This window comes from Cornus florida, unplaced genomic scaffold (assembly GCF_030987335.1).
Source record: "Cornus florida cultivar Cherokee Brave unplaced genomic scaffold, ASM3098733v1 CherokeeBrave_3.0.0_Hap2_Chr03, whole genome shotgun sequence".
NCBI lineage: Eukaryota > Viridiplantae > Streptophyta > Magnoliopsida > Cornales > Cornaceae > Cornus > Cornus florida.
This window is the reverse complement of record NW_026775573.1, coordinates 88,762,391-89,050,748: the sequence shown is the minus strand read 5'-3', so window position 1 is coordinate 89,050,748 and position 288,358 is coordinate 88,762,391. Positions and strand designations below refer to the sequence as shown.

Genomic DNA, 288,358 nt, shown 5'->3' with positions numbered 1-288,358 from the left:
GTAGCATAAATCAATGCTTGTGGCATGAGAATGAATAACTTAGGGTCGTTATTCAACAAGTCAACATGCCTCGACCTCCGCCAGTTGGTGAGTGATAAATTCCCCAGTGCTATCGGCTTGAGTAGTAGAATGAACAGCTAAACCCGCCACCGGTCCCAATGGCTCAATGGGTCAGCAATGTTCCCTAGCAACTAGGGATTCCACAATAAAATCTTGACGCATTCCGTGTTGCACCTGAGCATGATGCCAACAACACGGCATATCAAGCCCACATAGCAGCAGAATCTACATTGGGAATGCCATGAAAAACACGAGCACAAGGCCTATAAGATCATGCTGAATCGGGAAAGCGGAACACTCTTATCCCGGATGGACACCTCTAACATCTAACTGACAATGACATATTGGAAATTTTTCGGATAAAGGTGGACGAGCGGATCAAAGGGTTAAAGGCCCAAACCCTCGAGGACATAGAGCTGGTTGAAAGGCCAAAAAAGTTTGTCATGCCGAAGTTTACCAAGTTTGATGGAACTGGAGATCTGTTGAAGCACTTGGACCATTACAGTAAAGAAATGTCTCTAGATGCACAAAATGATATGTTCTTGTGCAAGATATTCTCATCCAACTTAACGGGAGTGGTATTGTAGTGGTTCAAAAACCTGCCCCATAAGTCCACTCCAAATTTTAACTTTGTGCACTCATTCCTAGCTTAGTATTGCGGGAATAAAAAACTGAAGAAAACCATATCCAGCCTGTTCACCATATGACAAATGAATGAAGAAAAGCTTCAGACTTCCTGACTAGATTCAACAAGGAATCCTTAGGTATCTCTATGGCGACCTTGTGGTCGGGTGTGTGTGAGCGTGTGTAGGTGGCACCAGTAGGCTACCATACTAGGTGAGCTATAGGTGCACATCCCACATTGCCTAGGAGTAGAAGGGGCAAGTGATATATATAGATTCAACACCCTTTTATGACACAATGCATTTTAAAGTTACGATGACCGTGAACCCACCAGAACTTCAGAGTTAAGTATGTTTAACCTGAAGTAGTAAGGGGTGACCCCCCAAGAAGTCTCTGGTCTGGGAGAGCCAAAAGTGGACAATATTGTGTTTAAATTGTAGGGGTTGTTATAAATGGTATCAAAGCCGAAAGTGTAGCCAACGGGGATGTTGGGTCCTAAAGGGGGGTGATTGTGACAACCTTGTCAGTGGGTGTGTGTGAGCATATGCAGGTGGCACCAGTAGGTTATTACACTACGTGAGCTAAATGTGCACAATCTCACATCGCCTGGGTAAGGAAGGGGCAAGTACTATATATAGATTCAACACCCTTCTATGACACAACGCATTTTAAAGCCGTGATGGCCGTGAACCTACCAGAACTTCAGTGTTAAACATTTTTAACCTGAAGTAGTACTAGGATGGGTGACCCCCTCGGAAGTCTCTGGTATGGGGAGCCAAAAGCGGACAAAATTGTGTTTGGCTAGGGTAGGGGTTACTATAATCTTTGATTACAACCAAGCAACGACCGTGGAAGCATTTAAGATAGTAATGATCCAAGGAACCAGGTTCAATGAATCATTGATAAAAAAGACTCCCTTTGTATGTCAGAAATGAACGCAAGGTCCCAAAACTACATAAGGCTCGAGGAGAGCGAGGCGGTGAGGCAACAAAGGGCAATGCTTGTGACGATGGAGAATAAATCTAGAGAATGGGTGAGCATCCCCAAAGCACAACGGGAGCCACCAAGCTTTGAGAGCAAAGCCTTAGAGAAAAGATCTCGAGTAACAAAGAGGGTGACCCCACTCCGAACCACTTTAGCAAGGTTATATATGGAAAACAAGGGTAGAAAGATCTTCCATATCCCTCCCTCCATCAAGCAACCAATGGACTGAAGGGATCAGAGTAAGCACTGTGCCTTTACAACGATTTCGGTCATTTAACTAATGATTGTAGGAGTTTGAGGAGGCAAGTAGAAGCCTTGCTGGCAAAAGGTGAGCTAACCGAATACTTGCTCGAACCAGCTAATCAGAAGAAATCTGAACGGCCTAGGTCTGCACTGAAAGCACCATCAGACAATCAATCCATTCATGTCATCAATATGATCTATGGTCGTCCAAAAGAGGATGAGGAGCCAGAGAATTTCTAGAGAATACAGCTCAAGCAAGCTTATAAATTACTGAGAGTTCGAGAAGTCAACTCAGTCAAGAACAAAGCAAGTTATACTAAGATTACCTTTCATGATGGAGATCTTAAGAGGGTCCAACATCCACATGAAGACCCTCTACTGATCATCCTATTAGTAGTAAACTGCTTGGTAAGAAAAGTATTAATAGATCCAGGCAGCAATGCCAACATAATAACTAGATATACCTTTGAGAAACTGAAAATAAATCCAGAACAAGTTAGACCTACGAGGAATCCCCTGGTAGGTTTCGATGGAAGTCGGGTATATCTGATGGGCATAGTCACAATAGCAGTCACCACCGCCAAAAGAACTCTAAAGGAAAACTTCATAATTATGGACATTCACCCCACCTACAACCTCCTAATAGGTCGAGGTGGATTCATCTAATGAATGGCATTCCTTCCACATTGTACCAAGTCATGAGATGCGTAAACCCCAATGGCCGAGAAGTAATATACATATTGGGGGATCAGGTGGCAACCAAGGAATGTTATCACACAACTATAAAGACTAAGGATAAACCCACAATGCCACTTAAAACAAATGAGGAAACTGAGAGAAGTTCCCGAACCCAAAAATTATCCCGACTTCTAAAAAATTCTAAAATCAATCTCGTTGCCTCTGACTAGCTTCAAATAATTAAAAATGAACTTTTAAAACCCTCGGCTCAGGAAAATGACAGCCCTCGGGACTCATATGGCATGTAAAATTAGGTACAAAAAATAATTAAAATAAAATTTTGAAAAAAACCAGAAAAATTTGAGACATTATAATCTACCCTCCTTAAAGGGATTTCGTCCCCAAAATCTGTCCTCCTTTAGAAGGAGGTCCACAACCGTTCCCCTTCCCGAAGAACATCACACGACACCCATTAGACTATGAGCTCACAACCTCATTATCTTTGGCACCTGATGCCAATAGGAAAATACACACCACTGCCACTAACTACTTAATGCTGACAACCCTATGTGGGTACTCATTACGCAACGTCCTACCACGTTAACCATTAGATTCTATACCTGGTATAAAGTCGACACCGGTCTCTCTCTACTCCTTCATATGAAGCTAGGACGTTCACAAGAAGACTGTCACTAGACCACCGACCACGACGACACCAAATCTTCAATGCATCCTTTAAAGGATAACTGAAACTCGAGACTAAAGATCTCGACTATCATAAAATATGTCTCAAACCCAAGTATATACATCCCTGATTGACCACACATTCACTACCTAACACGTAGCTACTCCATCATATAACCATACAAGCGATTACCAGTTGCTCTACTCAATAATCATCACACTTAACACCTTCTAAGATGGCTAAACAGTAATTCTCCCAAAGCGTACTATCAAGTACTCAGGAAACAAATCCCCAAAACCAAATCTTTAATAATCAATTGATCGAACTATAAACCCTTATTGGACACTTAGTCCTACCTAACATACCTCGTCACCTAGACAAACCACATGAATCCATAAAACACAATTATCCCAAACGAAGGTCTTTCCCAGACCAGATCCACACTATCACATTGTCACAACACATAACACACAACACCATGCTCTCACTATCACTGACAAGTCAAAATAATCATTGACCTTTGAATTGACATCGTGCTAAAGAGGGACTGATTCAGGAGAAATGGTTGGCCTGGCCATTCTCGTCACCAATTAGACCTCAACACTAATGTCATTCCCATCCTCAGGTTCAAACCTCAATCATAGTCCTAAATCACCACAAGACAATCATGCGATCCACTCACTATCCATCCATCGCTCTAAGCAACCTTAATAACTATATTAACACACACTTCAATCATACAACTCGTGCCAGAGAGAAACTCCACGATATCATCCGATCCAACACTTACCTCATGAGACTATTTCTTGCCTATAACCTTAAAATCAAAGTAAATCATTACCGTTATTCCTCAAAGGAATCTCACATTAATTTCTCTAATTACATAGTACTCATACGATATCAACACTAATCCTCAAAACACTACTCAACGAAAACATCTATGAAAACATATAAGTATATAACTCACATCACATCACCTAGTCCTCCTAGAACTTGCAGTTCACGATACATCCCCTAGCCATCACCCCTAGCACCAAACACTAGGAATACAACATCCTTAGTCAATAACTCACGCCTGACATTCTATTGGTTACAACTATTCGCAGGACAAGCATCACAAAAACCCAAGACTTCACCTCCTTTCAGGGGAGTGAATCGACCAACCTAACCAACCTTTACAGGGGACCTCTAATCAAGGAAAAAAACTATCACCGACCCGCCTATCAGTGGCATGCACCATTTCTAAGTGAAGAAACAAAACTTATGACCAACGACGTCTTTGCTGTAACAACTCAAACTCATGAGTCCGAACTGTTAGCCAGGTCCTTACCCAAACCCGAGATCACCTAAGGACTTTACCATCCTCCATTGAGTCAAAGCATAACCTGCACCTCAACCCAAGGCTCACAACTCCTCATAGGATTAGTCTCACAGTGACACACACTTACCGGTGAAAAAGAAGGCATCAGCAGGCTGACAGCCTTATGTCGGCTGGCTGAGACCACAGGGGTCAGTCGGCTGACCTAAAGGGTCGGCCAGCAGAAATGATACTCAAACTTGCACCCTCTCGGGATTCCTAGAAACTAAATTGTCGGCCGACCGGAGATGAGGGTTCGGTCGGCTAAAAGTGAAGGTTCGGTCGACTGACAGAGGTTGTCAGTCAACCGAAACAACATTTCCAAGGATCCAACTCACTAGAATGGTTTGAAACACACTATCGGTCGACTTATACTCCTTATTAGCCAGTCGATAAACCCAAAAATGCTGCTATCTGCAGCTGAAAACTCAAGGAAAATGGGCTCCTGGTGAGCCTAACCTGATATACATCCACATCCAAATTCATGGCAACAAGATAAAAATATAATCCATAAACAGACCCACTAACCAACTCCTCATAATAATCCATCATTATCCCATTCTATACAAGTTATCTTTATAGTCATGAATTACATCAAATACTGTCGGGATAATTGTTACAAAACATAGCTATGCTTAACATGAAACAAATACATTTCCAATGTATCACTTTACATATGAATGGGATCAAAATACAAAAAAAAATGGTAAAAATGAACTCCTAGTCCCCATCAAGTGTGATACCCCTCGAATCCGAGACATGGGTTGATCAGACCCAAACCCAAACCCAAACTCGAGGAAATATCAGACAATTAATATATAAACGAACACAGAATACAAAAGATTTAAGAAATAAAGTAATAAGTTGGAAAGAAATTCTAATTATAAAAATCCTCAAATAATAAAGATTAAATAATCCAACTCCAAAACCCCCAAGAGTACAACTCGGGAATCCATCTGGTGGACTCCTAAATAAAATCTCAGATGACAAGTAAACAATTGAAGATGAAAATCCAACTCTAAAACAAGGAATGAAATCTTACGTTGTCGGTAGAATGAATGACCTTCTCTGCTCAGCCCGATCAAGCCCTAAAACTCGAACCATCCGGTACCAAAAAAATATAAGAGTGGGTCAGGCCCATGAACAAGTTCTAATCTAACTGCGATCCATATAGTGACCCGATATGTAGATATATCCTAGATATCTCACTATATCTATCTAGTCCATAAATACATATATATCCACACTAAGGGACATTCACTGGACTACAAAAGGGGTCTCAACCTGAATAGAAGGCAATAAGCAAAAAGCACCAAAAGGTGGGCATGAGTACCTAGACCTAACAGGGTACACCTCAACCTATCATAGCCAGCTACGCATCCACTGCATATACGTGCCCTAACCAACGAGCCTGAGACTCAAGCTCATCTCGTGGTACCATAACCATATATTAAAAGTCCCTCCAAAACCAGAGTATATCATTCAATTGTTCATTGATCTGACATACCATTTATAACCCAATTAGTCACTCAACTTATTCAGTTGATCTAACATAACTCCAAACACTAGTTAATCCATGTAGTCACTCAACTTACTCAATTGATCTGACCTAAATATAAGTAGGATTCAATTTTTACAATCCATTCCCTTATTCCAATAGGGTACGTCTTAGCGTTTTGAGCTAAACCATCCCTAGTATGCCACCATCCCATACCGGTGCATACAAACCACAACATCCAAGTAAATTATAGAACCTTAATAATAGTTCAGTAATTAAAGTCCAAAATCATAATCCAGTTTAAACCAAAATCCAGGTAATTGCAGAATAGTGTACAATATTTTAGCAATTAAAGTTCGAAACCATAGTCCAGTTAATTGCAGAATAGTGTATAATATTTCAACCATTAAAATCCAAAACTATAATCTAGCTCAAAACCATTATCCAGTTAATTGCAGAATAGTGTAAAACATCTCAGCAATTAAATCCAATCCTTTATTCGTGTAATTGTAAAAAAGAACTAACATTTCAGCAATTTAAAATCCAGAGCATGCATAAGTCAAATCTATTAATTAATAACCCTACTATGCATCTAAAATAAGATTTAAATTCATGCCATAGACTGTTAAATCGCCGAATGAAAACTAGGCAATTAAATCTTTTCCATTCGTAAACAGTGTCCAAAGTTATTTAATTTTACACTGTTCACTCCATTAATATAACGGGGTAACTTATACAATTAGAGGTCTTAAAAACACTGAAGTTAAATATTAAAGCCCCCAGTAAAGTCCCAAAACCACTCGGATAGACCCCAAACGCTCAAACAAAACCGTAAAAAAAATTACATAAGTCCATGAAAACTGTTGGTGCATTAGTCAACCCAAACGGCATTACGCAAAACTCATAAGATCTATATCTAGTGAGAAACGCTGTCCTTGGAACATCCTGCTCCCTAACCCGAAATTGATGATATCCAGAACGCAGATCAATCTTCGAGAAATATGTAGCTCTCTTCAACTGATAAAAAAGATCATCAATTCTGGGCAAATGGTACTTGTTACGAATAGTAACCTTGTTTAACTCCTTATAATCTATACACAGGTGAAGTGAATCATCATTCTTCTTTACAAACAAAACTGGTGCTCCCTAGGGTGACGTGCTCCTACGAATAAAACCCTGGCTGAGTAATTGCTGAATCTGATCCCTTAGCTCTTGCATCTCCACTGGTGCCATCCTGTATAGTGCCTTAGCAATAGGCGTAGTGCCTGGAGCTAAGTCAATCACAAAATTAATCTTTCGACTAGGTGGCAACCCTGGAATCTCCTGAAACACATCCAGAAAATCCTGTACGATTGGTATGCTATCCAATGCCAAGTAATCTCCTCCTCTGTTTCCTCTTCCATATGGAACAAATATGTGCTAGTGACCCCGTTATGACGATGTACATATCTTGACCTGGTATGGTGAAAACAACAGACCTATTATAACAATTAACTTGGGCATGGTAGTGAGATAACCAATCCATCCAAGTATCACGTCATAAGTGTGCATGTCCAGGACCAAAAGATTGGCTAGAAATCTGAGTCTACCAATATCTAGTGTCACAGGCCTATCACTTTCATGTAAAATGGCTGTATTGCCTAAAGGTGTAGAAATACCCTGTGGTCTACTACATACCCGTGTCATCATCCTAGATAAAACGACAAAATATCTAGCTACGAATGAGTGTGTAGCACCTGTATCAAATTAAAACACGACCTTTTAAACCATGAATAAGAAACATACCCTCAACAGCCTGAAGTGCCTGAACGTCCTATGGCATGGGGTTGTACACCCTGCCATAATGCAACTGCTGTGGTGCCTGTCCTTGAGGCTGTGGCGGTGCTGGTAATGTTGGATATGTCTGTCCCTGAATCCGTGGAACCTGTGGAGCGAGTAAAGGCACTGGTGCCCTCTGCCCTTGCTACACATGCTATCCCTGTCCCTGTCCTACCTTAGAACACTGCCTGGAAGTATGACCATACTCTCCACAAGTATAGCAACTACCCTGAAAATTATCAAATGGCCTCCTCTGTCAGTTAGCCGGTGGCTCACCTTGTCCTGCCTGTGGTCCCCCATTCTGCTGTCACTAAATAAGTGCCCCATCCCTGTGAGCATCCGAACCACCCTTGTGCTTCTTCCAAGACTGTTGTCCTTGGAATTTGCCTTTGTCATTTTATCGGTGTCCATTGCCATTTCCTTTCTCAGCTGACTGATTAGCAAAGTCTCTGTCACCCCGCTTCTTACCCTTAGCCTGTCTGAAGTCTACGGTCAACTGATACTGCTGTAAAGCGGCGTCCACCACCTGAGCATAAGTAATGTAGGCTGGACTACCTGTAATAGCTCGCTTAATAGACCATATCAGTCCTTTCACGAAACTATTGTGCTTCTTCTTTTCTATATCCACCTCCTTTGGAGCAAAAAGAGATAAGCGCGTGAACTGCTGCTTATACTCTGCCACTGTCATGTTTCCCTGCTGCAGATTAAGAAACTTAATCTTCATAGCTGCCTTGACTATATAAGGAAAGTACTTCTCATCAAAATGTGCACTGAACTGATCATAAGTCAATGACATTCTCTCCTCTGCGGTGGTAACTGACTCCCACCACTGTAGTGCATCCCCAACTAGCTTAAAAGTAGCAAGCATCTGCTTCTGAACCTCCGTGTAGTGAACCAAGCAAAGATGTTGCTCAATGTCTTGTTTCCATTGGTGAGCTGCTTTCACATTGGTGGAGCCTGAGAACTTAGGTGGGCTCCCCTTTGTGAAAGAACTCCTAGCCTTTTCCCAAGTATCAACCTGAATAACCTGTGCTGGTATCGATGCCTGCTGAACCAGTGGCTGATTTCGAAGTGTAGTTGTTACTCCTGTTTCTATAGCCTAAGCAATGAGGCCCTTGATATGAGGAGGATACTCTGGATCTCCTTCCTGATCCCGAGTTTACTGAACTTCCTCTTGCTCTTCCTGAAACTGACCATCATCATCCTGAAACCCAGGCATTAGCTGCTCTTCCTTGATTTGCTGAAGTTGCAGGCGTTCTTGCTACCTACGTGCCGCTTTCCTCTGTCGATTGTTTCCTTGCATGTTCTGTCCTCTTCTAGCATTAACCATGTTGTTAACACAGAAAGATAGACATCAGTATGATTTAAATGAACTGTAAAGGAATACAATGATTCCTAAACTTAAGCTCTAATCAAGAGAAAATGCTACGCGGAAGTCTTAATACGAAACATCTTAGAAACACTTGAACCTGGAGTGCTCTGATACCAACTGTGATACCCCTCGAATCCGAGACATGGCTTGATTAGGCCCAAGCCCAAACCCAAGGGAATATCAGACAATTAATATATAAACAAACACCGAATACAAAAGATTTAAGAAATAAAGTAATAAGTTGGAAATAAATTCTAATTATAAAAATCCTCAAATAATAAAGCTTAAATAATCCAACTCCAAAACCCGCAAGAGTATAACTTGGAAATCCATCTCGTGGACCCCTAAATAAAATCTCAGATGATAAGTAAACAACTGAAGATAAAAATCCAACTCTAAAATAAGGAATGAAATCCTACGTCGTCGATAGAATGAATGACCTTCTCTACTCAGCCAGATCAAGCCCTAAGACTGGAACCATCCGGTACCTAAAAAATATAAGAATGGGTCAGGCCCATGAACAAATTCTAATCTAAATACAATCTATATAGTGATCCGATACGCAAATACATCCTAAATATCTCACAATATCTATCTAGTCCATAAATACATATATATCCACACTAAGGGACATTCACTGGACTACAAAAGGGGTCTTAACCTGAATAGAAGGCAACATGTAAAAACGTACCCAAAGGTGGGCATGAGTACCTAGACCTAATAGGGTACACCTCAACTTATTATAGCTAGCTACGCATTCACTACATATTCGCGCTCTAACCAACGAGCCTGAGACTCAAGCTCATCTCGTGGTACCATAACCATATATTTAAAGTCCCTCCAAAACCAGAGTATGTCATTCAATTGTTCATTGATCTGACATACCATTTATAACCTAGTTAGTCACTCAACTTATTCAGTTGATCTGACATAACTCCAAACACTAGTTAATCCATGTAGTCACTCAACTTACTCAGTTGATCTAACCTAAATATAAGTAGGATTCAAATTTTACAATCCATTCCCTTATTCCAATAGGGTAAGTCTTAACGTTTTGAGCTAAACCATCCCTAGTATGCCACCGTCCCATACCGGTGCATACAAACCACAACATCCATGTAAATTACATAACCTAAATAACAGTTCAGTAATTAAAGTCCAAAACCATAATCCTGTTTAAACCAAAATCCAGGTAATTGCAGAATAGTGTATAATATTGTAGCAATTAAAGTTCGAAACCATAGTCCAGTTAATTGTAAAATAGTGTATAATATTTCAACAATTAAAATCCAAAACCATAATCCAGCTCAAAACCATTATCCAGTTAATTACAGAATAGTGTAAAACATTTCAGCAATTAAATCCAATCCTTTATTCATGTAATTGCAGAAAAGAACAAACATTTTAGCAATTTAAATTCCAGAGCATGCATAGGTCAAATCTGTTAATTAAATAACCTTACTATGCATCTAAAACAAGAGTTAAATTCATGCCATAGACCTTTAAATCACCGAATGAAAACTGGGCAATTAAATCTTTTCCATCCGTAAACAACATGCAAAGTTGTTTAATTTAACACTGTTCATTCCATTAATATAATGGGGTAACTTATGCAATTAGAGGTCTTAACAACACTAAATTTAAATATTAAAGCCCCCAGTAAAGTCCCAAAACAACTCGGACAGACCCTAAACACTCAGACAGAACCGTAAAAAAAAATTACAGAATGCGTACACATGAGAGAGCCTGCTCTCAAGACTTGGGCGCAGGCTCCTTAAGGCATGGAGCCGGCACCATGCCTTTTGGAGCCAGCTCTAAAGGGGTGGGAGCCAGCTCCCACTTCCATGGAGCTGGCTCTCTCCCTCTCTGAGAGCCTCTGGTCCAATTCTACTCCGTTTCTAACCATCTGCTTCGTCTCCGGCCATTCCAACTCTTCTGTTTCTCTTTAATATTGAACCCAAGAGTCTTATTTATACCCAGTAGCATCCCAATGATTTTTTTACAACAGTTGGAATTAATTACAGTGATTAAAACCGCTACCGATTTAACATGCTTAAAGACCAAATTGAAACGCAGACTTGCAAGAACCATATCAAATTAAATTCAAAATATGCAGACAAGAAATTTAACACAAACTAAGCATGCAAGATTAAATTAATGTCCAATTAAACTCCTAGAGATTATCTAGGTATGCGCAGAACACAGGCTAATGGAGAGAAAAGAAAAGAACTTGCCTGTGATTTCAGTTATGAAATCTTGGCGTCGTCTCTAAGTTTCCGGCAATTACTGAATACCGTCAAGCCTCCTTCTACTCTGGCTCTAATCCACAATCAACCTGCTTGGTCCTCTCTATTTTCCTCTCAAGCCTCTCTCTGTTTCTCTCTGCCTCTAGTACGTGAAATAGGGTTCTAACAAAACCCTTGGCAGACCTCTACTGTTATATTTATAGGCTTAAACAAAATCAACCCCTTTCTAATATAATTGTAGAGACGGAAACAATCTAATATAATTTTATATCTAAGTCAGCTATATTAAAAACGTGACTATCTAAAAGAAAACAAAATCCTAATTAAACAATTGAAACAATTAAAACTAATTTACTTAAACAAACCAATTAATTAAATAAAATAAATAATACAATTAATTCATTTACCACATAAGCATACATTAAACCAATTAATAAAATAAAATAAATAATACAATTAATTCATTTACCACGTAAGCATACATTAAACCAATACTCAATTAAATAATAACAATTAATACAATTAACTAAATCAATTAACAACAAATAAAACAATTAGACAAACAAGCAAATAAAGAATTAAAATGCAAGAAAATAACTATTAAAAATACTGAGACTATCCTTTTAAAATTAGGTGTATTACATCAAGCCTATGGAGGATATTCTTTCGCCATTTCTTTTCCATGCCCTGAAAATGTTAAAGTAATGGGGTGAGCCAACCGCTCAGTAGGAAGTGTCTAAGACACACCTCTTGTGATCCCGTGAACCCACATAAGGAATATAATACAAGTAAACGGGGTCATGCCATAGGGGATATCACAGCAACAACAACTACAGCACGTATGTATATAAGTCATCCAACCACAACTTACACAATGCATGCTAATGAAGTGCAATGTCATGTCAATGTTGCTCATCATTTTTTGAAACAATTCCGTTTCACCGTTAATGCAACCTGACCCATAGCACCTCTATGATGCCACGAGGGAAGGATTGGCTAGCTATCCCCGACCACATGGCACCTCCATGGCATCGTTCTGGGCCTAGGTAGCTTAACCCCGTTAGGGTCTCTTCCTAGTTCCCTCTAGATCACATTAACACCATAGACCACTAGGCGCCTCCTAGGCATCCGGTTTTCACAACCACTTTTCAAAAAAAAAAAAAATACATTTTTCCAAAAATCAATTTCCTTTGCTTTTAAAACACTTTTCCCTTTTCATTCCCAATGAATGCATGAATGCTTCATAGTTCCAAATGCCAATTCAATAATGAAATTTCATATAAGCCACTAATTCCCAACAACAAACAAATACATCATGTTTTAAATGGATAATTTAACATATAAATATTATGGCATAAATTGAATATATATTTCATCACATTAACTCAAGAAACATGTATTTGAAACAAATATTCATAAAAACCACATTACAACATAAAACCCTAAAATACCATAAACTAAATAATTAAATTAAGCATGCTTAGAAGCAATTTAAGGAAAGAAAATTCACTAGAACCAAAGAATTTGTGGATTAGAACACCCTTACCTCAATTAAAAGAAAAAGCCTTAAATTGAACCTAAAATTCAAAATCCCAAATGATGGCCAAATGGCACTTTGCTCCAATCAAAATGTCGGCCTCGACTCGCTCGTCAACTTTGTCACAAGTGGCAAAATCAAATTCACAAAGAATAAAGCTAGATCAAGCTTTGAATTGATGAGAAAAGAAAAAGAAAAAAAGAAAATGAGATAAGGAGAGAGAACTAATGAGGGAGGGTGAGAAATAATGGGTTTGTAATGACCCAAGGCCATTATAATGGCATAAAACATCCTACAGGCCCCACCCCAAAAAAAGAATTTCTTTTTAATTTTATCATTTATGTAAAATATGTAATAACCAATTTACCATCAAATAAAATAACATATAAACAAGAAATCTATACACAATTAACATTGCATGAAATGTAATGGACCCACGACATATCCCCCGTGCACAACAACCTTGGTAACGGGTCCCACTTGGGGCCTTCTGGTCCAAGAAACTAGAAAAATGATAAATTGGCAACCAATGCATTTCCAAGAGTTTTGAACTCAAAGAAATATCCCAATCAACACTCTGACATACCTGGCATACCCTACGGTATCTGACATGTAAAACGAGGTAAGACGAAAATACCTTCAAAATTCAGAAAAATTCCAGAAAATAGAAAATGATAAAAATCAAAAACATTACATTGCTAGGACCAGAATAAATAGAAAGGGTAACTAACCTCGTTCTCACAAGAGACTGACGACTCGTACTTGAAAGTACCTAACACCCCATCACACGCTACTCACCAATCATCCAATCGAGGACACCCAATCTTACTCGAGATGAAACTAAACTCCTTATTCACAAGGAGAAGAACCACATAAGATACTCGTATGGAACTACAGACTCAAATCTAGGCGATCTTGCCACTAACCAACCATCTCGCACCACCAGTGCCTATCAGAATCTAATCGAGACCTGACATTAGAACCTCGCAAACCAAATGCCTATAACATAGTCCACAACATGACCAACATATAAGAGCATCAATGTTCGCAACCTTTTAACACTAGAAATGATCGCTGCCTGCCGGTCACTGCATCCTGTTCAACCCAAAAAACAATCTCCCACAACCGTGGTCTCTAAGTCATAAAATGATGCTTCCATCTCTACTTCCCCGAGTGTTACACCTTGAACATCGTGCACATAAGACTCGTGACCTCAGTTACAGCAACCTATTGTCTCGTCAGAATAAAAAATGTGCCTATATGGCAACACCGCCCTTACTGGCTATAAAAGGCTAAATAGTCCACAATTGCCTCGACCGACGTATAACCCCGTCACCTACCTAACAGTGTTCAACAAACAACTTGTTCATGTCACACCTTAAACTATCATACTCATCAACATTAAAACAATCACGCCTTAATACCTTTATCACCATTCTTCCCGAGCGATAACCCGAACTCTCATTATATTGAAACAACAGACTTTTACTAGTCAAATTTCCTTTTAGCATCCCTAAAATGATACAAACACAGTGCAAGAGTATGTGTTACTCTTGACACTCCCTTCAATGACCACTGACTTGCCACGAGAAAAGAAATCTCAAAACGGCAATACTATGCCACCAAATCCCGAAAAGGGAGAATAAGTACCATAACCCGAGTGCTCAACATATAACGGTCTATCAAGGTCAACTACGAAATCAAAATCAATCCCTGACACCTTACCGGTTACTCAAACCACTCTTCCCTAGGCAATCTGCGCGCCTAGACAAGGAAACTTCACGCTCTAGGTTCAACATCATTACTTCTTCTTTTCATCGTCCCTTTGAACACCTTTGGCCCCATTGAAAAATTATATGGGGCTACCAACTAGACCTGAGAGATCACCCTTGTCCCCATAATTCACATCTAACAGTCGATCACTTGGCACTGACATAACTCCAGTCAATGCCTATTTCAACCTATACTTACTAAGATTCGGACAAGCCCTCCTACCAACTATAACCAATAGGTCTCATCAAACCACACTAAGGTACATGAAACACACATCCATAATCACTGGACCATACATGTGACTCCACCAATTTCTATCAAACCTGCTATAAATTGGCTCGAAGAGAATTGCCGCACCAAACTGTGACCTAAGTCACGAACACTAACCTTATAAAGTCACACATTTCCCACGAAATCCTCCCAATGTACTCCTAACCCTCACGGTTATAAGAACCCATACATTAACCTATGATTCTCATACACCCCACCTTGGACACCGCACTATGCGATATGTAATCATTCTAAAGTCGTGCCCTAAGTGCCATACTATGAAAATGATGAGAAAACTAAAATAACCACGCACCGAATAGCTTAATCCATGAGCTAGGAAGCCATGCCATTTGTTCGATAAGAACTAGAACCCAACAACCCTGGAGCAACTATGTTCCTCGCCTACTTAGGTCATAACTCACACGATCATCTATGTCGCAATAAGTATTCTATCATAGTAGCAACCATCCTATACTCAACCGTATATACACATATAAACATATATATAATAATCGTACCCTATACCTTGATACAACAGTGTCCCTTCATTTAAAATCTAAGCAACCAGTCTTTCTATGATCATCATTCTTTCATGTATAAGAATATACTGGCATAAACCATGCGTGACTACCCATCACATTATCATTAAAAATATAATTGTACAAACCGTGCCTACCACTTGCCACTACCATGTACCTTATTCTTATTATCTCATCACAATCAACATGTTTTCAATCACTTTCACATTTCATTTACATGATTAGATCACATAATTATTCTGCATACATGGCCATGTAACACAAATTTTAGCATTTAAACACGTAAACATGTGAACATTTAGCAAGAAAGCATGTCTTTCAAAACTATAAACACATAAGCAAATAACAAGTAAGAATGCTCCTTACAACAGTAAACACTTAAACATAAAACTAGTAGTCAATGCAAGTCAACCTTCTATCCCAATCTAGGTAAGCCACCACCCATCATCCAAAAGGTGTTCAAACCTAAAGCTCTAATACAAAATCTGTAAGGACCCAAACTCGGGGGTCCGGATCGCTAACTAGGTCTCGACCTGTGAACACCCAAGGTTAAAATGGTCATTTTATATTAAGTATGATAATTTGATCCTAATCTGGTAAAATAAGGTTTATACAATCCATCTTAGTTATTTTATAACATTATAAAAGGTTCTACGGGCATTAGTCATGGTTTGTCCAAAAGTGCCCCTGTTCAGTTCAAGGGAAATCCTGATATTGTCTCACTAAAATAGACATATCTCTTAGCATGATTGGAATATGAAGACGAGGCTGGTAGCACTAGAAAATGGACTAAAAAAACTTGAAAATGGACTCAAGAGTGACCCCATTTGGGTTTGAAACAAATAAGTTATGATTGCTCAAAATTAGGGGTTCAACGCTAAAAGTCTCTAAGGCAAAATGATTCTGGGAGACCTGAACCAGTTCAGGATACTTGAACCAGTTCAACATGGATAGTATTCCCACGTTGGGAACCAAATTTCACCCCTAAACCAGTTTAAGGGGCGCTAAATCGGTTCAAGGGGGGCTGAACCGGTTCCACATGGACAGAATATTGAAAATAGCCCATAAAAGCCTAAATTGAGTGCTTATGGACATGGGCACCTCTTTAATCCCATGGAAGGTCATTAGGGTGCTTTCTAACCTACTCAAACATGATATATATACAACATCCAAAGTTTTCATTACACCTATAGATATAAATATACAAAATCATTCAATCACCTACCTAATTCAATTCCCGTTCACTTGAGTTACATAGTCAAAATAGTCCATTTATATTCATAATTCGTTTTGTCATCCGTGGTTAAAATAACTCATTACATCATTGTCCAAAATATACATAATTTAGTCCCAAAAGAATAAGATTACAAATTTAAAACCCTTAAGATCGAAATTATAACATTTTACAAGAAAACTACATAAATTATGCATTAATTTCAAACACATAGGAGAATGCTGCCGTTAACCCTAACTATGCTTGTGAGATTCCATCACCAACCACAACTCCGTCATAACCTGAAAAATGTTAAAGGAAGGGGGTGAGCATGGAGGCTCAGTAGGAGATGCCTAAGGCACCAACTTTAGACTCCCTTGAGCCACACATCACACTAACGGGATAAATAGGAAACTAGGATCATACTTGGGGTTTTTATAGCATTTAATCCACAAATCAATAACACAATAGCATTTTGGCAAGTCAATACAAATATGTAAAAAATGCAATGTATTGCCCCACATTCTCCCAACCTTAGTCTCTACCAACCCAAACTTGGCCTACACCGGCCCTAAATTTGGTCTCTACCGACCCCAAACTCACATTTGAAAACCCGCTAACTGACTTTACCAAGGCGAGATTCATAATTATCCCTGGTTCCAAATTCGGCAACCATTTGGGGCTTAGTATCAACTTTTTCACGTCCGAAACCGGCACACGCTCCCTCTAGGTCAAAATAGCACCGGACTCACAAAATTCGGTATAAAAATCATTTCAAAATCTTTTTCTCATTCCCACTTCCCGCAATGTCATACATGTGCCTCATTTTATCAAATTGATTTCAATCTCATCATAATGTCAATAATGGCATAAATATAGTATTTTTTAGCAAATCAATTCAACATGGCATTTAATGGTAATTTAATACAATTATGACATTTATTCCAAAACAAACATGAACATGATACTTATCCATTATTTAATCATAGTCATAGCATTTTCATTTCACTCAAAATATAAGCATGTTCTTCATGGAATACACACATACACAAATTATACAAGATTCTTCATTTAAACAACTTTGCACCAAGCCACATCTTATACATCTTTAACATGAATTAAACATATAATTACCATACATCAAGGAATGAAATCTCAAGGAATCAAAGAAAGAATGTTCACATGAAGGCAAAGTTTGAGGCATTAGAAATCCCTACCTCAAAGAAGCTAGTCAAACATGCTCTTATGCCAAACCTACTTTCGAAATCTCCAAACACCCTTGCAATATTGGCCTCAATTTAAATCTTTTGCCAAGCTCTCCAACTTCTCCTTCTTGCTCATGCTCAACATCTCACCTTAACCTCTCCAAATCAAGGATTTAAACATAATAGACATATTTGTGTATATAGATATGTAAGAATATAGAGAGAGAAGGAGAAAACTAGAGAGAGAGAAAGGAACTTATGAAAACGAAGAGGAAAAATGGGGTTTTAGTCTTCATTTTGATGGGTGGACACACTTATGCCAAGTTACCTTTTAGCCCTCCTTCTTCTAGTTTAATACCAATAAGCTCCCCAAAATATCTCCCTCTAATGTATGCTTACATATATATGTATATGTGTGCTAAATGACCACAACGACCCTCAAAGCAAATGAGAAAATCGGGAGAAGTCAAAAATTGTCCTGACTTTCGAAAAATTCTAAAATCAATCCTATTGCCTCTAACTGCCTTCAAATAATAAAAAATGAACTTTTAAAACCCTACGCTCAGGCAAATGACTAAAATAGCCCTCAGGACCCACGTGGCACTCAAAACGCGGTACAAAAAATAATTAAAATAAAATTTTGAAAAAATCCAAAAAAATTCGGGACATTACATGGACATAACGATCTTTGTTTCCAATTTTGGTATTGATACAAGTATAGGAGGGTAACCATTTCGTGAATATCATTATTTTGTATCTAGACGTATAAGCATTTTATATGTAACCATGATGGCTTCATCCTTGTAATCCTATTTTGTTTTGTATGACTAAGTGTAATTTGGGCATGTATGTTGACTTTAGTTCCATGGTGTGCCCTCGTCAATGCACCCAATTGCATGCAGATGAAGTGTGTAGTGTGGCCAAGTTTAAATTTATAGAATGACATTACTACTTCCAACTAAAAATATAGCTAGAGTGAGTAGGGATCGTCCCAAGGGAAAGGAGGTGTATTTGTGTTGGAAATTAATGTCGGATTAGTAGGTCGAATGATCAAAGATGGTTGGAGATTGGTTAATTACACTACAATGCAATTAAAATTAATGCAAGTAAATAGCAATCTAGAAAATGGGGAAAAGATATAGGAGATAGCTTTTGGGGTTTAGAGCCACCACTAAGCTTTACTTCATCAAACACTAGCAATTGTACCTTAATGGGGAAATTTAAATTGTACCTTGTGTGTGTGTAACATTTAATTGAAACTAAACATGGATGGCAAATAAGTATAGATTTTCTAGCCAATTTTAATGAAAAGCACAACCTATCAAATAAGAGCAATATCCATTCAATTAAACCACAATTAATGCACACACAAATATCTAGAGACATGCACTCTTTGCATTCACAAGTATGGAACATCAAGAAATAAGAATAGATTGTTCACCTACATAAGAAATTAAAGCAATTACACTACAACTAGGCTAGAGACATGAAATTAAACTAATTAAACTAGAGATGTGATATAATCCATCAAGAAACAAGTGTGAACCATTAAATAAATTACAAGAGTGTTCCATTAAGCACCATGCCTTGACCATTACTAGATTAACATCATCAACACACATAAACATGCATCAATTTCATTAAATCTAGAGACAAAAACATGAACATTAATTCTAGCATACATAGACATATGACTAGAGCCAAATGATCAATTGAAAGCATTAATCCATACAAATCAAGTAGAAATTACAAGATCTATATTTATTCATGGTCAAAACATTTATTACAACTAAAATCCCCAAAAATACATAAAAGCTAGGTTTGAGAATCAAGCCCGGGGCTATCTCTAGCCCCAAGAGAAGGATTTAGCCACTCATTGTAGTGGTCATGGAACCCTCAAAGGCTAGCTTGGAGGTTGGCATCATCATCTTCATCCTTGTTTTATTCCCAAAAACCCTAATTCTAGAGAGAGGAAAAATATTTTTTATATTTGGTAATTCTCTCTATTACAATGATGTTCAATGATGAGCACTGAAAAGTGCGCAATTAAACCCCTTAAGCTTAGGTATTCTAGGACCTTTATCTATCTCATTTTTCTGTCTTAGACTAATTTCATGTTATTGCCCTTTTTAGGTATTTATCCCAAAAATAAGTTAATTCAGCCAAATAAGAGCTTAAAAGAAGCAATCCCAAGTTGAATGGAAGAAAGGAAGCAAAATGAAGCAAAGTGTGGAAAATCAACAAGTTCGATCGATCTCAACATTCCTTCAATCGATCCGAGAAATATCGATCTAGACACTTCAAGATGGATCCAAGCCTTTGTCCTTATCCAAAAGATTCCGCCATGTTCGATCGATCCAACTTATCTTCGATCGATAAAAAATATTCGATCTTATCCACACCTACCACCCCACCTACAACTCTTATCTCTTTCCAAAAATATCCCAAAATATCTCAGAGATTTGTCTTTATTTAAAAAGGCACCGCCAAGGATGATCGATCTCTGCAGCATTCGATGGATCTCACCAATGTTCGATCGATCTCAACATAGTTCGATCGATCAAACCTCCTCAAGTCCAAAAAAAATAAATTCCAGCTCATTAAAAGTTGGCTCATGGTATAATCATTGCAAGGACCCTAGTGTACGAATCCAGACCATTGGGTGTGACACTTGAGCCTCCTATATAAGGATTTTAAGCCATTTTTACACATAGTTTTGGAGGATTGAAAAAATCTTCAATACACATTTCATATCTCATATCTTAGATAGGAGGCTAGAGACTAGAGAGCTTTTACACATCTTTGGGAGTTCTTCCATTCTTCTAGGATTTTCATCAAGAAGGAGGTCATGCCTACCATTGAGATAGCCGTTGAGGGTTGGATGACTACTTCAATGAGTGGCTAGACATCTACTTGGGGCTAGAGTAACCCCTAAGTTTGCTTCCTAGACCTAGTGTTTTGTATATTTTTGGGGATTTGCTTGTAATAAATGTTTTGATCTTGGATTTATATATATATCTTGTGGTTTCTACTTGATGTGTATGGATTAATGTTTTCAATTGATTATCTACTTCTAACCATATGTCTATGTATGCTAGAATGGATGATTCATATACTTTTCTCTAGATTTAGTGGAGTTTATGCATGTCTATGTATATGGATGAAGTTAATCTAGAGATGGTCAAAACATAGTGCTTAATTGAACACTCTTGTAATTTATTTAATGGTTCACACTTGTTTCTTAATGGATTGTGCCACACCTTCAGCTTACTTAGTTTAATTTCCATGTCTTTAGTGTAGTTGTAGTGTTGTTGCTTTAGATTCATAGATAGGTGGACAATCTATCCTTATTCCTTGGTGTTCCATACTTATGAATGCAAATGGTGTATGCTTCTAGATAGTTGCATAAATTGTGGTTTCATTGAATGGACTTTGGTCTCATTTGATAGGTTGTGCTTTCCATTTAAATTGGCTAAACAATCTATACTTATTTGTCATCCATGCCTAGTTTCAATTAATGTCACACACACACACACACAAGTTACAATTCAATTTCCCCCATTAATATACAATTGCTAGTGTCTAGTGAAGTCAAACTTAGTGGTGAGCTTTAGTACCCCAAGTCCTCTCCTCTATATCTTTTTACGTACATTTTAAATTGTTAACTTTTACTTGCTTTAATTTCAATTGCATTGTAGCTTAATTAACCAAAATAACCATCTTTTGATCATTTGACCTACTAACCCTATACTTTGTTTCCATTGCAAGCACGCCTATAATCCCTTGGGATGATCCCTACTCACCCTACCTATATTTTTAGTTAGAGGTAGTAGTGGCTTTTATAAATTTAAAACTTGGCCACATTGCACACTCACACTCTTAGTGCATCTTTAAACGTTGGTGCCCGTGGCAACCACCATTCAATAAATTAATTACACACTCCTTTGAGTAAAGATTAAGTCAGAATTACAGCTTATGATTGGAGGAAATTCACAGCTACACAAATTAGGTAGAAATCGGCGCGCTTGGGAATTAGACAGCTCACTGCCAGTAGGTATTTCAATCGATCGAAGATTCTCGATCGATCGGACACTTAGCTTTGATCAATCGAAGCTGACGTGGCTCGAAAATATCTTCCAGGCTTTATCCAATTGGCTAAGCTAGCACTGCCTCATTTTGATCGATCGGGACTTCCCTTTGATCGATCGAAGTTCCCTTGGGGCATTTTTCTTAGCTTCTTTCTAACTTTGCTCCTTAGCTCCAAAATTAAGCTAAATGGCTCTTGTTAGCTTGTTTGAACTTTGTTAACTTGAAATAGGCAAAAACACAAATAAGTATCTAAGACATGAAAGTAAGATAGATGAATGGACTAAAATACCCTAGCTTAGGTGCTAAAATGCGTCACATTTGAGCACTTATCACACCCCCAAACTTAGATATTGCTAGTTCCTAGCAATGAACTACAAGGAAAATAAAGAAATAAACAACTAAGCAACTATGAACTAGAAAGCAATAAAATGATAACACCATTTTCGTAGGGAACACAATTGCATTTAGCGTATGCAATAAGCATTTTAAACCCCTAGGTTATCCCTAGTGGACGAGTGAAGTCTCGTGAGGGTTTCCAGAAATGATACCCACAAACATTGAGCTCTTTCTCACAAGAGAGACACCAATATACAAAACAAGCATTGGGAGAAAACTACCTCAAGTATGTAATTTTCCAACCCTTTCCGACCAATCTCCCAAAATCTCAACATCAAGCAAGTAAGTATGGTCCTCCATACATCAAGAAAATGATCATGTAAATCAAAACAACTCTAGAATCCTTTTTAAGTGAATCGACATCAAATATGTTGCTATCTAAGCTAACTAAAGAAATGATCACATCCTTACCCTCAAACTAGCACACAAATTTAGTACCGATCATTAAAACAAAGAGTTGACCTTTTATTAAAGCTTTATTAAACTAGGTGCGCTTATTCTTTTCACTTGATTTTTTTTTTTTTTTAAGTAATCTAAGGATCAAAGATGGAAGCATGGTGCAATGTGTTAATCTATTAAGCTTTCTAGTGATCCATGAGGTCGAGTGTTAGGTCAATGACTCCCAAACTGGACGACTTTAGGGCATTAGGCATCCACAAGGCATACAAGGAGTATTGGACTCTCAAGTCAAGCAATTTTTAAATTCTAAGTATCATGGTCCTCAAAAGATCAAAATCATAGCCTAGGACTCTCAAATCATATCACATGCATAGAAAGTAAGTGCGACATGTAAAGTATGCAAATACACCCCCAAACTTAATCTGTGCATTGTCCTCAATGTGCAAAGAAACAACAGATAATGGAAAGAGTATACCAAATGGGTGAAGCAAGAGGGACCCGGTAATGGAAGCTTAGCTTTGGAAGGCGCACCCCCAAACTTAGATTCTGAAAACCTGTCTGAAAATGGTCACACTAACAATTGTCAAAGCATATGCATCAATGATATAAATGAGAAGTAAAAGACATGTATCATAAGTGACACAAAGCATAGGATAAAATAAAGAGAGGGAAAAAGAATTTATTAATTTTTTTCTAGATCGATCAAAACATGCCTCAATCGATCGAAAATCCCATGATTGATCGAAAATCTTTGAAATACGGAGTCCTGGGAGTAAAAATTTCTGACACAAAAACGATCGATCGAAATTCATTTTGATCGATTGAAACCTCTACTTGATCGATCGAAAAGAAGCTCGATCAATCGAAATCTCCCAGGCTGAAAAACTTTAAGAATGTAGATTTTTGGAAAACTCACAACATGCCTAGAAAACTTGAATGAGATAATGAAATATCATTATTAAGATGATGCAAAAATGAAATATGAGATAGAAAATGGAGAAATAGAGTTTAGAAACTGTATTAGAACTAGGGTTAAAGTCTCTAGTCGATGTTCAAACAATCTCAAATATCAACATAGACTGGATCCACCAAGAAGGCGGATTCCACATGTCTTTGGAACACTTGCCCTTCAATGTAGGGCTTTGACCTTTGTCCATTTACTTTGAATGTAGTTCCATGTTTTAAGCTTTGTATTTCAACCGCCCCATGAGGTGCAACAGAAATGATTGATGAGCGCTGAAAAGTGCGCATTGAAACCCCTTAAGCTTAGGTATTTTAAGACCTTTATCTATCTTATTTTCCCGCTTTGTATTGATTTCATGTTATTTCCATTTTTAGGTACTTATCCCTAAAATAAGCTAACTCAGCCAAATAAGAACAGAAATGAAGCAATTCTGAGATGAATCAAGAAAGGAGCAAAGTAGAGCAAAAAGAAGCAAAAGGTGGAATTTCAGCAACTCCGATTGATCTCAAGAAAAGTTCGATCGATCCAAATTTCATCGATCTCAGCACTTCTAGATGGATCTGAGCCATGTTTGTCCCTATTCAAAGATCTCAAAGTTCGATCGATCCAACTTCATTCTCTGATCGATCGAACCATCTTGTCCTTATCCAAATGATTGATCTTATCCAGCTGTACCAACCTACCAACCACTTTTGTCCTTTTCCCAAAAATATCATCAAAATATCTCAGATTTTTTTTTTATCTAAAAAGGCGCCGCCATAGAGGATTGATCCAGCTTCAATTTGATAGATCTCAGCCATGTTTGATCGATCTTACCACAAGTTCGATCGATCGAACTTCCCAAATCCAGAGAAAATCCAAATTCCAGCTCATTAAAATTTGTCTCATATCCAATCATTAGAGGAATATTTGGTGTACGAGCCCAGCTCATTTGGGGTGATATTTGACCTACCTATATAAGGAATATGAGCCACTTTTTGAGATATACTTTTGATACTTAGAGAGATATACTTAGAGGGGAGATTTGGAGAGAATTCTTAGTGAGGAAGCAAAGGAGAAGAGGAGGCTAGAGACACCATTGGAGGCTTTTCATCAACCAAAGAGTAGATTTCTTCTATGGAGCTTGCCCTTGAGGGTTGGAAGACATCATCCATGAGTGGCTAGACATCCTTTTAGGGCTAGAGTTAGCCCTAAGCATGCTTTCTACATCTTGATTTATGTATTTTTGAGGGGATTTGTATTGTGATACATGTTTTGACACTTTTATATATATAGATCTTGTTTATTCAATGATTTATATGGCTTAATGCTTTCAATTGATCATTTCATTCTATCCATATATCTATGTATGCTAGAATAGATGTTATTGTGTTTGTCTCTATTTCTTATGTTGTTGATGTATGTCTATGTGTATTAATGCTATAGATCTAGAGATTGTCAAGACATAGTGCTTAATGGAATGTTCTTGTAGTTTATTTGATGGTTCATACTCATTTATTGATGGATTGTACCTCTCCCTTGATTTAATTAGTTTAATTTCATGTCATTAGCTCAATTGTAGTGTAGTTGTAGTTTATATGTTAAATGGGAGGACAATCCATGCTTGTTATTTGATGTTCCATACTTATAAAAGTAAGTAACATATATCTCTAACCTTGTGATGTGTTTGGTTGTGAGCTTAAAGAAAGGATTAATGGCTTAATTTGATATGTTGTGCTATCCACCATGTCGCTTAGACAATATATGCTTAATTTGTTATCCATGCTTGTTGAAACAACCATACACACACTCTTTGTTGCAATACATGTTTTTCCCCTCATTAATCATTCATTAAGGGTGTAGAATAGTTATGCTTAGTGGTGATCTCTAAACCCCAAGATCTCTCTCTTATTTTCTCTCATTTACATTTAATTGCCTACTTTAGCTTAAATTGCATCTTAGTGTAATTCAACCACCAACCAATCTTTTGATCACTCGACCTACTAATCCTAATCTTGATTCCTCAATCTAGTACGACTCATTAATCCCTTGGGACGATCCTTACTTGCCCTAGCTATATTTTTAGTGAAAGGTAGTAGTGGCAATTTCTAAATGTAAAACTTGGCCACATTCATCATAGCTCTACACCACTACCTTTTGGTAATGCACAAACTGTTGGGTTTCGGGAGTGATGACCCCAAACCTACCAAGTTTTTAGCACCGTTGCCGGGGATTGATTGATTGGCAACGTCGTATTTATGGAATCAATTAGGAATTAGTACCCTTTTGATCGTGTCTTTACTTTGCTTTTTATTTTTCTTTTAATTACTTATTATGTTTGTTCATGTTTGACTAGTTGAGTATTGAGCTAAGAAGGTGAGTAAAGGATCATCTAAGCAAAGGATCTAAGCAAGCAAGGAAAATGGCTAAAATCATAAAAAAAATTGCTAAGCTAAAAGCTAAAAAAATTTGGAGTTGAAGTGCTAAAGGACCTTTGTGAGATTTTTCTTACTTAATCCCTTAGTTAAATCGTCGGCCCACGTGGAGGCTTGTAATTCAATTCTTAGATAAATTGTGAGCCCGCGTGGAGGCATTTTATTGTTCTTTGCATATTTTTGAAAGCATGGGAGTATAGGAACATTGTATGTGAAGGAAGTTTGTTGATTGTTGATTTGTTGTGAAGGTGAAGTGTTTGTCATTATTGCTTGTTGTGTTGCATTGTGCATGCATGGTCGTAGTTCATTGAGACCCACTCTTGTCCCTTTAAATTTTTATCTTGAATCCATTGTTCAAAACCCTAGGGGAAGAGGTAGTTCTAGTCAATCCATTTCATCAATGGAAGGACACAATGAGGACCATGTGGAGGACCTTGGTCACATAGACCAACAAGGTATCCTCCACCCCAATATGCATCATGATAACATGCAAGTTCTATTAGGCATGCCGAGGCCATTTGTTCATCCACCACAACAACAAGGCCAAGTCCCATTGGGAATGCCAAGGCCAATCTATGCTCCACCACCTCTAATCATTCAAGGCAATCAAGGTGCCCATGTTGCACCTTCAATTGCTAATCCTCCCCTTGCTTTAAGAGATCACTATATGCCTAATGAATACAATGCACGCACATGTATTCAATTGTCACCATTTAGAGCACACCACTATGAGATCAAACCACAAACCATTCAAATACTTCCTAACTATCATGGACTTCCAAGTGAAGAACCTTACAAGCATTTGGATGAGTTTCTTGAAGTATGTTCCACCGTGAGATACACGGACATGCCGGAAGAGGTCTTAAGGCTTAAACTTTTTCCATTGAACCTCAAAGACAAGGCAAAATATTGGTTTAACAATCTTAGACCTTTTTCAATAACTTCTTGGGCAGATATGCAACAAGAGTTCTTGAAGAAGGACTATCCAGTTTCTAAGACCAATGCTATGAGAACTTCAATTAGGGAATTTTCACATGGGGATGGGGAAACATTTCATGAGGCATGAAAACGCTTTAATGAATTGCTTAGGAAGTGTCCACATCATGACATGCCCAAATGGCAATTAGTTCAATATTTTTTTGAGAGCTTATCGGACAATTACAAGGGCATGGTTGATGCTTCCATGGGTGGCTCTTACATTGATAGGCATGAGGATGACATGTGGCGTCTTTATGAGAGCATGAGTGAAAATTCTTTGAATCGAAACTTTATCTTCTAAGAATGGTAGGAATTCTAGTGGTTGGAAGAGTGTCGGCTTACATCAAGTCGACCACTCCAATGAAATTGCCGCCGAGATAAAATCATAATCTCAAAGGTTTGATCAATTCTTGATCAACCAAAACTCAGCAAATCAAGTATCTTCCTTCCCTAACCATTCTCATCATGCATCTAATGAGACATGTATGACTTGTTCAAGTGTTTTACATTTTACTTCCAATTATTCCCATGGACATGTGCAAAGTGAGCATAATGAACAAGCAAATGCTGTTTTTGTTAACCACAAGTGTAATGACCCGGATTTTCACGGATATTTTTTTTTTAGTTGTCTTTCCTTTCTGAGTTCAGTTCTTCTTCGCTTAGTGTCGTCTCGAGTGCTCTGGAGTGATTTTCAAGACTCTTTTTTATGGATTGACAACTTCCTTTGACAACCGAGTCGTTTCTACATGTTTCGTTTTTCGACACTTTTCTCTATTTCGTCCTTTTCCCTATTTTGTCTTTTCCCCGTTTAACACTTTGTTGGCATAACCACACTTCTTGTGTTCGAAGTTGGTTTTTGACTTCATGTATCTCCATCTTGAGTGGTTTCCATGAAATACGTATCTTTACTTTTGGAAGAAAGTACTCTGGTTGCTCCCGGTGCCCATAGGGGCATGGATGCAAAGTTCTTTCAAATTATTTTCTTTTCTTGGGGTATTTTTCGTAAATATCTTTTGACGATATTTTATTTCAGGGGTTTTTAAGAAAATATTTTTGGAAGATATTTTCATTCTGGGCCATTAGTGCAGTTTTCACTTTTTGGAGGGGCCATTGTGCAATTAACGAAAGTTATTGCTAAATACCTTGTTTTGAGCCTGGATCCTCGTATGGGATTCATTTTTACTTTTCGTCGAGTTGTGTACTCTTAGAAATTCCTTCTGCTCATTGTTTTCCAGTTTTAGAGTTTCTGGCCCCGATTAGTGCCAAACTTGTTTGGGGCATAACTTTCTGCTCGGGACTCAGTTTTTGACACCGTTTCTTCTTTTGTTCATATTTTCTCATTTTGAATCTTTTTTGTTCATAGAGTTTTATCATTTGAGTGTGTCTGCTCAAATTTCACTTTTTCAGACTCAACGGGCCCGTTCGGGTCACTTTTTGAGATTTCTATAAAAGGGGGGTGAGATATTTTATTTTTTCATCTTCCCCACTCTCTTGCATGACCTGAAGCTTCCATGGCAGCCCAAGGGAGGCTGCCACCTTCTCTCTTCTCTTTTGAACTTCATTCCTTCGTCAGAACATAGAAGGGCCTTTGCGTTTAGTGTTCGTGTTGACTACGCGCTTCTTTCACCCTTATTAGAATCCATTTATGACCATTCTTTGAGTTTGGGTTTGAAGTCAAGTTGTGATTTTGATGGGGCTTCCTTGGGGGTTATGTGCACGGTGTAGTCCCTGACAAAACCTAGAAGTTTCGTCGGATTCGGAGCGGTTTCCATTTGGTGGCTTTTGAGATTTTCATCTCAAATTGAGGTAGGGGATGTTCTAGGCTTTTGTGTGTGTTGTATTGAGTGTTTAGCATGATTATACAACTTAATTGCATGCCTTGTATCAATTCTAGAAAATAATTATTTCTTTGTATGAAATTTAATTCACAAGGATGTGTATAACTTAGAATGGAATTGTGACATGCTAGAAAATCAAGTTTTAATATGTTTGTTAACATATATTAAATTGGGATTAATTGAATAAGAATTGCACTTTTTATTTAATATTTATCTTTGGTGAAAGATTAAATCCCATGGCCATACTTTTCATGAAATGAACTTGTAGTATGCTTTTAAATTAAGTCTTAGCATGTTTGTTAACGTACTTTAATTTGAGCGTATTTGGACAAGTATGAAAATTTAGAGATTTTAAATTAAATGATTAATTAAAATCTATTTAATGGTTCCCTTGGCCCAATTAAGTTTTTTACTTGATAATCATGATGACTAGGACTTGTGTACTAGTATATATTAAATTGGGATCATTTGAAGTTGCTTTGAAATTTAGAAGTTTAATTATCATGATACAATTAAATTCTACCTTGTTGTGCCATTGGCCTAATTGAGATTTTAGTGAATGTATGTATATACTATGCTATAGTGTATAATATGCATTGATTAGGGGCCATTTGATTGAGATTTGAAAGTTAGGGAATTTAATTAGTTTATTTGATTAAATTCCGTTTCTATTGCTTTAATGATTAAATCTTGAAATTGGCATTGATAGTATGTTTGGAGCATGATTTTAGACTTGTAATAGATTTATAAATTATGTTTTCAATATTGGATTATATTGTTATAGCGTGTAGCGAATCGCATACTGAAGATTCGGCATGTGATGTTATTATAGCGCGTAACGAATCGCGCTCTGAAGATTCGACATTGTCATCCTATAGTTGTTATGGATTTAGAGCATGTGTTGTGTGGTTACAACCTACTTGTGCATGAAGGTAGTTTCGTGTACTATACGTATATAAGTTGTTAACTTATTTATTTTGGAGTTGCTTGGGACATTGTTAAGTTGTGATGGCTAGGGTTTGGCTCTAGTACGGGGACAAGAATCCTCTAAGTCAAAAGTTCGCGCGTTGGGTAGGCTGCCTGGGGGTTAGTAGCTCCAAATTAGTCCTATAAAGTTCGCGCGTTGGGTAGGCTGCCTGGGGGTTAGTAGCTCCAAATTTGCCTTGTCTCGGCAGAAATCCGAGCTATGATGTCCAAGTCTTCCACTATTTGATTTTGCATTCAATTCCAAGTTGACAACCAATGTTTAATTGTGACTTGTGGTTTTGGTAATTGGCGATTTGATGTTGTTAAGTACATACATACTAAATTGATATATTTAGTTGATTTCACAGTTTTAGATTGCTAGTTGATGTTGTCTTGATGTGTGGTATTAGATATTCTAATTATGCTAAATTGTTATATTTAGTTGATGTTGCATTTTAGACTTCAAGTTGATAACCTTGAGAATCACTATTTTGTTACTTTGTGTAAGCATGCTCCTATGTTGTTGCTTTGTGTAAGCATGACCCTATGTTGTTAAAATTGCATGAATGAGGTGATTGATGCTAGAAATGATCTTAGGTAGCTAGGATGCTCCCTGAGTCTCACCTTGACATAAACGTTAGGTGGAATGAACCACAATAATTAAATCATGCAACTTGTAAAACTTTAGGTTGATGCATGCTCATTTCCTACGAGTAACTTTATGTTACTCACCCCTACGATACTGGGGCATATTTCAGGTACAGGATACAAGATTAGAGATTGCAATTGCTTGGGTGATTTGCTGAGTTGAGCTTCTTTAGAAGCATTCTTGTTCATATGCAAGTGTTAGCATGTTCATGATTTGTCTATGAAATGTAATTTTTCTAACTTGGAGGTTTGACATGTCAAATGTTGTAAATGCATTATAATGAGGCCATAGGCCATTGTAGCACATCTATTTTATCATATTACAAACACTTGCATGCTCACTTTGGCAAATAATACCTTCCTTGATGAAACAGAAACTCCAAGTAGCATTTTTAGGGAGTTTTACCCTATTCTGTTCCAGGGGCATTTCGGGTATTTCACAATGTGTTTTTTTCATTTTTTCCACACGCGTCACGTAGAAAGCTCATTTTGAGGGGGTTTATTCTCTATGTTTTTCCAGAAAACATCAGCTTGGCCCTCAAAAATCAATATTTTTCCGAAAAATCCTTACTGCCAGGTTTTGCAAATTTTTAGTACAAATGTAGTTGGTACTATTCATCGACTTTTTTTTGAAAATCGTCACGACCGATCTGAAACTTCTGGAGGTCTTGTGGGTGCATTTTAAGATTGTATTTTCAATTTAGGCAATTTAAAAACCTCCTGAAGCCCTATTTCCAAAACTTAGGCAGTAGCTCGGATTAGTTTTTTTCCTCTCGACCTGATTTTCTTGGGGGCATTCTGGGTATTATACAATGCATTTTTTTTGTTTCCGTTTGTGATCAGGATAGGAAACTTCATTTTAGGGGGGATTTCTTCTTTGAGTTTTTCCAAAAAAGTCCGGTTAGATGCCCGTTTTTACTCTCAGTTGCAGCAGTGGTGGGTTGTCCTCGTCGGGCTGCCACGACATCATTTTTGTTTTTGACCTTTCTCCCCTATCCGGACTCCAAATTGAGAAAAAAATTTTTTGAGCTTGACTAATTTGTCATTGTCTTTCTAGCAGTGTGCTCGATAGCACCTGGATCCACTTTTTGTAAAATGACCATTTTGCCCCTAAGTTCTTTTTATCCGTTTTTGAAACGACACTTCTGCATTTGTTTCCTTTGGGTTCCGTGACCTCATTGAGGGTCATATTGGTGTCTTAGAGACGCATTGTATCTCTAAAGACTATTGTTTCACCTTTCACTTCCGCATTTCGGATCCATTATCGGGTCATTTTTTGGTCATCACTGACGCACCGAGTTTACAAAACTTGGGCCGTCACAACAGGAACAATCCTTATGGCAATCACTATAATCCTAGTTAGAGAAATCACCCGAACTTCTCTTGGAAAAGCTAAGGGGAGGGCTCAAACCCTTCCTAAGGTGATTTTCAAGGAAAGTACATTCCACCTCCAATGTAAGGCCAAGGTTCCCAAGGTTTTAGATCATCATACCAATCACAAGGAAACCAATTTTCAAATTCTCATTTTCCCAATCAATCATATTCCTAAGGAAATGTTAGAAGTCCCGCTTTTGAAGAGAAAGTTTTGACCGCTTTGGGCACTTTAGAGGCAAATACACAATTACTTCATTCTCACTCTTAATCCATTGCTAAGCTAGAAACCCAAGTAGGGCAAATAGCTAATACTTTGAATGCTAGAAAGAAAGGGAAAATGCCTTTGAATGTCCCACAAAAGCAACAATGTGTTGTGGAGACTCATTCCTCATCGGAAGGTCACACAATAGAGCATGTCAATGCGGTGACTACCTTGAGAAACAGAAAGATTGTGGACAACCAAGTGGGTATGTCCAATGAAGAGAGTGAACTGGTGCAACCAAAAGTTGACACCCGTCCCGTTTCACAACCTATTCCTCCTTCATTCCATATGCATGATTTTTCAAATAAGAATGTGTTGAAAAGTGATTTTGAAAAGAAAAATGTGTAAAATGATTTCAAAACTTCTTCTGTTGAAAAAACTTCAAAGAAAAATTCTGAAAAGGTTTTCGAGCCAAAAGCTCCATTTCCAGATGCCTTAAAATGATCCATTTCAATTGACAAGCAAAAGGCCAAAGTAAATAAAATCATGGACGTGTTTAGGCAAGTGAAAGTCAATCTTCCACTTTTAGATGCAATCAAGCAAATTTCGGCTTATGCCAAGTTCTTGAAAAACTTATGCACCCAACAGAGGAAGAATAAAAGCCAAGCACCTAAGAAAGTGGTCTTAACCGAGAAAGTAAGCTCAATTTTGCAGCATAACACTCTTCCAAAGTTTAAGGACCTCAGTTCACCTACCACTTCATACATCATTGGTGATCATATCATTAATCGGGCTCTTCTTAACCTAGGAGCAAGTGTTAATCTTCTTCCATACTCGGTATATGTTAAATTAGGCATAGGAGACTTGAAACTGACGTTGGTGGTTTTGCAACTTGCCAACCGATCCATCAAAAAGCCTAGGGGTATCATTGAGGATGTATTAATTAAGATTGATAAATTATTCTTTCCCGTTGATTTCGTTGTCATTGACACGGAACCGGTCCCAAATCCTAAGAGCCAAATTCCTGTTGTCCTTGGCCGTCCTTTCTTGGCAACCGCGAATGCCAACATTAATTGTAGGATGGGGATAATGAAGATCTCATTTGGCCACATGAAGGTAAAGTTGAATATTTTTAACCCAACCCCCAATTCATTTGACAAGCATGAAGAAGTTAATGTTGTGGAGAAATGTCATGACCTTAAATGTGAAGGAATTGAGTTTTTGTGTGAGACCGAAGTTTCAAAAAGTCCATCTTTAACCCTGCATTCTAAGAAAATTGTTTTAAAGTCTTGTTTTGAAAGGGCGTGGAAGCCTAAATATTATTTTGACCAAGGATCGAAAACGTCTTTTGAGCTTAATCCAACAAGTTCTCTAGGGAACCATTTGTTTGGTGGAGTTCAAAACACTTATCACCCCATCAAGGAGGGGATGCACTATAAGATGTTTGATTCGGGCTAAAAGAGCCCAACATCTTGCTAGAGACGTTAAAGACTAGCAAGACATTTCATAGGGTGTCAAAACCCTATTCCTCCCTCATTTCTATCTTTAATTTCATTTCTTGCGAAGTCTAGATATTGGCTTTGGGTTCATATGCATTGCTAGGAACTGTGATTAGGATTGCATGTACTTTTATGTTGAAATTGAGCATTTTGCATAAGTTCGATCGATCTCAAAATGAGTTCGATCGATCGAACTTCCCGCCTGCATCAAACCTGCATCCAAATCACTCTCTGTCTAATCGTTTGAACAAAACCTGCATATTTCAACTCTCTATCCCATCTTTCAAACTTGTTCCTAGATAAATCTTTAGTTCTTCGATTGATCCAACTTTATCTTAGATCGATCTGCAGTTCCAACACTTAGAAAATTTTTGAACCTGCATCCACCTGCATCCAAAAGCCTCTCTGTCTCATCGATCAAACATTTCTTCAAATCTATGCATTCTTGATTGATCGAAAGTATTCTGAGATCGATCTTGGAGAGATCGATCTTTGTTCTTTGATTTTCAACATTGACTTTGCTTTGACTTTGTTTTGAATTCTTAATTTCAAAAATTCCAAAAAAATATTTTATTATTTTTATTGTCATTTTTATTTTTATTATAAAAAAATAAAATAAAAATTAAATATATATATATATATATATATATATATATATATATATATATATTTTTCAAAAAAATCCTAAAAATATTTTTACTTTTTATTTTATTTATTTTTACTTTTTATTTTTCAAAAATCCCAAAAATACTTTGTCACTTAAGAGGAGAGATCGATGTCAGTTCGATCGATCTGAGGATTTAGTTCGATCGATCGAACTGGCAAGAGAATTTTTTTAAAAATCGATTTAGGGTTATTCGATCGATTTCAAACCTTCGTTCCCCCTTTGCTGCTGCATCCCAACTCTTCTCCATCTCAGGCAAGACTCCAGCAATCATTCCAAGCGTCAAATCTCTCTCTCTCTTCTCGGATCTAGGACCTCACCTTCATCTCACCTTCTCTCTCGATTCTGGTAAGATCTGAGACTTCACCTCTTTGATTTAAGCTTCGATTTCATGAACACATGCTTTAACTGTTAGATCTAGGTTGTTTTCATGATGCCTATTGCCATGAATGAAGCTTCAACCTCTGTGTATATATATGTATATATGTTTTTATATTTTCTTGATTTTGATTTGATTTTGGAGTTATGGGCTGCACCAAATGACCCAATAGATTGATTTGTTATGTAGATGGGCCCACGACCATGTTCATGAAGGCCCCATGCCATCCACGTCACAGATCTGTGACTATTCGAGTTTCACTTCATAGTTCGATCGATCGAACTTTTTTATTTGATCGATCTGTAACAGATCGATCTCACTTATTCTTGATCGATCGAACTTGCATCGATCTCACATTTTTGTGATCGATCGAACTTCACAGATTTGCTTCACATATTTCACACACCATCTCTTGTGTTTCATGCTATCTCATACATGTCCAATGCCTGTGTTTTCCACATTGGATGCATTCCATACTTATACTGTCCAGCATGCTTCACATCAGGTCACTCATTCCTTGTCATTTGCATAGATTCATGTTCCTTATCTATTTTGTCTATCCTATTTGACATACATGATTCTATCATCTGTGCTTTACTTCTCTATGCTGGCACTGACTCCCATTTTGTAAGTTTTCTTTTTATTTTGCAGGCCATGGCTAGGGTCAAGACTGTAGCTCGTGGACACTATCACCACAGGGGCAGGTAGAGTTTGGATGACGAGGTAGGTCCATCTCATGCCCAGGACCCCATTCAGGAGGAGCCAGCAGAGCCCACTCTACCTCAGTCTCCCTTATCTGATAGCAGACTACAGTCTTCAGCCAAGGCATCTTCTTCACAGGCTGACGCTGAGGCTGAGCACATACCATCTCCATCACCATCGCCAGCTTAGCCAACCCAGTAGTTAGACCGGCCATTACATAGATACTCACGCCTTCGAGTGGCGCACGAGTCGGTCTTCAATACAGACTTCTTTTCCTGATCGGTGCTTACCCGATCAGCATGTGATGATATATTTCGGCGGGGCATCTCAGCCATACTAGCCCCTGTCTCATACCCAGTGTACCCGAGGTTGGTCCGGATGTTCTTCCAGAACCTCCGACCTGCCCCGAGTAACCTGGCGGAGCTGCGGACCACCATTGATGGCTACCCGATCCGTATCACTGTGGACACATTGTCCAGATCGTGGCACTGTCCACATGTTTGCCCTCTAGAGCTACAGGACACATATTCCACTCTCTACAAGCCATCATATGCAGACTTGGCCATTTTACTCACATGTCACTATGCCGGTGGCGAGACCTTCGCCACCCAGACTTATCTGCCAGACGACCTATGGTTTTTCGATTCGGTGCTATACCGAAATATTTTCATGGCCGGCCATAAAACACAGAGGCGCGGCGACTATCTTATAGTTCTGTATGCATTCTATACAGGGCATTGGCTATCTATCCCAGCATTCATCTGGAATGTCATGATGAAGCTGTATATCGACCATATCAGCAAGGCTAAGCCCCAAAGGGCTAAGTATCTCCCATTCGGCCATCTCATTACACAGATTCTTAGAGACCAACGCTATCCGTTCCAGCCCCGGGAGCAGACTGAGTCTGGGGCCTGTTCTTTCAAGAAGAAGGACTAAGAGAAGAGCTACAATGCTCTTATCAAGAGTGTCTGGGACGACGCCACCGAGGCAGCTGAGGAGTTAGAGAGAGGAGATGGAGTAGGTGGCAACAGTAACAGACCCGGCAGCGGATGACGTCGCAGTCGATCCGGCTGCCGTACACATGGACATTGATTTGGAGCAGCCTACAGAGGACCCAGAGTAGCACTCTCCAGTTGGGTCACCCGTTCACGATAAGGAGCAGAGTCAAGATCATCATTCTCCCGCTCTAGCGGCACCTAAGGCTTCTGCTCACATACTTGACTTTGGAGAGTGACTTCAGACTCTGGAGGACGCCGTGGTATCTATCCGTGCAGAGACTGTCTCCATTAGAGCTGACATTGCTTCCCTCTGCACGGATGTCATGACAGCATTTAGAGATCTATCCAAAGACATCCGCGGAGCACGACCTGCCCGTCCTACCTCTTCTTCATGATTTCCATATCTTCTTACTCCTCTTATATATCTGTGATATCTACATATCTTTGATACTGTTATATTATTTTTGTGGCCAGTCTGTTGGCCTTGATATCTTACTGGATGTACTGTACTTTATTTTTGGTTTATATATGCTTTCTTTTTGGATGTCCTATTTTCATATTCTTATATCTATCTGTTTGACTCCATCAGGTGCATCCCAGTGACTTCAGTGAGAGAGCGTACTGCCCAAAATTTTCAGGACCACCCTTATCCCTCTTTCACTACTTTATTTAACTATCCCATTTACACTTGCATGTCCACTGTGCACTGTTATTATCCCTTTTTGTTATTTGATGAGTTTTATACAAGTGCCAAAATTTCAGGACCACAGTTAATCCCAAGTTTGGGGGGGGGGGGTGTTATGCCACCCACTTTGGATACTTCTGTCCCAGCCATTCTTTGCCTTAGTTGCACTGGTATATATTTTCCCTTTTGTTCTCTTTGCACATTGAGGACACTGTGCCATTTAAGTTTGGGGGTAATGGTGCTTTGCAGTGTTTGTTTTTAAATTCAAAATTTTGAGCATGACTTGTGTATTTGAGGGATTTTCTATGATTGGTCCATGATTAGCTATGATTTCGATCTTTTGAGAACTATATTGCTTAAAATTTAAAAATTGCTTGACTTGAGAGTCCAATAATGGTGCTTTGCAGTGTTTGTTTTTAAATTCAAAATTTTGAGCATGACTTGTGTATTTGACGGATTTTCTATGATTGGTCCATGATTAGCTATGATTTCGATCTTTTGAGGACTATATTGCTTAAAATTTAAAAATTGCTTGACTTAAGAGTCCAATACTCCTTGTATGCCTTGTGGATGCCATTTAGGAGTAATTTTTTTAAAAGATTGATATCATGCTTGCACTTGTGGTCCACATCATCCTGATTTTGTGATTGTTTTGAGATTCACTCTAGTATTCTACACTAGCACAGGCACATACTAGCATTCATTTGTGGGGTACATGCTTTGTTGATTATTGAATTGGTTATATCCTAATTGGGCTAGTAGTGCATTTGTAATGACCCGGACTTTTTCGACTTTTACCTCCTTTTTCATTTTTGGTGATTTTCTTTTTTTTTTCGTCTTTTACTCGTTTATCGTTTTTCCTCGCTTAACCTCACTTCGGGTGTTCGGATTTGATTCCGGTTTTGCATGCATTCATGATACTTGATTTTCATGACATTGGTATTTTCACTTTTGTTGAACAGCATGCTAGTTGCTTTTATTTTTCATAAAGGGCATGAATGCTTACTTTAGTGTAATTATACATAACTTTTGGGATTTTAGTGTAATTATGCAAAATTATTTTTTTTCATTTGAGGGACCTTTTTGCAATTTATTTTAGAAGATATTTTGAAAAATGACCATTTTGCAATTTTTGGAAGGTGTGACAAGTGTCACACTCTCATGGAGCCATTTGTTGGCATTTAGGTGAAGGGACTTGGCACCATAATCTTTTGACATTTGGTGGGTGGAGATTCATCCATGTATTGGCCTTAGATTGGTGCACATGTAACCATTGGATTGTTGACAAGTGTAAGCTTAGGATTAAGTCTTGGAAGAGGCATTGGATTGTTGACAAGTGTAAGCTTAGGATTAAGTCTTGGAAGAGGCATTGGATTAGTGACAAGTGTAAGGCCATGATCTAGTCTTGCATTGTGTGTGTGTGAGAGGTAGTGTAAGAGCACATAGTGAGTGGAGGATCTCTAGCCCTCCCACTCACCATTTTTCACTTATCCTCTTCATTTTCCTTAGTTCTTCAAAGTTCTAACCTAGCCACCATTGGAGAAAAGCTTGGTTGATAGCTTTCTTCTTCAATTTTAGTGCCTTTCCATTCATCTTAGACTAAGAACCTTAACTAGTAAAAGTTTCCTCTCATTCTCCTCTTCATTAACCCTAAGCTTGTTTTCCATTTAGTGCTTGGTTGCTTGGATTATAGAGATACAATTCTCTATTGAGGTAGGGGTGGTAGTATGTTTATTTTCTAAGTGTTTTGAAATCCTTTGGGGTTTAATATATATTGTATACATGCTTTTAGAATTGTAGTATTGCGTACTATAGGAAATCCTTATGATTGACTTAGGATTTCATTGATCAAGCATGTATGTTGTGTATATATCTTGAGTAGGATTGTTGAAGTTGTATAGAATTCTTAATGATTTGAATTACTATGCTATTGTGATGGAAATCCTACATTCTAGTGTATTACTATTGATAATCATGGTTGTTTTAGAAGCTATTTGCTAAAATGCAAACATTTAGTATATATGGCTTATTGTTGGGGCATGCTTAAATTGATAAGTTAATGATATTGTTTTGTGCATAATATCATGTTAAGAACTTGTCATCTATCATGTCATTCTAGACTTGGAACCCTAAGACATGGTTTGTATGGTTTCAAAGTACTTGTGCATGGAAGGTGGTTTATATGCCTTGTTATCTATATATAAGTTTTGAACTTGATATATACTTTGGATTCTCTTGGGACATGGTTACTAGTAACATGGCTAGAGTTTGGCTCTAGTGCGGGAGGTATGAGTTCTCCCCAATTGAGATAGTGCGCACTTAGAGTAGTCTTCCCTGCGGGTTAATGCCCGGAATAACCTTTAAGGTCTTGGCAGAATTCCGAGCTTAGGTGTCCAAGGATTCTACTTTTTTTGATTTTGCATTCATTTCCAAGTTGACAATCAATGCTATTTGTAACTTGTAAATTTTGTTATATGCGGTTTGATGTTGCTAAGTACATCCATTTTGATATTGTGTTGCTAAGAAACATTTAAGTTAGCTTAAGATGATCCCTTAGAACACCTTGAACATAGACGTTAAGTGGAATGCTCCCTTGTATTCGTCTATATTAATCTTGCAATGATATTGAAACTTTAGGGTATACGCATATGCTTCTCCAACGAGTAATTTGATTACTCACCCTAGTGGTTTGGGTTATTTTTCAGGTAAAGAGACCATGTTCTTGGATGCTCATCATCCTTAGAAGATTTTGAGTTATTTGAAGCATTTTTGTATATTGACATGCACTTGTTTAGCATGCCTTCCTTTTTGGATGTTAATTTTGTATACCATGGATGTATGGTATTATAGAAGCTAAAATGGCTTCCTTGATGTGTCATGTGATCGGTTGGTCAATCATACATCAACCTTCGCAATAGCACGAATCATTGTAAAATAGGGCTATTGGTTGGGTAAGTCGAACCACTGGGACTGCGCTAGTCTAAGGCAACCTAAATGTCTAGAATCATTCTTAGAATGATAAGGGATAATAAGGGTTTGTTTGTTTGTCACTAAACTAGAAATGTAAAGATGCATAAACTAGTAGATTGCAAGAAATGTAAAGGAAGGAGATCGAGGTAGAGAGGGCTAGGGAAGTGAATCCACCTCCTATCCATAAGCATGTTAATACATGATTTACTTGGGGAATAATATATACACATAACCATGAAATGCAACAACATAAAATTGCTACATTACCTTCAATAATTTTTTTATGAAATCAATAGGCAAGAATAAATTATCAAAGTATTACATGTTTTGGTTACCTAAACTAGGTTGCAACCTTAGACATACTCACTAAGCATGGAGTTATCAAGCCCTTAATCACATAGTAGAAGCACATGACATTAGGAATCAAGAATAATCTATCAAAAGAGAACCCTAAGCTATAGACTATCAAATTTCCCAAGCATCATGCCAATAAAAACATTTCCATAAACTCATCTTCATTGTCACTATGAAAATGGAAGCAAAATAATCATAAGAGGAAACAATCTTAAGACAAGATCTTAAACTCAAAATGATCATTAATAGACATTGAAGCTCTTCACATCAAATAAAGCTCTAGTTCATGGAGAGGTCATATATATACATTACATCCCCAAATGTAAATAAAAAACAAGACATGCTTACAAGAAGGAGTTTCATCACCTCCCTAGAAGAGGGTTTAGTTACCCATGGTGGCCCTAGATGGAGGAAGAAGCAAGGCCTCCAACTCCATTTTTGTGCTCACCTCTTTTTGCTTGAAGAACACTTCCTTCTTTCTCTCTTCCCTCTCCTCTATCTTCTCAAAATGAAGCTTAAGAGATAATGAGTGGCTTTGCTTCCCTTATCTAGATCACTTATCCACCCCAAAAGCTACCAACCAACATCTCCAACCACTTCATAAAGGAGGCAATCCAAAAGGGCTAAAATCTGAGCACAAGTGGGCTGAGTATAGGGCCTCGAGCACTCGAAAATTGGGCAGAATGCCCTATGCTTGGTTTGCTCCGCCCGGACCTACTTTGGTAAAATGGCCATAACTTTGTGCTACAAACTCTGACTGACAAACCGTTTGAATATTTGGGAAGCTAATTCAGAGCTCTAAAAACTTAATGTTTTGGTAGAGATCCAATTCTCAGGTCTGGTTGGTCGAAATTGAAGAACAAGGCAGACTTTCATTGCTGCCAGGCAGTTCTGAGCACCTCTAATAAGAAGATCATAACTCTCTGCTCCGAACTCTGAATGATGAACTGCTTGAAGATTTGGAAAGCTGATTCAGAGTTCTAAATCTTTCATGTTATGATGGAAGTCCAGTTCTCGAGTTTGGTAGGTCAAAAATGGTGAGAAAATCCGGATTTCACTGCTGCCAGAATTCAGCATTGCACCTTCCTATGTTCAAAACTCCACAAAGCATCATTTTTGCTTCCTTTTTGCAATTTAACCTGAAAATGTGCAAAAACATACAATTGGAGATAATCTATATAAAATACACAAATAAAGAACTTAACTAATGCAATTTAGGGCGCTTGAATATACAATATTCGGCGCTTATCACACCCCCAAACTTACATTTTGCTAGTCCCTTAGCAAAACCAAAATGCAAAACTCAATGGAATGACAAACATGGGACTGCTACTACAAAAATATCTACCTTGGTAAAATAAAATAGATACATAGCTCAAATACAACTTGAAACAGACAAAAACTGGAGATGGTGTCATTGGGAAAACTACCTTGCATATATGAAGCAAATTGGCTAAATACATTTCCACATACATGCATCAACATCAAAGTCTATATAAATAACTCAATTATCATCTCTTGAATGGAAATCAACTCTAGCTTCAGTGAAAGTGAATTGGATTCTCAACATGCGGCTTTTACTTTCTTTTCCAATTCTAAAGCACAAGTTTTCAAATCATTGAATTCCCCTTTAAATGAGGTCCCTAAGGCATGATTTTATTTACAAGACAACTTTTGTTGCTTGTTGACAATTTATTGTAACTCATAAGCAAAACATAGAATGGTTGTGCAATGCTGAAGTCCCTTAAGCTTTCTAACCAACCTATGTAGCAAGCGTTAGGCCAACAACTCCCAAACCAGATGGCTTTAGGGTGTTAAGTGTAGAGACACTCCATAGGGCTTAATAGCTCAAGTTGGAAAGGCTACGAACTCCAACGAACCATGTTTATTACCAATTTATTTTTTGAATGACCGTGCAATGTTTAAGTCCCTTAAGCTTTCTAACCAACCCCTGTAGCAAGCGTTAGGCCAACAACTCCTAAACCAGACGGCTTTAGGGTGCTAAGTGTAGAGACACTCCTAAGGCTTAATAGCTCGAGTTGGAAAGGTTACGAACGTCAACTGGTCATTATTTTCTTTCTTTCTCAGTTTTTTTTTTTTTTTTTTTTTTTTTATTTTTTTTAGACAACTTAAATCATGCCAAAGATATTCATTTATCAGGTTCATCAAATCAAATTAACTAGGCCAAGGTCAAGGTCGATCAAGTTGCATGCCTCACAGTTTAGTTTCCAATGTGCATATGTGCATTGTGAAGCTTAAAAGAGTGTCAAATCCAGCAAGAATCTAATTGAGACATTTATACAGACTAATTTGAATCCACATGATCATTTCAACTCAAATTTTTCTTTATTTTCAAAAATGTCAATAGCTTCTATACACAAGGTATTAAACATATGCTTCATCCCCGACAAGTTCAAATCATACTATCATTGCTTAGCAAAAATGTGAAACCAAAAATGTCCTATTGCACCCCCAAACTTGAATGTCACATTGTCCTCAATGTGTGAAGACAAGTGAAACAAAATAAGAGCAAAGAAGGTAAAAGAACAATATTACCAAGTGGAGTGACGAATGCAAAAATATCTATCGATGTGAATGCGCAAATGCGTCCCCCAAACTTGGACCTGAAGACCTGTCAAAACACGACTAATAGACACATGTAAAAGCATAGGTCTCGGAAGAAAAACCAAAACAGAAATAATAAGACGAAGATGAATTTTATTGAAATAAAAAAAAAAAAGCATACGAAACACAAATTTGCACACATTAGCCACAAGTTTGAAATGGATAACAAATTAATGCCAAAACGGTGCCATTTTACTCTTTTTTTTTTTTTTGTATAGTTATTATTGTTATTATTATTTTATTTATTTATTTATTTTGTTATAATAATAATAATAATATTATTATTAGATATATATATATATATATATATATATATATATATATATATATATATATAGTATTATGCTTTTTTTTTTCAATTATCTTTATTCTTTTTTTTTTTTCTTTTTTTTTTTTTTTTTTTCTTTTCGGTTTTCAATTGGCAAGCATGAGGGTGGTTGGTTGGATTGGGTTAATGCATGGAGATGGGAGAGATGAGGGTTGAATGGTTGGTGGAGTGCATGCATGCATGGTGTTGTGGATGAGTTGAGTGTGAAGGGTGGTGGGGTGTTGCCGAGAGGGAGGGCAGAGTGGTGAGAAGGTTGCTTGGTGGGTGGGTGATGGTGGAAGAGAGAGAAGGTTACCGGGAGGGAGGAGGTTTGTGTGCATGCATGGTTCATGGAGTAGGTGTTGGTGTGGCTTGGTGGCCGAGAGGGTGGAAAGATGGGTGGGTTGATGGTGGTTGGTTTAAGTGGGTTGATGAGAGAGAGAGGAAGGTTTAAGGTTGAGGGAATGATGGTTTGGGAAGGTGATGGGTTATATGGTGGGTTGATGAGAGAGAGACCGAGAGGGTGTGAGGAGTTGGTGAAGCTTGAGGAAGGGTTTTGGTGTTGGCTGCGAGGTGATGAGGTTGAGGTGTGGTTGGCGAGAGGTGGCCGAGAGTGAGAGAGTCTTCGAGGGCTCGGGATGGGTGAGGTTGGTTTAGTTTGTTTGAGGTTGGGATGGTGAGAAGTGGGTTTGTGAGATGATGTGGTCGAGTATGGTGGTTGAGGAGTTGTGTGTGGGGAGTGACCGAGAGGAGAGGTTTGATGATTTGCATGGGTGTCGTGTAGTTGGTTGCTGTGAGATTGTGGGGGCTTGGGGTGTTGCAGCAGGTTGGGTTGAGAGAGAGAGAAGAGCATGGTTAGTTGAGAGGGATGCAGGTTATGCATGAAGGTGGCCGAGAGTGTGTGATAGGTTTAGGATGGATGCCGAGATGGAGTGATGCATGAGGTGAGAGAAGGTGATTGCTGGGATGTTGGTTGTTGGAGTTGGGTTTCTTGGTTGAGAGAAGGGGGTGGAGTGGTGAATGGTGTGGTCGAGCACTCTAAGCATGGAAGTAGAGTGCTCGAATTGGGACCAGTAGGCTCGGGGATTTGGTGGAAGGGATTTCGAGTGTGCGAGTTAAAGACAGAGAGTTCGGTATTTTGGGCTGAAAATGGATAGCAGCTGCGAGCACTCCAAAGGAACTTGAGAGGGCTCGAAAATAAGGCAGTGGCTGCTTATGAAGGGCTGAAATTGAAGGGCATCAGCAAACACTTGAATCTTGGTAGTAGAGTGCTCTAAATTAGGACAGTGGGCATGCAAACCGGATGAAATCACTGGGACGGATTTTTGAAAAATTGCAACATTATGCCAATGGAAAATTTTCCAATCTTGATACTTTGCAACATGATGCAAAATGGATGGAAATCTCAAAAATGAAATTTTCAAGCTTAAAACAATGCAACATGATGCAAAATGGATGGAATTCACAAAAATGAAATTTCAAGCTTAAAACATTGCAACATGATGCAAAATGGATGGAATTCTCAAAAATGAAAATTTCAAGCTTAAAACATTGCAACATGATGCAAAATGGATGGAATTCTCAAAAATGAAAATTTCAAGCTTAAAACATTGCAACATGATGTAAAATGGGTGGAATTCTCAAAAATGAAAATTTTAAGCATAGAGAATTTTTTAAAAATTTGCATGTCAATCCTAAATTCAAGCCATGCATGGAAAATTTGAAACTTGGCACATTATTCCAATCCAATGCATGGATGGATTTTTAGAAAAATTTGGAAAACTTTTCAACTTCTTTCTAATGCATGGATCAAATTGGAAAAATTTTCAAAATGTAACACCTTTCCAATGCATGGATGATTTTGAGAAAATTTTCAAGCCTTGGAACATCTCTTCAATGCATGGATGGGATTTGGTCTCTTCAAATGCATGGATGAATGTAGGAAAAATTTTTTAAACCTTGCGCTTCATCTCCAATGCATGGAAAATTTTGGGGAACCATGATCCAACAATGCATTGAAAATGAGAGGTTGTGCACATGAGTTGCATGCCAAAGATCCTATGAAATTGCTAGAAAGCGATGGAAATTTTCGGGAATGAAAATTAGAGCTGAGAAGGTCTAAGAGGCCGGTCTAAAATTGCAGAACACAACTGAAGACCATTTCAGAAAAATCAAATTTTTGGCTTTTCGAAACCATTTCCCAGAAAATTTCAAGGCACGAACAATTTGAGAAGGTAGGGAATCTTGGAACATCGAAAGAATTTCTTCCCTTGCTTTGCTAAATTTAATGTCGATAGCTAGACGAAGTTAGAGCAGGAACTAATCCTCAAAAATCTCGATAGCTAGACACACCGAGATCAGGTTCGTCCTCCTTACCCTATACCATGTCTCTCTAGAGATTCAAGCTTCCCTAAGTAAGAAAGTTCTTTTGGAAGCGGAAGAAAAAGAGCTTGAAGACAAAAGTTGGAAAGAGGTAATGGAAAGACCTCAATCCACTCTTCATCCTCAATGAAGAACTTTGGACTATGGGGCTGATTTGGATTATAGGAAGATGGAGTAGGTGAGAGTGCACCTAGCAAAGGCTTTTGAAGGGTCATATTGAGCACGGGTATGCTCGACAACTTATCCTTCAAAATTTCAACATCCCCCTCACACTTATCCGGCGGTTCGGGCTCAACAACTTGAGACAACTCAAGTGAGGGAATGGGATGAGATGCAAGCTCCCAAGAAAGAGATACATTTGATGTTGACCAAGGAGGAGAATGAATAGGTGGATGAATATTAATCAAAGAATTCACCTCTGAAATGGAATTGTCAACATTAAAATCCTCACAATTGAAATAAGCCAAACAAGCTTTTAGAGGATCCTCCATTGAAGGAGGTGCATCAAGCAAAGGATTATTTAGGGGTTGTTCTGGAGTTTTAAAGGATGCAATCTCATCATATTTTTCCTCATTTTTAACCACAAATTCTTCCATTTTATGAGTGGCAACAATTTGATTTTCAACCACCATTTCATCATTTTCATATGTGATGACCACTTGATCATTCTCATGATGAAAGTTACTAGGAGTAATCTCATCATTCATAGAATTTTCTTTTGGATTGGCTACAAGTTCAATGGAAAATTCTTCTTCATTTTCATGATTTAGAGCATCAACCATTTGTTGAATTTGAGCTATTTGGTCATCTAACTCTACTCTAGATTGGGAATGAGAATGAGTAGTGGATTGCATGCCAACAATGTCATCCAACATTTGCTTATTAGACTCCATCATTTGCATGTGGAAAGACTCCATCATTTGTTCATTGACAACAATAAATTCATCCAATGAAGACGGTGGACAAGGAGAAGAGGGCGGGAAAGAATGATTATTGGGTTGAAAAGGTTGCATATGAGATTGTGGGGTTGAATTTCCTATGTCATGCCACAAGAAGTTTTGTTGGTCTCCCCAACCCGAGTTATAACCATTGAAGTATGGATCACTACCCGGTTCAAAGAAATTTTCATTTGGTTGCTCTAGATAGAAGTCCGAGAATTGTCTCGTTGGAAGACATTCTCTTATATGGTGTGTAGAATTGAGTTGGAAGATAACTACCCTCCATCTAGGACTTAAACATCAACAACACACAACATAATCAACACAATAATTCTTTATCATCAACTCCACATACAATGATCCCTTTCTCCTCAATTATCAACAAGATAGGAAATAAATGGCCACGACAAGGACCGATGCTTTACAATATAGTAAAACAAAAATAGCCTCGATAAGGGCTTCACAAGCTAAATTAAACACATACACAATATTCACAATGCGAAACTAGAAGTCACGAAACTTACCTGGGGGCCTCTAGACTTACAATTTGCTAGCGTTCCCACGGCGAGTTTCGAGTCCCTAGAATCTCACAAACACGAAGATGATCAAAAATACACAAGGAGTATTCACAACACACAATATTCACAATCAAACTAAAATTAACCCTAGAACTTTGGTCGCTAAACCGTTTGCAGTCCCCGGCAATGGCGCCAAAAATTGATCGGTTGGTCAATCATACATCAACCTTCGCAATAGCATGAATCATTGTAAAATAGAGCTATTGGTCGGGTAAGTCGAACCACTGGGACTGCGCTAGTCTAAGGCAACCTAAATGTCTAGAATCATTCTTAGAATGATAAGGGGTAATAAGGGTTTGTTTGTTTGTCACTAAACTAGAAATGTAAAGATGCATAAACTAGTAGATTGCAAGAAATGTAAAGGAAGGAGATCTAGGTAGAGAGGGCTAGGGAAGTGAATCCACCTCCTATCCATAAGCATGTTAATACAAGATTTACTTGGGAATAATATATACACATAACCATGAAATGCAACAACATAAAATTGCTACATTACCTTCAAGAATTTTTTTATGAAATCAATAGGCAAGAATAACTTATCAAAGTATTGCATGTTTTGGTTACCTAAACTAGGTTGCAACCTTAGACATACTCACTAAGCATAGAGTTATCAAGCCCTTAATCACATAGTAGAAGCACATGACATTAGGAATCAAGAATAATCTATCAAAAGAGAACCCTAAGCTATAGACTATCAAATTTCCCAAGCATCATGCCAATAAAAACATTTCCATAAACTCATCTTCATTGTCACTATGAAAATGGAAGCAAAATAATCATAAGAGGAAACAATCTTAAGACAAGATCTTAAACTCAAAATGATCATTAATAGACATTGAAGCTCTTCACATCAAATAAAGCTCTAGTTCATGGAGAGGTCATATATATACATTACATCATCAAATGTAAATCAAAAACAAGACATGCTTACAAGAAGGAGTTTCATCACCTCCCTAGAAGAGGGTTTAGTTACCCATGGTGGCCCTAGATGGAGGAAGAAGCAAGGCCTCCAACTCCATTCTCGTGCTCCCCTCTTTTTGGTTGAAGAACACTTCCTTCTTTCTCTCTTCCCTCTCCTCTATCTTCTCAAAATGAAGCTTAAGAGATAATGAGTGGCTTTGCCTCCCTTATCTAGATCACTTATCCACCCCAAAAGCTACCAACCAACATCTCCAACCACTTCATAAAGGAGGCAATCCAAAATGGCTAAAATCTGAGCACAAGTGGGTTGAGTCGTGTAGAATTCTGCCCTAATTTCGAGTGCTCGAAATAGGGCCTCGAGCACTCAAAAATTGGTATAATGCCCCTATGCTTGGTTTGCTCTGCCCGGACCTACTTTGGTAAAACGGCCATAACTTTGTGCTCCAAACTCCGAATGACAAACCGTTTGAAGATTTGGAAAGCTAATTCAGATCTCTAAAAACTTCATGTTTTGGTAGAGATACAATTCTTAGGTCTGTTTTGTCGAAATTGAAGAACAAGGCAGACTTTCATTGCTGCCAGGCAGTTCTGAGCACCTCTAATAAGAAGACCATAACTCTCTGCTCCGAACTCTGAATGATGAACCGCTTAAAGATTTAGAAAGCTGATTCAGAGCTCTAAATCTTTTATGTTATGATGGAAGTACAGTTCTCGAGTTTGGTAGGTCAAAAATGGTGAGCAAATCCGGATCTCACTGCTGTCAGAATTCAGCATTGCACCTTCCTATGTTCAAAACTCCTTAAAGCATCATTTTTGCTTCCTTTTTGCAATTTAACCTGAAAATGTGCAAAAACATACAATTGGAGATAATCTATATAAAATACACAAATAAAGAACTTAACTAATGCAATTTAGGGCGCTTGAATATATAATATTCGGCGCTTATCATCATGTATATCTAAGAACACTTGAAGATGTCTATTTTGTATGCATACATGAGGCCAAGTGCCATGTACATTTATATCACAAGTATGCTAGTTTAATCCCATAGTTGTCTTATGAAATGATGAAAATTCGAGGTTTGACAGGTTGTATTTTGTATATGACATGTTTTGTGACCATGAGCTATTGGAACATGTGTATTTACTCATTTTACATATGTGTGCATGTTCACTTTGGCACACAACACCATTCTTGAAGAAATGAACACTTAGAGTAGCATTCATTTACATATTTTTGCTAAATGAGACCTCAAGGGCATTTTTGGTATTTCACTTGAAAAAAAAATGTTGATCTTGACATGGTTGACCAGAAAACATGATTTTAAGGGGGGTTACTTCACAACTTTTTTCCAAAAAAGTCCCAGAAAGTCCTCAAAATGGCATTTCAAGGTTGCATTTCAGTTGCAGCTATAGGAGTTCGAGACCTCTAAATGGGAGTTCGAGCACTCGAAGTTTGGGCAAAAAGTTTTGGCCTCGGGCAGGTACTATTCGAGCACTCAAAGTCCTAAGTTCGAGCGCTCGAAGTACTGTTCACAGAGTGTTTTTGTGTCTTGGTTCAGCACTGCACCTCCAACTTCAAATTGTCATATCTTCCTCGTTTTAACTCCAAATTGGTCCATTCTTGAGTCTAAATTGACCACATCGAAATAAGCTTTCCAATGGTACCAATTAGAGTTTTAGAATTATTTGGTAGCTCAAGTTATTCAAGTTTTAATGGAGGGGTGTCAGTTTTTGGCTCGAACCAGGATAGGGTTTTTCTTCCGTTGACTTCAAGACTTGATATCTTTGCCGTCCAGACTCCAAATCAAGTGATTCTTGAGTCTAAATTCATTTATTTTTCGTTGTCTTTCCAACGGTGTGCTTGGTAGTACTCACTTTTTGGATAGAAATAACCATTTTACCCTTGGGTTCCTTTTATCCATTTTTGAGATCTTGTTTCCGCATTTGTTTTCTTTGGGTTCCATGATCTCATTGAGGGTCTCTTTGGTGTCCTAGTACCATGTTGTGTCCCTAGGGATGTCATTTCATCTTTTGCTTCTGCAATTCAGATCCGTTATCGCGTCATCTTTCGGTTCATCACTGACGCACCGGGTTGAAAAACCTTGGGCCGTCACAGCATTGAAAGCTTTCGTTCTTGATAAAGGTGGATAACAACCCATTTTCACTAAGTAGCCGGGATTCTAGCCTCATCAAGCACTGAACTTCTCCCGCCGAAAGGTGAAAGGCCCAAACTATAGGTTAATAATTGAACTTGCTTAAAAAAAAAAAAAAAAAAAAAAAAAAAAAAAAAAAAAATTTCTCCCAAAGGGTGAGAACTGGGAAATGATTAGATGGAGGTTGTTTTGATTTGTAGCCTAGTTGATTTGAGCTTGTAAGTCCTTAAGGGTGTTTGAATACCTGATGCCCTAAAGCCGTCTAGTTTGGGAGTCATTGACCTAACGCTCGACCTCATGGAGCACTAGAAAGCTTAATAGAACAACACATTGCACCATGCTTCCATCTTTGATCCTTTAAAAAAAAAAAAAAAAAAAAAATTTCGAGTGAAAAGAATAAGCGCACCTAGAACAATAAAGTTTTAATAAAAGGTCCATTTTTTGTCTTGATGATCGATACTAGATTTGTATGCTAGTTTGAGGGTAAGAGTGTGATTAAGATATCAATATATTTGATGCCGGTCCACTTAAAAAGGATTCTAGTATTGTTTTGATTTGCATGATCATTTTCTTGATGTGTGGAGGACCATACTTGCTTGCTTGATGCTGAAATTTTGGGAGATTGCTTGGAAAGGGTTGAAACATTGCATACTTGAGGTAGTTTTCTCCCAATGCTTGTTTGCAATATTGGTGCCTCTTTTGAAAGAATGAGCTTGATGTTTGTGGGTAACATTTCTGGAAACCTTCACGAGACTTCACTCGTCCACTAGGGGTAACCTAGGGGTTTAAAAGGCTTGTTGCATATGCTAAATGTAATCGTGTTCCCTAAGAAAGTGACGTTATCCATTTATTGCTTTCTAGTTCATAGTTGTATAGTTGTTCATTTCATTCCTTTACTTTCTAGTTCATTGCTAGGGACTAGCAATATTGAAGTTTGGGGGTGTGATGAGCACTGAAAAGTGTGCATTTAAACCCCTTAAATTTAGGTATTCTAGGACCTTTATCTATCTTATTTTCCCGCTTTGTATTGATTTCATGTTATTTCCATTTTCAGGTACTTATCCCTAAAATAAGCTAACTCAGCCAAATAAGAGCAGAAATGAAGCAATTCTGGGATGAATCAAAGAAAGGAGCAAAGTAAAGCAAAAAGAAGCAAAAAGTGGAATTTTCGCAACTTCGATCGATCTCAAGAAAAGTTCGATCGATCCAACTTTCATCAATCTCAGCACTTCCAGATGGATCTGAGCCATGTTTGTCCCTATTCAAAGATCTCAAAGTTCGATCGATCTAACTTTATTCCCTGATCGATTGAACCATCTTGTCCTTATCCAAATGATTGATCTTATCCAGCTATACCACCCTACTAACCACTTTTGTCCTTTTCCCAAAAATATCTTCAAAATATCTCAGATTTGTTTTTATCCAAAAAGGCGCTGCTATAAAGGATCGATCCAGCTTCAATTTGATAGATCTCAGCCATGTTCGATCGATCGAACTTCCCAAATCCCGAGAAAATCCAAATTCCAGCTCATTAAAAGTTATCTGATATCCAATCATTGGAGGAATATTTGGTATATGAGCCCAGCTCATTTGGGGTGATATTTGACCTACTTATATAAGGAATATGAGCCACTTTTTGAGATATACTTTTGATACTTAGAGAGATATACTTAGAGGGGAGATTTGGAGAGAATTCTTAGTGAGGAAATAAAGGAGAAAATGAGACTAGAGACACCATTGGAGGCTCTTCATCAACTAAGGAGCAGATTTCTTCCATGGAGCTTGCCCTTAAGGGTTGGAAAACATCATCCATGAGTGGCTAGACATCCATACTTTTTACATCTTGATTTATGTATTTTTGAGGGGATTTGTATTGTGATACATGTTTTGACACTTTTATATATATAGATCTTGTTTATTCAATGATTTGTATGATTTAATGCTTCTAATTGATCATTTCATTCTATCCATATATCTATGTATGCTAGAATAGATGTTCATGTGTTTGTCTCTATTTTTTATGTTGTTGATGCATGTCTATGTGTATTAATGCTATACATATAGAGATTGTTAAGATATAGTGCTTAATGGAATGTTCTTGTGGCTTATTTGATGGTTTATACTCATTTCTTGATGGATTGTACCTCTCCCTTAGTTTAATTAGTTTAATTTCATGTCATTAGCTCAATTGTAGTGTAGTTGTAGTTTAGATGTTAAATGGGACGATAATCCATGCTTGTTGTTTGATGTTCCATACTTATGAAAGCAAGTAACATATATCTCTAACCTTGTGATGTGTTTGGTTGTGAGCTTAAAGAAAGGATTAATGGCTTAATTTGATATGTTGTGCTATCCACCATGTTGCTTAGACAATATATGCTTAATTTGTCATTCATGCTTGTTGAAACAACCACACACACATTCTTTGTTGCAATACATGTTTTTCCCCTCATTAATCATTCATTAAGGGTGTAGAAAAGCTATGCTTAGTGGTAATCTCTAAACCCCAAGATCTCTTTCTTATTTTCTCTCATTTACATTTAATTGCCTACTTTAGCTTAAATTGCATCTTAGTGTAATTCAACCACCAACCAATCTTTTGATCACTCGACCTACTAACCCTAATCTTGATTCCTCAATCTTGTATGACTCATTAATCCCTTGGGACGATCCCTACTTGCCCTAGCTATATTTTTAGTGAAAGGTAGTAGCGGCAATTTCTAAATGTAAAACTTGGCCACATTCATCATAGCTCTACACCACTACCTTTTGGTGGTGCATAAACTGTTGGGTTTCGGGAGTGACGACCCTAAACCCACGAATGATCTCATATAGGCCTTCCCATTTGGTTCACAACTTCCCAGGAAAGAGTTTTAGCCTAGAGTTGAAAAGCTATGCTTTTTGACCAGGTTCTAAAGATTTCTTCACAATATGTTTGTCATGAAAAGCTTTGGTTCTTTCTTTGTAAAGTTTGCCATTATCATATGCATTATGTCCTAATGTTAAGGTTAAGATTGAGCTTTTTAACAACCCACATAGCTTTGTGTTCTAGCTCAACCGGGAGATGGCAAGGCTTTCCATATACAAGTCTATATGGAAACATGCTAATGGGAGTCATATATTGTGTTCGGTAAGCCCACAAAGCATCATTCAATTTGCGCGACCAATCTTTTTGGGTTGTGTTTACTGTTTTCTTAAGAATTTGCTTTATTTCCCGATTTGACACTTCTACTTGCCCACTTGTTTGAGGATGGTATGGGGTGGCAACTTTATAAGTAATGGAGTACTTGAGAAATAATTGTCTTAAGAATTGATTACAAAAATGCTTTCCTCCATCACTTATCATTGCTCTTGGCATACCAAAACGAGCGAAGATGTTGGATTTAATCAATTGAACAACCACGGAATGGTCATTTGTTTTGGTAGCACAAGCTTCAACCCACTTGGAAGTATAATCAATGATAAGCAGAATATATTGAAAGCCATAAGACATAGGAAATGGACCCATAAAATCATTGCCCCAAATATCAAAAACTTCAACCACAAGAAAATTTGTCAAGGGCATCATATCTCTTCTTGACATTGATCCCATCTTTTGACATCTCTCACACTCCTTGCAAAAATTATAAGTATCTCTATGAAGAGTAGGCCAAAATAGCCCACTTTGAAGAACCTTTAAGGCGGTCTTCTTTGCACTAAAATGCCCGCCACATGCAAGGGTATGACAAAACACAAGGACACTAGGAACCTCACTCTACAGAATACATCTCCTCATAATTTGATCCGGGCAATATCAAAACAAAATGGGATCTTCCCAATAATATTTCCAAATGTTGGCAAAGAATCAGTTCTTTTCTTGCCTTGACCAATTAGTGGGAAGTTTTCCAATTACGAGATAATTCACAATGTCGGTAAACCAAGGCATTTTTCCATTAGAAATTTGGAAGAGTTGTTCATCAGGAAAAGAATCATTAATTGGTGGGCTTGGGGAAGATTCTACCAGTAACCTTGAAAGATGGTCGGCAACCACATTTTCGCTGCATTTCTTATCTATGATTTCAAAATCAAATTCCTGAAGAAACAAAATCCATCTTATCAACCGAGGCTTTGTTTCCTTCTTAGTCAAAAGATGCCTCAAAGCAGCATGATCAGAATAGACAATGACTTTTAATCCTAAGAGATAGGACCGGAATTTATCAAGAGCATACATTACAGCAAGCGATTCTTTCTCAGTAGTGGAGTAATTCAATTGAGCTCCTGAGAAAGTCTTGCTTGCATAGTATGTAACGACCCAAACCCGGGGGTCTGAATCGCTAAACAGGTCCTCACCCGAACCTGAGGTCAACTAAGGACAACACCATCCTTTCCTACGTCAATACTTGACACACGAGTCAATCTAGGGTCTAAAATACTCCAAAGGTACAGCTTTACAAAGGTGGTCGACTGATGAGGTTGGATCGGTCGGCTGACCTACATGGTCAGTCGGCTGAAACGGTTGTGAAAATAGCATGCTCTCCAAAATTGGCCTGTCGGTCGGCTGATGAAGGAGGTTCGGTCGGCCGAACCTGGGGTTTCAGTCGGCTAATGGTGAGGATCAGCCAGCCGAAACAAGGCCTCATCTCATACATGTCAAATACATTGAAAGGAGTGTACTCAAGTACACATTACATACATGGAATCAAATATACATATTTTGACATATAAGTCTACAAAATGACATTTCATACTAACATTTGCATGAAATGGAAACTTGAAAGCTACACGACATCCAAGGAATGCTAGGCATCACGAACCAAGTCTTCATACCTGAAATATGCCCTAGCATCGTAGGAGTGAGTAACATAAAGCTACTCGTAGGAGATGAGCATGCATCGACCTAGCATTTTACAAATTTATCACCTTAAGGTGAAACGTGTTAAAGGGGCTCATGCCACCTAACGTCTATATCCAAGTGAGACTCGAGGAGCATCCTAAGCTACCTTAGAGTCTAAACAACAAGAATCATGATATACATACGTGTATGAAACGAATCATGGTTGGGATAATCCAAAGAACACGACAAGAAGAATGCTTGAGCATAGATTAACATGAATTGCATTTTTAATACAATTGCACTAGGTTTAGAGTAATCCATACAACATGACAAAAGCATATTTGAATACAAGTTAACAAGAATCACATTATCCATGCAATTCAACAACAAAAGAGCATCTTATACAATGCAACAAGGTTTAAGTTCTCAAAGCCATCAACTGAGAATCTAAAGCACAAAATAACAGTAGTGGTTCATGCCACCTAACGTTTATGTTATAAATGAATCAATAGGATCAATCCTAAGCTTTATTAGAACGTCAAAACATGATTTTCAATATCGATGCAATTAACCAACATTGGAACTTCCAATACAACGCATAAAGCATAATTTCGCAGAGTTAACATCCTATAACTTAAAATGGAACGACAATTAAGAAACAAGAAGTTACAACATCATCTAGTTATTAACTTGAAAATGAAATGCGAAATCAAACAAAGTGGATACTCGGACGTCACGCTGGATCAGACCGACAACATAGTTACTTTAGGGTTACTAGCCTATGGGTAACCTCCCTATGTGCGCACTAGACCATATAGAGGGACTATCCCCCGTACTAGAACCACGTCCTAGCCATAATCAAACAACGACATCCCCAAGTTTCCAAAATCAACAAGTTGTGCAACAACACATATATCAACAGGAATATGCAAGATAATCAACTATCTACTAAGCACAACCAAATTTGGAAACCTATACAATACATACTCTAAATCCACAACTAATATGATATGATGAATGTCGAATCTTCAGTGTGCGATTCGTTACACGCTATGTATGAATGATGTTAAATACGAAATGTGCAAATCATTACACAAGGCAACAATATATTTAATAAGGAAAACATATTCTCATGAGTATAAACGTAGCAACTATGTTATCCAATGCTCAAACCATAACCAAATGAATATACAACAAGTCCATGTCCAGGATTTTGATATAGAAACGACTTTCAAACACAATTAAATCCATGGCTCAATTCGATAGAATTTAATTAAATAAAAATAATTAAATTCCCTAGATTTTAATTCAATTCCAAATAACCTCAAATTAATACATATTAAAGAACATAGCATGGTCATCACCTATATCCATTCTAAAACTCAATTAGGTTATTGGAACAACAAAGTAGAACTCTAATTAAATCATGCTAATTTAATTACCAAGGTTCTAAAACAACTTTAAATAGTCCCAAATTAATATATACTAGTAAACAAGTCATAGCCAATACAAAGATCAAGTTAAAACCTTAATTAAGCTAATGGGACCCCAAAATAGATTTTAATTAATTCTTTTAATTAAAATCTATTGATTTTCAAACTTAACCAAATGCTCTCAAATTAACCTATGTTGGAAAGCATGCCAAGAACTAATGTAATATCACATTACAAGCTTATTTCATGCAAGTTACACCAATGTAAATTAAACTTTCACTAAAGTTAAATATAAAATAAAGGTTGTAATTCTCATTCAATTAATCCCAATTTAATATATGTGAACAACCACACCAAAGCTTAATTTTCTAGCATGCCACAATTCAAATCCAAGTTGTATATTACCATGAGGATTAAATCTTAAACAAGGAAATTAATTAAATGAAAGGTTTCAAAACCTCACCAAATATTCTAAATCAAATATATGTGAAGCTATATGGCATGTAGCTCAAGAATATCAAGTCGGAATTCAAATGGAGTGAATAGTGCACTCGGGGCAAATTAATTAATAATTAATAATTTTCAAAACACCTCCAATTACTTTCAAATTCAACTATGTTGGAGAGCATGCTAAGGCCTAATTTAATATGTTAACATATATTAATTTTAAGCTAGTTAAGGCCATATGATTTAATATTTTATTCAAGATAAATATTAAATAAAATCTTTAATAGTTGTTCAAATTCCCTCAATTTAATATATGTCAATGACCATATTATGGAGCATTATATTACCATGCTACATGTTTAAAACAAGTCATAAGCAACCGGGAAAATCAAATCCAATACAAGAAAATTAAATAATAAAATCTCTAGATTTCATATTTAAGCATGCAATCAAGTTGTATAAGCATCAATAGCATGTTATATGACAAGAATTAAACCTATAACACCTCCTACCTCAATTTGGGATGAAAATCCCAAATCCCCACCGAATTGAAACGGCTCCGAACCCGACGAAACTCTTAGGTTTTGTCGGGGACAACACGATCTATATGAATCTCCAAGAAGCCCCATGAAAATCCAAACTTGGCCTCAAAGCCAAACTCAAAACTTGGCCAAAAATGGTTTCTAATAAGGGGTAATGGTAGAGCATGACGAGGCGAACAACAAATGCTAAGGCTGAAGGATTTCTACCAAGGAAATCAAGTGGAGGAGAAGAAAGAGTGAAGGCAGCCCCTTGGGCTCCCATGGCTGCCAGCCAAGAGGAGGAAGAAGGTCTGAAAATCTGATTTTAAAAATTAGGGCAACCTACTTATAGAAATCTCAAAAGGTGCCCCGAAAGGGCCCCGCCGGGTCCGGAAAAGTGGATATTGAGCAAAAGCGCTCAAACGGCAAAAATCCGTGAACAAAAAAGATTTAAAATAAGAAAATATGAACAACGGAAGAAACGGCATCAAAAATTGAGTCTCGACCAGAAAGTTATGCCCCGAACAAGTTCGGCAGCAATCAGGTCCAGAAACTCTGAAACTGGGGAAATATAACCAGAAGGAAATTCCAAGAGTCCATGAATCAACGAAATATGAAAATGAATCCCGTATGAGGATCCAGGCTCCAAACAAGGCATTTTGCAATAACATTCGTGAATTGCACAATGGCCCCTACAAAAAGGGTTAACTGCGAAACTGCCCCAAAATGAAAATATGTTCCAAAAGATATTTTCTTAGATATCCCTGAAATAAAATATCTTCAAAAGATATTTACGAAAAACACCCCAAGAAATAAAAAAGATTCTAAAGAATTGTGCATCCATGCCCCTGTGGACACCGGGAGCAACCAGAGTACTTTCTTACAAAAGTAAAGATACGTATTTCAAGAAAACCACTCAAGATGAAGGCACGTGAAGTCAAAAACCAACTCCGAGCATGAGAAGTGAGGTTGTGCCAAAAACTGACAAACGGAGATAAGACAGAATAGGGAAAAGGACGAAATAGCGCATAGTGTCGAAAAACGAAAAATGTGAAAATGACTCGGTCCTCAAAGGAAGTTGTCAATCCACAGAAAAGAGTCTCAGAAACCAATTCCGAGCACTCGAGATGACACTAAGCGACAAGAAACAGAGCTCAGAAAAGAAAATTAAACGAAAAAAATACATTCGTAAAATTTCAGGAAAAAAGAAAGGAAGGCAAATGACCGGGTCATTACACAATCACTTCTATTATTCCTCAATACAATCACACATCCATTCTCTAGCTACTTAGCACTTAACAATACCAACACTTGTCCTCAAGACACTACTCAAATGAAACATCAATAAAAACATCCGAACACACGACTCACACCACATCACCTAATCATGAGATCTGTCATTCATGACACCTCCCTAGCCATCACTGATAGTACCAAATATCAGAAATACAACCCTTATTCGGTAACCCATGCCTCACATTCCACCGACCAAAACCACTCTCAAAACAAGTACTACAAAAACCAAAAATTCCACCTCCCACCGTGGGAGTGAGTCGACCTATACCACCAAACCTTACTGGTGAACTCTATCAACATAACAAACCACACACAGGTTCGTTAACCCACAGACTCACGCAACTCCCAAATGGAGGGAAGACCCAAGATAAATGACGTCCTTACTAGGATTAGAACAAACGGGAAGGGTAACGAACCTCGCTCTCATAAGAGACCGACAACTCGTACCTAAATGCATCCGACAACCTGTCACACACCACCCATCAATCGTCCAACCATGGACATCGAATCTCACCTAAGATGAAATGAACTCTTTACACACAAGGAGAAAAACCAACTGGGAACACATACAGGACTACGACCGCAACTCTATGTGACCTCGCCACAAATAGACTGTCACACTTAGTCAACACCGGAACCTCGCATACGTTACCCCCACAACACTTATACTAGCTAAAACTAATCAGATAAGAGCACCAATGCTCACGTCACATTACCACTAGGAACAATCACTGTATGTCAGACACCATGCACAAGACTCGTGACGCTAGTCACATCAACCTATGACTCGCTAAAGGAAAAGGTACTTATCTAGCAACACCGTTCTCACTGGCTCAAGAGACCAAGATGTCCCTAATCGCTTCAACTGACACACAACCCCATCACTTACCTGATAACATATAACAAATAACTCACAATCCCTAATCCATCCTCGGATTATACCCAAAACCATTATACTCACCAGTACTAAACATCATGCCATTACACCTTCATTGCCACTCATTCGAAGCAACAATTCTTACCTATCATCCCACCGAACCATCAAACCACTACCAAGCAATCCTTCTTCCAACATCCTTAAGACAACATCACCATAACAAGAAAATAAGTGCCATTACTTTCGATACTTCCCACAACAACCACTACCTAACACTAGAATAGAACCTCGATACAGCAATGTTATGCCGACAAACCCTCAAAACAAAATGAGCACAAGTCTCAAAATGCTTAACACCCAATTGTCACCTCAATACCATCAACGATGCCATCAATCATCACGCTCAATCGATAACATCAAACTACTCCTCCTAAGGCGATCTACGTGCCGAAATGAGAAAACTTCATACTCCAGGTTCAACGTCACTACCTCCCTTCTTCACTATTCCTTAGAACATTCTTGGCCCTAACAAAATCAAATGGCCTACCAACTAAGCCTACAAGATCAACCTCATTCCACTCATTCTTATCATTAGCCTACCTTTCTGGATTCTTAAATACCGAGCACTATCTCGTGATACATCAGATACAATTGAAATACAACCCAAATCCACATCTTTCAAATTCTAAAACATAATTCATTTGATAACACTATACTCACCAGCTATCACTTCATCCATAAACAACCAAGCACTCCAAGGACCCCATACTACCTGCTTTATTGTGCAACCCTGCACTACACAGCTAAAACTAACCACTCTACCTCACCTCGAGACCCTCTAGACAGCCGTGCCAACCCAAAACCCCGCTCATCGACTGAGCCATGCAACCAACTCACCGAGAGTCGATCACCCGTAACACATTCCTATAACTATCCTAAATGAGAATTATACCTCGACAAACCAGTCTCCAAAACAAATTCCTTTAAGACCATGAAATGATCTACATCCGACAACCGGTCCTAAATCACCATAGACCTACAGGATCCAACAAGTTCCCACAACAATCAAAACTAACACACTTCCCTAAGCCATTCTAATATGCTCGAGATACACCTTTACAATCCATAGACTACATTTGTGACTCAATTCACACCTACCACGACTAGTTCAAAAAGAACCTCCACATGAACTTGTGACCTGAGTAGCAAACACCGACCTCCTAAAGTCATACTGAAACCATCACTTGTACACTTGACCTCCATGGTCACCAAAACCATACACCAATACATGAAACTCACACACAACAAGGGCACCTTGCCAAGAAATATGAATCCATTCTAAAGTCATGCTCTAAGCACCGCACAAAATGCAACTAAGAAAATCAGGATGACTATATGCCAAATAGCTCAAACCACGAGCTAGAAGCCCACGCCATTAGTTCGACAAGAACTGGCACCCAAGTAACCCTGGAGTAACCGAGCTCATCGCCTACTCAAGCCAAAACTTACACAACCCTTAATGCCGTGACAAATACCCTACCGTACTAGCAACCACCCCAATGCTTAACCGTATAACCACATAAGAACAAAGCCATATACATATACAAAATGAATGAAACCCATAATACTACATGAAACACATTGGCATATACCATGCTCATTACTTGTCACATTAGCATTTAAATTAGAACTGCACACACCGTTCCTATCACTTCCATCACCATACTCCTTATACACAATCAACATGCTTTTCTTTTCTTTCACATTTCATTTACACCTTTAGATCATCTAACTATTCCACGTACATGGCCATGTAATATAAACCTTAGCATATAAACAAATAAACATGCAAACACATAGCAAGGAAGCATGTCTTTCAAAACTGTGAGCATATAATCATATAGACAAGTAGACAGTCAAGCTTGTTTTTGAAATAACAAAACACTTTAGCAAGTAGTCACACAAATAATGCAAATAACTTCCCACATAGCCCTAGTTAGGCCTTTAGTCGTCGTCCTAATGGTTTTTGAACCATTGCTTTGATACCATTTCTGTAACGACCCGAACCTAGGGGTCCGAATCGCTAAACTGGTCCTCACCCGAACCCGGGGTCAACTAAGGACAACACCATCCTTTCCGACATCAATACTTGACACACAAGTCAATCCAGGGTCTAAAATACTCCAAAGGCACAGCTTTACAAAGGTGGTCAAATGTGCAAGTCAAAGGGGAGGAATCAGCCAGCTGAAAAGCCTTGGTTAGCCGGCTGAAGAGGATGGATCGATCAGCTGACCTACATGGTTGGCCAGCTAAAATGATTGTGAAAATAGAATGCACTCGGGACTTTCCAAAATTGGCCTGTCGGTCAACTGATGAAGGAGGTTAGGTCGGCCGAACCTAGGGTTTCGGTCAGCTGATGGTGAGGATCAACCAGCCGAAACAAGGCCTCATACCCCTGAACTCACTAGAATGGACCCCAACTGTGCTAGTTGTGAGCCAAATCACAACTGAACCTGTTTTGCATTCTAATTCTGAATTTACGGCAATAGTATATAACCTTATATAATTGATAGGCGTCGTTGATTGAACAAAATAAAATTTCATTTCCCATTCATCATTAAATAATTACATAGTCTCAATTTGCATCAAATTTCCATAAAGTTTATAGTTACAATGTATGGTCTTGGTTTACTAAATGAATACACCTCACTAAGAGTTGAGATATTACAAAAGAATGGTGAATATACAAAAGGTAACAAAATTGGAATTCTAGACCTCCTTGGCCTTGTAATGAGTCTGCGTCTACTACTTCCTTTCCGAGCCCTGAAAAATATTAAATATAAGGGGTGAGTAAAGTTTGCTCAGTAGGTGGTGCCTGAGACTATTATGACCCTGTGAATCCAAACAATGAATAAAACAATAGGGAACGGGATCATACTAAGCTGGGCAAAACACAACATCAATTTTCAAGTTCAAAACGAGCAAATGTCGTGCCATAGATGCAATGCCATATATGTCATTCCCCATTTTCAAAACCATCCATCATTTTTTAAACTGTTAATATAACCCGTCCTTTGGTGACTCCGCAGCGACACCAAAGAAGGGTTGGCTACTGTCCCTGACCCTTGGTACCCCCGCAGCGTTATTTGGGGCCAGCTAGCTCAACCACGCTAGGGTGTTTCCCCTATTTCTCTCTAGGTTACATTAACACACCAGCCCTTTGGTGACTCCGCGGCAACCGGGTTTTCTCAAAACTATTTAATCAAAATTCTTCCCAAAATTTCCCTTTTTCATTTCAAACAAATCATTCCCATTTTTCTCCCAATATTCATGCATGAATATGTCACGCCATACATATGTATTCATCATTCTTCAACAATTTCAACTTAACTACACAAGAAAATTTCACATACTCTCTCATAACATTTCTAGCAAGTTCATAACAAAATAAACATAAAAAACTAACACTTAAGCATGTTTTCCATGCAAATAAAGTAGTAAACATAATTATATGCTTCATTTACACATTAAAGCCATTTTAAAACAAAAATCAACACTTAGGCATACTTTTCATACAAAGTAACTAATACATATAATCATGAACATTGTACACCATAATAAATTCATTTTAGGGGTAATTAACATTAATTAAACAAGTTCGCAACAATTAATAAGAAATTGACTCACAAAGCAATAAGAAAATATGAATTAGAGACCCCTACCTCAAATTAAGCAAAAACCCCCCAAATTGAGTGCCCTAGATCTCAGTTTTCATAGAGTGCACCAAACGCGAAATTGCTCTGATCAACTTGTAGATCTCGTCATGATCTTTAATTTGCCACAAACAGCATCAAGAAACTCCAAATGATGAAGGAGTAATCAAAGCTTGAAGTTTTATGTGAAAAAGAAAGGAAAAAGCAAGAAGTAAAGAAGGAGAGAGAAGGTGCCGGGAGGGAGAGAGGAAAATGAGGCCAAAAATGTGGTCTCATAGCCTTAAATGGTCTAATGGTGGGTCCCACCACTTTCCTTTTATTTTTTCCTTTTTCTTTTATTTCTATTTTACACCACATATATATGTACACATTAAATGATTTCACAACCTTATATAACACATTAAAAAAATAAATATGATGCAAATGGACCCAATTAAAATACCCGTAAGTAACAATTCCGTAACGGGTCCCACATGGAACCGTCTGGCCTAAAAAATGGAAAAATGTGAAAATGACGACCCTTGCATTTCAAAGAGTCCTGAACTCAATGAAATGCCCTAAACAACTCTCAGACACAACCGACACACTTTACAGTGTCCAGTACGAAAAATGGCAAAAGACAAAAATGCCCTTGCAAGGACAAAAATTCCAGAAAAATGGAAAATGGTGAAATTCAAAAGTATTACATAGTATACGGAACATGGAAGTTTTCCTCCCCTTTGCCCCAAAACTGCTCCCATGGCATAATCAGAGGCATCACACATGATTTCAAATGGTAATAACCAGTTAAAAGTTGCATAATAGGAGCAGATGACAAAAACCACAAACTATATGGAAAGCATCAAGGCATGCTTGATTAAGGACAAAATGAGTCTCCTTGGCGAGAAGATTGCACAAGGGTCTAGCAATTTTGCTAAAGTCTCTGATGAAATGGCGATAAAAGCCTGCATGACCTAGAAATAATCGAACTTCTCTCACTGTAGAAGGTGGAGGCAATTCAGAAATGAGCTTAACTTTTGCTTTATCCACCTTGATACCCCTTTTTGAGATGACATGACCCAAAAGAATACCTTCTTGAACCATGAAATGGCTCTTTTCCCAATTAAGAACAAGTTTGTTTCACGACATCTTTTAAGGATCAAAGATAGATTTTTAAGGCATGCATCAAATGAAGACCCAAAGACAAAAAAATCATCCATAAAGACCTTTAGATACTCTTCCACCATGTCCGAGAAAATTGACATCATACACCTTTGGAATGTGGTGGGAGCATTGCATAAACCAAAATGCATCTGTCTATAAGCAGATGTGCCAAAAGGATAAGTAAAGGTGGTTTTCTCTTGGTCTAAAGGGTCCTGGGCTACTTGATTGTACCTCGAATAGCCATCAAGTAAACAATAATATTGTTGCCCGGCCAATCTCTCTAGAATTTGATCAATAAATGGCAAAGGAAAGTATTTTTTTTCTAGTGGCGGCATTTAATTTTTGATAATCAATGCATACGGGCCATGAATTGGCGGTACGCTTAGAAATTACTTCACCTTTTGAATTTTCGACCACCGTAATCCCTGATTTCTTGGGAACTACTTGAGTTGGACTCACCTATTTGCTATCAGATATTGGATAAATTATACCGGTATCTAAAAGCTTAACAACTTCCTTCTTAACCACCTCTTTCATGTTTAGATTCAATCTCCTTTGGACATTCCTAAAAGGTTTTGCATCTTCTTCCATAAGAATGCGATGCATGCAAATAAAATAATCAATTCCCTTTAGATCTGCCACACTCCATCCAATAGCTTCCTTATTTTCTTTAAGCACATTTAAAAGATTATTCTCTTGGTCCTCTTTAAGACTTGAAGAAATGATTACCGGAAGAGTCTCTTTTGGGCCCAAGAAGGCATACTTAAGATTGGAAGGAAGAGTTTTAAGCTCAAGAGTGGGTGGAGAGACTAAAGATGGGACCGGTGGAGTGCTAGAGAGTGGAGGAAGAGGTTTTTTTGGAGCTTTCCAAGGTAAAATATCCAAGCTTGCAACGGATTCCATTAAATCATTTACCTCAGTCATTGACCCCTCATTATCAAACCTACAATTCTCATACATTTCAATGAGACAAGATACAAGAGGATCCTCGAAGAGAAGAGATGAAAGATTGTCCTCGGTTGACTTTTTCATAATCATAAAAGGAATGGACTCCTCAACAACCTCATCTAAGACATATATGAGACAACATTCATCTTTATCTATGGAATGTTGACTTGCATTGAAAACATTAAGCTTAACCATCATGTTACCAAAAGAAAGGTCCATAACCTTGGATCTACAATTAATGGTAGCATTTGCGATGGCAAGAAATGGCCTTGATGAGTATGTCCTCAACCATGCCCCTAGGTGTTTTGATGGATCTATCGGCTAATTGAAGTACCACCGAGGTTGGCTTCAATTCATTCAACCCTAGCTGGACATACATGGAGTAAGGAATTAAATTAACACTCGCTCCTAAGTCAAGAAGAGCTCTACGAACTTCATGGTTTCCAATCACACATGAGATGGTCAGAGCACCAGGATCTTTGAACTTAGAGGGAGTGTTATGTTGAATGATGGAACTCACTTGCTCCGTGAGGAACACTTTTTTAGGGTCTTGTCCATTGTTCTTTCTCTTTTATGTGCAAAGATCTTTCAAATATTTTGCATAAGGCGGAATTTGCCAAATTGCATCCAAGAGAGCAAGATTTATGTTGACTTGTTTAAACACCTCTATCATGTCATGAATTTTTCCTTCTTGTCTCCCAAAAGTTGAAGTCTCTCTCAAGGCATAAGGAAATAGAGCTTTTGGCTCATAGGATTTTGCAACTTGCGGAGATAATGAAAGAGATTGGACATTCCTATTTGGAACATTTTCCTCCAAAGAAGTAGGAATAGGATTGGAAACGGGACAGGTGCTAACTTTGGGTTGCACCAGTTCACTATCTTCACTTGGTTTTTCAACCTTATTGTCAATTTGCTTACCACTTCTCAAAGTAGTAATGGCTTGCACTTGTTCTTGGGAAGGACACCCCGATGTAGGGTTTGCTTCCATAAAATATTGGGCTTTTGGGTTCCTTTCGGGTTGACTAGGTAATTTACCAATCTTTCTTGCATTCAATACATTAATTATCATCCCAATTTGAGATTCAAGCTTTGATATCGATTGAGAATGAGAATGCAACAAATTGGTGTTCATTTCCAAACTACCCAAAGCCACTAAAACCTTATCTTCAAATGTAGAATTACTAGGAAGTGCATGAGAATGATGAAAACCATTTTAAGATTCATAGACTTGAGGATGTGAAAAGTGGTTCATTCTTTGATGATAAGAAGAAGATGAAACAAATCTTTGAGAACCTTCATTTATTTTATTAGGAGGAACATATCGATTTTGAAAAATTTTAGCTTGAAAAAAACTTGAATTTTTATCCCACATCGGGACATAAACATTTGAATGAGGGTGAGCAAATGTAGCATTGGCTTATTCAAAATGTTCAGTAAACACATGTCTATGGGGACAATTGGAGGTAGAATGTAAAACACTAGAACATGTCATGTAATGCTCATAAAAATGATGAGAGTGATGAAAAAGAGATGATTTGATAACCGGTTTTTGACTCAATAAGAATTGATCAAGTTTTTAAGAAAGAGTTTTAACCTCGGCTACAATCTCCATTGGACTTTCAATTTGACACACTTTCAAATTTTCCTTCTTTTCATTAGAATCATGACCCAACCAAGAAGTATGATATTTATGCAATGAATTTTCACTCATTTTTTCAAAAAGGTGCCAAACATTATCTTCATGTTTTCCAAAATATGAACCTCCACATGATGTATCAACTATGTCCTTATGAGTGCCGAATAAGCTTTCATATAACTATTGAACCACTTGCCATTTTGGAATGCCATGGTGTGGACATTTCCTTAGCAAGTCATTCAATCTTTCCCAAGCTTCATGCAAAAGTTCTCCTTCCCCATGAGAAAATTCTCTAAAGGTGGTTCACATTGAATTAGCCAAACTTACAGGGTAAAAATTTTTCAAAAATTCATTTTGCATTTGTGTCCAAGAAGTTATTGAATTTGCCCCTAAGTTGTTGAACCAATGTTTCGCCTAATTTTTAAAAGTGAAGGGGAAAAGAAGTAACTTAAGGACTTCCTCCGGAACATTCATGTATTTTACGGTGGAGCATATCTCAAGAAATTCATCAAGATGTTTATAAGGTTCCTCATCATTTAAGCCATAGAAAAGTGGACACATTTGAATAGTTTTGGGCTTAATTTCATATTGATCGGCCCCAAAATTAAGGAGCATGATGCAAGTTGGTGCATAGTATTCATGAAAATTGTAATGATCACGAAGAATCATTGGAGGAATTGGAGCTCGAACTCCGAGAGAAAATTGGTTGTAAGGAGGATGTTCCATGAAATGCGGGTCTAAGTAACCGAGATTACCCTCTAGATTTTCCATTAGAATGCCTAAAATGAAGGGTAGGGAAAGAACCGCACAACACTTCAAGCAATACACCAACAAAAACAATAAAATCAAACACTTCTCCTTCGCAACAAATCAATTATCAATAATCCTCCACATACAATGATCCCATACTCCTATGCTTTGAACAATATGCAAGAAAAATTAAATTGCCTCCACGCGGGCTCACGATCTATCTAAGAAAATAAAAACTTGTCTTCACGCGGGCTCACGATTTAATTAGAGAAAGAGTTTAGAGAAGCTCACAAAGATCCTTAAGCAACTTCAATTTGTTTTTCAATTTTTTTCTTTCTTTGCTTTGCAAATTTTTAATTTTTGAGCTTTTTATGCTCTTGCTTAGCTTTGCTTGGCTTATTTGCTTCTTTTGCTTTTCAATTTTCCATTGCTTCACCCTCTTGGCTCAATTCACCTAGCCAATCAAGAACAAACACAATAAGTAACCAAAATAAAAATAAAAATAAAGACAAGATCAAAAGAGTACTAATTCCAAATTAATTCCCAAATACGATAGTGCCAATCCCCGACAACGGCGCCAAAACTTAGCATGCCCTCGTCAGTGCGCCCAATTGCATGCAAATGAAGTGTGTAGTATGGTCAAGTTTAAATTTATAGAATGTCACTACCACTTCCAACTAAAAATATAGCTAGAGTGAGTAGGGATCGTCCCAAGGGAAAGGTGGTGTGTTTATGTTGGAAATTAATATCGGATTAGTAGGTCGAATAATCAAAGATGGTTGGCGATTGGTTAATTAAACTATAGTGCAATTAAAATTAATGCAAATAAATAGCAATCTAGAAAAAAAGGAAAAGATAAAGGAGAGAGGTCTTGGGGCTCAAAAGAAATAGAGCCACCATTAAACTTCACTTCATCAAACACTAGCAATTGTACATTAATGGAGAAATTTAAATTGCAACTTGTGTGTGTATGACATTTAATTGAAACTAAGCATGGATGGCAAATAAGTATAGATTGTCTAGCCAATTTTAATGAAAAGCACAACCTATCAAACGAGACCAATATCCATTTAATTAAACCACAATTAATGCGCATACAAATATCTAGAGACATGCACTCGTTGCATTTATGAGTATGGAACATCAAGAAATAAGAATGGATTGTTCACCTACCTAAGACATTAAAGCAATTACACTACAACTAGGCTAGGGACATGAAATTAAACTAATTAAACTAGAGATGTGATATAATCCATCAAGAAACAAGTGTGAACCATCAAATAAATCACAAGAATGTTCCTTTAAGCACCATGCCTTGACCATCACTAGATTAACATCATCAATACACATAGACATGCAGCAATTTCATTAAATCTAGAGAGAAAAAATTGAACATCAATTCTAGCATGCATAGACATATGACAGAGCCAAATGATCAATTGAAAGCATTAATCCATATAAATCAAGTAGAAATCACAAGATCTATATTTATTCATGGTCAAAACATTTATTACAACTAAAATCCCCAAAAATACACAAAAGCTAGGTTTGAGAAGCAAGCTTAGGGGCTATTTCTAGGCCCAAGAGAAGGATTTAGCCACTCATTGTAAGCTTGGAGGTTGGCATCATTATTTTCATCCTTGCTTTTTACCCAAAAACCCTAGTTCTAAAGAGAGGAAAAATATTTTCTATATTTGGTAATTCTTTCTATTACAATGATGTTCAATAAATCAATTACATGCTCCTTTGAGTAAGGACCAAGTCAGAATTACAGCCTATGATTGGAGGAAATTCCCAACTACACATGTTAGGTAGAAATCAGTGCGCTCGGGAATTAGACAGCTCACTACCAGCAGGCATTTCGATCGATCGAAGCTAACGTGGCTTGAAAATATCTTCCAGGATTTATCCAATTGGCTGAGCTGGCACCGCCTCATTTCGTGTAATACCCTTAATTTTAAAAAGGACAGTCCTGGAATTTAATTATTTTAAATGCATTTTAGTTATTTAATTGATTATTTATTTTAATTGTTTATTTAGTTAAATTGTGTTTAATTGTTTAATTTCTTGTACTATTTGTTTATTACTTATGTATTTTATTTATTTTATTAACTGACATGTATTTAATTGAAATTATGTGGCTGTTTTCAAAATTGTGTTTATACTAAATATTTCGTGTTTCAGTGTTATGTGTTTTTATTAAGGTTTCTTTTTGTTTTAATTAAAACATGTCTAGGATTGGAGCCGACATATAGTTGGTTTATGATTTAATTTAGGGTTTCATGTAAAGCCTATAAATATATAAACATGCATCTGCCAAGGGTTTGTTAACCCTATTCACGTAACAGAGTTATACAGAGAGTTGTGAGGGCAGAAAAACAAAGAGAGAGCTTGAGTAATTTATAGAGAGGTTTAAGGTGGAAAGAGTGGAGTGCTTCTGGGTTGAACCAAGAGTACCGAAGGTGGTGAACAGTAGCCTAGGACATTGACGGTAATTTCAGAGACGACAATTAGAGATTTTCAATCAGAGTCTCGAAGGCAAGTCTCTATTCTTCTCTTTCCCGTTAATTCGTGTTCTGTGCATGCCTAGTTAAGACTCCAGGGATTAATCAAAGATTAAAATAGATGAAATAAATGTTATGATTCATCCTGTATGCATGCTTAATCAGTTTTTAGTTCCATCGAATTAATCTATCTTGGTGTTGCTTGAAAGTCTTAACTGAAATCATGTTGCCGATTTGTTTTCAAATCTTGTGTTAAATTCTTGTTGTGATCATATATCTATGCTAGAGGATTAGTCTAAGACATTAAACGAACCCTAGAATAAGTACTTAAAATAGTGTTTAATTTTACCAAATTAATCTGTTGTGGGTTGCTTAAAATTTCAGATTAAGGTTCTGTGATTGTTACTTCTAAACCTATGTTCCATGCATGCTATCATTAAATATCTGTGGTTTAAGATGAACCTAGGACTAAATTAGAATTTAGAACAAGGATTAAAAACATCATAGAGGGTCTAGGAAAACACCAGAGTTGGAAGAAAATGAAGCAGGAACGGACAACGGCATGCAAGGGAGCAAGAGCAAGCTCCAAAAAGGGAAAGAGCCAGCTCTAAAATCCTTAGAGCCAGATCTTGACTGTTTAGAGCTAGCTCTTAGATCCATAGAGCCAACTCAATCCATAAAAGAGCAGGCTCTAATTTGTTTTGAGCCTGCTCTAGTCCAGAACTTCCTACAATGGGTTATTGTGCGTCGTTTTGACTATTCTGAGTGTTTTTATGGTATTTAAACTGTTTTAAATATTGGATGGAATTGTTTTAGACCTAAAATTAGTATGGAAGAACATTAGTCTATAATAAGATTAATGGAAGGAGCAATATAAAGTTTAAGAAAAACTTAGATAATGTTCACCGTTTTGCTAGTTTTGTGCACTGGAATTTAACAGATTTTTATTATATGATTCAATAATATATATAATCATGTTTTTATAGTGTTTTAAGTATGGTGACTTAATTAAACTCAACTATACTTAGGTTGGATTTAATTGATGCTTAAATTGTTATTAAATTGTACCAATCATGGATTTTGTTGGAGGACGAAAATGATTGTATATGTTATAGCAGTTTACACCATTGAATATGATTTTTAGGCCTTGTACTTAATGCCTAATATTTATGTATATGCATTAAATTTATCTTGTGCATATTCTGGAGTTTGGTTGGTGACCATTTAATACTGTATTGTCAACTGTGTTAACTGGAGGGTTGTATGTACCAGTATGGGACGGTGACATACTAGGTATGGACTAGTTCAAACACTAAGTTCTACCTAAATTTGGATCAAGGTGTGGATTAATTATAAAGGTTAAGTCCATCACCTACATGTGTTATATCAATTGTGAATTGAGTGACCTACTTTTGGTTTCAGGATGGATTCGTTACATGTATCAATTATAATATATCTGATTGATATTTTATACTAGGAGGACGAACTTTATACATTTTATTATATGTGCCATGGTATGAGCTTGAGTCTCAGGACCATGGTTAGGGTGCGTATATCGCCTAGGATGGATAACTGGACATAGGTGTTGTTCCCTGGTAGGTCTAGGTATTTCATACCCACCTTTGTGTGCGATTTGCTTGGTACCTCTACTCAGGCTGAGATAGACCTACTGGACTAGCGAGCGTCCTATAGTGTGTACTATATATACATATATGGACTACTCTAGATATTATTGAGTCTTTCTAGGATGTATCTACGTATCAGATTACTATTTAGATCATAGTAGAATAGGACTTGCATGTGGGCCTAACCTACTCCTTTATTTTTTAGGTGTTCGTCAGTTCCAGGGTTAGAGCTTGGACGTGCAGAGCAGATATAGATATTCATTCCTCTGACTATGTAGGAATCTTCTCTATGTTAGCTTTAGATTCTATTACAGTTATTTCAGTTTCGGTTTGAGAATTTTAATAAAGGGGTCCACTCGATGGATTCCTGAGTTGTAAACTTATGTGGAGGTTTTGGAATATCGGATTTAATTAATTATGATTCAAGGATTTTATTTTTTTCAGTTTCTTTCCACTTATTATATTATTTCTTATTTCACCTTGTATCCTGTGTTCGTTATAAAATACTTTAATTGTTTGATATCCCTCGGGTTTGGGTGGGGCCTGATCGACCCGTGTCCCTGATCCGAGGGGTATCACAGTTGGTATCAGAGCACTCCAGGTTCAAGTGTCTCTAGGATGTTTTGTATTAAAACTTCTGCGTAGCGTTTTCTCTTGATTAGAGCTTCAGTTTAGGATTCTTTGAATTCCTCTACGGTTCGTTTAGAACGTATTGATGTCAAGTTTATTGTGTAATTTCAGAATGTTTGGCACTAGGAGAAGGATGTGGTCCGCGATGAAAGCAAAGAGGGACCAAAGGAAGAGGAAGGTTACTCCGATGATTCCCCTGCGACGGTCGACCAGGAAGGCAGAATTAGAGACCAAGGAATTGGTTCCAATAGGTGCGGCTTCGGAATATAAGTCAAGGAAGGTTTCTTGTGTGGGGGATTGGCCACTATACTGTGGACCTAACACGACTTCGATGGTGCTCGAAGCTGAGTCAGGTGGAGAGGAAGACCCCGAAGAAGATCAGGATGGAGGAATTACCGGAGCGTCCAAGATGGAGGTTACCGGAGTTCAGGAATGAATGCTCCTCTAGGAGTGATATGATTTTCATTTCTAGTAGGAGTGGAAGTGTTGTTTACAGAATAGTACTGTTTAACTGTCATACACTATTATGTTAAAAAATATATTACGATTATTCGTTTGACAGTTTATGGTTTGGACAAGTTCTTAATAAAGTAAACTAGTGGTTTTGGCTATCTTTATTGTGTTTTATGAAAGTATTGTTGTGTTGTATACATGAATAATTTTATTAAACTATATTGGATTGTATATGATGCGATGATAAAGGAATATCACAGTGAACTGATTTGGTTTTGGATAGGCAAACAGATATTTGCTTATAGGTATGTTGGATTAAGACGGGATGATTACTAACGAGTTATAAAATAACTTATGTAAATCAATATGATAAATTGAATATTAAAGGAAGAATTCTCAAAATAGAGTGCCGTTCTAACTATAAGTTGATTTTGGAGTATTTTGTATATTTTTCGTGTTATACTCTACGGGTATTTAACATTTTGATTTGGATAGTTTAGTTGATGACACTAGATATTGGCAGATTCAGATATCTAGCCAGTTTTTTGGTTCTGGACATGCACACTTATGATGTGATTCATGTGATGGATTGGTTATTGCATTACCATGCCCAAGTTAATTCTTATGATAGGTCTGGGGTTTTTACCATACCTGGTCAGGACATATACATCGTTGCTATGCCACATTTTAACGGGGTCACTAGCACTTACTTGCACCTTATGGAGGAAGAAATTGAGGAAGGGATTACTGTATCTTTGGATAGCATACCAATTGTACAGGACTTTCCAGATGTATTTCAGGAGATTCCAGGGTTGTTACCTAGTCGCGAGATCGACTTTGTGACTGACTTAGCTCCAGGAACTACGCCTATTGCTAGGGCACTATACAGGATGGCACCAATAGAGATGAGAGAGCTGAGGGATCAAATTCAGCAATTACTTAGCCAAGGTTTCATTTATAGGAATACTTCACCTTGGGGAGCATCAGACCTCTTTGTGAAGAAGAAAGATGGTTCGCTTCACCTGTATATAGATTACAGGGAGTTGAATAAGGTTACTATTCATAACAAGTATCCCTTACCCAGGATTGATGATCTTTTAGATCAGTTAAGGGGAGCCATGTACTTCTCCAAGATTGATCTGCGTTCTGGGTATCATTAGCTAAGGGTTAGAGAGTAGAATGTTCCTAAGACCGCGTTTCTCACGAGACATGGTTCTTATGAGTTTCGTGTTATGCCATTTGGGACGACTAATGTACCAGCTGTTTCCATGGACCTAATGAACAGAATCTTCCGGGCTTATTAGGATCAGTTTGTCATTGTTTCCAGTGATGATATCTTGATCTATTCTCGATCGGAGGATGATTATTGCGTGACATCGTCGCATATTCTTCCAGACGCTTCGTGAACACCAGTTATATGCCAAGTTTGAGAAATGTGAATTTTGGCAGTAGAAGGTGAAATTTCTGGGTCACGTGGTGTCAGAAAGGGGAATAGCAGTAGATCCAACTAAGGTTTCAGTTGTGGTTGAGTGGGGACAGCCTACTTCACCTACGGAGATTCAGAGTTTTCTCGGTTTGGCAGGATATTATTGTAGGTTCATCCAGGGGTTTTCTGAGATAGCAGGACCTCTCCCTCATCTGACCAAAAAGGGTGTACAGTTCGTGTGGGATAAGTACTATCAGCGAGCTTTGGATGAGCTCAAAAGGAAATTGATGGTTCTGTCTACCCCACAGAATGGGATTGAGTATCCTGTTTACATAGATGTTTCGTTGTAGGGCCTTGGGTGTGTTTTGATGCAGGAGGAGTGACCAATTTCTTATGGATCTCAGAAGTTTAAGCGTCATGAGCTTAACTATCCAACGCATGATTTGGAGTTAGCAGTTGTGGTCTTTGCCTTATGCATTTGGAGGCATTATCTGTTGGGGAAGTCCTTTAGATTTTTTAGTGATCACAAGAGTCTGCAGTATTTGTTCACTCAGCGGGAGCTGAATATGAGATAGCACAGATGGTTGGGGTTTGTAAAGGACTATCATTTTTCTATACAGTACCGTCCAGGGAAAGCGAATGTGGTGGTAGATGCATTCAGTCGCCGACCTATTGGTAGTCTTTCTACCTTATTCACCATTGAGTGGAATACTTTGAGGAATGTGGATGAGTTGTCGGATGCTTTTATGGCTTGTATAGTGGTTACACCTACCATCATTCGCAAGGTTTTGCAAACACAACTCACAGATCAGCAGTGCATTGACAAAATTGCCAAGATAGCTTCTGGGGAAGTTCCATTTTACTATATTGGGACTGACGGAGGCTTGAGGTACAAGAGACACTTAGTAGTACCTTCTGCGGATGATTTGAGGAAAGATGTGATGACTGAGACTCATCATTCTGAGTTTTCTGTTCATCCAGGAGGAGATAAGATATACCAAGATATGAAGCGGCAGTTTTGGTGGGCAGATATGAAGAGGGACATTGCTCTTTTTGTGTCTCAGTATAGTACTTGTCAGATGGTCAAGATTGATCATCAAAGGCCGTCAAGAGCTCTACAGCCACTACTTATACCGGAGTGGAAATGAGAGAGCATTTCTATGGATTTTATGGAGGGATTGCCCACTTCTTTCAAGGGTCATAATTCCATTTGGGTCATTATGGATAGATTGACCAAATCAGCTCACTTCCTACCTATTCGCACTGATTTCATTACGAAGCAGTTGGCGAGGCTTTACATTACAGAGATTGTAAAGCTACATGGCATTCCATTGTCTATCATATCGGGCAAGGATTCGAGCTTTGTGTCTGGATTTTGGAAGAGTTTTCAGCAGGCTTTGGGTACAGAGTTGCATCTTAGCACTGCTTAACATCCTCAGACTGATGGATAGACTGAGAGGGTGAATCAAATCATGGACGATATGCTTCGGGCGTATGTTCTTGATTTTAAGGGCCACTAAAAGGAATACTTATCACTTATGGAATTTGCATACAACAATAGTTTCTAGAAGACTATTGGTATCGCACCATTTGAGGCATTGTACGACCAACTATGTCGATCGCCTGTTTATTGGATGGAGGTTGGGAGAGCAGATTCTTAGGTCCTAGTTCATTAAGGATGCTTCTGAGAAGATCGCTCTTATTTGGGATCATATGCACACTGCACAGAGTAGGCAGGAAAGTTATGCTAATTGGCGTACTCGTGCTTTGGAGTTTAGGGTTAGAGATTAGGTTCTACTCAAAGTATCACCTATGAAAGGTGTCATGCACTTTAGGAAGAAAAGGAAGTTGTCACCGTAGTTTGTCGGTCCATTCATGATCACGGATCGCGTTGGAGCTATTGCTTATCAGTAGGCATTTTCGGATATTTTGGATCACGTACACAATGTGTTCCATGTTTCCATGTTGCGGACATTTCTGCGAGATGAAGATCGGTATCAGTATATCGATGTTGGAGAGATTGAGTTGCAGCCGGATGCAACTTATCTGGAGCCACCGTGTTGTATTGTTGACCGTAGGGATCAAATCCTTCGTAACAAGGTTATCACTTTAGTTCGTGTGCAGTGGAGTCATCACAATAAGGCTGAGTCCACTTAGGAGTGGGAGAATGTCATTCGCTTGCAGTTTCCAGAATTATAGGAAGAAGGTAAAAGCGAATTCCGAGGACGGAATTCCTTTTGTTAGGGGGGAAGAATGTAATACCCTTAATTTTAAAAAGGACAATCCTAGAATTTTTTAATTTAATTATTTTAAATGCATTTTAGTTATTTAATTGATTATTTATTTTAATTGTTTATTTAGTTAAATTGTGTTTAATTGTTTAATTTCTTGTATTATTCATTTGTTACTTATATATTTTATTTATTTTATTAATTGACATGTATTTAACTGAAATTATGTGGCTGTTTTCCAAATTGTGTTTATACTAAATATTTCGTGTTTCGGTGTTATGTGTTTTCATTAGGGTTTCTGAAATACCCCTAATTTTAAAAGGATAATCCTGGAATTTATTTAATTGTTTAAGTGCGTGTTAATTTATTTTATTAAATTTTGTTCATTTTAATTGTGAATTAATTAGGTGAATTATTTAATGATTTGTTTGTGTTTGTTTTGTTTCGTTAATTAGGTGAATTATTTAATGATATGTTTGTGTTTGTTTTATTTCGTTAAATTGATTTTTTTTTTTTGCATGGTTATATTAATTAAATTACGTTAGATGTGTTTTAGTAAATTAAGTTTTTAGAGGTCATGTAGGTAGCCGACATAACTAAACATTAACTAGGTTTTCCATGGGCCGAGTTTTCAGTTTAGGGTTTAGTTAAACTAGGGTTTTGGTGTAAACCTATAAATATATGTCTTACATTCGATTTAAGGTTTTAGAACCCTATTCATGACATTAAGAGAACAGAGAGAAGCATAGAGGAGTCTGGGAGAGAAGCATAGAGGAGTCTGGGAGAGAACAGAGAAGGAAAACCAAAGGATTACCGGAAAAGCTTAGGAGAAGACGTTGAGATTTTTGAACCAAATCTTACAGGCAAGTTTTATACTAACTCTATCTCTTTGGCCTACATTCTTTGCATCTCTAACATAATCCGAGGATGAGTAAAAGCTAAATTAAATTGCTTGGTTGCATGGAATTTGTTCTAAACAGTTTGTGTTTCCGATTAAGTATTTTGCTTATTTTTATTCTGTTTTGTGTAATTCTTGTTCCAATTGAATTTAATTAATGAATAATGAATTTAAATTACTCAGGAGCACCTCAGGATTTAGGTTTAACTAGAAAGAAAGTTGGTTTGAAGGATTAAACAAATTCTGTACAACATGTATTCATGGTTTTGGTTTTGGCATGCGGAAACTGTTTTTGCTAGATTCTTGCTCCAGTTGAATTTGGTTAATGATCAATGAATTTAATTAAATTTGGAACACCCTAAGACTTAGCTTAATCAATCAAAACATAATTTAAAAGCATCAGAGGCTGTAACAGAGAGGAACGGAAACAACAGAGATCACCAGAGACGAAACAAGCAACCAGGAAGAGAGAGGGAAAGAAGAGGTGGCTCCATGGAATCATGGAGCCGGCTCAAAGAAGGTTGGAGGCGGCTCCAACATATTTGGAGCCGGCTCCATCATGTTTAGAGGCGGCTCCAACTTGGTTGGAGGCGGCTCCTTCGACGGTTTCCAGTTTTTCAACTTTTCTGCGAACCTAGGCTACTGCGGTTAAATTTTTAAGGTTCCAGGCTGAATCAAGAGTTATTCTAGGGATATTCAGTAGGGTATACACTCTTGTTAAATTGGAAGAAGGCATGGTAATTCATAAGATACCATAAGAAGCTGAAATAGGGTCACAGTCTAGCCTTTAAAGAGGTTCTCAGTTTTAACTCTGTTTTGGATGATTCAAGTTGTTTAATTCTAAATTAGCAATTGAATTAGGAGTTTTATGTTTAAATCATGTAACAGTGGTATGAGTTTAAACATGTCAGTTTATATAAATTTTGTTATCATATAATCAGAAATTAGTTGATGTTTACAAAGAATTCTTTATATCAACTTATTGGATGTTATGGAGTAGGTATCAATAAGCATGTTAATTCTGTTATTATTATTATGCTTATTGTGAGTTACAGGATGGTTATATTTATTCTCTACATTTAAAATTTATTAGAGAACCAGGTACTAGATGTATTGAACAAGCATGCTAGTTAAACATTCTTGTTATGCTTATGATTCGATATGTTGATATTGATATGTTATGCTGTCATATATATATTATCAATACTGGATGGATGGTTTGTATGCACCGGTATGGGACGGTGACATACTAGGGGGATTAGCTCAAAAAGAACGTTAAGTCCTACCTACTCTGGATTAAGGGATGGATTAACTACAAAAGTTATGTCCTACCTGTATTTTGTGTCAGATCACTAAATAGTTGAGTGACACTTTGGTTTGGAACGGAATTTAAATATATTTTTATGGTGCCACGATATGAGCCTGAGTCTCAGAGTCGTTGGCTAGGGAACGTATATGCATTGGGATGCATAGCTGGCTATGATGGTTAGATGTGTACCCTGCTAGGTCTAGGTAGTCATGCCTACCTCAGGTGCGTTTTGCATGGTGCCTACTAGTCAGGTTGAGACGGGCCTGTAGTTCAGTGAGAGTCCTGTAGTGTGAATATATATATATAAATTTACGGACTATTTAATTATTGTTGGATTGGTTAGGATGTACATACGTATCGAGTCTCTGCTTGGATTGTAGTAGTATAGAACTTGCTAGTGGGCCTGACCCACTTATCATTTTTCAAGTATCGGACGTTTCCAATCTAGGGCTTGTTCGGGTTGAGCAGAGACGATCTTCCATTCTACCGACGATGTAGGACTTTATTCCTTATGCTAGATTTGGACTTTTTATCTTCAGTTATTTAATTACATTCAGTTGGGATTGTTATTAGGGGTCCACTAGAGATGGATTCCCAATTTGTAAAATTATGGAGGGATTCTTCTTAAGAAGGTTTTGGATAATTGGATCCCAAGTAGTTTAATTTCAAGGATTATGTTTAATATTCTTTTCAGCTTTTAAACTTTTATTTATTAGATTCATTTTGTATTCTATGTTCGGTTAAATATTAATTGTTTGGTATCCCTCGGATCTGTGCTCGAACTTGATCAACCGTGGCTCTAGAATCGAGGGGTATCACAGTTGGTATCAGAGCATTCCAGGTTCAAGTGTCTCTAGATTTCGATCGTATAAGACTTTCGCGTAGCGTTCTCTCTTGTTTAGAGCTTTAAGATTAGGATTCATTGAATTCCTTTACGGTCCATTTACAATCGTACTGATGTCAGTCTTTCTATGTTAACAGTATGGTTAACACTAGAAGAGGACAGAACATGAACAGTTGACTGAGGAGACTAGCACGTAGGTAGCAAGAACGCCTGCGGCGTCAGCAAATGGGGGAAGAGCAGCAAGTGCCTAGGTTTCAGGAGGAAGCTGGCCAGTTGCAGATAGAGCATGAGGAAGTTTAGTATACTCAGGAGACTCAGCATCAGGCCTACAATCAGGGCAGGGATCCAAAGGATTCTCCTCAATTAGTTTACATTATTGCTCAGGCTATAGCTGCAAGCGTAGCAGCAGCACTTCAGAGTCAGCTACATGTGCAACAAACTCTTGAAGCAGTACCAGTGGTGTAGAATGTGGTTAAAGTTCATTGTTTTGGCTGCAGAGAAGATGGGCATACATCCAACCAATGTCCTGAGTTAGCCCAGAGACAGCAGAATGGGGTACCACAGGCAGAACGGGATCAATTACGGTCTAACCAGCAGAGGAGGCCGTTTGGTACTTTTAGGGGTACTTGCTATACTTGTGGAGAGTACGGTCACACTGCTAGGCAGTGTCCAAGACGAGGAGGTATCGGGCCATCCCAGCAGGGGGGTACCAAACCAAAAAGAGGATGGCTCTTTTAAGAATGATTTTTGGTTATTAGTAGTAGAGGAGATTTTAATAAGAATGTAGTACGAATTTAATTGCGTACACTAGGATTGTGTTAAAGAATATTTACGATTATTCATTTGACAGTTTATGGTTTGGAAAAGTTCTTAATAAAGTGAACTAGTGGTTTTAGCTATTTTTTAATTGTGTTGTGTGATAGTATTTTTGTGGTATATATGGTTTTTATTAAACTATATTGGGATGATTATGTTGTATTAATAGATGATTATCCCAGTGGAGTGATTGGGGTTTATGGAACAGGCAAGCAAATAGTTGCTTGTAAATACATGGTGTGGAGACAGGTTGATTACCAAGACGTTTATAAGAGAACTTGTGTAAATCAATATGGTAGGTTTGGTTTAGAAGGAGGCATTTCCAAGATAGAACAATAATCTAAAAATGGGACGATTACGGAGCATTTCATTTTACCTTATGTGTTTTGCTCTATGAAGTATTTAGAAACATGGGATTTTCATGGATGGGTTGGTGACACGCATATGCAGTAGACCTCAGGATATTTCTACATTGTTGGGCAATACTGCCATTTTTTATGAGAGTGATATGCCTATGACACTAGATATTGGTAGACTCGGATTTCTAGCCAATATTTTGTCCTGGACATGCACACTTATGACGGGATACTTGGGATGGATCGGTTATCACTGCCATGCTCAAGTTATTTGTTTTGGATGGTTCTATTATGGTTACCATACCTAGTCAGGATGTTTACGTCGTTGCTATGCCACGTTTTAACGGGGACACTAGCACCTATTTATTTCGGATAGAGTAGGATATGGAGGAGGGGAATACTGTATCATTGGATAGCATACCTGTTGTACAGGACTTTCCGGATGTATTTGAGGAGATTCCAGGGTTGCCGCCGAGTCGCGAGATCGACATTATGATAAACTTAGTTCCAGGTACTACGTCTATTGCTAGGGCACCATATAGGATGACACTAGTGGAGATGCGATGGCTAGGGATCAAATTCAGCAGTTACTCAGCCAGAGTCTTATACGCCGAAGTATTTCACCCTGGGGAGCACCGGTCTTGTTTATAAAGAAGAATGATGGTTCGCTTCGACTGTGTATAAATTACCTGGAGTTAAATAAGGTTACTAATCGTAACACGTATCCTTTACCCAGGATTTATGACTTGTTTGATCAATTGAAGGGATCTACCTATTTCTCTAAGATTGATCTGCGGTCTGGATATCATTAACTTCGAGTTCGGGAGCAGGATGTTCCGAGGACAGCGTTTCTCACGAGATATGGTTCTTATGAGTTTCGCGTCATGCCGTTTGGGTTGACTAATGCACTAGCGGTTTTCATAGATTTGATGAACAAGGTCTTCAAAGCTTATTTGGATCAGTTTGTCATTATTTCATTGATGATATCTTGATCTATTCTAGGTCTGAGGACGATCATGCTAGACATCTACGGATAGTTTTGCAGACGCTTCGTGAACACCAGTTATATGTCAAGTTTGAGAAGTGTGAATTTTGGCAACGGGAGGTGAAGTTTCTAGGTCACGTGGTGTCAGAAAGGGGAATGGCGATGGATCCCGCCAAGGTTTTTGCGGTGGTTGAGTGGGGACAGCCTACATCACCTATAGAGATTCAGAGTTTTCTCGGTTTGGCAGGATATTACAGGAGATTCATCCAGGGGTTCTCAAAGATAGCGGTACCACTCACTCATCTGACTAAGAAGGGTGTACGGTTTGTGTGGGATGAACATTGTCAGAAAACTGTTGATGAGCTGAAGACTAAGTTGACTTCTGCACCGGTTCTGGCTACTCCACAGAGCAGGATAGAGTATCTAGTCTATACAGATGCTTCTTTGTAGGGTCTTGGATGTGTTTTGATGCAGGAGGAGCGACAGATTTTATATGGATCTCGGAAGCTTAAGCCTCATGAGCTTAATTATCTAACACATGATTTGGAATTGGCAGCTGTGGTCTTTACCTTGTGCATATAGAGGCATTATCTGTTGGGTGAGTTCTTCAGACTATTCAGTGATCACAAGAGTCTGCAGTATTTATTCACTCAGCGAGAGTTGAATATGAGACAGCGCAGATGGTTGGGGTTTGTGAAAGACTATCACTTTTCTATACAGTATCATCCAGGGAAAGTGATGCGACCCAAGCGTGTGCACAAAATAATGCACAACACTTTAGGTTTAGAATTAATGTCAAGTGGGCATCATATTTTATAATTTATAAACCGCTAGACACTTATATTATGTAGTATGAAGCAAGAAGGGATCGAACCCAAGAGATTGAACACGTGTTGGGATTAAACTTCATTTTAGTGCTAATGAGATTGCACAAGAGAGAGAGAGAGAGATATAGAGAGAGAGAAAAAGATTTTTGGTGAAATGATTAAACTAGAGTTAAATTGAAAGCATGGAAATAGAAATGACAATACAAGTAAATTAAATTAAAAGTATGGATTAACATAATCAAGCACAAATTGCCTACTTTACTACAATTACTTAATGACAATAAGCTAATTTGTAGAACAACCCATCAAAATTAAGCCTTTATCCATCAAATTAATTGACAATTGTATCAACTAAGTCTCATGCTATGGCCATCACTAAACACAACTAAAAGAAGTATCTAGTGTAGAGTATAATTCTAAATCAATCACACATAGACATGTAATTTTCATATAGAATCAATTGAAGAATTAATTTTCAATCATCTAATGAAGAATAAAATCCCTAATTAATCACATATAGGCATACAATCAACTTGGAGATTTCAATGGAAGAATTAATCAATACAAGCCCTAATTTGTCAAATCAAGCATGTATATATAAATAAATCACAAAGCCAAATATTTAATTACAACTTAATAATTCCCCAAGAAAAGAAAAACAAAGGTTTAGGTTACATGAACTTAGGGCTCATCCAAGCCCTAAGTGAAGAACTAGCTCATGGAGAAGATGATCATGGTGTCAACAAGCTCCATCTCCATCTTTTGGCTCCTTCTTCTTCTTCCTTCAATTGTAGACAAAGCCTCTGTAAAAAGTTCTTCAAACCCTAGTTTTACCTTTTTCCCTAGAGAGAACGTGATATCACGGTACAGAAAAAAATAAAACTTAAAAAAACTTTTATAATAATATTCACCTAAATAAAATAAATACTAACCTTAATCTAATGGCTCACTGGGCCTTAAGTAACAACCCTATTAAAGCCCAATAGTTCACAAAATAAGCCCAAACAATAAAAAAAATCTGAAATGTTGCCAAGTCCTGGGGGATCGATCCCCCACCCTAGGGGATCAATCCCCCCAGAGTTGGAAATTTCCTTTAAGCCTTATTTAGCTCCAATTTGGCTCCGGGCTAATTGGTTTGCTTCTTCATCTTTGGGAACATCATCAAAGGCCCGAGATTGACCGCTTTCGAAGAATAAACACATTATACGAGCAATGGGCTACGACCTCTTTTTGTCATTTTCTGAATATCTTTGCTTGACTCCAAAAAGGCTTTAATGGACCATTCTTAGCTCATTTAACTTTATTTCCCTGAAATACACATAAACATAAATTAGGACTAAAACATGAAATTAAGATAGATGCAAAGACTGAAATACCCTAGCTTAGGTGCTGAAATGTGCAACATTTAAGCACTTATCACGCCCCCAAACTTAGATATTGCTACTCCCTAGCAATAAACTAAAGCATGGAAATGAAACAAACATATATACAACTATGAACTAATAAAGCAAATAAAGATAACACCACTTTTGTAGGGATCACGGTTGCATTTAGCATATGCAACAAGCCTTTTAAACCCCTAGGTTACCCATAGTGGACGAATGAAGTCTCGTGAGGGTTTCCAGAAATGGTACCCACAAACATCAAAAGCTCTTTCTTACTTGAGAAGCAACGACACATATTAAATAAGTGTTGAAAGTAGACTACCTCAAGTATGCAAATTTCTGTCATTTCTAAGCTATTATCAACATTTCAACATCATGTAAGCAAAAATGGTCCTCCACACATCAAGCAATTAATCATGCGAATTGAATCAATTCTATCATTGTTTTTAAGTGAACCAGCATCAAAATGTATTGTTATCCTAGCAAATCAAAGTAATGGCGTAGCCTTACCCTCAAACTAGCATACAGATATAGTACCGGACATCAAGATATTGAATGAACCTTGTTATTCAATCAAACATTCTTTTCTTTTCTTTTTTATTGATTTCATTTTTTTTTATTTTTTTATTTTATGTATGACCATGTGCAATGTCCAAGATCCTTAAGCTCTCTAATCACCTCATGTAACAAGCGTTGAGCCAACGACTCCCAAACCAGATGGTCTTAGGGCGTTAAGTGTAAAGACACTCCTAAGGGCGTAATGACTCGGAATGGCTAGGCTACGAACTCAAACTAATCATACATCTTACATTCTTTCCTTGTCTTCCTTTTTAATCAGTTGACATGTTGAAAGAATGCAATTTGTTTTTTTTTTTTTTTTTTTTTTATACCTTTGGTGAGTGCTTTTATTTCTTTTCTTTACAAGGTCATTTTATCAAGAATGAAAGCTTTCAAAGCATACTAGCTCAATTGGGATAAACCAAGACAATAATCAACTAAGCATGTACCCCACAAATTGAATCCTAGTGTGCACAAGTGCAAGTGTAGAATTCTAGAATCAACTTTTAAAGCATTTTCAACCAACAAAATGATGTGTACCACAAAAGCAAACATGATGTCAAAAATTAAAATTTACCCCTAAATGGCATCCTAGAGCATACAAGAAGTATTAGACTCTAACAACTTGCTTTTCAATGGCACTATGTTTCAAAAGTTTGAAATCATTGCCAAACACATCTCAAATCTCAATTATGTATTTAAAGCTCAACTTAAAGTAGAATGTAACACGACTACCTTACCCCCAAACTTAAACTACACATTGTCCTCAATGTGCAATGAGAACAATGGAAGAAATGGAAAGAGTATACCGTGATGGCAAAAGTTAATGACGCCCGGCAAAGATCCATGACGAAAGAGGTCTCCCCCAAACTTGGATGCAAAAACCTACTGGAAAAGCCACACTAGCAACTCACATCAAATATCAAATTGGATAAGTAAAGCATACATTCCAAAACAATATAGAACAAGATGTAAAGAGATATGATATCAAGCCCTTTGTAAAAGATGAAAACATGCATAACTAAGCAGAAGGGCATAACGGGGACACATATTTTTGAAAATTATTTATTTACTTATTTATTTGTTTGTTTTTTTTTTAATTGTATTTTAAAAGAAACAAAGAAAAAGAACATGTATATACAACATAAAAAATAAATAAATAAATGAATAATGGGCTAAGTTTAACGTCTCTATCAAGACGGAATGCCAGTGAATTTTTTTTTTTATTTAAAATAAATCAATTCAAAATTTTTTTTTTTTTTTAATTATCAATGCAATTTTTTTTTTTTAAACAACAATTCAAAATTTTTTTTTTATTATTATTTAAATTATTTTTATGTATTTTTTAATTTAATTTATTATTAATTTAATTTTTTATTTATTATTATTATTATTTTGTTATTTAATTTTTTTTATATTTATTTAATTTTTTTCTTTTCCTTTTTCTTTTTTTCTATTATTTATTTAATTTTTTCCTTTTCTTTTTCCTTCCTTTTTTTGCTTTCTTTTTTTTTTTTTTAAAGCAAAACTAAAAATACTATATACACTAAAATAAAATACAGATAAAATAAAATAAAATTAATAAAAATAAATAAAATTGAAATAAAATCACAAAGAAACCTATATGAACTATTACTATTTTTTTTTACTTTTTTTATTTATTTTTGATGAAAGCAAAACTAACATGAAATATATATAAAAATAATAAAAATAATAATAATAATAATAATAACAATAATAATGGAAATAATAATAAAACACCAACCTACATTACCCATCACAACAATTTTTTATTTTTTATTTTGTTATTTATTTTTTTTCTTTTTGAATTTAAAAATGCATAAATGTACAAAAGGAAAAGAAAAGAAAATAATAATAAAATACAATTTTTTTTTTTTTTTTTTTTTTTTTTTTGAAAACTCTACGAAAAATTAGTGTTTAATGTCTCTAGCAAGACGGTGGGGTGACTCACTAGTTGAAAGAATCAAAAACCAAATATGAGACATCCTCATTGATCCATTTATCTATTTTCCCCAATAGATCTTCTCTCACAACAATGAATACATCTCCTAAAAGAATGATTTGGAAAGAAATGATGGAAGATGTAATTTGTTTCCTTTCATCCACGGTCTTAAAAATAAAGTCCATAATGAGCGGCCTTGCACTTGGCAAGGTAATGTCTTTCAAATACTCGGTTGGATCATTAGGAAACTCAATCTCTTCATCCTTTTTGTCAACTTCCACATTGATCATTTTCTCCTCATTCACTAAGATCGCCCCAATGACTTCATGCTCAATATTACAAGGAATGTCCTTATAAATTAGATTGGCCATTGGCGAACTTGCCACTTCTTTCTCTTCTTGATATGAAAGAGTACTTGCAATTGGAGGAATAGTTTCTTTTGAGTTTTTCCATGGCGGGAAGTCTAAGATGGCCACAGAGTCCATTAGAGAATTCACTTCATATATGGAACTTTCAATGTCAAATGCATCCATATTGAAGTGAGAGAGGCATGCCTCAAGAGGATCTTCAGAAGGAATGGAAGAAATAGCTTCTTCAATAATTTCATCCAAGACATTCACCATAAAACACTCACCTTCATTGATAGGATGTTGGCTCGTGTTGAACACATTAAGCTTAACCATCATATTGCCAAAAGATATGTCCATAATTCTGGACCTACAATTGATTGTCGCATTAGCGGTGGCAAGGAATGGTCTTCCTAAGATGATGGGAATGTAAGTGATAGGATTAGGAACCTGCTCAGTGTCAAGCACAACAAAATCAACCGGGAAATAGAATTTGTCAACTTTGATGAGGATGTCCTCAACAATTCCCCTTGGTTGTTTTGTAGACCTATCGGTGAGTTAAATAACTACCGAAGTTGGCTTAAGGTTTCCCAAACCTAATTGAAGATAAACGGAGTAAGGAATAACGTTAACACTAGCCCCTAAGTCAAGAAGAGCCCTTTTGACCTCATGGTTCCCTATGGTACAAGAGATGGTTGGCGCGCCGGGGTCTTTGAACTTAGGTGGGGTGTTAAGCTTAATGATAGAGCTCACTTGCTCCGTGAGAAGCACTTTCTTTGGGCTTGGTCCCTTGTTCTTCCTCTTTTGAGTACACAAATCCTTCAAGAACTTGGCATATGGTGTAATTTGTTGAATAGCATCAAGAAGAGGAAGGTTGATTTTAACTTGTTTAAAAACTTCCATCATGTCATGGATTTTTCCTTCTTTCCTCGAAAATGGAGTAGAGTTTAAAGCTTGAGGAAATGGAGCTTTTGGCTCATACGGCTTTTCTACATGGGAGGAAGATGATGATAATGGAATTGGCTCCTTAATGTGACCACTTATCCCTAGTGAAGTAGGAATGGAATTGGGAATGGTAAATGGGCTAACACTTGGTTGCACCGGAACACTAACTTCACTAGGTCTCTCAACTTTGTTATCAATTTTTCTCCCACTCCTCAAGATGGAAATGGAGTATGCCTTTTGGTTAAGTTTGGGTTGAATAGGCCCTTTCCCTTTCATTGTTTGAACCATTTGCCCAATTTGGGCTTTAAGTTTTGCAATTGATTGAGAATGCGAATGAAACACTTGATTTTCCTTTCGAAGATCACCCAAAGCTTCTAAAACCTTGTCCTCAAAAGTGGGATTCCAAGGAGGCTCTTGAGGTGGATAAGAATAAGCTTGATGATTTGAAGATTGAGAATTGGAGAGTTGATTCACATTTGGAGGAGGATAAGATGGAGAGTGGTATGCTTGAGACTTTGCAATTCAGAGGTGGGGAGGTACATACTTTTCTTGAGAATTTTTATGAAGAGGATGAATGATACCTCCTCCTTGATTTCTCCAAGAGAAGTGAGGATCACTCCATCCAGAATTGTAGGAGTTAGAATTTGGATTACTTTCCGGATGAATGAAAACAGCATTGACTTGTTCTTGATACTCGCTCGGAAAAACTTGTCTAAGAGGACAATTGGAAGTATTGTGAGTATAACTAAAGCAAGTCATGCACATCACACTTTGAGAATGGAAAGAGTTGGATGATTGAATTGCCGGGTTTTGGCTCGAAAGAAATTTATCGAACCTTTGAGTAAGATTTTTGACTTCGACGGCAATTTCCATGGAACTCTCCACTTGAGAAAGACTGGAGGTTTTCTTCCCTCCTTCATTCAAATTTTGGCCAAATCGGGACGAAGAAGAACGATGCATTGAATTTTCGCTCATGCGATCAAAAAGATGCCACACATCGTCTCCATTCTTGTCCAAATAGACTCCTCCACATGAAGCATCAACCATACCTTTTTGGGTATCGGATAAGCTTTCGTAGAAGTAGCGAACTAACTGCCACTTTGGAATGTCGTGATGTGGACACTTCCATAGCAAATCGTTCAAATGCTCCCATGCTTCATGCAAAGGTTCTCCCTCATTTTGGGAGAATTCACAGATAGAAGCTCTCATAGCATCGGTTCTACTTGGGGGGAAATTTTTTTTTAGGAATTCATATTGTAGTTGAGCCCAAGATGTGATTGAATTTGCCCTCAAGTTATTGAACCAATATTTAGCCTTTTCCCGAAGAGTGAAAGGGAAAAGCTTCATTTTTAAGACTTCTTCCGAAAGGTCCGTGATTTTCACGGTTGAACAAACTTCTAAAAACTCATCCAAATATTTATGTGGTTCTTCATTGCTCACCCTATAGAAAATGGGGCATATTTGGATGGTTGCAGGCTTGATTTCATAATGGGTTACCCGAAAGTTTGGCAACCGGATGCATGTTTGTGCATTATATTCATTTGGAGTGTAGTGATCCTGAAGAGATAATTGAGGATTTGGGGGATACACTACATGATCTTGAGGATGGATTGGTATTATTGGAGGTTGTTGCATTTGATTAGGTTGTGGAAACACATTAGGATGTGGAATTCTCAAGGGTGGATGCACACCTTGAGGTGGATGGCCATTAAGAGGGTGATACTCACCTAGATTATCCATATGCCTTAGATCTTAGAATTGGTTTTCCATTAAGTGTGGGATAATCAAGAAAAAAAATTGATGATTCAAGATTAGACCACAACAACTTCACAACAAACCACAACAACAATCAACAATAATTCACCACCTCCACATACGATGTTCCCATACTCCCATGTTATATCAATGCACAAAATTAAATTGCCTCCACACGGGCCGATGCTTTCTATCAAGAAAGTAATAGCCTCCTTTTGGGCTTATGCTTGGACAAGAATTTAAACAATGTGATAGCCTCGACAAGGGCTATCTCACAAGCATGTAGAGAATTGAACAATTATAGTAAAAGAAATTCAAGAAAGCTCACGAAAGTCTATAGCAACAACGTCACAATGGTGCCAAGATCTAATGCTTGCTCCTCTTCTTTTCAAGTACCTAATTGAACAAGAGGGATTTGTAAAAAAATAGTAATTTAAAGAAAACAATCAAATTAGCCCTAATGCCTAATTTAATTCCAACTAAACCGTCAATCCCTGGCAACGACGCCAAAATTATGATGCGACCCGAGCGTGTGTATAAAATAATACACAACACTTTAGGTTTAGAATTAATGTCAAGTGGGAATCATATTTTATAATTTATAAACCGCTAGACACTTCTACTATGTAGTATGAAGCGAGAAGGGATCGAACCCAAGAGATTGAACACGTGTTGGGATTAAACTTGATTTTAGTGCTAATGAGATTACACAAGAGAGAGAGAGAGAGAGAGAAAAAGATTTTTGGTGAAATGATTAAACTAGAGTTAAATTGAAAGCATGGAAATAGAAATGACAATACAAGTAAATTAAATTAAATTAAACTAAGAATTAAAGAGATATGAAGAGAGTCTTAGGGTTAGGATTCACCACTATGCCCATGCAATTAACCATATGCTTTCAATTAATGGGGAATTCATTAGTGTAATTATAGATGTGGTCACATTATTATCACAAATCACAATTGTAAGTATAGATTATCAACATCAAGAATGAATTGTCTACCTAATAACAATTAAACTAAAGTGTAGAACCCATTCAAGACTACGTCATAACCCACCATACACATTCACAAATGTATCCGATAAGAGCACACATCAATCAAGAGGATAATACTAATTGTAATTAGAAGTATGGATTAACATAATCAAGCACAAATTGCCTACTTTACTACAATTACCTAATGACAATAAGCAAATTTGTAGAACAACCCATCAAGATTAAGCCTTTATCCATCAAATTAATTGATAGTTGTATCAAATAAGTCTCATGCTATGGCCATCATTAAACATAACTAAAAGAAGTATCTAGTGTAGAGTATAATTCTAAATCAATCACACATAGACATGCAATTTTCATATAGAATCAATTGAAGAATTAATTTTCAATCATCTAATGAAGAATAAAATCCCTAATTAATCAAATATAGACATACAATCAACTTGGAGATTTCAATGGAAGAATTAATCAATACAAGCCCTAATTTGTCAAATCAAGCATGTATATATAAATAAATCACAAGGTCAAATATTTAATTACAACTTAATAATTCCCCAAGAAAAGAAAAACAAAGGTTTAGGTTACATGAACTTAGGGCTCATCCAAGCCTTAAGTGAAGAACTAGCTCATGGAGAAGATAATCATGGTGTCAACAAGCTCCATCTCCATCTTTTAGCTCCTTCTTCTTCTTCCTTCAATTGTAGACAAAGCCTCTGTAAAAAGTTCTTCAAACCCTAGTTTTACCTTTTTCCCCAGAGAGAACGTGATATCATGGTACAGAAAAAAATAAAACTTAAAAAACTTTTATAATAATATTCACCTAAATAAAATAAATACTAACCCTAATCTAATGGCTCACTGGGCCTTAAGTAACAACCCTATTAAAGCCTAATAGTTCACAAAATAAGCCCAAATAATAAAAAAAATCTGTAATGTTGCCAAGTCCTGGGGGATCGATCCCCCACCCTGGGGGATCAATCCCCCCAGAGTTGGAAATTTCCTTTAAGCCTTATTTAGCTCCAATTTGGCTCCGGGCTAATTGGTTTACTTCTTCATCTTTGGGAACATTACTAAAGGCCCGAGATTGACCGCTTTCGAAGAATAAACACACTATACGAGCAATGGGCTACGACCTCCTTTTGTCATTTTCTGAACTTTTTTCTAAATATCTTTGCTTGACTCCAAAAAGGCTTTAATGGACCGTTCTTAGCTCATTTTAACTTTATTGCCCTGAAATACACATAAACATAAATTAGGACTAAAACATGAAATTAAGATAGATGCAAAGACTGAAATACCCTAGCTTAGGTGCTGAAATGTGCAACATTTAAGCAGTTATCAAAAAGCGAATGTGGTGGCGGATGCACTCAGTCGACCTGTTGGTAGTCTTTCCGCTCTATTCACTACTGGGTGGAATGCGTTGAAGAAGGTGGATGAATTGTCAGATACTTTCATGGCTTGCATGGTAGTTACATCTTTTATTATGCACAAGGTTTTGAAGGCACAACTAACGGATCAGTAGTGCATTGACAACATTGCAGAGATAGCTTCTGGGGAGGTTCCATTCTACTATGTTAGGGCTGATGGAGTTTTGCGGTACAAGGGACGTTTAGTGGTACCATCTGCTGACGATTTGAGGAAGGATGTGATGACTCAGACTCATCACTCTGAGTTTTCTGTTCATCCAGGAGGGGATAAAATGTATCAGGATATAAAGCGGAAGTTTTGGTGGGGAGGTATGAAGAGGGACAATTGCTCTTTTGTTTCTCTGTGTAGTACTTGTCAGATGGTTAAGATTTGATCATCAGAGGCCGCCAGGAGCTCTACAGCCACTACCGATACCGGAGTGGAAATGGGAGAGTATTTCTATGAATTTTGGGGAGGGATTTCCCAATTCTTTCAAGGGTCATAATTCCATTTGGGGTCATCGTGGATAGGTTGACCAAATCAACTCATTTCTTACCTATTCGCACTGACTTCACTTCGGAGCAGTTGGCAAGGCTTTACCTTTCAGAGATTGTAAAGCTACATGGTATTCCATTGTCTATTATATCAGATAGGGATTCGAACTTTGTGTCTGGATTTTGGAAGAGCTTTCAGCAGGCTTTGGGTACAGAATTGCATCTTAGCACTGCTTATCATCCTCAGACTGATGGACAAACTAAGAGGGTGAAATAAATTAGGGAAGATATACTTCGATCGTGTGTTCTTAATTTCAAGGGCCACTAGGAGGATTATTTGCCACTTGTGGAGTTTGCTTACAACACTAGGTTCCAAAAGACTATTGGTATGGTACCATTTGAAGCATTATACGGTCGATCGCCTGTTGTTGGATAGAGGTTGGAGAGAGTAGATTCTTGGGTCCTGAGTTTATTAAGGATACTTCTGGGAAGGTTGCTCTTATTTGAGATCGCATGCGTACTGCTCAGAGTAGGCAAAAGGGTTATGCCGATCATCGTACTCATGCTTTAGAGTTTAGAGTTACAGCCGGATGCAACTTATTTGGAGTCACCGTGTCGTATTGTTGACCATAGGGATCAAATCCTTCGTAACAAAATTATTCTTTTGGTTCGTGTTCAGTGAAGTCTTCACAATGAGGCTGACTCTACTTGGGAACGGGAGGATGTCATTCGCTCGCAGTTTCCTGAATTATGGGAAGAAGGTTAGAGCGAATTCAGATGACGGAATTCCTTTTGTTAGGGGGGAAGAATGTAATACCCCTAATTTTAAAAGGATAATCCTGGAATTTATTTAATTGTTTAAGTGCGTGTTAATTTATTTTATTAAATTTTGTTCATTTTAATTGTCAATTAATTAGGTGAATTAGTTAATGATTTGTTGTGTTTGTTTTATTTCGTTAATTAGGTGAATTAGTTAATGATTTGTTTGTGTTTGTTTTATTTCGTTAATTAGGTGAATTATTTAATGATTTGTTTGTGTTTGTTTTATTTCGTTAAATTAATTTTTTTTGTTGCATGGTTATATTAATTAAATTATGTTAGATGTGTTTTATTAAATTAGGTTTTTAGAGGTCATGTAGGTTGCCGATAATGAGCTCTGAAAATTGCGTATTTAAACCCCTTAAGCTTAGGCATTCTAGTACCTTTATCTATCTTACTTTACCGTTTTAGATTGATTTCGTATTATTTCCATTTTCAGGCACTTATCCCCTAAAATAAGCTAACTCAGCCAAATAAGAGCTTAATTGAAGCAATTTTGGGATTAAACAAAGAAAGGAGCAAAGTGGAGAAAGAAGGAAGCAAATGAAGCCAAAGGTGGAAAGCAGCAAAGTTCGATCGATCCAAGTTCAAGGTTCGGTCGATCGAACAATGATCGATCTCAGCACTTCAAGATAGATCCAAGACTTGGCCCAAAAGCATAAAGTCCAAAAGTTCGATCGATCCAACACCATCCTTCGATTGATCGAACACTTTTGTCCTTATTCAAATGTTTGATCCTATCCACAGCTGTACCTCCAACTAACCACTTTTGTCCTTTTCCCATACATATCTCTCCAAAATATCTCAGATTTGTCATTTCCCAAAAAGCTCAACCAGTTGGATCGATCCAGCTTAAGTTCGATCGATCTAAGTCCAAGGTTCGATCGATCGAACTTCCTCCAGTGCGAAAAAGTTAAAATTCCATCTCATTGAAAGTTGTCCTTTATCCAATCATTAGGGAATATTATGTGCATGACCCCAGCTCATTTTGGGTGTCATTTTGACCTACCTATATAAGGATAAGGATTGTTTTTTAGAAGAGGAGCCAACATTATTTTCATATCATCTCTTGGAGAGGAAGTTTAGAGGAGGAGGATGCTAGAGACACCATTGGAGACTCTTCATCAACAAGGAGCAGATTTCAACCATGGAATTAGCCCTTGAGGGTTGGAGCATCATCACCATGAGTGGCTAAACATCCTCTTGGGGCTAGAGTTAGCCCCAAGCATGCTTTCTATATCTTAATCTTGTGTATTATTGAGGGATTAGTGTTATAATTAATGTTTTGACACTTTTATACATATAGATCTTGTTTATTCAATGATTTATGTGGTTTAATGCTTCCAATCAATTATTTCATTCTATCTATATGTCTATGTATGCTAGAATAGATGTTCATGTGTTTGCCTCTATTTCTTGTGTAATTGATGCATGTCTATGTGTATTAATGCTATAGATTTGGAGATTGTCAAAATATTATGCTTAAAAGAATGCTCTTGTTATTTTCTAGATGGTCCATGCTCATTTCTTGATGGATTATACCTCTCCCTTAGCTTAGTTAGTTTAATTTCATGTCATTAGTTTAATTGTAGTGTAGTGATAGCATAATTGTTAGATGAAAGGACAATCCATGCTAGTTGTTTAATGTTCCATACTTTTGAATGCAAGTAGCATATGTCTCTAACCTTGTGATATGTTTGGCTTGTGAGCTTAATGAAAAGATTAATGACTTACTAGATATGTTGTGCTTTTCACATGCTATTTAGACAATATATACTTCATTGCTAGATATATTGTGCTTTTCACATGTTGATTAGACAATGTATGCTTAATTGGTCACCCTTACTAATTGAATCAACCGAACACACACACACAAATATTACAACATACTTTACCCTCATTAGTCACTAGTTAGAAATGTAGAAAGGCATTGCTTGGTGGTGACCTCTAAACCCCAAGATTTCTCTCTCTCTTGCTTACTCTTTGTTACACTCAATTACTTAGTTTAATTTAGTTGCTCTCTAGTTTATTAACCAACTAACCATTTGGTTGATCACTCGACCTACTAACCCTAGTTGCAATTCCACATTCAAGTACGACTCCAATCCCTTGGGACGATCCCTACTCACTCTTGCTACTTTAGTAGTAGTATTGGTAGTGGTTTTTATAAATTTAAACTTGACCCAAAAGGTTTTTCTTGAACCGCACATTCACTACATCAATTTGGCGTGTAGGAACGGCCATAATCGTCAAATTTTGGCTCCGTTGCTAGGAATTAGACAACGTCGTATTTGTGGAATCAATTAGGAATTAATACTCTTTTGATCGTGTCTTTACTTTGTTTTTATTTTTCTTTAGATTACTTATTGTGTTTGTTCATCTTTGACAAAGAGCATTGAGCTAGGTGGCAAGCAAAGGAGCCATCAAGTAAAGGAGCTATACAAGCAAGGAAAAGTGCTAAAAAATAAAATAAAATAAAATTGCTAAGCTAAGCTTTAAATTTGGAGTTGAAGTGCTAAAGGACCTTTGTGAGACTATCTTACTCAATCCTTTAGTTAAATCGTTGGCCCGCGTGGAGGCTTGTTTTTAAATTCTTAGATAAATCGTGAGCCCACGTGGAGGCAATTTACTTTTCTTTGCATTGTTATCAAAGCATGGGAGTATAGGAACATTGTATGTGGAGGAAGTTTGTTGATTGTTGATTTTTTGTGAAAGAGGAGTGCTTGCTTGTTTTGTGGTGATTTGTGTGTCATTTGTAGTGTTGTATAGACCTTGTCATACCATTCATTCTAGACATTCACATAGAAAATCTAGAGGGTAATATTGGCTAGTTAGACCCACGTTTCATGCATACCCTACCTCTTAATCAACATGACCCTGGAGTTCAAGCTCTGATTCCTCCAATGGTCCTTCGTGATCATTATAATCTTCATGCATACCATGCACCCACTTGCATTGTGTTGCCTAATTTTGAGGCTAATCAATATGAAATCAAGCCCGAGACCATTCAAATGTGTCCACTCTTTTATGGCTTGGATGAAGAGGAACCATATAAGCATCTTAATGAATTTCTTGAACTATGTTCCACCGTGAGGTACATAGATGTCCCGGAGGAAGTTCTTAAATTACTCCTCTTCCCTTTCACACTTAAAAATAAAGCAAAACATTGGTTCAATACTCTAGGGGTGAATTCAATAACATCTTAGGCACAAATGCAAAATGATTTTTTAAAAAAATTTTACCTCATAAGTTTGACCAATGTAATGTGTGCTTCAATTAGAGAATTTTCTCAAAGGGAAGGAGAATTGTTACATGAGGCTTGGGAGAGATTGAAGACTTGCTAAGAAAGTGTCCACACCATGGTATTCCAAAATGGCAAGTTGTCCAATACTTCTATGAAAGCCTATCTGATATGCAAAAGGACATAGTTGATACCTCATGTGGAGGTTCATATTTTGGAAAACATGAAGATGACATTTGGCACCTCTTTAAAAAAATGAGTGAAAATTCTTTGCACAAGTATTACACTTCTCGGCTTGATCATGGTTTTACTAAAAAGGAGAAAAGTGTAACAGTGTGTCAAATTGAAAATTGAAGGGAAATTGTAGCCGAGGTTAAAACTTTTTCTCAAAAACTTGATCAATTTTTGTTGAATCAAAAACCGGCTACCAATGCATCTCCTTTTCATCATACAACTCATCTTTATAAGCCTTGCATGACATGTTCAAGTGTTTTGCATTCTACTTTCAACTGTCCCCATGAATATGTTATTAATGAACACTTTGAACAAGTTAATGCCACATTTACTCACCCTTATTAAAAAGCATATGTTCCATTGTGGAATGAAAGCCCTTATCAAGTTAAAAATCTTCAAAGAAAATACATTCCAACTCATAAAAGAAATGGAGGTTCTCAAGGGTTTATTTCTTCTTCTTTCCATTATTAAAGAATGAATGACTTTTCACATCCTCAAATGTACGATTCCCAAGTTGTCTTTCATTATCCTCAAGCACTTTCTAGTAATTCCACATTTGAAGACAAGGTTTTGATGGCTTTGGGTAGCTTAAAAAAGGATATCAACTTGTTGCTTTCCCATTCTCAATCTATATCAAAGCTTGAATCCCAAATTGGGACCATAGCCAATGCATTGAATGCAAGAGAGATTGGGAAATTACCTAGTCAACCCGAGAGGAATCCAAAGGCCCAATTTTGCGGGAAGCAAACCCTACATCAGGGTATTCTTCCCAAGCTCAAGCGCAAGCCATCACCACCTTGAGAAGTGGTAAGCAAGTGGACAATAGGGTTGAGCTACCAAAGGAAGATAGTGAATCGGTGCAACCTAAAGTTGTCACCCATCCAATTTCCAATTCCACTCCTACTCCTTTGAATGAAAATGTTCCTAACCTGAATTCTCAATCTTCTCCATCATCCTCTCAAATTACAAAGTCTTGTGAGCCAAAAGCTCCATTCCTTTATGCTCTAAAAGAAACTTCGCCTCATGGGAGACAAGAAGGGAAAACACATGATATGATGGAAATTTTTAAGCAAGTCAATATCAATCTTCCTCTTTTGGATGCCATTAAGAAAATTCCACCTTATACAAAATTCTTGAAAGATCTTTGAACACAAAAGAGGAAGAGCAAGGGACCAAGCCCTAAAAAATTGTTCCTCACGGAGTAAGTGAGCTCCATTCTTCAACAAAACACTCCACTTAAGTTCAAAGATCCCGATGCTCCGACTATTTCTTGTGTGATTGGAACTCATGAAATTCGTAGAGCTCTTCTTGACTTAGGTGTGAGTGTCAATTTTATTCCTTACTCCGTATATGTCCAATTAGGGTTGAATGAATTGAAGCCAACCTCGGTGGTGCTTCAAATGGCCGATAGATCCGTCAAAACACCTAAGGGCATGGTTGAGGACATTCTTGTCAAGGTGGATAAATTCTACTTTCCGGTTGATTTTGTAGTTCTTGATACCGAACCGGTTGCTAATCCCTCCAACCACATCCCAATCATCTTGGGGAGACCATTCCTTGCCACCGCAAATGCAACAATTAATTGTAGATCCAGGATTATAGACCTCTCTTTTGGCAATATGATGATCAAACTTAATGTTTTCCATGTAAGTCGACACCCTATGGATGAAGATAAGTGTTGTCTTATAGATGTGTTAGATGAGGTTGTTGAGGAATCTATTCCAATGATGCTAATGAAACAACCAATTGAGGATAGTCTTTCATCTCTTTTATCCGATGATCCTCTAGCCTCTTGCCTTCTTGAAATGTATGGAAGTTGTGGGTTTGATGATGAAAATTCAATGAATGAAGTAAGCAATCTCATGGAATCTGTTGCAAGCTTCGATTTTCCATCTTGGAAAACTCTAATAGAACCTCTTCCTCTACTCTCTAGCACTCCACCGGTCTCATCTTTAGTCTCTCCACCAATTCTTAAGCTTAAAACTCTACCTTCTAATCTCAAGTATGCATTCTTAGGACTAAAAGAGACTCTTCCGGTTATCATTTCTTCAAGTCTTGAAAAAGACCAAGAAGATGATCTCTTAAGTGTGCTTAAAGAAAATAAGGAAGCCATAGGATGGAGTGTGGCGGATCTTAAGGGAATTAACCCCTTTATTTGTATGCATCGCATACTTATGGAAGATGATGTAAAACCCTTTAGGGATGCCCAAAGGAGACTTAATCCAAACATGAAGGAAGTAGTTAAGAAAGAAGTTGTCAAACTTTTGGATGCCGGAATCATTTACCCAATCTCCGATAGCAAATGGGTGAGTCCAACTCAAGTAGTTCCAAAAAAATTGGGGATTACGGTGGTTGAGAATGCAAAGGGTGAGGAAATCTCTAAGCGTACCACCAATTCATGGCATGTATGCATTGATTACCGCAAATTGAATGCCGCCACTAAAAATGATCACTTCCCTTTGCCATTTATTGATCAAATTCTAGAGAGATTGGCCGGGCAACAATATTATTGCTTCCTTAATGGCTATTCGGGGTACAATCAAGTAGCCCTCGACCCACTAGACCAAGAGAAAACCACCTTTACATGTCCATTTGGCACATTTGCTTATAGACGGATGCCTTTTGGTTTGTGCAATGCACCCGCCACATTCCAAAGGTGTATGATGTCAATTTTCTCGGATATGGTGGAAGAGTATCTAGAGGTCTTTATGGATGATTTTTCTGTTTTTGGGTCCTCATTTGATGCATGCCTCAAAAACTTAGATATAGTGCTTAAGAGATGTCGTGAAACCAACCATGTACTTAGCTGGGAAAAGAGCCATTTCATGGTTCAATAAGGTATTGTTTTGGGTCACGTTATCTCAAGGAGAGGAATAGAGGTAGATAAAGCGAAGGTCGAGCTTATTTCTGAATTGCCTCCACCTTCAACGGTGAGAGAAGTTCGTTCCTTTCTAGGTCATGCTAGCTTTTACCGCCGTTTTATCAAAGACTTTAGCAAAATTGCTCAACCCTTGTGCAATCTTCTTGCCAAGGAAACTCCTTTCATCTTTGACCAAGCATGCCGAGATGTTTTTCATAAATTGCGTGAATTATTATCATCTGCTCCTATCATGCAACCTCCCAATTGGTCATTGCCGTTTGAAATCATGTGCGATGCTTCTGATTATGCCATGAGGGCATTTTTGGGACAAAGAGTGGGTAAGCTTCCCTGTGCCATATACTATTGGTCGATTGATCAACTATACATCAACCTTCGCAATAGCACGAATTATTGTAAAATAGGCTATTGGTCAGGTAAGTCGAACCACTGGGACTGCGCTAGTCTATGGCAACCTAAGTGTCTAGAATTGTTCTTAGAATGATAAGGGGTAATAAGGGTTTGTTTGATGGTCACTAAACTAGGAATTCAAAGTGCATAAAACAATGTGTGCTAGGAAGTAAAGAGATAGAACAATAGAGAAGAGACTAGGGAATTGACTTCACCACAAGCCATATAAACATGCCTAATTGCAATTAACTTGGGGAACAAAGTATACATGCAACCATGATATGTAGAAATGCAAGACAACTACAATATCTTCAAGAAGTTCACACATTCAAGAATTAAGTATAATCCATCAAAGGTTGGCATAAGTCATCTATCTAAACTAGGGTATAGAATGAAGTATCCTTCCTAAGTTATGAACTATCAAAGTCCTCAATTTGTGTGGTAAGTGCACATGAAGTCAAGAACTAAGCCATAATCCATCAAAGGTTTCCCTAAGCCATGGACTATTAAATTTCTTAGACAAAATGCCATTAAAACCATTGTATAATCTCATCTTCATTCTCACTATAAAGATGTAAGTAGCATAATCATGAAGAAACAATTTCTAAGACAAGAAAAGAGTCTCTACAAGATTAAATATGGAATGAAACACAAATACATTAAAGTGTATCTCTAGATTAAACAACTTGTTACATAAATGCAAAGTTCCCCAAATATAAACACAATTAATACATATTTACTTGACAAGGGTTACATCAACTCCCTAAGAAGAGGTTTAGTTACCCATGGTAGCTCTAGATGAAGGAGGAAGCAAGGCATCCAACTCCATTTTCGTGCTCCCTTGTGTTGGCTTGAAGAACTCCTCTTTCTTGCTCTCTGCTCTCTCCTCTAATCTTGTAGAATGAAACTTCATAATATGTGTGGCTCTTATCCCTCTTATCTACCACCAAACTAGGCTCTCTCTCTCCTCCAAAAACATCCCCAACCACCTCATAAAATAGGGCCATCCAAAATTGGAAATTTCAGAGCACAAGTGGGCTGTCTCGTGGAGCAAACTGCCCAAATTTCGAGTGCTCAAAATTGGGCCTCGAGCACTCGAATTTAGTGTAAAAAGCTCCATGCTTCACTTGCTCCGCCCAGACCTACTTTGATGAAATGGTCATAACTTTGCGCTCCGAACTCCGAATGACAAACCATTTGAATATTTGGAGAGCTGATTCATAGGTTTAAAAACTTCATGTTTTGATGAAGACCCAAACTCAAGTCTATTTGGTCAAAAATGGGGAGAAAGGCAGTACTTCAGTGCTGCCAGGCAGTTCTGCGCACCTCTGGTAACAAGGCCATAACTCTCTGCTCCGAGCTCCGAATGACAAACCATTTGAAGATTTAGAAAGCTAATTCAGAGCTCTAAATCTTTGATGTTATGATGGAAGTCCAGTTCTTGAGTTTGGTAGGTCAAAATGGCGAACAAAGTTTGGGCTTCACTGCTGCCAGAAATTCAGCTTTTGAGCACATTGTTGATCAAAAATCCACAAGGGCTTATTTTCGCTCCCTTTTTGCAATTAAACCTGAAAATGCATAAAAAAACACAAATGAAGATAATCTACAGAATTAAACAAACAACGGACTTAACTAATGCAATTTAGGGCGCTTGAATATACAGTATTCGGCGTTTATCAACTATGCAAGTAAAACTTTCTCGGGAGCTCAATTGAATTACTCCACTACCGAGAAAGAATTACTTGCCGTAGTATATGCTCTTAATAAATTTCGTTCCTATCTCTTAGGGTCCAAGGTTATCGTTTATTCTGATCATGCCACCTTGAGACATCTATTGACAAAAAAGGAAATAAAACCTAGGCTAATTAGATAGATTTTGCTTCTTCAGGAATTTAATTTTGAAATTAAGGACAAGAAAGGCACCGAAATGTGGTTGCCGATCATCTTTCTAGGTTATCGATAGAGCCTTTCCCCAGTCGACCAATCTGTGACTCTTTTTCGGATGAACAACTCTTTCAAATTTCTAATGGAAAAATGCCTTGGTTTGCCGACATTGTGAATTATTTGGCAGTAGGCAAGCTACCAACTTCTTGGTCGAAGAACGAAAAGAATCGTTTCTTTGCTAACATCCGGAATTACTATTGGGAGGACCCTGTCTTGTACTGATATTGTCCGGATCAAATTGTGAGAAGATGCATTCCAGAGAGTGAAATTCCAAGTGTCCTAGTGTTTTGTCACACTCTTGCATGTGGTGGGCATTTTAGCGCAAAGAAGACCACCTCAAAGGTTCTTCAAAGTGGGCTCTTTTGGCCCACTATTCATAGAAATGCCTATAATTTTTGCAAATCATGTGAGAGATGTCAAAAGATGGGGACAATGTCTAGAAGAGATATGATACCTTTCACTAATATACTTGTTGTTGAGATCTTTGATATATGGGGCATTGATTTTATGGGTCCATATCCTATGTCCTATAGTTTTCAATACATTCTTCTTGTCGTTGATTATGTTTCTAAGTGGGTGGAAGCATGTGCTACCAAAACAAATGACCACTCTGTAGTCAGTTAATTCATCAAATCCAATATCTTTGCTCGTTTTGGTATGCCAAGGGCTATAATAAGTGATGGAGGAAAACATTTTTACAATCAATTCTTGAGGCACTTATTTCTTAAGTACTCCGTCACTCATAAGGTAGCTACTCCCTACCATCCTCAAATAAGCGGGCAAGTTGAAGTGTCTAATCGGGAAATTAAGCATATTCTTAAGAAAACGGTTAACACCACCCAGAAGGATTGGTCAAGAAAGCTAAATAATGCTTTGTGGGCTTATCGGACGGCATACAAGACTCCCATTGGCATGTCTCCTTATAGACTTGTATATGGAAAACCTTGCCATCTTCCGGTTGAACTAGAGCATAAAGCCTTATGGGCAGTTAAAAAGCTCAATTTTGACCTTGATAAAGCCGGAGAGAATAGGCTCCTTCAATTGAGTGAGTTAAAAGAATTGAGATACAATGTTTATGATAATGCCAAAATCTACAAAGAACGAACCAAAGCCTTTCATGATAAGCATATTGTGAAAAAGTCTTTGGAACCCGGTCAAAAAGCTTGGCTTTTCAACTCTAGACTGAAACTCTTTCCTGGAAAATTGAGAACCAAATGGGAAGGTCCTTATGAAATCATCTCTGTTGCACCTCATGGGGCGGTTGAAATCAAAAACTTGAAGAAGGGCAATATTTTCAAGGTTAATGGTCAAAGATTGAAACATTATATAGAGGGTCAAGCCTTTCAAAGACATTTTGAAGCTGCACATCTAGTTGACCCGGTGTATGAGCACATAGAAGATTGCATTGATAAGGAACCAAGAGCTCCTTTTGAGCTTAAACCGACAAGTTCTTCAAAGAACCATTTGTTGGGAAAAGTTCAAAGTTTTATTTATCAACCCAATAAGGAGGGGATACATAACAAGATCTTTGATTCAGGCTAAAAGAGGCCAACGTCTTGCTAAAGACGTTAAAGACTAACAAAGGCATTCGTAGGGTGTCAAAACCCTATTCCTCCCTCATTTCTATCTTTCATTTCATGCAAAGTCTAGATACTTGTTTTTGGTTCTCATATACATTGAAAGGAACTTTGGTGAGGATTGCAAGAGCTTTCATGTCATTATTGAGCATTCTGCATAGTTCGATCGATCTCAAACCTGAGTTCGATCGATCGAACTCCTCTCTGCATCCAACACTTAGAAAAATTTTCGACCTACAGAAACTTGCATTCAAATCACCTCTCTGTCCTATTGTTCGAACCAACTCTCAGATCGATCAAGAGACCTTCGATCGATCCAACTTCAAAGTTCGATCGATCTCATGATTCAACACTCATCAACCTGCATATTTCAACTCTCTATCAGATCAATCGAAACATTCCAAGATCGATCAAGAAATCCTTCGATCGATCCAACTTTCAAGTTCGATCGATCTTCAAGTCCCAACACCTAGCCAATTTTCTGGGCCAAAAACCTGCATATTTTTGCTCTCTATTCGATCGATCAAACTTATGTTCTAATCGATCTTAATTCTCCATTTTATTGTTTGACTTTGTTTTGACTTTTCAAATTTCAAAAATCCAAAATTATTTTCATTTTTATTTTATTTTATTTTCTTGTTTATTCAAAAAAAAAAAAAAAAAGTTTCGATCGATCTGAGATTCTAGTTCGATTGATCGAACTCATGTGCGACAGTTTTTAAATAGAGGATAAGATCTCATTCTCCCCCATTTCCAAACCCTAGTTCCTACGCCGCCGTAACCTCGCCCATCTCCTCCATCTCCGGTGAGATCTCCATAGCGAACCAGGTGTCGATCCTCCCTCTTCTCGGATCTTCTTCCTCTTCACATTTCATCTCTCCATCTCTCCTCTCTTTGCTTCAAGGTAAGATCCGAGACCCCATTATTGATTTCACACCTCGATTTGTTAACAGTATGCTTTAAGTGTTTGATCCACTACCATATTCATGATGATTGTTGGCCATGGATGAATTTTTTAAGCTTTTCATGTCTATATGTCCATATTCGTCTTTATCCCATATCCATTATAATGAGTTACTTTGCTTTTTGGGAGTGTGAGCCATTCTAGGTGATTGGGATTGATGATTATTGTGTTGATGGGCCCTCGAACATGTTCGTGTGGGTCCTGTGCTCCCATAGTCACAGATCTGTGACTTTTCATTTTTCACAGAACACAGTTCGATCGATCGAACTTGTGTCTTGGATCGATCGAATCTGTGAGATCGATCTCACTTATTTTCGATCGATCCAACTTTTGTAATCGGCCTCACTTCTTTTTCTAATCGATCGAATTTCACAGATCTCACTCACACACTTCATTCATCATGTATTCACTTCATGCTATCATATCTATGCCCAATGCCTGTGACATTCCACATTGGATGCATTTCATACTTATATTGCTTAGCATACTCCACATCGTATCACTTGCATAGATTCATGTCACATATGTTTTGTCCGTCCTATTTGACAAACATGTTTCTATTGTGCCTTCAATTCATTAATCTAGCACTAACTCCCATTGCAAGATTTCCTTTTTGCAGACCATGACTAAGAATGACAGTTCTTCTACTTCAGCCACACCTAAGGTTCATGATCAGATATGTCACCTAGAGGAGCACCTTCAAAGCTTAGAGAATATGTTGGTTGCCCTTAGAGCTGACATTAGTACCCTTCGTCTAAATATGATGGCTGCCATTCGAGCTGACATTTCTCGCCTCCATACGGAGATCTTGACTGCCATTGATGACTTAGCCAGGGAGATCCGCGGAGCTCCCTCTGCCTGAGACTCCCAGTCTCTTTATCTTTTTATGCTCTCTAGCTATGTTATGTGTCTATTACACTTGTGATATTATTATTGCAGCCAGATCTGTCGGCTTTGACACTTGGTGTATTACACTTTATTATTATTTTTATCTATGATGGATGTTGTATGCTTTTATTGATACATCTATCCTTTTAATTCCATTAGGTGTATCTCAGTGACTTCAGTGAGAGAGTGCTACCCAATTTTCAGGACCACCCTTACACCTCTCTCATTTCTTTATCTGTTTATCCCATTTACACTTACATATCCACTGTGCACTGATTATCCTATTTTGTTATCTGATGAGTTTATCCAAGTGCCAATTTTCAAGACCACAGTTCATCCCAAGTTTTGGGGGGGGGAGGGGGGGGGCATGCCACCCACTTCGGATACTTCAGTCCCGATCATTCTTGCTTAGTTACACTGGTATACTCTTTCCTTTATTCTCTTTGCACATTGAGGACATTGTGCCATTTAAGTTTGGGCGGAATGGTGCTTTACAGTGTTAGTTTTAAATTCAAATTTTGAGCATGACGTGTGTATTTGAGGGATATTTCTATGATTGGTCCATATCTAGCTATGATTTTGATCTTTTGAGGACTATATTGCTTAAAATTTAAAAATTGCTTGACTTGAGAGTCCAATACTCCTTGTATGCCTTAGGGACGCCATTTAGGAGTAAATTTTTCGAAAGATTGATATCATGCTTGCACTTGTGGTCCATATCATCTTGATTTTGTGATTGTTTTGAGATTCACTCTAGTCTTCTACACTAGCACAGACGCATACTAGCATTCATTTGTGAGGTACATGCTTTGTTGATTATTGAATTGGTTATATTGTAATTGAGCTAGTAGTGCATTGAAAGCTTTCATTCTTGATAAAGGTGGATAACAACCCCTTTTCACTAAGTAGCCGGGATTCTAGCTTTATCAAGCACTGAACTTCTCACGCTGAAAGGTGGAGGGCCCAAACTTTAGGTTAATAATTGAACTTTCTAAAATAAAAAATAAAAAAATAAAAAATAAATAAATAAATAAAAAGAAAAGTTGCAAAAGCAATAAAAAAGTGAGGACTTCTCCCAAAAAGTGAGAAGTAGGAAATGATTAGATGATTGTTGTCTTGATTTGTAGCCTAGTTGATTTGAGCTTGTAAGTCCGTAGGGGTATTTAAATGCCTAATGCCCTAAAGTCGTCTGGTTTAGGAGTCATTGACCTAACGCTCGACCTCATGAATTGATAGAAAGCTTAATAGATCAACACATTGCACTATACTTCCATCTTTGATCCTAAAAAAAAAAAAAAAAAAAAAATCGAGTGAAAAAATAAGCGCACCTAGAACAATAAGCTTTAATAAAAGGTCCACTTTTTATCTTGATGATCGGTACTAGATTTGTGTGCTAGTTTGAGGGTAAGGATGTGATTAATTCTTTAGTTGGCTAAGATAGCCAACACATTTGATGCCATCCACTCAAAAGGATTCTAGAGTTGTTTTGATTTGCATGATTATTTTCTTGATGTGTGGAGGACCATACTTGTTTGCTTGATGTTGAGATTTTGGGAGATTGCTTGGAAAGGGTTGAAAAATTGTATACTTGAGGTAGTTTTCTCCCAATGTTTGTTTGCAATATTGGTACCTCTTTTAAAAGAATGAGCTTAATGTTTGTGGGTACCATTTCTGGAAACCCTCACGAGACTTCACTCGTCCACTAGGGGTAACCTAGGGGTTTAAAAGGCTTGTTGCATATGCTAAGTGCAATCGTATTCCCTACGAAAGTGGCGTTATCCATTTATTGTTTTCTAGTTCATAGTTGTATAGTTGTTCATTTCATTCCTTTACTTTCTAGTTCATTATTAGGGACTAGCAATATTTAAGTTTGGGGGTGTGATGAGCGCTAAAAAGTGCGTATTTAAACCCCTTAAGCTTAGGCATTCTAGTACCTTTATCTATCTTACTTTACCGTTTTAGATTGATTTCGTATTATTTCCATTTTCAGGCACTTAACCCGAAAATAAGCTAACTCAGCTAAATAAGAGCTTAATTGAAGCAATTCTGGGATTAAACAAAGAAAAGAGTAAAGTACAGAAAGAAGGAAGCAAATAAAGCCAAAGGTGGAAAGTAACAAAGTTCGATCGATCCAAGTTCAAGGTTCGATCGATCGAACAATGATCGATCTCAGCACTTCAAGATAGATTTAAGCCTTGGCCCAAAAGTATAAAGTCCAAAAGTTCAATTGATCCAACACCATCCTTCGATCGATCAAACACTTTTGTCCTTATTCAAATGATTGATCATATCCACAGCTGTACCACCCACTAACCACTTTTGTCCTTTTCCCATAAATATCTCTCCAAAATATCTCGGATTTGTCTTTTCCCAAAAAGCTCAACCAGTTGGATCTATCTAGCCTAAGTTCGATAGATCTCAACCAGTTCGATCAATCCAAGTCCAAGGTTCGATCGATCGAACTTCCTTTAGTGCGAAAAAGTTAAAATTCCATTTCATTGAAAATTGTCCTTTATCCAATCAGTAGGGAATATTGTGTGCACGACCCCAGCTCATTTTAGGTGTCATTTTGACCTACCTATATAAGGATAATGATTCCTTTTTAGAAGAGGAGCCAACATTATTTTCATATCATCTCTTGGAGAGGAAGTTTAGAGGAGGAGGAGGCTAGAGACACCATTGGAGACTCTTCATCAACAAAGAGCAGATTTCAACCATGGACTTAGCCCTTGAGGGTTGGAGCATCATCACCATGAGTGGCTAGACATCCTCTTGGGACTAGAGTTAGCCCCAAGCATGCTTTTTATATCTTAATCTTGTGTATTATTGAGGGATTAGTGTTGTAATTAATGTTTTGACACTTTTATACATATAGATCTTGTTTATTCAATGATTTATGTGGTTTAATGCTTCTAATCAATCATTTCATTCTATCCATATGTCTATGTATGCTAGAATAGATGTTCATGTGTTTGCCTCTATTCATTGTGTAATTGATGCATGTCTATGTGTATTAATGCTATAGATTTGGAGATTGTCAAAGCATTGTGCTTAAAAGAATGCTCTTGTGATTTTCTAGATGGTCCATGCTCATTTCTTGATAGATTATACCTCTCCCTTAGCTTAGTTAGTTTAATTTCATGTCATTAGTTTAATTGTAGTGTAGTGATAGCATAACTGTTAGATAAGAGGACAACCCATGCTAGTTGTTTGATGTTCCATACTTTTGAATGTAAGTAGCATATGTCTCTAACCTTGTGGTCTGTTTGGCTTGTGAGCTTAATGAAAGGATTAATGACTTGCTAGATATGTTGTGCTTTTCATATGCTATTTAGACAATATATACTTAATTGCTAAATATATTGTGCTTTTCACATGTTGATTAGACAATGTATGCTTAATTGGTCACCCTTACAAATTGAATCAACCGAACACACACACACAAATATTGCAACATACTTTACCCTCATTACTCACTAGTTAGAAGTGCAGAAAAGCATTGCTCGGTGGTGACCTCTAAACCCCAAGATTTCTCTCTCTCTTACTTACTCTTTGTTACTCTCAATTACTTAGTTTAATTTAGTTGCTCTCTAGTTTAATTAACCAACCAACCATTTGCTTGATCACTCGACCTACTAACCCTAGTTGCAATTCCACATTCAACTACGACTCCAATCCCTTGGGACGATCCCTACTCACTCTTGTTACTTTAGTAATAGTGTTGGTAGTGGTTTTTATAAATTTAAATTTGACCCAAAAGGCTTTTCTTGAACCGCACATGCACTACATCAATTTGGCGTGTAAGAACGGCCATAATCGTCAGCCGACATAACTAAACATTAGCTAGGTTTTCCATGGGCCGAGTTTTCAGTTTAGGGTATAGTTAAACAAAGATTTTGGTGTACACCTTTAAATATTTGTCTTACGTTCGGTTTTGGGTTTTAGAACCCTATTCAGGACATTAAGAGAACAAAGAGAAGCATAGAGGAGTTTAGGAGAGAACAAAGAAGGAAAACCAAAGGATCACCGGAAAAGCTTAGGAGAAATTGTTGAGATTTTTTAACCGAATCTCACAGGCAAGTTTTATACTAACTCTATCTCTTTGGCCTGTGTTCTTTGCATCTCTAACACAATCCTAGGATGAGTAAAAGCTAAATTAAATTGCTTGGTTGCATGGAATTTGTTCAAAACAGTTTGTGTTTCAAATTAAGTATTTTACTTGTTTTTATTCTGTTTTGTGCAATTCTTGTTCCAGTTGAATTTAATTAATGAATAATGAATTTAAATTACTCTGGAGCACCTCGGGATTTAGGTTTAACTAGAAAGAAAGTTGGTTTGAAGGATTAAACAAATGTTGTACAGTATGTATATATGGTTTTGGTTTTAGCTTACGGAAACTGTTTTTGCTAGATTCTTGCTCTAGTTGAATTTGGTTAATGATCAATGAATTTAATTAACTTTGGAACACCCTAAGACTTATCTTAATCAGTCAAAACATAATTTAAAAGCGTTAGAGGCTGTAACAGAGAGGAATGGAAACAATGGAGATCACCGGAGACGAAACAAGTAACCAGGAAGAAAGGGGGAAAGAAGAGGCGGCTCCATGGACATGGATCCAGCTCAAAGAAGGTTGGAGGTGGCTCCAACATGTTTGGAGCCGGCTCCATCATGTTTGGAGGCGGCTCCAACTTGGTTGGAGGCGGCTCCTTCGACAGTTTCCAGTTTTCCAACTTTTCTGTGAACCTAGGCTACTGCGGTTAAATTTTTAAGGTTCCAGGCTGAATCAAGAGTTATTCTAGGGATATTCAGTAGGGTATACACTCTTCTTAAATTGGAAGAAGGCATGGTAATTCATAAGATACCATAGGAAGCTAAAATAGGGTCACAGTCTAGCCCTTAAAGAGGTTCTCAGTTTTAACTTTGCTTTGGATTATTCAAGTTGCTTAATTCTAAATTAACAATTGAATTAGGAGTTTTATGTTTAAATCATGTAACAGTGGTATGAGTTTAAACATGTCAGGGTATATAAATTCTGTTATCATATAATCAGAAATTAGTTGATGTTTACAAAGAATTCTTCATATCAACTTATTGGATATTGTGGAGTAGGTATCAATAAGCATGTTAATTCTGTTATTATTATTATGCTTATTGTGAGTTACAGGATGGTTATATTTATTCTCTGCATTTAAAATTTGTTAGAGAACCAAGTACTGGATGTATTGAACAAGCATGCTAGTTAAACATTCTTGTTATGCTTATGATTGGATATGTTGATATTGATATGTTATGCTGTCATATATATATTATCAATACTGGATGGATGGTTTGTATGCACAGGTATGGGATGGTGACATACTAGGGGGATTAGCTCAAAAAGAATGCTAAGTCCTACCTACTCTGGATTAAGGGATGGATTAACTACAAAAGTTAAGTCCTACCTGCATTTTGTGTCAGATCACTAAATAGTTGAGTGACACTTTTGGTTTGGAACAAAATTTAAATATATTTTTATGGTGCCACGATATGAGCCTGAGTCTCAAAGTCGTTGGCTAGGGAGCGTATATGCATTGGGATGCATAGCTGGCTATGATGGTTAGATGTGTACCCTGCTAGGTCTAGGTAGTCGTGCCTACCTCAGTTATGTTTTGTATAGTGCCTACTAGTCAGGTTGAGACGGGCCTGTAGTCCAGTGAGAGTTATTGTTAAGAGTTATTGTAGTCTAGTGTGAATATATATATATAACTCTACGGACTATTTAGTTATTGTTAAATTGGTTAGGATGTACATACGTATCGGGTCTCTGCTTGGATTGTAGTAGTATAGAACTTGCTAGTGGGCCTGACCTACTTATCATTTTTTAGGTATCGGACGTTTCCTGTCTAGGGCTTGTTCGGGCTGAGCAGAGACGATCTTCCATTCTAACGACGATGTAGGACTTTATTCCTTATGTTAGATTTGGATTTTTATTTTCAGTTATTTAATTACATTCAGTTGGGATTGTTATTAGGGGTCCACTAGAGATAAATTCCCGAGTTGTAAAATTATGGAGGGATTCTTCTTAAGAAGGTTTTGGATAATTGGATCCCAAGTATTTTAATTTCAAGGACTATGTTTAATATTCTTTTTAGCTTTTAAACTTTTATTTATTAGATTCATTTTGTATTCTGTGTTCGGTTAAATATTAATTGTTTGGTATCCCTCGGATCTGTGCTCGGACTTCCCGTGGCTCTAGAATTGAGGGGTATCATAGTTTCTTTTTGTTTTAATTAAAACATGTCTAAGATTGGAGCCGACATATAGTTGGTTTAGGATTTAATTTAGGATTTCACGTAAAGCCTATAAATATATAAACATACGTCTGCCAAGGGTTTATTAACCCTATTCACGTAACAGAGTTATACAGAGAGTTGTGAGGGCAGAGAAACAGAGAGAAAGCTTGAGTAATTTATAGATAGGTTTAAGATGGAAGGAGTGGAGTGCTTCTGGGTTGAACCAAGAGCACCGGAGTTGGTGAACAGCAGCCTAGGACGTTGACCAAAATTTCAGAGACGACAGTTAGAGATTTTCAATCAGAGTCTCGAAGGCAAGTCTCTGTTCTTCTCTTTCCCGTTAATTCGTGTTCTGTGCATGCCTAGTTAAGACTCCAGGGATTAATCAAAGACTAAAATAGATGAAACGAATGTTATGATTCATCCTGTATGCATGCTTAATCAGTTTTTAGTTCCATCGAATTAATCTGTCTTGGTGTTGCTTGAAAGTCTTAACTGAAATCTTGTTGCCGATTTGTTTTCAAATCTTGTGTTAAATTCTTCTTGTGATCGTATATCTATGCTGGAGGATTAGTCTAAGACATTAAACAAACCCTAGAATAAGTACTTAAAACAGTGTTTAATTTCACCAAATTAATCTGTTGTGGGTTGCTTAAAATTTCAGGCTAAGGTTCTGTGATTGTTGCTTCTAAACCTATGTTCCATGCATACTATCATTGAATATTTGGGGTTTAAGATGAACCTAGGACTGAGTTGAAACTTAGAACAAGGATTAAAAACATCACAGAGGGTCTACGAAAACACCGGAGTTGAAGAAGATGAAGCAGGAATGGACAACGGCATGCAAGGGAGCAAGAGCAGGCTCCAAAAAGGGAAAGAGCCAGCTCTAAAATCCTTAGAGCCGATTCTTGGCTGTTTAGAGCTGGCTCTTAGAGCCATAGAGCCAGCTCAATCCATAAAAGAGAAGGCTTTAATTTGTTTTGAGCCTGCTCTAGTCCAGAACTTCCTATAATGGGTTTTTGTGCATCGTTTTGACTATTCTGAGTGTTTTTATGGTATTTAAACTGTTTTAAATATTGGATGGAATTATTTTAGACCTAAAATTAGTATGGAAGAACATTAGTCTATAATGGAATTAATGGAAGGAGCAATATAAAGTTTAAGAAAAACTTAGATGATGCTCACCGTTTTGCTAGTTTTGTGCACTGGAATTTAGCAGATTTTTATTATATGATTCAATAATATATATAATCATGTTTTTACAGTGTCTTAAGTATGGTGACTTAATTAAACTCAACTATACTTAGGTTGGATTTAATTGGCACTTAAATTGTTATTAAATTGTACCAATTCATGGATTTCGTTGGAGGATGAAAATGGTTGTATATGTTATAGCAGTTTACACCATTGAATATGATTTTTAGGCCTTGTACTTAATGCCTAATATTTATGTATATACATTAAATTTATCTTGTGCATATTCTGGAGTTTGGTTGATGACCATTTAATACTGTATTGTCAACTGTGTTAACTAGAGGGTTGTATGTGCCGGTATGGGACGGTGACGTACTAGGTATGGACTAGTTCAAACACTAAGTTCTACCTAAATTTGGATCAAGGTGTGGATTAATCATAAAGGTTAAGTCCATCACCTACATGTGTCATATCAATTGTGAATTGAGTGACCTACTTTTGGTTTCAGGATGGATTCGTTACATGCATCAATTATAATATATCTGATTGATATTTTGTACTAAGAGGACGGACTTTATATATTTTATTATATGTGCCATGGTATGAGCCTGAGTCTCAGGACCATGGTTAGGGTGCATATATCGCCTAGGATGGATAACTGGACATAGGTGTTGTTCCCTGGTAGGCCTAGGTATTTCATGCCCACCTTTGTGTGTGATTTGCATGGCACCTCTACTTAGGCTGAGATAGACCTACTGGACTAGCGAGTGTCCTATAGTGTGTACTATATATACATATATAGACTACTCTAGATATTGTTGAGTCTTTCTAGGATGTATCTGCGTATCGGATTACTATTTAGATTGTAGTAGAATAGGACTTGCATGTGGGCCTAACCCACTCCTTTATTTTTTAGGTGTTCGTCTGTTCCAGAGTTAGAGCTTGGACGTACAGAGCAGATACAGATATTCATTCCGCCGACTACGTAGGAATCTTCTCTATGTTAGCTTTAGATTCTATTACAGTTATTTCAGTTTTGGTTTGAGAATTTTAATAAAGGGGTCCACTCGATGGATTCCCGAGTTGTAAACTTATGTGGAGGTTTTGGAATATCGAATTTAATTAATTATGATTCAAGGATTTTCTTTTTTTCAGTTTCTTTCCACTTATTATATTATTTCTTATTTCACCTTGTATTCTGTGTTCGTTATAAAATACTTTAATTGTTTAATATCCCTCGGGTTTGGGCCGAGCCTGATCGACCCGTGTCCCAGATCCGAGGGGTATCACATTGCGATCGATTGTAGACCTCTTCGATCGATCGAGACTTCCCTTCGATCGATCGAAGTTCCCCTGGTGCATTTTTCTTGGCTTTTTTCCAACTTTGCTCCTTAGCTCCAAAATTAAGCTAAATAGCTCTTGTTAGCCTGTTTGAACTTTATTAATCTGAAATAGGCAAAAACACAAACAAGTATCTAAGACATGAAAGTAAGATAGAAGAATGGACTAAAATACCCTAGCTTAGGTGCTAAAATACATCACATTTGAGCACTTATCATTCCATATATGTAATATTAAAATGAACTTAGGGACTATGTTCATATATGAATGACATAATTTGGCTATATAATTCAAATGGATGGAAAATAGACTATACATGTAATTAATTTATTTGGTGTACTCAAGTATATGGATGTAATGGGTGCCCTGGACACCTTATATACCAAGTTTAAAATAGGTTGGAAGACATTTTATGACCTTCCATGAGATTAAAGTGGTGCCTGGTGTGTCGCCAACCAAAGCTTAAAGATGTGATGAAATGTCACCAACCAAAGCTTAGAGATGTGATGAAATGTAGCCAAGTTTAAATTTGTAAAATGCCACTACCACTACTAACTACTAACGTAGCAAGAGTAAGTAGGGATCGTCCCAAGGGAAAGGCAGGGTATTTCGGAATCAATGCTGGATTAGTAGGTTGAATGATCAAAAGAGGGGTTTGATTTGATTAATTAAACTAATGGTTCAATGAAAACAAACACTAGCAATTATAAATTAATGGGGAAATTCATGTTGTAAAATGTGTGTGTGTGTGTGTGTGTGTGTGTGTATCACCAATTGAAAACTAAGCATGGATGGCAAATAAGCATAGATTGTCTAATCAATCTAGTGAGTATCATAAACTATCAAATGGGACCATTAACCATTCAATTACCCCACAATTAGTGCACACACAAAAATCTAGAGAAATATACTTCTTGCGCTCATAAGTATGCAACATTAAACAATAAGAATAGATTGTCCACCAATCTAAGAAATTAAAGTAATTACACTACTTAAACTACTTAAACTAAGGAGGTGGCACAATCCATCAAGAAATAAGTATAAACCATCAAACAAACCACAAGAGTAATCAATTAAGCACCATGCCTTGACCATCACTAGATTCATAATATTAACACACATAGACATGGATCAATTTCATTAAATCTATAGAAAAGCACATGAACATTCATTCTACCATACATCGAAATATGAATAGAATTAAATGATCAATTGAGAGCATTAATCCATACAAATCATGTAAAAATCATAAGATCAATTTCACTAAATCTAGAGAAAAGCACATGAACATTCATTTTAGCATACATAGACATATGGATAGAATTAAATGATTAATTGAAAGCATTAATCCATACAAATCATGTAAAAATCACAAGATCTATATTTATTCATGGTCAAAACATCGATTACAACTAAAATCCCCAAAAATATACAAAAAGTTAGGTTTAGGAAGCAAGCCTAGGGTCTATCTCTAGCCCCAAGAGAAGGATTTAGCCACTCATTGTAGTGGCCATGGAACCCTCAAGGGTAAACTTGGAGGTTGGCATCATCTTCTTTATCCTTGCTTTCTTCACCAAACCCTATTTCTAGAGAAAAAAACTATTTCTATAATTAGTAAAATATCTACTAGAGAAACATTTTACAAATTGGTTCAATTAATCTATTACAAGCCTCTTTGAGTAAGCAACAAGTCAGAAATGTTGCCTTTGATTGGTGGAAATTCGCAGCTACAAAAGTAGGTAGAGTCTGGGCGCTTGGGAATTAGACAGCATACTGCCAGCAGTCATTTTGATCGATCAAAGGGTTTTCAATCGATCAAATACTTACTTCGATCAATCGAAGCTGACGTGTCATGAAAATATCTTATTGGCCTTATCCGGATTTCTGAGCTGGCACCGCCTTGATTTCGATCGATTGTAGCCTTCTTCGATCGATCGGGACTTCCTTCGATCGATCGAAGTTCCACTGATGCAATTTTTTAACTTCTTTCCAAATTTGTTCCTTAACTCAAAATGTGAGCTAAATAGCTCTTCTTAGCCTGTTTAAACTTTATTGACCTAAAATAGGCAAAAACACAAATAAGTAATAAAATATGAAAGTAAGATAGATAAATGGACTAAAATACCCTAACTTAGGTAATAAAATGCGTCACATTTAAGCACTCATCTGACCCCCAAACTTAGATATTGCTAGTCCCTAGCAATGAACTACAAAGAAAAGAAAGAAAGAAACAACTATGAACTAGAAAGCAATAAAAAGATAGCGTCATTTTCGTAGGGAACACGATTGCATTTAGCATATGCAACAAGCCTTTTAAAACCCTAGATTACCCCTAGTGGACAAGTGAAGTCTCGTAAGGGTTTCCAAAAATGATACCCATAAACATTGAACTCTTTCTCACTAAAGAGGAGCCAATATACAAAACAAGCATTGGGAGAGAACTACCTTAAGTATGCAATTTTCCAACCCTTTCCAAGTTATCTCCCAAAATCTCAACACCAAGCAAGCAAGTATGGTCCTCCACACAGGTGGACAATAATCATACAAATCAAAACAACTCTAGATCCTTTTTAAGTGAACCGACATCAAATATGTTGCTATTTAAACCAACTAAAGAAATGATTACACCCGGCCTCAAACTAGCACACAAATCTAGTACCGATCATTAAAACAAAGAATAGACATTTTATTAAAGCTTTATTCAACTAGGTGCGCTTATTCTTTTCACTTGATATATATATATATATATATATATATATATATATATATATATATATTACTGTCCTAAAGGATCAAAGATGGAAGCATGGTACAATGTGTTGATCTATTAAGCTTTCTAGCGATCCATTAGGTCGAGCATTAGGTCAATGACTCCCAAACCAGAAGTCTTTAGGGAATTAGGTGTTTAAACACCCCTAAGGACTTACAAGCTCAAATCAACTAGGTTACAAATCAAAACAACATCCATCTAATTATTTCCCACTTCTCACCTTTTGGTAGAAGTCCTCATTTTTTCTTTGCTTTTGTAACTTCTTTTTTTTTTTAATTTTTTTTTATCAAGTTATTAACCTAGAGTTTGGGCCCTCCACCTTTCGGCGCGAGAAATTTAGTGCTTGATGAGGCTAGAATCCCGACTACTTAGTGAAAATGGTTTGTTATCCACCTTTGTCAAGAATGAAAGCTTTCAATGCACTACTCGCTCAATTGGAATATAATCAAATCAATAATCAACAAAGCATGCACCCCACTGGTGTGCACAAATGTGTACCAATTAAAAATACCACTTATAATAATAGCACATATATCAATGTAGAATAATGCTATAGTAAGGGGTTGTCGAACCACAAGGATTGCTAGTTTATGGCAAACAAAATTATAAAATTGCTTTCTAGTTTGACAAAAGAGATGATTGTTCGATTAGTTTGTCACTTAACCTAAGAATTTAAATTGCATAAATAGTAAATAAATTGAATGGAATGGATTGAACTTATAGAGAGAAGGCTAGGGAATTGACTTCACCTCAACCTCATAAACATGTCAACTTGTACTCAACTTGGGGATAGACAACTAGATATATATATAAAATGATATGTAGAAGTATAAAACAACCATAACATCTTCAAGAAAATCATACATTTCAAGACTAAGCATAACCCATCTTTGGTTGGCATGGTTCATCTACCTAAACTAGGTTGTAGTATGAACCATCTTCCCTAGGCATAGCATATCAAGGTTCTTCAATGGTATGTTGTAGCACATGAAATCAGTTAAATATCATAGATTATCTTCAGTTGGTATGGACCATCTACCTAACTAAATTAATCTAAAGGTGTAGCATGGTCCATTTTCTTTAAGTATAATCTATATAAATACTTAATTACATGCCAATATAAGCATTCCATAAATTCTTTCCCATTGTCACTATAGGAAATCAAGTGTATAATTGTGTCAATGTGATTTCGAAGATAAGATAAACATATCAACATAATTATATATTCAAATGGTAATCACATACATTAATTCAATGTAAAACACATTAATTCAATGTAAATACTTCTACTTTATGAAATCAAATATATACACAAGAAGAATCCCCAAATTGAAATACAAATTACTACATATTTACTTGGTCTAGGCTATTTCAACTCCCTAGAAAGGAAACTAGCCTCTCATAGATAGGGTAGCAACTTCAAGGATTGAAAAAGAGAAAGATTTTCCCTCTTTTTCCATTGTTGCAAAACCCAGTATAATAACCCTAAGGAAAATCCTCTCTCTCACAATCTTTTGTTAGAATCCAAAACTAACTGATTTGATTCAACCCTCTGCCCTCTTTTTATCCCCAGATGAATTTCAAAACAAAACAACTTGTCAAAATTCAAATCCCCGCCTAATCTGGTACAAACTCTAACTTATTCAAACTAGGGGCCCGTAACCTTGCATCCGGACATGAAGAATGGCGTTTGGACGTGAGGCCCTGCTAGTTGGCGTCCGGACGCAAGTTCTTATGTTTGGATGCGAGGCTCTGCTAGCTGGCGTCCGGACACTAGTTCCTGCGTCTGGACATGAAACATGCTATTTGGCTTCTTCTTTTCTTCTACAGTGCAGGTTGTATCCATCGCCTTTTGGGGCCATTTCTCCTTGAAAACCACTTGATATTTAGGCCCGATATGACTTGTGCTCCAACAACCCTTAAAACCTTATTTTTATTCCTTTTTACCAATAAGACTTGTAAAAACACAAAAACATAAAAATAGAGTTAATCTATATACACAGATAAAATAATGGGCTTAACTAATGCAATTAAGGGAGCTTAAATATGCAATATTTGACGTTTATCACCCACAAATGAATGTTAGTATAGAATCCTAGAGTGAATCTCAAAGCAATCACAAAATTAGGGTGATGTGGATCACAAATGAAAATAAGATATCAATCTTTTGAAAAATTTACTCCTAAATGGCATCCATAAAGCATACAACGAGTATTGGACTCTCAAGTCAAGTAATTTTAAATTCTAACTATCATGGTCCTCAAAAGATCAAAATCATGGCTCAAGACTCTCAAATTATACCATATGCATAGAAATTAAATGCGGCATGTAAAATATGCTAACACACCCCGAAACTTAATCTATGCATTGTCCTCAATGTGCAAAAAAGCAACAAATAATGGAAAAACTATACCAAATGGGTGTAGCAAAAGGGACCCAGCAATGGAAGCTTAGTTGTGGAAGGCGCACCCTCAAACTTAGATTTTGAAAACCTGTCTAAAAATGGTCACATTAGCAATTGTCAAAGCATATGCATCAATGATATAAATGAGAGGTGAAACTGAGAACTGGGCAAAAATCATGGCATCTAGCAATGCAAAGCTCAGAATATCCAAAACTGATATCAAAATCCCAAAAATCCATATATAACAAGTGAATCCAAAACCATATATCTAAAAATCAATGTATAGCAATTGCAGTGCAAAAATAATATCCAATGTATCCAAAACCAGTGCAAATATCAAGATAGTGCAAGAATATCTCACTAATAGTAGTGTATCAGAATAGATAATAAGTAGTAGAGAGAGAAAATGGTAGAATCAAGGAGTAGGATGGAGTCATCATGTCAGCAATATGCTGCAGTATGTCATACATCTCATAGCTGTGTCGATTGAGAGAAGTTGTAAGGTCAGTCCGCAATACTCCAAGCTCATGCCTCACCTCAGCTACATCTGCCCTCAAGTCATCGTGCCTTCTCACTAGGTCATCATGTCTCCTCACCAGATCATCATGCCACCTCGTGATATCCTCATGCCTCCCAGTCATATCAGCTTTGAAGGAAATGAAGTCTGTGTACAGCTGAGTGATATAAAATCTGTAGCTATAATCAGTACTGGCATATCGGGATCAAGTGTCGGTCTGTGCTATAGGCTCTGTGGGAGGGATATGAGAGGAGTTGGTTTGCTGAGATGCAGTAGGTACATCTGGCTGTGAGGTAAAAACTGAAGTGGTAGTGCGACGCCTCGATCTGGGAGGTGATCTATTGGCTATCTCTTCCGTAGCTGCATCCTTTTCTTCTCTCTTCTGATCATGCATTTTTTTCATATCCATGTTCTTTCTATTCTTGAGGCAAGAATTATAGGTCTTTGTCCACTTGGCCTGGTCATAGGCCCTCCTACCTCTCTATGCATCCTTATCTGGAATCTCACTGGGGTCAAACTGATAACCCTGGTCAAGCAGCAGCTGAGTAATCAGGTGGCTATAAGGTAAAGGCCAAGTCGCAGCTCTAGAATTATATGTATGAATGAGATTCTTCCAGAATTTATAAATAAGCTCACAAATGAATGCAAGAACAGAAATCCAATAGCTCTGGCTCAAACAATAAAGAGCCTGAAAAATCCCCTCTCTCTGATGTTTACTATGGCATAATGGAAAGGCATTGAGGTGCAGTATAGAATCAATAAACCAATATCAGGGATTAATGTCAACACAGTCTGTAAATGTGTTGCCCTCATAGGTAGCATGTGGAGATAGAGTCGCTACCATAGTCAGCTCGGAGGGATAAGGTGGAGCACAAGGATATAATGGATCTTGAGAATCAGCAATTAATGGAGATAAATGGGCATTAGCAAGCAGCAGCTATGGTCGGGAGAGAAATGTCAATCTCTTGGCCGTCTATAGTCGTATGTAATAAGAGTCTGTCATCCTCGTCCAACTAGAGGTGCTAGTAGAATAATGCAACCACCCGGGGATAGACTATAGTGTCTGCTGGTGTCATGATCGCATTAATGGCCCTAAAAATAAGCTTATCATAGGACCACTTGGTATGCTTTAACCAGGAAAATAGATCGCGGTCGAATCTATACTCGGGCTCTAGCTTCCGACAAGAGTAAGAGATAGAAGGTACTTCTCGGACAATATGATGCTAGGACTCCATAGAAGATGGCTCTGAATAGACTACTGTAGATGCTGTAGCAGCAGAAGATGAAGATGAAGAAGACTCTGCCTCTGGAGATGGAGAAAGTTATGGAGCTTTATGTACTCATTTTCTAGCAAGAGTCTTTTGTTTGCGTTGCATCTGCAAAAGCATCAAGAATAAATCAGTACACAAGTAGAGAATAAGGTAAGCAACCGATAAGAAAACACAAAGCATGCCTGAATCAAGTAGAAATAGAGAATTAGACAAATAGGATCATGATCGTATAATAAATGATTAAGAAAGCTTCAAAATTATCATTCAACATGCCTCAGCTAAACAGAAAGATCAAAGTACAATAGCAATCTTAAGACAATGCAATAATGGCATAGAGGGTAGAAAAGTCACATTTAGAACATTTTGAGCAACAATCTGATCAACAGGGTAAGCATAGGCTATGATATGCATAAATGATGCAACGTGCATTCATAAACCTAAAACTCAAGTAGATTCTGTAATGACATGACAAGTAGACCCTAGGATGACATCGTATCAATTCCTAAACAAGAATGTCTACAAGTTCAACAATTAAGATCAAATGGAGCAAGTAAGATAACATAAAGCATATAATCATGGCAAAGGTCAACCTAGGACTCAAAAAGAATACATATCATGTAATAAAGACTAAGTGAAATGCACGGTTGCAAAACACTTCAATCCAAGGCATGTTATGACAGACAAGTTCAAGAATGAATCATAGTCATGGTATGCAACTATATGGCATATATCTGAATGATGCATATATATCAACAAACTCTAGACAAAGAAATATCCAGTACTCCATTGCAACAAAATCAACATCATATGATCACTTATAGCTCGCGACCCCCTCCAAGCTTAAATAAAGCAAAGAATGGTCAAAAGCTGAGCATACAAGAAGCTTACCATTGTGGAATCAAAATCAGGACCAGAAAGAACCTCAATCATAAGCCCTTAATTGGCTCTCAAGAATGGATTATAAGTGTGTGATATCAAATAAATGGCATTTAACAGACAAGTTTCAAGATAAAGCAAACATATCCCCAAACATGGTTCAAATAGCATTTCAAAAACTCAAGATATGCTCATAAATTGATACTAAGGCCAAAGAACAGAAATCACATCTCAGTCATGCCTTTTTAACATCAAACAACTATTGCCTACCCCCCCAAACTTAGTCAAAGTTCAATTCCAAGAAGATATGTTCAGAAGATGCACAAAAACTCTCTAAACCATTAATGTGACATAAGTGTGTGCAAAATGGTGTATATACAAGCAACAAGTTGCAATTATTTCAAAATGCACACAGTTATTCAAAAGAGATCACATTTGACAAGTTTCAAGTTCATAAAGCAACAATGGAATCATTTGACTTTAAAAAGTTGGGCTGGAATGGCAATTCATCTCATTTTGCAATAGAATATCAAAATCATGATAAGGAAGGTCAGAAGACATCAAACTTGTGCCCTAACATGGCAAGAATCAAGAATTGTATCACAAACAAGTTCAAAGGCAGTTAGCACATGCAATTAGATGTAAAGGAGTCAAATGGAACATGTTTCAACTCAAACAAGGGCATTTTGGTCAACTTTGGAATTACTCGACACTTTCTGGGAAAAATTGGAATTTTGAAAATTTAAAGTCAAAACATTCGATTGCATTGTATAAAAGCTTCATGACAAGAATCTTGCAATGAATAAACAACAAAAGATTGAACTAAGCAACTCGACTTCTCATTTTTCAAAACAAAGTTTAAAACTTTCCTTTTTAATCATTTGAATCCAACAAGTGTGATCACAAAGCATTTTAAACATTCAAGGTTCATTTTACCAAAATAATGCACTTGAATCATGAGCTAAAGTCAAAGAGGTCCATTTGAAACATCTGTATGCATTTAATACAAGACTTTGCATTTTCAAGTTCAAAAGTACAAGATTCAAGTCAAAACATACTTGTATGCATTTAAGATAATTCAAAAGTAACACATTCAAGCATTTCATACCCAAGATAATCAAATAAAATAAGTCGGGATTATGCTCACAACATTTCAAATTTTTCAATGCCATTACAAGTTCAAAGTATTAAGAATTTCACAATTTCAAAGCAACTTGGATGTTCAAAACAACTTGAAATCTTAAAGTTTCAAAAATAAACCACATGCCTTTTGGAATATAAAATCAAAGTTCAAATTTAATTTTTCAAAAATTCGGCATGGCTTCCCTTTAAAAATGGGCATTCCCAAAATTTTCGAACACATAACAAATATGTATTTCAATATTCAATCAACAGTTCAAGAAACATATGGAATTTAAATCAAATTCATTCAACAATTCAAGAAGGGACACACCCATAACATCAACCCACAATTCAATGAATTTATGTTCTCCTTCTAAACTTCTACAAACTCCATTTTTCAAATTATTCCCATCACTGTTCAACCAAAAACAAAGTATGAAATCCAAAGGTTATTGGTCCATTTTTTTTATTTTTTTTTATTTTTCAATTTTTATTTGTTTTCCAATTTTTTTAATATTCACAAACATATATACAAATGAAAGATAAAAATGAAATGTACAAAGTAGAATAAAAATAAAGTAAGTAAAAATAAAAGACAATAAAATTTGGTCATACCCCGTCCAAAAGAGAGAAGAGAAGATTGAAACGAAGAATTTGGAGCGAAACGGAGGATTTCCGGCCTCACTGTGACCGGAAGCTCGCTGGAGCTTCGCCGGAATTTGCAGAGGTTGTCGGAGCTTAGATCGGCCTCTCTTTGGCCTAAGTCGGCCAGAGACGACTAAATAAGGGAATCCGAGAGAGAGTAGAGAGAGATATGATAGAACTCGACCTCTTGGCCTAGAGTTCTTCGAAGGTACAAATGGAGGTTGAGACAGCGGCGAAATTCGTGTTTAGGATTCGCCGGCGTGAGAAGAGAAGGTGAAGTCGGGGTTGGTCTCGATTGGGTGGGAAATTGAGATTGAAATTGAGAAGGAAGAGAGAGAGAGCTTGAGAGGGAGGAAGAGAGAGAGAGAGAGAGAAAAAGAAAAGAAAAGAAAAATAAAAAGAAAATAAGGGAGGAGAGAGAAAGTTATTAAAAATTAGGGTTAGGGTGGGAAGGCCAATAGCCAAACACTTACTTCGATCGATCCAAATGGATTTCGATCGATTGAGATGAGTTTCGATCGATCAAAATGGAAGATGAAAAGCCATAAATTCACAGGGTTCGATCGATTGAAGTGGAATTTTGATCAATCGAACTGGCTTCGATGGATCGAAACTTCACTAGAAGTGCAAAAAATGCAAGAAACTACCCAGAAACTGGATTTTTCAATTCAACTTATATCTAAATGACGCAGAAAAAAAAAATCAAAATAAGAAATGAGGGAGGAATAGGGTTTGTAAACCCTAAGAAGCACTAGTCTTTAACGTCTCTAGCAAGACGTTAGACTCTTTTAACCCTGATCAAAGATCTTAGTAGACATCCCCTTCTCAGCGGCGTGAATAGAACTTCGAACCCCACCCAATAAACTATTCTCTAAGGAACTTGTTGGATTTGGTTTAAGGGAAGTTGACGGCCTTTGGTCAACAAAATTTTTTTAGGCTTCTATACCCGTTCAACATTAGATTTGAAAACAATTTCTTTTGAAATCTTTTTGGAAGGCAAAACATTTGATGTTCCAACACCAAACAAAGACTCATTTTTGTCAAATTCATTTGCAAAATATTTTTCAACAACACATATATCTTCATGTTTATCGATAGAATTTGGAGTCGGATTAAAAATACTGAACTTCACTTTTATCTGACCGAATGAAATCTTTATTATCCCCGTCCTACAATTGATGTTGGCATTAACGGTAGCCAAGAAGGGACGACCAAGGATAACGGGAATTGGCTCTTAGGATTTGGGACCAACTCTGTATCAATGACAACGAAATCGACCAGGAAGAAGAACTTTTCAATTTTAATCAAAACATCTTTAATGATACCCCGGGGCTTCTTAATTGATCGGTCTACTAGTTGCAAAACAACCGACGTCAGTTTTAAATCCCCTAAGCCCAATTAAACATAAACCAAATAAAGGAGAAGATTCATACTCGCTTCTAAATCAAGAAGAGCCCGATTGATAACATGATCACCAATAGTGCATGAAGTAGTCGGTGAACCGGGGTCTTTAAATTTTGGGAGGGTGTTGTGTTGCAAAATAGAGTTTACTTATTCGGTTAAAATAACTTTTCTCGGTGCTTGGCTTTTGTTTTTCCTCTTAAGGGTGCAAAGATCTTTCAAAAATTTGGTATAAGCCGAAATTTGTCGAATTGCATCCAAGAGAGGAAGATTGAGTTTTACTTGCCTAAACACATCAATGATTTTTTTTTTTGCCTTACTTTGTTGCTTTTCAAGAGAGGTGGATGCTTTAAAAGCATCCGAAAATGGAGCCTTAGGCTCAAAAGCTTTTTCAAAATCATTCTTTGAAACATTTTCAACAATGGGGTCTTTCACAATCAATGAAAAAGGAATGGGATGTGAGATGGGACAGGTGTCAACTTTGGGTTGCACCGGTTCACTCTCTTCATTGGATTTACCAACTTGGTTGTCAACAACTCTTCCACTTCTCAAAGTAGTCACCGCATTCACATGTTCAAGTGTATGACCTTCCGAAGAGAAATTGGTCTCCACTACAAATTGTTGCTTCGGTGGGGGATTCAAAGGCATTTTCCCTTTTTCCCTTGCATTCAACGTGCTAGCTATTTGCCCGACTTGGGTTTCTAGCTTTACAATCGATTGGGAGTGAGAATGAAATTGAGTATTTGCCTCCAAAGTACCCAAAGCAGATAAAACTTTCTCTTCAAATGTGGAACTTCTTGAATTTCCTTGAGAATATGATGATTGGTTTGGAAAATGAGAGTTTGAAAATTGGTTTCCATGCGATGCTTGGTAAGATGAACGATAACCTTGGGAACCTTGGCTTTGCATAGGGGGCGAAACATACTTGTTTTTCAAACCACCTTAGGGAGGGTTAGAGCCTTCCCCTTGGCTTTTCCAAGAGAAGTTTAGATAGTTCCTCCACCCGGGATTATAGTGAGTGCCATAGGGATTATTCCCTTGGTTAACAAAAGCAACATTCACTCCTTCATGGTGTTCACTTTTTGCATGTCCGTGAGGACAATTGGAAGTAGAATGCAAAACACTTGAACAAGTCATGCATGATTCATTGGAAGGATGATGAGTATGATTAGGGAAGGAAAACACTTGATGAGCTGAGTTTTGGTTGATAAAAAATTGATCAAACCTTTAGGAAAGAGACTTAACTTTGGCGACTATATCATTAGAATTATCAACTTGATACAAGCCTACATTCTTCCTTCCACCTACATTTCTACCATTTTTAGATGATAAAGATCGATGCATTGAGTTTTCACTCATGCTCTCATATAAACACCATACATCATCTTCATGCTTATCAAGATAAGAACCACCCATAGATGCATTAACCATACCTTTATGGTTGTTCGACAAACATTCAAAGAAGTATTGAACTAATTGCCATTTAGGTATGTCATGGTGTGGACACTTCCTAAGAAATTCATTTAATCATTCCCATGCCTCATGAAACATTTTCACATCCCCTAATGAGAATTCACAAATTGAAATCCTTATTGCATTGGTCTTTAACACCGGATAATACTTTTTCAAAAACTCTTACTGCATATCTGCCCAAGTAGTTATAGAAAAAGGTCTCAAATTGTTGAACCAATACTTTGTTTTATCTTTTAGTGTGAAAGGGAAGAGTTTTAACCTCAAAACCTCTTCCGGCATGTCCATGTATTTCACGGTGGAACACACTTCAAGAAATTCATCCAAATGCTTGTAAGGTTCTTCATTAGGTAGCCCATGATAATTGAGAAGCATTTGGATTGTTTGTGGTTTAATCTCATAATTGTGTGCTCTAAATGGAGGGAGTTGAATGCATGTTGGTGCATTATACTCATTTGGCACATAATGATCTCTCAAAGCAAGGGGAGGATTCACAATTGGTGGCTCTACATAAGCCCCATGATTTGCTTGAACAACGGGAGGTGGAGGTGGTGGTACAAAGAATAGCCTAGGCTATCCCATTGGAATTTGGCCTTATTGTTGTTGTGGAATGAACGGTCTAGGCATGCTTAATGGTACTTGAATGTTTTCATGTTGATGATGCACATTAGGGTTAAGAATGCCTTGTTGATTGATGTGACCAAGTTCTTCAACATGGTCCTCATTTTGGACATCTATTGATGAAATGGAGCCACTTGAATTACCCCTTCCCCTTGGATTACGAATAACCGATTCAAGATAAAAATTCAATGGGACAAGAGTAGGATTCAAAAACCTACAACAATGCATGCACAATGAAAATCAAAGCAAACAACAACACAACAACAAGCAAGTAGCAAGAACTTCTCCTTCACAACAAGTCAATCAACAACAAACCTCCACATACATTGATCCCATACTCCCATGCTTTCAAGAAATGCAAGAAATAAATTGCCTCCATGCGGGCCGACGATCAATCTAAGCAAATAAGAATTGCCTCCATGCAGGCCAATGATTTAACTGTGACGTTTCCGATTTTCAGTGTTTTTCATTTTCCAGAATTTTGTCGCCGCAAGGGCATTTCCGTCTTTTCACATTTTTCTTGCCGGACATTGTGGAGTGTACCAGTTGTGTCCTAGAATTTGTTTGGGGCATTTCATTGAGTCCAGGACTCTTTGAAATGTAGGGGTGACCATTTTTACATTTTTCAGTTTTTCAAGCCTGACGGTCCCGTGTGGGACCCGCTACCGGAATTGTCAAGCATAGGGATTTTAATTGGATTCATTGGCATCATATGTATTTTATTTAATATGTTGTGTATGGTTATGATTTAATATGTGTACATATAGGTGTGTGGTGAGAATCAAAGGGCAAAAGAAAAAGGAAAATTATAAAAGAAATGGGTGGGACCCACTACCACCATCTAAATGACTTAGAGACCACATTTTTGGTCTCAAAATCTCACTTCTCCCATAAGTCTCTCTCTCATCTCATTTCCTTGCATTTTTCTTTCAATTTCACAATCAAACTTCAAGCTATGATTCCATCTTCATTACTTGCCGGATTTAAGTGCCGTTTAAGGCAAAATGGAGAACACGACGAGCTCTACGCATTGATACCAACAATTTCAGATTTGGATCTCCCTAGCAACTTCGAAAATCTAGGCCATTTTGAGGGCTTTGCGCAATTAAGAGGTAGGGGCCCTTAATCCATGAAATCTTGTACCTTAGTGAGTTAATTCCTTCTATTTGTTGATTAATTTGATCAATTATTTGATACCTAGAGAATTGTTGATATGTATGCATATATGTTGATTAAGTGACTATGTGTGTTAATTGTTCTATGTGAAGAGCATGTGTAAGAATTGACTATATGTGTTCATTTTGCTAGATTCTTGTTGTTTGAGAGCATGTTATTAGTTTCCTTAGAAATTCTTGTGAACTATGCTTTGTTAATTAAACTTGGCCAATTGTGAAAATGATGAGCATGGGCATGGCATTGATACATCTATACACTAGCATTGGGCATAAATGGGAGAAATTGTTTTGAAATGAAAAAGGGGAATTTGGGAAAGAAGTTTTAATGAAATGGTTTTGATTAAACCCGGTCGCTGCGGAGTCACCAACAGGTCGGTAGGTTAATGTAACCTAGAGGGAACTAGGGAAATTGCCCTAGCGTGGTTGAGCTATCTGGGCCCCATGATGACGCTGCAGAGTCACCAACGGTCTAGGGACAGTAGCCAATCCTTCTCTCGGCGCTGAGGGGGTACCAAAGGGGGTTACATTAACGGTTTGAAAGTGATGGTTTTGAAAATAGGGAGCGACATCGGCATGCATTGCATCCCATGGCATTCTATTGTTTATAATGAGACTTGTTGTTATGTTGTGTTATTCCGACAATGTATGATCCCCATTCCTATTGTCATATTCTTTGGTTGGATTCACGGGGACACAAGAGACGTGTCTTAAGTGTCACCTACTGAGCATATTGCTCACCCCATCATATTCTACATTTTTCAGGTCATGGAAAAGAAGTAGCTGATGATAATCCAATTTAGCCTTAGCTTGGAGTAGAGAAATGCCTCTTTTCCTATCTTTTGTAAATGAACCTAATTTTGTAAAGTACTAACTCAAGGTGTATTATTTTTGCAATGTGTGTTGTATTGAGGTTCATTGTGTGTATGGTTATTTGAGAGAATGTAATTAAGTTTTACTCACTCAAAATCAGTTTGTGTATTTTAAGTAACGTGTGGCAAATTACGTTAAGAACGTGGTGGTTGATATTGCAATTTAGTGTAGAAATGTATTTAAATTTGTAGTGACGTGGGTGGTTAATTACCAAATGTTGGTGTATTTGGGTTATCACTGGACAGTGGGAAATGGAAGTGAAAATTTCTCAGAACCGGTCGACATGTGGCTTCCCATACGTCGACCGGTATCTTGGCAGAGTGGGTCATTATGGCATACGTTCCAAACCAGTCGACGTGTGGCTTCCCATACGTTGACCGGTATCTCGGCAGTGGGTATTACCACTGTTCATAACCCAAATCAGTCGACGTATGATGCATATACGTCGACCGGTTTACGTCATATATGTAATTACTATTTAAGTTCTTAAATTACACTTTGGCACCCAAGTGCGATTACACATAATTATTTTATGACCCAATAAATGCAATAATTATATTTTTACCACCGAAAGGACTGTATTGCCCCGAACCTCATTTTTTTCTTTTATTTATTATGGGATACAAGTAAATGACTATTACGTCAGTTGGGTCTTAATTTATTGAAATATGGTAATTTACCATCTTGCCCTTTTCGAACCTTGATATTTAAATTTGACGTGAAATGACCGTATTACCCTTGGATGTTTTTGGGTCAGGTAAGTACCCATTTAATGATCCGGATCCATGAGGAGCTGGGTCGTTACATTAACTAAGTAAAGAGAGTTAGAAAAACTCACAAAAGCTCCTTAAGTAACTTCAAATTATTTTTAACTTTTTGCCTTACTTTGCTTTGTAATTTTTTTTATGTTTTTGCTTTTTATGTTTTGCTTGGCTTAGCTTGCTTCTTTGCTTTGAAGTTCCTTTACTTTACTTCCTTGACTCCAAGTACTTAGTTAATCAAGAACAAACACAATAAGTAACCAAAATAAAATAAAGACAAGATCAAAAGAGAACTAATTCCTAATTAATTCTAAAATACGTCGTTGCTCAATTTCCAGCAACGGCACCAAAACTTGGTCTGTCGCCAACCAAAGCTCAAAGATGTGATGAAATGTGGCCAAGTTTAAATTTGCAAAATGCCACTACCACTACTAACTACTAAAATAGCAAGAGTGAGTAGGGATAGTCCCAATGGAAAGGCAGGGTATTTCGGAATCAATGTTGGATTAGTAGGTCGAAGATCAAAAGAGCGGTTTGATTTGATTATTTAAACTAATGGTTCAATGAAAACAATGCAATTAAGTGACAATCTAGAAATTAGAGAAAGTAATATGAGAGAAAGGTCTTGGGACTTAGAGTTCACCACTAAGCTTCACTTCGCCAAACTATAGCAATTGCAAATTAATAGGGAAATTCATATTGTAAAATGTGTGTGTGTGTGTGTGTGTCACCAATTGAAACTAAGTATGAATGGCAAATAAGTATAGATTCTCTAATCAATCTAATAAGTAGCACAAACTATCAAATGACACCATTAACTATTGAATTAAACCACAACTAGTGCACATACAAAAATCTAGAGAAATGTACCACTTGCACTCATAGGTATGGAACATCAAACAATAAGAATGGATTGTCCATCTATCTAGGAAATTAAAGCAATTATACTACAACTATGCTAATGGCATTGAAATTAAACTAATTAAACTAAAGAGGTGGCATAATCTATCAAGAAATAAGTATGAACCAACAAATAAACCACAAGAGTAATCAATTAAGCATCATGCATTGACCATCACTAGATTATAATATCAACACACATAGACATGCATTAATTTCATTAAATCTATAGAAAATCACATGAACATTCATTCTAGCATATATAGACATATGGATATAATTAAATAATCAATTGAAAGCATTAATCCATACAAATCATGTAAAAATCACAAGATCAATTTCATTAAATCTAGAGAAAAGCACATGAACATTCATTCTAGCATACAAAGACATATGGATAGAATTACATGATCAATCGAAAGCATTAATCCATACAAATCATGTAAAAATCACAATACCTATATTTATTCATGGTCAAAACATCGATTACAACTAAAATTCCCAAAAATATACAAAAAGTTAGGTTTAAGAAGCAAGCCTACGAGCTATCTCTAGCCCCAAGAGAAGGATTTAGCCACTCATTGTAGTGGCCATGGAACCCTCAAGGGTTAACTTGGAGGTTGGCATCATTTTCTTCATCCTTGCTTTCTTCACTAAACCCTAGTTCTAGAGAGAGAAACTATTTCTATAATTGGTAAAATATCTACTAGAGGAACTTTTTACAAATTGGTTCAATTAATCTATTACAAGCCTCTTTGAGTAGGCAACAAGTCAGAAATACTGCCTTTAATTGGAGGAAATTCGTAGCTATAAAAGTAGGTAGAGTCCAGGCGCTCTCGAGAATTAGACAGCACACTGCCAGCAGTCATTTCAATCGATCGAAAGGTTTTCGATTGATCAAACACTTACTTCTATTGAGCGAAGCTGACGTGTCTTGAAAATATCTTCTTGGCCTTATCCAGATTGCTGAGCTGGCACCGCCTTGATTTCGATCGATTGGAGCCTTCTTTGATCGATCGGGACTTCCTTCAATCGATCGAAGTTCCACTGATGCAATTTTCTAACTTCTTTCCAAATTTGTTCCTTAACTCAAAATGTAAGCTAAATGGTTCTTCTTAGCCTGTTTGAACTTTATTGATCTGAAATAGGCAAAAACACAAATAAGTACTAAAACATGAAAGTAAGATAGATGAATGGACTAAAATACCCTAACTTAGGTGCTAAAATGCATCACATTTGAGCACTCATCAGTGCCCATGGCCTTTGGCACTCAAAATAGGTTATTTGGAGCCATTTTTATGCATTATGGCCAAATGTAACCGGTTCCGCCCCTTGGAACCAGTTGCACATCATTTTTAGGTTCCAGAAATGGGTTACTACCCAAGTGGAGCCGGTCTCGTCGGGCGGAACCGATTGTTATTTCTAGGTAGGTCCCAATTTTGGTTCCCATATTTGGTCTGCTATAACTTATTCAATTTAAATCCGAATGGGGTCAAATTTGAGTCCAAACTGACCATTTTGAAGATACTTTACAATGATATCAAAATTATTCTAAAATTCAAAGTACACAAAGAGTTATATCCATTTTAGTGAGGTATGTTCACGAAAACTCTTTCACCTAGACTACCTATTTATGGGAAATCCTTACTTTAGCCACTAGAACCCAATTCAATGTCCTTAAATGGTTATGATGACTTGAATAAACCTCATTGAACATGTGAAGAGCCAAATTACCTCCCTTATTTACTTTGAATTGGCCGTTTTACCTTTGGATTGCCTTAAGTGCTCGAGTAAGAGCCCAGATGGTCTTTCTCTGCTTATGACTCAGATCCCACGGATTTGGGTCATGACAAAAATAATAATTTGCAACTTGATCAACCTCAAGTTAGGAATCTTAGAGATTATTTGCAACCTACTAGGACGCACCTTCATGCATTATTTTTCCTTTGAATGCTAATAATTTTAATTTTAATCCCAGTATGATTCCCTTATTGCCTAAAGTCTATGGTTTAGAATCTAAAAATCCTTATTTGCATATTAAAGAATTTGAAAAAGGTTGTGCTCCTTTCCATTACCAAAACCCCTAATCCGTAAACCCTAAACCCTAATAAGTTAATAATAATAATATTTATAATAAATAATAATATTAATAATAACAACAATAAGGTATAATAGTAATAACAAGTTATAATAATAATTTAATAATAATAATAATAATAATAACCCCAAAATACCCTAAACCCATAACCCCAAACCCAAATAAGTTAATAATAATAATAATAAGTTATAATAGCAATAATGTTAAATTAGTAATAATAATAATAATAATAATAATAAGTTAATATTAATAGTAATAATCCTCAAAACCCCCAAACACCAAAACCTCTAAACCCTAAACTAAAACCCCAAATCCTAATAAGTAATAATAACAATACGTTATCATAATAATAATAATAATAATAATAATAAGCTATAATAATAATAATAAGTTAATAATAACAATTTATATAATAATATATAATAGGCTATAATAAAAATAAAATAAATAATAATAATAACAATGATAAGTAATAATAATAATAATATATTATAATAATAAGAAGAAGTTAATATTAATAATAATAACTCCTAATCCCTAAACCCTAAACCCCTAATCCCTGCTAGTATGGGATAAAATTGTGCTTCCAAAGTGAGAAGATGGATTGGGACTTAGAAGTTTCAGAGGTATTGAGGATACAAGTTCTTGGTTACTAACTTGGTCTTTCCTGGTTTCCAAGGAAGACTTATGGATTAGATTGTTTTGAGATAAGTATTTGATAAATACAAATTTCTGGATTGTGATTCCTAGATTCATGTATATGGAAATCCATTTTGTGCAACAGATAATTTCTAGTGCAACATCTGCAATTCTCAATTGGAAATGGTGTTTCTCTGAGTTTATTTTATGACCCTTGGTATGATGGAGAGTAACTACGTACAGAAAAAAAAAATTGGGCTTAGAAACTTGATCCATGCTGGAAATAACTACGCAGATAAGTTATCAGACACAAATTGGGTGGAAAGTTCCTGAGTGCTACTTGCTCGGATTCTATAAGATGGAAATATGGACACACGAAAGATATGCAGAGAACATGCATGGTGAAAAGGTTACATGGTATAATCTAGTGTGGAATCAGTACTGTAGACATTGCAATATATCCTCATTGATAGATAATGCACAACTCTGAAAAGAGGTTTTATAGGACCAGCTGCATGTGTGTCATATACGTTCCTTTGCTAGAAATGTGTGGCAGTACTGGTTCTCTCAGGTATGTAACTAAAATATGTTGATGCAGCTACAACAAATTTCTGATGTGGTTTATTTCTCAAACCAATGGTAAAACAATCACAAGTAAAGTAACAAGAAGTTTTTTTCCAACTATTTTTTGGTGTATATGGAACGAAAGGAATACAAGACTTCATAGAGGTGACAGTCACAACCCTCATCAGCTGGCTAAAGAAGCTTGCCTTCACTCTTGAGGCTTTGGATGCAGAAGGTCTGTATTATTACTCATCTCAATATTATTTTAAATTATTAATAATAATAATAATAATAATAATAATAACTTATAATAGCAATAAAATTAAATTATTAATAATAATAATATTTCAGTAATAATAAACTCATAAACTCTAAACCCCAAACCCTAAACCCTACTAGTAAGTTAATAATAATAGGTTATAATAATAATAATACGAATAATAATAGTAATAATAAGTTATAATAATAACGACAATACTTAGGTTCTCACCACTAAGGATGTACCCGTTCTCACTGCTAATGTGGACCAATAATAAATGGATTACCACATTTTTAATTACCCCATTACATGCTTACTTACCAAATCAAAGATAGTAGGTACATATACATTCTTTAATTTGGTAATTAAAAAAGACATGTCCATATTTTATTGGTAACATATCAGCGGTGAAGACAGTGTATATCCTCACTAATGAGAACCTAAGTATTATTCTAATAATAATAAGTTAATAATTATAATAAGTTATTATAGTAAGAATAATAAGTTTACAGTAATAATAGTTAATAATAATAATAATAGTTAGAATACTAATAAGTTATAATACTAATAATTTTAAGTTGATAATAATACTTCAATAATGTTAATAATAATAATAATAAGTTATAATAGTAATAATATTGAGCTAATAATATTGATAATAAGTTAACAAAAATTATACAAACGAGTTATAATATTAAATTTTTTAAGAATGATACTACGTTAATAATAATAATAACAATAATGATAACATTAATATTAATAAGATAATAATAGTAGTAGTAATAAGAAGTTAATAACAAAATAACATTATTAATAATTTAATAATAATAATAATAAGTTATTAAGACAAAAATAATAAGTAAACAAAATTAATAATAGTAAGAATATTAGTTAATGATTATAATAATAAACAATTAAGTTATAATAGTAGTCATTAGTAAGAATAATAAAAAATAATAATAATAATGATAAAATAATGAATTTGCATAATAATAGTAAGTTATTAATAATAGTACTAATAAGTTATTAATAATAATAATAATAATAATAATAAATTTGTAATAAAATTAAGTTAATAAGTATATCTTGTTGCCCTATATAATAAAGTTAGATTTTTTTGAAAACTTCAAAGGCACGTATGGGAAGATGTTTTAATTTTTCTTGGACTTTTCAGTTTGGACAAATATTTTGGGACAGGTTAAAAAGAAAATATCAATAACTAATATGAGACATAGGGAGTATAACTTTTGAGGTAAGTATGATTTTTTGTACTCAAAATGTGCTGTATAAAGAATGAACCTAGCCATACTCATTTTAAAAATTTAATGTTAACTTAAATAAAGGAGTTGACATTAACATTAGATGAAACCATAATTGTCACTCTTTCATAGACTGGAATTAATATTCTTCACGAATCACGCTGGCTTCTAAATTTTGTAGCATATCACAATTCACCAGTGTGAATAAGCAGCCATGGATAACTTTCTTTCCTGTTTAAGCATACTTGCCACTTGATGGAAATCGTATTCATGAATTGATAACATCGTCCACCCTTACTATAGCATTTAGCATTGAGATACAAATTAACTACTATAATTAGGGTTTTGACATTAGAGTTTTCATATTGCAATGATTAAAAACTACAGACCTCCATGAATGTACAATTGTAAGTTGTTGATAATATTCTAGTACAATACATCTGTTTTACATTACATGGCACACAGTATCCAATGACATGAGATCGGTATCTTCAATCCCCGGAATTTGTGCTTTGAAGGTTGGCCAAATTATAGCATCCTGATGTTAAAATCAGGTTGGCCTGTGGCAAGCATCCGGATGACTTTGTCTTTGTTCATCCTTTTCGTAAAACTCAGCTCCGGAGTCTCTTTCTCCATTTCACAGCAGTAAAAGTTACCAAGATGTAGAAAGGGCAGTATGTCAGAGCTCATTTTATTTAATGCAGGCCTCAAACATCAACCTGGGAAGAAAACCAGAGTCTATCGATCTCACCAATTACATTGATGTGAGTTCTTGGTAATAACAAACGCAGCAAGGGAACTGAAGATGTGTGGCCCGGCATGGGTTTGATTTTCCCCACAGCTGTAATTATTACAGATGATGCTGGTATGCTGTACCACTGGAGATACCAAGAAAGACGTGTTGAAAGCTTCCCCTCTTGAGTTTCCCCGATGGGCCACCTACCTGATTTCATATAATTATATACATTGCTTTTTAAACCTTGTGAATCATTTAAGAGCTCTTCCACTCGCTTCCTGAGTGAACCTAGAAAAGTAGATTGAACAATGCCTCCTCTGGAAGTAGTCAATCTTCCATTTAGCAGAGCTTCATTGTAGGCTAGAGCAAGCTGCATACACATGATTGAGACATGACATTAAATCAAGTAGCTCTTTCGATATATGTAAAAAAAATAAAACAATGTCAACCTAGGAAGCTGAACAAATAAGTGAATAAAAGCAAAATGAATTGACAGGCTTTAGCCAATTATAAATTAAAGACAGGGATTAAACATCATATGAAAGAGATAATTTTCTTCACTCAAATACTTTGAGAAGTCTAGGGAATGCAGCAATATCATAGATAAAAATCGTCTCTGGCACAACAATACATCTGTCCCAGCCGGTGAGGATAATTTGAGATACACGTTAGGAAAATATTGGGATGCCGGTAAGGAGAAAGTTGAGATGCACGTTAGGAAAATGTTGTAATGCGAGGCCAACGTCCCAACATTTTCGTAATGTGTATCCCAAATTATTCTCACTGGCTGGGACAGTTGTACTGTTGCGCCAGAGAGGATTTTGATCCCAATATCACACCAACTTGGCCCTGATTTCTGATTTTTATCGAGTCATTTGGTCCTATTCTTTTAGTTGAAACCAGAGTAAAGAGTTAAAGTTCTCTATAATCACGAAGAAAATTAATAAAGATAGCATTGGTTAGCTAATTATACTTCAAACCTATTGCTAAGATATGGGTGGGACAAATTATTTTTTTGGGAACTGACTTTCTGAAGACACTTTGTATGTTTTTAAGGGTTAAAATTTCTGCCACTGGCCGGGTGTTTTTCCTCTTTTGTGTGCCACTAATACCATTTCAGAAAGGAGGTCGTTGTGGAATGGTTTATCGTCCAATGCCCATGTGATAAATGGTCCTTGACTTGCTATAGGAGACTGGAATATAGTGAGATACCATCATTAAAAGGTGGATGATCTCAAGATCACTTAAGCACTCTTAGATGAATTTAATGGAGTTTTGGACATGTTGGGGTGGATGACCTGCCAGTTAGGAATCGAAACTGGCCCTGGTCTAACAAACAATTCATTTCAATGAGAACTCTACCCAGATTGGATAGAGGTTTAGTGAACAATGTTTGGCTCAATCAATTTACAGATTCTAAGCTCATTAAACAGCTACTCATTTCTCTGATCACTATGGTATGCTTGTTAAATAACATTGCTAATGCTCTCAAGGTCCTAAGCCTTTCAAGTTTTTGTAATATCTGGTGTATGTAACCTGACGTGGAGGACATTATTGCTAGAACTCGGGCTATAAACACTATTGGCAATCGTATTCACCAACTCATGAAAAAATTGAGGATTCTTAAAGTGGAGATTAGGAGGAGAAATAGGGAGAAAGGGTCTGTCTAAAGAGCAAATTGTTAGAGCAAAGGTTCTTTGCAAGAAGTTCAACTTCACTTGCTGCGAGATCCTTTGAATGTTGAGCTTTTTCAGTCAGAATATGCTGCTAAAAATGTTCTCGAAAGCTCAAGAGCAATGTTGTTAAAATCACGATTCTAGATCGTAGAATCGTATCCTAGCACCCCAAATCGATCCGAATCGCACATAAATCGTATCTGTGGTAGAATACTAGGTAGAATCGTAGATTCAGTTTATTTTTTATTTTTTATTTTTTTCACGGTTGATTGTGATTTTTCAGTGAATATAAGGGATGAGTTTTTCTGGGATAGTTGTTTTGTTTCTAACTTTTGGTTCTTGACTTCTTGGTTTTAATTTTCTTTAGTTTTGACCTAATAAATTGTTACTTTATATTAGACTAAGTTCATGCTTAATGTTCATACAATGAAAAAATTGTTCATTCATTCCTTTAATACAATGCAGATATTTTTGACAGGCAAAAACAGGGGTGTCTATCACCCAATTTTTATAAAAATAATGTTAGTTACTTGTTTATTATTATTTTGGATTTACTTTTTAATAAAACTCAGTCGATTCTTCTTGTACCTACTACCTAGCATCTACTGCAAGTTAGTATTGTCTCTCACAATTCAAATTGAATTGCTGTTGTATAGTTGTCATTCGAGGTCACAAAGATCCCTCGAGTACCAACCAGCGGTGAGGTGATCTGTTTGCGCTCAGACAGGGGACTGACCTTTAGGGTTGACGATCGGAGCATTGAACGGAGAAGGGATGTTCTTAAATCATATCTGGTGGGTCAGTTTGATCAAGAGGTAGGTTGTATTGCAAAGATTTCTGATTGGGCCTCATCGTGCTGGAAGGTGGAGGGGACGTTTGAGGTTTTTGTGTTGCCGGACTCCTTGATCTTGTTTCGCTTTCCATCTCGACAGGCAGCACAGAGGGTTTTGGAGTATGGAAGAAGGGAGTTGGTGGGATATTGTGGCCCAAATTTGGTGCCGGATTGCAACGCGACCCGCTTATGACCCGACTACCTGTTGGATGCAACCATGGAAATTTTTGACCCATTCTTTGCTCATGGGTGGTGGACCCTAATTATTCTCTTGTAACCCAATATATAAGGGCGCTTAGGCTTTGGAGTGGGGGAAGAGAGAGACTCTGAAATTCGTACTGAAACAGAGTGGGGCTGAAAACTTGAAATCTCCGATTTTACATATAGTGAAAACTTTCGCCGGATCCCAACTGTGGACGTAGGCTGTTGCCGAATCACGTATAAATCTGTGTTCTTTGTGTGGCGTGTTTACTTTTCCAGTGGTGATTCTTGATTCGACTTGGGTTCATTGGGTTTGTCATAAAAGTTGGGAGACGCCTTTCTCATGCTTGACAACTAGGGGTATACAACGGGATGTATTGGTCTATTGAAAGAGGAGGGTATCTGTTGGATCTTGGTCTACGGCCTTCCCTTGCATCTTTGGTGCGATTATCTGGCAGAAGGTATTGCTGAGAAGTGCGGGGGTTTCGTGGGGATAGAGAAGGATGAGAGGATCGATCCAGAGAAGTTTGTTGTTGTGGTCAAAGATGGTGGATTCGTTCCAGATTTTGTGATCGTGGAGAATGAATGGCTTGCTTTCAGAGTTTCGCTTTCTGTAATAACTCCTCCAACAATGGAAGCGACGTTGGGATGGGCTACTCATAAGGTTTATGCGTCGGGTCCTGAGGCTGGGATGGGAGAATGAAGAGGGAGGATACTGTGGTGGATCGACCGGTAAAAGAAGATCATAATGGGTCTCTGCAGGTGCGAGTTGTGCAAGGTAAGGGACGAGTGGTGGTCCACGCAAAGGATAAGCGCATGAGGGAGGAGCGGCATGATCAACGTGTCAGCAAGACACTTAACGGATATAAGATAGGTATACAGCTAGTGGGACATGTGTCGAAGACTGTGTGGTGAGGGGCTCTCGGTCACGTGATACGCAACATAATTTAAAGTTCTCTGGGTCGGGCCGTGGACCTGCGGATAAGTAGCACAGTGGGTCTGGTGTTCGTGGGCCTTTATATAAAATGAGAGGACATGTTAACTACAGCAGAAATGGGCCTCCACCAACTATTCATTCATCAGGCCTTTCCTCCAAGGGCCCTATGGCTGGGCTTAACACTTGCAAGCCACGTCTAAAGGAGACTGGGGGGATGAATACCTGCTTTAGGATGGGTTGGACTAACATAAACAGATTTGGGCCACTCCATTTTGCTAATAAAGCTTCAGATTGTTTTGATGGGTTGGGTCAAACAGGGGGTGAGTGCAGGCTTGGCCCATTTAATAAGGCCTCCAACTCAAGACAGATTCAAAAGATACACGAACTATCTGCAACTAATCTGAAGTCTAATGTCCTTCGTTGTCATCCCCGACCCAGTCATAGTAAATGGTTGCGAGCAGATAAACAAAAATAGTGTGCAAAAGAGGTTGTAGTTGATGGTTCCATTGCGGGTAGGTCTTCTTTCTCTCACTCAGCTCCATCTTCTTCTTGTGGGGGACCATCTTCTATTACTGCAAATCAGAGTAGAAGGGAGGAGGGGCCACCTCCTACTTTCCGACCTGCTGGAGGACTGAACTGAGCTCACCAACTGTTAGAGAAGATGTGTGTAATGAGAAGACTGTTGTTTGTGTTCGTAGGGACATTTGCATCACCCTTAATGATGAGTCGCCAACATATTTGTTGCAAGAACTGAGAAAACACATATTACAAGTAGACGAGCAAGTGTGTATTGGCCCGGACTTTCAGGTTGATAATCTGGTGGGTAGGAGTAGTTCCATTGATTGGCTGTCTTGTGACAATTCTGAGTAGGAGTCGAGATGGGATGAAGGCAGTGTGAGGATGGAGTAGCGGGAATGGCCTTGTGACGCCTTGACATGAGATGGGGAAGATTCTTCTGATTTGGGTTTTGTTAAGCCGATGGCTATGATGCCACCGGAAGGGACTTGGGGGGGGGGGGGGGGGGGGGGGGGCGGCGGAGGGGGGTGCAGTGCTTCGGTGATCAAGGGAAGGAATGGGTAACGGATAATATTAGGCTGACTAGTGAGTTATTGGGCCTCCCTTCTGAAAGGAAGGATGAACAAGCTATGATGATCTTTAAGGAGACGGTGGAGGGGAGGGATGTGGGGTTGAAGAAGGAAACAAATAGGGGCAAGAGAAGTTCTAGAAAGAGTTCGTCTGCTTGGAGAGGGGAGAGGGAGGTAAGGAATCTCATTTGCTATGTCAACTATGAGGGAAAGGAGGGGGTGGGGAGGGAGAGGGAGGAGTAAAGGGGAGGGATGCGCCATTGTTTCCTTATAAAGTTTCGAAACATTTCGTGGAATGTCTGTGGTCTTAATGACCCGGATAAGAGGAAGGTGGTAAAGGTGTCAGTGAGGAAGTGGGGGGCACATGTGGTTTGTTTGCAAGAGACATAGATTCCTTCGTTATCGGATAGGGTAGTGATGAGTCTTTGGGCCGGGAGATTTGTTGGGTGGGATACTTGATAAGCGCCGAATATTGCATATTCAAGCGCCCTAAATTGCATTAGTTAAGTCCATTATTTGATTTTATTATGCAGATTATCTTCATTTGTGCATTTTTGTTTATTTTCAGGTTCATTGGCTTAAAAGAAGCAAGAATGATGTTTTTGTTGAAATTTTGAATGCAAAGTGCTCAATGCTGAAGCTTGGCAGCAGTGGAACCTGACTTTTGTCGCCATTTTTGACCTAGCAAACTCAAGAACTGGACTTCCATCATAACATGAAAGATTTAGAGCTCTGAATCAGCTTTCCAAATCTTCAAGCGGTTCGTCATTCGGAGTTCAGAGCAGAGAGTTATGATCTTCCTATTAGAGGTGCTCAGAACTGCCTGGCAGCAATGAGTTTCTGCCTTGATCTTCAATTTCGACCAACCAGACTTGAGAATTGGATCTCCACCAAAACATAAAGTTTTTATAGCTCTAAATCAGCTTTCTAAATCTTCAAACGGTTTGTCATTCGGAGTTCGGAGCACAAAGTTATAGCCGTTTTACCAAAGTAGGTCCGAGCGAAGCAAAGCAAGCATGGAGCAATCTGCTCCGTTTTCGAGTGCTCGAGGCCCTATTTCGAGCACTCGAAATTCAGGCAGAATGCAGCTCGGGACTCCTCATTTTCAGCCACTTGCTTCATTGGTTTCCTCAATTTGAATCTCCCTCTTTTATGAAGTGGTTGGGAATGTTTTTGGAGGAGAGAGAGGGCTTTGTTGGAGGAGAGAAGGCAACCAAAGGCCACATATATCCTATCCTTCATTTTGAGAAGAGGAGAGGAGAGAGAAGAGAGCAAAGAGGGTGGTGTTCTTGAGTGCTATAGTAGGAGCTCGAAAATGGAGATGGAGGCTTCTCTTCTTCTTCATTCCTTGTAGCCATGGGTAACTAAACCACACCTAGGGAGGTGATGAAGCCTCCCCTTGTTGTTCATGTTTTAGATTAGGCTATGTTGGGGATTATGATGTATACTTTTGGCATTTTCATAGTTAGAGCATATCATCTCATGTAATGAACTCTAACACTTTTAAATGATTAATGTGAGTTTCTTTTGCTTGTCTTAATGATCTTTGTATTAATCTTATTGCTTGCATTCTCATAGTGACAATGGGAATCAAACTATGATTTGTTTTCAAGGCATGTTGTTAGAAAAATGGATAGTCCATTGCTTAGGAATTTCCTTTGATGGGTTATGCTAGTTTCCTACCTCAAGTGCTTTATCATTTGGTTATAAACTTGATAGTTCTTGCTTGAGTGAATATGTTGAGGGCTACACTTTAGTTTAGGTAGCTCAAATGTATGAATTTTTGAGGGATTATTCTTGTTTAATGATTTAATGAACTTTTCCAAGAGTGTATGGTAACATAGTGTTGCTATATATTCCATAACCATTTTATACATTGTACCTCCCCAATTTAGCCTTAGTCTAGCATGTACTTAGGGTGTAGTGTGGATTCATCTTCCTAGTATTTTCTACTTGTATCTCACTTCCTTTAATTTAATTGCAATTTATTGTTTTATGCATTTCAATTTTTTAGTTTAGTGACAAACACACAAACCTTTTATAAACCTCCCTCGTCATTCTAAAATGATTCTAGACATTTAGGTTGTATTAGACTAGCGCAGTCCCAGTGGTTCGACTTACCCGACCAATAGCCCTATTTTACAATGATTCGTGCTATTGCGAAGGTTGATGTTAATTGACCAACCAATCAATACTTTGGAGGATGTTGGGACTTCAGGGGGTATCCTTGTCATGTGGGACAAGAGATGGCTATCAAGGGTGGATGTTTGGAGGGGAAGATTCTCTATTTCATGTGCTTTTGTTATGGAGGAGCATGGATTTAGGTGGGCTTTCTCCGGTGTGTATAGCCCGGTGGAGGATGGGGAGAGACATGTTCTGTGGCATGAACTTGGTGTTGTGAGGGGTCTGTGGGCCCTTCCATGGTGTGTTGGTGGGGACTTTAACGTAGTGAGATCCCCGTCGGAGAGTTCTTCAGGAGGAACGTGGTCTTCAGCCATGGAGCAGTTTTCGGACTTTATTGACAGCCATCACCTTATTGATTTGCCAATGGAGGGCGCTTGTATCACTTGGGCTAGTGCCAAGAAGGATGGTACACTATAGATTCTTGGTTTCTGGAGATTAGAAGGAGCGGTTTCCGAATGTGATACAGGCAACTTTAGCCAGACCGGCGTCAGATCATATTCCGTTGGTTTTGGACTGTGGAGGGAAGAGCTCCCGACGCACTTCCTATCGTTTTGAGAACATGTGGCTTAGGGTAGAGGACTTCCAAGGGAAAGTCCGTTCTTGGTGGGAGGAGGTTACAATGGTTGGCACTTTCGAGTTTTTTTTTTTTTTTTTGGCTGGAAAGCTTCGGTTCTTGAAGGCTGAGATTAAAAGGTGGAATAAGGAGGTGTTTGGGAATCTGGAGTGGAGGAAGAATAGGGTCCTTGCTGAGTTCGACAGGTTGGAAGGTTTGGGTGGTATTGTCGAGGCTTAGAGGAGGCGGAGGGCGGACTGTCAGATAGAGTTTGCGAAGATTGCTACTTTGGAGGAGATATCGTGGCGTCAAAAGTCACGGGCATTATGGCTCTAAGAGGGTGACCACAATAAAAAATTCTTTCATAGGTCAGCTAATGCTCATAGGCTCACGAGAGGGGTAATCATATTGGGCGGATTTTTGTTGATGGTGTGGATCTATGTAGGGAGGAGGAGGTGTGCTTGGGGATTGTCTCATACTATCAGAAACTATACACTGAGACATACAGTTGGAGACTTAGACCTGGTGGCTTGCTTTTTTACTCGATTTCAGAGACGGATAGGGAGGGTATGGAGGTTCCTTTCTCCGAAGAGGAAGTTTTGAAGGCGCTAAAAAGTTGTAATGGCGACAAGTCCCCGGGTCCGGATGGTTTCACTATAATTTTCCCGTTGGAGAGTTGGGAGGTGGTCAAGGGTGAGTTAATGGGGACATAACAGGAGTTTTATTCTTTTGGGCGGTTCGAGAAATCTTTGAATGCTACTTTTCTTGCTCTCATTCCCAAGAAGGGTGGTGCCATTGATGTGAAAGATTTTAGACCTATTAGCTTGGTGGGGTGTTTATACAAGCTGATAGCAAAAGTTCTCGCGGCGAGGTTGGGGGATGTTTTGGACGAAGTTATTTCAGAATCTCAAAATGCTTTCATAGTGGTCAGCAGAAGCTGGATTCAACGCTCATTGCTAGTGTTGGTCCTACCTTTTAATTAGGGTTTGCTCTTTTAAACGTCAAAAGTCTATTACAGGTTCTCTACATTGAGTTCTAAGTAATTCTGGCATGAACAATGCATATTATTGATCCTCAGGGGTAGCTTGGTCATTCCACAGTGTTAAGAAGACTATTCAAATCATCTAAGGAAGGTACATTGTCTTTAAGACTCACTGTGTAGGTCATTTAGGGTTGGTTACAAGCCCTAACACAGAAGTTGATATTTAGCTACAGAGCATTTCAAGGGCAATTAGGTCTTTTCACACGTGTTATATCATAATACACTTGTGTATGGTAGTACATTGTATTGAATTGCTTATATTCTCAAGTTGATCAAGTGTTCACACAGAAGGCAGTGTATATTGGTAAGTGTCACTACGAGGGCATTTTGGTCAAAGCAAATTGCTGAGAATTCTTGTGACACGTGTCATGTGGTCCTAGTGTGAGAATATATAGGCTGTCATTCTTTGCTTAGTGATTAAGCTTGCCATATATTCATATACATATATTCACATACACAAGGCTATCAATGAGCTTGCATGTTAGAAGATATTTTCTATAAAGGTGGTAGGGGTATTATGGTACATTAAAAGAGGGAATTACATATTATTCCGTGGCCAATGATTGGATAATGGTGATAGATACATTTCCTCTTTGAGATAGGATTTGTAATTCAAGGAGAACTATATATATGCTGTTATAGCAATTTTTTATGGTTTAAGCCTTGAAAGAAAACCCGAAGGCAAGCTGCATTGAGTGATAAAAGTAAGTTGAATATGAACATACATTTATGAGATTATTTGCAATGATCAAAGCTTGATTTGAGTTCAAAAATACACTCAAAGAATTCACAAGAGTAGAAGATCAAATGGAGGCATGTTGCTGTGATTTTTGCCGGTGCAGAAGATGGTTTGGAGGTGTGAGTTTGGTTTGAGCTTGTTGTGGTGCTGAGACAAGGTTGAGGTAAGTGTAACTTATTCTTTTACATCTGCAGAAAGTATGTTTGTGACCATGTTTTAGCTGCATTTGATTTTGATGTCTCAGGCCTGTGTCTTAGCATGTCTTACTGGTTTAGCTTGTTAATTTGAACTTAATATCACCATATCTTGCTATGAGTTCCATTATTATCATCTGAGCAAGTTTCTTGATTTAAGCGGAAGCGATAAGACGTTCACATGGAATGAGGGTACCTTGAATCCTTAAGGTGGTACCTTAAATCCACAACGTGATAACTTTGAATCCACAAAGTTGAATAAAAATTGTAAAGCAATTAAAATATTATTGATAAATTGAATGAATGAATTTCTCTGCTGTCGCAATATATGTTTTTATAATAGAAAAAACCTAACACTAGAAGGAAACTAAAATCTAATCCAATAAGGAAACTAATTCCTAAAGGAAATTAAAAATACAAGTAAACAAAATTAAAATTATAAAGAAATTACCTTAAACTAAAAACTCTCTAAAAATATAAAATAAAAATAAACAAATAAACCTAATAAAAAAAATATTGAATCTGTCCTACATCAGTCTTCTCCACTTTAAAAAAACTCGTCCTCGAGTTTAATCATATTTGAGTATGAACAAAATTCGATACCATGGACGCCTTGATCTTGATTCTTCATCATCAACTTGCTTCAATTTCTTCCATAGATGTGGGTGAATTACATAACCAAAATACTAAGTTTTCTGTGTTGCACAATATTTTCGAACACCAATGTGAGAAAACGTTACCATTTTCTTATTAGAGAAAACTGACCCACCATCGATGAAGTTACCTTTTAAAGCCAACACAATTTGATCGTGAATACCAAGATCAATGACCCGGCCAACCTTTTCATTCGCCATCCAAGGATCAGGATCAGGATCAGCACGAATTCCATCTTCAGTATTGCTGCCCCATTATAAAATAAATGCAACATTGCATGAATTTCCATCAAATTTGGACATATTGAAAGGCATACAAAGCCATCTAATGTTATTCCTAGTGGCATCAACTTCCTTGGTATTTAATGCCTTGTCGGAAGAGTGTGACCCATAACCTATAATTGTAGTCATCTTAATCAAAATGGGTTTGGCAGTACCAATATCATTAGAATCTATTTTACCATCCCTTCCCCAAAAAACATACCACCCAATATCTTCAAAGAAAACAATCGACTTTCCATGTCCCGAACACCCTACTGTATTCTCTTTAGTTGTTCTATTCATACTAATTGGAATGTTCCGAAGTATTCTTGCATCAACCACATCTTCAATATTAGAAACTACGTCAGTTTCCAATTTAGACACTACACGCCTTTCTTTTTTCAATTTGGAAGCTGCCAACTGATCCTGCCAAGACTCTTTATCATTGAGGTCTCCCACTTCAATTAGATCTCCATTAAACACCAAACCGTGATGGCCATCTTCATCCTCTTACAAGTTATGATCATCAGTATCTTTGAAAATTGGGTCTACATGATTACTTGGCTTGCAGCTATCCTTAGGCTTCACATTGGACAAGTCAATGCAATTGTCCTTGTCATCATATTCTTTCACTTCGACCTCACCCAAACCACCAGTTAGCTCTTCTAAGGTGGTCATTGAAGCTGTGTTTTTAGAAGCCTTTTCAAGTATTCCCGTTGCGACTAGCGTGTGGAAAACTTCATCATCCTCAACTACAGTACGTGTAGCAATAAAATTTCGTTCACAATTAATCTCATCAAAAACACTTGTTGCTTTAACAAAATTTTGATTATTCTTGATGTCACTATCTTTCTTGTAAATTCTCTATAGAATTTTTGACAGATGGACTCTCTTTCCGACAATTCCAATATTTTTGAAACATCAACTCCTCATAATTTGATGGTAGAAATTTAGCCATGAACATCCGTTTAATCTTGTACCATGACCCAACAGGATGTGATCCTTCCCTCCTTCGATGAAACTATATTTGTTCCCACCAAATCGAAGCCGATCCTATAAGCTTGAAGGCAACAAGCAGAACTAGCTTGTTTTCAGGTACATCAAAATATTCGAAAAATTCTTCAACTTCTTCAATCCAGTCTAAGACATCTTCAATGATAAAACTTCCATTGAAAGTAAGTAGACCAAGTTTTACCTGAAATTCACGATTGTTATGTCTACCTCAATCACGGAATATGCATTCCGCATCATCTGAAGAATTATCGAAATAATCCGCATAGGCTGGAGGCCTACGTGGATAAACAGGAACATAACCCATGCTCAGTTGGCTGCAAGACACATCATCAGCGCGAACATGAACTAAACCACGAACCTTGTTGCCACCAATTCCAAAACCAGTTGCTACGAACCGATCTTGAGTATGCATGGCTGCCCAAGGGGCCTTCACTCTGTGATCATCGTCGACAAAGTGGGTGCTACCAAAACGAGCAATCGTCATCAGACCAGGGTATGACAAGGCTCTGATACCAACTGTTAAGCGGAAGCGACAAGACGTTCACATGGAACAAGGGTACCTTGAATCCACAAGGTGGTAACTTTGAATCCACAAAGTTGAATAAAAATTGCAAAGCAATTAAAATATTATTGATAAATTGAATGAATGAATTTCTCTACTATCACAGTATATGTTTTTATAATAGAGAAAACATAACACTAGAAGGAAACTAAAATCTAATCCTATAAGGAAACTAATTCCTAAAGGAAAATAAAAATACAAGGAAACAAAATTAAAAATATAAAGAAATTACCTAAAACTAAAAACTCTCTAAAAATATAAAATAAAAATAAACAAATAAACCTAATTAAAAAAATATTGAAATATGTCGTACATCATTTCCATAGTTGAATCAAGGCTGTTGAAGTTGAGATTTGCACAAGAATAAGGTCAATACGTAATTTGAACTTGTGAAACCCTAGTTCTTGAAGGTTCGGCAGAATTGAGCCTATATATGAGTTGTACCAGTGTATTCATGTTATATTCATCTTGATTATCATCTGAGCATGTCTGTAATGAATATACAAGGCTGCGGATTTCATCTCTGAGTTTGTGGGATGCAAAATTCCTATTTAACCTCTCAAACCCTAGTTTCAGCAGAATGAAGACAGGGTGTTTGTATTGATACATTGAGCTGATTATTCATTCTTATCTTGTGTAATAGCTTAAGTATTATTGTAATACATCTTTTTATATATATTTGGTGAGCTGTAAGAGCTTGCAGGGTCCAAGCAGGGTTGCTTAGGACAGGGGGAGTGCAGAGTGCTCTTGGTAATGTTAGTGTGTGTGTAGAGGCTGTGAAAGCTAGTGTTTCATCTTGTACAAGGGTGTGTGCAGAGAGTGAGATAGCTAAGTGTGTAACTACTTGCAGACAACTAGTGGAGGTTTAATTGGCTAAGGCCAAGAACCAAGGTTTTTCCCTATTGAGGGAGTTTTCCTTGTAAATGCACTGAGTACTTATAAGTGTGTGTAAACTTGTTGAATTTGTCATCATCTTTCTCACACTATATTGATCAAACAAAGAAGAAAAGTTTATACAAGAACGAATTCACACCCCCCCTACCTCTTGGTTCATCAGCTAGTAAGTGTGTGGATTCTAAGTTGAGTAGTGGTGTTTCGGGAGTTCTTTGTAAGCTTGATATTGAGAAAGCTTACGATCACGTTAGTTGGAGTTTTTTGCTTTATAAGATAGAGAGGCTGGGTTTCGGGGTGAAATGGAGGAGGTGGATCGAGTTCAGCATTTCGTCAGTGAGATTATTCAATTTTTCTCTTACTATCAATTGGACTAATTATTTTTATACCAACAATAATAATAATTTGACAAGAAATAAAAAAATAATCAATTGATTTTTGAAAAAAATGATAAGGAAACCGAAACAAGTCTCTCTATCATCGAATACAACAAGTAAGCTTTTTTTTTCTTTTTTTTTTTCTCTCTCTCCACTTTACGTATCACTATTTAGTTTTAAAAAGTAATTCTACATGTTAATCACAATCACTAAGCCAATAATGATGACAAAAAAATACAATAATAAAAGGAAATTGAAGAAACCAAAAATAGGAAATTGTATGACTGTTGTTAAGGAAGAGATTGGAAGCGTGCCACTCGCCCCCAATAGGTATTAGCCTAATTGGCTCTTCTCTTAAGAGTTGTTTTGTTTTTGGTCACTATAGCACATGTAAAAGGACTCCTCTCTTTCTCTCTAAAAACTCTCTCTATATTAAAGGGTTCCTTTCTTTCTCTCACTAGAAGCCCTCTTTCTCTCTCTAAACTCTCTCTATAGACTTTTTTTTGGTCATTATGTAACTCTTCCATGTACTTGACTGACGTTTTCGATGCCATATGCTTTTGTTGAGGAGATCGAGAGTGAACTTGATAGGTTCGGAAGATGACTTTTAGAGGATTAATTGGTAAATTGTTTTGGTTAAGTTTGGGGAAATTATTTTCCTCCGTAAAAGATTTTCTTTGAATTTGGGACTTCCAAACACCGAAAAACACAAAAAAATATTTTTCAGAAAATGTTTTACGCTCAAGCAAACGGAGCCTATGTGTCTCATGCTCTGGACTTTGTCAAAGAGATAGATAAATTATGTGTTCAGTGGTTCAAACACAAATACTTGAGGAAAGAATTGTTTTGAAAATTTTCTGCCTAACCACTATTCCCTCCATCCCACATATTAGTTGTCCATCTTTGGAAAATATGTAGAGAACCACTTCTCTAACACACAAACTTCAACTAAAAAGATTACCGTCTTCTGAGATGCATAAAAAAGCAACCACACAATCACCACACAAACCCCAGAAAGCAACAAAGTAGACCATACCAGAATCGCGAACGACGAAGAAAAAGCCGTTGTTGTAGAACCCCGCGAACACCAAAAAACACCGATCGAGACTACAATAGATAAAAAATAGGTCCGAAAAAACACCACTTCCTTGCATGTGGATGTGATTAACACTACTTCGTTGCAAACAGATCCCATCTTGGAATCTCTTCAAAACCCTTCACACCCACTAGGGTTTACACAAACTTGCCCTAGGGTTTCAACTACAAACCTAGAGCTTTACAAACCATGGTTTGATACCATGTTGACTTTAAGATATAATCAAATCAAGAGTAAGTGATAAAGGAGAAGAAGAAAAAAAGAAGAAACTGGATGAGAGGAAAAGAGAGAGAGATGGGGAAAGAGAGAAAGAATGAAAGAATACTTTCATCCTTCCACCACATTCTATTCATAATAACAAGTTTAAGAAATTACACATAAGCCCCAACATTATATAAGTAATAACAAATAAGCCCCTGACAACATTAATATCCAATAGCATCATTGCATCTAGACCATCTTTGTACTCTCTCCTCCTTTATGCATGCTTCAGCTAAACCCATTTACAAAACCATCCGTCCACACAACATTGTCAGAAACATGGATATCTTAGTGGTTTAAACCTAAGTGACCATAGTATATCCAATCATAGATGGAAAATGCTACGAAATAACTGCATCTCATCCAATTCTACTCAAATCATGTCAACTTCAATTGCATCAACTCCAACCTAGGTCATATTTTATACTCTAAACACCAGTGGCATCATGCAATTTATTTCATAGATTCTGGTAGCATGAAGTACAGATAACTTTATGAAAAGAAAAAAGTACAGATAATTTATCTCTCAACAATTCAAAAAAGTACTTCAATTGCTTAAAGAACAAGATATTTCCTTACACAAATAAAAAGTTCGTAGAACAAAGTACTAGCATCACAGAAAATTACCTTCAAACTAGAGATAAAGAGTGAGTCACTAAGAATTGAACTATTACTGGTAACCTCATCAGTCATAGAGCCAATCATTGTGTATAATGACAAATAAACCTGCATAATTCACATGAAAACAGTGAGTAATGCAAAGAAAATAATTCATTAAAAAAGAGAGATGAAAACAGACATATGATATAACTCGAAGGGATAGACCAGTCAAGTATCAAAATATCGTGTTCTGGAATTGTTTCACTGTTAGAACAATTGGAAAAACATTTGAGAATTCACATCTTTTAGTACGCACTTATATTATAAGTGAATGCTAGTACTTGTCTGTATCCATCACAAAGGTACTAATGCATTGCAAGATACATAATTCATACTAAATGAATCAAATGAGAATGCAGGATTGTTAATGCCAAGTCACAGTCACCTGTAAGAGAGCCGGTCTGTCTTTGCTCACACACTCAAACAACACTTGCAAGCAAAATTCCTGGAAATCAACATCAGATCTGCAAAGATGTTTGCTGAATAATTACTACAGAATACCTAACAAAGAAAATTACTACAGAGAGCCAGCTTTGTATTGAGTCAAGAATCAAATTTTCTCATGGAGAACAAGGATTATGATACTTCTATTTTTCAAACAAAAGAAAACAAGAAAAGAAAAAGAAAAAAGAAAAGAAAGATGATGCACAGTAAATCCCCTGTTGACTTTTCCATGTTAATCACAATCGAGTTATTAAGACTGCGTCACACCAATCAGCACCTTCATGGGGATTGTCTATAGGATTATTGCAACCATTCTGAACACAAGCAGCTTGCATTTATCCGCTCGGACTTGAAAGTATTATAGAATGCTTAAAGGAGAAAGATAAAATGACAACTTATCAAAAAAAAAAAATGACAAATTCCACACTCAACAGCAGCAAATTATGGAACATATTAATTTATAGATGCCCTTTTTGCCCTTTTTCTCTCAACAGCAGGCGATTTTAGGGTTAGGGTTTTTTGCATGCTTTTTTGGTGGCTGGGACGGAGACCACAGTGATGGACGAGGGTAATCCCTCCTCCCCTCACCCGCCGGCGGGGTCCACAAGCCGGATTTCTTCTCCCTCCACTTCTTGGAGTCGTTTCTTTAAGGAAACAACATCTGAGTTTCAAAATCTCAAATTTTATAGTCATGTACGTGGAAAGAAAATTTCGATTTCAGAGAATGATGTTGCAGACGAAATTAAGTTTTGGTCCTCTACTGTAGTAGGTTATGTGATGGGAAAGAAACCTTACTACCATTATTTTAAATAATATGTGGAGAAGTATTGGTCCAAAAATTTTCCACTGATGTATTTGAAGGATGGGTTCTTCTTAGTTCGTTTTCATGATGATACGGATGTGATGAAGGTGTTGTCCCGTATTCATACTTTTGAAGGAAGACCTATTAAAAATGTCAAACTTGGCTAAGGAGGTCTTGGAATCGGTCCAGTTATGGATGAGAATTTATGATCTTCCTGTCCATTGTAGAAAGGCGCATGTGGTGTCTATGATTTGTTTTTCTTTGCCAAGCCAATATATATGGATGATTCAGAAGATAAGACAGACAAAGGCAGATATTTGAGAGTGATGGTGGAGGTGGAGGTGGACGTTAAGGAAGAACTTCCTGATACGACGGTGGTGGATATACATGGTGCTGATTGTGAGCTCACATTGGAATATGAGTGGAAGCCTCAGCTATGTTCTACTTGTCAAAGAGTGGATCAAGTTAAAGACAGATGCCCTCAAAAGATTCTACTAGCCAAGCCAAAAAAGACAGTTGAAAAATGGATGGTGAAACATAAGGGAAAATTGGTGACTCAAGATGGAAGATAAGGTGTGTGAAGAATGTTCTCAATTGAAGACTGGGAATGTGCCTGCTGAAACTTCTTCAATTTCGAAGATTGGGAATATGCCTGCTGAAACTCTTACAACTTCGAATGCTTTCCAGTTATTGCAGACTATAGAGACTCAAGAAGAGGCTGAGGAAGAAGTTCTACAGACACAACAAGATGATACGGTTTATTATGAGGCTGAGCATAATGCACAGACACAGGTAGGAGTGGAACTTTCTGGTGGTGTGACTGTATCAAATCTTTTGGAGGTTGTTATTCCTACCACAACTGTGGATTTAGTTAAGGATTTGGATGCTCCTAGTATTCAAAGCAATGGGGTTTCTCCTGATTCTGATAGCATCAAGGTTGGTACTGAGGAACTTAATGCTGTTATTAGAGACTCTGATGCCATTTGTGGCAGCAGGGACTTAGAGAAGACTAAAGTGGTAGGAGTTGCTATTGATTCTAAAATTGCAGTAGAGGGTAAGGTTATAACTACATGTCAAAGTTTAACCCCGGGTGGGGGTAGACGAGACAATGACGGCAGCGACAAGGGAGGTCTTCCAGCCTCTGGTACAGATATTGATGATCCTTTACAAGACCAAACAGAAGCACAGAAGAAACCTAAGAAGAGGTACCAAGCTCCACCCTCTGATAGGGTTACTAGAGGTAAACAAGTTGGTGGTTCCTTACCAACTAAAGCTGTTATTTAATGTTTGGAGTCTGGAATGTTAGAGATCTCAATAGATCTAACATGCAGGCTGCTGTAAAGGCCTGGATGGGGGAGAACAAATTTTCCTTGGTGGCTCTGGTGGAGACTAGTGTTAGACAAGGCAAAGCTAGGAAAATCCAAAGAAGAATAAACTCTAGATGAGATTGGTTAGATAATTATGGTTCTAATTATTTGGGGAAGACTGGGTTGCTTGGGTTGATGTTCAACTCAAGGAGGACACTCAAGTGATGTTTTTAAATGTTCGACATATTGGTACTGGTGTGAATGTGCTACTGTCTGTTATATATGCTGCAAATACTGTGCAGGAAAGAAGAGATTTATGGTTGCACCTCAAAGACCAAGCTGCTGTGGCAGATAACCCTTGGATTGCTTTAGGGGACTGGAACATTTCTCGCTTTCATAGTGAAAAATTGGGGGTTTGAGAGTGCCTCAACATCTCCTTGATGAATTTAATCAAGTGATTCATGATATTCAAATGGAGGAGCTGCCTATTAACAATGGGGGATGGTCTTGGAGTAATAAACAAGAGTATCTTAGAAGAATCAATGTCAAGTTGGATAGAGCTCTTGTTAATGAAGCTTGGCTTCATAAGTTTACTGACACTAGAGTTCATTTGACAGCTGCTTCGCTGTCAGATCATTATGGGCTGGCAATAAATTGGCATTTAGATTGTGCTGTAGGGCCTAAACCTTTCAAATTTTTGAAAATTTGGTGCTTCCAACAAGAGGTTGAGAAATTGGTGGTGCAAGTATGGAATGAATCCGTTGGAGGAAATCCTTTACACACGCTGCAGAAGAAGCTTAGAGCTGTCAAACTTGCTGTTAGTGAATGGAATAAGAAGAAGGGTAAGGTGTCAGATCAGGTTCAAATTGTGACTGAGGAGTTGCATAAGGTTCAAATGGATTTGCTTAATGATCCATTGAATCATCCTTTGATTTCTAAGGAAAGGGATGCAAGTATGAAGTTGCAATCTACCTTGGATTTAGAAGAAATTCTGTGGTGTCAGAAATAAAGGATAAAATGGCTGAAAGAAAGGGACAAGTGTACTACTTATTTTCATAACATGGTCAAACAGCGAAGATGTTATAACTCCATAACTTGTTTGAAGCATCCTGATGGGACAATTTCTTCCGATCCTGAAGTAATTAAAGATTGGCTAGTTCATTTTTATGAAGATTTATATAATGCTACAGCTTCTGTTGTGACAGAGGTTACGCCTCCTAGGAAAGCTTTACAGATTGAAGAGTGTCAGGAGGTTGATAAAGAGGTTACAGCTGAGGAAATTAAAAGGGTTGTGATGGCTTTTAGTCCTGACAAAGCCCCTGGTCTGGATGGGTTCCCAGCCAGGTTTTTTCAGAAATATTGGCACATTGTAGGTACGGATGTGATCAGTGCTATTCTATTCTATTTCAATGCTGTGGTTATGCCTAGGGGGATTAATTCTACCTTTCTTGCCTTGATTCCAAAGCTAAATCATGGTGATAAATTAGAGAATTACAGACCTATTGCATTATGCAATTTCAGTTACAAAATAATTTCCAAAATTTTGGCAAATAGATTAAGAGCTGTCCTTCCAAATATTGTTGGGCTGGAGCAGTCTGCCTTTATCAAGGGAAGGAGAATCCATGATAATATCTTGTTGGTGACCGATGTGATTAAAAATTTTGGGTTAAAGACTACAGGCCTTGCTATGGCTTTAAAGGTTGATCTCAGGAAAGCGTACGATTCTGTTAGTTGGGATTTCATTCATAAAACTCTTCAGTTATATGGTTTTAGTGCAAAATGGATTGAATGGATTGTGAAGTGTGTTACTTCTTCTAAGTTTTCTGTCCTTTGCAATGGTGTTCCTACTGGCTATTTCTCAGCTGGGAGAGGGATTCGACAAGGCTGCCCTCTTTCTCCTCTTTTGTTTACTCTAATCACTGATCACTTTTCTACTCTTATGCATGAAAAATTTTTGGGAGGCCAGATTAAGTTATGTAATGTGGTTCAGAAAACTGATATGTTGGTCTCTCATGCTTTCTATGCTGATGACTTATTTATTATTGTGAAGGCTGATATTTCTACTGCAAAGCACATTGATGAGGTGCTGAAAAGGTTTCATGTTATCTCTGGGCTTGCTGTGAATAAAGACAAGAGTTCAGTAATCTTTTCCAAAGCTGTTAAGAGGAAAGAGAAGGCTGACACAGATTTTGCAAATGAAAACTGAATATTTTCCTATAAAGTACCTTGGTATTACCCTTGTAAACAGAGTCCTGAAGAGTGTGGATTGTAAGGGTTTATTTGACAAAGTTAATGCAAGGCTGGATCATTGGAATACTTTGAACTTATCTCTTGCCGGAAGAATTGAGCTCATCAGATCAGTTCTTTATTCTTTCCTTTATCATTGGGTTTTTGGATTCAAAGTACCATGGGGCTGTATCATTGCTTTGGAGAAAAAGTTTAAACAATTTTTGTGGAGTGGAAAAATGGATTCAAGAAAGATGTCTCAACTCAAATGGAGTCAAGTTACACTCCCTTATGCAGAAGGTGGGTTCAATCTTCGTAGAATTTCTGAGATTGATTTTGCAGCTAAGGTTTCTATATGTTGGGATTTTCTGAGAAACAAGGAGACTTTATGGGTGCAGTGGTTGCTTGCTAGATATTTATCACAACAGAATTTCTGGAGGGTATCACCAAAAGCTCAAGATTCAAGTATTTGGAAGCAAATTCTGAATACAAGAGATTTCATCCAAGAAAATGTGTTGTTCAAGATTGGAAATGGTGGGGGTTTTAATATGTTATTTGATACTTGGTATGCAGGTCTGTCTCTGGTTCAGAGATTTGGATTCAACTTATTTAGAAATTTTGATACACAAGCTAAAGCAGCCACACTCATCACTGATGGTGGATGGGTGTTTCCTCCTTTCTTTCCGGAGATTGCTGCAGATTTTGTTGCTAATATTACTTTGCAGGCTGGTAATGATGAGATCAGTTGGGTTCATGGTGAATTCAGTTTAAAGAATGCTTGGAAAGCTTGCAGGGCTAGAGGGCAAGTGGTCAGGTGGAATGGTCTGCGTTGCAAATATTGTAGACCTCGGATTGCTGTGGTTTTTGCAATCATTATGCATAACAAAAACTTGTCCTTTGTTAATCTACAGAGGCGGGGATTTCAGGGTCCATCAGTGTGTCACAATTGCTTCAAGGCAGAAGACACCAATAATCATTTATTTTGCACTTGTGAGTATGCTAAGCAAGTTTGGCAACAGGTTGTTCTTCGGTTCAATATTACTGATAGGAGTTTTCAGGAGCTCAACTTGTTTGTGGAATGGATAATTCAGAATACACAGGGTAAGGGAATCAGGTCTAAGTTGTTAAAGGGGCTGTTTGTGGTTTATGTTTGGAAGATTTGGATGGAGAGGAACTCAGCTTTACATCGTAACATCAAAGTCTCATCTGCCGCTGCTGCAAATGACATTGCTTGGGAAGTTTTACAATTCTTTTCTCTTGGCCTTGCTGATATTCTAGCCATTTTCAATGTGGTGTAATTTTCATTGCTGTTTATCAGTTTGTTTTTGTATTGGATTGGTTTCCAATTCATTCTCATTGTAAAGAGGGGTATGCCTCTCTATTGTACTTGTATTCTTATTTTATTTTCTTTTTATAAAATCAACCCATTCAGGAAAAGAAAAAAAAAAGAAAAAAGAAAAAAAATTATGGAAACTGATAATCTCAAGGGTTGCAGGTAATGCCTTGTTGCATTTGTCTGTCACATACCCATCAAAGAAAACCCAAAAATTAATATATCCATTATGCTCATGCCTTCATCTAATCAAAACAGTCATCGGAAATACTTTCTTAATTCAACATCTTCATTTGTAAAATGAAAAACAAGAACTTAAAAGGGAAACAAAAGGGAACAGTTAAAAAAACTAAAATGTCGAATGCATTTCAGATTTTTAGACTAAAGGAGAAGATTGAAACAATAATAACTAATAACTACAGAGATCTTCATGTACTTGCCTGCAGTTCCAGGAAGGGTCACAACATAGTTGTGCAAACGCAATTAAACTTGGATCAGATGAGAAAGTACTGACCAACTGATCAACTGTAAGTCCACCAGCTCCAATGCAATTATTGGTACTTGGTGTGCAGGCTCTCAGACTTGCCAAACCAAACACCTGGAACATGGACTTTTATTTCAACCAACTAATTGAATGGATTTGGGAAGGTTCAATACGGTAACATAAATGAGATCACAACCTTGTGCATCGCACGTGACAGCAGTGACTGACATCCTATGGGATCATCCACGTATGAACAAGCTCCAACTTTTCGTTTGATATAGAGAACACCAGAGTTAAATGGGTCATTCTTGTCTCCGGGACTCCACCAAGGTTTCTCTGTATAAGTATAACAGTTTGAATTTGCTGGAACATCTCATTAAATAAACACATAGCAGAAGTGGCATTCATTCTACCTTCAGGAACAAGATGTATGACCTGAGACCAGTACCGAGGACCACAGACACGGACAGTCTTTAACTGCAGCAGTATTTCAAACAGTGTGTTAAGTTTCAAAATTGTGTATATTATGAATCCTTGAGTGCAAAGTAACAGACAATATATTTTTTTTTCATCACATGATCAAATTAAACATGATAAAGGAAGCTGACAACAAACAGGAACTCTAGTTTATCTAACAGCTTTTTATTAGAATATGAGCTATATGGCACATTCCAGCATTCAACAATTCTCTTCATAATTAACACAATATTTTAAGCCCCTAAACATTGTATCAGTTCATGACGGAGTTAATATTGGAGGAATCTTTGATACTCTATATAAATTTTTTTGAGCATAATACAAGAAAATGAATTGAATGCATTTTGAGCACAAAAACAGAAGACCAAAACTTACAATGGCACGTTCTGGGAGAATGCAAGGGGTGACCTCACAGAAACTCGTCTCCCTATAGTGTTCAGTTTCCTTTATTGTAACTTCAAGAGGGGCATAAACTGGTAGACCTGTGTCAACGTCAATTGTTTGCATCCAGCGGGCTTCCGTTGCAAGGACATACAAATGCCGGAAAGCCTGCAAAACGTACCTCTTTCAGATAATTGAAAGCTAAAGAAATAAAATAACAGCTAACCAAGCAAAGGAACAATAAAGGACAGAAACCAGTTTGGTTGCAGTTTTCTGAAACATTTGAAACAAACCTTGTTTCCACATAACTGTCTTCTGTAGTTCTCTGAATGAGAACTGTTTTCTAAAAACTGAACCAAACACGCCCATAGCTTTCACATATGATGCACAAAAGGATATCAGTTTGAATAAGACTGAATAGGATAAACAAGGCCACTCACCATGATTTTTGGAAGGATCACATTTTACAGAAGTCAAAGAAGAAAAAGAAAAAAGATAAAGAAAATTGGGCACTGGTTGTAGAATTATTGGTCCTATCAATTTGAAAATGGGACCCACTTAATGATAGTTCTAAGGCCAATTGACTCTTCCCCAAGTTATTGAATTCCATATATTCTCAATTTCGCTCTGTGCTTTGCCTAAATGTAATAAGACCAGCTAATTCTGGATCTTGATGTACCTGAAGGTGGCATCGGTTGTCATTTGGTCCAGTGGGCAAGCGTGGATAAAGAGTTATCAGCAAAGCCGCAATAGAACTGTTGCTAGTTGAAAAAGTGCACATCCCACCACCAAGGAACAAGAAACCAATAGCTAAACTTACCTAAAACAAATGCAGTGGCGTCAACATTATCAACATTAAGATGTCAAAACCAGACAGAAATTGAATAGCTTATTTTTCACTAAATTTTAATTGTAAACTGTACAAGCCACATTGACTTTGAGGTGTATCATGGTTGATAGGGAATTTCATGCTAAGATTACAGCAAAGCTTACTGCCATTTGAGAACCATAATTTGCATGCCCATCTGCAGAGTTTCGACTGCGAAGAAATCTCAATAATCGAAAAGTTTGTAAATGCCCAGAACCTGCCATAACCTGCTCACCCACAATATTGGAGTCATACCTTTATTATTTAGAAATCAAGGGAAACAGAACTTATAATAATAATAATAAAAACCCACTAACCACAGACAAGGAAAGGACAATGAGGTGAAGGCATGTTTCCAATGTGCCCCGATCAACATGGTGGGACAATCCCTTCGGGAACGTACTTTCACTTGTAACAGAAACAAGCTTGATCTGCACACATTGAATGAATAATTTTCATCTACAAGGTGTGTGGAAATATATAAGTTGGGCAGCATCCCATGTGAAGGTCAGACCTCGTTCAAAAAGTAGACAGCATAGTCATAAAGCAACTCCTGTGCATTTCCGTTTCTTGTGCCAGCAAATCTCAAACCTGCCAAAATAAAAGTTAATAAGCCACATTACATTTAAGGAAAAAAAAAAGGGGGGGGATAAGAAGAAGAATTTAATAAGCCACATGATAAAAACTAAACAAAATGAGTAACCAGAAATTAGTGAATCCACATATCTAAAACAAAAATTGTTGTCCTCCAGAAGTTTCATCTGGACCAGGTAGAAGCAATGGTGCTCACAGGTAGGGATCACAAAACACCCTACCCCGTTGGGTACCTGCTCCCACTCTGACCTGTTTATATTGAGAATTTACCATTTTACCCTTACTATATATATGCCATAAAAACCCTAATCCCTTCACTTCCTCAAATCAGCCATCAGAGAGCTCAAGCTAGTCCCATAGCCAGTGCATCTCCTTCAGCCTCACAGCCTTCACCGTCACCGACCACCAATTGGTCTCTCCGTCAGCCTCACCTTCACCGCTGTGTATTTGATTAATAGCCTGCCCACTCTTGTGCTTGAGAATATTTCCCCGTATGAATCTTTATTTCATTCCTCTCCTTTATACACACTTGCATACATTTGGATGTCTTTGTTTTGTTCATCTCCCTTCCTGGAAAGAAACAAATTGTCCCAGCAAAGACCTTTTTCTTTGGCTTCACCCTTTGTATAGTTTTCAGGATGCATTCCCATTTTCAATTCTTTCTAATAGATTCTTCTTATCAAAAAAAAACAAAAAAGTCTTTAAAGTGCTAACAACTTAAGTCTTAAAAAATGACAAGAGATAAAATTTCGCAGTTTAATCTGTGACACTTCACAGATCTCACTTCAGAAAGTATCCCCCCACTTTCTCACAAATTTTGGAAGTCCAAGACAATTAAACAAAAACAAATAATTTTTTTCCCAAATCCAAAAATATATATAATTTGTTCTACTTATGGATGGTTTTCTGTCATCTATCAATCTATTCGCTTATCCTAACTTCCACAACTTTCTTGTGCACTTATTAGTTTACATAAATTATTCAAAGAATTTCATGTGTGCGTCCACATTTTCCCTTTTTAAAGCAGGCTTCTTAGAACTACTTGTTGAAATATCTGTATTACTATTATTTTTATTAGCTGTTTTCAGCCGTTCATTAGGTGTTTTATGTAAGATCCCTATTATCAAGGGATCACATGGATAAGATCCCCGTAATCACGGTATCACGTAAATTTTGGCATATTTCCTGTTTTTCTTTAATTTGGTTTCCTTTCTTTGTACCCTATTTTTGAATATAAATATAGCTCTTGGCTCTCAGAGTAAGCCAAAACCCAAAACTTCTTCTTTTTGGTATTAAAGCAAAACAAAAACATTCGCCTCCCAATCTTCCTCCCCAATGCCGCCACCTCTCTCCCTCTATCCATTTTCCCTCACCTCCGGCGCACCTCCATCTCCTCCCAGCCCTTGCACCGGACCCCTCGGGTAACCCTCTGTTTTTGACTCCTTTTTTAGGAGAATTCCCTTAGGTTTTTTATGACCTAAAGGTCCTTCTGGTGTTTTTTTTTTTTCTTTGTGGGCTGCCGGAGTTTGTTCGGCAGCATATTTGGAGAAAAGCGCCGATTTTTTCGGCCTTGTTTTTTTCTCTTTCCTCCTGCTTTGACGTGTGGACCAACCTTATTTTGGTACTATGACTAATTCTAGTAGCCAAAAGGACAGTTTATCCTCTGTCCAGCATACTTTATCTTCGGCACATCATACTCCGGCACAACAGGTTACCAGTGTGCTCTTGAATGGGCGCAACTTCGTATCTTGGTCCCGTTTTCTTCAACTCTATATTGGAGGGAAAGGGAAAACTAGTTGGCTTTTGGATCTAGTCAAGGAACCGAAAAGACAGATACTAAATATATTACACAGGACATGAACAAGTGCACCATTCTGGGTTCACCTCAATGGAGGAGCTGTATCAATAATATATTCATGTTTCACACTTCCGTTTTTCGTCTATGGCAAGCCTGATGTATGCCCATTCCCGCAATGACGCTTGTATCTTTGAATTCTATCAGGAGATTGTTCATGCATCTTAGGAGACACTCAAGCTGTCACTATCAGAGTATTTTGGGTAACTCCAGTCTAGGTGGGAAGAATTAGCACAGTATGAACCTCTCTCCGATTTCTCTGAAGATGGTGCAACTCTTTTGGTGGACCGCCAACATACCTACTAGTTTTTTATGATCCGAGTATGATGCTTATAGAACTCAGATCATAAACAACTCTCCTATGCCTGATTTATATGATTCCTTTACTACTGTTGACCATGAGGAGCATAGACGTCAAATCTCTCATCTAGTAGCTTTACTAGAGACTCCAATTGATCAGATGGCTCTTGCTGCTAATTCTAGACTTTTAGAGGGAAAGGTTATTTGTCAAAATTATGGAGCCACGGGTCATGTAAAGGATCGTTGCTTTAAGCTTCATCTTGAGCTAGAGCAGATATTTTCTCGCAATCATCCTTCTGGTCATGGTTACACTGCCGTAGTAGCCAATACTATTTGTGGGTATACTACTCCACAGATTGTTGTCCCACCTGCTTCAACTCCTCCCAAACCATCTTTTTAGGACTTCAACCAGTTACAGTCCAAGATTGGTCAGCTTCAGAAGCAGTTCGGAGCTTTATCTACCAGAGCTAGCTCTTCTATTCCCACGGCTACTATAGTTACAGGTACTCCTTCTGCTTTTAATGTTAAAGCGAGAAGACCTACTTGGGTTTTGGATTCCGAAGCCAATGATCACATAACTGGTGAGTTGTCATGACTATCTACTCCCTTTACCCCTGTTAATCAAATTGTTAGTCTCGCCGATGGGTCAACCACCATTATTCATAGTAAAGGAGATGTTCATCTATCCCCTGATATTATTTTGCTATTTGTTCTTCATATTCCTAACTTTGCATTTAATCTTCTATTTGTTTGTAAACTTGACAAATCACTAAATTGTGCAATAATTTTCTTTCCTCATTACTGTGTTTTACAGGACCTATGTTCGAAGAGGATTTTTGGTAGGGGATATGAGCATGATGGCCTCTACTACTTTAGGGATCCTCCACCGACACCTCCTCCACTTTCTTTAAGCCTTCAAGCCTTAATTCTTCCAGTTTCTAGGTCTTATGATTTTTCTTTTCAGACTTTAAATTTATGGCATGCTCGCCTTGGGCATGTAAACTTGGAGACCAAATCATAGCATATTCTAAAGCATATTCTATAGTACAATCAAATATCTGCTAATATGGTAAGTCATTCCATAAATCGTGGCTATCATATATGCTAACACTCCCCCTCAAGTTGGTGCGAGGATATCTGAAATGCACAACTTGGAATATGCATTCTCAAATACAATCTTGCTCACGCCCTTTATAAGAATGTTTACAAGTTGTTGGGAGCTTGTGACAAATGGAGTGCAAATTTGACCAGAGACGATCTTCTCTCGAATGAAGTGATGGTCCACCTCTATATGCCTAGTCCTGTCATGCTCAATGGAATTAGTTGTTATGCTAATGGCAGACTTGTTGTCACAGTATAGTGATAATGGAAGCGACACTGAAAGGCACAAGTCTGTCATCAAGGTTTTCAACCATAGCAACTCACATACCCAAAGAGCCATAGCCCTATACTTTGAATCTACATTAGATCGAGAGACAACATCCTGCTTCTTACTGCACCAAGTAACCAAGTTACCACCAATATTGGTACAATAACCCAAAGTTGACCTCCTATCTGAAATTGATCTTGCATAATCAGCATCTGTCTAAGCCTCAAAACGTAAGTGACCATGATTGGCAAAAAAAATACCACAACCCGGACACCCTTTCAAGTACCGAAGGATCTGAATAGTTGAATCAAGGTGAGGGGTACGAGGAGAGTGCATGAATTGACTCACGACACTCACAGCATGAGCTTCCCCGCAAGTCGTTGATACTGACCAACATCTAACAATAACTCCCCTTCAGAATCAGCCAACAGATGATTCTGCTCAATCACAGTATCAGCGGGACGAGCGCAAAGCTGACCAGAAGTAGAAAGCAAGTCAAGAACATACTCGCGTTGAGATATGAAATGCCAGCCTTGTAGCGAGCCACCTCAATGCCCAAAAAGTATCGTAGGGGACCAAGATAGCTCTTAACCTCAACAATTTCAATAGTATCATCTCCGGTAAGAACAATATCATCGATATACACAATGAGAGCAACTGTATTACCGCCTGAATAACGTAAACACAAGGTATGATTAGCTGCACTATGTTAGAAACCAAACTTGAGCATGGCAATGCCAAAGCAATCAAACCAAGCTCGAGGAAACTGCTTGAGGCCATACAGAGAACGACGAAGACGGCAGACCATACCAGAATGAGCAGGAGAACGAAAGCCCAGAGGAGGTACCATGTACACCTCCTCTGCAAATCACCACTGAGAAAGGCATTCTTGACATCTAACTGAATTAGAGGCCAAGATCGAATCACAACAACGGAAAATAATACACGGATGGTATTCATCTTGGCAACAGGGGCAAAAGTCTCCCAATAATCTATGCCCTAAGTCTGAGCATAACCTTTGGCAACCGGCCTTATAACAAGCAACTGACCCATCTAGATTATGCTTAATTGTAAACACCTAACCACAACCCACAACCTTTCGTCTAATAGGAAGCGGAACCATGTCCCAAGTCTGATTTTTCTTAAGTGCTTGTAGTTCTTCTGTAATAGCATCACGCCATTGAGGTTATGTTAGTGCATCTGCAACACTAGAAAAGGAACCGAGGCAATAGAAACAAGAAAACTCCGATAGAAGGGTGAGAGAGCACAATCAGAAACAAAATTAGAAATAGGGTATGTACAAGAACGCTTACCCTTTCGAAGAGCAATGGGGTTGATAGTGCATCTTGCCTCCTTTTTTGCTGATAACAGGATTGTCCATCAAACCTCTTTTGTCGATACACCACAACAGAACGGTGCAATTATAAGAAAACACTGTTATATAACAGAGGTCACCCGTTCTTTTCTAATTGGGATGAGAGTGCCTAAAAGTTATTGTGCTGATGCAACCTTAACAATCGCATGCCTTCTAAGGTTCTTGGCTATCAATCGCCCTTCTCTGTCTTACACCATGACACTACCTTGTTTACTGTCCCTCCGAAAGTGTTTGGTTGTGTTTGTTATGTTCACATTCATCATTGCAAGGACAAAATGGACCCTAAGGCAATCCGATGTGTCTTTCTTGGATACTCCGCCACTCAGAAAGGGTATCGGTGTTATAGCCCTACCACTCGTCGTTGCTCTGTATCCATGGATGTTACATTCTTTGAGTCTGTTCCTTGTTTTTTCCACTACTCGGGATTCTATATAGAGGGAGACTACTATACAGGTAGAGAATCCATTGTCCATTCAGAGGGAATGCCCCCTTCCTCTGCTTGTTCCCATTCAGGGAGAGCTTCTTACTAAGGTGCCTATGTCTAGTCCTCCTAACACTAATGATTTGCAGCAGGAAAGTAACTAATTGTCTACATTAGGAGGGCAAAACAAGTTATTGACTCACCCCAGGACTAAGAAGCCTCCCTCAATCCAGGTAATTCCTTAGTTGACATTGATACTCCTGATTCATTTCCCAATAGCATTCTTGTTGATCTTGATGTCCCTATTGTCTATCGTAAGGGTGTTCATAGTTGTACAAAGCATCCCATATCTCAGTTTGTATCCTATAATGCCTTATCTCCAATATATTGTGCTTTCAATTCGTGTATCTCCTATGTATCTGTTCCTTCTAGTGTTTTAGATGCTCTTAGTTAAACTCCATGGAAGAAAGCTATGCTTGAAGAAATGAAGGCCCTTGAGAAGAATGGTACTTGGGATATTGTTCCATTACCTAGGGGTAAGAAACCAGTAGGCTGCAAATGGGTCTACAGAATAAAGTATCATGCAGACGGAACAATTGATATAAAGCTTGGTTAGTTGCAAAGGGCTTCACTCAGACCTATTGAATTGATTATCTTGAAACATTTACTCCATTTGCCAAGATGAACTATATACGTGCTCTTCTTTCTTTGGCAGCTAATTTGAATTGGCCCTTACATCAACTGGATGTAAAAAATGCTTTCCTTCATGGTGACTAGGAGGAAGAGGTGTATATGAATATGCCACCAAGGTTTAAGCTTGCTAATGGTTAAAATTTAGTGTGCAAGCTAAATGCAGCTTTGTATGGCTTAAAGCAGTCGCCATGAGCTTGGTTTGAGAGGTTCAGCACTGTTGTGAAATAGTAGGGTACACACAGAGTCAGGCAGATCATACTCTCTTCATCAAGAAGCACCAAGGCTGCACCATTGCCCTTATTGTATATGTTGATGATATTGTTATCACTGGAAATGATACAGAATAGATTCGTTGAATGAAGTCAGTCTTGGGGACAGAGTTCGAGTTTAAAGACCTCGGATCATTGAGATACTTTCTTGGCATCGAGGTGTGCAAATCAAAGAAAGGGGTGTTCATTTCTCAACGGAAGTATGTGTTAGATTTGTTGGCTGAAACAGGCAGGCTTGGAACTAAACCTATTGATATTCCCATTGAGCAGAACCATAGGCTAAATGATGTAGATGGAGACCCATTAGATGATGTGGAAAGATTTCAGCGATTGGTTGGGAGACTAATTTACTTATCTCTCACGCGCCTGGATATTGCCTACGCTGTTAGTGTGATTAGTCAGTTTATGCATGCTCCACGTACACCTCACCTTGAGGCAGCTCATCATGTTATTGTTTGGCAGTCATGGCCACTTGTGTGTTGAAACCTATACTGATGCTGATTGGGCAGGGTCTATGACAAATCGACGATCTACTTCAGGATATTGCACATTTGTTAGAGGTAATCTTGTTTCATGGCAAAGCAAGAAACAATCTGTAGTAGCTAGATCTAGTGCAGAGGCTGAGTTCAGATCTATGGCACATGGAGTTTGTTATGGCTATGTATGATATTGGGTGAGTTGGGTTATCCTGTTCGCGAGTCAATGAAGTTGTATTGTGACAACAAGGCTGCAATTAGCATTGCCCACAATCCATTTCAACATGATAGGACAAAACACATTGAAGTCGATCAACACTTCATCAAGGAAAAGCTTCGTCTTTGGTTGTTTTGTACTCCATACGTCGATACACATGATCAGGTTACTAATGTTTTGACTAAGGATGTAAGCAAGACTTGCTTGCAAAATATATTAGTCAAGCTAGGCATGATTGATTTATTTGCACCAGCTTGAGGGGGAGTGTTGTCAGGGGCTTATTTGTTATTACTTATATAATGTTGGGGCTTATGTGTAATTTCTAAAACTTGTTATTATAAATAGAATGTGGTGGAAGGTTGAAAGTATTCTTTCATTCTCTCTCTCTTTCCCCATATCCCTCTCTCTTTTTCTCTCATCCGCTTTCTTTTCTTTTTCTTCTTCTTCTTTATCACTTACTTTTGATTTGATTATATCTTAAAGTCAACAACATTTAGGATTAGATTAACTTTAAATATAGTTGACCTACCTTAAATATAGTTGCTATAATTATGGGATTTGATTAGCTAATTACCTTTACATACTTGCTGTAAATATTTTCCTTAATTGTAACCAAATCTTGTAATATAAATAGGAATAAGATCCAAAGGAAAGGATAACTTCCTTCGTCAGAAATTCTGCTTTGACTCCTTTTTCTCTGTTTAACAATAGCCTCATTCAAGGACGATAGTGGTTCTTCCCTAGGATTTGAACCTTTACATAATCTAACTGATAAGTGCTGAAATATGAACATTTCAGCCCTAATCTCGAGTATTTTAGACCTTTCATCTATCTTTACTTCCCGTTTTAGTCCTGATTTGTGTTTTTGTCTATTTCAGGTCAATAAGGTAACTAAGGTTCAAACGGGCTAAAATCAAGCCTTTTTGGAGTCAAGCAAATGCATCGAGAAAAATCCAGAAAAAGTCCAGAAAAGGGGCTCACGATCGATCGCAAGTCCATGTTAGCGTTTGCAGTGGCCACGTCATCATCACGATTGATCGCAACAAGAAGTACGATCGATTGCAACGCCACATCAGTGCCTAGTCAACAAAGTGGATAAGCCTTATCATCAAGCCAGCTCATTCACGATTGATCGTAGCAGAGTTGTGATCGATCGCAACACTGTGCGATCGATCGTGAATTGTCCTACCAGCCTGTTTTGTACGCGGTTTTGGTCCGAACTTCACCGACCAAGGGGCTACGAGATTGCATCATTTTTGCGCATATTTCTGACCTGTTTTGGGCTCCAAGGATCACATATAAAAGGGGGGTTGAACCATTTTGTAACTGAAGGTTTTTTTAAGAAGAAAAATATTCAGTCTTTCTTATCTTTCAAGAGAGATGATTACAAGATAAATAGTAAAGGAAGGCCACCAAATCAGGAAGCCCACAAAATCAGCAAATCAAATCAGCAAATCTCTAGGCTAGAAAACAGGAAACATAAACTAATAAAATCTGAAATAGTAATTTATTTTCAAAAATAGAATTTCCTAATTTATTTCCTAGAAATCCGACACCCCCCCCCCCCCCCCCCCCCCTCTCCTCAACTTAGAGCGTAGATATCTATCCTGCCCAACTTGCTCATAAAGAGATCAAAACTAGGTCTGAAAAGTCCTTTGGTGAAGATATCGGCTATTTGTTGAGTAGTAGGAACAAAAGGCATGCAAACAGCTCCACTATCAATCTTCTCTTTTATGAAGTGTCTGTCAATCTCCACATGCTTCATGCGATCATGTTGTACTGGATTTTATGCAATACTTATGGCAGTTTTGTTGTCACAATACAACTTCATTGGCATGTTCATCAGTATCTGCAGCTCGTTAAGAATTCTCTTTAACCATAGTATCTCACAAACTTCGTTAGCCATAGCCCTATATTCTGCCTCGGCACTGCTCCTCGCAACCACATTATGTTTCTTGCCTCGCCATGTGACCAGATTTCCACATTATATCAATAACTAAGCCTGCCCAATCGGCATCAATGCATCAGTGTATGCCTCTATGTTCTGCTGTGTGGTCTTCTGGAAGAGTAAACCCTTGCCTGGTGTACTTTTCAAGTATCTGAGAATCCAATAAACTACTTTAAGATGTTTCTTGTAGGGTGAATGCATAAACTGGCTTACCAAACTCATAGCAAAAGCAATATCGGGCCGTGTATGTGCTAAGTAAATTAACTTTCCCACCAACTTTTCATACCGAGTTGTATTCACTTGACCACCTTCCTTGTCATCTGCAATTTTCTGATTGGGATCAATTGGAGTGCCTGATCTCCTACAACCGCTTATCCCAGTCTCCTGAAGGAGGTCAAAGACATACTTCTGTTGGGAGTCAACAATCCCTTTCTTCAACCGAGCAACCTCCATTCCAAGGAAATACCTCAGAGATCCTAAGTCCTTGATCTCAAATGTTGATGAGAGGGAAATCTTCAATCGGTTCATCTCAAGTACGTCATCTCCAGTGAGAATTATATTGTCAACATACACAATCAATATCCCTATCTTCCCATCCTGTCAATGTCTTATAAACATCGTATGATCACCTTGCCCTTAAGTATACCCTTGACTTTTAACAAACTGAGTGAATTTCTCAAACCAGGCTCTTGGTGACTGTTTCAACCCATATAAGGACTTCTTCAATTTACACACCTTTGTGCCAGACTTTTCACTAAATCCTGGAGGTACATCCATGTACACTTCTTCCTCCAGGTCTCCATTGAGGAATGCATTTTTTACGTCCAACTGTTGCAGAGGCCGGTCACATTTAGTTGCAAGTGACAAAAGAACTCTTACAGAGCTTAGCTTTGCGACTGGGGCAAATGTCTCCAAGTAATCAATGCCATAGGTCTGAGTGAATCCCTTGGCAACCAATCGAGCTTTATACCATTCTAGAGAGCCATCACATTTATACTTGACTGTAAACACCCATTTGCACCCCACAGTTGTCTTTCCTCTTGGTAGATCAACTAACTCCCACGTGCCATTTTTTTCAAAAGCTTTCATCTCCTCGAAGACAACCTCCTTCCACTCAAGAGCTTTCAAAGCATTATGCACAGTATTAGGAATCTCCATACAAGACAATTGTGAGGTAAAAGCACGAAAAACAGAAGAGAGATGTACATATGACACATAATTGGACAATAGATGCTGGGTACAAGACCTCACACCCTTCCGGACAGCAATGGGAAGTTCAGAATCATCAAACTCAGAATTGGAATTAGAATCGGGTTCAGAACTAGAGGACTCAGAACTCGAAGATGAAATGGGCTGAACATGAGGTAAAGGCTCGGTGAGGACATTACCTAGAGGGTTTAAGGATTCTGAGCAGTGTAAAGGATTGGAAGACCCTTTCTCTCGAGTTGTCCTCAATGGTACCAACGCTGTGTTTTTTTTTTTCCTGTTTCTCCTTTGTTAGTCGTTATAGGATCATAAACATCATGAAATGGCACTGTAGGAAGACGTACCTTTTCAGTATCTAAAAAACTCGACTCAATTTCTCCTGGTATAATAAAGCTTGGGTTTTCAAGTTGAATAATCAAAGTTGGAGAAGGATCATTTTGCAAGTCTTCAATTTGGAAAAAATTATGAAAAACAGCCGAATCTTTGTTTTGGTTCCCCCCCTGAAGATGAGGCGTGAAATAATGTAATTCAAAAAAAGTAACATCCATGGTAACAAACATTTTTTTGGAAATGGGTTCAAAACATTTATAACCCTTTTGAGTGGGAGCATAACCAACAAACACATATTTTGTGGCTCGGGGTTCAAGTTTTCCTCGATTATGACTATGAATATGAACAAATGTGGTACAACCAAATAACTTTAGTGGTAAAGAAGAAGAAAGTCGATTTGTTGGATAAAACTTATGAAAAACATCAAAAGGTGTTTCAAAGCTTAAAACCTTATTAGGCGTTCGATTTATGAGATATGTAGCAGTAAGAAAGGCTTCACCCCAAAGACATTTAGGTACCTAATTGGTAAAAAGCAATGCCCAATCTACTTCCAACAAGTGTTTGTTTTTTCTTTCAGCCAAACCATTTTGTTGCGGAGTGTCGACACAAGAGCTTTGATGAACAATTCCTTTTTCAAGAAATAATTGGGCCAAAATGTTTTTGAAATATTCTAGACCATTATCACTCCACAATAGTTGAATATTTTTTAAAAATTGTGTTTGTACCATGGTGTAAAATTTTTTTAAAATTGTTCCAACTTCAGATTTTTCCTTCATCCAATAAACCCAACTTAATCTCATGTGATCATTAATAAAGGTCACAAACCATTTTTTGCCAAAATAGGTAGATGTTCTACATGGCCCCAGATATCACTATGAATCACAGTAAATGGTGTAGTTGGTTTGTAGGGTTGGGAAAAAAAAGATGCACAATGATGTTTAGCAAGTTGACAAACATCACATTGAAAGGAAGATGGACTTTTATTCCGAAATAAATTGGAAAACAAGTATTTTAAATACTGAAAACTAGGATGGCCTAACCTATAATGCCATAACATAATATCATTATCTTTGGAAACAGAAACAGAATTTAAGGAAGTACTTTGACATCGTCTACTCGAGTCAGGTCTATCGTCAAATTAATAGAGTCCATCTATTTCCTTAGCACTGCCAATCATCCTCCCCGTGGCCAATTCCTGAAACTCACAATAAGAAGAGTAGAAATTAGCTTGACGCTGATAATCAGGGGTAATTTTACTCATGGACAAAAAATTGCAAGACAAATTGGGAACGTGGAGCACATCATGGAGGGTTAACAACGTAGTGAGTTCGATAGTTCCTATCCCGGCAATTACCGAGAGTGAACCATCTGCAATTTTGACCTTTTTATTGCGCCTGCACACGGAGGATGAGAACAATTTGGAGCAGCCGGTAATATGATCAGTTGCGCCTGAATCAATTATCCAAGAATGAACAGGGTTAGGAAAAACACCAAAAACAGCAGTAGCAAGAGAGTTACCCTTCTGTACAAAAGAACAAGACGGAGTTAAGGACAGTTTTAGAGAAAACAACTTGTACAGGTGCTCTAATTGCTCCTTGGTAAAAGAGACTGCATCCGAGTTGGTAGAAGGCTCCTGAGTCTCTTCAGCAGTGGCTTGGTAGGCGTGACTGTTACGTTTGGATTTTGGCTTCCAATTTACTGGTTTACTATGAAGCTTCCAACACATCTCCTACATATGACATGGTTTTTTGCAATGCTCGCACCACGGTTTCTTACGCCCGTCGTTGTCAGAATCAACACCTCTTGACACGAGCAAAGCTCTCAGGTTCCAGGTTGAAACCAGGTTCGGTGTTGCGCAACATGATTTTTCTCCTTGAATCCTCACGTCTAACTTCAGAAAAAACTTCCCGAATAGAGGGCAATGGCTTTCTGCCGAGAATGCGGCCTCGAACCTCATCCAAACTCCGATTAAGGCCGGCTAAAAACATGTTAACCCTGTCGTTTTCCTCTCTCTTCTTGTGGCGAGCGTAGTCGTTCGAATTCTCCCAAACATCATCATAACATTGATCAAGTTCCTACCATAAAGTTACCAATTCGCTATAATAAGTACTAACATCGCCATCATTCTGCTTGGATTTCATAGTCGAGTTTTCAACTCAAATATTTGAGATGTGTAATGAAACTCGGTTGTACCAAGGATTCTATGGTTAATTCTTCCTATTGATTCTCTATGTTGGTTGCATGTTGTCTTATGTGTGATTAATTGAGAATTGATCTCCACACTAGATACTTTTTGTAATTGTATTTAGTGATGACTATGCATGGTTTTTATTTGATACATTTGTCAATTAATTTGATGGATTATGCTTAGACTTGATGGGTTGTACTACACATTAGTTTACTTGTTGTTAGGTAGACAATTCATGCTTGATTTTGATGGTCCATGGCTTATTATTGCAAATTGTATTATTCTCTTGGTTAATTTATGCTACAATTGTTAATTAGTTTGATGGATTTTGCTTAGGCTTGATGGATTGTATTACACCTTAGAGTAATTGTATTTACGTACACAATTCATTCTTGAATTTGAAGGTCCATGCTTATTATTGCAATTTGTAGTCGCATTTAGATTACAGCAATGTTTTCCCAATAATTGAAGGCAAATGGTTTAGTGCATGAGCTTAGTGGTGATTCCTATGCCCTAAGACCTCTCTTCCTATCATTCAAATTCAATTCATTTTAGTTTAATTTCCATTTTATGTTTTATTTAATTGGACATTAGATTAATCACCAAACCAAACCTCCTTTCAATCTTGTGAACCACTAAAGTCAAGTTAGATTCCAACTACATGTTTAATCCCTGAGGACGATCCCTTATCACTATACTTCATTGTATAAGTGTTAAGTGGCTTTTATAAATTGTACAAGTTGATGCCCATTGAGCACATTTCTTAATTCTAAAAGTTCAGTGCATTTTTGTGCACACACCTAAGGTTGCATCACTAACTCCATATTTAAACCCACCAAGAAATCAAAAACTCTCTCTCTTTCAAAAAACTCCTGATGTATTGCAGCATCTGTGCTACACTTCCTTCTAAGATTTTGGTATTGATCTAACTCGAGCCATAAGCCTTTTATAACATTATAGTACTCGGTAACAGAAAAATTACCTTGCTTGGTGTAATGGATCTTTGTCTTGAGATCGAAAATTTGGGCTCCATCTCTCACTTTGGAGTAGGTTTGACAAACAGATTCCCAAATTTCCTTTGCTGTTGGGAGAAAATACAAGTGCGGCTGATTTCCAGCTGCAACGAGTTCCATAACCATGACAAGATCTGAGAGTCTTCTTCATCCCAAGCAGCAAAATTAGGATCATTCTTACTCACCATCGATCCAATGAGATAACTCAATTTCCCTTTTCCCTTTATATAGGTTTTTATCAATTGTGACCACTCTAAATAGTTCCCTCCATTGAGTTTGAAGATGGCATATATATTCTGGAATTCACTAGGAGCAGACTGTTGGTTTGCGGGCTGATTGTAACAGAGGAGTTAACTTTGATGTACCCGACATGAAGGCCGAATTAAGGAAATCATTCTTGACAATGAACGTCAAGATTGATTTTAAATGAATCTGGAAAATATACCCTGGGCAATGAAGGCACAGAAGAAAGAAATGGACTGATTCGTAACAGAGGAGTTAACTTCTGATGTACCTGACATGATAAAGAAGTAGAGAAGACTTGAATCTAAAGAAATGAACAAAAATCACCCTAATCAACACGATGGAAGAATGAAAGGCAATAAAGGCCAAAATAAGGAAATCTGTCTTGACAATGAAGGTCAAGATTGATTTTAAATGAATCTGGAAAATATACACTGGGCAATGAAGGCACAGAAGAAAGAAACAACACGATTAGAGTAGTAAATTTTCTAGCTCTAATACCATGTTTTCATTCAAACCTCAAATTGAGAGAATACTTTCTTACTTCTACATAGAATGACAACATATATATACAGAATTTTACAATCTCCTAATTATGACAGGAAGAAAGACAGCTAAACTAATATGGAAAAAAGTAAACTAAATCTTAGATAGTCAATATTTATAGTTGGACATTTGTGTCAGCCAATACAGGCTGTATATCTTTTCAAAGTTGGCAGATCTGTGCCAGACTATATAGGCTGGAAGTCTTCTGGCAGATTTTCCAACACAAAGTCATACTGGCACATTGCGGTTCTTACAAATACTTTTCTCATTAAGCGTACCCCAACTAGAGTATTAAATGGTAAGGGCCCCTTACAAGTGCTTCAGCTTGATATTAATCTTTTTTCCATCATGCCTCAGGTGTTTGGATGTACATGTTTTGTTCAGAATCGTAGCCCTTCTCGTACTAAACTTGATGACAAGGCCATTAAATGTATCTTTTTAGGATACTCTTCAATGTCAAAAGGTTACCGGTGTTATGATCCTGTACACAAACACATGTATCACTCTCTTGATGTCACCTTTCATGAGCATACCCCTTTTATGGTTCTAACACTATCTTGCAGGAATCTTCTACTCCCGATCAAGAGGCTTCTTCTCTAGCTCGTCCTCTTACTATTTTTCAAGAAGAGTCTTCTCTAGTGATTTCCTCACCCCCTTTGCAAGTCTATTCTCGCCGCCCTCGTACTCCACCCCCATTGCCTTAATCCTACTCAGATACAGGTTTAGGTACATCTCCTCTCTCTCCTTTACATTTCCCTAACCCTGCTCCTGAGTCTTGGTATCCCACTCGGGACAGCAAACCCCCTGCTCTATTTGGATTCGCTTGTAGTACTAGTCATTTTATTTCGCAGTATATCTCTTATAATGGTCTTTCAGGGTCTTACCGAGCCTTTATAGGTAAACTTGATTCCATTTCCATTCCCATAAATGTCTCTGAGGCTCTCCGAAATCCCAATCGGATGTCTGGTATGATGGTAGAAATGGATGCTTTGCAGCAAAATAAAACACGGGAACTTGTATCTCTCCCTCCTGGTGAAAAAACTATTGGATGTTGGATGCAAATGGGTATTCAGTGTTAAATATCTGCCCGATGGCTCTATTGATCTGCATAAAACCCGTTTGGTGGCCAAAGGGTTTACTCAGATTCCTGGTAAAGACTGTAATGTTACCTTCGCTCCAATGGCAAAATGCCTGTCTCCCTGGCTACTCATAATTGGCCTCTTCATCAGCTTGATGTGAAGAATGCTTTCCTTTACGGTGGTCTTCTTGAGACTATTTATATGGATCCTCCACCCAGTTTTCGGGCTGAGGGGGAGTATGCGGGAAAGGTATGTCGATTGCAAGAGTCTTTGTATGGGTTAAAACAATCTCCCAGAGCTTGGTTCAGCCGCTTCAGTGATGTATTCTATCCATGGAGTTTGTTAGATGTCATTCTAGCCATACAAGTTTTATCCACCGTTCCTCCACCGGTCGATGCATCATTATTCTTGTCTATGTTGATGATAACATCATTACTAGCAATGAGATCCCTGGGATTGCTCAAGTAAAGCTTCAATTGGCTAAAGCTTTTGATGTGAAAGACCTTGCGCAGCTCAGATATTTCTTAGGAATTGAGGTTGCTAGATCTAAGCAGGGAATCTCTTTATCGCAAATAAAGTATGTCTTGGATCTTCTTCAAGACACGGGTATGCTTGGGTGTAAACCTGCTTCCACTCCCATGGATCCTAATCTGAAGATCTCGGCTGAGTCTGGAGATCTCCTTTCTAATCCCTCGCAGTATCAGCGTTTGGTAGGAAGATTGATTTATCTTACCGACACCCGTCCTGGTTTGGCTTTCGCGGTTAGTGTTGTGAGTCGGTTTATGCATGCTCCTCGTACAGCTTACATGGATGCAGTATATCATATTCTACGATATCTTATTATATTCTCCTAACAGGCAGGTTAGACTATCTTGTTTCAGTGATGCAGACTATGTTGGGTCCAAAACTGACAAACGTTCCACATCTGGCTTCTGTACTTTCTACGGAGATCATCTTATATCCTGGAAAAGTAAGAAGCAACCTGTAGTTTCGAGATCTTCAGCAGAGGCTGAGGATCGTGCCATGGCCCAGGGTACTTGTGAGATTCTCTGGCTTCGATCTTTCATAGAGGAGCTAAGGCTAAGTGAAAAAACAGTCCTCAGACTTGTTTTGTGAAAATAAGTCAGCCATCATGCTTGCTTCAGATCCTATTCTTCATGAGAGGACTAAACATATAAAGGTGGGCATTAATTTTATCAGAGAGAAGGTTCGTTCGGGAATTATCAAGCCATGCTTTGTTCGGTCCTTTAATTACTCAGCAGATGTGTCCACCAAATCCATTGGTCCATCTTTGCTTCATTTCTCGATTACCAAGTTGGGCTTGATTGATATCTTCACCCCAGCTTAAGAGGAAGTGTTGAAATATTTGTATTATTATTATTTTTATTAGCTGTTTTCAGCCTTTAATTAGAAGTTTCATATAAGATCCCTATTATCAAGGTACCACGTAGATAAGATCCCCGTAATCATGGGATCGCGTAGAGTTTGGCATATTTCCTGTTTTTCTTTACTTTGGTTTCCTTTCTTTGTACCCTATTTTTGTATATAAATATAGCTCTTGGCTCTCGGTTTGAGTAGGCCAAAACCCAAAACTACTTCTTTTCAACCAATATTTTGAGAATGCATTAAGCAACTCCAGACAAACAAAACTTGAACATCAGGATACCAAACAATGACAAATGCCACTAAAAATAAATAAGTAGGAAACGGAAACAAACACAATGGCAAATGAATAACTTCAATAAATAGCACAAATGATGACCTACCAAGAGAAATACATGCTCCAGCAACTATATTGACATATGCCTGAACAAATGCTTCAGCATCCATTTCATCAATATCACTCATCTCATCATCAAGACCTTTGAGACCATTTTGGACAATTATAGGAATCTGGGATTGAATCCAATCTTTGGATGGATGAACCCTAAAAAATACAAGTATATTAAGTCAAACTTAGCAAGCAGTTAACAAACCTAAATTCACTCATTGGATCGTTGTTGCTTTTGATGTTGCTACCTGGTCCACATTATCAAATTGCGAGCAATGATACGAAGCATTACAAAATCCGGCCTCACATATTGCAACTCAAAACGCGTACGCGGAATAGAAAGTCTAGATTGCATCACCTCTGATTCAGTCTGTAATAATATACAGGGGTAAAGAACAACTTTTTGAAGATCAAAAATATATGAGCAACTCTGAATTTCGTGAAGGACACGACCTGGGGCACCTTTTGTGGAAAGATTACATTTAATTATTTTTTTTCCTAGCCGATTATATTTAATATTGATAAAACAGATGCTGCATATAGTTTACCTTCAAAAACATTAGAGCCAGAGCAATTATAGCACCAGGAGCAGTGACATCAACATTGACCGGGGTTCCATCCATCATCTAAAACATCAACACTAGTACCATAAGAGAGAGAGGGAGAGAGAAGAAGAAGAATATCCTGCAACACTAGATGCTGAAGAAAAGCTTTTTTTTTTAAAGTAACTTCCAAAACCAATGAGAAAATTGTGGTATCCAGAAAAATAGGAATGAATCTAACAACCTGCCCAGCACCACGATTGTGTTCATCTGTTAGTGCCAAGAGAAGGGATCTTTCCTGCAGAAGAAAAAAAATAATAACTAAGCATCCAAATAAATATAGAATTTATTTTAGAAGTATCACAACTTCAATACACCTTAGTTTATACACAATAGGCATACTGGGAGGGGAAATACAAAGAAAGAAAGGAAGAAAACATGGACTAAAATTCTCCTACAGCATATACATTGTGAAATTCCTTGCCACCAACATATTGGAACAATCGATCAACCAATGTATCCATGAATCCAACTGCATCTTCCCCTCGACCTTCAATTACATAGAACACAATTAGCAAACTCCAAAATCTTCACGAATATGATTAAATTAACAGGTGATACCCAATGCTACAAGTCCCAACGAAAATCCAGCAGAAACTGCATAACCCTCCCTTTCAAGTACATTATCGCCTCCACTTCTACGACCTATTTCGGCCTGTGAAAGAAATGCAAACATACAAAAATCACAAGGGTGAAACCACCATTGTTTACCACAATTTAATGTGAGAATGTCACGCAAACAATAGCAAGTTGAGCAACGTGCAAAAATTCTCATATGTATCGCACAGCTAATAAAATTGCTGATAGATTAAAAAATATATATATAAAAAAATGGCTGCATTGTTAAAAGTCACAATATTTTGTGTCTGATAGATCACTAGGACTAATGTTGACAAATTTCGTACGTCAGAATTTGAATCTGCACTTTTGCTTATAATTTCCAACAGATTAGAAATTGGTCAAAAGTCAGTAACTGTTAGTTACCTCCCAAGATTGGAGATGGAATTGATTCTACATTCAAGGTTATTTTGGTAATATTTATCAGCAAGGGTAAAAGGCTAATTTTAAACACTGATACACTCACCAATTAAGGTTCATGGACTGCATAATTGGTGTTTCTAAATGTCATAATTTAAACTGGTTTTCATTCCCAAAAATGTCTTATACATGCATTGAAAAAGTTTGGGAAACTTCCATGATAAAATACATTCCAAGTATAAACCTGCAGAAGGGTTCCATTGATCGAGAGATCAATCGAAGGCTAGGAAGCACGGATACGGGCCGGACACTGCCGGATACGTGTTCAATAAAACTGGGAATTATCTGGAATTTTAACATATTTTTTCTTAAAAATCAGATTCGGCTGGGATATGGCAGGATACATTTAGAATACGGCAGGATACTTCTGGAATGCAGCTGGGTAAAATCATAAATAATTATATAAAAAAAATGAGGGTTTAATGGTGACAATAAAGAGAAATTAAAAGCCCAACTTGATACTAATCAACACTCATCAACGCAATGAGAGAGAAATAGAGATAAAAAAGAAGAGAAGAAGAAGGGAGATATAGTGTCTACCAAGGAATGTATTAATTAGGTCAATCAAGTTCTAGGATTAGGATTTTTCTTTTTGTGTTTCATCTAATTGCCTTTTATTTATGAACATATTGGCGATTACATTTTACATTAATAATGTTATGAAAAACTAACAAAAACTAATTTTTTCATATAAAAATATAATACATTATTATTTTATTGTTGTATCTTGTCATACCCATATCCTTTTTTTGGAGATTTGTTGTATCTCTAAATCAGTAAATCTGTGTCGTGACGTATCCATATCAGCATCTGTGCTCTAGATCGAAGGCTTCTAGAGTGATGTCTATTCAATCGATATCTAATTCGATCAATCATGTTGTTCGGACACCAGAGATGGAGGGGCAATCCGAACAACACCACCCTTCGTAAGCTGTCACGATCAACCACGGCTGAACAACCCACCGCGAAATCCCATTTGTCGATGTGTAAGGAAGCTTCACCCCATCTCTTCCTCCCCACATGCAAAACTCTACAAGTTTCGGCCTCCGCTGGTAGACGGAACAAGAACAGGCCGTCAGGTAGGGTTGAGACTTTTACTCCACACGAGATCTGCCAAGATATCGTCGCCCACTCCTCAATCCTCTTAATGCACCCCACATCACGATCAAATCGACCAACTAGACAAGATTTCAGTACAGATTCACGTTCTACAATGCTCTGACGATCAACCCTAAGGACCACATCTCTATCAATTGAACAACTTTGGATCTTCCCGTGAAAATTGAAACATGGTAGGGTTGCAACTTTGAGATATGAACGTAGCATGATCCGTCAAAACCAAAAAAGAAAAGAAAGAGAACGATAGACGCCGGAGTAGAAGACTCCGGCGTCAAAAGAGAAAAGAAAAGTTGAGAGGAAAGTCAACTTTCTTTTGATGTACCTAAAAGCAAAAAAGGAATGATGTTTCTGTCATTGTCATGTTTCTCTGCCTTCTTGCTAGTAAAGGGCATGCCCAAACTAGTTCTTTGGCTTCTCTTAATTATTTTTTTGGCTTCTTTGGGATCTTATTCCCTAGTTCCACTTTTGTATAAGGGATGCGTTCCCCTCTTGAACGCCTTTTTTATTTCAATTATTACTTATCAAAAAAAAAAAAAAAAAAAAAAAAAAATCAAAAATCAAAAGTATAACACTATATGCATTATCAGTTCATAAGCAGTCCACAATATCACATATATCAATTAATGAATAAATAAATATTTAAGAAAATTTAACAACTTCACACATATTGTGTATTTGGATTCAAAGCATTAATGCATGGTACCATAGTTGTTAAAGGCTCAAGGCAAGGCGTGGGCCTAACTGAAGCGAGGAGCAAGTTGAAAAAAAGAGGAGAGAACGGAGAGAGAGAGAGAAAAAAAAAAAAAAAAAAAAAAAAAAACATTAGAAACAGAAATGCAGACCAGATTCGGCAGAATTAAAATTTGGAAATATTGGAGGAATGATATTATTAAGGTAAAATATTATTTAGTTTGACCACAATTAGGCTAGCTGATTTGTTGAAGGAATGGTATTCATTAAGGTAATATATTATTTAGTTCGACCACAATTAAGCTAGCTGAATTGTTGAAGGAATGGTATACATTAAGGTAATATATTATTTAGTTCGACCAAAAATTAGACTTTGTTGAAGGAGTGGTATTCATTAAGGTAGTATATTATTTAGTTCAACCACAATAAGATTTGTTGAAGGAACTGTATTCCTTAGGTAATAAATTATTTAGTTTGACCAAAATTAGATTTGTTGAAGGAATTGTATTCATTAAGGTAATATATCATTTAGTTCAACCACAATTAGGCGAGCAGATTTGTTGAAGGAATTGTATTAACTAAGGCAATAAGTTATTTAGTTCGACCACAATTAGGCTTAGCTTATTTGATGAAGGAATGGTATTCATTAAGGTGGTATTTATTAAGGCGAGCTGACTTGTTGAAGAAATTGCTTCCATTTTGTTCAACCTAAATTAGGTGTGAAAGGCGTGCGCCTTCCACTCGGCGCCCAGGGGGCAGGCCTTCTTAAATACACCTATGCTTGGTACCCAGCAAACAATCGTAACCAAAAAACCAGGTGTTAGAAAATTATTGAACAACCTGCATTTCATTTAATCAAAAAGGTAGATATCCAAAAATATAATTTTAGCTAAAGAGACTAGAAACATCACATTAATGTGCTTATCAATCAAAAAATGGAGTTTCTATTCAACATCAACGACAGAATTATAAATAAACGAAGAATAAATACACGAAGATCACAGAGTAAATAACTTTATTGTGGAGAACTTTCCAACCATTTACAAGTAGAAATTGGTTTCTCTATCATATTTTCAAATCTTTCAATGAAGCCATTCCATCTTGTCCGGAAGCTGAAAAGTGGGAGACACCTATCTATGGGTTCTACTAGTTATATTTGTCCCCCAAACAGAATTTTATGACAATACAAGTTGAAAGAAAAATGTTTAGATTTAAAAATGGATATGAATAGTAAGAACAAAAAAATTAAAAATTAAAAAGAAAGAAAAGGAAAAGGAAAAGAAAATACCAGAAGAATTTGCATTGTTTGGGGGTGAGCTGATCCTTCGTAAAGAAGCCCAACTGACATGAGTGCTGCAGTCTGAAAAATAAATGAAAAAGAAAGTTGAAAGTGAAAATCCAGATCTCACAGAATAGCCAAATAATCCAAACTACCAATTCTTCATAAGGTTGGTGAGCAGAACTGCTGCCAGAGTAACTACAGTTTACATTCAAGAACAGAAATAATACGAAATTAAAAATCCAAACTTCTTAAAAGTTTAAACAAATATGTGAATCCATACTGGTTATAGAAGGATGTAAATGTTAAAGAAGATGGAAATTTTGGTATTTTGATATTAGAAAAAAGAAAGAGTTGGCAATACATAAACAAAAAGATGCATGTAAATATATATATATATATATATATATAAGTGAATAGTATTACGCCAATCTATAGAAGAAAAAAAGATACCACAGAAGCATAAGATATGAAGCCGTTGTACACTATTGTATGAGTTATCACAGTGTATAGTATTGTATGAGTTGTCAAAAACGTACAGTTAATATTGTATGAGTTGTCTCCTACCCTCATTACCATATATAGAATTACTATGTATAGGGTTTACTTGTTCTCCACTCACCTACTCCCGTAGCTTCTCCTATATAAACACCATTGTATTATTGCATTACTCACTCAATAAGATATACGTTTTCATGTATTCTCTTTCTCTCTCCCTTTCATCATGGTATCAGAGTGGAAATAGATCCCTCTTTAATATTTTTTTTTTTTTTTTTTTTTTTAGTCTTATTCAAATTCCGATCTTGATTCAACTCGGCTTTTTCTCAGCAATCGCTTCTCGGCGATCTCTCCTCGGTGGTCTCAGTTCTCGTCTCGGCAATCTCTCTCGGATCCCTCCTCAACTTTCTCTCAGCAATCTCTTCTTGGCGATCACACCTCGGTGATCTCAGTTCTCATCTCAGCAATCTCTCTCAGATCCCTCCTCGGCTCTCTACTCGACAATTTCTCTCGGGTTCATCTCGGCTAGATCTTGGTTCTCTTATCTTGGTTCCCTCTCGCTACTATATCTCATTTGTTCGGCAGGTCTTGTGATGGATACTAAGGAATCCCATCTACTTGGGTCAATCACCAGCACCAAATTGAAAGGGTCAAACTACCTTCAATGGTCTTGAGCCGTAGGGGTGTTCTTGCGGGCTCGAGGAAAACTATCATATCTTAAATCAACCACACCCACTAGTGATGAGAAGATTATTGAGGCTTGGGAGAAAGAAGATGCTCAAATTATGACTTGGTTATAGAACAACTTAGAGCCTAAGATCTTCAACAACGTGCCATTCCTAGAATCTACCAAAGATATCTGGGAAAATCTCAAGGACTATTTCTCGAATTTATTAGGATATTTTTAATCTCCAGCAGAGAGATCGTTCTGTTGAAGATTATTACTCAGAATTGAAGGGCATGTGGGAAGAATTGAATGTCTACCAACCATACTACAAACATTAAACAACAAAAAGGGCACAGGGAGGAGTTTTGGGTGGCAAAATTTTTCTTTGAACTTAAACCCAAACTAGCTCCGATCAGTTCGCATATTCTGTTTGGCAAGGAGATACCCATAGCAAGTGAGACTTTTGCTCGAGTTCGAAGAGCATCTATTCATGCCCCCTATGATTGAGAAGGACAACCACTCTGCTCTTGTTCCTACTGAGCGACATGATACTTTCCGTGGAGGACGAGAGGGCAAAGGTCCTTCCAACCCAGGCCGTGGTACTTGCGGCGGCAGAGGGGGTCGCGGCAGCAAGAAGTGTACTCATTGTGGCTGAAACAATCACTATGTTGACTTCTGTTGGGCTCTTCATGGCAAGCCAGATTGGGCTAATCAAGCTTCAGTTTCGGAGGAGACTACTCCCACTCCTGTGAATGAACAAGTTGTTCTCTCCAAAGCCGAATATGATTCTCTGATAAAGCGTGAGCGTGTAAATCAGCCCTCCTCCACCGCAACTACCGTTACTTCAGGTAATACGTGTCTCTATGCTTCCTCTTCTACACCTTGGATCATGGATTCAGGGGCATCTGATCACATGACAGATAACCCATCTCTTCTTTTTTGATATTTCTCATGTTATCTCACCATCGGTTGTTACTATAGCAAATGGTGCCAAATCGCCTATTCATGGAATTGGTACCTTCCGCACTTCAGGTCTCACTTTTTCATCCATTTTATATATCCCTCAATTTTCATTCAATTTATTGTCAGTTCGCAAAATCATATCAGATTTAAATTTCTTAGTTATTTTTTCTCCTTCCCGTTGTGTCTTTCAGGATCTCAAGACGAAGTAGACGATATCTGGGGCGTTTGAGAAGGATGGTCTTTACTACTTCCAGCCAACTACTGCTCCGACAGCTCTACATTCCACCTCCTCTTCAGCTTACAAGTGGCATTGCCGCCTTGGACATCCCTCTTCAAATAGTCTTCGAGCCTTGATCCCTTCTTTAGTTGATTTTGGTAAGTTTAATTGTACTACTTTCGAACTCAGTAAACATCGTTGAGCTACTTTTAAGTCTCGTTTTAATAATAAAAGTTTAAAACCTTTTGAGTTAGTACATTCTAATGTTTGGGGACCAGCTCGTACTGCTTGTTTATTTGGTGGTCGTTATTTTGTGTCATTTATTGAAGTACACTGGTTTATATTCTTAAAGATAGATCTCAAGTATTCTCAGTTTTTCAATCCTTTTATGCTGAAATTCAAAATCAGTTTGATGCAAAATTACTTGTTCTTAGAACTGACAATGCCCTTGAATATACACTTCATGCTTTTCAAAAGTTTCTTGAGTTGAGGGGCATTATCCCTCAAACATCTTGTGTTAATACCCCTCAACAAAATGGAGTTGCTGAACGGAATAATGGCCCACTCCTAGCTATTACCCGTGCCTTAATTATTCAAATGCATGTTCCAAAACATTTTTGGGAAGATGCAATTATGGTTGTTGCTTATCTTTTAAACCACATGCCTTCTAGGATCCTTCAAGGAAAATCACCCTTCCAAAGGATGTTTCCTGACAAAAACCATTTTTGCATTCCTCCAAAGGTGTTTGGGTGTGTTTGTTTTGTTCATAATCTAAGCACGGGACGAGACAAACTTGATCCTCGTGCTCACAAATGTATTTTCTTAGGTTATTCTCGCACTCAAAAGGGATATAAATGTTACAGTCCAACTCTTCCTAAACAATTTGTGTGTGCAGATGTAACTTTCTTTGAGGATGTTCCTTATTATTCCAAGGAAGGCAGTCGTTTGGAGGACTCTATTCTCCAAGAGTCTGTTCTTCTAACTCCAGTTTTTGATTCTGACATCCCACCAGCTCTTCGTGTTTATGCTCGTAGTCGGAAAAGAGTAGTTAATCATGTTCCAACGACTGAAGTAGTAAACCCAGCCTTGCCACTTCCACCAGTTGCTTCAACGCCTGGAGATTCTTCCATCTCTCCGAACTCTGATCTTGATCAACCTATTGCTGTTCGGAAAGATAAACGATCTTGTATCAATCACCCTATCTCCAATTTTGTATTGTATAATAAATTGTGAACTTACTTGGTTAAAAACTCTTTTACAGGAACTTGGGATTTCAGTCCAATACCCAATTCATCTCCATTATGACAATCAGGCAGCTATTCATATTGCTAACAATCCATTCTACCATGAGGGGACTAAACACATTGAAGTAGATTGCCATTTTATTCGATCTAAAGTTGACTCGAATGAGATTGTTACACCTTTTACTCCTTCTAGTAGGCAGCTGGCAGACATCTTCACTAAGGCGTTTCCCAAGAAATCTATTGATTCCATATGTAGCAAGCTGGGAGTTATTGACATTTACTCTCCAGCTTGAGGGGTAATGTTGTACAGTACTGTATGAGTTGTCACGATATACAATATTGTATGAGTTGTCACACGTGTATAGTTAGTATTGTATGAGTTGTCGCCTACCCCTCATTACCATATATAGAATTACCACGTATAGGGTTTACTTGTTCTCCACTCACCTACTCCCGTAACTTTTCCTATATAAACACCAGTGTATTATTGTATTACTCACTCAATAAGATATACGTTTTCATATATTCTCTCTCTCTCTCGCTCTCTCTTTCATCAGAAGCAAATTTTAGGAGCAGAGACCAGCAGCAAAGGAATGAATACCTGAAGAAGGGTTGGTAACTCCAACTCTGGAAAGGAAGACGGATGTCGAGCTGGTATATGTACATAGAGAGCCTGCCAGAGAACAACATTAATAGTTCAACATGTTAGAAACAAATGTATGGCATAATAATGTACTGCAATAGAGTATTATAAGATCGACAAGACTTCAGGAATGAGCAACTGCTGACACTAATAAATTAATCTTAACAACAAAACAACAAAAAATTGGCATGAAACAATCTATACTAAGCCAACCAAGTGACAAAAAATCTAAAAAATAAGTTTGAGGCATGTTCAGAAATTAATTTCGCCAAGCTTCAATAGAAAGTTCGAAAAACAGCTAATTAACAAGGAAATGTACAAAAGCATAGAAAAGATACAACTAGAAAAAGTGTGCACAGGAGGGAAAGCATTAAAGACAAATTCATAAATAAAACTGACAGATTTTTGTTTTTGGAGGTGTGGGGAAGTTAGGAGAAATATACCCCAAGAACTAAAGACAACTAGCAAGCAATAATGCAGTGCCACCACAATCAGACATAAAACTGTTCCTTATCTAATAAGGCACCACCTAAACTTCGTAATACTTCCCCCACAGCCATTACCAAATTTAGAAGTTGATGCACGCTAGAGACCACAGACAAATTACTTTACACCGAAGAAATATTTGCAGCAAGACTACAGCAATAAAAACAATAATCCATGTTCTTCATAGGATTTTTTTCAACCAAAAAATTCATAGATACACCCTTTAAGAATTCCCATTTTTCAATAATAGTTTTGGGGGATGTCCGCATTGCTTGGCTTGATGAGGTCCACGCGGGTACTCAGATGTCTGGCCTGGACCAATTTGGGAGCAATTTTAGGGCTATAACTAAATCATCAGAGGGAATGTTTACATTGAAGGGTTCTTCGCAACGAATTTCCAAGGTAGAGCGTGTGAGAGGCGAGGCATCAGGCGATTCTTTCCGACTACTCCGTGCTATTAAGGTTCGTAGCCGGTCGATAGTCAAAAGATGGTCGCGATTTTAGAAACATAAATGGGTTGTAACTGGAGGTGGTGGTCCAGGTATGTCCTCTGTCTTGAATCTGGCGAATTCTTCTATCTCTACCCATGCTTCTTCTTCTTCTACTCCTCCTTCTGGGGTGGTGAGGATAGTGGGTGAGAGGGAGGGAAGGGGGAGACCACCGTTGGTTCAGAGGCTTGCGCTGGTACCTGAAGTGGATGGCAAAGGGAGTGGTTCAGATACTTCAGTCAGGGATGGAGGGTATGAACACTCAGTGGAAGAGAGGGGGTTGATCAAGCTAATGTCGAGTGATACAAAACAAGGGAGTGCTTTTTTTGTGTGGGGTGCAGGTGTATGTTGATTGCTGATGGAGGATCTGTAGACCATTTGCGACCAGAGTTCAGCGCTTGTAGTGAAAAGGAAGATCTAAGGGACAATGAGGTTGTTGCGGAGCATACTTATCCTTTAGGGGACATCGATGATAGGGGTGGAGAGAGTACGGTGGGATTCCATACTCCTTTGGCAGTGGTCAGAGACCCTCGGATTTGGATGGTTTAGAAGACAACTGGTTTATGAAGGCTATCGAGGAAGAAAGCAATCTTCTGGGACTGACTTGGGAAGGGCAAGATAAGCAAGTTAAGGAGTTGTTTCAAGCAGTGGAGGATGAATGGGTGAGGAAGAAGGAGAAGAGCTTGCCAGTTTTGTAAGGGGTGAGAGAGATGAAAGGCCTGTTTTCTAAAGTAAACTATGAGGGAAGGAGTGGAGTAGGGAGAGCGAAGAGGAGTGGGGGTAGGAGGGGGAGTGGAAGACTCGATGTTTGTTAATGAAGCTCAATATTGTGTCTTAGAACGTTCAGGGACTAAATGACGTGAGAAAGAGGAAGGTGGTGAAGGCAATAATTTGGAAATGGAGAGTGCATGTGGTTTGCTTGCCGGAGACCAAGCTAGATGTGGAGGAGGCCAAGGTTATGAAAAGTCTGCAGGAGGGAGATTTGTGGATTGGGAGGTTATTGATGTGGAGGGGACTGCTGGGGGCATTGCTGTTTTTTGGGATAGGAGATGGGTGTCGAAGGTCAATGCTTGGAAAGGGAGGCATTCATTATCATTACTATTTGAGTTTGAGGAAGATGGTTCGAAGTGGTGTTTTTTGGGTGTCTATGGGTCTGTAGGTGATGTGGAGCGTAGAGAGATGTGGGAGGAGATGCGTATCATTAGAAGCAGATGGGGGGTTCCGTGGTGTGTTGGGGAGGACTTTAATATTATTCTTAACACGAGTGAGAGATCTTTTAGGGGTGCGTGGGATGGAGCAATGGCTGATTTCTCTGATTTTGTGGAAGCTAACTATTTGTTGGATCTTCCCATAGTGGGAGGTGCATTCACATGGTCGAGTGGGCGTGATCCTCTATCTTTTTCTCAACTGGATAGATTTCTTATTTCAGTGGAGATGGAGGAGAAGTTTCCGGATGTGTCTCAAGTGGCGTGTGTGCGCTATTTTGCTTGATTGTGGAGGGATTAGGAGAGGAAGATCCCCATTTAGATTTGAAAATATGTGGCTACGAGTGGGTGATTTCAAAGAAAAGGTCATGAACTGTGGTGTGCTTATGATGTTTGGGGTAATCCAAGTTTTCAATTGGCATCTAAGTTGAGACGCTTAAAGGGAGACATCAAGGTCTGGAATAAGGAAGTGTTTGGCAAGCTGGAGTGGTGGAAAAATCAGCTCCATACGGAAATTTCAGAGTTGGATAGGAAGGAAGGTGCTAAGGGGATTTCCGTGTTGGAGAGGAGTATAAGGGAGGAGTGCAAGGCTGAGTTTGAAGAGACTGTAGTGATAGAGGAAGTTTCGTGGAGACAGAAGTCTAGAGCCTTGTGGCTTAAAGAAGGTGATCGGATTACTAAATTTTTTCACCGCTTAGCTAACGCTCATAAAAGAGGGAACATCATTGGGTGGATAAGTTTTGATGGTGTTATGGCTGAAACTGAAGAGGAAATCCGAACAAGTTTTGTGGCATATTACCAGGAGTTGTTCACAGAGTCCGTCTCTTGGAGGCCGCGGTTGGATGATATTGAGTATGATACAATTTCTAATGAGGATAGGGTGGGTTTGGAGAGGCCATTTGGGGAGGAGGAAGTGCTGGAAGCTCTAAGGAGCTGTGACGGAGATAAAGCTCTGGTCCGAACGGGTTTACAATTGCGTTTTTCCAACAGAATTGGGAGGTGGTGAGAGCGGATGTTATGAGAGTAACGCATGCCTTCTTTGAGGAAGGTTGTTTTGAGAAGAGTTTGAATGCCTCTTTCATTACCCTTATACCTATAAAGGGTGGAGCGGTTGAAGCAAAGGATTTCACACCAATTAGTTTGGTGGGCTCTGTTTATAAGATTATTGCAAAGATCCTGGCTATTATGCTAAGGAAAATTTTGGATGGGGTCATTTCGGAGTCACAAAATGAGTTCGTTGGAGGAAGGCAAATTCTTGACCTGATTTTTATTGCTAGTAAATGTATTGATGCAAGAGTTAAGAGTGGTGAGCCGAGGATTGTGTGTAAATTGGATATTGAGAAAGCCTACAACCATGTGAATTAGGTGTTCTTATTGTATTTGTTGGAGAGGATGGGGTTCGAAACCAAATGGAGAGGGTGGATTCATCAATGTATTTCAACGACTCATTTCTCTATCTCAGTGAATGGGTCACTAGCAGGTTGCTTCGCAAGTTCGAGAGGTTTACGTCAGGGGGAACCCATTGTCCCCTTTTCTCGTTATTATTCTAATGGAAGCCTTTAGCAGACTCATGAAAAGGGTAGAGTTACTAGGCTTTATCCAAGGTTTTTCGGTGGGGCGTGCGCCAAACCTTATTGTTACATCTCACTTGCTATTTGCTGACGATACTATTATTTTTTGCAATGCAAGTGTAACTCATTTGAGGCATTTGAGGTGTGTACTGGCTTGTTTTAAAGTTGTCTCAGGGCTGAAGATTAACATTGGCAAGAGTGTGATTGTTCCAGTGGGGGAGCTGGATCATATTCATGATTTGGCAGCTATTTTGGGGAGCAGAGTGGAGTCTTTTCCGTTTTCATATTTTGGGCTGCCCTTGGGTTCTTCTACGAGGAGAATTGCCATCTGGGATCCAAAGGTGGAATGTTTCCAAAAGAGGGTATCCGGGTGGAAGAAGCAATACTTGTCAAAAGGGGATAAACTCACATTGTTGAAAAGTACCCTCTCTAATCTTCCTACATATTTTACGTCTTTGTTTCCAATTCCTAGAATAGTGATCAGTAGACTTAACAAGATTCAGGGGAACTTTCCAGCTTTGTTTTTCTTTTTCTTTTTTCTTTTTTTTTATCATTCAATAATAAAGCGTTCAAAAGGGGAAAGCGTTCCTAACAAAACCATAAACACCTGGGTACCCTAAGGCCCAACGAAGCTAAAAACTCCACAGTCTCCTCAGCAGAAGAGCAGAATCAACTCGAACCCCAAAAACAGAGAGAGCTAATAACAGAAAATTTCGGAACACTGATGGAAGATTCCTCTCCTTCAAAGGATCTTCTATTCCGCTCCCTCCACAAACACCACCAAAGACACAAAGGCGCCATCCTCCAGGACCTCGAGCCTGTGCTCCCACCCAACCCCCTCTCTAGGTGTCCATCAAGCCTCTAGTAAATCTAGGCATGACCCAACAAACTCCAAATAAACCTAGCAAAAGGTTCCAACAATCAACCACCACTAGACAATGCAACAGAAGATGATCAACCAACTCGCCATTGCACTTACACATGCAACAGCAATTCACCAAGATAAGCTTTCTCCTTCTCAAATTATCCAACGTCAAAATTGTTAAGGAAATGGTTATGGAGATTTGGGTGTGAAAGGTCCGTGTTTTGGAGACGTGATATTGCTTGTCGGTTTAGGGAGGAGGAGGAAGGTAGGATGCTTAGAGGTGTGTCTTCATCAGCATGCATGGGTTCATGGAAAGACATTAGTTAGGGTTAGGATGAGTTCTCTAAGCGGATACGGTTTAGAGTTAGGAATGGTTGTCATGTGAGGTTTTGGAAGGATATATGGTGTAGGGATGTGGTGTTGGCTTGTAGGTTCCCTAGTCTCCTCAAGATGGTTGAGGATAAGTGTTAACATATATGATATCCACGATTTATGGAATGACTTACCATAATAGCAGAGATTTGATTATGTTATAGAATATGTCATAGAATATGCTTTAAAATATGCTGTGATTTGATTTAGATTTGATTTAGTTTCCTTTCTTGTAATATGAGCATGTGCTCTTTTTATCTATAAATACTAGAGCTGTGAATGAGTAATTAATCTCATTCAAGCCTTTACACAATTCTCTCCTTCTTTTTATATTTCCACTTGGTATTAGAGCCAACACCTTTCCACACCTTTCAGCAGCCTTGCTACTTGTGCAATAGCCACCTTAGGCAGTTTGTGACATCGTGTGACGTTGCCTTCACATGTTTTTCTGTTGTGTTGTTTTGTGATTGAAAACAGGTATTTTTAAGATTTACAATTTCTTTTTTACTCTTCTAGGGTTAGGTAAATTGGGATAGTTGGTTTCCAACACTAGAAGGGCTTGGGTAAAAAAAATAAAAAATTGTCTACAAAGAGGTTCCGGATATTAAGAAGGAGGCTGTCTAGCTATATGTAAGCGGGCAGCGCTCCTTAAAAAAGTATATATTTGGACTTTTCTAGAATGGTCTGAGGAGACAATGTTATTGATTATGGTCTGAGTAAACCCTTCGATTTATTAGCAAAATTTGTGGTGTTTTCGGAGTTTTTTATTGTCATGTGACAGATTGTGACAAATTCAGAATTTGTGGTGTTTTCCGGTGGTGATGCCATTTTTCTCACTAACTCATCAGAAAATCCAGGCCTTCAAATCACCACAGTGAAGTTGGATGGTTCAACTATTTGATTTGGGCATAGTCTACCAAGATGTTCATTGGTGGCAAAGGCAACATTTGACTATATTACTAGTTCTGAGAAAGAGCCAGCTGAGTCAGAGAAGGCATATCCACAGTGGTTTGCAGAAAACACTATGGTTATGTCTTGGCTAGTCAATTCGATTCAACCAAACATAGCTGTTGGCTACATATTTATAAAAACTGCTAAGCAGATTTAGGATTCAGTTCAACGCACTTATTCTCAGAGGCAGAATAATGCACGAATTTTCCAGCTCAGGCGAGATACCACTAGGATTTCTGAGGGTGACTTGACAGTTTCAGGTTACATTGCCAAGCTTCGTGCTCTTTGGGAGGAGATGTCATATTATGATTACTTCCACTCTTCGAAGGATCCAAATGGTGCAGTTTTATATGCAAGGATTGTGGAAAAGAATCGAGCGTTTCAGTTTCTTGCCGGGTTGAACGATGAGTTTGAGTATGCTCGTGTTCATTTATTGGGCTTATCTTCATTCCCGACTCTTGAGGATGCATACTCCTATGTGTGGTCAGATGAGAGCTGTCAGACTCATCCATTAGGTGTTACTTCTGTTGATCGTTCTGCTATGGCAGTTCGGGTTCCCAACCTTGCACGAACTGCACCATCCAAGTTAGTTCATAGCTCTACCACCGGTCCTCCTCTGGGATGACAACAAGGTCGATGTGACCATTGCGGAAAAATTAGTCACATCAAATCTCGTTTTTATGCTCTCCATGGACGCCCACCACAATAGAAACAACAGCCTCGATCCTCTGCACAATCTGTTACACAACCAGTCTCTTTGTCAACTCTTAACAGCTCTGCCTTTACATCTTCTGCCACAGTTACCTTGACTCAAGCTGAGTTGGACAAGTTCAAGCAATTCTTCAACCAAATGCAGGCATCAGCTCAGCCAACCTCCACTTATGCCCACTCAGGTACTATTGTGTCTGCACATAGCTTATCTACATCTTCGACACCATAAATCATTGATTCTGGTGCTTCAGACAATATGACTGATATGTCCTCACTCTTTCAATCTTATAGTATCTGCTCTGGCCATCGCAAGGTACGGTTTGCGGATGGCTCTCCATCTTCCATTGCTGGGAAGGGTCACATATCAGTTACTCCATCATTAACTTTGTCAGATACACTTCATGTCCCACACAATTAACTATAAATCTTATTTATGTTAGTAACATTACCAAACAATTAAATTGTAGTGTAAAGTTCTTTCCCTCTCATTGTATTTTTCAGGATCTGGTGTCGAAACGGACGATTGGCAGTGGGCGTGAAGTGGACGGTCTATACCTGTTGGATGCTCCTTTGTCACCTCAAGCACATTTAGCTTCACTTTCTAATTTTGTTTCATCTATTAAAGCCCAGCTTATGCATTGGCACATGCGTTTAGGACATATTTCTTTCGGTTATTTAAAATATTTATTTCCTTCCTTATTTTGTAACGTGGCAGTGACAGATTTATCCTGTGAGACATGTCATATGGCTAAACATGTTCGTTTCAATTATCCTACTAGTAGTAACAAATCTGCTTTAACACCTTTGGATCTTGTTCATTCAGATGTGTGGGGTCCTTGCCCAGTTACATCTACTCTTGGATTTTGATATTTCGTATTGTTCATTGATGATCATAGTTGTGTTACATTGGTTTATCTTATGAAAACCAAAAAAGAGGTATACACCATTTTTAGAAAATTTATGACAATGGTTAAGACTTAATATGGTCGTACCATTAAAAAATTCAGATCTGACCAGGGTACGGAGTACACTTATGGGGAGGTACAACGGTTATGTACAGAATTTAGGATTGAGCATCAAATGGCTAATGTTAAAACTCCTTAATAGAATGGCCATTCTGAGAAAAAGAATCACCACATCCTTGACTTAGCCAGGGCAATCTGCACTGGCATGAATGTTCCCCAGTCATTTTGGGGAGATGAAGTTCTTACAGCTGTTTACATCATTAATAGAACTCCTTCTAGGGTTCTTAACTTTGCAACCCCTCTCTCAATCTTACATCCCAATTCATCTCTTTTTTTTATTCCTCCACGAGTCTTCGGGTGTGTGTGTTTTGTTCAACAGTTGGGGCAGACTCGTACAAAGCTTGACCCCAAGGCTTTAAAGTGTGTGTTTTGGGGCTATTCTCACTTTCAAAAAGGTTACAAGTGTTACCATCCTCCCAGTTGTCGCCGGTTTATATCCATGGATGTTTCTTTCTTTGAGTATACACCATACTATAGTGGTTCAGGTGGTTCTTAAAGTGAATGGTTCCCATTGAATATAATGGATGATCACCTTCTTCCGTCTTCAACTCCTCTACCGTTACCTGTTTCGTCTTCTATGATTCCTCCTCGTGATACCCCTCCAGCAGGGGGAATTGTTCCTTTTTCAGAGGTTTATAGTCAGAGACAACAGGGACAAGCTTCCCCTCACCAACTCCGCCTTCTCAAGCTATTGTTTCGCTTAATGATCACCCCATTGCTCTTCGAAAGGGTAAACGTTCTTGTACATACCCTATTTCTAATTTTGTTTATGATTATGCTCTCTCACCCTCCTATCAGAGTTTTCTTGTTAATGTTGTCTCGGTTCCTCTTCCTTCTAGTGTTGCAAATGCATTAGCACAACCTCAATGGCATGATGCTATGATAGCAGAGCTACAAGCACTTGAGAAAAATCAGACTTAGGACATGGTTTCGCTTCCTATTGAATGAAAGGTTGTGGGTTGTCGTTGGGTGTTTATAGTTAAGCATAATTCAGATGGGTCAGTTGCTCGTTACAAAGCCCGGTTGGTTGCAAAGGGTTATGCTCAAACTTATGGCATAGATTATCAGGAGACTTTTACCCCTGTTGCCAAGATGAATACCATCCGTGTATTATTTTCCATTGCTGCGATTCGATCTTGGCCTCTATTTCAGTTAGATGTCATGAATGCCTTTCTCAATGGTGATTTGCAAGAGGAGGTGTACATGGTTCCTCCTCCAGGCTTTCGTTCTCCTGCTCATTCTGGTATGGTATGTCATCTTCGTCGTTCTCTGTATGGCCTCAAGCAGTCTCTTCAAGCTTGGTCTGATTGCTTTGGGACTGCCATGCTCAAGTTTGGTTTTCATCAAAGTGCAGCTGATCATACCTTGTTTTTACGTCATTCAAGCAGTAAGACAGTTGTTCTCATTGTGTATGTCGATGATATTGTTCTTACCAGCGATGATACTACTGGAATTGCCAAGGTTAAAAGCTATCTTGGCCGTCAGTTTAAGATTAAGGATCTTGGTCCCCTACGGTACTTCTTGGGCATTGAGGTGGCTCGCTCCAAGGCTGGTATTTTCATCTCTCAACGCAAGTATGTTCTTGACTTGCTTTTTGCTTCTAATCAGCTTGGCGCTCGTCCTGCTGATACTTCGATTGAGCACAATCATAGGTTGGCTGATTCTAAATGGGAGTTGTTGTCAGATGTTCGTCATATCAACGACTTGTGGGGAAGCTCATCTATTTATCCATGACTCGACCTGACATTGCATATGTCATGAGCTGACATTGCATATGTCATGAGTGTCGTGAGTCAATTCGTGCACTCTACTCGTGCCCCTCACCTAGATGCAGCTATTCAGATCCTTCGCTATTTAAAAGGGTGTCCAGGTCATGGTATTTTGTTAGCCATTCATGGTCACTTACGTGTTAAGGCTTGGACAGGTGTTGATTGTTAGCCATTTGGGTTAATGTACCACTATTGGTGGTAACTTGGTTACTTGGCGCAGTAAGAAGTAAGATGTTGTCTCTCGATCTACTGCACAGGCAGAGTATAGGGCTATGGCTTTTAGGGTATGTGAATTGCTATGGCTGAAAACCTTAATGACAGACTTGTGCCTTCCAATGTCGCTTCCATTCTCACTCTACTGTGACAACAAGTCGGCCATTAGCATAGCAGCAAATCCCATTTAGCATGACACAACTAAGCATATAGAGGTGGACCATCACTTCATTCGAGAGAAGATCCTCTCTGGTCAGATTTACACTCCATTTGTCACAAGCTCTAAGCAGCTTGCAGACATTCTTACAAAGCGCGTCAGCAAGATTGTGTTTGAGAATGCATTGTCCAAGTTGGGCGTTTCAGATATCCACGCACCAAGGGGAGTGTTAGCATATATGATATCCACGATTTATGAAATGACTTACTATAATAGCAGAGATTTGATTATGTTATAGAATATGTCATAGAATATGCTGTGATTTGAATTAGTTTCCTTTCTTGTAATATGAGCATGTGCTCTTTTTATCTATAAATACTAGAGCTGTGAATGAGAGATTAATCTCATTCAAGCCTTTACACAATTCTCTTCTTCTTCTTTTTATATTTCTACTATAAGTATGTTGTGGTTGCAGATTATTTTCGGCTAGAGAATGGGAGAGCTAGTTGAGATGTGAGATTCCGTAGAAATTTTAATGATTGGAAGCTATTGGAATTTACAGATTTAATGGGATTAATTTATAGTCAAGTGGTGGAGGGGGAAGGAAGGGACGAGATGGTGTGGAGGGAGGGTCCAGAGGGGTGTTTGAGGTGAGGTTGTCTTACCAAAGCCTTACGGATTCGATAAGCAACGGATTCCCTTGGAAGGCTGCATGGAGGACTTAAGCTCCACTGAAGGTGCCTTTTTTCACATAGACAGCGGTACTTGGCAGCATTCTTGCTCTCGATAATCTTAGAAGAAGACGCTAAATAACAGTTAATTAGTGTTGCATGTGTAAGAAGACGGGCGAATCGGTTAACCATCTCTTGCTGCACTGCAAAGTGGTAGTAGATGTTTGAAGTATGGTCCTGAATGTTTTTGGGGTAGATTGGGTGGTGTCGAGGAACACGATGGATACGTTAGAGGCTTGAAGAGGGAGACCAATGGGCAGCCGAGTTAGAAAAGCTTGGAGGGTTGCCCCTCTTTGTGTTTGGTGGGGGTTGTGGCACGAGCAGAACAGGAGATCTTTCGATGGAAAGGAGTCGTCGGCGTGGGTTATTAAGTCGAATATTTTGCATTCTCTTTATTCTTGGGTTAATGGGAAAAATTGTTCATCTGTGGACAGTTTTTGGATTTTGTTGATAATGGCGCCTTTTGTGTCTTTTGTTTGCTTTGTTAAGGGTTCGCTCCCCTTTGAGCGCCTTTGTTAATATATATTTGCTCATCAAAGAAAAATTAATAATAGTTTTGGATTCCGAGAACAAGACTAACATAGTCCACTCACTGGTAAATAAAGAAAAAATGAGAGAGGAAAAGAACTGAAGGTCAAATAAGTATATACTTCTACCTTTGATATTGCTGGCTGCATAGTCCCCCGATAAGACGCTGCCAGGCCAAGCATTAATCCTACAGTCGTGCTTTCATGTTCCTACAAGGACAAAAAATAAGGAATGTGGTACATAGAGCTAAAAGCTAAACATTAAAATTATATCAATAATACCTTTAATAATCATTTTAAGAATATGTGTGCACTGTGCAGTTGTAGGTGAGTCAACATGTGTGTGTGATATATATATATATATATATATATAAAGAGAAAGATAGAGAGAACTAAAAAGATAACTGATGCGATGAACCAAGAAGTATAAAATTTGAGGTGTTATTATTAATTAAGCAAAATTTGTAAAATATCACTTTCTAATATCTAGCAAACCACAGAAAGCACTAAAGCAAATGAAGAGCGGCAGTTACCTTTGGCATCTCAATGAACAATTTTTAATTTTTTTTTTTTTTTTTTTTTTTTTAATAAGTAATAATTGAATAAAAAGGCATTCAAAAGGGGAACGCATCACTTATACAAAAGTGGAACCGAGGTCTAAGGCCCCAAAAAAATCCAAAAAAATGATTAAATCATCGGAAGAGGAGCAAGGACTCCTCTTCACATAACTGAAAAGAGAGCGAATAATATGAAGTTTCAATGTCGCCGTGGACAACTCCATCCCTTCGAACATTCTGCTATTCCTCTCCTACCAAATGCACCACCATATGCAATGTGGAACTATGCTCCAGTAATCGCGTACACCACTTCTCACACGACATCCTCTCCAAGCACTAATCAAATCCTTAGAAGAACGTGGCATTACCCAAAGCATGCCAAATAAACCAAATATAAGATTCCAACAGTCGTACACCACGGGACAGTGCAAGAGGATGTGATCAACTGGCTCACCATCTCGTTTGCACAGGCAACACCAATTAACGATACAGTTACCTCTCTTCCTCAAATTGTCAATCGTCAGGATCTTACCCCATACAACAGTTCATATAAAGAATGCCACTCTAGTTGGAGCAATAGAACGTTATATGGTCTTCCATGGAAAATCAAGGCTACCAAAGTTAGATAGGCGTAGGAACAAGGATCGAACTTCGAAACAACCATGGGAAGAGGGGATGCATGTTAGATCATCACTACCTCTGTCACTGCCTCCTGCCGACACAACAGATCCAAAAGAACACATACCTCGTCCATCTCCCAATCCTGAAAAGAACGCCGAAAGTGCACCTCCCACGTAATCCCACTACTATCAAGCCGATAAGAGTCGGCTACGTAGGCATGTCTATCAACTGAAATACTATATAATCTATGAGATAATGGCTGGTCACCACACCATAGATCCTCCCAAAAACGAACACATTTGCCATCATGAACTTTAAATCTGATGTGAGAAGAGAAGACATCCCAACCCTTCCGAATGGATTTCCACACCCCAACTCCTCCCACAAGAGAAACCGGACGAGTAGACCAACCGCCACTTCCTTCCCTAAAACGACATGAAACTACCATTCGGCAAGGGCGATGCCTTTCCCTCCCATATCTCCATAACCATTTACCCAGGAGAGCTTGATCAAAGGGAACCAATCTCCTGATACCCAGACCACCCAACTTCATGGGCTTGCAAACTTGCTCCCATCTAACAAGGTGATACTTAAACTCTTCGCCCCTTCCGCACCAAAGGAAATCCCTATGCATTTTTTCGATCCTTTCGGCAACAGAGCATGGAATTCGGAACATAGATAAAAAAAAATATGTGGGAAGGCATGATAAAGTGCTCTTTCTAAGAGTAACTTTCCCCTCCTTAGACAAATATTGCTTCTTTCATCCTGCCAATCTCTTCACATATATGTCAATCACTGGATCCCAACTCCCATTACGCACCTCTTCCTCCCTTCACAACTCCATACCATCCACCCGAATTCGTCCTATGTGATTATTCCTTCTGTGGGTATTAGCGAGTCTGTTAAAAAAATTTGTGTTACGATCTCCCTCTTTTAGCCAAAGAGCCCGAGATTTTTGTCACCACGAGATCCCCTCCATACTAGCAATCTCAGCCATAGTTGTTAAAGGCGCACCAGGCGTGCGCCTCGGGCGCCAGGCGCATCAAGGCGCAGCTTCTGCGCCTTGAGTATGGTAAGGTGAGCCTTTGTCTTCTTTCTTTAATTTTTGCCTTTTAAACATTTGTTGTATTCAGAATTTCAGACTTCACATTCTTCTTCTTATATAATAAATTCTGATGTGATAAAGTAACTTTAAATGGTGGGTGGTCCCTACCACTACCACCAAAAAAGTTAAAAGACCAGTCCAAATAAAAAAGTAAAGGAACCCAAATTAGGCTCAATTGTTGTACGAAATATTTAGGAGCTATGGGTCTCTTTGTCAAGCTCTCTCACTCTCCGGCAAGCTCTCTCTCCGACGAGCTCTCTCTCCGGCAACCAGGTAACCATTTATTCTCTTCTTCTTCTTCTCTGTTCTTTTTTTTTTTTCCTTCTTCTTCTTCTCTTTTTTTTTTTTTCCTTCTTTCTTCTCTGTTTTTCTTTTTTCCCCTTCTATTCTTGCTTTTCTCTCTGTCTGTCTTCTTCTCTGGCAACCAGCGTATTCTTCTTCTTCTTTTCTATTTTTTTTTATTTTGTCTTTCTTCTCTGTTTTTTTTTTTTTCCCCTTCTTTCTTCTCTGTTTTTTTCCCCCCTTCTTTCTTCTCTGTTTTTTTTTGTTCCTTCTTCTTCTCTGTTTTTCTTTTTTCCTTCTGCTCTTGCTTTTCTCTTTTTTAATTATTTATTTATTTTAGCTATCAATTATCAACATGCCTGTTAGTTTTTCGTCTGGAGTGTGGCCTGTGAAATGCTGTTATTTTAGGCTTTTTAGCTATGAAAATGCATGCCTGTAACGCCTGTTATTGTTTCCTAATGTTGCTATTTTAGCTATGAAAATGCATGCCTGCTATTGTTTCCTTTGGACTGTGGCCTGTGAATGCCTTTTTTTTTTCTTTTTTCTTTGCTGTGAAAATGCCTGCTGCACTTTTTAAGTGATGATCAAGATGGTGCTATGTTTATTGATGATGAGGATGATCCGATGATATTTAGATCCTTTGGTGGTCTTCTTAGGAGTTAGGATGAACTGATGAAGTGAACATTTCTATGCTTGTTTTACTTTTTATTTAATTAGTTGATTTTTGCATCTTTATGTTAGTAATTACTATGTTACTATGTTGACTATTGAACGCCAATATTTGGTTTAGTTTGCTTTTGCATCTTTATGTTAGCATGTTGATTATTAAACTAATGTATTTGGTTTACATGATTTTGCATCTTTATTGGATGTTATTTTTTATTTTTTTTTCTCAACTTGCGCATCGCTTCAGTCGGGCACGCACCTCGCCTTGCGCCTCAGGCTCCAAGGCACCTTTGCGCCTCAGTGCGCCTTGAGCCTTTAACAACTATGATCTCAGCAAGAACTGTCTGACAGGAGGCTCTCCTAGAACGTAGAGACTCCACATCCCCACCCACCTCTTCAAGACGATCAATCTCAAAAAAATCATCAGGACTCTTTCTTCCTCCATTCAAGATTCCCGAATACGTCCTTATTCCACTTCTTAAGATCCAATTTGAGAGCCTTTAAATTCTTAGTTAACCTAAAGCTGGGCGAACCTGTAACCATTGCTTCCTCCCACCATGACCGAACTTTCCCTTGGAAGTCCTCCGTTCTCAACCACATATTCTCAAATCGAAACGGGGAACTTCGAGAACGCAAACCCACCATAATCCAAAACCAAAGGAACATGATCAGATGACCCTTGCTAAAACCGCCTAAACAGCATCCGGGAATTTCTCTTCCCACTCCCTAAAAATCAAAATCTGATCCAGCCTTGATAAAGTGACTGGGTCCCGCCATTTGACCACGTATAGGCTGCTGCACCTTCTATTGGTAAATCAATGAGAAAATGCTCATTAATAAAGTCAGAAAACTGAACCATATCTAAAGACCACCTTCCCCCTGTAGACCTCCCTAGCGGGGATCTAACAGAATTGAAAACCCCACCCAGACACCAAGGAAGAGACCACAGTTCTTGAACATGGCAAAGCTCCTCCCAGAAAAGAGGTCGATCACTATAAACCTCTTTTCTAAAGACCACCTTCCCCCAGTAGACCTCTCTAGCGGGGATCTAACAGAATTGAAAACCCCACCCAAACACCAAGGAAGAGACCACAGTCCTTGAACATGGCAAAGCTCCTCCCAGAAAAAAAGAGGTCGATCACTATCAACAACCGGTCCCCAAAAGAAAAACCCATCTAAAATTGTCCTCTTCCATCTTAAACACACAGGACACAGAAAATCCCCCATCCACACGTCCATCCTAGACAGCCATCTACAATCCCACATAACTAAAATTCCGCCCAAAGTACCTAAAGTTTTCAAGGCCTCCCATTCCACAAACCTTCCTCCCCAAAGACACCTAACCACCCCATCAGAAATGGATGCAAACTTGATTTCTTGCAGACAAACAACCTGGGCTCCCCACTTCCTTAAAGCTACCTTTACCACCCTCCTTTTGTCCAGATAATTGAGACCATGAACATTCCAAGTAATGATTCGTAGCATCACTAAGAACTAGATAAGATTATCTCCCCTCCTCCCCTCCTTATACTCCTACTTCCAGTCCTTCCCCTCTCCCTCACCGCTCCTCTCTTCCCTTCATAATTAACATAAGAGATAAGATTCTTGACCTCTTGTTCCCCTTTCCAAGACGATAAAGGCCTCGTATTCACAACCTCATTAGTCACTACAACCTCTCTTCCTTCCACTATTGCATGAAGAATGGATGATGCCTGATCGATGTTACCCTCTAACGAGACAACCAACAACTCACTAGTAACTCCTAAATTTGCGACTACCCAATCCTTTCCCATATCAGCAGCCGTTCCAGAGCAACCAAGTCGCACAACAGCCAATGGTTCCTCCACTACCAAGTTAGTATGGTCAGTCTCCAGCCATGGAACAAGCTCGTTAGAACAGACCTGTTGGATGGAAACAAGGTCATCAATCACCCCCTCTACACTCTCTCTTCCATTCACAGGCGGCTCTGTCATCGTATCAGAATCTGTAGCATAGTCACCCATTCCATGACTTAAGAATCTGACAAACTCATTCGGCTCTACCCCTGTAGGTGGCAAACAATTAAGGCCTTTCAAAGCTACACATAGGCAGAGCTCTTTGAGCAGAGCCAAAGACGAATCATTGGACAGCTAAAAATGGAGATCGTGCCCCACACAGACCGTAACCTCCTCAGACAAGTCCTTAACTGCACAATCAACTGGGTCAACATGCCTAGAGATAACAGGCCCACAGGCAGCCTTCCCTTCCGTAATCAAAGCAGGCTCAACTTCAAGCACCGAAGGCACAATTGATAACACACAACTCTTCTCTGTCGCCGTCTCAACATCACTCCTCAACACCCCACAAGGAGTAAATGAAAACAGAGCAGTAGGAGAGATCTGAGGGTGAAAAGCAGAGGACATACCTGGTCATTGATAGAAGGGGTGCGGATCCATTTTTGTTTATCTTTTCTAGACCATCTGTTATCACGGCGATCCCTATGAGAGTCCCGAGATGAAAACCTAGTCTCTTCCCTTCAGCAATGCAGTGAAAGGAAAAGACGCTTCTTATGCATCAGCACAGCACTGATTATGACGAAAAATCTTCTCATCTATGCTTACACCAACCTCATCTGCACTGAGTTTCATCCATCTCCTCTTCTCCTGCGAAGTCCACAAGCTATTTGCAGAAGAGCCGTGAAGAAGACGATGTTGTGGATGTTCTATATTGCAAGGCTCTGTAATAATAGATAGGTTGGGCTTGATATTTAAAAAAGAAACGGAAATCAGGTTATTAGGCCCAAGTAACCTTCCTTTTTAAATCAATAAACTCTTGTGGGCCATTACACAGTTTAGTCCCAACCGTGGGCTTATCTGGCCTAATACGCAAGTCAGGCCCAAAATGAAAATCAGGCCAGGGTTATCTGCATGAAAGACGCCTGTTATACCTCGATCCCGTCCACGTGGTTGGCCTCCAACATTTCGTTCAAAATTCAGTGAATCAAATAAGGAATGGAGGGAGGCGTTACACATGCATCTCGCGGTCTTCCTTCCTCCACTCGTGTACAGCGCGTTGAAGAGCACGAGTCATTGTCCATGAGGGCCGAGGTAAACCTGCAACTGCCGTGGATGATGACTTCTTCCAGATCTCGTATCGTTGGGTAACCGAGGGGGACCTTCAGTGCCGTGAGTTGACTTGGGAAGTATGAGTGGTGAGGATTCCTCCATCAAGGCAACCTTAAAGGCCACCCTCTGATCTTCAACAAAAACAAACGCCGGAATCACACCTCCGGCAAAACCGTAGAGAACAACTCTCTCACCTCCCGCCATCTCATCCGCCTCCATGCCTCTGAAACCAACGCAAAGATCTCCTATGGATTCGAATAGCTTTTGGCACAATAGGTGGAGAGGTAAACCGTACATCACCACCCTTCTTATCCCATCTCTTGGCTTCACCACTGAGCAGCACACCGCGAAATACCATAATTCAATTGATAGGATAGCATCTCCCCACTTCTTCCCTGAATCCAAGACCCTGTGTGCCTCTTCCTCTGATGGAAGTCTGAACAGAAGCAAACCGTAGGGCAAGGATGACACCACCACCCCACTCGTTATCTTCCAAGTCTTTGTCGCCCACGCCTCAATCCTGTCATTACTTCCCTCATCTCGATCAAAACGTCTGACAAGGCATGATTTCAGAACAGATTTGCAAGTCTTTGTGCTTTGATTATCAACCCTGAACACCCTTTCCTTGCCAATTGAGAAACTTTTGATCTCGCCGTTAAAATTGAGGCGAGTGTCGCCACTTCAAGGAAAGACCGCCGCATCACAAATCCACACTAAAAAATAAGAAAAAGAACAGAATCAGAGGGCGCCGGAGTGGATGACTCTGGCGCCTCAAAGGGTAGAGAGAGGCTAGTTGAAAGCTTTTTCATTTGTTACCCTAGTTGAATATTGATGCTTACATTCTAAGTTATTTGAAGAGGTTTCTCACAGAGCATTTATCCTTAAGCCCCCAAAGAATTTAGATGTGGTCGGTCCACCTATGCTAATGGGAGAAGAAAATACATGGATGGACGATTTATATCAAGATATAATGAATTGTTTGTTATTTCACTAGGAGAACTAAATTTATTGTAGCATGCTTCTCTTAAACAACAAAAAAATTAGCCATGTGTTATATGGAATGGTATTGACATTGATGAAGAGGTGATAATACAGACGGTGGAATTGTGGTGGTTTGTTTTAAGATGGCAGCTATCAGGAAGAAGGCATAAAAAAGGCGATGCATTTGTGAAAACAGAGATGGGATTATAGGTTCAGATCAACCCATGTAATACTTGTGTGGTAGCCTTTTTCCCCCCTAAATATGTGGGTAGCCATATTCCAACAGAACCCCAAGGGGATAGCCTAATGGAAAAGACTCTCACAACCTACCTCACATCCTAGAGGTTGGGAGTTTGAAAACCCTTGGGGCCACCCCCAAGGAATTTTGCCAGTAGTTGCCTGGTGCATGTGAGATGGGGAGACTACATACATATGCCCGGAGGTAAATTATGGGATGTTCCAAGAGGCCTGACACCACAATTATCAACAAAGAAATATTCCCTTCCAACATGCTTAACAAATCCTTCTCTTTTAGCATCAACATTAGACTTATCCTAGATACAATTCCGTCTATTGCAATCAAACTAAACTATGAAATGCCAATATTTAACATCAGAATGAACCACATGCAACATCTAATTATAGTCATTGAAGATACCCTTTAGTTACATGAACAAATAGAGATGGTAAGTAGTTTTTAAGAGTTACCATCAAATAACTAAGACTAACACAAAGAAGTTCCAATAGCCACATGAGAAGGTGAAAGTTATAGCAGGAGTTGTATGAAAAAAAACAGAAACAAAATGAAATACAATAAAATTAAATTAAAAATTTTTTTAAAATAATAACATAACTCAATGACAGGTCAAAACCATGGAATACTAAACCTGTGCAAAATATTGGTATATATCAGTTATAGTTAAAACACGCAAATATCCATGTAATCCCAATGCAAGGAGAAGTCCTGCATGAATGACATTTGGCTCTTCAGGTTTGTTATAGATTATCCACGTTCGTGACACTTTTCCCTGCAAATGAAAAGCCAAACTCAATCATCAAACATATTCTACAGAATTGCATTTTTTAGCTTAAAAGAAAATAATTATTAGAAAGGAGAGTAGAAAGAAGGATGAGGCATAACTCTAACAACGTGGTTGCACAATGGAGGGACAAAATAGAGAGAAAGTTTGAGATTCACTAAATTTAAGACTAAATGAAATAGACTGCATAAATGCATTAACTGCAACTTCAAAGCCTTAACGAAATAAATTAAAAGATAAGTTATATAAACTAAAGAGAGCACCGACTACACAAAGAATTTTTTGGAAAAATGATGAACAAATGAATACAGTGATGTGGCTAATTCTTGCATCAATAGAATAAAAGCGAGAACTATGGTCTTGAAAGTTAAATAAACCTGAAGAGGGGCCAACTTTAATCCAGCAGCTACAGCATTGTGAAACTCAGGCCAAGATTTAAGTTCCTGTATATTCCTTATATTTGGGTCCAAGTTAACCTGCCAAAGAATGAAAACTATGTAAGCCAGCAAAAGAAAGAGTTTATACACACACCCACCCAAGCAGATTAACAAAGAGAACAATGGAGAGAGCTAATACAGAAAATTGTTCAAACATAAAGATGACTATAAAGGATTATCTAAACATGAAACAGAATAAATAAGAATGACCATTATTCTCCAGAAGCTGCATTTATTAAAGGAAAAGTATTGAAGATTTAATGGAGGAATCAGTGGAGGAAAATCTTTCAGTAATTGATGTCATTTCCTATAATTGAAGATTTGGTGTTACTAGAGGAATCAATGGAGAAAAATCCTCCTTGTTTCCTATTTTCTAATTCTTTCCATTCTCATAATTTCTTCTCTTATATAAAGGTGCATCCACCATAGTATTGTATATGAAAAAGAGAGAATATAATAAAAGTGATGTAGCCCTTAGGGCTTTGTGTGTCGTGGTTCAGCCCTAGTGGCTGAACCACGTATATTCTTGCCTTGTGTTCTTCATACTTTGTTTCTTTATTAATTTTTTAACATGGTATCAGAGCCTAATTTCTCTTCCTAGGTTCGTACCCCTATTTTGGGGTATTCCTTTAGCATTTGAAATGTTGCTAAAGGTTTTTCGGTACTATTTGTGACTTTTTTGGGCTGCCGGTTTGTTCGACAGTAATGTTCTTCGCCTTTGCCGTGTCTACGGCAGTTTTTATTGACCTGTTTTGGCTGCCGGTGTGTTCAGTAGCCTTGTCTTCGTCTTTGCCATGTTTCCGGTAGTTTTTATCAACTTGTTTGGACTGCCGGTGTGTTCTATAGAATTGTCCTCGCGTTTGCCGTGTCTCCGGCAATTTTTTGTTCACTTGTTTGGACATTCATGATCCAACTTGAGGGGGAGTATTGAAGATTTAATGGAGGAATCAGTGGAGGAAAATCTTTCAGTAATTGATGCTGTTTCCTATAATTGAAGATTTGGTGTTACTAGAGGAATCAGTGAAGAAACATCCTCCTTGTTTCTTATTTTCTAATTCTTTCCATTCTCACAATTTCTTCTCTTATATAAAGGAGCATCCACCATTGTATTGTATTGTGATGTAGCCCTTTGGGCTCTGTGTCATGAATGTAGGCCCTAGTGGTTGAACCACGTAATATCTGTGTGTTCTACTTGTTTTATTTATCTCTCCACTTACGTTTTATGCTTTGCAACAAAAAGCAATACCAAAATGGAAATGGATCTCGTTTCATGGAGATACAACAGCACAATGAATAAATACTCTATTCTCGGGTTGTAAAAGAAAGAGCACAAAATTTTCAGTCCTGCATTTAGCAAGCGTTTCACACAAAGAGGACCACAAACACAAAAGCCATTTGCTTCTCGTTACTAATGACAACTGATATGTTGAACTTTTTATGAACATACAGTTGCATTTTGCTGGGCAGGCAACCGACCTGCTAGAACAAGCTTTGGGACCGTGAGTGCCTGCAAAAGATTCAAAGAATTCCATCACAACCAAGACCATATGAAGAATTACGTATACCCACATGAAGAAAGGTTGACATTTTTCTAAATCTGTAATTTTCAATCCTCGCATTAAAACAATTAAATTTCATCCAAGGAAAGATAATAGACTAAAGCAAACAGTAAGGGGAGTGCCTCTGTTAAAAGAGTGCAGGTGGTTGCAAGAGTAAATGCCCCACGACCAAGAGGAAGAGAAGTAGTCCGTTGAGCAAGTTGCCACAGCTGAGCCTATAGAGATAAAATAGAAAACCATATCAGACCAAAGACAGTAGCATAGAGAACAAAAGTATTTCCTGTCACAGGCAAAAGAACCACCCAGAATATATGTCAATGTCATCAAAAGTTCACAAATGAGAAAAAACTAAATGATTACAAATTATGGGACGATCCCTTTAATTACTACAAAAGTTTTTGAAATGAAAAGTATGTTCCTTTTTCAAATAATGTGGTTGCAATTGTTGCCGTACCACTTTGGGAGGGTATCGCATCTAACAAGCCTATTAGTGAGCAATATTGAATGCTTTTCAATCAAACAAAACTATATGATAAATAAAGGGCGTGCAAAATCATATATGATGGCTATAATGAGATACCATATTACACCAATAAGTGGATGATGACGAGGTTATACCGTAGTTTGGAACTTTGTGGATAACATAATGCCTCCACTTATCATTTGGGATATAGAAATTCTTTCGAGGCAGCCCGTCATCTCATAATAGATCAAAGGACTGTTCAATGCCAGAATAATAGCCTGTCATCTCTCGCTCACTGACTTCGGAGTCTTCTACTCCGGCGCCCTCTAAGGCCATTTTCTTCCTTCTTTTCTTTCTTTTTCTCTGGTTTTTCTCTTCTGAGGTTCATGACAGCTTTGGAAGGTCAGAAGTCGTCCTTTCTTGAAGTTGTGAGCCTCCCGCGACTGGATTTGAAGGGAGAAGTGGATAGTGTGTTCACAGACAAAGGTCATGTTCTTAAGGTGGACGACCATAGCACCACTAAACGTGAATCGACACAGAAATCTTGTCTCATTGGGAGATTTGACAGAGATGTGAGGTGTTTGGAAGGGATCAAAGAGTGGGCTACGAAGACATGGAAAATTCCGTGTGGGGTTAGGGTTTCTAATTTGCCTGATGGTTTAATCCTCTTCAGACTTCCATTGGAAAAGAAAGCTCAAAGGGTGATGAGATGGGGCAAGAAGATATGGGGCGATGCGCATCTTTTCATCGATTTGTGGTGTTATCGCGTCGGTTGTTATGGTCCGAGGACGAAGACCAAGCACCGAAGGGTCATCTTGTTCGGCCTTCCGTTGCATCTCTAGTGCCACAAGCTGTTCGAAGCAATTGGGGACCTCTGTGGTGGGTTCTAGGATGTTGAGGCCTTTGAAATGTGTGATACCGGGTGGATTGTCATCATAATGGTCCACGGCAGAGAGATTTTCCAGAGTTCATCATCGTGGAAGACAAGTGATGGGCCTTCAAGATTTCGTTGACAAAAGAAATTGCTCCCTCTCTTGTGCCTTTATCTATGTCTTTCATCAGGAATGAAGGATTGATGCCTTCTCTGGTGATGGAAAGGAAAGGACGCATGATTCGCAAGTATGCTTATGGCTCTAGTTATATTTTGGTGTCACAAATCAGGGATGTGAACCATGGTCGAAACCAAGGTCAGGGATGTGTTCGGCTATATGCACGGAAGGTGAGTGGGGAGGGGAGTGATCTGAGCCGTCCACGTGCTTTGAATCCAGATGCTTCCCGTTTTAATTGCAGGACAGTTGTTCCCTCACACGGCCGAGCACGTGAGCGAGAGGGGATTTTGAATTCACCGATTGATGGGTTTGATGGGGTTGGGCCTAAACGAATTCGGGCTTTCATTTTTCCTTCTTCTTCTGGGCTGGGTTATGGGCGAGCCCATTCACCCTGTGCAGATGTTTAAATCGCTTGTGATAGGCCCATGCCCAATGGGTCAAGATCTTTTTCTGGGCCTGCTCATTTTAAGCATGCTTCAATTACTCATGGAAGGGACAAGTTAGTTTTTTGGGGCCCAAATAAATAACTTTCTGCTTCTATTAAGGGAATGAAGTCCAGCCCAAAGGATAGTAAGAGGTCCAGGGCTATGTTACATGGACTCGGGTAGGGGTCCTGGACTATGTTACATGAACTCGGGTACAGGTGTCAGACACAAGTTTGTATCCATCGTCGGACCTGTCAAATCTCCAAATAGAAGGACACACGTACACGGCTAAATATTCATTTTATTATATTTTCTAAAGTAAAGTAATGTTTTTATCTAATATAATGTTCAATATAGGCATTTAACTCATTTTAGAACCTGGTATTTACCATGTACCCTGTTTCTCAATCTCAGAGCTCTCTTTTTGTTCCTTCTTCTTCTTCTACTCCTTGTCGGGTGTTGAGGAGTCTAGTGGGGTAAGAGAATGATGGGTTGTTAGAGGTTTCTCGGAAGCTTTCACCTGTGGTGGAGATAGTTTCTGAGGAAGAGGTGTTTGACAAGGTTACGATCAGGTACGGGGTTCCTAGGCTGTCAAAAAGGGATATGACATCCCAGAAGGATGTTGACAGTAGTGATGACTTGAATAGCATGGGGGACGCTGGTTTCCTCTTGGACTTTCTTCTCCTGCTCAGTTTTTTTCTTCTGGTAGGGATTTGGGGAGGCTATCTGAGTCTCACATGGGGAGGGAGGAGGGTTCTCACCTGTGCAGGTCGGATGGAGGGACTGTGTTGAGGCCGCAGATGGATGTTTTGTCTGGGAGTTCCAAGATGATGACAGTCTGTGTTGGCAAGGGTTTCGTATCTAACGGAGCCGAAATGATAAAGAATAAGGTTAAACCCTTGAATTCACAAAGAATGAACTCACAAGAGAAAACTAAAATTATATTGATAATAATGATTAGTGGAGACTTCAATCTCTTGCCTTTATATAGGCATGTCAAAAAATAAAATAAAAAAATAAAGTATGCGTGAAATAATATTAAAGGGGAAATCTAAGATTTGATAGAGCAGAATCCTCCTAAAATCTTATAGAGAATAATATCTTCTATTGTTGGCAACCACACCAAATCTCCTTAAATCTTGCAATGGAGAATAATATCTTCTATTTCCCTACCTTACGTTTCAGCCTCCCTGATTTGTGGTGATCATGTATGCTCATATACGCATAAGCCAACTGTTGTACATCTCTCCCCTGCATGAAAAGAACTCAACCTTGAGTTACCCGAATCTGGCAGATAATACTCATGTATGTCAGCCACATCGAAGGTAGAAGAAATGGCCATGTTAGCAGGTAAATCAATCACATAAGCGTTATCATTGATTTTATTTAGAATCTGGTACAGACCATATTTCTTAGCCTTCAGCATGTTGTATGTTCCCACTGGAAACCTCTCTTTTCTTAGATATACCATAACCAGGTCCTCTTCTTCAAATACTCTTTTCCTTCATCTCTTGTCAGCTGCAGGCTTGTATTTGGCGTAAGTTTCCCCTAGATGTTTCTTAACACTCTCGTGAATGGTCTTAATGTGCTTAGCCATTTTTTCTGCACCAACACTCTTCCCCAGCAACTTCGGTAAGGATACCAAATCCAAAGCAACCTTTAGAGGATAGCAATCCATAACCGCAAACGGGGATTTACCAGTGGACCTGTTAACCATGCAATTGAAAGCAAATTGTACCTATGCAAGAGCAAGATCCCACTGTTTTGGTTTCTCCCCTGAAATACAGCAAATTAGATTTCCAAGGGTCCTATTCACCACCTTTGTTTGGCCATCAGTTTGGGGGTGACTGGTGCTACTGAAATTAAGAGAGGTACTGAATCTCTTTCATAAAATCCACCAAAAGTGAGACAAGTACATGGTGTCACGATCTGAGGTAATGGACTGTGGCACCCCATGTAAACGAACTACCTCCTTAAAGAACAGATTGGCCATTTGGACTACATCGTTCGTCTTCTTGCATGTAATAAAATAGGCCTTCTTGAAAAATCGATCAAACACCACAAAAACAGAGTCTGCTCCTCGCTACGTCCTCGGCAACCCTAGAGTGGATAAACCCTCCCATAGAGCATCTGGAATAGGCAGCGCTATGTAAAGGCCAGTATTATGAGATTGGCCATTGTTAGCTTAGCAGATTAAACACCGCCGCACATGGTTTTCCACGTCACGCTTGAGTTACGGCCAATAATATCTTTCTTCCACTAGATCTCGCGTCTTGTCACGCCCCAAATGTCCTCCTAATCCACCTCCATGCAATTCACTAACCACTTGCTCCCGCAAAGAGCTGCACGTGATACACAACTGATTCTCATTAAAGAGAAATCCTTCCGGCATGTGCAACCCTTTAAAGGATTAGCTCATTTTACACGCTACCTAGGTTTGCCCTAATTCTTCGTTGGCCTCATATAAGTCCTTCAGGCACTCGAACCCTATGATTTCAACCCTCACAGTCACTAAGAAAGCTGCTCTCCGACTTAGTGCATCTGCAACTTTGTTCTGTTGGCCTGGCTTGTGTTTTAGTGAGAAGGTGAATTGCTGGATATAAGCCGCCCATCACGCGAGCATCCGATTAACACTGTTTTAATTGTTAATGGACTTTAGTGCCTGGTGATCTTTAAACAGCACGAACTCTCGCTAGATAAGATAATGCTCCCATGTATGCAAAGCTTGCACCACCGCATTGAATTCCAACTCATAAGTAGTCCACTTCTTGCGTGCTTCACTCAGCTTCTCCCTATAAAACGCTACTTACCTTCCTTCTTGTGATAGAACTGCTCTAATTCCCACTATTGAGGCATCACAATCCACCTGGAATAGCTTCTCAAAATCTGGAAGGACTAAGATTGGGTTGTTGATAGTTTTTCCTTGATCAAGACAAAACTCATCTCAGCTTCCTCTCCCCATTGGAATTTTCCTTTCTTCACGCACTCTGTGATGGGAGCCATAATGCTACTGAAGTTCTTGGTAAACCTTCGGTAGAACATGGCTAAGCCATGGAAACTGCGTACTTCTCCCACATTGCTCGGTGTAGGCCACTCTTGAATGGCCCTCACCTTCTCCTCATATGCCCGAATGCCATCACTACAAACCACATAGCCGAGGAATACTAGGCTTGGGATCACAAAGCTACACTTCTTCAGATTACTGAACAGCTTATTCTTCTACAAAGTTGTTAATACCTCTCTCAAGTGCAAAAGGTGTTCTGCCTTTGTTTGACTATAAACCAGAATATCATCGAAATAAACAACTACAAATCGACCAATAAATGGTTTGACTACCTGATTCATCAACCACATGAAAGTACTCGGTGCGTTAGATAATCCAAACGGCATGACTAACCACTCATATAGTCCTTCCTTTGTTTTGAACGCCGTTTTCCACTCATCCCCAGGACGGATTATGATCTGATTGTATCCGCTCTTTAAGTTCACTTTGGTGAAGACTTTCGATCCCACCAACATATCCAGCATATCATCCAACCGTGGAATGGGAAATCTATACTTGACAGTGATTCTGTTAATTGCGCGACAACTAACTACGACAGCCTCCTCCCACCAAGACCGAACTCTCCCTTGAAAACCATCCGCTCTAAGCCAATATTCTTGAATCTGAAAGGGTTACTTCTAGATCTCAAACCCCCACAATCCAAGACCAACGAGATATAGTTAAAGGTCACCATAGCCAAAGCCGCCTAAACAATATCCGGGAATTTCTCCTCCCAATCCCCAAAAATCAAAAATCTGTCCAGTCAGGAAACAGTAAACGAATCCCTACTACCGGACCATGTGATGTAGGACAAGGGAGCAACGTGTTAGATAGTAAAGAACTTAAAGATTTCAGAGGCAGAAAGTTCAAAGAACTATGGTTGCAATTTGGAGGTTTAATAGCAGAATTGTAGGAAATCAAGGAGAATAAAATAAGAGCTTCCTATTGGCATCACACCAACAAGGTCAGAGAAACAGATTATGGTTCAAGAGAGATAACGGATTTGAAAATAAGAAAAAGCCTATTGGCATCCCACCAACAGAAAACAAAAACCTCTCCAACAGGGCCTAGGTATCACACATAGAGAAGGCCTCACACCCTCAAAATTTGTGAATCACTCACAAAGAAATCACAAAGATATTTTTATTCATTCATTCATTGATTCACCAAGATTACATTCTACCCCTTTTATAGCATCATATAACCCTTCGATTACCCCTAATTGAGGCAATCAATACTTGACTCTAACATAATAAAAGTAATCACCCCACAACTGAGGTAATCAATTTTTTACTCTAGGATTACCCCATAATTAAGGCAATTAATTGACCCTTGGATTACCCCATAATGAAAGCAATCAATACTTACCTAATTGCATAATTAAAGTAACTAAAAGTTGACAAAATCTCCCATTTATTCAAACTTCATGTGGACCCATATTAGCTTATGCCAGCTCGAATCTTAGTATCCTCCTTTTGGCGCCTTTTATACACCGTTAAAGATTTCTGCCATTGATCTCCATGACCCCCTTTACGTTTGGTGGTGTATTTGGAAGGAACGTAATAGAAGATCTTTTAATAGGGTTAGTGTGATTATAACAATTGTAAAAAAAGTACTAGTCTCCACGTCAACTAACTGAAGAACAGTAATAAGAGCTTTTAAATAGTATCCAAAGAACTAATTACTGTGGAAAGAGTCAACGATTCTCTAAGATTTTATACAGCTGTGTAATGTACAACTATGTATTTATATAGCTGTGTAATGTACAATTATGTATTTTATTGGGTAAAGTACACCAACACCTCCTGAGGTTTGGCATAAGGATAGGTAGATACAAGTTAGCCTATTTTTGGACAATCACACCCCCTTGTCAGAAATTTGATCCAAACACCCCCTTAAATTTTGTAAAAAGTCAAGATTGCGCTTTAATATTTTATTAATTTAAATTATAAAATATCAAAACTTTTAAATGATTATTTTACCCTTATACACTCATTTCATATATATATATATATATATATATATATATATATATGTATATGTATAGGTATATATCTATATGTATATGTATATTGTAAACCTATCAAACCCAGAACTCAAAGCTTCAGCCATGACACCACCTCCACACCTTCCAACCACAGGTCCACGAGCGGCTCACCATCTCCTCCGTTCACATGTCGGTTACTCCCTTCACCGACACCTCCATCCTCCAAGAACCCCTTAAATAACTCCTCATCTGCCGCCGCAAATTTCCGACGTGAAGAGGATGGATCAAGGATTGATAGAGGCGTACTCCCCACGCCGGCGTCTTTGATTCCTGACGATGGCAAAGAGTTGATGTTTGAGCGTAGAGCGAAGCTTTGAGCCTGGAGTGATTGCTGAAGAAGAAGGGGCATTTGGCTTGACTCTACAACTGGTTCCGCCATCGTCTAATCAGGATTATGTGGACTAAGGATGAGATCAGTGGTTCCACCGCCGATAAGGGTTGCTGTTAACTCTGTGTGTGAGAGAAAGCTTGTAGATGCGGCCGTTGTTGCAGGTGGCGCCTTGGATGTAGGAGGTGAAGCTGGAGCAAAGGTGGCTCCGGTCTGTTTATGAGGCCGAGAAATTGAGGTGGTGAGCACCGGCGGCAGATGGTGAGCACCATAACCTCATCTGCAACTTGCAAGGGTTTCGTAAAGGAGGTAGTGAACCCCGATGGCAAATGGTGAGCACCGGAAAAAGGTCGCTAAAGAAGTGCGTGGGCGCGTGAAGGTATGATGATGATGCGCGAAGGGTGAATCCCGAAGGCTGAGGTGTGATGATGATGTGGTGGCGGCAACAGGGAGGCTGAGGTGTGATGATGAGGTGGCGGCGGCTGAGGGGTGATGATGTGGCGGCGGTGGCGACGGTATATGTAGTGTGTGTATATACATACAGAGAGAAAGGGAGAAAGGGTTCTTTACACTGTTAGGATTGTTCGGGTTAGGGTTTGAGATGCTTTTGGGTTAGGGTTTAATCCAAGGGTATTTAAGTCAATTAAAATTTCAATTTTATTATCAAAGGGTAATAAAGGGTATTTCAGGCTCTCTTTGTCCATCTTATCAAACTTGAGGGGTGTGATTGTCTAAAAATAGGCCAACTTGTATCTACATGTCCTTATGCCAAATTCGGGGGTGTTATTGTACCCTATTTTACTTATTGTACAACTAGGTAGCATCAGATCTGTTACCATAATTTTAGGAGTAGATTACTATTTTATTAGCTACAAATTATCTTTAAATAGGCTATAATATCTTGGCATTTGAATATGAAGAAAGTATTCTTCTTCCTGTGTTGTGTTCATGGTATCAAAGCCGGTTCCCCACTGGAACAGATTTTTTTTTTTCTGCTTCATCCTGGAGTTTTTTTTTTTTTTTTTCTCGGCACTTACTGCCCTTTTTCCAGACCATTGATCAATCTGTTCGTGGCACTTATTGCCCCTTTTTTGTTCAGATTATTATAATTGCCCCTTTTTTGTTCAGATTATTATAACACTAACTGTTGATTGTCAATATTTTTTACGGGTTCGTTAATCTTCTGCCGTGCCTCTCTCTTCCATGAAGTTTTTTTTCCAAATCTCTTTTTGGGCATATCTCTGTGGTTCAATCTCCCCGTTTTTTTTTACCTGAATCCTAGTTTGTGCCGCACTTGCCTCTGAAAGTGTTATCCCGTTTATTGAAGGTCTGGTCCGGCACCCCTAAGGGAAGAAAATGGCTGATGAGAAAATTCCAGACACCCCGAGTGACTCCAATAAACCTGTAGCTGCTGGTCTCAGTCCTTTACAAATTCCCTCGACTGACAACATGTCTCTGCAATTGTCTATACAGAAATTGAAGGGAAAAATTACCAAAGGTTGTCTCAGTCCATTATGTTGTTCATTAGAGGGAAAGGAAAACTCAGCTACTTAACTGGTGAAACAAAAGCTCCGGATATCGGGGATCCAGCGTACATTACATGGGATACGGAGAATTCCATGATAATGTCTCTACTCATCAATTCAATGGAGTCTAAAATTGGAAATAATCACATGTTTTTTCCTACAGCAAAGGATATTTGGGATGGAGTGAAGGAGACTTTTTCTGATCTAAAAGATTCAGCCCAAATGTTTGAGATCCAGACCAAGATACATGATTTTAAACAAGGAGATCATGATGTTACCAAGTACTACAGCATGCTACGGAGCTTATGGCAGGAGTTGGATTTGTTCAACGAATTTAAATGGCATTGTTCCATGGACGGTACTCAATATCAAAAAGGCCTGGAGAGAGATCGAGTATTCAAGTTCCTTAGGGGTCTAAACAAGGACTTGGATGAAGTAAGAGGTCGTATACTAGGAAAGAAACCGCTGCCATCAATTGGAGAAGTTTTTGCAGAAGTTAAGAGGGAAGAAAGTCGACAGTCAATCATGTTAACCGCTGCTACCCCAACAAATCCGGATACCTCAGCTTTGGCTTCTAAAGGACAAAACAATAACTCCTTTAGTAATCAAAAAAACATACGAAGGGGAGAAAGAGTATAGTGTGATCACTGTAATCACCCTCATCACACAAGGGAAACTTGCTGGCAGCAACAATTGGAAAACTATGCGACCACAGAACCGAGACAATCGGGGTATGCAGGCCAGTGTTGATAACCCAGGAAGTGCACAACCAGCAAAGAGTTCAGAATCTGTTCCCCAATTCAGCAAGGAACAAATGGATCATCTGTGTAGACTTTTGAGTCAATCCTCCTCTAATTCCAATTCTGGTACCTCCTCTTGTTCTGTGGCTCACCAAGGTAATCTTTTGATTGCTTTTAGTGCTCTAACTGAACAAAACAGCCCCTGGATCATTGATTCAGGTGCCTCTAATTATATGACCAGATTGTCAACCTTGTTTACAACATATAATCTTTGTCTTGGTAACTCAAAAATTAAAATTGCTGACAGATCTTTCTCAGCTATTGCAGGAACAGGATCAACCCCTTTCAAAAAATCTTTTTTTATAGTCTGTTCTCCATGTTCCAAAACTATCTTGCAATTTGATATCCATTAGTAAACTGACGAATGATTTAAATTCTGGTGCTAAATTCTCGTCAACTCAATGTGAATTTCAGGACTTGCATTCGGGAAAGACGATTGGCAGTGCTAAAGAGTATCGAGGTTTATACTTTTTTGAGGATGAATTTACCTCGAGTGGACAAGCTCAAACAAGAAGTTGTGACACTTCCTCTTCTGCTGATAGTGAAATAATATTGTGGCACCGTAGCTTAGGCCACCCTAGTTTTCCTTATTTAAAGACTTCGTTTCCACTGTTATTCAAAAATAAACCTCTTCCAATGTTTCAGTGTGAAGTTTGTCACTTTTCTAAACATCAACGTGTTGTTTTTCCTTCACAACCATATAAAGAGTCTTCACCTTTTTCCATGATACATAGTGACATTTGGGGTCCATCTTGCACTCCTACCATTACGGGTGCTCGTTGGTTTATAACATTTATTGATGATCACTCACGTGAATGTTGGGAATTTCACATAAAGGAAAAATCTGAAGCCGAGAAAATATTTCAAAATTTTTACTCCATGGTGCTTACACAATTTCAAAGAAAAATTCAAATTCTCCACACCGACAATGGCAAAGAGTATTTTCATTCCATTCTTGGCAACTTTCTGCTACAAAATGGGATCATTCATCAGTCTTCTTGTTCTAACACTCCTCAACAAAATGGCATTGCCGAAAGGAAAAATAGACACCCATTGGCGGGGGCGGAGCCAGAAATTAAATCCAGGAGGGGCACAGGGTAAAATAAATTAAAAAAAATTAATAAACATGACAATAAATATAGATTCTTCAAATCAAGAGGCAAAGAAGAAAAATTACTCAAAATATATCAATCAATGTGTCAAAGATAAATAGTTAACAAAAATTTTAAAAAGGAAAGAAAAATGAGAGAATTTTGAAAGGGAAAAAAATTAGACTTTGATTCAAAAAGGAAAATTTGACTTTTTTTAAGGAAATTAAACAAATTTAAAAGAGTTACAAAGAGAAGGAATACAAAATTTAAGAGATAATTTTAGAAAATAAAAATTTTAGGGGGGGGCATTATATGAATTTTTTCATATACACATATAAAAATACATAAATTTAATATATGTATTATAGTAAGTGGAGCCAAGCCAGGGGGGGCACGTGCCCCCCCTAGGCATACACTAACTCCGCCCCTGCCTATTGGAAGTTCTGGAGTTGCTAAACAATATTGGGGAGAGGGTGTCCTTACTGCCTCTTACTTAATCAATCGCATGCCAACCCGTGTTTTTCAGTTTCAAACACCACTTTCTGTCTTTACCCAATCATTTCCCAATGTTCGACTCTTTACCTAGTTACCCCTAGAAAAATTTGGGTGCACTGCCTTTGTCCATAACCACAGTCCAAACAGAAGCAAACTCGATCCCCGAGCCTTAAAATGTATCTTCCTTGGTTACTCCCCAACTCAGAAAGGTTACGAGTGTTATGATCCTACCTCTCGCAGATTCTATGTCAATATGGATGTCACCTTTTTTGAAAATCAGTCTTTCTTTCCGACAACTTCTCTTCAGGGGGAGAATCATACGCGCAAAGATAAGTTCTGGAAAGTTTCATTACCCATGTCTCTACAGCCTTCAGCTTCACCTCTGTCTTCGCCCGCAACTGAACCAACAGTGACCACAACACCAAAAGGGGTGTCACCGCATGTTGCTTCACCAACCGAGCTCCGTGTTTACTCAAGATGACAACCACATTCTAAAATAGTAAACGACTTTATCTCTCTGTATGCCTACGAGTCTGAACCAAATGCAGGTTCATCAGGTACCATTTCTCCCATTCCTATGCCTAATTTGGAGTCAATAGATAACCTTAATCTACCCATTGCTCTTAGAAAAAGGAATTAGAACCTGTACACAACACCCCATTTCCAAGTTTGTTTCATTTCACAGACTGTCCTCCTCTTTTAAAGCTTTTGCCACTAATTCGTCATGCCTAGAAATTCCCAGGTCTATACAGGAGGCTCTAAATGTTCCTGAGTGGAGGAAAGCTGTTTTGGAGGAAATGCGGGGCCTTGGAAAAGAATAAGACTTGGGAGATGGTTGATCTTCCAAGAAATAAAATGCCTGTGGGATGCAAATGGGTGTCAAGTACAAAGCTGATGGATCTATTGAAAGATATAATGCAAGGCTGGTTGCGAAGGGCTTTACACAAACATATGGTATTAATTATCAGGAGACATTTGCACCAGTGGCTGAGATGAATACAATCAGAGTTCTGTTGTCTCTGGCTACAAATTTTGATTGGCCTCTTCACCAACTTGACGTAAAAAATGCTTTCCTAAATGGGGAATTAGAAGAAGAGGTGTACATGGATTTACCTCCTGGCTTTGAGAAGAAACGTGGAAGTAATAAGGTGTGCAATTTGAAAAGATCTCTCTATGGATTGAAACAATCTCCACGGGCATGGTTTGAGAGGTTTACAAGTCTATTCTGCAACATGGATACCTCCAGAGTCAAGCTGATCAAACACTCTTCTTCAGAGACATGGAAGATGGTAAAATCACTATTCTTATAGGGCCCGTTTACTAACGCTTTCACTTTCTTACTTTTACTTTCTTCAAAAGTAAAATCATAATTTTACTTTGTTGAGATGAAATAGAAAGTAAAATGATGTTTAATAAGAAGATTTTATTTTTAATATTTTGAAAGTGAAAAACAGAAAGTAAGTTTAATAATTTTAATTTTGCTTTCCTCTTGTCTTTCTCTCTAATTTTTTTTTCTCTCTCTCTCTCCCTAAGATATATATATATATATATATTTTATCTGGGTTTGATTTCGTCGACAAGCGATACGGGAACAAGCCCTCTTTCTTCTTTCCTCTGAGGTTTTGAAGCAGCAGGTCCGGGAAACCTTTAGCGAATTCCCCGGCAGGCAATTGCAGATGAAAACAAAGCCGGCGACCACATCCTCTCAAAATGGGTCCTTTGCTTTTTGAGAAGACCATCAGTCATAACAAAGATTGACACCTCACTCACAATTGAAACTGGCTGACTTATGTCAATCAGTGAAGGAAAAGCTTCTTATTCCTTTCTTTTCTTGCAATGTCCGGATCCTGGAGCAGATGCACAAATGGTCATTTCCACCGCTCAATCGGTTAGCTGGAGTTGGTTTTTGGATTGTGATACTCAACTTGTGCTCATAACTTAACTCTTCTCTGAAATGGACATAAAGATTAGGGCAAAGCCACGTTCCGGACACACTGCACCGACTAGTGTCACACCGGCAACTCACCAATTTCTGAGCCCCATGGCCTACACCACCACTCCCAAACATCCCCTTTGCATAGTTTCTTACTGAAGATCGGCCAAACGAAGCATTGGAAGAACACCCACAAGCAATCAAATCCAACCCAGTTCGACCAAATTCAAGATTTTGGCATGTCATTGACATCATCCTCAACAATCTCCAGACAAAGAAAACACCAAAATCTTGAGTCTAACTGAAAACCCACCTCAGAAACTTGCTCAATTTGCCATAGAAATAGAGATGATGAAGTGCATCAGCCTCGTCAATCTCTCTCTATATACTATTTGCCTATGCCGAATCCATGGAAACCACAAACTCTCTCCCTCTCCGATGCCAGAATCCACGGACACGGACTGGGAATAGAACTTTGGAGTATGAATTGCTTGTGGATGCCAATTTGGGTCTCCCTCTCCGATGCCCAATTGCCGGATTCCTTGCACGCATCGTCACAGCCTCGTCGCCGTTTGGTCTGCTGGTAAGCTCAGTCCGGCCTCACTTGGAGTCACTGTTTGCCGCCCCCGTTCATAAACTCTCAGCCAAATTGGTTTGGCTGAAGGTTAAACCAGTAGAGAGAGAACAAATCTGAGTGCTACAATAAAAGGAAGCAAAAGGAAATAATTCCTTCCAACAGTAGAAAAAATAGAGAAAGTAAGGATTTTTCACTTTCTCTTCTCTTCACAAAATTAGAAAGTACTTCCTTAAAGTTGAAAAGTGAAAATATTTTACTAAACATGATTTTCACTTCTGATTTTTATTTTAGGAATTGAAAGCAGAAATCAGGAATTAATTCCTCTTACTAAACAGGCCCATAGAGTATGTTGATGATATAATTATGACTGGTAATGAGAGTGTTGAGATGGAGATATTGAAGCGGATTTTGGCTGGTGAATTTGAGATAACGGATCTAGGCCCTTTGAGATACTTTCTTGGTATGGAAATTGCGAGGTCCAAGAAGGGAATATTTGTCTCACAAAGAAAATATACCCTTTGACTTACTCAACGAAACTGGTTTGCTTGGTAATAAACCCGCTGAGACACCTATTGATCCTAATCACAGACTCAATAGTGAAACCAAGGGATGCCCTGGAGATAAAGAGCAATATCAAAGATTAGTAGGGAAGCTGATTTATCTCTCATACTAGACCAGACATTGCATTTGTGGTTAGTGTAATCAGTCAATTTATGCACTCTCCAGATGAGAAACATTTTGAAGCAGCTTACAGAGTTCTAAAGTACTTGAAGAGAACTCCTGGGAAAGGTTTATTCTTTGAGAAGAATAATCATATGCAGGTTGAGGCATACACTGACGCTGACTGGGCTGGTTCAGTTAGTGATAGAAGATCAACTTCTGGGTATTCTACATTTGTTGGAGGAAATCTAGTGACTTGGAGAAGTAAAAAGCAGCCTGTGGTTGCAAGAAGTAGTGCTGAGGCTGAATTCAGAGCAGTTGCACAAGTAGTTTGTGAACTGTTATGGTTGAAAAAGCTACTTAAAGAATTGAAGGTTCCTGTGTCTAGTCCTATGAAACTGTACTGTGATAACAATGCAGCTATAAATAATCCTGTTCTGCACGACCATACTAAGCATGTTGAGTTGGACCGCCATTTTATTAAGGAATATCTTGAAAGGGGTGTGATTTGTATGCCTTTCATTCCAACCGAAGAACAACTTGCTGACATTCTCACGAAAGGATTACAAAAAACATCTTTTGAATCAATAACTAGCAAGCTGGGAATGACTGATATCTTCAAACCAGCTTGAGGGGGAGTGTGGAAGGAGTCAACGATTCTAAGATTTTATACAGTTGTGTAATGTACAACTATGTATTTATACAGCTGTGTAATGTTCAGCTATGTATTTTATTTATTGTACAACTAGGTAGGATCAGATCTGTTACCATAATTGTAGGAGTAGATTACTATTTTATTAGCTGTAAATTATCTTTAAATAGGCTGTAATCTCTTGCCATTCGAATATGAAAAAAGTATTCTTCTTCCTGTGTTGTGTTCAATTACATAGCAATGTTAACATTCAACTAGGCTGAGGAAAAAAAAAAGTTAAAAAAGAACAAGTACCTGCTGGAGGTCCTGATCAGATGCAGTAGGGTTAACAGATGTTTGAACTGCCACAGGTCTTGCAGAGCACAAAAGACGTCTAACCTACAAAATTTGTAAATAGCAATCAAGTAGAAAGATGAGAATCAAAATCTAAGTCAAGCTTCTATAGGAATCTTAGCTAGAAGAAGGGCATAATGATATAAATTAGGAACCAACTAACCAATGAACTCTTGCCTGATAACAATTAACTTGGGAGACTCTTAAAAAGTAAACGATATGTTGAATTCAAATGACCATTTGAAGAATGGTTGCAGTCGTAGTCAACACCCCAGTGACATACAAAAATGATAGTGAAGATTGATATAATAATTTCCACAAATGGTGTATCAAAAAGAAAAACATAATTACAAGTAATATTTAGACAACTAATGAGACAATTATCAATAAGGACCTCATGAAATGGAGAACAAGAAGAGTGATACTCTGACGCTTGGACAGAGCCACAGGGGGATTGGTGGGATCAAGTAAAAGCACTGGAATTACAAACACAATTTTTTTTTGACAAGTCACTGGAATTACAAACACATTACTGATGAAAAATCCAAAAGTGTATTATAATTGACCTGTGTTAATTCTTAGGAAAGAAAAGGCGTGGGTCAGTACTTTATCAGAGTTGCAACAAATTTCTATAAAATAAAAAAAGGCCATTACAAATGTAGTCCCTGCTAATTGGAAGTGCTAGGACAGACTGAGTACAATAACCTTTGCCAATATCATTTGCACAAAGTCAATGCTCAGAATAGAACTCGCTTTCTTACACTTGGTAGCTCGAACAATTAGCATTACAACAAGCAATGTTTCCCTTTTAATAAAATAATAAATCAATTTAAAATCAATTCAACAAACAGTTCCTTCTTTGTTTCGAGTTGCAGTTTAGTGCTTTTGTTTTAAAAATTTTAAGCATCTAGGTGTTCCAGAAAAAATCCAAGCATTTATGGAATCAATTACTTTTTTTCAAAAAAAAAATTAATAAATTAGGTTTCAGTTCAGAATTTTAGTTTTTTTTTATTTTTCTTTTTCTTTTTTTTGTATGTTTAGTGTTCACTTTTTTTGCACTATATACATTTGAAATATCATAATAACGTGCTGTAACGGTAATTTTTGTTATAAAAACTCAAAATTAATGTGACCATAAAATTGTTATATTTATCCACTGAAAGAAAATCCTAGCATGACCCCTGTCTGCGGATATTGAACCCACAGAAATAAAATCCTGGCTCTGCTCTTGCCATTTGATATATACTACAGGTACTATTTGGCAATATGCCAATCCGATCTAGCAACCATTTTGAGTCTATATTAAAAACTGCAAGTGTTTGAAGTTTAAGACAGGTATGCATTTATTCGTTGGTGACTATTTCCCTAATTCAACCACCATATGCTCTCCTTATTTAAGCTATTACCCAAACAAGTTAAGCAATCCTGATGTGCAACTTTTCAACTTAAAAAGTGTGTGCATCAAGGAATGAAGTGAAGATGTGAATGCCATCCCAATCTTCAGTAAGCACATTAAGCATGACAATCATAAAAACAATCTTTTATATGAAAACCACAATTTACAGCTTCCTTCATAAAATGTTTTTCACATCTTACTGGCTTCATGTAACAAACCGCAACAGACCTCATTTAATCGCAGATCACGTCCATACAGCAACTGTGTGCTAGAGTTAAAGATATGCTCCATTCCATCTGTGGTAGATCCATCAACAGAATCGGTATCCTCAAACTTGGTGTTCTCCGATCCAATTGTGTCAGAAATTGAGGAAGGAATCGTCACTGGATGCAGATGTAGCATGTAAGGTGTAGACATGGAAATTAAATTCACATCAGTTTGGGGTTCAAGTTCCTTGGATTTGTTAGAATGTCCCAAACATGACAATGACAAATCTTCTCGACCAAGAAGAATGTATGCAGCAGCAGGCCAATCAGAGGGAGGAGATTCCCGGCACTTATCCAATGCCTGTGTATTCACAAAGAAATATTGTTTTGATGAATTAGTAAAGTAAATCACTCATTAAATGATTGAGGGAACCTAAAAAGCATCGAGGTAACTCCAAGGGCAATCCAGTAGTAGCACAACGGTGGGCTAGATAATTAGTTAACACCTACCACTGACCACAAAAGGTAGGTGAACAACTACGACATTGAAAGCGGATAATAATTATCATTGTTGCAAGAGGTTTTAGGTGCAAATAGGTACACTGTAGCCAACAATCAATTTCTGTGACTATAATGCTAACAAGTATGTTTCAATAGGAACCGGATCCTACTTCTCCCCATTTAGGAGTGGCAGATCGCAGTACAGCTAACAGCCGATGGTCACAAATGCCAACCATCACAACTCCATGATACACATCAATTGGCAGTAGCTGCTGTAACCATAAGCAACCAATGGGTGCATTATAATGATCCTACCAATATCTTAAAAATAAAACTGTAAAATGCTTCCCTAATTTTTTTTATATTTCACAGCATATAAAAATAAAAAATATATATAAAAAAAAGGGTACAAACTATACACACCACCTCCACAATATCAAAATTCACAAGCTACTGAAACTTAACTTACATGTCGCAGAGGAAGAGAGACACCAGCAGGCAGCAAGTCTAGCTGTGGCAATCCAAATCTCTCCCCAACCATCGCCAAGATTGTTAGTTCCTCATAAGTACAAGATGATCCAGTGGCAATGTTACAGGAAACACCAGATGACAGCTTCTTCCCCGACTGTTCCGCACCAGTTAACAGACTATAGAACGAGACTATCTTTCGGGCCCAGCTCACAACAGAACTCCCATCTTTAAATATTAGAGGTGGAAGGTCACTAGTATTAGAAGAACTACATCCATGAAGCAAACAGCTTTCAAGCCATCTAAATAAACTGGGCGGAGTTTTCTGGGAAACTGAGGTCTGGCACATCCCAAAGTTTTTGGAAAAACCAGGAAAATCACGAATATAATGGTCCAGATAGCTTCCCTCAGCCAGATATTCAGCTACATTACATAATAGAATTGCAAGAAGACGCAAATCCCTACAAGATAAAGTTTATATATTATGTTCAGAGCACAATAGACAACATAAGTTGAAAAGTGTTTACAAGTTGCAACATTAAACCAGAGTTTGCTCCCTCGATTTATGGAAGAAATCATGGACAACAGTTTTGCAAGTCCTGAGCAAGATGATAACATTAACGACAGAACCATTTTAGAAGTCATTTCAACTGAACTACGTCTGCCAAAGTTGCAATTCATATCGGTGGTGAGAACTAAAAGGTATAGACACATACAGGATATGAAATTGACATAATACAAATAGGTTGTAAGGCCTATAAGTATAGGATATGACTAGGGGTGGCAAAAAATTACCCAACCCATCAACCCGCCCATATCCGCCCAGTTAAAAATGGATATGGGTGAACCATTTTACACTCCGGGTCAAAATGGGTCAGAATAAAATGACCCTTAAATTTAATGGCTACCAATTTTACCTTCTTATTATCAGGAAGGTCAAGGAACTCAAAGATCCTTTCAACTTCATTTAACCAGTCCAAAACTTCCTCCGGCTGCTCTTCCCCAGTAAAAGTTGGAAGCTCCACCTTAATATGTAGATCTTGATCTCTCTGAAAGTTATGATTACCGGCTGCCTTGCATATGGTAAAACTCCATCTACATCATCTGAAAATTCTTCTGTAGCTTTCTGAAATCTTTCTACAGCAGGCTGGTTCCTCCAATTTCCACGTTGATACATTCATTTGATGTCCCTTTTGTCTTCCAACAGTTGGATTAGGAGGGCCAAGGATTCCTGATTGCTCCAACCTGGTGCACAATTGATTAATTTGTTGTTGCATTTATTGCTACATTTGCCGCAGATTCTCCAAATCTTCTTTTGTAGCCACATTACCAGCATTTAGTGCTTCTGTATTGCCCACTTGGTTGTTTCCTTGCCCAGCAATAGATCCGCAGTATTCACAGATCTTAGAGGGAAGGCTCTGATGCCACTTGAAGCAAACAGAAAATGATAGAAGTCTTCTTACGACAATAAGCAAGACTAGGGTTACTCCAATCACCGTCGGAGCCTAGATTTCTATAGGGAAATATGGGGGAAAGCCTCAAGAATTGTTTTAACTTGATAATAATCTCAAAATATATTGATAAAGACTTGATTGGAACTGATAAGAGGGCTGACCCTTTTATACTAAAACTATTAATGACACTTACTTTCTCTAGACTGACTTTCAAACTACCCAAAGAGCATTAATGACAGCTTTTACCATTCCCATTACATTTTCAGATTTCCCAAACCATAATTAAAACTTTGACTACACTTTCCTAGACTATTAATTTTTATTTGCATCATCTTCAGACTTCACAAATGGAGTAGAAATGTTCCCACTCAATATCTTGTCGCAAATAAAGTGACAGTCAACTTCAATATGCTTGGTCCTTTCGTGGAACACTAGATTAGAAGCAATGTGGATAGTTGCTCGATCATCACAAAACAGCGAAACAGGAGTTTGAACTCCAAGACCAAGCTCTTCAAGAAAATGTTGTAGCCATGTCAACTCACCGGATGTATGAGCCATTGCTCTGCTTCAGCACTAGATCGTGGTACAACTATCTGCTTCTTACTCTTCCACGTAACAAGATTGCCTCCTAAGAAAGTGCAGTATCCTGTAGTGGATTTTCTATTTGAGAGTGAACCAGCCTAATCAGAATCTATAAAACCTTCCACCTTAAGGTGCCCATTGGATTTGTACAACAACCCAAGACCTCGAGCTTGCTTTAGATACCATATAATGCGAATAACAGCATTCCAATGTGACACCCTAGGAGCTCCCATAAACTGACTACACTAACCGCATAAGAGATATCAAGCCGAATTATAGTGAGATAAATTAGTTTTCCAACCAGCCGTTGATATCTGCCAAGGTGGTTAAATAAATCACCGACATCAACTAAAAGTTTTGTGTTCAGATCCATAGGGACATCAACTGGTCGACCACCTAACAAACCTGTTTCTTCCAATAAGTCCAACACATACTTTCTTTGTGAAAAACTTATACCTTTCTTCAATCTAGCAATTTCAATTCCCAAAAAATATCTAAGTTTACCCAAGTCTTTGATATGAAACTTATGTTGTAGGAACTCCTTCAATTTAACAAAGCCCACAGAGTCAACACTTGTTATAACAAAGTCATCCACATACACAAGAAGGACAATGAAACCTGCTTTAGTATGTTGATGAAATACTAAATGATCTGTCTGGCATCTGCGAAGACCAAATTTGAATGCCGCCTCAGAGAATTTTCCAAACCAAGCCCTTGGTGATTGTTTCAAACCATAAACAACTTTCTTTAAGTGACAAACACTATACTGATACTCCCCCTGAGCAACAAACCCAGGTGGTTGCACCATAAAAACCTCTTCAACTAAGTCGCTATGTAAAAAAACATTCTTACCATCCAATTGAAATAGGGGCCGATTACGATTAGCAACAAGAGAAATAAGAACTCGAATCGACTAAATCTTTGCAACAGGGGAAAACGTTTCATCATAATCAACACCATAAGTTTGTGTGTACCCCTTCGCAACCAACCGCGCCTTTAAACGCTCAATAGAACCATCTTGAAGGTATTTCACAGTGTACACCCATTTACAACCAACAGGTTTGATACCAAGAGGCAAAGGAACAAGATCCATTGTCCCATTACGATGGAGGGCATCCATTTCATCTTCCATTGCTTTTCTCCAACGAGGATCAGAAAGAATATCCTGCACATCTTAGGAACAAGGGTATCAGACAGTTGGGATGAAAAACATAAGAAAGAGGGTGATAAATAATTATATGAGACATAGTTAGTAATAAGATGATGAGTAACACAAAACCGAATACCCTTACGTTGAGCAATAGGTAAAGAGTCAGACGTAAAAGACGGTGCAGGATCCAAAGACTCCGAAGAAGGTGGCTGAAGCATGGTAGGCGGCTTAGGTCGCCTTGTGTAAACCTGTAATGGAGCAGCAAATTGGAGAGGAGCCGGGCTAGGAAACAGTTAGGGAAGAGGAAAAGGAATAGGTGGCAAAGCCGGCTCAGGAGTAAAATCAACAGGAGAACTATAGTCTGAAAAATATGGAACGGATTCACAAAAGGAGACATCTGCACTAGTGAAGTATTGCTGAAGAGTAGGACTGTAACAACAATAGCCCTTCTGAGATCGATAATACCCAAGAAAAACACATTTAGTGGCACATGGATCAAATTTGTCAAAACCAAGTCCAAGGTTATGGACATAACATACACACCCAAAGACTCGAGGAATAAGATTGAACAAGGCTGAATCAGGAACAAGGATAGAATGGGGAGATTTCCCTTGCAACACAAAAGATGACATTCGGTTAATGAGATGACAGGCGGTAAGGACTGCATCGCACCAAAATCGTTTAGGGACATGCATATGATATAAAAGAGCACTCGCCACTTCCAAGAGATGATGATTTTTATGTTCAACCACTGTTTTGTTGTGGGGTATAAGTACATGAGGTTTTATGAATAATGCCTTTAGCACGAAAAATGTATTAAAAGGATCAGATGCATATTCTTTGGCATTGTCGGAACGCAAAACTTGAATGGAACATCCAAACAAAGTTTTAATTTCTTTACCAAAAATTTGAATGATAGAAAATAGCTCAGACCGATTTTTCATTAAGAACAACCAAGTCATGCGAGAATGATCATCCACAAATGTCACAAAATAACAAAATACATTACTAGAAATGTGCTTTATTGGACATCATTTATCTAAATGAACTAAAGCATTGGTCACACGTTTATTAACTCGAGGTTTGAAAGATACACGATGATGTTTACTAAGCTGAAACGCTTCACATGACAAGACAAAACACGATTAGACAAGGGACTTGACACTGCAAAACTGGAAGTGAAGGGTGGCAAAGACAACAATGCCACTGAAATGGAGATAGAGATGACTGAAGATCCTTAAAGTACTGCTCAAAATTGAAGTAATAAAAACCACCTACTTCATACCCCGTACCAATCTTCCTTTTCGTCTTGAGATCCTGAAAAACACAAAACAAGAGATAAAATGTAACGAAACACTGAAGAGTTTTAGTTGTCTTACTAATAGACATCAAATTAAAAGGAAATTTAGGAATATATAAAACATAAGAAAGAGACACAGAAGAACTAAGATGAGTTGTCCCTAAACTTGAAACCTTTGACGTTGAACCATTAGCAAGAGTAACACTTAGACAAGGAGCAATAGACTGAAAATCAAATAAAATGTAAGAACTACCAGTCATATGGTCTGACACGCCAGAGTCAATAATCTAAGGACTATGAGTGGAACACAATAGATATGCATATGTACCACCTCATTGAGCAAAAAAAGCCATGGAAGATGAGGTGGGTGTCCGTTGTTGAGACATAAGCTCAGCATACACATCGCGTGGGATAATGATCATATCAAATTCAACAACTTGATGAGAACCAATAGGTGAATGAGGACCCTCGTCAAGCTTGTACGCACTCTCCACCAAACTAATGGGCCAAAAGTCCTTCGCATCCATAGCACCACCCTTCTTGGGGATAAGGGCGACGCATGATGCATTCCAACTCTTCACAAAACTATGATGACAATGGAAATGATGAAAGGCCGCCATAATCTCTCCTCTGGCTCCTTGTTCGCATTGCAGTTGTTTAGAGCCAACTGAACCTCCTCTCCCTAAACGGACTCTCCAACAACTCTATCCACATCCAAAATGTGATCAAACTCCAAGCCGACAAACTAAGGTCTCCAACCCACTCCCTCCAAATACAATTTCCAGTAGAAGGTGGTGATACCCCTACTAATCACCTCCTCCTTACACAACAAGTCTCCATGAACATGAATTCTTCCAATGTGATTGCTCCTCCAACGAGCGTTAGTCGTTCGATGAAAGAATTTTGTTTTCCTGTCTCCCTCCTTAAGCCACAAGGTTCTAGATTTCTAATGCCAAATCTCCTCCCTAAAGGCAATCTCCACCTTGCATTCCTTCCTCCAACACCTATCCCCCTCCACTAACCCCCTCTCCTCCTCCCTGTCGTCTAGCTCCGGCTCAACAATCTCATAAAGAAGTTTGTTCTTCCTCCAATCCAGCCTCCCGATTCCACTTCTTCATATCTTCCTTCAAGAGCCGAAGCTTATTGACAACCACATAAAGAGTGCCTCTCACAACATAACCTTTCCACCAACTACTAACTCTATCTTTGATGTCCACTGCCCAAAGCCACATATTCTCAAAGCTGGACGGAGTCTTCCCCCACTGCTCAACCCACCAAATCCAACAACAAAGGAGTGTGATCCGAAACCGGCCGACCTAGCGCCACCCGAGCCATATCCGGAAATCTCTCCCTCCACCACCTATCCCCCTCCACTAAACCCCCTCTCCTTTTTCCTGTTGTCTAGCTCCGGCTCAGCAATTTCATAAAGAAGTTTGTTCTTCCTCCAATCCAAACTCCCAATTCCACTTCTTCATGTCTTCCTTCAAGAGCCGAAGCTTATTGCCAACCACATAAGGAGTGCCTCTCACAACATAGCCGTTCCACCAACTCCTAACTCTAGCCTTGATGTCCACTGCCCGAACCCACATATTCTCAAAGCTACACGGAGTCTTCCCCCTGCTCAACCCACCAAATCCAACAACAAAGGAGTGTGATCCGAAATCGGCCGAGCTAGTGCCACCGAGCCATGTCCGGAAATCTCTCCCAAGAAACTGTCCAAGTGAGAGAGAGTGGGGGCCTATGTGCTACTTATCCACGTAAACAAAGCACCCTCCAATGGTAAATTAATCAGTTGCTAAGTATCTATGAACTCTGAGAACTGCACCATAGCCGAAGTCCACCTCCCTCCTGCAGATATCTCAGCTGGGGACCTAACCACATTGAAAGCCCCGCCCACACACCACGGACCATCCCACCTCCTCCGCACAATCCCTAGCTCATCATATTTAAGGGTTGTAGATAGCTTTATTTCCTCCATTGTTATGACTATATTCCATTAACAAATGAGGAAATAAAGCTATCTACAACCCTCAAAACTGACCCAATAGCCCATATAGCAAATAATCGGCATGATCCCTAAAGCTCCGTTGACAAAGGAGGAAATAAAGCTATCGACAATCCTCAAAACTGACCCAATAGCCTATATAGCAAATAATCGGCATGATCCCAAAAGGTGCAATAATTTTCAAATTTTGCATGCCCTTAAAAGGTCCATAAAATATAAAGAAAATGGTAGGTCGTATACACTATAAATAATACACTATTTCATGCTTATAACAAAAGAAATCTAAAAAACATACATCATATAATAAACACACCATGCACAACAACACTTCAAAAATTCAAAGCATCAAAAATATCAGTACCTTCCAATTTAACCTTACTCAAGTAAATCTCGAGAAACACAATTAAATGCCAAAGACACCTCACCAAGTAAGATTCTGTGCGACTAACCATTGCAAGTATTTTGCATCAAAGATTGCAGTTCTCAATGTTCTAAAATACATGCCATCTATTTTCAATTTTCATATAACAAATAACAATTATACTTGTGTACCATCAATTGCATATCCTAACGTTAAGAAAAGAAATAGCATCCTGGTAAATATCTCATTTTTCCAAATCCAACAAAGAAGAGAGCAAAATTTTTTGTTTGATCAGCAATCGATGCAACAGAAGAAAGCAGTAAGAAATTAAACAAAAGGTGCAGAAGGGACAATGAAACAGTAACATCGGAGCAAAACTCATCACAAGAAAGTCTCAACAGAAAATGAAGTACTAAGCAATATGAAGATTTTACCGTTTCCGAAGATTGTCTAGTTTTAGACTTTCATATATTCCATGCAGAGAATCCAAAATCTCCACCAAAAGCTCGAAGTAAAATGATTTCTCTGCGCTTTGTGTCATATATGATCTAGAAGAATCAGACTCCTGCAGGTCAAGTGAGGTTCTAGAAATCCCAGTTATAAAATTAGTTTTACAGTATTTCTTGTGAAATGTGCTATGTATAAGAAACTCCCATGATGAATGTTGAGCAAAATCTGAAAGGCATCGGGTATTGAATCCAGACTCTCTACACATTTTCATTATAATATTACTAAAACACTCCCATTCAGAATCGACACTAGCATCTGCTGAAGATAAATAAGCCGAATCACCATCAGCCCAAAGAAGAAGGAGAAAATGATTATAAAATCTGTAACTGAGGCCCTCAGCCATTGCAGCGATGCAATCATCTACCAAAGAAGATGAAGGGCTTCTTCGCAAAGTACATCTAAAAATCTGGACAAAAAATAGAACAGAATAAAATTTTAAAGGTCATGAAAATAGCTCCCAAGACAGTTTCAATGGAACGCATATAAACATCTATATAAAATCAGAGCAAGAACTTTAATGGATACATTTTTCATAATTGTCTAGCACTTTCCCCACTGGCAATTTCAATTTCTAAAAAGCATTTTCTACATCATTAGTGTGCTGTCTATTGGAATAATGTAAATAAAGATATAGGTGCATTTGAAGTCTGCTTGAGATGATTTAAAGAAGGAGGCAAGACATCGAGCTCCAGTCCAAGAGCAGATGGGCTGGCCCGACAAAATCTCCATGACCTATCCAATGGGGCCCCTCAATCCTAAACTTACACGGACAACCCTCCCCAGAAAGCGCAAGGACCTCGTATGATCAGTCATAAACCAAGAGTTCTCTGTTCTCCTATGTCACCAAGATTGTTCTCAACATTTTCCAAATAGACAATGTTACTGAAAAGGCAGCGTCATCGAATTGCCCTATAACAAGAGGGTGGCACACTTCAATCTAATTCCCAGACATATATATATATATATATATATAGAGAGAGAGAGAGAGAGATTTTTACTTAAGGATGACATAAGCCTCATCACGTGGCAACCTAAGGACTGCCCACGATGATAAAATTAACAAGCATAAGTTACTTGATACATGTAAACTTTCCATTGCATTATTGGAAGCTTGCAAGAGAAGTCAGCCACCATATCTGTCCCTAGAGCATCTAGACGTCCAGTCTGATCTAGTCTCTAATCCGACCAAAGTCCCCAAGTACGGATGGCAATTTCCCCCGCCCCGGCGGTTTCCGCCTCGCCCCTAATGGGGTGGATTTGGAAGCCCCCTAAATGGGTTTGGGGCGACTATGGTAAAATAATTAAAAACCCGAAGCAGGTTTGAAGCGGAGGCGGATTTAGTGATAAACCCAACCCCACCCCCACCCCGATTATATATGTACCACTAAAAATTTTTTATATACAGAAAATATTAAATATTATATATATATATATATATATATATATATAAAATTTTTAAGACCCTTGTTACTTTGCTACAAGTGTCAGTTAATATATTAATGTTCACAACTTAGTAATTTAAAAGTTGAGCTAGCTTCTTTATCAGCCCAATTTTAGCACATTGGGCTAAATTTTTTTACTAAATAATAAAAGTGGCATAACCCGCCCCGCCCCTACAATTAAATGAGTACGAGGGGCAAAGTCCGTACTTTGTCCACCGGAGTAAAAGCGGGGATGGTATAACAATTACAAACCCGTCCCAAAGTCGGGACAGAGTTGGTATAACGAATTTTCTAACAGGGCGGAGTAGGGTTTAGCGAAACCTGCCCCAACTCTGCCCCGTTGACATCCCTATCCCCAAGTGCATGTAGAGACACTTCATGGTTTCGATGGGAAGCAAGCCCTAATAAAAAGACCAGATTGCTATGTCGCCATGAGCACCACCTTGTCCATCTCGACTACAAACAGGACCTATCCAATAAAAGGAAGATAGGAATCAATGGATAGGTGACAAGGCACTGACCAGGTTAAGTCTGATGTTAAACAACACTGACATCCCTCTTTCTATCTCTAAATTAGCCTTCAACTTCACCCTAGCCATCTCATTTTATTTTCTCATTCCACGTAACCCTAGGCCAACACACTTCAAAATGACTGACACATGGAATTGACATCCATACCCAATCTACCAGCATCTTACAGTATATTCAATGATAAATGAGTCAAAAGGAAAGACATCACACATTTAATTTATAACATATGAAAATATAATAAACATGTCGCGTGCAGTACCTGTACCCAGTATTGATCCCACCTACATGTTTAAGAGGAAAAAATAGGAGACAGACTAAAACCCGCCATTGATTTGCACAAAGTAACTGCACCTAAACTCGAATCCTTGTCCTCAAGCTTCTTCTTCTTCTTTTTTTTTTTTTTTTTTTTGATAAGTAAGAATTCATTGAAGAGCACCCAATTGGGGGACGTTGCCCAGAACAACTGCGCAAAAACTATAGCCTCAAGCCATCCACAAAAGACTAAAAGCAACTCCATAGACTTGCAATTAGAACCCTGAACCCAAAAGAACAGAGAACTTAGAAAAAAATATCGGAACACCCCCAAGACGCCTCCACCTCATCAAATGATCTACTATTCCTCTCCTTCCATAACGCACACCACAAGCAGAGGGGGGTTGTCCTTCACGCATTTGTAACTTGGAGACGCACGCGGCAACCTCCCCAAGCGTCAATCAAGCACACCGCGGACTCTAGCATGACCCACTGGATCCAAAAAATGGGTTGTGACACAACAAATCCCAGTCATACATAGCTCTAGCGCAACGAAGAAGAAGATTATCAGATGACTCCACTCCCCTCTAACACATACAACACCAATTGACAATAATTTGACGTCTCCTTCTCAAGTTGTCAATAGTCAAGATCCTCCCCAAAGCAGTTGTCCAACCAAAAAAGATCACCTCCAGGGGGGCTTGCAAAGCCAAATGCCTTTCCATGAAAAGGTCATCCCCTGAGTATCCATCAAGCAGCAATAAAATTAGTGGACCTCAAATCTCCCATGGCTTGTACCCTCCAAAAGCCACTCATCCGTCCCCTCTCCAGTAATAGTCAAGCATGGCCAAAAACTCAACCATCTCCTCCACCTCCCAATAATGCAGATTTCTCTCAAACCTCATGTCGCAAGACAATCTCCTGCCATCAAGATGATAGCAATGAGCGACCATCACCACCTTATCAACCGCAATCCCAGCTAGTCTCGGAAAGACTCGGAAGTGGCCTCTAACCGCACAAACGGTCATCCCAAAAGTTGGCGAGATGCCCGTCCCTCACCCCGTAATAGATATGCTTGGAGAATTCATCCCAACCCTTCCAGATGCTCTTCTACAAGCCAACTCTCGCCGGGGACCTCATCAACAAAGAGCACCACCCTCAAGCTTCTTTTATTTCCAAGAAACTACTACTACCAGTTTGAAAGAGACTTCAGGACTTAAAAAAAATTTAAGAGCAACCCTCCTGTTTTTTTTAAGATTTCAGGACTAGATACGCCACAATATGTGGGAGTTTGTGTGTCAATGTAAACATTAAAAGTTGGGGGAAAAAAATCTTTGCAGCTAGACATATGATGCCAATGTTGTCCTATACGTTATCTGGAACGTAATTCATTTTTAAGAAGTTTGAAAGGCAAAAAGACACTTGGTTATTGTAGAAAAAAATTAACAAACTATGGCCCGTATTTCAGCTCATTTGTTTCAAAAAAATGTTTTACAGCAGAAAATATTTTTCACGTAAAAATATTGCAGAGACAAAAAAAGAAAAAAAAAAATCTTCTTATTTTCCGCTATTTGATTGAATTTTAAAAATAATTTACTAATTCTTAGAAAATGCCTAAGAAACATTTATATAAGCATGTATTTAGTTGTGAAAACAAATATATATATATATATATTAGTTTAAATATGGGTTGATATATAAGCATGTATTTGAGTATGTACAAAAATACACAAGTACAAATATACCTTCAGTACATATGAAGCAAAGAACTACTTGCAACTAAGTAATTTTGAGCTAAACAGCAAATTCAAATAACTCATCGTGGTATCATGTGGTTGAAACAGAAATAGATAGGTTGGAAGATGAATCAAAAACAACAAAAGCGCTCTTACAAACACCCACTCATGCATTGTGTGATAATAAAAGACAGAAATCTCGCAAATGGGCTAAACAGTGACAAATGGTGATACAACTAGAAATTTCAAAGTACTACAACTTCAGATAACAAATAATAAATTAAACGTACTTGTGGAATAAAGTACCTGTCCGTTATTTACTATAATATTGATACGCCCTTCAACAGCATCAGCCAACCCAACGATTTTCATATCATGCAGAACATATGGCATTTCCAAAGGCTTTAAATTATCTGAAAGCTGACCTTTAGCCAAACAAGAGGGTAACAAATATCTACACAAGCATTGCCTCCCAGACTGCAGTTACAAAGGGTTTGTTGTAAAGCAAAAAAACGGAAGCGAAGAGATAAATAAAACAAGTAGAACACACATATTACGTGGTTCAGCCACTAGGGCCTACATCCGCGGCACAGAGCCCAAAGGGCTACATCACTTTTATAATACTCTCTCAATTCATATACAATACAATGGTGGAGGCTCCTTTATATAGGAGAAGAAATTATGAGAATGAAAAGAATTAGAAAATAGGAAAAAGGAGGAATTTTCTCCATTGTTTCCTCTAGTAACACCAAATCTTCAATAATAGGAAACAACATCAATTACTGAAAGATTTTCCTCCACTGATTCCTCCATTAAATCTTCACTAGGGTTCATATTTGCAAAATATAAACATTTAGCAGCATAAGAATGAGTAAAAGACAAATCAAAGTTACAGAAGCAATAACTTGAGACAGGGAAAGAGAGTTAAATAATGATGAGAATACTTTCAGAACAAAAATTTAATAAAACAAAACAAAAACATATTCTTTTTGGCCAACAGTAAGAATTGAACTCCTAAAACCACCCATCCCTTTTGATGCTATGAAACAATACACCATGCTCCTAAAATGGTTAAGCATACTGCCCACAAAATATAACAAAAAGATAATAAGCAGAATAGACCTTTAAGACGTGAAAATTTATCCAAAAGAGAACTTCTCTTAGCTTCTTCCCCCCACCCCCTTTTTTTTTTTGGGTGGGGGGGAGGGGATAATAGTAAATGAGGGAACGGGTGACTTAGAAAGCGCTGAACTATAGGAAATTGGGAAGGGGGAAGAGGGGGGGGGGGGGGGGGGGGGGGGTGGGTGGGGGGTGGGGGGTGGGGGGTGTGGTGTGGAGAAAGTAAGCATCTTAATATCATTTAGGCCAAAGGTGACATTTAACATAACAATCAGTGGCTGACAAATGATAATCAATAACTATGAGCCACTGATGTAAGAAACTTACATAAAGAAGAAGGGTGTTTTCTGAAGACAGAACAATGATGTCTTTAAATGGCAGTGCTCCCATCCTCGCTCTAAATTTAAATAAAAAGAAAAAAGGGGATATGTCAATAAGATAATTACAATTACTGAGAATAAAACAATGTAATAAACTGAATTCTACCTTGGACGAGTTACAATCACAGGCGCTGCCCCAATTGCAGGTATGCTCCAGCTCATGTCAGGTTTAATATCAAAGAGGATCTCATTATTTATTTCTACACTTCGAAGCCCCACTGACAACAACTTTCTTTGTTCTTGAAGAAGAAAACAAATAATAGGCGCTGAATCATCATCAGTTGCAAGAAAAACCTGGTAAAACCATTTCAGGGCAGTTGAAATAAAAAGAGACTAAACATTTTGCTGTAAGAGGCTCAAAATAAAGCAGTACAATCATATCAAGATCAAGTCAATGCAATGTTTAAGCACCAGCTGTGGAGAAAAGAAAAACACTTGCAGCATGGAAGGTCAAGGATGCCAGAGGTCAGGTCTGAAACAGAGCAAACCCCAAACTCATCCAGCCTGCATAAGGTAGCTCCATCCTGACCCATCTTCAATTTGAAAGAGGTTCTATATTCAAGCCCACTGGGATGGGCAACGAGTAGCTGCAGATGGCAACGTAGTCGATTAGATGGATAATCTACCCTAACAAGGCACTGGTGGCAATGCAGTGGTGGGTTTGAGGTTTACAGGGACTACAAAACCCAACTCCAGTTTAAGGTGGGCTGGTGGTGTTTTGTTTAGGGAGACATTACGAAACTTTCCTGAAGCTCCGAACAAAAATAAATAAAAAATGAAAACCAATTATACACTTATAAGTAAGGCCAGGAACTCGACCATCTCCTCTATCTCCCAATTATGCAAAAGCCTCTAAAACTGGACGTCCCAGAACACTCTCCCGCCATCAAGATGGTAGCAGTGAGCGACCAGCACCATCCTATCAACCGCAATCCTAGCCAGCCTCGGAAAGACTCCCAAGCAGCCGCTCCCCGCCCCATTGATCCTCCCAAAAGCTCACTAGACTCCCATCCCTTAACATAAAACGGATATGCTTGGAGAACTCATCCCAACGGATGGAGAACCGAACATAGCCCGAAATCTTGAACATGCGTGTCGCCTCTACTATTGGAGACGTGGCAAAGATAGATAATTAAGATTACCTTCCATTTAATATTATTATTATATTAGTATGTTTTGATTTTAGGGATGCTTAGTAACTTAGTATTTTGGGGTTTTATATATTGTAGTAGGATTTGATTAGGGTTTTCTTCTTCTTCTTCTTCTTCAACACTTCATCGCTCGCTCATCTATCTTGCATCACCAACCCTTCTGAATGAACCTCCACAAGCCAACCCCAATTGGGGATCTCAACAAGAAAGAGTACCACCCCCCTCTGGTCTCCCCATGCCTACATAAGATGACTCTCCTCCAAAGTTTGTGCCTTTCCACCCCAAATCTCCACAACCACTTGCCCAACAGAGCTTTGTTGAACAAATCTAACCTTCTCACCCCCAAACCTCCAGCCTGAATGGGTGTACAAATTTGCTCCCACTCCACAAGATGATATTTGAACTCATCACCCATACCACCCCACAAGAACTACCTCTGCAGTCTCCCCAACCTCCTTTCAACAACTGCTGGAAGCAGAAACAAGGACATGAAATAGGTAGGGAAGCTCGAAAGGGTGTTCTTCAGCAAAGTCAGGTGCCCCCATTTTGAACTGCTTTTTCCAGCCGGGAAGCCGCCTCTCAAACCGCTAAACAACTGGATCACAAGAAGCAGCTCTCCTTGCCTGAAACCCCAAAGGTAAGCCCAGTAGACCAACAGAAAAGCCCTGACCCTACAACTCATAATGTGGACCAGAACATCAATCCCCTCCACCTCCCCCACAGGAACAATCTCGCTCTTCCCAAGATTAATTTCAGCCCCAAAACCACTTGGAAGCATGCCAAGCCCCCTCTCAAATGCCTCAATTGACTCACCTTATGATGAAGAACCAGGCATGATCCGAGAGCTTGATATACACATGGCCCACACTTACTATTGGGAAAATGGGAAAGATAGATGTGTTGTAAAGCATAAAATGGAAGTGAAGAAATAAATAAAATAAGTAGAACACACAGATATTACATGGTTCAGCCACTAGGGCCTACATCCACGGCACTAAGAGCCCAAAGGGCTACATCAGTTTTATAATACTCTCTCAATTCATACACAATAAAATGGTGGAGGCTCTTTTATATAGAAGAAGAAATTATTAGAATGGAAAGAATTAGAAAATAGGAAACAAAGAGGATTTTTCTCCACTGATTCCTCTAGTAACACCGAATCTTCAATAAGAGGAAACAACATCAACTGCTGAAAGATTTTCCTCCACTGATTCCTATATTAAATCTTCAATACTCCCCCTCAAGTTGGAGCAAGAATGCCCAGCTTGCCATTGAGATGACGAGTAACAACAAGTGTGAATGATGACGTGAGAAGAGAGAAGACGAAGAACAATGCTACCGAACGCACCAACAACCCAAACAAGTCAACAAAAAACTGCCGAAGACACAACAAAGACGAGGACAATGCTACCGAACACACCGGTGATAAGCGCCGAATATTTCATATTCAAGCGCCCTTAATTGCATGTTTTAGTCTATTTTGTATATCAATGAAGTGTATTTTACAGGCTTTTGTGTGTTTTGTCTCTTTTCAAAACTTTTCTCCAAAAAGGAATAAAAGCAAGGTTTTACGGGATCTCAAGCGGCATGGGTCATGGCGAGCTGAAGAATCAACCAAAATAGGTCTTAGGATCATTAACAAGCTCAGCTTGAGGAAGGAAGTCAACCCGAGAAGCCTGGCAAGGATGATGAAAGGCATTTCAGAAAAACAAGGCTGCGTCCAGACGCAGCTACCAAGAACAATCTTGGCGTCCGGACGCCTTGTGGAAACTTGGCTCAGCAATTGCAATTCGAAGAAATAAAAATTCCAGTAGCCAAAGGAATTTGCGTCCAGACACCCATCTCTACGTCCGGATGCCCCATGCCAGAGGCTGCAACAATAAGAACACATTGCGCACAAGGAGGCCAGCATTGACAAGCTGCGTCCGGACGCCCACCTGCGAATAAATGAGCTGATTTAGATTTTCAGTTTTATAACTCTCTCCTCCACTTGAATGCACGATTTTTAGGAAAGTTTGAACTCTAGTCTGACTATGGAGAGCTGTTATATATCTCTCTATATTGTAGATTTTGATATATTCAATTTTTGTATCATTTTTAGAGAGAGTGAGTGAGGAAAAATCAGGGTTCTTGTGTGTGCAAAGGAGGGGCTGCTATAGGCCTGAAACTGGAGGCTTCTTCTTCATTCCTTGAAGCTTCTGCCATGTCCAGGATGAGCTAAATCTTCTCCTAGGGGATTGAGGTAGCCTTCACCAAGTAATCATGTAGTAATTTGCTTTTAAATTTCGGGAATTATATTGTATATAACTGATTTCATAAATTAGAAGATGCGTGACATTGAATTGATGTTTTTACATTGGAATGATGTATGTGATTTGCATTCCTATATATGATTATGTTGATATGTATCTCTTGTCTTAGACATCATGCTTACATAATTATACACTTGAATTTCTCATAGTGACAATGAGAACGGATTTATGAAATGGTTTTATTGGCATGATATGTGAGAATTTGGATAGATTATGCTAAGGGAAGATGGACTATGCTACACCTTTAGATTAATTTAGTTAGGTAGATGGTCCATGCCTACTGAAGATAGTTTATACTAGATGCTTCAATTTCATGTACTTAAATTTACAATTTCAAAACGTTGATAGGCCATGCCTAGGGAAGATGGTTCATACCACAATTTAGTTTAGGTGGATAAGTCATTCCAACCAAAGATGGATTATGCTTAGTTCTGAATTATATGAATTTCTAGAAAATGTTGTGGTTGTCTTATCCTTCTACACATCATAGTTATATATAATTGTTTTTCCCCAAGTTGATTGCATATAAGCATGTTTATGAGGTCTCGGTGAATTCAATTCCCTAGTCTCCTCTCTTTATTTATTCAAATCATTGAATTCAATTTAAATTCTGTTTTAGGTTTAATTTTATGTTAAGTGACAAACCAATCATCAAACCAACTTGTTTTCTATCAAACTTGAAAGTAATCTTAGAATCTTGATTGCCATAAGCTAGTAATCTTCGTGGATCGATAGCCCTTGCTTACCCATTTTCAACAAGAATTTGTACTATAGATAGTGGTTTTATAATTGATACACTAAGTGCACATCAATTTTTGGCACCGTTGTCGGGGATTGCAAACTGCTTTGTGATCAAGATTTAAAGATTAAATCTAGTTTGATTCTTAGTTTAGGATTTGTACATAGTTTGGTTTAATGTTTGTGTGTTGTTGAGCGTTTGAAATTAGGTATAGAAACTACTACACTTGGAGGTGACAATCTGCAAATCATTTGGACTTCGGGTAAGTTTTTGTATACAATTCTTGCGTTCATTTTGTTTTTGTATCTATTTTGTGTGATTTTTTTTTTATGTATCGAAACAAGTGGCTGAATTGGCCCTAAATAGCGGGTAATCATCCTCCAACTCATTTTTACATACCACATGAGTTATGTGCATTTTGCTTTAGTCATACACATGATACAAGGGATTGTCCTACAACGGGACAATTTTCTGATTTTTATCAAGAATAAGCAAATGCAGATTTCTTTGAACTGGGGAACGATCCATATTTCAATCATTATGACCCGGGTTGGGAAGATCATCAAAACTTTTTATGGCATGATATGGAAAATTCAGCCCTACAATCTCATAGGCAACATTGTCAATCAAATTTTTATCCCAATGATACAGGAATTAAGTTATCTATTCTGAACACTTTCTTTCTTTTTTGGCTTCGGGGGAGAAATTGTAAATTGATAGGGGAGATAGTGGATTTTCTGGATATGTTAAGAGTTTAGGGGGCCGATTTGAACCGTGTAATTCTTTTCAGGATGCCCGGTAGGGCGTGCTTTTTTGATACTTAGTCCAAAAAAAATACCGACTTTTCTCATAGTGAAAATTTTTCAGTGGCCATGAAAATTACAGCAGAGAAATCTGAAGAAAAAAAAAAAAAAAAAAAAAAGCCCTAAAACAGAGTAAAAAATAGCACAAGTACAGTGGAGGAAAAACTAAGGATTTAAGAAGAGAAAATGCGAAGAACGAAATTAGGGAATCTACCAATTCAAGAAAGAACAAAAAAGAGAGGGGAAAAAAAAAAAAAAAAAAAACGAAGAAGAAATACAGTGAGTGAGGCAAAAGTAGGGCTTCCTTCAAGCGATGAAGAAGTGCTCTTGTGACAGAGATAAGGAATGGAAAAAAGAAAAATATATATATTAACGATGGGAAAGAGGGAAAAAATTAGAGATAGAAACTAAGTTGGAGCCATGAGCTTGCCACACTGGAGCCTTAATGCAAGATATCGTCATCATGTGAATTACTAAATCTCTCTCTCTCCTTTTCCTCTTCATCCTCTTTCAGCAGTATAATAATCAGATCTCCACCCCCCCCCCCCCCCCCCTTCCTTTTCTCTCTCCCTCCCTCTCCCCACCCCTCTTTTGGGCCGTCTCTATATTTGAAGGGAGATTGTTAGCTTATATGTTATAAACTTTGAGTTCTTGTAGTGACGATGACGGTGTTATCATGTGCCACATATATCAAATGGTGGAAAAGAAACTTGAATAAAAAAATATTATAAAAATAATGTAAACTTTAACAGAGCGCGCCTCTAGTGTGCCTTGCACCTTTTTTGTGCCAAAGCACATTTAACAACACTGTTTTGTATGTGAGTGCTTTACTTATATTGTTTTATATTCTCACATGCATGATTTACGACATGGATAAAAGGTGCTATTTGCCTATTAGTTTGATTTTTAAATTACAGTTAAATTAGTTATTACTTAAGAATCAATTAAAGTTTGTTAGGTTAGACCTAAGACCTATTCACATCCCCTTTGGGTGTAAATATCCTCAAAAATTTGAAATAATTATTCTCCAAATCGAACTCATATAGAAAACATCTCCGTAAAAGAGAGAAAAATGGATGCCTATCAACACTAAAAGCATTGGAGAATCCAAATTCTCGCAATGCCAGCATGGGCAAGGACAACCCCTTTCTAATACAGAAAGCTTTTGCACCAGAATCCAACAAATCATTCTCCATTAGCTCTTTCAACACACTAACATTCAAATTTCCATTTTCCTTGCATGGCCTCTGCAAGCAAGGGAAATTCAAAGGCCAATGTCAGCATTATAATCCCAGTAAAATCCAAGTATGGGATTGATTCATCTGATCCAATATTCAATTGGCATTCATCGAAATTAATAGATAGTGGCTATTTTTTTTTTTTTTTTTTTTTTTTTTTTTTTTTTTTTTTTGGTTAAGTAGATAGTGGCTAAATTGTTCATACATCAGAAACAATGTTTATCTCAAAGTATCGGATGACTACCAAACCCATTGCAAACAAGAAAGTTTGGGAGCCAATCGGCTCATTACTGACCCATCAACAATTTGCCATTCCAAGACCTTGAAATCCATTTATAATATACCTTTTCACATTTCATGCAATTTGAATCAAATTTTAAGTCTTTCAATCAATGGAACTATAAGTTGAATTTAGGAAAAAGTGATTTTCCGAAATAAAGTCTACTAGAGGTCTATTTTCGAGCTCTAAGTTTAGGTTTGACAGCCAAGTGGTCCAATAGTGATTTTGGGGTCGAAATCCAACTTAGTGCGACATTGGCGAAGGGAAAGAAATTCACAATGTTGGAAGGCTAGCAGAGGTGGCCCACTTGGTCTTTCAACTTCATATTCTAAGAAGCATTCGCAAGAACAATTGGGGGAAGGAATGCTGGATAGAAGAGAGAATAGAGTAGGGTGATGGGGCTATTTGGCTGCAGCAACAGCAGTGAGAAAATGGAGAGAAGATGGATCGTGGGGGCAACAGCAGTGGTTGTGGTGGTTGAGAGAAGAGAGAGAGGTGGTGGTCAAGGTAGTGTAGAGAAGAAAGCAGTGTTCGTGTGGGGGCAACGGTGCCACAGTGCTGGAGAAGAGAGACTTATATGGAGTGAGGAGAGAGAAAAAAGCTGATTAGACTTCTCAAAACCCTCAAATTGACAGAGGGGTAATTCGGTAAATACACCCTATTGTGTTCCCCTTTAAAATGGGGGGTTTGGGCATTCGAAGGCTGGATGTGTTTAATAAGGCGTTGTTGGGAAAGTGGTTGTGGAGATTTGGGAGAGAGAGGACCAAGCTTTGGAGGCGTGTCATCGCTTGTCGCTACAGGGAGGGTGTTGGTGGGTGGCAGTCTAGGGAGGTTAGATTCCCAGCGGGTACAGGCTCTTGGAAACTTATCTGTAGAGGTTGGGATGAATTTTCTAAAAGGATTCGGTTCAAGGTTCAAAGTGGAAGAAATGTCAGATTTTGGGAAGACATATGGTGTGGGGATTTGGCTTTGACCCATAGGTTCCCTCAAATTTACTGAATTGTTGTGAATAGAGATGCTTTAGTTGTTGATTATTACCTCGTCTTGATAATCGAAGGGTGACTTGGGATTTACAGTTCCATAGAAAATTCCATGATTGGGAGAATTATTGGAGGTTACAGATCCTTTGGCTTTCATCTATAGCCAGATGGTGGTCGGGGTGGGCATGGATGAGATGGAGTGGGTGGGTTCCTCGCGAGGGGTGTTCGAGATCAAGTCCTTCTATTTTAGTATGGTGGAGCTTCTTGTCCCCATTTTTCCTTGGAAATCTATTTGGAGGATGAAAGCACCACTGAAGGTAGCTTTTTTCTCGTGGACAGCTGCTTTGGGAAGCATCCTCACTATTGATAATCTTAGAAGAAGAAGTCAAGTTGTGGTAAACAGGTGCTCCATGTGTAAGAAGATGGGGGGATCTGTCAACCATCTTCTTATTCATTGCTCGGTGGCCAGGGATATTTGGACCATGTTTTTGGTTGTGTTTGGCATTCCATGGGTGTTCTTAGAATCTACGGTCAACTTACTTGAGACTTAGAGAGGGTGTACAGTGGAGAGGCGAGTCATAGATGCTTGGGGGGCTACTCCCCTGTGTATATGGTGGGGTTTGTGGCGAGAGAAATAGGAGATACTTTGAGGGTGTGAGAGTCTCCTATTTAGACCATTAAGTATAGTATACTTTCTTCTTTATTTTTTTTTTGGTAAATGGCGGGATTGTATGTCAGTGGATTGTCTTTTGGATTTTGTTGATAGCTTAAAGCTATAGTGTCATCATGGATGGCAGTTGTTTGTTTTGGGAGCGCTCCCCATTTGAGCGTTTTTATAAATTCTTTCTTATCTATCAAAAAAAAACTTTAACATAGAATGTCAGACTGGTTTTCTCAAAATTTTAAACCGATGGTATTTTCCAAACCTTAGGGGAGGTCAGGATAATTTACCCTGCTTTTTTCTTACAAAGAAAATCTTATGCAACATTCAAAATTTTGTTTTTGGATAAGGAAGATTTCACTAAAAAGCGCCCAAACAGGGGCATGGCCCTCCACTGTTTGAAATTCATTGGTTGCAAGTTAGCACATGCCCAAGAAAAACCAGCCATGTGTCTAAAATTAAAATTATCACTTTTAATCATGGACATCTCCAAAATATTTTGGACAAGTGACGTGTCAATGTCCAACATGTGCTAGACTCAAGCATGACTCCTCTTTGGAAGTGTTCAAATTTCTTAATATGTTAGCATGTGAATTATGGTATTTCTCAACTTCCATTAGGCATTTTCTCAAATTTTCCTTCACTATTCTACTAATACACTCCCATCCTTCTCTCAGCCAAAGGCTTTCATCACTATGACAGCTCAACATCACAACCAAAATCATAATTTCAACCCCGCCACCCACAGTATTTTGTGACTTTCTAGTTTGTTTGTTTTTTTTTGACAAATAAATAATTCATTAAAAAAGCGTTCAAAAGGGGAACGCGTCCCTAACAAAACCACAAAAGCTGGGGTACCCTAAGGCCCCAAAGAAGCCAAAAACTCAACAGTCTCCTTAGCAGAAGAACAGAGTCTACCCGAACCCCAAAAACAAAGAGAGCTAATAACAGAAGATTTCAGAACAGTGATGGAAGATTCCTCTCCTTCAAAGGATCTTCTATTCCGCTCCCTCCACAGACACCACCAAAGACACAAAGGCGCCATCCTCCAGAACCCTTTAACCTGTGCTCCCACCCAACCCCCTCTCCAGGTGTCCATCAGGCCTCTCGTAAATCTAGGCATGACCCAACAAACTCCAAATAAACCTAGCAAAAGGTTCCAACAATCAATTGCCACTAGACAATGCAAGATAAAATGATCAACCGACTAGCTGTTGCACTTACACATGCAACACCAATTCACCGTGATAAGCTTTCTCCTTCTCAAATTATCCAACGTCAAAATTTTACCCCACACAACCGTCCAAGCAAAAAAGGCCACTTTCAATGGTGCCTTAGTACGCCACACAACCTTCCATGGGAATACCACCCCATCCGAGTCCGCAAGGCATCCGAAGAAAGATCTCACACTAAACATTCCCTTAGCAGAAGAAATCCAAACTAGAGAATCCCTACCTCCTCCCAGGATCACCTGGCTATACAACAATACTAGAAAACCAAACACATCATCCATCTCCCAATCCTGAAAAGATCGTTGAAACAGCACATCCCAAACCGGTCTCCCGCTATCAAGACGATAACAGTCAGCCACCAAGGCATGCCTATCCACCGCAATCCTAAACAATCTAGGGAAAGAACATACTAACGTGCGGTCTCCACACCACACATCCTCCCAAAACCGAATCTCCCTACCATCATGAACTCTGAATCTGATGCTTAGAAAACTCATTCCATCCCTTCCGAATGTCTTTCCAAACACCGACACCTCTGGTATCGACACCACAACTGAACACCACCAACCCCCCCCAACCCAAGTGACACAATATCACCCTCCTCCACAATCTATCCCGCTCCATACCAAACCTCCACAACCACTTACCTAACAAGGCCCTGTTAAAAGGCAACAGTCGCCTAATCCCAATTCCTCCAAACTTAACAGGCTTACACACTTGCTCCCAACGAACCAGGTGATACTTAAACTCATCCCCCAAACCTCCCCATAAGAAGTTCCTCTGGAGTCTTTCAATACAAGCAGCAACCAAGGACCGAATCTGGAAAAGGGATAAATAATATACGGGAATGCTCGACAAAGTGCTTTTCAACAAGGTAACCCTCCCCCCTTTTGATAAATATTGCTTCTTCCACTCCGCAAGCCTCCTCTCCACCATCTCCACCACCGGATCCCAAGCACCTACAATCCTCGAGGAAACCCCCAAAGGCAAACCCAGGTAAGAGATCGAAAAAGAACTAACTTCACACCCAAGAACAGAAGCTAATTCCTCAATCTCCGGAACCTCACCCACTGGAATCAAAGCGCTCTTCCCCACATTCACTTTCAAACCCGAGATTGCCCGAAAACAAATCAACACCAACCTCAAATATCTCATCTGAGACATCTCAGCCTTGCAAAAGACAAGAGCATAACATCCCTTCCCACCCTAAAACCCTTTAATGAAGCCCACCTCCAAAGCCCTCCCTATCAATCTATTAAGCCCCTCCATCACAATGATGAACAACAGTGGGGATAATGGATCTCCCAAACGCAAACCTCGCGAACTACCAAAAAAACCAGTCGGGACCCCATTCACCAACACCGAGAATCTCGCTAAAGAAATGCAGAACTCAATCTAATTCCTCCATTTCTCCCCAAAACCCATCCTTGCCATCAAGTATAGCAAAAAACTCTAACTAACATAATCATAAGCTTTCCCCACATCCAACTTACACAAGACCCCTGAACCCCACTCCTCAATCTATCATCCACACACTCCCTTGCAATGAGGATAAAATTCAAAATCTAACGCCCCCCTATGAAAGCATTCTGAGATTCCGAAATAACCTCATCCAAAACCACCCTCAACCTCAAAGAAATAACTTTGGCTATTAGTTCATAAATGCATCCCAACAAACTAATAGGTCTAAAGTCCTTCACATCTACGGGTCCGCCGTTCTTCGGAATAAGAGCTATAAAAGATGCATTCAAAGATTTCTCAAATCTCCCCCAAGTATGAAAAGCATGAAAGGTTCCCATCACCTCACCCCTGACCACATCCTCTCCAAAAGAAACCTCATAGTGAAACCTTCCGGACCCGGAGCTTTATCCCCATTACAATTTCTCAATGCCTTCAGCACTTCCCCCTCTCCACGGGTATAACCGCTTCTTCTTTCTACCTGTTCTGGTCACACTGCCAACATCATCCCCATTCTTTCCCTCCACAATTGAATGCATCACCAAACGAGCTTGCTCCTCATCTGGCTGAAAAGATAGTCCCAAAATACTGCTCACATTATCAATGTTATCCTTCACCCACTCCACCCCTCTGTCTTCACAACCTGCTGCAGAGACCTCCCTCCCCCCGTCCGGCCTTAAAACATATAACGGTTGCATCTCTAAACAGGTAGAATCCTTCCCATGGAACCATCTCCATAGCATTCCTATCACTACCCCCTCCCCCCAATCCATAGTTGTTAAAGGCTCAAGGCGCACAAAAGCGCAAATGACTCCGGGAGCCTGAGGCGCAAGGCGAGGCGCGCACCCGACTGAAGCAAGGCGCATGTTGAAAAAAAAAACAAACGAAACCCACCCAAGGATGTGATATATTTTCAAATCAAATCAATCTCATTTTTTTTGGTTAATCTTCAATTCAAAAGATTATTGGTGGCTGATTTCCGAATCAAAGGATCAATTATGGGTCTAAATTAAACATACAAAACTCTCAAATACAAAAAATTCAATGATAATTTGCAGTAGGGTTCGTGAGATGGGTGTCTTATGATCGGGAGCCCAAGATCAGCCAATTTATTTTTGTTCGAAGTTTGTTAAGAATTCTCCATGTTTCATAAGCTTAATTCTCACCAAAATCCATCAACATTGATTGAAACAAAATGGAAAGAAAGAACCATCCAAGCATGACTCATTTAGTATGTTTCAAAACCAAAAGAATACCATCAGTACTTAGAAAATTATGGATGGCAAATAATAAAGAAAAGAAAACTACAAAATTGGATTTCTTTTTATTTTTTTTATTTTTTATACACGTAATAACAACACTTGTGTTGTAAGACAAGTAATTACTTGGTGAAAACTTGATCATAGACAATATGATGGTGGTCCATCCGACAAATATACAATATGAAGTGAACAACATATTAACATGTTAGACAGTTAGAAACTTAGAATGGAAAAATAGTGATCAACAGTCATCACAGTGAGTCCAGACTCCAGACTCCAGAGAAGAAAAGAAAAAAAAATAAAATAAAATAAAAAATAAAAAAAGAAGAAAAATAAAAATAAAAATAAATCTGCCAAAGACTCGGCCGAGAGAGCCGAGAGAAGAAAAGAAGAAGAAAAGAAAAGAAGAAGAAGAAGAAGAAGAAAAGAAAAAAAAATCTGAGACCGGTCACCGATCCGGCAGATCCGAGAAGAGGAGTCTAAGAGGAGAGAAGAAGAAAAGAAGAAGAGAAGAAGAACTAACCTTAGATCCGGCAGATGATGCAGATCCGAGACCGAGAGTTGGAGTCCAAGTCGTCACTCGTCTGGCTACCTCTGTCAGTCTGTCTTCTTTCTTTTCCTTTTTGCTTCTCTTTTTTTTTTTTTTTTTTTTTTTATGTTGCAACTTGTAGCTTTTCTTTTAACTAGTAACTAATAAAATAATATGATAATGATATAAACAATACATAAACAATAAACAAACAAAACCATTTAAAAATACATTTTCAAGCAGGCGCGCCTTTAGCGCGCCTGTGTACAAAAGGCGTACGCCTTCTTTCAACCATCCTTCTTAAGTCAATACAGGCGATGAGATGGCGCCTGGAGGCGCCTTGCGCCTCAGGCGCGGGCCTTCGGCGCCTTTGACAACTATGCCCCAATCTGTCACCACCGTCGTCAATCGAAGCATCAGACCTATTGAAAGCCAAAGGAGTCCTCCCCTACTGTATCTGTGCCAAAATCCAGCACACGGTTCAATCCCTTCAACCCATTATACATTCTCAATTCCTTCACCAACATTGACGCAGCCTCCTGACTCAACTGAAATTTTGAGTCACATCCCACACACACCGTAACTCAATCCAGACCTACCGGCGCTGCCATCACTGATACATTCTCCCTTAATAACTTGGGAGAACAACTCAGCATAATATCCAGTGTATGATTCCTCAACTGTCCCACCTCATCCTCTATCTCTGCATCCAACTCATCCCCTCCGAATCTACTTCCACCACAGTCGACAACACCCCATTTCTCTCCGACTTCCGATCAACCTCCGCCCCCAATTCGCTTCTTAACACCCCACAAGGAGTAGAAGAAGAAGAAGGAGCAGACAAAAAGCTCTGAGAGTTGAAAAAAGACATACCAGGTTGGCTTTCCTTTGGGCAAACCCATTTCTGTTTCTCCTTTCGTGACCAACGCTTCCCATCTCTAACTATGGGCTCGCCATCCTCAAAAGAAGTTAATGGCACAAACCGAAAATCCGACGCCTTCTGCACACAGCAACTCCCATGGCGAAACCTTTTCCCTTTGCAACTGCCACAAGAGCTAGCTCTAACCCAGTTCTCTTTCTTCAATGGCATCCAGTGTCTGTTAACCTCGCTGAACACCACTGCAGAAATCCCCACCTGGGCTTGGCCCAACTCAACCCCTCTGGATCTCCTCTCCTCTTCCTTCGAGCCCAAACCCAAGACTCTAATGGACAGACTTTTATTACGGCCCCAATACACAGCCCTATCTCTCTTCTGCTGGACCAAATTATTAAGCCCAAACCCATCATTAGACTTGTGCATCTGAACATAAGGACCAGCCGACCTGTTGCGCGGCCCATTAAGCGGCCCACGTCCCCCGGGCCCAGCCCCTTCCAACACCTTATCCGTAATCTTCAAACCCCTATCCCCTGCACGTGCACACCTCCAATCCACCCCTCTAGTTTGTTGTGCATCACAACATAGCGTATTCTTCCATCTTTCATGTTTCCATTTGTCAAATTAATCAAGTAATCTAGTGCAACTCAAATGTCTCTTGGATTTCACTAAATAACATATCGTTTGTTTGGACTTCTGTTGGAGTTAAAAGAGGGATTTCTTTTAAATATAGGGATTTGACAAATCGGGAAAGACAAGGAGCATAAAAAGGTACTGGCAAGAAAGGAAGAGTGTTCATAATCAGGGATGGGACACAATAAGGCAACCAGTTAAGGGTTTCGGGGCAAGTACGGCATGAGGTACCCTCCCAAAAGTCATGGATACTTATTTTGCATACCTACCCTATTACCTTCCAGGCAACTTACTTGATTAATCTTGCATCCCATTGACATATCTTATTATAGGCCCAAATGACGAATGGCCTGATTTCATTATAAACTACAATCTATGATATCCACCATGTCTACCTACTAGGCAAACCCGAAGGTTGTCACAACAAATGTGTGGTACGGTGTACCAACAACGCAATTGACACAACTTGAAAAATAAATTAAACCACTTGACAATTACCTAGAGATCTTTCACATAGGCCCTACAGTTAAAATTATTAAATTTAATACCCAATTAAATTCAACCTAAAAGTCCTTTAATCAGCCCAACTTTCACATAGGTTTAGCTACACTAAACCTCTTTCAACTTTCACTTCTATCTACAGCCATATTGACTTCCTTTTGGCCATCTTGACTTTGCAGCAGTTTTGCAGCCCAACTCAACTCAAGAACCCCGTAAATCTCAACAAAGCTTTATTCAGTTGAGATAAGCTCCATGTTACTGAAATTTGGTCTCAACAACCAGGATTTAAAGCTGTGTTGAGTTAAATTGAACATGTTGAGGATTCTTCAATGTTGAGGTTTCTTGCTACATGCTTACTGAATTTTGATCTCAACAACCAGGATTTAAAGCTGTGTTGAGTTAAATTGAACATGTTGAGGTTTCTTCAATGTTGAGGTTTCAACAAGAAAAGCTAATTTTTATAATAACCAAAAATCGCATCTTCATCTAAGCGTGACTCCTAAAAAGAAAAAAAGATGCTAGGATAAAAGCACCAAAATTTTAAATGGTAATATTAAATTTTAAATCAATGACACATAAACTAAAACATTCATGCCCAAAGATTCATCCAATAAACAACAGAGGAACCAATACTACCGCACCTTGCTAGCTGCCGTCTGTGCGCCCTTCCCCTGCCATATCCTTCGGAAGGAGAACTGCTTTTGTAAAACTCCAGCAGGAGCTACATCAGATAATTTAGAATTTACCACTTCAGCGTTTGAATTAACGACTTCCACAACCCACACAGAGTGCTGCATCTTTCCTGCAAACAAAATCATATATAATCAATATGAAAAGAAAATATTTTTTTGTTTTTAACACAAAGGAATAACAAATTAAATAAGAAGGAAGTAAAAGAATAAACCTTTGCTATATGATGCCATTAATGGAATATGATCACTAGTCCATATCGTTCTTTCATCGAATTCCTTCATTATGTTTAATTTCCCCCTTTCTTCAATATAAGTACACTAAGAACGTCATTGAAAAAAAAAAAAAAAAAAAAAAATCATTTCAATTAAACTAGACCATGAACACAGATAATCCTAAACAGAAAACTGACAAACATTCAAATATAAGCAGACATAAAATGAAACAAAGTCAAGTAAAAAAGTGCAATGTAAGTTGCACAAACACGAACAAGGTGCACAAACGCAATACCACACACAGAGAACGACATGACAAATTCTTAAAAAAAAAAAGACTACGGTATGGACACATTAAGGACACGGAAACATAAAAGTATATTTATACATTTATTGTGTAAGGCAATCTTACCGAAATATCTATTATGTAAGACACATATAATCCTGATTAATAATCTAAATTTTATAAGAAGTGCATTACGTGGAAGATGAAACTAGACAAATATCATAAAGGAAAAGGATTCTATATACCAAGATTTACCATTGCACCAAATAATGACTCCCTTATAAATAAACATAGATATAAGTATATATAACCACCATTAATCTTACTATATTTTGTCCACATATCATATTCTTGTTTTATACTAAAAACATGTTTGTTTATGTTTCAACCTATAGTGCCACAAGTATCATGTGAGCATATCAAATATCCATAAAAAAAGAAAAAGTATTAACCATATTTGAGGGTGTCTACCTTATTTCCAGGATTGTCTTACATGAGCAAATGACTCCTATTAAAATGCGTTTGTGGTATATAAGTCGTGGGAGGAAGAATTCAAGGTATGGATGCCAAATGCTAGAAATAATCAAATTTATTTTTTAATGATGGCATATAAACGAGGAATTGAACATGTGCTCAGGAATATCCATGAAGTGTGGGTGTCAAACACATATTTTACACAAGACCTTCAGCAAGCATTCATGCTAATTAGTGTGCAAATAATTTTTTTTCATAATTAAGAGCATTTCTAGAAGAACGCTCGAAAGGATGCATACCTGGGGTTCCTCTACAGGATCTTTCAAAATCAGATGTGAAGATAGTAAAGCTCCATTTCCTTTTATAATACGATCAAATGAATTTGCCGAAGTGAAATTATGTTGAGGACTGTATCCAATTTCTCTTCTTGGATGGGATATGTCACGTGCACTTAGAAAAGGGCTTAATGATGAAAAAGGAACATGTGCTGATGAGTTCCCTTCAGTTGATTGTTGGAGGAGTAAACCAAAGGGAAGAGACCATATAGATGTGATGGTGCGATAAAGAGGAACTGATTCTACTTCACCTGCAGAGGAACACATCCAAGTCTCATTTTGGTAAAATCAGTAACCAAATACAAAGGCATTCACAATGTCAAGCATCTTGAATTCTGACTAATCTGTCCTACAAGTTCAGGTATTGTATATGCTCTTGCCATTTTAGCATCCAAAAATATATTAGAAAATATTACAGGTAGTAATCAACTGAACGAAAAAAGAGCCTGACCGTGTTCATGTTGAATATACATTTTTTTCTTCACAACTATCTCCACGGTGCAAATATCCTGACTCAATTCTAAAAAATTATCATTCAATCTGGATGACCCATGGTATATTAGACACACGAAGGAGGGGACTCATTCACCAGCAGGTTCCTCCTTTTCCTGATGCAGACATGATAATAATATACACGACAGAATTTAAATTGAAGGTAGCCCATTCTAGTTGAAAAGAAAAATATGAGATTGAAGCCTATGTTACATGAACATGAGTACTTGTATCTGGTGTAGGTATGTGTCTGAGTATCAGTCACAAAATTTAGGATACAGGAACTCAGCTTGAAATGTGTCCAAAACTTGAATATGGGTATGTGGACAAAACATGATGTGCTACTTAAAAATATAATGTATCAGGCTATTATTGTTCTAAATACTCAATAATAATTTAAATTAAATGAAACTAAATGGAATATGGTTACAAAAAGAGAGATTCCACCTATCTCGTAAGTAGGGATCTTTTCCTGGCTATCAAATTCGAGTATTTTTTTCTTCTTTCATCATCATAACTGGAGGATCCAAGTGCACGATTTGGGTAGCTGTGGTCGGACACATATTTCATACGCATGTCCATAGTCAGAGTACACAATGCCCCAAAATAGATCCATAGGAAATGTGTATAGATCATCTTGCCCAATTTTAACTAACAAAAAATAATATTTAAACCTAACAATCATATTTAAAACACAACAATATAAATCAGTTAAAGTGTAACAAGCAAAAATAATTGATCAAGCAATGACGCATAAACGCATGATTATTCATGAAAAAACCCAACTGGGAAAATTAGGGCCGGTCCTGAGATTGAAAAAATCTTGAGAGGCCCTAGGCAAACTTTAAAAGTGAGGCCCTTTATACATAAGTTTCACACGCAAAAAAAATAAATAAATAAAATAAAATAAAATTATAAAAGTGTGAAATTTTCATTAAAGTAAATGTGATCGTCTTGCATTTTGAGCAGCAAAATTATCAATTCTTCTTCTTCTTCTTTTCTTTTTTTTTTTTTTTTTTCATACCCAGATTCAAATTTTCTTGTAGACATAACTGTCAAAAATATTCAAATCTTAGAAATCTAAATAACAGTAAACACAATCAACATAGAACTAAACTTAAAAAAAAAAAAAAAATGCTTTGCCGAAAGAAAATATATATTACTCAATGGCTCAATATGCAATAATATGATTTACAATATATATATATATATATATATATATATATATGTATCTTATGAGATGTCTAAATGATATGTCTTTAAGTGAAGGATTGTTGGATTGGAACTCCTGTATTACAACAAATTCATTTGTCAAACAATAACTCCATAAGAACTTCCAACTTTATGCATTCTAATTTATGAAATAATAATTTGAGGTGGCACCATTCTCTTTCCATTCCTTTTTTATTTTATTGTTTAGAACGTTGTCTGCCAAAGTTCTTCAAAATTAATTAATCTGAGTGTAACATTTTTTTTACATTCCCATCCCATAGCTATACAACTTCAGTGGACCATCATAATTATTTCAATATCTATCATGATTTAAAAAATTAAATATATTGATATAAATTTTGAACCATTAAACAATTTAAACTAAACTAATATTAACTGCAATCCATCAAATTTATACACAAATTAAAATCCTATATTTCAATCAACCACGCTTTGCTCTCTCTCTTACTACGCGAATCTCCCCTGCTCCATCAATTCCTGGGGGCGCCGCCCCATCTTCAAAGTCACAAACCTTCACATTTTGATCTAATGTGAACCAGAACTTGTTGAATAGCCACACCCCCCTTTTTTTTTTTTTTTTTTTTTTTTTTGAGGCCCTTTAAATTTACTGCATTGGGTAACAATTTTTTTTTTGGTGGCCCATCTTTCATGGGCTTATAAATTTTGAGGCCCTTTAAATGATTGCATTTTATTACAAAAAAAAATTTTTTTTTTTGGTGGCCCATCATTCATGGGCCTATAAATTTTGAGGCCCCTTAAATTCTGAGGCCCTAGGTGACTGCCTTGGTCGCCTTGGGTCAGGGCGGCCCTGGGGTCCACAATGTCCTACCAGACAGATCAAATTCATTATGAGAAAGTTGATGTTTGCAGAGGGAGATTTTCTTTATCTTGTGCTTTTGTGATGGAGGAGGATTGCTTCACTTGGGGTTTTTCTGGGGTGTATGGGCCGGTTGATGATGTTGAGAGGGATGGTTTGTGGGAGGAGTTGAGTGGGGTGAAGGGGAGGTGGTCTCTTCCTTGGTGTATGGCAGGAGACTTTAATGTGGTTAGATCCCCGGCGGAGAGGTCTACAGTTGGCCCGTGGACCCAGGCTATGATGCACTTTTCTGATTTTATTGATGGCCACCAGCTTATTGATCTCCCTCTTGAGGGAGCTTCCTTTACTTGGTCCAGTGGAAGGGAAGTTCCAACTTTCTCTCGCATTGATAGATTTTTTATTTCAGGTGAATGGGAGGAGAAATTCCCGGATGTTGTTCAGGCAGTTTTGGCTAGGGTGACGTCGGATCACATTCCCTTGGTTTTGGACTGTGGAGGTTTGAGATCTCGCAGTACTCCTTTCAGATTTGAGAACATGTGGCTTCGTGCGGATAATTTCCAGGAATTTGTCCATTCTTGGTGGGAGGAGAATCTGGTGGTGGGTACATCGAGCCATATTCTTGCCGGAAAGCTTCGAATCTTGAAAACAAATCTTAAAAGGTGGAATAAGGAGGTGTTTGGGAGCTTGGTGTGGAGGAAGAATAGGGCTTTGGCTGATATTGCGGAGATTGATCGATTGGAAGGGGAGGGTGCTATTTCGGAATCTCAACGCAGTAGAAGAGCAGCTTGCCAGGCAGAATGTGTGGAGATTGCTCTTTTGGAGGAAATCTCGTGGCGTCAGAAATCTCGGGCATTATGGCTCAAAGAGGGGGATCGTAATACGAAGTTTTTTCATAGAACTGCTAATGCTAATAGGAGGAGTAATCATATTGGGCGGATGTGTGTGGATGGTGCAGTTTTGTCTTCGGAGGAGGAGGTGCGAAGTGCTATTGTCTCTTTCTATCAAGGACTTTATTCTGAGCCTCTTCGTTGGAGACCTCGTCTTGATGGTCTTCACTTCGATTCTATTTCTGCCTTGGAGAGAGATGGGCTGGAAGATCCTTTTTCGGAGGAGGAAGTGCTGAAGGCTTTAAAGAGTTGCAATGGTGATTAGGCTCCAGGTCCTGATGGTTTCACGATAAGATTTTTGTTGGAAAGCTGGGAGGTGGTCCGGTACGAGATTATGGGCACTTTTCATGAGTTCCATTCCACGGGGCGATTTGAGAAATCGCTTAACGCATCTTTTATTGCCCTTATTCCTAAAAAGGGTGGTGCTTCTAATATCAAGGATTTTAGACCCATTAGTCTGATCGGGTGCATTTACAAGATCATTGCAAAAGTCCTTGCCTTTAGATTGAGGGAGGTCCTGTATGGAGTTATCTCTGAGTCTCAGAATGCTTTCGTTGGGGGTAGACAGATTCTGGATTCCGCTTTTATTGCTAGCGAATGTGTGGATTCTAGACTTCATAGTGGGACTCCTGGTGTTCTGTGCAAGCTGGATATTGAGAAAGCCTATGATCATGTTTGCTGGAATTTCCTGTTCTATCTGTTGGAGAGGATGGGTTTTGGTGAGAGATGGAGGAAGTGGATTGTTTCTTGTGTTTCCACTATCAGGTTTTCGGTGTTGGTGGGTGAATGGCTCTCCTTCGGGGTTCTTTGGCAATTCTCGTGGGTTGAGATAGGGGGATCCTCTCTCCCCTTTTCTTTTTATTATTGTTATGGAGGCCCTTAGCAGGCTGATGAGAAGGGCGGTGGATTTGGGTTTTCTTAGGGGTTTCAAGATTGGCCCTGAATCAGTTCAGCAGTTGGAGATCTCTCATTTACTTTTTGCGGATGACACTATTGTTTTTTGTGAGGCTGATATTTCCCAGTTGAGGTATCTGAGATGTGTTTTGGTTTGTTTCCAGGCTGTTTCTGGTTTAAAAGTTAACGTGGGAAAGAGTGTGATTGTTCCTGTGGGGGACGTTCAGGAGGTGGCACTCTAGCTGCTGTTCTAGGATGTGGGACGCAATGCTTTCCCATCTCGTACTTGGGTTTGCCGCTGGGGGACTCGGCTAGGAGGGTGGGAAGTTGGAACCCGGTGATTGAGCGGGTCAAGAGAAGATTAGCGGGTTGGAAAAAACAATATATGTCAAAGGGCGGTAAAGTTACGTTAGTGAAGAGCACTTTGTCAAGCCTTCCAACGTACTTTCTTTCGCTTTTTCGTATTCCAGCCTCTATTGTTGGAAGACTAGAAATGCTCCAACGTAATTTCCTTTGGGGGGGTCGCGGAGAAGAGTTCAAGTATCATCTTGTCAAATGGGAACAGGTTTGCAGGCCTATTCGGTTGGGAGGGCTTGGAATTAGGAGATTGGCCCTTTTCAATTGTGCTCTTCTTGGTAAGTGGCTTTGGAGATTTGGTAAGGAAAGACATAGACTATGGAGAAGGGTTATCTCATGTCGCTTTGGGGAGGAGAGAGGAGGGTGGTCAGTTAGACCAGTCAGGTCTGTTAGCGGAGTAGGGGTGTGGAGGGCCATTGGTAAGGGGTGGGATGCCTTTTCCAAACATATTAGATTCAGAGTTCGGGATGGAAGAACTGTCCGGTTTTGGGAGGATCCATGGTGTGATGATAGGCCTTTGGCCCTATTGTTCCCAGGCTTTTTAGGATTGCTGTTGACAAACATGCAATAATTGCTGACTACTATCGCCTTGATAGTGAAAGGTTGTCTTGGGATGTGCGTTTCCGGCGAGCTTTTCAGGATTGGGAGCTGGATGATGTCACTGGGTTTTTGGCTCTTCTTTACGGACAGGAGGTGGAGGGGTCTGGGGCAGATTCCTTGATTTGGGTAACTTCTTCTCAGGGGATGTTCCAGGTCCGGTCCTTTTTTGTGTGCCTTTCTGGTTTTCATGGTACCTCATTCCCATGGAAGACGGTGTGGAGGTCTAAGGCGCCTCTTAGGGTGGCCTTTTTTGTGTGGACTGCAGCTTGGAGTAAGATTTTGACTTTGGACAACTTGAGGAAGCGAAGGCATATCATTGTTAATAGGTGTTGTCTTTGCAAGATTAATGGGGAGTCGGTGGATCATCTTTTGTTGCACTGTCCTGTGGCTCATGATTGTTGGAGTTTGATGTTTGGCCTGTTTGGTATTCATTGGGTCATGCCTCGGTCATCTTGGGAGTTGTTAGATATGTGGAGGGGCCAATGGATGGGGGCTCAGGTCAGAGATTTTTGGAGGGTGATCCCTTTTTGTATTTGGTGGAGCCTTTGGAGAGAGCGTAATGGAAGATCTTTTGAGGGAAAGGAATCCTCCATTGGGGTGTTAAAATTTTCCATCATTTGTAATTTGTTTTGTTGGGGTCAGGGGAGAGACTACTCCTCTCTTGAGGAGATTGTTGATTTTATGAGCTCTTTGAATTCATAGGCTCCGTTTTGTCTTTGTATAGTTTGGGTCGCGTTCCCCTTTTTGAACGCTTTTAATACAATTTACTTATCAAAATAAAAAAAATTCATTATGAGAAAGAAGTTTGCAACTAAGTTAACCAGATTCAACATCCAAAATAAAAAAAAATAAAAATAAAAAACTAGGTTAACCAGATTCTAAAACCCTAGAGTCCCTTAGGTAACTCATGACTCAGACTTTACACTATAATCACCACTCGAGCTCTTTGTCTTTGTTAGTCAATAGATAGCAACCGCTTCTCGTTCAACACATTGATCTCCATGACTAGTGACGTCCAATTGTTGTTTGGTTGTAGGGGTGGCAATATATAACACAACATGCTAACAATCAAACACGACATAGTATAGGTGGGTTTGGGTTTGGCTTAATCGTGTCAATTCGAATTGACGCTAATTAAACAAGTAGTATTCGTGTCTGACCCATTAACACATTTATAACCTGATTAGATTCGTTCGTTCGACCTAATAGTATGAAATTTTAATTAAACTTGTCTTGTTGTGTCATGTTAGATCTTGGCCCATTGATTAAACAGGTTATGCAGATCGTTTGTGTTATTTAATAATCATATTGTGTTCATGTCAAGGTTACTTCATACGAATAATAATCATGTCATGTTCCTATCAACCCATATAGCAAGATACCCATGTCATGACACCACATGAACATGACACGAAAAAACAAATTGTCATCCCTATTTGTTTGCTTCACGAGTTGATGATCAACATTTTAAATAATAACTTATCATCCAATGCAAGATGCTAGATGATAATATATATATATATATATATATGCACTCTATGTGCCTATATGCTCTCTATTTAAATTCTCCCTAGAAGTGCATGTATTTCTCAATAATGTATAAAGACAATACCCTAAACTAACTAAAACCCCATATTGACCTTTTAGAATTTTAATTTGAGAGAAAATTTGTGCCAACTAATCGATATCCATCTGTAAATCAATTGAGCTTTCAAACAAACCATACTGGATTTCAAAAAAAAATTGTAAATTTCAATTGATCAAACCAATATATTTTCATAAAATTTATGTTCAAATATATTCAATCTGAAAACGATTTCATGCATTCAGAATATTTTTTAATGAATCAAAAACATTTATGTATTGTGTCCTGACATGAGTAGTGATAAGAATGCATGATTATGAACCCTAATTAGTGAGTGAGTAATTCAATAGGTAAATTTACCCTTTTACCCTTTTGATCTTCAATTGCTTTCTGTTCATAGTCCATGGATCCAAGGTAAATTTAACCCTAACCAATTAAACCAACTTTTGAAAATAAAATAAAAATTACATACTCTGACATTTGCTACGAAACTTGCCAACACTAAGTTTAAATAACCACACAAACTTGGGGAAAAAAGAAGCAAAAAAATAGGACAACGAACTATCATCATATCAAACGCCAAAAAATAGAATAGAATAAATTTATAAAAGAGGATAAAGAGAGAGAATAACAAACAATACACTATCATTAAATATGTTTTGGTGTACTCACCTGACGTGTTATAAAGAGTCAAACTATCAGTTTGCAAGACACAGAGAAGAGCTTCAGACATATCACCCAGACGACACCAACACACCTAGAATTTGAATTTAAATAGTTTTAAATGGTTCCAAGTCAGTAAACTGGAGTAACTTACAAACAGTAGGTAATTTATTAGATGGACGTGTTGAGGAAGATAACCAAGAAAGACTGGTTTTTGTATATCAAAAGGCAGAGGCTCGGATCTAATAAAGATGAAACAATTCAGTGAAGCAATACAAGAAGGAGAAAAGGGATAAATGGAGTAATATATAGACGCATGCTAAACTTTCATTATAAAAACAAAAAATAAAATAAAATAAATGGTTGGTAGAAAAATTTTAAGACATACAGGTACTGCCATACAGAACTAAAGGATTTGCCTCCATTTTCTTCTTGGTGAATGAATTTTCAATCAGGTGAAAAACTCAGCCACTTACATGGAGAACTTCTTTGCACCTTCAGTCAACAACTTGGGGTCATTTTTTTTCTTTTTTTTTTTTTTATAAGTAAAAATTCATTAAAGGCACTCAAAAGGGGAGCGCTCCCAAAAAACAACAAGCGGCCTAAACAAGGAAACTACATCTTTAAGCTATCCACAAAATCCAAAAGACTATCTATAGATATACAATTTCGCCCATTAACCCAAAAGAACAAAGAAGACAGTATATTATATTTGAGATACCAAATAGGAGACTCCGCCCCTTCAAAGGATCTCCTATTTCTCTCAAGCTACAAGCCCCACCAAATACAAAGGGGGGTGGCCCTCCAAGCATCTCTAACTTGGATCTCCACTATACACCCTTTCCAAGCCTCTACAAAATGAACTGTTGACTGAGGAAACACCCAAGCCACACCAAAAGCAACCAAGAACATAGCCCAAATATCCCTCACTTAGGTAGTATGCTTCCATTTGGTAGCTACACTAAATGACTCAAAATGTCTTTTTTTTTTCTTGATAAAGTCTTCAGAAGAATCAATCATTTATGCATGTTAACAACCATCTACTCCAAAAGTTTAAGCTGTTAGAGAGGGTGTAATTTAAATATATAAATCCTTCAACAAGCCCCCTCACTTGTGGCCTTCTTCTGGTCCAACACGTGTTTTTCAATTTTTTAATTAGGGTGACGGTGAGGTTTAAACTCGAGACCTTTGGCTCTGATACCATGTTAACAATCACGTACCCTAAAAGCTTAAGTTGTTAGAGAGGGTATAACTTAAGTATATAAATCCTTCGACAATGCAATCATGAACTAAGTCCAAAAACAATAACCAAAAATATCGATTCCATGCAAAAGTGCATTGTTAGCAATTTCCAAAGTAAATAAACATTAACAGATGGGATATTATTGACCGGTATCAGTAATCTCTCCAATTTGAACAAAAAGGTCAACAAGCTAAAAATGACAAGAAAGAAAAGAAACCAACCAGCGTTAAAGCAATATTTGTAATGTTGATGATATTTTCAACTTCCCGCTACCAACTAGTAATCGAGAGAAGTATAAGAATCTATAAAGGAAGCAAGATCATCATTGTATTACAGCTATCTATTATAAAGTTTTCGCATGAGAGAAAAACAAATATAATAGGATTAACTGCGCTGCCTACACCATAAAAGTTAAAGTACCATTATGACTGAGTGGGGCAAGGTGAATCTCTTGTACACACGCGAACCAATCGTCCATATTATCCTGTTACAAATGGGTAAAATAAAATTTGTTAGAAATATAACCAAAAAAATTTACTTTTAGTGAAAAATGAAGCATGGAGAAAAAAGACAACGAACAGAAATAAAAAACCGTGAAACTTATAACAATCAAATAGGCAATATTGGTGGAGGTTTGCTCTGGATTGATAAAGGATAATTAAAAAGGAAAATTAAAGACTTCGCTCTATCAAATAGGCTCAACAAGCACATTTGCATTCTAGATTTCGAAAAAGTATCAGCCAACCCATATAAATTCTTCAAATTTTGAGCTGGTGAAATCCACTACAATAAGAAGAAAAGTGAAAATTGGTAGGCGAAGAAATTACCGATTCCCTCTGATGAATAGCTCGTGATCGCTTTGATGAGTGGAAGCCGGCTGGTTGTCGTCATCGGATTGGTCTCTTTGTCCGGCGATTTGGGGATCGAAGAGGAAGTAATGGTAGCTGTGGGAGACATTTTCGGGCTTGCCGTCGAGAGCTTCAGCGACTAGGCCGAAGGGTTTGAACTCGCCGAGCACTGTGAGGTGGCGAACACCGAGGGACGTCTTCTTGTGAGATGAAGATGGATGGTCGTTCATATCAATGGAATGGAATTAGAGAGAGAAGAAGCAGAAGAAGATGTTTGTTTGGTAAGGTTGGTTCGAATTCAACTGTGCGTCTGTCTCTCTCTTTGATTTCAACCGCCCTTTCTCTTTCTCTCTTTAAAAACCAAGCTTTGCGAAAAAGTACGAAGGCCAGGCCCTGACCTTCGAGTGAGCTGAGAATCAAAACCCTAGTGCTGATTCTTTGGCGGCCTTTTTTTTCAGATCATCGAGAACAATCAAGTTAATCAACACCGTCGGATTCATTTTAATCTTACTTTTTAAAAATTGTGGAGGGATACCCTATGTGGTATGGTACAATCAATATATGAATATTACAGCAGATTTATTGAATTATTATGTATATGAGTACTCGTAGGGCCCGCTGAGATTCTCAAGATTTGAGGTGCATACAAAATTAAAAGACCATCTGTGATGCAAAATATTTTTGTATGTCAAATTTATATTTTGAGAGAAGTTACTCTGTCAAAATGTTATATTTTATCAATTCTGCTTTAAAGGTGTATTTCATCCAAAATGTTATTTTTTGACCCAATTAACATTATTTTTCAACTATCATTCCCAACTACCATTTTTTTTCAATAGCATTCCCAATGCAAAGTTTTTTTTCAATAGCATTCATCCTTGTTTTCTGAAGTATCGCGGGAGCCGACACCCTTGTTTTTTGAGTTCCTCGTCATTGTATGATTCAATATGGTTTTTTGATAAATTTCAATATTAGTGATAAATTTAATATTAGTGATAAATCTAAATTACAAAACAATTTGTAAAGAATAAAAACTCGAAAAACTTTTTGGTTGTCTAAAAATAGTTTTATGAACTTAGAAAAAAATATTATAAATTTATTGTTGTATCTACATTTCACAACATTGAATCTTGCACTGGTTTGTATGCTTATATATTTAAATCTTATGTGACTATTTCATTACTTAAAATAAAATAAAAAATCTCATTAAGGAAAGTTTTTATTTAACAAACAAAGCTTTAAAAAAAAAAAAAAAAATCAACCATTTAAGTTCTATTTGTTCTGAAATCCCAATTTGAAGAACCAACAATGTCTTCTGCAACTTGAGGATCGCATATATTGGAGGAGAATAGAGAGTTAATCCTGAGCTATTTCTCTCTATATATAATTTAGTTCATATATTTCTATATATTTATGTATATTGAAAAGAAAAGAAAAAAAAAGTGATGTGATCATGAGACAATCTCAAAAATTAATTATAGAGAGATGTTGGATCTTAATGTTGATATAGTCTCTGTTGATTCAACTTGCGATGAAAGAGAGACAACTAACACTGTCCAGAAGCTTCCGGAAGGCGTCGGAGCTCAAGTGGACGATTCCGATACTCCGAATTCCTCCGCGTCAACGCCGATGAAGCGTCGAACATTGCCTAAGACGAAGAACGAACTTGTCCAAAATTACAATCGCTATTCTACAATCAAACAATTTTAATCGCAAACTTGCCCTAAATCGTAATTGGACATTTTCTGAAATTCCCTAAATCGCAATCGCATCGAAAACACATAACATGGCAAAAACGAGAAGAATCCGGCCACAACTAAGAAAAACCAAAGTCAAGCCGGCTTCGCAAGAAAAGGATACTGAGGACGTGAGAAGGAACGGCGACGTAGGATAGAAGGAGACGAAGATTTAATCTAATGGCCAGGAACCATCAAGATCGAGATCGAGGTCCATCAGTAACCCTCTTTTCGTCATCAGCTAAACAAAGAATGGCCGGGACACAAGTATCTAAAGTGGGTGGTATAACCCCCCCAAACTTGGGATTAACTGTAGTCCTGAAAAGATGGCACTGGGTAAAAGTTCATTAGACATCAAAGGGGATAATAATAGGTGCACAGTGGACATGCAAGTGTACATGGGATAAGAAATGAAGTAAGGAGAGAGGAAAAAGGTGGTCCTGAAAAATTCGGGCAGCTCTTTCTCACTGAAGTCACTAGAATGTACCTGATAAATGGAGTCAATCACAAACAGCTATATCAATATAAATAGATATCATAGCCAATCCATTCAATCTCTCTTGTGACATTATCGACCGTAGGTAAGATTTGATCAACTTCAACTTCAAAAAGCTTCTCTCAACATATGTAACTGTAATTGGGATAGTCAATAATATTCTATATGCAATCCAAGCATTTGGACAATAATAAACAAGTCTTTTTATAAAATCTAATACTTCAATTGTCTTTATTGTTCCTCTTGGTTAAGCCTCTCTTAGGACTTGTAGCTCTAAAAATAAGTATGTCCCATTAATATCAGAAACCATGTCATGTTTTAGGAGATCTTTAAGGTTATGACATGAACCTTTGAAGTATCATTATCAGCAAACTTCAACCACTCCAAAGTAAACAAAAATCCAAAAGACTCATCATATTGTTGAAATTGTTCAAATCTACTCTTAAGTGAAGAAAGAGCTTGATCAACTATGTATATGAAATAATTCACTCTAAATGATTCTTCGAACAATTGTGTACACTTTTTATTGACACTCTCGTCAAATTGTTTCATTCTACGAATGACATGTCTTTCGCGGAATATAGGTTCAACTTCCATATTAGTTGCAATCTCTTTAGCCTCGACATAGTAGATTCAAATCCACTTTCTTTATAAGTTTCTAAAAAAAAAAAATGAGTCCTCTTAAGAGATCTATACCAACATCAATCTGCATGTCCTCTGTTTACATGATTTTGCTTACTTTGTTAAAATTATTCAATATATTGAACCAAATAACCATACCAAACAAGAACTCAAAATTCTCAATTTCATATGTTGCTAAGCACTCAGCATCACTCTTTGTCTTAGGATCTTCACTAGTATTTGCTAAGTAAATTAAGACATTTCTTATATCTGGAACTTGGAATCTTATTGCTCTAACACTTTCTAATTGACCTTCCCAGCCAACGTGTTTGTGATGGTGGCTTAAGTGTAAAACCTTTAAAATTATCTGTGAGAACTTTTCACCGCTTTACAGAAGATGAAAACAGTGAATACATTTGTTGCACTACTCCAAAAAAAAAAAATTAAATAAATGAAGCTTTGGAACAAGAGTTTGCCATATCACAAAGTGCAAGGTTAAGACTATGACAACTACACAATGTATAAAATGCTTTAGGATTTATCTCTAGCAATCTTTTTTGTACAACTTTATGTTTCCCTTTCATATTAGAACCGTTATCATACCCTTGTCCTCTTACATCACCAATATCAAGTTCAAGATTTTTCAAAGCGTCTACAAGTTTATCAAAAAGCCCTTGCCCAGCCTGATGTATCATCCACCTTTAAAAGTCCTGAAAAGAACTCTTCTACATTTATTAGACTTGCTGAAACATTCACACATCTTAATATAAACGACATTTGCTCTTCTTGACTTGCATCTGGAGTATAATTAAGAATGATTGAAAAGTATTTTGTTTCTTTTAATGACCCTGTCTTTTCTTCCTTTTCCAATTTTTCGTCATGTTTTTTTTTTTTTTTTATGATTATTAATTATTTAATCATTTGATTTAATATTTTTCTTGTGACCTAAGAGTTTTGTCTGACCCGAAATAGGTTTCGGTGCTCGAAAACGATTTCCGACACCACGTGTATTACGTTATTTCATCTTTTCCTGGCCGCGTATATCTTTATTTTATATGAAAAGCATGCTCGTATATTTCTTTTTTTCCAGGGGTATGGATGCATAGTTTCTTCGGAAACATTTTTGTTTTTCGAGGTGTTTTATGTAATTTTATTTTGTCTTAGGGACTTTATTGCAAATATTTCTTGGGATATTTAGAGGAGGGACCTTTTTGCAATTTCTAGGAATTAGTGACAAGTGTCACTTTTCCTTAGGGCCACTTGTCATCCTCTTTGTGGTGTGACTTGGAAGCACACTTCGGTGACAAGTGTTAGGTGTTAATTCACCCACTTGTTGGCCTTTGGTTGGACCACTTGTTGGTTTGGGATGTTGACAAGTTGATAAGTGTAGGACTGTGATTAAGCCTTGTTTGGGTGCTTGGGATGGTGACAAGTGAAGGGTAAAGATTCACCCACATTTGGACTTTTGGTTGGCACACTTGTTGGCTTAGATTAGTGACAGGTGTAGTCTTGAAATTAAGCCTTATGAGGAACCCTAGGATTGTGACAAGTGGAGGGTGTGGATGTGTGTGTGTGAGAGAGGTAGTGTTGGTGTCTGTGTGGTAGGCCAACAAATAGGGTTAGTGGAAAAGTTAGGGATTTTGGTTGAAATCTCACTTAACCACCTTGCAGCCAAACAGTACCTAATTTTCCATTTTTAGATTTCGAACCCCTTGCCTTAGGAGTTTGATCTTTGGCCTTAAATATTATATCTTCCTCTCTTCTTGATCTAGAACACCTTTTTTCCAGTTTTTAATTTTGACCTTGTTTGCATGGGAATCCAATGGGGTGAATCTCATGTAGGCAGTTTGAGGAATCCTCAGAGCCTCTTTGCCATTTTCAGTTTTTGGACCCTTTACCTTGGGAGTTTGATCATAGACTTTGAAGATCATATCTTTCTCTCTGCTTTATCTAGAACACCTTTTTCGAGTTTTCCATTTTGACTTTTTTTTTGCATGGGATTCCAGAGGAGTGAATCTTGTGTTGCCAGATTGGGGAATGCTATGAACTGTTTTGCCATTTTTGAAATTAGACCTCTTTGCTTGAGGAATTGTGTGACGACCCTGTTTTTTTTTTTAAGCCAGTGCGTCTTGTGATGAACCAAAAGATGACCCGATAATGGATTTGAAATGCGGAAGCGAAAGAAGCCAAATGACCTCAAGAGATGTACGTCATCCCTAAGGCCCAAAGTGACTCTCCATGAAGCCACGGAACTCAAATGAGCCAAGCAAATGAAGCAAGAATGCCTAACCATAAAAGAAATGAACCAAGGGCAAAATGATCATTTCTCATTGAAATGGGTGCCACCGTGCACATCATTGGAAGGACAACGAAAAATGAATAAAATTAGACTCAAGAATCGTCTGGTACTGAGTCCAGGCAGAAAAGATATGAAATTCCCACACCCGATGCGAAAGTTATGAAGCAATGACTTAACATTTTCCAATATTTTCATAATAAACTTTGAAAACAAAAGTGCATAGAAAACGAGATACAAGTCAGTGACCTCCGGCCTCATCTTATACATGCTAAATACATTGAAAAGAGTGTACTTATATACACTTTACATATACGAATCAAAGAATACAAGTTTTGACATATAGGGCTACAAATAGGATTTCATGCCAACATTTTCATGAAAATGATATTTCAAGTCTACGAAACTTCCATGGCATAGTGTGCATCCCAAATCAAGGTCCTTATACCTAAAAAATGTCCCCACTACGTGGGTGAGTAACATAAAGTTACTTGTAGGAAATGAGCATGCATCAACCTAGCTATAATAACCCGAATTTTTCGGATAAATTTTTTCCGTTGTCTTTTCCCTTCTAAATTTGGTTTTTTGTCGATTAATGTCATCTCGAGTGCTCTGAAATGATTTCTGAGACTCTTTTCTTTGGATTGACAACTTCCTTTGAGGATCGAGTCATTTTCACATTTTTCGTTTTTCGACACTATTCACTTTTTGTCCTTTTCCCTATTTCGTCTTTTTTCCTGTTTTGTCTTTTCCCCGTTTGTGACTTTGTTTGCATAACCACACTTCTTGTGTTCGAAGTTGGTTTTTGACTTCACGTATCTTCATCTTGAGTGGTTTCCATGAAATACGTATCTTTACTTTTGCAAGAAAGTACTCTGGTTGCTCCCGGTGTCCGTAGGGGCATGGATGCAAAGTTCTTTGGAATCTTTTTCTTTTCTTGGGGTACTTTTCATAAATATCTTTTGAAGATATTGTATTTCAGGGGTTTTTAAGAAAATATTTTTGGAAGATATTTTCATTCTAGGCCATAAGTGTAGTTTTCACTTTTTAGAGGGGCCATTGTGCAATTAATGAAAGTTATTGTAAAATGTCTTGTTTTGAGCCTGGATCCTCGTATGGAATTCATTTTCACATTTCGTCAACTTATGTACTCTTGGAATTTCCTCCTGGTCGATGTTTTCCAATTTCAGGGTTTCTGGCCCCGGTTTGTGCTAAACTTGTTTTGGGCATAACTTTTTGCTCGAGACTCGGTTTTTGACGCTGTTTCTTTCGTTATTCATATTTTCTCATTTTGAATCTTTTTTGTTCACAGAGTTTTGTCATTTGATCGCGTCTGCTCAAATTTCACTTTTTCGGACCCGGCGGAGCCCGTTCGGGGCACTTTTTGAGATTTCTATAAAAGGGGGGTGAGATATTTTATTTTTTCATCTTCCCCACTCTCTTGCACGACCTGAAGCTTCCATGGCAGCCCAAGGGAGGCTGCCACCTTCTCTCTCCTCTTTTGAGCTTCATTTATTTGTCAGAACATAATAAGGCCTTTGCGTTTTGTGTTCGTGTTGACTACGCGCTTCTTTCACCCTTATTAGAACCCATTTCTAGCCAAATTTTGAGTTTGGTTTTGAGGTCAAGTTGTGATTTTGATGGGGCTTTCATGGGGGTTATGTTCACGGCTTTGTCCCTGACAAAACCTAGTAGTTTCGTCGGATTCGGAGCCGTTCCATTTTGATGGCTTTTGAGATTTTCATCTCAAATTGAGGTAGAAAATGTTTTAGAATTTTATATGTGTTGTATTGAGTGTTTATCATGATTATACAACTTATATGTATGCCTTGTATCAAATTTGGAAAGTTAGTAATTTTTATTTTTTTGTATAAGATTTAAAATTCATGATGATATATAACTTTGGTTTGAATTGTGGCATGCTAGAAAATCATGTTTTAATATGTTTGTTAACCTAGATAAAATTGGTATTGATTGAATAAAAATTAAATATTTTATTTAATATTTATCTTTTGTGAAAGATTAAATCCCATGGCCGTACCTTGCATGAAATTGACTTGTGATATGCTTTTAAATTATGTCTTGACATGTTGTTTAATATACTTTAATTTGAGAGCATTTGGACAAGTATGAAAATCTAGAGATTTTAATTAAAATGATTAATTAAAATCTAATTAAGGGTTTCATTGGCCTAATTAAGTGTTTAACTTGATATTTGTGATAACTATGACTTATGTTCTAGCATATGTTAATTTGGAACCATTTGATGTTGTTTTAAAAGTTAGGGATTTGATTATGATGATTTAATTAAATTCCACTTTATTGTTCTTATGGCTTAATCGAGTTTTGATGTAGTGTATGTAATGACCATGCTATATTGTTTATCATGTATTAATTGGAGGCCATTTGATTAAAATTTGAAACCTAGGGAATTTAATTAGTTTATTGATTAAATTCTGTTTCTATTGTATTATTGATTAACCCATGTATTTGACATTAATAATATGTTTAAAGCATGACTTTTGACTTATAATGAATTTATGAGTTTATGTTTTCAATATTGGGTTATATTGTTATAGCGTGTAACGAATCGCACTCTGAAGATTCGACATTGTCATCCTATAGTAGTTGTAGATTTAGAGCATGTATTGTGTGGTTACAATCTACTTGTGCATGGAATGTGACTTCGTGCATTATATAAATCATGTATAAGTTGTGAACTTATTTGGCTTATTTTGGAATCACTTGGGACATTGTTTTGTCAGATGGCTAGAGTTTGGCTCTAGTACGGGGACATGAGTCCTCTAAGTCAAAAGTTCGCGCGTTGGGTAGGCTGCCTGGGTGTCAGTAGCTCCAAATTAGCCCTAAGAAGTTCATGCGTCGGGTAGGTTGCTTGGGGGTTAGTAGCTCCAAATTTGCCTTGTCTCGGCGAAAATCCGAGCTTTGATGTCCAAGTCTTCCACTATTTGTTTTCGCATTCAATTCCAAGTTTACAATCATGTTTATATTGTGACTTGTGGTTTTGGCAATTGGCGATTTGATGTTGTTAAGTACATCTATACTAAATTATTATATTTAGTTGATTTCATACTTTCAGATTTCTAGTTGATAGTCTAGAGAATCTATGTCTTGATGTGTGGTATTAGATATTCTAATTATACTAAATTGCTATATTTAGTTAATTTCGCATTTTAGATTTTAAATTGATTACTTGGAAAATCTATACCTTGTTGCTTTGTGTAAGCATGTTCTTATATTGATGTTTGATGTAAGCATGTTCTTATATTGTTGCTTTGTGTAAGCATGTTTCTATCTTGTTGCTTTGTGTAAGCACGTTATATCTTGTTGCTATGTGTAGCATGCTCTTGTGTTGTTGAATTTGCATAAAAGATGTGTTTTATGCTAGAAATGATCTAGGGTAGCTTAGGATGCTCCCGGAGTCTCATCTCGACATAGACGTTAGGTGGCATGAGCCCCTTTAACATGTTTCACCTTAAGGTGATGAAATTGTAAAACGTAGGTCTATGTATGCTCATTTCCTACGAGTACCTTTATGTTACTCACCCCTACGATACTTGGGCATATTTCAGGTACAGGACACGAGATTGGAATTTTGCACTTGCTTTGGGTGAATGGCAGAGTTGAAGTTTCTTTAGAAACTTTCTTATTCACATGCGAGTGTTGGCATGTTTGGTTTTACTTATGAAATGTAATCTTTCTAACTTAGAGGTTTAACATGTCAAATGTTGTAAATAAACTGTAATAAGGCCATAGGCCATTGTAGCATGATTAAAATGTCATTTTACATTTGCGTGTATGCTCACATCATCATAAGGTAACATTTAATGAAGTTTAATCATGAAATGGGGGATTCAAATGAGACTTAAGGTCCATTTTCAGAAATTGTGCATAGCAGGTTCATTCTCAGTATTTCAATCTATTTTGGTCGACTGGTGGGTTGTTTCGGTCGACCAAACCTCCTCGAACTTCAATTGAACAGTAAAAACTCCATTTCCAGTAGAGGCTTATTTCGGTCGATCGATTGGTCATTTTGGTCGACCGAAGTGAAGGTTCTTTTCCTTCTTCTTTCTGGCCCAATTCGGCATACCAAAGCTCCATTTTGGTCGACCGAAATGGAGCTATCTTGTGAGCTTTGGTTGGTCTATTGCTCAGGCATGTTCGCTCTATTTGTTGTTTGTATAAAGACTTCGTTTACATCGTTCAAGCCATTTTTGGTGTACTAGGTTTAGTTTGAACTAGATCTTGTTCTTTTGGTTGTCATTGGTGCTATAGGGTACTAATTGACCTTTTGATAAGTGCTTAAATGTTGCACATTTCAGCACCTAAGCTAGGGTATTTCAGTCTTTGCATCTATCTTAATTTAATGTTTTAGTCCTAATTTATGTTTATGTATATTTCAGGGCAATAAAGTTAAAATAAGCTAAGAACGGTCCATTAAAGCCTTTTTGGAGTCAAGCAAAGATATTTAGAAAAAGTTCAGAAAATGACAAAAAGAGGTCGTAGCCTATTGCTCGTATAGTGTATTTATTCTTCGAAAGCGGTCAATCTCGGGCCTTTGATGATGTTCCCAAAGATGAAGAAGCAAACCAATTAGCCCGGAGCCAAAATGGAGCTAAATAAGGCTTAAAGGAAATTTCCAACTCTGGGGGGGATCGATCCCCCAGGATTTGGCAATATTACAGATTTTTTTTATTGTTTGGGCTTATTTTGTGAACTATTGGGCTTTAATAGGGTTGTTACTTAAGGCCCAGTGAGCCATTAGATTAGGGTTAGTATTTATTTTATTTAAGTGAATATTATTAGAATTATTAAGTTTTTTAATTATTATTCTGTATCGTATTTTTTTTCTCTTTGGAAAAACACGGGAAAGAGGAGAAAAAACAAGAACAGGCTAGGGTTTTGAGAATAAGCTCAGAGATGATGAATCCAAGGATGGAGATTGCTCTGTCTTCAACTCCATCAACCATGAGTGGCTAATTCTCCTACTTAGGGTTGGATAAACCCTAAGCATGTAACCTATTCTCTCTCTATTTTCATACTTTTTGGGGATTTATTTATGTAATTGATGTATAGGCTTGAATAACATGATTTAATTCTTTCAATTGTTTATTCGTATTAATCTCATGTTGTCTTATGTGTTATTGATAAATAAACAAGCTATACACTTGAATTCCTTGTAAATTGATTCTTGTGACGTCTATGCATGTGGTTAATTAGTTGAAATCGTGTTCAAATTGATGGAAAATTACTTCTATTTGATGGATGGCACTACATTTTTAGGTTAATTTATTGTCTAATTAGTTTTAAATTCATGTTTAATTAGTTTAATTTAAGATTAATTAATTTAATTGCAATTCAATTATTAGATAAGTAGACCATCCATACTTATGTTTGAATTCTATACTTTTTGTCACAATTGCATTATCTTTTAGATTAATGTAAGCTAGAATTGTAACTTGAATTGATGGACCATTCTTTGGATTGGTGAATTGCACTACACTTAGTTTATTTGTCATTAGGTATGCAATTCAAGCTTGAAATTGATGCTTCATACTTTTCTTTGCAAGTATTAGCTACATTAGAATTACATTTAATTATTTCTCCAATTAGTTGAAAGCGAATGAGTTAAGGAATGTGCTTAGTGGTGAATCCTACACCCTAAGTCTCTTTCCAATCTTTTATACTCTACTCTTTATTTGCATTATTAAGTTTAAAATTAGTCTAATCACAAAACCAAACCTTTTTAGTAATCACATAAGCACTAAAGTAGAATTCAATTCTGAAAAACCTATAATTGTTTAGATCTCTTGGGACGATCCCTGCTCACTTCATACTCCATAGTATAAGTGTTTAGTGGTTTTATAAATTTTAAAATATGGTGCCCACTTGACATTATTTCTAAACCTAAAGTGTTGTGCATTATTTTGTGCACACGCTTGGTCACACCACCTTTCATTCTTGTTTTAGCTTTCGCATTTCGGATCCGTTAACGGATCATTTTTCGGTTCATCATTGACGCATTGGGTTGAAAACCTTGGGCCGTCACACTAGCATTTTACAAAATTATCACCTTAAGGTGAAGCATGTTAAAGGGGCTCATGCCACCTAACGTCTATGTCAAGATGAGACTCAGGGAGCGTCCTAAGCTACCTAAGAGTGTTCCTAACATAAATCATCTCATTCATGTATTTCAACAACATAGAAACATGTTATACAAAGTAACAAGATATAGATTCTCAAAGTCATCAACTTGAAATCTAAAATACGAAAACAATAAGAGTGGGTCATACCACCTAACGTCTATGTTCAAAATGAATCTATAGGATCATTCCAAAATTACATTTGAACATCAAAACACAAATCATGATATCGATGCAATTTAACCAACATTGGAACTTCCAATACAACGCATAAAGCATGATTTCTCAAAGTTAACGTCTTGCAACTTAAAATGGGAAATCAAACAAAGAACAACAAGTTACCATATCATCTACTTATCAACTTGAAATGATATGCGAAATCAACCAAAGTGGATACTCGGACATCACGCCGGATTAAACCGACACCATAGTTACTTTAGGGTTACTAGTCCATGGGTAACCTCCCTATGTGCGCACTAGACTATATAGAGGGACAATCCCCCGTACTAGAACCAAGTCCTAGCCGTAGCCAAACAATGACATCCCCAAGTTTCCAAAATCAACAAGTTGTGCAACAACGTATATATCAACATGTATATACAAGATAATCAATTATCTACCACGCACAACCAAATTTGGAAACACATACAATACATGCTTTAAGTCCACAACTACTATAGCATGAAAGATATCAAATACAAAATGTGCAACTCATTACACAAGACAATGATATATTCAATAGGGAAAACATATTCTCATGAATATAAATATAACAATTATGTTATCCAATGCTCAAAATGTAACAAAGTGAATATACAACAATTCCAAGTCCATGATTTAAACATAGAAACAACTTCCGTAAACACAATTAAATCCATGGAGCAATTAAATAGAATTTAATTAAATAAAAATAATTAAATTCTTTATATTTCAATTCAATTCCAAATGGCTTCAAATTAATACACGTCAAAGATCACATTCTGGTCATTACACATGTCATATCAATACTTTAATTTAAGCCAAAAGTAGTAAAACAAAATTTAATTAAATATAAATAATTAAATTCTCTAGATTTCAACATTCATCAAAATATTCCAAATTTAATATACAATCACTAATATCAACTCAAAAGTTTAATTACTTCATTGGAATAGTTGAATGGAATTTAATTAAATAAAAATAATTAAATCCCTAGATTTCAAAATATCTTCAAATCCTTCCAATTTAATGTATAACAAAGAGTAATTCATGATAATCACTAATATCAAGTCAAGGCCTAACTAAATACCAAGTCTTTAATTAATTCTACACAATATACAACTATGTGAATTAAATTTTTAACTAATGACTAATTAAATTAAATCCTAGATTTCATGTATAAACATAGCGTAAGCATCAAAAATAATAAATCACGTACCATATAAACCTATAATCATCCCCTACCTCAATTGGAATAAAAATCCCAATTACCACCGAGATGAAATCGCACCAAATTTTTGGTCCGCAAGACAGATTTTTCAGCTTGTTACCTTAAACTTGTAAAATTCATAAAAAATTCAATTCTAACCGAAATTGAATAAATCCAAAGCCCAATGAAAGCTTAAATACTGTAATTTGATAATATCAATTTATTTAACAAAATATTTTTCAAATTAAAACAGTTTTGACCCACAACTTCGAAATAAATTCTGCCCAGAAAAACACATTTTCAGCCTGTAACTTCCAACTTTGACAATTCATGAAAAATTAATTTGACAACCAAATTGGGCAAACTTAATTTATTTTGGATGTAAACATATGAGAGTGTAAAACTGGAAATTTAATCCATGATCCAATGTCAAAAGGTTAGTGAAATAAATCATCTAAAAATATATTTTTCAGCTGCAATAAAAACATGAACAACAGATAGTTTCGGATTTTTAATAAAATTTATTCATTCTCTAAAATCGTGAAAAAATTCTGAGTAGTGTAAGACGCATAGTGGAAGTTCCAGTAAAAATTTCAAGGTAATTGAAGTAACACAGCTCATATAAAAATTCATTTCCGGACTAGATAAGGAAACGATTTAAATTTCCAACAACTAGCTCGCAACTTCAAAAATTCATAACTAATTCATTTTAAATCCAAATTACATGAAACCAAAACTAAATGGAAGCTCATTGATTATATTTTCATGTTCTATATTTAATTTAACAAGATTTATTTAAAGTTAAAACAGTTTAAGGGCAGAATACAAGTCATTCTCTTCTATGCATGTAAAATACTCAATAATGACATAAAAATACTTCAAAATAATAGATCAATACCTCACTAGAGAATTGAATCTCTAGATACCAAAGCAAAATTAGGAGTTAGGCTAGATCCTTCAAGGGTTTTGAAGAGGAGGATGAGGGGAACAAAAAGTATTACCAAGGTTAAGCTTGGAAATTAATTGAAGGCCCTCAAAAATCAAGGTCAAGGCTTAAGGCTTCAAGCTCCATCCATGGAGGCTAGGGTTTTCTTGTAAGGAAGAAAATGAAATAATGTGGTTAAGTGTGAGTGGAGGAAATAGAAATCCTTCACTCACTATGTGCTCTTACACCATGGTCAACACACACATCTATGGTCAATTGCACAAAAACCCTTCTTTAAAACCATAATCTCAAAGTGGCCCAAAAATAATTGCAAGACTTAATTTGGAGCGTCCACTTGTCACTCATCCAAGGCTTCATCTTAGGCTTAATCTTAAGCCTACACTTGTCAACCATCCAAGCCAACAAGTGCACCAATCCTAGGCCAACAAGTGGGTTAATCTCCACCCTCCAAATGTCATCATCCAAGGCATCAAAGTGTTTCCACATAAATGTCAACAAGTGGACCAATGAGAGTGTGACACTTGTCACACTTTCCGAAAATTGCAAAAAGGTCATTTTTGAAAATATCTTCCAAATTAAATTACAAAATAGTCCCTAAGACGAAAAATAATTACTTTTCATAATTACACTAAAACCCCAAAAGTTAAGAAAAATTACCAAAAGGTTATTCATCCATGCCCTTTACAAGGAAAGTAAACAATTAACATTCTTTTATACAAAAGTAAAAACGTAGATATCATGAAAATTAAATATCATGGATGTATGCAAAGCCGGAGTCAAACCCGAGCATAAAAAGTGAGGTTATGCAACGAAAAAGGAAACTGGGAAAAGACAAAAAGTGAATAGTGACGAAAAATGAAAAATGTAAAAATGACTCGATCCTTAAAGGAAGTTACCAATCCCAAAAAAAGAGTCTCATAAACTATTTCCAAGCACTCAATATGATACTAAGCAACGGGAAACCAAACACAGAAGAGAAAAGACAACGGAAAAAAATTTATCCGTAAAATTTGAGCAAAAAGAAAAGGAATGAAAATGACCGGGTCATTACAAATTGGGTCTCCAACATTAAAGATTATAACTTCCTCTCTTCATGATCTAGAAGATTGTTTTTTAGTTTTGCATTTTGAGCTTGTTTGCTTCGGATTCTAGAGGGACAATCCTCTAGTGAGGTAGGGGTTGCAGTATGTTTATACTCTTGTAGTTTAATTTGTATTTGAGGTTTTATATATATTGAATGCATGCTTGATGAATTATAGGAGTGCATATAGATGTAAATTTGATATCCTTTACTTAGGATTTAATGACTTAAAGGATGTGGAATATATATATCTTGTTGTAAGTAAATTGCTTCATTTACTAGTTTACAAATATTAGATATTCTTGTTGTGATAGTGAATTCTTGTAGAGTATTGTTGATATTTACCTTGTGAGTATATTACTACATTGTTAAGGACTTAGTAAATGTGGCTTTTTATGATGGTGAATTGGTTTAGCATGATAGGAAATATCATTATTCTATGTGGCTTATATATACATCTTATATAAAATGTATTGTTCATTTAGTTGTTTACTTGATTCTAGAGTATTTATCTTGTTGCAATAATGAACTCATGTGGAATATATACTAATATTTACCTTGGGAAGCTTATTACTAGATTGTGGAATATTTAGTATTTGTGGCTTAAATGATGGTAACTTATTTAGTTGGCATATAGTATCTTGTATTGTGTAGCACATTCACATGTTGATACTTGACATTTTATATGCCATTTTAGAATTAAAACCCTCGGACATAGATTGTGTGGTTTTACGTTACTTGTGCATGGAATGTGGTTTCGTGCATTGTATATTTAAGTATGAGTTATGAACTTATTGATTTTGGAAAGCTTGTAAGGACATTGAAAAATGTGATGGTTAGGGTTTGGCTCTAGTACGGGAGAAGAGTTCTCCCTATGTCATAAGTGTGCACTAGGTAGTACCTTGTGGGTCGTAATTACCCGGAATAACTTGCTTAGTCTAGAGACCACATGTCCTTGTTTTTCCACCTACTTGATTTTGCATTCAGTTCTAAGTTGTTAATCGTTGATTACTTGTAACTTGTGATTTGGTGTATGAGGTTTTATTATGGTTTAGTATACTTGAGCTTGTATACTTGTATGCCATATATTTCGTTTCAATATTTCTTAGTATACTTGTGGATGTATACTTGTTTATATTGTGTATTTCATTTCAATATTATTTAGTATACTTGTGGACGTATACTTGTTTATATTGTGTATTTCATTTCAATATTTCTTAGTATACTTGTGGAAGTATACTTATTTATATTGTGTATTTTATTTCAATATTATATAGTACACTTGTGGATGTATACTTATTTATATTTTGGACTTCATTTCTGTAATGACCCGGTCATTTTTCTCCATTTCTTTTTTCTCAAATTTTACGGATAAATTTTTTTCGTTTAATTTTCTTTTCTGAGTTCTGTTTCTCGATGCTTAGTGTCATCTCGAGTGCTTTGAAATGGTTTCCGAGACTCTTTCCTTTGGATTGACAACTTCCTTTAAGGACCAAGTCATTTCCATATTTTCACTTTTTAGACACTATTCACTTTTCGTCCTTTTCCCTATTTTGTCTTTTCCCCGTTTGTCACTTTTTTGCACAATCTCACTTTTCATGCTCGGAGTTGGTTTTTGACTTCACGTATCTTCATTCGAAGTGGTTTCCACGATATACGTATCTTTACTTTTGTAGTAAAGTACTCTGGTTACTCCCGGTGTCCATAGGGGCATGGATGCATAGTTTTTCAGAATCTTTTTCTTTTCTTGGGGTATTTTTCGTAAATATATTTTGAAGATAATTTATTTTAGGGGTTTTTAAGAAAATATTTTTGGAAGATATTTTCATTTTGGGTCATTAGTGCAGTTTTTATTTTTTGAAGGGGCCATGTGCAATTAATGAAAGTTATTGCAAAAATGCCTCTTTTTGAGCCTGGATCCTCGTATGGGATTTATTTTCACATTTCATCGAGTTGTGTGCTCTTAGAATTTCCTTCTGTTGTTTTTCTCCAGTTTCAGGGTTTCTGGCTTCGGTTGCCGCCGAACTTGTTCGGGGCATATCTCTCTGCTCGGAACTCGGTTTTTGACGCTTTTTCTTCCGTTATTCATATTTTCTCATTTAGGCTCTTTTTCATTCATGTAGTTTTGCTGTTTGAGCTCGTCTGCTCAAATTCCATTTTTCGGGACCCGGCGGGGCCCTTTCGGGGCACTTTTAGGGTTTTACTATAAATAGAATGTCTTAAAGTGAAAAGTCACTTTTTCCATCATCTTCCTCCCTCTTTGGCCGGTAGCCACGGGAGCTCCTTGGGCAGCCACCTTTTCTTCTTCTCCTCCACTTGATTTCCTTGGTAGAAAGTCTTCGGCCTTAACATTTCTCGTAGGCCTCATTGTGCTCTACCTTTCCCCCTTATTAGAACCCGTTTTTAGCCAAATTTTAAGTTCGGGTTTGAAGTCAAGTTGTGATTTTGTTGGGGCTTCCTTTGGATTCTTGTTCGTCGTGTTGTCCCCGACAAAACCCCGAAATATCGTCGAATTCGGATCACTTTTCTTTCGGTGGGGATTTGAGATTTTCATCTCAAATTGAGGGAGGGGGTGTTATAGGTTATTATTTTTGTTGTCTTGCATGCTATTGATACTTATACAACTTGTATGCATGTTTTGGTTTAAGTTCTAGAATTTAATTTAATTAATTTCTATGGTTAAGATTCAATTCTCATGATGATGTATAACTTAGAATTAAATTGTGGCATACTAGAAAATTAAGCTTTGATATGGTTGTACACATATATTAAATTGGGATCATTTGAATAAGAATTGCAAATTTTATTTAATATTAATCTTTTGTGAAAGTTTAATTCACATGGTTGTAACAAGCATGAAATCAAGTTGTAATGTGATATTTAAATAGGCCTTGGCATGTTCCCTAACATACTTTAATTTGAGAGCATTTGAATAAGTATGCTAATCTAGAGATTTTAATTAAAAAGAATAATTAAAATCTATTTAGAGGTTCCATTGGTTTAATTAAGTTTTTAACTTGATATTGGTGATGATTAGGACTTGTATACTAATATATGTTAATGTGGGACCATTTGATATTGTTTTGGAAACTAGGGATTTGATTATCATGATTTAATTAAATTCCATTTTATTGTTTCAATGGCCTAATTAAGTTTTGGAATTGATATACGTAATGATCAAATTATGTTGAATAACATGTGTTAATTAGGGGCCATTTGGTTAAGAATTGAAACTTAGAGAAATTAATTAATTTATTTAATAAATTTCCATTCCTATTGCATTAAGGATTTAATCATGTATTTGACGTTGGTTGTATATTGAAAATCATGATTTTGGATTTGCATTAAATGCATGAGTTTATGTTTTCAATATTGAATGATATTGCTATAGCGTGTAACGAATCGCACACTAAAGATTCGACATTTGTCATGCCTTAGTAGTTGTGGACTTAGAGCATGTATTGTTTGTGTTTCCAAATTCGGTTGTGCATGGTAGATAGTTGATATCTTGTATATGCATGTCGATATATACATTGTTGCATAATTTGTTGATTTTGGAAACTTAAGGATGTCGTTGTTTGGCTACGGCTAAGACTTGGTTCTAGTACGGGGGATTGTCTTTCTACAGTCTAGTGCGCACATAGGGAGGTTTACCTTGGGCTAGTAACCCTAAAGTAACTATGGTGTCGGTCTAATCCGGCGTGACGTACAAGTATCCATTTTGTTTGATTTCGCATTTAATTTCAAGTTGATAACTAAATGATATCGTAACTTGTCGTTCCTTAGTGATTTCCCATTGTGAGTTTCAAGATGTTAACTTTGAGAAATCATGCTTATGCGTTGTATTGGAAGTTCCAATGTTGGTTAAATTGCATCGATATTGTGATTTGTGTTTTGATGTTCAAATGTAGCTTAGGATGATTCCTTAGACTCATTGAAGCATAGACGCTAGGTGGCATGACCCACTTTAGTTATTTTCGTATCTTAAGTTACAAGTTGATACTTTGGAGAACCTATATCTTGTTGCTTTGTATAACATGTTTCTATATTGTTTAAATTGCATATATGATGTGATTTATGCTAGAAATGATCTAAGGTAGCTTAGGATGATCCCTGAGTCTCACTTTGACATAGACGTTAGGTGGCATAAGTCCCTTTAACATGTTTCACCATAAGGTGATAATATTGTAAAATGCTAGGTCGATGCATGCTCATTTCCTACGAGTAGCTTTATGTTACTCACCCACGTAGTAGGGACATTTTCAGGTACAGGGACCTTAATTTGGGATGCACACTAAGCCATGGAAGTTGCGTAGACTTGGAGTATCATTTTCATGAAAATGTTGGCATGAAATCCTATTTGTAGCTTTGTATGTCAAAACTTGTATCTTCGATTCCATATATGTAATGTGTACATAAGTACACTCTTTTCACTGTATTTGACATGTATAAGTTGAGGCCATAGGCCAATGGCATCAAATATGCATTCCATGTACTTTCATTTTCAAGGTTCACTATGGAAATAATGGAAAATGTTAAGACTTTGCTTCACCATATTTGTATCGGGTGTGGGAATTCCATTCTTTTTCTTCCATAGGGTCTCCATGATCATAATAAGGTATGGCCAAGAGCCAAACACCATTTTGTTTTAGGCTTTACATTTTAGTTTCATTTATTGTGTTTTAAGGCATTTTTTGCCGTTGAGAGGTCATATTTTGCATTTAGGACATTTTGAGGTCGCGGACCATTGGGACGCGTCTTAAATGTCTTTTTACGTTTGCGTGCATGTCCACATTTCACAAAACTCTTAAGTTTCAACTTTTGACCTATTTGGGCGATTTTATAAATTTTTATGAAAATTCATGCATTGGGGTATCATTTTAAGTTTCATCTTGTTTTAGCATGTTTTGGATGCTTGCATGAGGTTAGGGAATGTTTTCAAACATATTTGGATCATGTAGAATGCATGTATAGCCTTAGAGATGGACCAAGCATCACACACACACACACATTACAACAGCTTTTTTTGCTGCAGCAGATGTGTCGGTCGATTGATGAGGACCTATCAGCCGGCTGACTAAACTCTCGAGACCATTCTAGTAGGCTTTTTAGGAAAAACCTCATTTCGACCGACTGATGATTTGGGTTCGGCCGACTGATGGTTGAGTTTTGGCCTACTGATGGTTGCATTTCAGTCGACCGATCCTCCCTGCGACCATCTTCTTCATCTTTTCCTTAGACAACTTTCTTGTTCCAACTTTGGGGAATCAAATCTCTTTCAATTCTAATCCAAATCTGGTTATTCTTAAGTCTAAGTTCAAGAGCTTGAAGTTAGCTTTCCAATGGTACCAACCACTCATCAAAACTCCACCTATAGTGTGAGTTATTCCAGTTTAGGTGAGATAGGTTCATGGTAACTCGTAAACGGCGAAGGCCACTTTGTTTTAATTTCATATCTTTTCCGTCCAAACTCAGAATCAAGAGTCTCTTGAGTCCAACTTTGTTCATTTTTCATTGTATTTCAAATGGTGTGCACGGTGGCACCCATTCCAATGTGAAATGACCATTCTGCCCTTAGTTCATTTCTTATTGGGTTTGGCATTCTTGCTTCATTTGTTGGCTCATTTGAGTTCCGTGGCTTCATAGGGAGTCATCTTGGTGCCTTAGGGATGATGTACATCTTTTGAGGCCATCTTGCTTCTTTTTGCTTCCGCATTTCGAATCCGTTATCGGGTCATCTTTTGGTTCATCATAGGACACACTGGGTTGAAAAATCTAGGGTCGTCACAATTTCATTTGCTTGATATAGCTTGAGATGATCCCTTAGTTCACCTTGCAAATTAAACGTTAAGTGGAATGATCCCTTGTACTCGTCTATATTAAACTTGCAAGACATTTGAAACTTTAGGGTACACGCATGCTCTTCTTCCTACGTGTAACTTTGGTTGCTTACTTTGTTTGGGATATTTTCAAGTGAAGAAACCTTGTTTTGGGATGCACAACATCCCTAGGTTGGCTTGGTAGCATTGGCATATTTTTTACGTATTTTCCAAGCATGCAAGTGTTAGCATGTCTTGACTTTTTTGATGTTGTAATAATTACTTAAATGCTTTTTCTTGGTGTAATTAACATGTATGTAATAAGGCCAAGGGCCATACACTTTTTGGTTCAAGTTTATGACTTGAAATACTATGTTTTTGCCTTGTAATGCAATTTTACGAACTTTAGAGGTTTGGTATGTGATTTTGAATAAATGGAATGATATGAGGTCGTAGACCATGGTAGTGTGTCTACTTTTTCAATTTACATTTGCATACATGCTCACATTCGCACACAAATGCACGATTTTAAGTTTGGTCATGCCATGAGGGATTCAAAAGTTACTTAGAGTGATTTAGTGCAACATGTGTGGCTACTACTGCATTTTGTAGCCCAGGGTTCGATCGGCCGAACCAGCTCTATCGGTCGACCGGTACCCTTGTTTTTCATTGAGTTAAAATTCCAGTAAGTTTGCTTCTCACACAAGTCGTTTCGGCTGGCTAAACATTCATTTCGGTCGGCCAACACATTCATTTCGATCGGCCGAATCTGCTGCAGCTTGGAAAAGCTGATCTGGGCTAGGTTTGGTTCCTGACTTCCATTCCTATGCTTCTATCTTGTGGTTTCAACCTTGTTGTAGGTTCTTTGCATCTTCTATGGTTTGTTCAAACCATTTTCAGCTTCTTTCATGTGTCATAGATTCCTAGCGCACCATTTGACCATTTTACCCTTGACGACTTAGGGTTTGGAAGTCCGTTTTCCATTTTACGCTCTTAGGTTTGCATTTTGTTTCCGTTTAGGCTTCTTGGGACTTGTTTGGCTTGTTGGTAACAAGTTTGTTCCCTTTTGGTGTCAATGGTGCCAAGATGCACCATTTGACCTTTTGACCTTAGCTTTCGCTTTCAATTTCTTCTTTGAGTTTCGTGGCTTCGTAAAAGTCCATTTCGGGTCTTAGGGTTTATGTTTATCCCTAGTGATCATTTCATCTTCTTTGCTTCCACATTTCAGATCCGTTCTCGGATCAATTCATCGAGTTACTCGCTGACACACCGGGTCGTAAAACTTTGGCCGTCACACTTCTTTAACCCTTTTAATGATTACACATTTGATTTCATCGTAGCTGGGGAAGTACTTAGGAGGACTTCCCTTCAGAATCTCACCACGTTTATTCCCTATGATCAGGGACAACCTTCATGGAGTCACAACTCAAACTTCCTACGTCCTTTCCCCAGCAAAGCTAGGGCAGTTTTTTATATTCAAGAGTCACCCTTTTCCTCGGCATGGCTGGGGTCGTTTCCTATGTCTTTTCCCTCTAACATTCAAAAGGTGATTATTCTTTCAAAAGTCTCCCACAGTCGTTTTACCGCCGACACCACGAGGGTATCCTCAACATAGCTAAGGCAGTTTTTCGGATCTAACATAACGGATCGAACCCCTTTCTCTACCACGACTACTTGTAATAGCCTAATGTCATGCATCCATACACCCATCGGCCAATAGAACCTCCTTAATCCTTCTTGATCGATTCGAGTCCAAGGAAAGGGAGAGAAACAACAGGTGATTCCTGGCTCCCCAAAAATTAGGATATATAGGCAGTACACTGCCGAGTTCGGTCACGACAAACACATTAATAGACACCAACATGGACATCAGAGTTGACATACATCTTAACACCGCAACGCGACTTCCATCCATCAACAACACAACAAACT

General features: G+C 38.0%; 1 protein-coding gene and 1 pseudogene across 2 annotated transcripts; both read right to left on the bottom strand.

Annotated features, from left to right (window-relative positions):
- Nucleotides 1-27,375: 27,375 nt before the first annotated feature.
- Nucleotides 27,376-27,474, bottom strand: LOC132301985 (small nucleolar RNA R71; annotated as a pseudogene).
- Nucleotides 27,475-136,438: 108,964 nt separating this feature from the next.
- On the bottom strand, nucleotides 136,439-266,319 carry LOC132300844 (anaphase-promoting complex subunit 1). 2 transcript variants are annotated; one of them, XM_059798096.1, is made up of 37 exons: nucleotides 265,842-266,319; nucleotides 265,435-265,498; nucleotides 263,781-263,865; nucleotides 256,208-256,494; nucleotides 255,148-255,253; nucleotides 254,885-255,045; nucleotides 239,697-239,884; nucleotides 239,538-239,607; nucleotides 238,398-238,568; nucleotides 234,055-234,536; nucleotides 226,770-227,229; nucleotides 225,822-226,160; nucleotides 224,159-224,242; nucleotides 208,890-208,990; nucleotides 208,664-208,715; nucleotides 207,157-207,255; nucleotides 206,627-206,767; nucleotides 198,553-198,633; nucleotides 187,311-187,382; nucleotides 183,130-183,201; nucleotides 179,556-179,649; nucleotides 179,393-179,484; nucleotides 179,179-179,232; nucleotides 178,941-179,018; nucleotides 178,641-178,762; nucleotides 178,388-178,548; nucleotides 161,014-161,090; nucleotides 160,817-160,930; nucleotides 160,625-160,726; nucleotides 160,311-160,451; nucleotides 159,626-159,799; nucleotides 159,187-159,250; nucleotides 158,970-159,109; nucleotides 158,730-158,887; nucleotides 152,563-152,641; nucleotides 152,145-152,243; nucleotides 136,439-137,329 (listed from the first exon to the last, which is right to left on the bottom strand). In XM_059798096.1, exons 1-37 carry the CDS (start codon nucleotides 266,090-266,092, stop codon nucleotides 136,931-136,933), a joined length of 5,514 nt encoding a protein of 1,837 aa, XP_059654079.1. In that variant the 5' UTR covers nucleotides 266,093-266,319; the 3' UTR covers nucleotides 136,439-136,930. The 2 variants fall into 2 exon arrangements, with proteins under 2 accessions (XP_059654079.1, XP_059654080.1); XM_059798097.1 differs by having other exon boundaries at nucleotides 179,402-179,484; nucleotides 265,842-266,318.
- Between the last annotated feature and the right edge of the window lie 22,039 nt (nucleotides 266,320-288,358).

Excerpts from the sequence above, each read along its gene's own strand:
- LOC132300844 (XM_059798096.1), bottom strand. The coding sequence starts at position 266,092 with ATGAACGACCATCCATCTTCATCTCACAAGAAGACGTCCCTCGGTGTT. Across the intron at positions 208,991-224,158 it reads CTGATCAGGACCTCCAGCAG|GCTCAGCTGTGGCAACTTGC; the intron begins GTACTTGTTCTT and ends TTATCTCTATAG. Across the intron at positions 160,931-161,013 it reads CTGTCTACTTTTTGAACGAG|ATCAAGCTTGTTTCTGTTAC; the intron begins GTCTGACCTTCA and ends CAATGTGTGCAG.